Source organism: Microcaecilia unicolor, chromosome 3 (assembly GCF_901765095.1).
Source record: "Microcaecilia unicolor chromosome 3, aMicUni1.1, whole genome shotgun sequence".
Classification (NCBI taxonomy): domain Eukaryota; kingdom Metazoa; phylum Chordata; class Amphibia; order Gymnophiona; family Siphonopidae; genus Microcaecilia; species Microcaecilia unicolor.
Window position 1 is genome coordinate 216,679,722 of NC_044033.1, and position 256,297 is coordinate 216,936,018.

Consider the following 256,297-nt stretch of genomic DNA (forward strand, 5'->3'; position numbering starts at 1 on the left):
TCCGTTGCGCGAGCGATCGCACTGCGCATGTGCGCACACCTCTTCCCGCTCGCTGTGCGGACACGCCCCTCAGTTAAATCCAAAACATGGAGGAGACAACTCCAAAAGGGGAGGTGGGAGGGTTTGTGAGAATATGCAGCCTGCTGTCTTCGGAGAACACCTGTTACAGGTAAGTATCTACTCTTTCTCCAAAGACAAGCAGGCTGATATTCTCACAAGTGGGGTATCCCTAGCTTCCAGGCTTACACAACACAACAAACAGTGGTCAATTGAGTCTCGCAACGGCGAGGCCAGAATAAAAATTGACCTGAAAAGAAGAAACATCTAAATGAGTGTAGCCTGGAACAGAACAAAAATGGGCTTAGGAGGGTTGGAGTTGGATTCTAAACCCCAAAGAAGTTCTGCAGCCCCGACTGCCCAAACCGACTGACACGTCGGCTATCCTGCTGAAGGCAGTAGTGAGATGTGAATGTGTGGACTGATGACCACGCTGCAGCTTTGCAGATCTCTTCAATAGTGACTGATCTTAGATGAGCCACCGACTCAGCCATGGCTCTAATTTTGTGAGCCGTGACATGGCCCTCTAGAGTCAGTCCAGCTTGGACAAAAATGAAGGAGATGCAATCTGCTAGCCAAGAAGAAATGATGCGGTTTCCAACAGCAACTGGCATTAAAAGAAATAAACAACTGGGCGGACCGTCCGAGGGAGCTCGTCTGCTCCACGCAACAAGTGCGCAGCTTGCTTTCGCCAGGGATGTAAGATGAGGGAGAAAGAATGTTGGCAAGACAATTGACTGGATCAGCTGGTACTCTGATACCAGCGCCAGTAAGAACTTTGTCTGCATGCAGAGAACTACTCTGTTAAGATGAGAAGTAAGGTAAGGCGCTTGAGCTACTAGAGACTGAAGCTCGCCGACCTTACGAGTTGAAGGAACAGCCACTAAGGAAAACGACCTTCCAGGTCCAATACTTCAGATGGCAGGAATCCAGTGGCCCGAATTGAGCTTGCAGCAGCTGGATGAAAACGACATTGAGACCCCAAGATACTGGATAAGGAGTGATAGGGACTCTGACCGAAGCATAAGAGCCAACTGTCAAATTTATTGGGGGTGCTAAGCCCAACAGAAATAATCTCCCCTAGACACATACAAGGAATTCTCTCAATATTGGGGGAGAAATAAACCTCTCATGAAGTGGACAGCTAAAGGCTGACCTTTCACACGTTGATGATAAGCTCTTGTAGCACGAAGATGAATACTGACAGAGTTGGTCTTGAGACCAGACTCAGACAGGTGTAGAAAGAACTCAAGCAAGGTCTGTATAAGACAAGAGGCAGGATCTAGGGCCTTGCTGTCACACCAGACGGCAAACCTCTTCCATGAAAAAGAATAACACCTCTTTGTGAAATCTTTTCTGGAAGCAAGCAAGAGTCGGGAGACACTCTGGAAAACTCAACGAAACCCACACTCTCAACATCCAGACCGTGTGAGCCAGAGATTGGAGGTTGGGATGTAGAAGTGCCCCCTCATTCTGCGTAATGAGAGCTGGAAAACATTCCAACTCCAAAAGAAGAGGGAATCCTATCTGACGCAGCTAGAAAGGAGCAATCAGAATCATGGCTCCACAATCTTGCTTGAGAATCAGCAAAGTCTTTTCCACCAGATGTATGGGAGGATACGCATACAGAAAACCTGTCCCCCAAAGAAGGAGAAAGGCATCCGATGGTAGCCTGCCGTGAACCTGCAGCCTGGAACAGAACTGAGGGACTTTGCGATTGGACTAAGTAGCAAAAAGATCCACTGAGGGGGTATCTCACTTCCGGAAGATCTTTCGAACTATAGGCATGCTCAACAACCATGACTGTAGCATTATCCTGCTCAGCCTGTCGGCCAGACTGCTGTTTACGCCAATTAGATAAGTGGCTTGGAGAAAACATGCCGCGTTGCGGGCCCACCGCTACATCTGCATGGCATCCTGACTCAGAGGGCAAGATCCAGTACTCCTTTGTTATCGAGTGCATCACAACCCGATTGTTTGGTTGAATTAAAATAATTTGGTTGGATAGCCAGGAGGGATGCAACCTTCGTCAGCAGCTTTTGACTGAGTAAGGTGGACGAGACGCCTCAGAATCAAAATGGAGAGAATTAACCACCTCTGAGGGGAATTCCGAAGACTGGCGAACAGTTGGGTTACATCCTCTAGATACCCTAAACTTGATACCACTGGGAAGCTAGGATGCACTGAGCGGATGTCATGTGCAAAAGTGCCATGGGAGTTACGTGAACTGTGGAAGCCATGTGTCTAGAAGTCTCAATATGTACTGTGCTGTAATCTGTTGAGACGGGCAATCATCGTGTTAAGGGAACACATGCACTCCCAGTCCATGAAGATACGCTGCAACAACAGCCAGGCACTAGGAAAAAACATACTCTGGAAGCAAAGAGAGTATAAGTATCCTGTAAGTCCAGAGAGCATAACCAATCGTTTTCCTGAAGTATGGGAAGAAGGATGCCCAGGGAAAGCATCCTGTACCAAAATCTGTTTAGGCCCCTTATGTCTATGATGGGACGCAACCCACAAGGAAGGACCTGGAATAGAATCGCAACCCTTCTTGCCCTGGTGGAACGGGCTCGACTGCATTGGCGCTGAGAAAGGCAGAGAGTTCCTCTGCAAGTACTCACGTTTGATGGAAGCTAAAGGATTAAGCTTCCAATGAACAATGTGGAGGGTTTGATTCCAGATTGAGAATGTATCCTAACCGGACTATTTGAAAAAAACCACCGGTTGGAGGATAAAAGAAGTCACCTTTGGTGGAGAAAATTTAAACTTCCCCCCCGACAGGCAGATTGGCCGGTACGGCTAGTCAAAAACCCCTCTCTGGTTCCTGGGGAATAGCTGCAGGGGCCTGATTAGGTGCACGCCGCTGACTAGAACGAGCGTGCTGAGGCATAGCCTGAACCGGCTGTCGAGAAGTAGGAGTATAGGTACGACCCCTTAAGGCACAAGGAAAACTACTCTTCTCTCTAAAGAACTTCCGAGATGAGGAAGTGTATGCACAGCATATCTACAATCTTCTGCTGAGTCTCCTCCTCCAGGTGAGAGGCACACAGTCATGAGAGTCTGCGCATCATTGTACCTAGAGCAGAAATCTAGGTGTTACATTACAAGTGTCGAAAATGCCCTTGGACAGGAACCTGCGACACACCGTGTGCTACCTGACCACTTGGTGAAAAGGTTTAGACTACTCTGGTGGGAATGCTCGTAACCGAAGTAAGTTCTTAGAACTCCTATCTGTTCTGAGTGGCAGAAGACTCAGGTGAAGATGGTAGTCTAGGACCTCGAGCATCTGGGCATTGGGATTCACAATCTCCACTGTAATGTCAGATGAACCATCATTGAACTGAGCTAACTACTCAAACAGAGCAGCTCAGATCCAAACGCGTCCGATATGGAGGCGCGGTAAGTTCTACTACGGGGTCGAGAAGTTGCCCCAGTAGGGTGCGAACACCCATACCAGAGGCAGCATCGGTGAAGGAGACCAGGTGAAAAGCTAGATGCCGCAGGAGGCGGTAGCACCCATGGCATCCAATGGTACCCATGGTCCTGAAGCCAAGGACAAAATCTGGAAATGCAAGGGAATCGAAACCAGACTGCCAGACCATGGCACCGACGGTACCGATGATACACATGGTACCGATGGCCCCCGGTACCAATGGTACCCATGGTACTTGGTACCGATGATAGTCATGATATCTGGTATCGATGGTACCCATGATACCTGGTACCGATGGTACCCATAACATGTGGTACCGATGGTACCCATGATATCCGGCACCAACAGCACCGACGGTACCGATGGTACACATGGCACCGACGGTGCTCATGACACCTGGTACCAATGGCACCCATGGCACTGATGGTACCTGGTCATGATATCTGGTATCGATGGTACTCATGTGCCGACGGCATCCATGTTACCTGATACCCATGGTATCCGCGATACCGACGATACCTGATACTATGGTACCGATGGTACTCATGATACTCGGTACCGATGGGCGATGATACCTGGTACCGATAGTCGATGGTGCCCATGATACCTGGTGCCGATGGTGCCCATGATACCCGGTACCGACAGCACCCATGGCACCGATGACACTCGGTATTGACGGCACCCATGGTACCGATGATACCCGGTGCCGACGGGACCCATGGTACCGATGATACCCGGTACCGACGGGACCCATGGCACCGACCATGGTACCAATGTTCCTGGTACCGATACTCCTCGGTACCGACGCACCGATGATATTCGGTACCGACAGTACCCATGGCACCGATGATACTCGGTACCAACGGCACCCATGGTACCGAAGATACTCGGTACCCGACGGTACCGAAGATACTCGGTACCGACGGTACCCATGACACCCGGTACCGATGATACCCGGTACCGATGGCACTGTTGATACCTGGTACCGGTGTATCGACGTCCAGTGCCAGGATACCTCCATAACAGAGGGAGCAACGCTCTCGGCACCGACTGATATCTGAAGCCCGGATACCTCCATAACAGAGGGAGCAAAGCTCTGGGCACCGATGGTACCGACACCCGCTGATGCGCCCGAATGACCTGCCAAGCAGGAGGCGCCGAGGCAAGTGGAGACCTATTCGATGCATAACTATACCCAGGAAAAGTTAATCCTTGCCCCAGGTACAAAAAGTACCTGTATATATAAGCCACAATGAGCCTGCCATGAAAGAGTACAAATGAAAAAATAAAGAACACCCAAAAGGGTAAAATAAAAAAAGAGATTTTACTCCGAGGACCTGAAGAAAACACGAAGCACTAACGAACTCCGTGTCTCCTCAGACGCGGAAAAAGAAAAACTGAGGGGCGTGTCCGCACAGCGAGCGGGAAGAGGTGTGCGCACATGCGCAGTGCGATCGCTCGCGCGACGGAACGCCGTAGAAGAGATTTTTAGATTTTGCTTTAAAATCCTCCGGGGCCGACGTGGCGTCACCCACTTGTGAGAATATGCAGCCTGCTGTCTTCGGAGAACACCTGTTACAGGTAAGTAACTACTCTTTACTGCTGCTGCTGTTTGAGAATCGGGAAAGGGAGTCAGAGGTTTAAGAGATAAAGATAGCAATAAAACACGGAAAAGAAAATAACCTGATACCTTTTTTTATTGGACATAATACATTTCTTGATTAGCTTTTGAAGGTTACTACTACTACTACTTAACATTTCTAAAGCGCTAGGGTTACGCAGCGCTGTACAGTTTAACGAAGAAGGACAGTCCCTGCTCAAAGGAGCTTACAATCTAAAGGACGAAATGTCAAGTTGGGGCAGTCTAGATTACTTGAATAGAGATGTAGTGGTTAGGTGCCGAAGGCGACATTGAAGAGGTGGGCTTTGAGCAAGGATTTGAAGATGGGCAGGGAGGGGGCTTGGCGTATGGGCTCAGGGAGTTTATTCCAGGCATGGGGTGAGGCGAGGCAGAAAGGGCGGAGCCTGGAGTTGGCGGTGGTGGAGAAGGGTACTGAAAGGAGGTATTTGTCTTGAGAGCGGAGGTTACGGCGTAGGAACATAAGTAATGCCATACTGGGAAAAGACCAAGGGTCCATCGAGCCCAGCATCCTGTCCACGACAGCGGCCAATCCAGGCCAAGGGCACCTGACAAGCTTCCCAAACGTACAAACATTCTATACATGTTATTCCTGGAATTGTGGATTTTCCCCAAGTCCATTTAGTAGCGGTTTATGGACTTCTCCTTTAGGAAACCGTCCAACCCCTTTTTAAACTCTGCTAAGCTAACCGCCTTCACCACTTTCTCTGGCGACGAATTCCAGAGTTTAATTATACGTTGGGTGAAGAAAAATTTTCTCCGATTTGTTTTAAATTCACTACACTGTAGTTTCATCGCATGCCCCCTAGTCCTAGTATTTTTGGAAAGCGTGAACAGATGCTTCACATCCACCTGTTCCACTCCACTCATTATTTTATATACCTCTATCATGTCTCCCCTCAGCCGTCTCTTCTCCAAGCTGAATAGCCCTAGCCTCCTTAATCTTTCTTCATAGGGAAGTCGTCCCATCCCCGCTATCATTTTAGTCGCCCTTCTCTGCACCTTTTCCAATTCTACTATATCTTTCTTGAGATGCGGCGACCAGAATTGAACACAATACTCAAGGTGCGGTCTCACCATGGAGCGATACAACAGCATTATAACATCCTCACACCTGTTTTCCATACCTTTCCTAATAATACCCAACATTCTATTCGCTTTCCTAGCCGCAGCAGCACACTGAGCAGAAGGTTTCAGTGTATTATCGACGACGACACCCAGATCCCTTTCTTGGTCCGTAACTCCTAACGTGGAAACTTGCATGACGTAGCTATAATTCGGGTTCTTTTTTCCCACATGCATCACCTTGCACTTGCTCACATTAAACGTCATCTGCCATTTAGCCGCCCAGTCTCCCAGTCTCGTAAGGTCCTCTTGTAATTTTCACAATCCTGTCGCGATTTAACAACTTTGAATAACTTTGTGTCATCAGCAAATGTAATTACCTCGCTAGTTACTCCCATCTCTAAATCATTTATAAATATATTAAAAAGCAGCGGTCCTAGCACAGACCCCTGAGGAACCTCACTAACTACCCTTCTCCATTGTGAATACTGCCCATTTAACCCCACTCTCTGTTTCCTATCCCTCAACCAGTTTTTAATCCACAATAGGACATTTCCTCCTATCCCATGACCCTCCAATTTCCTCTGTAGCTTTTCATGAGGTACCTTGTCAAAAGCCTTTTGGAAATCCAGATACACAATATCAACCGGTTCCCCTTTGTCCACATGTTTGTTTACTCCTTCAAAGAATTGAAGTAAATTGGTCAGGCAAGATTTCCCCACACAAAAGCCGTGCTGACTCGGTCTCAGTAATCCATGTCCTCGGATGTGCTCTGTAATTTTGTTTTTATGTTTAAATCATTTTTATTGGTTGTAACAAACAAATAAACCTTTCTTTGCCGAAAAACAAAATTTATACACAAATTTGTCAACCAACAGGCCGAAATAGCTTATCATGTTACAGTATAGTATTTGCATTTTCTCCCTTTCCTTCTCCTCCTCTTAACCTTTAGCACTCCCTATCTCTTACCACATTCTAGTATTACAAATGTAACAAACCTCCCAACAATTGACAAACGTCAGGCTAAATTATTTCAAAATAAACTCTCTGTTGTTCGGCTTCGACTTATATGAGTTATTTAACTACATGAATCTGGAGGAGTACCCTACCCAACCCCCCTGCCCTATCCCTCCCTCCCTTGACCCTACCCCTCCCCCCCTCCCCCCCCCCCCCCCCCCCCCCTTTGCTCCGTTACAAAGTCAACTGTATTTGTAGTTTAGTGCACACAAGAAGTCAGCATCTAAGGAAGTGGCAGCTCTCATTGTACATAGCGTACCCGACTTTCAGTAATTATTGAGCCTTCTTTACCATAATCCATCGCCCCTCTGTTTAATAATAACAAGCCCATGCGACCTTGCATTGGTTTTAGAATTTCAGCAATAGGCTTTGCGCCTTAACCGGGAGGGTAATCCAAAGCATTTCCCACTGGGCCTTAAACTTGAGACCTGCGGGGCTTTCTAGATCAGGCACCCCACATCTGTCTATTCTCATTTGTCGCACCATTTGTGCCCGCCAGGCCTGTAAGGGGGGTATTTCTTTTGCCCTCCAAAATTGCAATATGGTGGTTATTCCGAAATATATAGCCATCTTGGCAAATGCCTTAAAGCCCTCTGGAGCCTCTGCAGTTAGCTTAAAGCAGTTAAATAAAATTAGGGGATCATAGATGAGAGTGCAATTCCACAATTGGTCTATTCCCGCTATGATTTGCCTCCAGAACTTTCCTGCTAATGGGCAGCCCCAAAACATATGCCCTAGAGAAGCCGCTCCCTGGTTACATTTGGGGCAGGTTCCTGTAGTATCAAACCCCGCTCTTAGCGCTCTGTAAGGAGATATGTGTGTTCTCAACAGCCATCTATATAACCTCTCTCTCTGGGGTATGGATAGTCGTTGCTTATACATAGCTTTCAAATATGATCTACATTCTACCTCTGTAAATGTGCAACCCAGGTCCTCTGACCAGTCCCGTGCAATCCGTCTAAAGTCCAATTCTGCTGCAGTATCCTTCAATTGCCTATGATGGAATCTCAATGGTACTGAGAGTTGCGCTCCCAGAGTAAACTCCTCGGAGAGAACCTCCACCACATCCTCCGTGAGGTCAGTCCACTCTAGGGAAGCAACATAGTGTCGCAGCTGACAATATGCAAATTGATATGTCGGGGGGATCCTAAATCGAGTCTGAAGCTCTAGGTATGAGAGAATTTTCCCCTGTTCCGTGACTATGTGTGCCAGGTATATTATCCCTTTTTGCGCCCACCTACTAAAAACACTAACCCCTTGTCCCGGGGGAAACGCTGGGTTATCGCATATGGACAGCCAGGGGGATGTACGGGCAGAGAAGTGATAACGTCTACACACCCATCTCCATGTTTCTCTGAGGGCCTTCAGTAGGGGATGCCTCCTGAATGCTCCAGTGGGCAATGGCGTCCCAGAATGAAGCAGATGACTAAAGTGTATGTTTGGGAACATCTGCGTCTCCACTGGCGTAATGGAAAACCCAGAGGTCCCTCGATACCAATCATTTATGTGTCTCATGGAACTTGTGATAGCCAAAAATTTAATGTTCATAAGTCCCATGCCACCCCCCTCCCTTGGGCCTATCATCAGATGATATGGAATTCTCGGTTTCTTCCCTTGCCAAAGGTACTTTTGTAGTAAACGTTGTAAAGACTTTTCATCTTTTCGTTTCAAAAACAACGGTAATTGCTGAAAGACGTATAGCCACTTGGGTGCTACCATCATATTAAACAGCGCTATTCTACCCCATATTGTAAGTGGTAATTCCCTCCACATAAACAACTTATTTTTAGTCATCTCCATCAGCGGACCTATGTTTTCTTTATATAGGGAGGCCCCATCTCTGGTTATATACACTCCTAAATATTTCATTTTTGTTGTCTCCCATCTCAGCAAAGCCTCTCCTTGCCAATTTAATTTAACGTCACTATCCATGGACATCGCGCATGACTTTGAGAGGTTAAGGCCAAACCCTGATAACTGCCCATACTCCTTAATCAGTGTTAAGGCAGCCTTAAAGGACTCTTGCGGGTTAGTTAATACCAGGAGGACGTCATCGGCATAAGCTAAAGCTCGAACTTCCTGTTCCCCTAATCTCACCCCCCTAATTCCCGGGTCTGAATTTAGATAACGTAGTAATGGTTCTAATGTAAGATCAAACAAAAGTGGGGAGAGTGGGCAACCTTGACGTGTTCCTCTACTTATTGGGAACCCCTCTGAAATCCCTCCATTTGCTGTGACATGGGCTTTCATACCGGAATATAGGGCCGCTATAATTTGCTTCATTTCTGCCGGAATTCCTATCCAGTCTAAAACACAAAATAAGAAGGTCCACTCGACCCTGTCAAAAGCCTTGGCGGCATCAAGGCTCACCAAAATCCCTGGGATCTCCTCATGCCGACACTTTGCCATTGCCAGTAAGACTCTTCGAATGTGTGTTACCGAGTGCCTTTTTGGGATGAATCCCACTTGTGTAGATTCAATCACACTTGGGAGATATGCATTGAGCCGTGTGGCCAAGATCTTTGCAAGCAGTTTGATATCGACATTAATCAACGAGATAGGCCTATAGGATTCGGGTTCCTCCCCGCATTTCCCCGGCTTCAACAGTAGTGATATGGAGGCAACGTTTTCATGCAATGGGAATCTTCCCTCTCGAATTACCGCCTGGTGATATTCAAATAATGGACCTAGCAACTGAGGCTGGAGTATTTTGTAAAATTCTCCTGAATACCCATCCACTCCAGGAGCCGAGAAAGACTTTAGCCCTTTTATTGCGTCTAACAGTTCTTTATTTTGGATAGGGGCCTCCAGGCCTGCCACTTCAGACTCTCCTAATTTTGGCATTTTTGCCCTACTGAGGAAGTCATTCATATGAACCTCCGTGGCAGGCCTATTGGCCCTGTAAAGGTCACTGAAATGTTCCTGTAATATTTGGAGGATCCTATCTGGGTTATTAGTAAGGTCACCTGTCTTTTCTTTCAAGGCTGATATTGTTCTATTTCCCTCCCGCTTCCGAACTAGCTGGGCCAGCATACCTCCTGCTCTGTTTCCAAAGCGGTGGAACTTATATTTTTGGAAAGTTCTATTCTGTAACATTTTTTCATGCAATAGGGAGTTTACCGCGGCCTGTAAAGACAAATAAGCTTCTCTAGCAGCCGTGGACTTTTGTTCTATATACTGACGCCTGGCTTTCCGCAGCCGCTTATTCAACTGTAACAGGCTAGCTGCATTCTTTTTCCGTTTACTTGCTACATATGCTATCAGATCCCCCCGCAGCACCGCCTTTCCTGCACACCAAAACAACTGTGGATTCGATTTGTGGTCTTTATTGAATAATTCATATTCTTCCCACTTTTTCGTTAAGAATTTTTGAAAAGATTTATCCTTTATCAGGTGTCCAGGGAACCTCCAGTGCCTGGACGGCTGAAAGCCTCCTGGGGCCTCCAGCTCCAACCAGACCGGGCTATGATCAGATATCAGAACCTCCTCTATTTTCGTGTCCCTTACACTATGAAACAAGGCTGCTGAAATGAATATGTAATCTAATCTTCCCCATGTCCCATGGGCCCTGGACCGATGTGTATACTCTTTTTGATCTGGATGCAAATTACGCCATGTGTCCACTACAGAGAGAGAGTTAGTGAACTCGTTTAACATCAGTGACCCCCTCCTACCTTCCACTCCCCTGCCACCCTCGCCTGAATAATCCATTCTAGGGTCTATGGAAATATTCATATCCCCTGCTACAATCAGGTGTTTGTCTTCATATGGTATCAGCCTCCTCAACAACCCTGGGAAAAAGGAGCCCTCAGGAGGGGTAGGAGCATAAACATTCAGTAGATATAACTCCCTCCCTTGTAACCAGAGCTTAACCAGGAGGAATCTTCCTTTGGGATCATGAAAGATCTTCTCTACCTTACAGGCCAGTCGGCGATGAATACATATTGCAACTCCCCCCCTTCGCCCATCTGCGGATGCATGTATCACCTGTCCTATCCATCCCTGTTTGAGTTTTTCATGTTCTGCTGCCGTCAACTTTGTTTCCTGTAAACAAGCTATGTCTGCATTGAGGTGTTTCAAATGTGCCAGAATCTTTTTCCTTTTGATGGGAGACGTAACGCCACCTACATTCCAAGTGACTATTTTACAGTGTGTGACTGTGTGGGTTTGCTATTTTCCAATATTTGTTCTCTGATAATTTAGCCCCTGGGTCCCAGCCCTTCCCCAGTGGCTTCATACATTTCCTTTTCCCCATTGGTACGCAGTTCCTATGTATGCTTCCCTTTTGCTTAACCCGTGTGTGCCACCCAATTCCTTTAGCTCTGGAGCACCCTCCCCCCTTAAAACATTGTGTCTTTCGAAGTCTCCATCCCCTTATCCCGTTGCCTGAGCCCCCCTCCCTTCCAACCCTAACCGTTGCTTCTCTGCTTCCAGGTGACATGTTACCGCTATGAGATTTCCCCTCCCCCCCCCCCCCCCATTCCTCCTCTCGGCCTAAGTGGTAGCTCCCCCCCCCTTTTTGTTTAGATCAATTCTAATATGGCCCTTGCATGTATAAACTTCCTCCACCATTAGTTTTATCAATCTGGCAGATATCATATTATCACTTTAACTATGTAACATCAGCAAATGCCTTATACAACCTTAGTAAATCACATCATCATGTTTCCTCCTATACTTGCAAAGGTTATGCGGTTCATCAACTGGATTTCTCTTTTCTCATAGTCAAGTTGGCGCCTCATCAGGCGCCTTTAATTCAGTGTCTATAAATTGCTGGGCCTCTTGCACTGATTGGAAGGAACGCCATTTGTTTTCGTGCTGGATCTTTAAAACAGCTGGATAAAGTAGCAAGAATCTTGTTTTCCGGTTGACTAGTGTCGTGCAGAGCGGATGAAATCTGCGCCTTTGTTCTTGCACTCCTGCAGAATAGTCTTGGAATATTCTTATCTGGTTTCCGTCATAGCTCAGAGTGTCTCTTTTTAAACGGAAGCCCCTCATAATTTCTTCTTTGTGCAAGTAATTGTGAACTTTGATTATCACCAACCTGGGTCTTTGCTGCCCCTGTTGCCACTGGCCCAGCCTGTGGGCCCTTTCGATGCACAGTTCTCCGTAGCTATCAGACAGAGCCAGCTCTTTTTTGAGCCACTGCTCCAGAACGTGCCCTAAGGTTTTCTCTGGAATTGCCTCTGGTAGACCCACAATGCGCAGGTTACATCTTCTTGCTCTGTTCTCCATATCTTCAATCTTGTCTTGTTGTGCCTTGAGTTGCTCCGTCATCCGGGCTACATCTTGGGTGTGCTGTGCTCTGGTATCTTCCAAAGCGGATATTCTGCTTTCCGTTTCTCCCAGCCTCTTCACTGTATCTGCCATGTTAGCTTCCATGTTACTCATTTGGCGTTCTAGCAAATCAAATCTGGGGTTAAGTGCAGCACTCACTGCCATGGTGATTTGGGCCAATTGTTTTTCAGAGAAGTCCCCGAGTTTTTCAAGTTTCCCCTCAGCCATTCGCGCTCCTGTGGGTGGGGGAGTGTTTTTCCCCTTGTCGAATTTGGTGCCACTTCGGGTTGTGCCGGCAGATTTAGGCTTTAGGTATTGCTCCATGCAGTCTATGATTCGTCCAGTACTGTGCTTTGTACACCTGCACTATGGAGCTGTCGTTCTTATCAGAAAATGTCTGTGGGACCGGATTTTCTATGCCCCGTGTGCACTGCTATTCCACCTTCAGGGATAGTTTGAATATTATGACCAGGGTAACACTCTCTTTAAGTTGATTCTTTATCCAACATATATTATAGAATCACTCTGAACACAGTTCTTCTCCTTTATATGCAGTTGTTTTGTCTAGAGATTGCGGGGCTGTTACAATGAGTTCTTTAATTTACCCAAGTCATTATTATGTCACTGCATCTCTATTGCGTAAGGCATTGGCTTATTTCCCCCTTCAACTAAGGAAATTGTAAGGGATCGGGCTAAAGCCCTCTTCAGATCGGGGAGGGAGCAGCAGAAAAGGAGTGTCTCTCAATCTCTCCTCTATTTATCGATCTTCCCTGCCTCTGGGCCCGTTTCCTTACCAGGCCGCCATCCGCCGCGTTGTTATGCTGCCGCTCATTCCTCTGCCCGCTCTAGGAGTCTTCCGGCCGCCATCTTGAATCGCGGCACATGCGGTGGAATTAATTCGGCCACGATACCGCGGGGCACTTCTGCCGGCACCCGCCTGCATCTCCGTGCTCTCGGGACCTTTATGTATCGTTGCTTGCCGCGGGTGAGCCCAGTAGGCGGGGGGAGAAGGAGATCTCTCGCGCGGTGTCGCGGAGCCCTCTAGTCGGCGGCCATCTTCCCGCTCGGCTCCGCCGGAAGTCCGTAATTTTGTTTTTAATAATAGCCTCTACCATTTTCCCCGGCACTGACGTCAGACTCACCGGTCTATAATTTCCCAGATCTCCCTGGAGCCTTTTTTAAAAATCGGTGTTACATTGGCCACCCTCCAATCTTCCAGTACCACACTCGATTTTAAGGATAAGTTGCATATCACTAGCAGTAGCTCCGCAAGCTCATTTTTCAGTTCTATCAGTACTCTAGGATGAATACCATCCGGTCCAGGAATGTAAGGGGAGATGAGGGTAGAGAGGTAAGGAGGGGCTGCAGATCGAGTGCATTTGTAGGTTAGTAGGAGAAGCTTGAACTGTATGCAGTACCTGATCGGAAGACAGTGAAGTGACTTGAGGAGAGGGGTGATATGAGCATATCGGTCCAGACGGAAGATAAGACGTGCAGCAGAGTTCTGAATGGATTGAAGGGGGGATAGATGGCTAAGTGGGAGGCCAGTGAGGAGTAGGTTGCAGTAGTCAAGGCGAGAGGTAATGAGAGAGTGGATGAGAGTTCAGGTGGTGTGTTCAGATAGGAAACGGCGAATTTTGCTGATGTTATAGAGAAAGAAGCGACAGGTCTTGGCTATCTGCTGGATATGCGCAGAGAAGGAGAGGGAGGAGTCGAAGATGACTCCGAGGTTGCGGGCAGATGAGACGGGGAGGATGAGGGTGTTATCAACTGAGATAGAGAGTGGAGGGAGAGGAGAAGTGGGTTTGGGTGGAAAGACAATAAGCTCGGTCTTGGCCACGTTCAATTTCAGGTGGCGGTTGGACATCTAGGCAGCAATGTCGGATAAGCAGGCCGATACTTTGGCCTGGGTTTCTGCAGTGATGTCTGGTGTGGAGAGATAGAGCTGGGTGTCGTCAGCATAAAGATGATATTGGAAACCATGAGATGAGATTAGCAAGCCCAGGGAAGAGGTGTAGATTGAAAAAAGAAGGGGTCCAAGGACAGATCCCTGAGGAACTCCAACAGAGAGCGGGATGGGGGTGGAGGTTGCCCTTCTTGGTCAGATCGGAAATAAGCAAATGTTGGTAGATGACAGTATATATAAGTGAAACATCAAAGCATTGATTCCAGTAACAGTCTAACAGGATGGGGGTGGACAGGTGAGAGACAGAAAGAGGGACAGGTGAGATATGCATGGAGATAGGAGGGTGACAAAGCAGTACAATTTTATGGTTTATAATGGGCTAGAAAACCCAGATCTTTGTTAAGTCCTGTCATGGGTGTCAAAATATTTAATCATTCTGACTGTATTGTTTTAAAGTTCCCTTTAAGGATTCTTACCATGAAATCACTGGTACAGTGTTCTGGTTTTGTAAAGTGCTGCCCCACAGGCATGACATTTTATTGGTACTAGCATTTTTCATATGGTGTCTATGTAAATTAAATCTCTTCTTTAGCATCTGACTTGTTTCTCCAACTTTGTCGCTGGAAGGACAAAACTATTTGCATGCCCATGCTCCTGCTCCCGGTATGTGCAGCCACCCTAAGAAATGACCACCCACACAAAACTAACCACTGACTCGACGTCTGCACCCCCTCGCCCCCCCAACCCACACAAAATCTAAACGCACACTTCCACACAACCAGAAAACCAGACAAATACAAATGGAGATAAAAACAGCAAGCAGGAGCTTCAAAAGACACACTCCCCCCAACCACAAGCAAACACAGCTATCCACAAAACACATTAATGACTTCACAGGCAGGTACCCAAGTGCTTCAAGGAACTTCCTCCCCACCCCCCACCCCCCCCCCAAAAAAAACACATCAAAACGCAGCCTTCCACAGAACAAGGAATGCTGACAAATACACATGCAGTTCAAATTTGCAAACACAGCTCACCAGAGCACAGGCATATTAACGACTTGGCAGGCAGGTTCCCAAGTGCTTACAGGAGCTACACCCCCCCCACACACACACACACACAAAAAGGAAAAACCAACCTTCCACACAAGCTGGTGGTTGACAAGCGAGGGTGGTGAAAATGCCTCCTACTCCTAGGCAGTAGAAGAAAGGAGAGGAGGAATAGACTGAACCACAGGTTTATCCCAAGTTGTTAGCGAATGCTAAGACTGAACTATTCTGAACTGTTGTTGGTTGTTGTGTGTTTGAGAAGTGAAGCCAGGTGCACAGAGACCAGCAGTTGTAGTACAGTGGACATACTGTTTTCCCGCTGGTACCGCTGTGGAATAAAGTACTCTGCAGAATAAATATAGTACTGTGAATAATTACTTTTTGCAAGTGAGCAGAAGCAGTTCCTCTTAGGTGGATTAGCCCCAATTGTGTGGGTGAAGGCGGACAGCACGGAGAGGTGTCGGATCGCGAGCAGACAGCACGGAGAGGTGTCGGATCGAGAGCAGACAGCACGGAGAGGTACAGGCTGACAATATTCATTGTGAAAATTACCGGCGCCATGAAGTTATCCAAGTATGGCTGATATTCAGAGCCATGCCTGGATAGCTAAGTGGGCACAGTTAGGGCTTCTTTGTATATGGTCCAACACGGGCACCAGCACTGAATATCTATGTTGCCTGCTATATAACTTCTGGTTCTACCCTGGTACAAACTGGAGATCAGAATCACAAGAGAGGCAGGGATCTGCACCTACTCAATCCAGACAAAGCACAGCAGACCAACAGATTGAAGAGAAAATGTTTTATTATTTAAGCGCCAAAAAAACAAAATATAAAAAGGAAAAACTCAACTGCCCAAACTCAATCCAAAGTGTAGATTGAGAAGCCAACTCACTATAATTAAACACCACATAGGAATGGTGGGGGGGAAAGACCTCAGATGACTGGGGTATCCGTAGAATGTTTTTATAGTCAAATCATAACAACATTCAAACCATGGTGCCCAGCATTAAGTTGTCGTATGGACAGTGCTCTAAAGGAAGCTGTGGCAGCAATTAAATCCCCTGAGGAAGCCGAGAGGTGAAACGGGTCCCTGTTGGGATTACTCGGGACCATCCGACTGCCGCAGACCGCCCTAAAGCTAAGTTTAGCTTTTAGCTTTATGAAGCTTTCTCTCGAGTTTGGGTAGTATTCAAGGGCCGACATAGCCATATTTCACCTTCAAAATGGCTGTGTCAGGGGCGAGATTATTGTGGATTCAGAAAGTTCTTTCCTTAATAGTTACTGAAGTTGTTGCTTTACCTGTAGTGCTAGCTATTAAGGGAAAGAACTTTCTGAATCTCCAATAGTCTTGCCCATGACGCAGCCTTTGGTCTGCTCTGCTTTATCTGTAGGAGAGTCCCCAATAGTGCTGCTGAATATCTGCCACAGGACCGGTCTTAAGCAGGAAGGAGAGTCTCTCCTGTCTGGTTAAACCGTTTAAATAAACGACCCCAACATGCTTAGCATGTCTAGGGCCACACCATTTTCACATAAGCAAATTAGCCTTTCTCTGTTTCTTGATAGCATGTGTGTCTCACTACCTAAGGACATGTCTCTGCTAACGTCTTTTTAAGTAAAACCTCAAAGCTGCTAGAAAGCAAATGCCACCAAATACTAAAGACACACGAGACCCCGTATTTATGCATCTGTCTGTAATTTTCTCCTCAGGTAGCCTTAGAAACACAAAGGATTCCATAAGACAACCCACACATGAACACTCGCCGAGAATCAAAATAGAAAAATATTTTATTTTTTTGTATACAAGGTTGTCAACTTTCAACCCACCACTTCACATAAACAGACCAGTGGACAAAAGGACCAGAAAACAGGAAGACTCCTCTTGTGTTAAACAGTTGTGCCCCATCTCACATCTCCTGTCACAATGGTGTGAGAGATCAGGAACTGAGGTCAGACCCATGAGGCCTTCTGCCACTTTCACAATCTCCTGAGGTGGGCAGTATCATTAGATATCACTCCAGACATGTTAGGGTTCCATCAACGATTATGAATCCTCTTTCTCCTGATACCTATGGAGACAAGCAAGCAATGTTTTTTTAATTTGAAAATACAGTTTTGAAGTAACATTTTCATTCCAAATTAAAAAAAAAAATATATAGCATCAGCTTGACTGCTCAAAATACCAGTTTTCCTGTTCATTTAATCTTGGTTTTATTCCTAGTTCTCCTTTCTTCCTATCTGATGTTTGTTAAATCTTTTTTTATATACTTTTTTGGAGACAGACAGAAAACAAACAGATTTGAATGTTATGGAATTAAATACTCAAGGGACGTTCCGAAAAGTTGTGCACGGAATTACAGAATACCGCCTTACTGCTCCTAAATTGGGCACAGGCATTTTACATCAGGTTTTCGCAGGCGCAAGTTCGGCACCCAAAAGGTAAGTGCAGGGGCGGACTGAGGGTAGTCTGGGCCCCCCACCCAGCCGATGTCCCCGCTGCCCCGGTCCTACCTGAGGAGTCCTGGTAATCTGGCGGACTCTGTGGGGAAGGGGAGGGGCATGTTCCTTCCTGCCCACTGAGCTGCTGCTATTCCCCCGCCTGCCGGCGCTGCCGTGTTTTCAAAATGGCAGCCGAGACGTCCCGTGGCAGTCTCAATAGTCTCGAGAGACTTCTGCAGGGAGTTTCAGCCGCCATTTTTTAAATACAGTGGTGCCGGGGGGGGGGGGGGGGGGAGTAGCGGACGTAGCATCTGTTTAAAAATAATTCAGACTGCAGCGGCCTAATGTTGTCCAGGAGGTTTTCATGCTTTGGATGAAAATGGCCTTTTTGTGACAGTAAACTCCCCCCCCCTCCTCCCTGGTGGAAGAAAACACCATAATACTTCCTTGCAAGACTGTTTTCAGTGGGAGGAAACATCTGATGAAGTGATGAAAGGCAAGTGATGTGACACACACAAAAATATGCAGAATTAACCTGTGGACGTCACCAGCATGAGACGTCTGGATCTGGTATACTGTGTTTTCACAAGACTTATGGAAATCAGATCCACAGCAGGTTTGAGAGACGTCATGGTGGCTTTCAGATAAGTCCACTACCTGCCTCAGGGGCTATTTTACTAAGCCACGTAAGCGTCTATGCGCACCAAAATGGAGTTACCGCACGGCTACTGCGTGGCTCTTGCAGTATCATTTTTGGCACGCGTCCGATAAATAATTTTTATTTTCTGCCGCGCGCCAAGTGGCATTTGGCGCGTATAGGTCATTACCGCCCGGTTACCGCTAGGTTAATGGCTGGCAGTAAGGTCTCAGACCCAAAATGGACGTGCGGCAATTTTCATTTTGCCACACGTCCATTTTCGGCATGTATGCAAATCTCTCTCATGTATATTCATCATAGATATCCTGAAACCAGAGTGGCTCGAGAACCCGTCTTAAGGGAAAGAAGCAACGAGGCCCAGCCTTTTATAGGTGAAAAGACGTCCGCTGGTAATCCATAAACGGTTGACAATTGGGGAGGGTCTAACAGGGGATCCGCCATCATGCACATTTCCACCTGAGTGTCCACTCCTTGCTGCAGTAAACTCTAGTAGGATGAGTCTTACGCTTTTACAGCCAAATCAATGTTTGCTTTTGGAGACTAGGACAAGCATGAATGTATACATGGTATATCAATACGAATTTGGTTGTGGATAATATTTTTCCAATAATGGGGCATATAAACTTCTAATTCGTTGCCAGAGAATGTGGTAAAGGCAGTTAGCTTAGCAGGGTTTAAAAAAAGGTTTAGCCAGCTTCCTAAAGGAAGTCTATAGACCATTATTAAAATGGACTTGGGAAAAATCCACTGCTTGCTTCTCGGATAAGCAGCATAAAATGTTTTGTACTTTGGATCTTGCCAGATATTTGTGTCCTGGATTGGCCACTATTGAAAACAGGATGCTGAGCTTGATGGACCTTTGGTCTGTCCCACTATGACAATACTTATGTTATTATCCCAACGCCTAATATCAACTTGTTAGTACTTAATATTAAAACTAACAATCCCGTTTGTACTTTGCACAGTGTGAACCGTCGGTGGCGACTCTTTTCACATAGGCTAACGACCTATGATTCGCCATCCAAGTCTCATCATAGGTTCATAACACATCTAAACTATACAATCAGAGTTGTCTATACCGCTGTTATTCCCAAAGGGGTCAAAGCGGTTTATTTTTAAAAGCAACTCCAATAATAAAGGAGAAAATGAGAAGTAGCATTAACAGCGTAACATTAAAAATTTTTTGAAACAAACAATAAAAACAAAGTTATTGTTCAAACAGTAAAGTCTAACAATTTCCTAAAAGAGAGATGAGAAAATACCTCAATTCCAAAAGAAGCTTATTCCATAATCTAGCCCTGACAAACGGAAAAGAGGCCTCTTAAGATAAAAATAAATTTTCAAAGAAGGAAACCCCAACTTCAAAGTTCTTGAGAAGCCCAGAATCCTCTCTGCAGGTGAAAAAGTCAATAGCTCAGTTAAACCCTCAGCATTTGAGCCAGAAATTGACTGTGGCTGCTTTACGCCTTTTTTTATTTTGGAAACTTTTCTTCTTAATTAGTTTGTTTTCTAATGCTTGATTTCCATATATCTAAATGTTCTATTTTATATCCAATAAAACTGAACACTGGACCAAATCTCAAGTGTTCAGTTTATTGGATAGAAAATAAACCATTAAGATATACAGAAATGCAAATATTAGAAAACAAACTAATTAAGAAATGTTTCCAAAAGGCATAAAACAGCCACAGATGTGTTATGAACCGATGACGAGACTTGGGTGGCGAATCATAGGTCGCTAGTCTATGTGAAAAGAGTTGCCACTGATGGTTCACACTGTGGTTGACTAATGGTTTGCAAAGTACAAATGGAATTGTTACTACTTAAGTACTAACAAGTTGATATTAAGCGATGGAATATATTTAACAGTACATGCATGGGTATACACATGCATTGGGAAAGCTTACAACCATACAGCTCCTAGATTTGGGAGATGCACGTAACACGGTATTGTATAAATTAGGCACATAAGTGCAAGTCCTGTGCACGCTCGGGGCACTTGAACACCAATCTGTAAAATATGCACTACTGCAGATATGCGGGCATTTACAGAATAGCATATGGCTGGATTTTTGGGGTGTGTGTGTGTGTATACGCACACATGTGCCGGTATTCTAGATATGCATGTACAGTGGAGACAACCAGACAAAGTGGAGGCACACAAAGCCCCTACGTGCAACAAGAGAGTGTCCAAGGAGTAGGGTAGATAGACTCTTCCAGAAAACCAAGGGAGACCTAGGTTCAGCAAGGTGATCTTCATTAAAACTAATAAAAGATTCGCCACAGCTGCTATGTCTCAGCATCAAAAACGCCTGCATCAGGAGTCTCGTATTGTTTGTTGGTTTTCTGGAAAAGCCTATCTACCCTACTCCTTGGACTCTCGCATGTACAGTGGAACTCCGTTATAACACGAACATGTATTGGCTCATTTTTTTTTTTATTTCTGACATTTCCTCTTCTGCCAATGTCTAGCTACTCTGGGCTACAGCCCAACCCCTTTCCCTACTTGAAACCCATTTCAGCCAATAGTCTGTTACGCTGGGGTGGAGCCCACCCCTTCCCTTCTTGAAAGCCAATTTCAGCTACGCCAGGGTTAGCTCCATCTGTGCATTCTTTATCCACGCAGCTTTTCTGATCCTGACGGACTTGCGATAAACGCAGCTTTTTTCAGCTCCAGGTGCTATTCTACAATCCACCCCGAGTGGACTCTTTATCCAAGTGACTTTTTGTCTGCTCCTGGCACCATTCTGCAATTACTTGTTTTCAATTTCAATTGACTCAGCTAGAACGCAACCCCGCATTTAACACGATGAGATTTAATGGATCCCAAACATCGAATTATAACGGGGTTTTACTGTACTCCTATGTAAAAATTCATGCCTTCTTTGTAGAATACATGCAACAGGGTAATATTCATAAGACTACTTTACAGGGATATAGAATTATCAAAGGACATTCAGTTCATTAGCACGCTTTAAAAACAGTACATGCATATTGCTTTAGCATGCGTTAACATAGGACTTTAACATGTGTAAAGTTTATTTGTGCGTATTAAATTTAAAAAATATTATGAACTGAAAACACATCCAAAAATTGGGAGTAAAAAGTCAAACGACTAGAGATTGCCAATACCACCCCCTCCAAGCTGCTTACTTGCACTTCATGCACATGTAGAACACGGTCTGTCCCTCGTCTGCAGAGCGCATCTGCCGAGTGTGGTATGTCATGCCCTCATGGCTGCATCGTGGGCACTTCCGCTCAATCTGCGAGTCACACAGCAAGCCCGGAAGAGAAGAAGGTGTCAGAAAAGTTAGAAGAGTCGGCATCGCCAAAACGGAGTACACAAACACCCCAGAACCCAATCAGGTTTTCAGGATATCCACAATGAATATGCATGAGCTAGATCTGTATAAAATGGAGACAGATGTACATGCACATCTATCTCATGCATATTCATTGTGGGTATCCCCAAAAACCCTTATACAGTTAGAAACATGACGGCAGATAAGTGCCAAATGGCTCATCCAGTCTGCCCATCCTCAGTAATCCCCAACTCCTCCTTTTCCTAAGAGATCCCACGTGCCAGTCCCACGCTTTCTTAAATTCCAGCACAGTCCTTATTCTCCACCGGAAGGCCATTCCACGCATCCACCACCCTTACTGTGAAAGACTATTTTCTTACATTCTTCCTAAGCCTATTTCCTCTTAACTTCATTCTATGCCCTCTCATTCCAGAGTTTTCCTTCATTTGAAAAAGGCTCACCTCCTGTACATTAACACCACTGAGGTATTTAAACGTCTCTATCATATCCCCTCTCATCTGCCTCTCTTCCAGCGTGTACATGTTGAGGTTCATAAGCCTGTCCTTTTATGTTTTATGACAGAGAATGCATACTAATTTATTAGACGCGCTCCGGACCGACTCCATCCTGTTTACACCCTTCTGTAGGTGCGGTTTGTACTTGGCTAAATGAGAATTGTCTGGTGTTGAATCTCTCAAAGACAACAGCCTGTTGTATTACTAGCAGTACATATTGCCCAAGGTTCCAGCTGTTCTTAGGGGGGCCATCAGATAAACTTAATACTTTTTAGATATTAGGGCATTTCTATTGATTCTCAATTGACTTTTGAAGAACAGATTTCATCAGTCTTACAAAAGTGATTTGTGGGCTCATTTTCGAAAGAGAAGGACGCCCATCTTTCAACACAAATCAGAAGATGGGCGTCCTTCTCCCAGGGTCATCCAAATCGGTATAATCAAAAAATGATTTTGGATGTCCCCAACTGCTTTCCGTCACAGGGACAGCCAAAGTTCAAGGGGGCGTATCGGAGGCGTAGCGAAGGCGAGACATGGGTGTGCTTAACACATGGACGTCCTCGACCCATAATGGAAAAAAAAGGGCATCCCTGACGAGCACTTGGACAACTTTACCTGGTCATGTTTTTCTTATGACCAAGGCACAAAAAAGTGCCCGAAATAACCAGATGAGCACCGGAGAGAATCGGGGATTACCACCCCTTACTCCCCCAGTGGTCACTAACCCCTTCCCACCCTCAAAAAAACATCTATAAAAATATTTTTTTGCCAGCCTCTGATGTCATACTCAGGTCCCTGATAGCAGTATGCAAGTACCTGGACCAGTTTTAGTGGGTGCAGTGCACTTCAGGAAGGTGGACCCAGGCCCATCCCCCTGCCTACCTGTTACGTTTGTGGAGGAAACAGCGAGCCCTCCAAAACCCACCAGAAACTCACTGTACCCACATCTAGATGCCCCCCTTCACCCATAAGGGATATGGTAGTGGTGTACAGTTGTGGGTAGTGGGTTTTAGGGGGGGTAGGGGGCTCAGCAGACAAGGTAAGGGAGCTATGTTCCTGGGAGCATTTTATGAAGTCCACTACAGTGCCCCCTAGGGTGCCCGGTTGGTGTCCTGGCATGTCAGGGGGACCAGTGCACTACAAATGCTGGCTCCTCCCACGACCAAAGGGCTTGCATTTGGTCGTTTCTCAGATGGGTGTCCTTGGTTTCCATTATTGCCGAAAATCAGAAACGACCAAGTCTAGGGATGACCAAAATTTCAAAATTTGGGTGTCCAACCGTATTATCAAAACGAAAGATGGACGTCCATCTTGTTTTGATAATAGGGGTTTCCCCACCCCTCCATCAGGACGTTTTGCGAAGACATCCGCAACAAAACTTGGGCGTCCCTTTCGATTATGCCCTTCTTGGTGTTCTACGACTGCTAAAGGCTAGTAGGAATTTCATGGATGAGGACACTTTTCACACCCTCCTACAACATTCATTCCAGATGTCAAAGTTAGATTATGGTAACTTGACATATGCTGAGATTGGGAGGCAGAGCCGGTGGTGGGAGGCGGGGCTAGTGCTGGGCAGACTTCTACGGTCTGTGTCCTGGAAATGGCAGATACAAGACAAGGTAAGGTATTCACAGAAAGTAGCACATATGAGTTTGTCTTGTTGGGCAGACTGGATGGACCGTACAGGTCTTTTTCTGCCATCATCTACTATGTTACTATGTCGGGGAAAGTAAAGCGGCTATAAACTCTCCAAAATGAAGCCATCCAGTTATTAGGTAAAGTTTATTTTAGGGACCACATCACTCCATTGTTTCTAATATTCCACTGGCTTCCTGTGAAATACAGAGTGGAATTAAAGATACTCATGTTAGCCTAGAGGTTTTCAAACCCAGTCCTTGGGGTACATAGCCAGTTGTGGTTTTCAGGATTATCCCCACTAAATTCAACAGGGATATCCTGAAAATCTCGACTGGCTGAATGTGCCCGGAGGACTGGGTTGAAAATCCTTGTGCTAGCCCATAGGGCACCATCTTATTTAATTTCTCTGGCAATATTCTATGTTCCCAGTAGGCTTAGATCATTAAATAATAGGATGGTTACACCTCATATCCACAGAAAAGGCAGCACCAAGGGCCTTCAAGGCAGGGGTGTAGCTACGGGGGGGGGCCACAGGGGCCTGGGCCCAGGCAAATTATGTCCGGACCCCTGGTTTGGCTGGCTGTGGTCCCCAACTCCCGCCAGCCGAAGCCGTCTCCGGTGCAGCCGCGTTCCTGCCCTGCTCTTCTTGCTCCTCCTGTCTTGTGATCTAAAGCATGCACAGGACAGGAGGAGTAATAAGAACAAGGCAGGAACGCGGCTGCGCCAGAGACGGCTTCAGCTGGCGGGGGTTGGGGACCCCCGCCAGCAAAGGTATTTGCAAGGCAAGGGGGGGTGCGAGGAGGCAAAGGGGTGGTGGCTGGGGGAGGCGAGGCATGGCGGTGTGGCAGCGAGGCGTGGCGGTGGGGGGGGGGGGTGGCAGTGAGGCGGCACTCAAAATGTGCCCCCAACCTTGGGCTCTGGCCCCCTCCCACCGTAAGGTCTGACTACGACCCTGCTTCAAACTCGGTCCTTTATTCACAGACCCGAGACGGGCTGTGTTTTGGCATGAAGCACCTGCATCAGGAGTCAAACAAGTAAGTTGCAGCTAAAAACTGAAATGCAACGTTCCAACTCAATCCTGGGACCAAAAATCACTAAATAACGTGGTGCTCTTTGAAGACCACTATGCGATTTAGCGATTTTAGTTTTTCTTTTTTTTTTTTTTTTTAACTGCAACTTGTTTGACCCTGGTGCAGGTGCTTGGCGCCGAAACACGGTCCGTGTCAGGTATATGAATAAAGGACCAAGGGGCCCTTTTACTAAGCCGCGTAATCACCTACGTGTGCCCAACGCATGCCAATTTTGTTACTGCCCAGCTACCGCGTGGCTCTTGCAGTAATTTCATTTTTGGCGCGCATCCGCTATGTGCATCCTAAAAATATTTTTTAAATTTTCTGGCGCGCATCAGCTACGCATGAGACTTTACCACTAGGTAAATGGCTGGCGGTAAGGTCTCAGACCCAAAATGTGTCTACACTACCACAGGCCATTTTTCAGCACACCTTAGTAAAAGGATCCCCAAGCGTTTATCCCTTGGTGCTTCTTTTTCTGTGCGTGTTCTCCGTGTATTTCGATCCTTCCACTCGCTGCTGCGTTCTGCACCTCATCACAAGCGTGCTTAGCAGTTACTAGAAAAAGCTGTGTTTTTGGGGGGCTAGCCCCAGGACTCTGGAACAAGTTACCTCAATACTCTATGGAAAGAGGAATCGTTGAAGAATTTTAAGTGGCAACCTTAAAACATACTCCTTTTTTTTTTTTTTTAATAGCATTTAATTTAGGTAAATGAGAGCTGATTCCCACTGGAAATGCCTGGTTGGAATGAGATGGTGTTTTAGTGTTAGTTTCTTTGGTTGAATATCAGACTTTACTATCCTAAACTGGAGTCCCTTTCTAAATTTTTGTTGTGTGATATTAAGTTCTTATTGTAAACTGCTTTGAGCTTTTGATTAGCTAAGCGGTATATTAAATGTTTTAATAAACAAACATGAAATAAAAAGTTGGAGACAGGCACAAATGATCCTTAGTGGTGGGAGTAAAACCTGGGAGGAGCAGAGAGGATCCTCAGGGATGGGGAAGAAAGGGTTAATGTTTGAGACAGGCACTGAGGATCCCCAGGAGTAAAGACAGTTGCCAAGTTACCCAATTCCAGGAGGGAGACTTTTTTTTTAGTCCAAACACAAGAGGCCAGATATCATACCAAAGAAAAAAAAAACACACAAAGGGGTAATCGCCAGGCTGCCTTTATTAAAGACACTCCTCCCCCCCCCCCCCCACCCCATACTGAGCGGTTTTTTAACCAGCCAGGAATTGCAAAACAGTAGAGGAGACAAAAAAAAAAACAAAAACCTCTCGCAGACGGTGTCCAGATTCTCTTTATTGATTCTTCCAAAAGAACCACAGGAAAGAAGACCTGACGCAGCTCGTGTTTCGGCTGTACTGGCCTGCATCAGGGGTCTAAAAACTTTTCATATGATTCACATCTCCAGAAAATCCTCAAAACAATCGATCAGTAAGTAGCTGCTGCACAAAATAAGAACGTTTCGCCGATAATCACTGGCAGGACGCCAAACGTTCTAATTTTGTGCAGCAGCTACTTACTGATCGATTGTTTTGAGGATTTTTTGGAGATGTGAATCATATCACAAGTTTTTAGAACCCTGATGCAGGCCAATATGGCCGAAACACGAACCGTGTCAGGTCTTCTTTCCTGTAGTTCTTTTGGAAGAATCAATAAAGAGAATCCGGACACCATCTGCGAGAGGTTTCTTCTTTTTTTGGTCTCCTCTACTGTTTTGCACCTGATTGCTTCATCCGTGGAGGTTTTTTCCCTCTGTTTGTGACTGAAAAATAGCACTTAATCAGCTATCCACGAATATTCAAGCAGGGGATTAGCCAGCTATGAATATTGGTTGTCGGCGCATAGTGGCGAACCAGCTATATCACACGATACAGCTGGTTAGCCGCTAATATTCAAACGCTGGCCGGCTAAGTTTTGCGGCCAAATCGGGTCACATAAATAGCAGGCCTATCTTTGGCAGCTATAAACTTCACCGGTCGGTGCTAAATATTAACATAAGTTTACAATTCAATGCCGGTCACTGGGAACAGCCCAGCATTAAATACCCGGGCTCAGCGCTGACCGCAGGAGTTGGGATCTGGGTGTCGTCGTCGATAATACACTGAAACCTTCTGCTCAGTGTGCTGCTGTAGCTAGGAAAGCAAATAGAATGTTGGGTATTATTAGGAAAGGTATGGAAAACAGGTGTGAGGATGTTATAATGCCGTTGTATCGCTCCATGGTGCGACCGCACCTTGAGTATTGTGTTCAATTCTGGTCGCCGCATCTCCAGAAAGATATAGTAGAATTGGAAAAGGTGCAGCGAAGGGCGACTAAAATGATAGCAGGGATGGGATGACTTCCCTATGAAGAAAGACTAAAGAGGCTAGGGCTTTTCAGCTTGGAGAAGAGACGGCTGAGGGGAGACGTGATAAAGGTATATAAAATAATGAGTGGAGTGGAACAGGTGGATGTGAAGCGTCCACGCTTTCCAAAAATACTAGGACTAGGGGGAATGCGATGAAACTACTGTGTAGTAAATTTAAAACAAATAGGAGAAAAGTTTTCTTCACCCAACGCGTAATTAACCTCTGGAATTCGTTGCCGGAGAACGTGGTGAAGGCGGTTAGCTTGGCAGAGTTTAAAAAGGGGTTTAGACGGTTTCCTAAAGGACAAGTTCATAAACCACTACTAAATGGACTTGGGAAAAATCCACAATTGCAGGAATAACATGTATAGAATGTTTGTACGTTTGGGAAGCTTGCCAGGTGCCTTTGGCCTGGATTGGCCGCTGTCGTGGACAGGATGCTGGGCTCGATGGACCCTTGGTCTTTTCCCAGTGTGGCATTACTTATGTACTTATGAGTTAGCCAGGCTGCCTCCCACAGTCTGATTATCGGCCCCATAGTTCTTAAAACGTGCACTAGGATCCAATCTGGCCATGTTTTGGTGCATGAACTATCAAGTGCACCTCACTCACAAAACGATCAATAGTTAGAAAAAAGCGGCTGTATAGATTTTTTTAACAACTCACACCAAAAAACGTTACAGACTAGCAGAATGTTCTAGTTTTTTTTTTTTATTTTTTTTAAGATCTATACACCACTTGTGAGCGAGATCCACATGATAAAACATAGTAGTAAACATAGTAAATGACGGCAGATAAAGACCTGTACAGTCCATCCAGTCTGCCCAACAAGATAAACTCATTTACATGGTATGTGATACTTTATATGTGTACTCGAGTTTGATTTGTCCTTGCCTTTCTTAGGGCACAGACCGTAGAAGTCTGCCCAGCACTGTTCTTGTAATAAGTTCTGGAGCTAATGTCAAAGCCCCTTAAAATTTACACTCCAGACCATCCCTATCTATTCAGTCACAATCAGGGCATAGATTGTAGAAGTCTGCCCAGCTCCCATTTTGTTTCCCAATTACCGGCGTCACCACCCAATCTCCGCTCACATTCCGCAGAACCATTCCTTCTAAACAGGATTCCTTTGTGTTTATCCCACGCATGTTTGAATTCCATTACCGTTTTCATCTCCCACAATTTCCCGCGGGAGGACATTCCACATATCCACTACCCTCTCCGTGAAAAAATACTTCCCGACATTAGTCCTGAGTCTGCCCCCCTTCAACCTCAATTCATGTCCTCTAGTTCTACCACTTTCCCGTCTCTGAAAAAGGTTCATTTGCGGATTAATAACTTTCAAATATGTTAACGTCTGTATCATGTCACCCCTGTTTCTCCTTTCCTGCATAAGTTGCACATGAAGCAGGGAGATTAATTTTTAGCCAGTCCATGCTTTGAATTTTGTGATGATGTCATCCCTGATTCTGAAATAAGTGATGCAGATCCCATAATGCACCAGGGGTTGTCAGAAAACCAAGACTGGCTCAAAATCACTTTGCTGGAGTGGGGTAACACAGCACCTCTACAAAGGATCGAGTGAAAACAGACCTGAAAGGAGATGCGGTATAAGAGGAAGGAATAATAGGCCTGAAGGTCTTTTTGTGCCATGTTTCAGTGAGTGCATGTCATAGAAAAAAAACTTTCAAGGGATCAAGGTGGGGAGGTTTGTAGTTCCTATTACTCACCAAGGGTCCCTGGATCTCCACCCTCTCTTCACCCTGGTGTAACATGGTAGAACCCTCCAGTTTGTTAAATACTGTCGAAGACTGGACCACTTTTCCCTCAAAGTCTAAAACAACAAAAGAAACCAGAATTGCACAACAGGTAGGAAACAGCAAATATCACAGTATCCTTTGCTCAACTCTGCTGTGTCATCTAAGCTCAAACCTTGTGGCCTTTTTTTTTTTTTTTTTACAATGAATGCACACCCATCTGTATTTTAAAACTGCCAAATTAGCCTGAAGGACATAAGATGTGCCACACTAGGTCAAAGAAAATGTTTATCAAGCCCAGAAGGTACTTTCTAAGAAGCTGCATAGCTACGAAAGGCTTTCAGTTCTGACTGCTCGTGGCCAGCTCTCACCCTTTACATCAATCTTGAACTTGCATCGTGGGCAGGTGACTGAGTCCTGCAGCCCTGGCAGAGGCAGGATGGAGCCGCACTCGGGACAGAAGTCGGGGTCTGAATGGAAGCAGGAGCTGCTGGAGTCCATGTTGTCTGTCCTGGGAGTCTGAAGGACGAAAGAACAGGTGGTTCGGGTGAGAGAAGCAGCAGGGACAATAACCAGAGACACAGAAGGGAAATAAGAGGAAGGGGAACAAGAAGAAGACGCAATAACCAGAAACACAGGAGAGAGGGAGAGGAGAAGCAGGGAAACTAGCTAAAGTTTCAAGAGAAAGGGGGAGGGGGAAGAAGGGGCAACAGCCAGAAATATCAGATCTGCTGTGGAAGGGAGGGGAACAAGCCAAGGCAGTGGTAATAACCATATACACAGATCCTGCAGGGCAGAGGGAAAACAGGGGCAATAACCAGAGCTGAAGAGAGTGGGGAAGAAGAACAAGGTAAAGCAAAGTAAGGAAAATAACCAGATATACAGCACCAGCTTGGAAGAGAGAGGTGAAGGGATGCAGGGGGCAATAACTAGATACACAGCCCCTGCTGGGGGAGAGGGGGGGCAATAACCAGGAACTACTGGGGTGAGGGGAATACGGTTAAATAACTTGAGATAACCTGCTAGGAAGAAAGGGAGAGGGGAAACAGGCGCACTAACCTTGCAATACAGGACATGCTAGGAAGAGAGAGTGGAGGGGAGCGAGAGGCATCAAACTGCCGGAGACACACGAACCGTTGAAGATAACCAGAGAGAGACAGAAACCAGTGAAAAGCAAGAAAAATAACCAGACATACGAGAACTATTGGGGGTATGAGATTCACAAGCAGGGGGAAACGAGAAGCAATAGCTAGATTCAGGAACCTCTCGTCGAACCCCTGTCCCTCCAAGCCCTGAACCATGGACCCCCTCCCCTTCCTCTCCTCCCCTCCAGGTGGAGCTGGAGAGAAGTTAGTGCAAGCGAGCACTCCAGGGATCCTACCTCTCCTCAGCTCACAGGAGCCGGGTGCATGCATCACCCCAACCCACCATGCCAGCAACATGCACACACTACCTGCTGCACTCCACATTTACTAGCGCCTTCTGTTTTCCACCCCAGACCCCACCCCCAAGCGCACGGGGAGGCATAGAGCCACTTCCTGGTTCAGCTGCTGGGGCCACAGCACCCCCCGCAGCACCGGAGGGTGCAGTGCAGGAGGGGAAAGCTTTCTGTTTTGCACCTCACGTCTCACCCCACCCCCCCAAGTAAGGCATAGTGCCACTTCCTGCTTCAGCTGCTCGGGCCACAGCACCCCCTGCAGTACCGGAGGGTGCAGTGCAGGAGGGGAAAGCTTTCTGCCCTTTTTAGGTTTTAGCATTTGAGTCAAGTGTTACGTCAGGAGAACGGCCCTATAATGGGGTTTGATGGTAGGGCACCGTTTCCTTTTGCCCCGGATTGTACAGGTTCCCGTCTCCCGATGATAACCAAAAAGGCTGAAAAGTGAATGTCTGCTCAAAGTTCACATCGTGCACTTGCAAATTGCAAAAAAGGCAGGGAGGGAAGGCTTCTGTGCTCAGTCTGATTGGTAACTCCGAGTCTGTGCTCTGTATTTGTCTGGAGTCACCTCCAGTGTTTTTAGCCCTTATGCTTTCAGCGTTTTGCTGGAGCCTTTCGGTATTTTCAGCCTGGCTCTGTTTCTTCGCTTTCCAGTACATGTTTTGCTCCTGTTGTATATTTTCAGTCCTTGTGCGGTTTTTTCTTTTCTTCTGGGGAGGGATAGAAGAAGGGAACCGAACTAGCACTTTTCTTTTGGTGGGAGGGGGGGGGGGCAGCTTAACATCAAGACAAGGGGGAACCTTTTGCACGATTTGCAGAGCTGGGAGGAAGGGTATTGGCAGGGCTGTCGGGGGTTGTTAAAGAAGCAAAAAAAAAAAAAAAAGGAGAACTTTTAAAGGTTTTCTAGGAGGATCCCGCTGTATCCTTTTGCCTCAGCTCCTCTGAATAATCAATTTGGACGGTGACCCCATGATGATTGCTAACAAAACTGTGACCCCCACCCCCCGTTGTAAAATAATAGTGCACCAGGTCGGTTTTCTGACCCCCCCCCCCCCCCAACCCACAGTTTGGGAAGCTCTGTGATAAAGGCAGCCTTACAAGTAGAACTGCCACCAAGATTCTGATGATCAAAAGGATCATCATGAGGCAGCCATGGGCAAAGAAAGTGTTAACTCTGAGAAATGATATTAAAAGTGGTGTTTGAATTCTAGCTTTTTACCTTGCAAGCAAGATAAAGGAATGCAGGCTGGAATTAATTACTAGAAGTCTAGCGTTTGCCGGGCTGGGTTAGAAAGGTCAGAGACAGGAATTTCTTTCACCCTGGTGAATGATGAAAGCTAGCTCAACATTTGTATACTGTTAGGCATACTGTAGTTTAAAGCTGAAATACTATTTCAGAAGTTCTTGATATGTAGATTTTGTTATAAGAAGATAGCTTAGATATATAGACCATTATAAGTATGTAGAATATGTCTTATAAGGATGCTTACTTTAGAATATGCTGTATTCTGTGTAAACTAATAATTCTATGTAGGATGTTTGTTCAACTCTGTGTTACTTTTAAAATGATCCTTTGTCTGCTGTTTAAGACTGTAGTGAAGAGGTCAAACATGTGTTTTGACTTAGCCATAGTTCTGGCTGGTTCAATGTATAAGCTGATAGGTGAAAAAGGTCAGGACTAGTCAGCTCTCTTCTCCTTGATTAATTATAGCTAAGTGTAGGACTGGCCTCCTGAAAGTAATAACAGACCATAGCCGTATGCCATTAAGTAAGATTGGCTTTTGACCCCTTTAATGAATGCCAGAGTTTAGTTAGCAGTTAGTACTAGGAATATGAGAAATCAATCATAATAACATGTAAGAGTTCTGGAGACCAAATGTCTGGTGTAAGGGGCCCCAGGTCACAGGTCAGTTTAGGATGTCTGAAACCTATGTAACTGATATTTTTAAGGTAATGATTGGTTGAGGCAAGGTAATCAATCTATTCCTTAACCAATTGGAGAGTAAGGGGGGGGCAAGGCTAGGAGGGGGATAGAACAGTATTTAAGTGGGAGAAGAAGCAGTTTACGTCAGAAGGAGCTCAGAAGGAAGAGAAGGACAGAAGGAACAGACAGAAGAAGGAGAAGACAGCATAAGAAGAGAGCTGAGACAAAGACACAGAGAGCTGAGAGAGAGAGAAGAGAGCTGAGAGAGAGAGAAGAGAGCTAGAACTGATGTCCTGCTTTGTTTGCTGGCAAATAAAGAAGATTACTCTCTCATTCTGGTGTGTGTTGTCTGACTCCTGAAGCATCACAAATTCATGTATTAATTCCTGCAACAATTCTTGGTGGCAGCGGTGGGATGAATCCTGCATTAATCTCAGCACCCAACTGACTGGAGAACATTCGCCGGGTATGTATTTTGTATTCTGTATTGTAATTCTAGCTAGAAAATTGTAAACCAGCCCCTCAAAGAAAATTGAGGAAGGAGAGCCTGATCAACTCTCAGCGAAGGCCCTAGTACCTTCTAGTCGCGGGGACTAGAAGCGAAAACGCTTGAGCTTATCTGTATTTGAGAAATCTGAAATTGTTGGGTGGGATTTTCTGTATGGAATGTGTGATGCGTGAATGATTATTGAGTGCGGACTTCTTATAGCTGCATTTCCAATTAACGCGAGTTCAATTGGTCAGCAACGGAAGGAAGCGATTGCTGTCTGTCTACCTAGTGTCTCGAGAGTGCAGACCCCTTACTGCACTTTCAAAAAAAATTCCCTCCCTTTTTGTGTGTTGTAACTGTAAGCATTATGGGTGGGACATCATCTAGACAAATTGCTACCCCCCTAGATTGTATGCTTAAGAACTTCAAAAAAGGCTTTTTAATTAATGATTATGGACAGACTTTAAGCTCAAGTACTTTAAGAACCTTGTGTGAAGTTGAGTGGCCATCTATGGGAGTGGGGTGGCCCCCTAGTGGCAGCTTAGATATTGAAGTAATCCGGAAGGTCTACAGCATAGTTGTAGGAGAACCAGAATATTCTGAACAACTCCCTTATATAGATTCCTGGGACAGCCTTGTGACTGACCCTCCCTCGTGGTTGAAAACTTATATGGGATCCCCAGTAAAATTCATGTTAGGCCGTGTTCAAAGAAAGATTAGAAAATCTAAACTAGAAGAGGGAAAGAGCCCTAGGAAGCCTACCACCCAATCGGTGGCTTCCGCCCCTACCCTGTCTGAGAAACCCATACTCTCTGATGACCCCTCAGACCTTGAGCCACCACCTTATGGCCCATTGTTGGGGTTCCGTGCCACCCCCAGAGATCCACGCCGCCCAGCCCAAGCCTCTCCAGCACAGGCTTCTCCGGATAGTTCTTCCCCTCCTGTGCCAAACCTGCCACACCCTAGGTTGGACTTTTCACCCAGTCTCTACCCTTCTGTGCCACATCCTCTCCTGTTAACCTCTGAAGACCCGTTTTGGGTTCCACTCCCTGACTCCTCAACTCCCGACAGCCCAGCCTCTCCTTCTAATACCCCTACCCACTCATTAGGGGCCCGGCATCCCTTTCAATGGACTGAATCACCTGTGACCACCTCTCAGTCTATGAGTACCCCTCCCCATCCCTCAGGGGTTCAACCTACCTCCACTGAATGGGTTAGACCCGCTGCAATCACCTTTGAGCATGATAGGAGGGTAGCTCCTAGCTCTACCTCAGGTTTCATTCCCACCTCCTCGAGAGTTCTGCCACTCCGACAGGTAACCATCACTCGACCGGATCCTAATAATGAGGGTCAGGTTATACAGGCACAGGCCTATCAGTATGTACCCTTCACAACCACCGATCTCCTGAATTGGAAGACGCATTACCCCTCTTATACTGAAAAGCCTCAGGCAGTGGTGGACCTAGTGACTAGCATTATGGCCACCCATAACCCAACCTGGACTGATTGTCAACAACTTCTCCTGACCCTCTTCACAACTGAGGAGAGGCGGAAGATTTTGCAAAATGCTGAGGCCATCACGCGAGAGCGTGTCCCCGGGGGGACACAGGATCCAGAGGGATGGGTTAGAGCTCGGTTTCCTCGCGCAGCTCCAGCTTGGGATCCAAATGATGGGCAGCACTATGAACTGTTGTCTGGCTATTGCCGGGACTTACTGGAAGGTATGAGGAAAGGCATAAAGAGGCCCATTAATCTGGCAAAGGTCTCTGAAATTCTCCAAGGGGCAACTGAATCCCCTGGGGCCTTTCTAGAGCGACTAATTGAAGCCTACAGAACATACACCCCATTTGACCCTGAAGCCCAAGAAAACCAGAGAATGGTGAATAGCGCATTGGTGGCCCAGAGTATGCCAGATATCCGGAAGAAGTTGCAGCGTCAGGAGGGATTCGCAGGGATGAATACCACCCAGCTAATTGAGATCGCAACCAAGGTTTTCATTAATAGAGATCAGGAGGTGCGCCGAGAGGCTGACCGGAAGATGCAGAAGAAGGCCGACCTTTTAGCGGCAGCCATTACTAATTCCACCCTTAATCGAGGTCGACCTCTAGCTAATGGGAAGCCAAAGTGGGACCCCGGACCACCAGCCAGGCCCCGAGATGCCTTCAATCAATCCCGGCCAAGGGGGGAGAATCCCAGACCAAGATTGGAGAGGGATCAGTGTGCCTACTGTAAGGAAAGAGGGCACTGGAAAGATGAATGCCCCCAGAGGCGCCAGGGACTGAGAAGGGGACCAGGAGATCGAGGAAGCCGAGGCCGAGTTCGAGAGGGAAGATATGAGCCTCCTGAATCTGACATCATCGGGATAGCCGAGATGGCAGAATGGGACGAATAGGACAGACCGGGTTCCTACAAACTGGGCTCCCAGGAACCTATGGTCAAGCTAACTATAGGGAGCCGCTCAATTCCATTCATGATTGATACAGGAGCTGAACATTCTGTTGTGACGGAGCAATTAGCGCCTGTGTCTGGAAAAACTGTCCGAGTGGTGGGTGCCACGGGGGTGCAGAACCGGAGGCCCTTCCTGACAACCCGTAGATGCCAATTAGGCTCACACATAGTCACTCATGAATTCCTGTATATGCCAGACTGTCCAATCCCTTTGTTAGGTCGAGACCTGCTGTCCAAGCTTAGGGCCCGAATTTCCTTTGACTCTGATGGCCAGACTTCAGTCTCCTTTCGGCCCCCGACATCCAGCCCTAAGGGTATATTGAGTTTCTGCTGCCCTCTTGAAGAAGAATGGCGGCTGCATCAGTCGCATGGCCAAGTTGACCTACCCCTGGCAGACAGCTTTCAGGTCAGTGGGGTATGGGCAGAAGATAATCCCCCAGGGTTGGCCCGAAATATTCCTCCTGTACATGTAGACTTACTTCCAAGTGCCCGGCCAATCCATCTTCGCCAATACCCAATTCCCAGAAAGGCTCTGGAAGGGATTCAAGCACATCTGAATCGTCTGTTATCCCATGGAATTATTCGTCCTTGCCAGTCTCCATGGAATACGCCATTGTTGCCAGTTCAGAAGCCAGGGACTGAGGACTACCGGCCAGTCCAAGACTTACGAGTGGTCAACAAATCCACTATCTCATTACACCCTGTAGTGCCTAATCCATATGTCCTGCTAGGATTGATACCTTCTGGAGCTACCCATTTCACGACACTAGACCTAAAAGATGCCTTCTTTTGTATTCGGGTGGCCCCAGCCAGTCAATTGCTTTTTGCCTTTCAATGGGAAAACCCAGTAACAGGAAGGAAGCTTCAGTATACATGGACCCGCCTGCCACAGGGGTTCAAGAACTCCCCCACCATTTTTGGGACAGCCCTAGGGCAAGACCTTAAGACTTTTAAATCTGAGCCTTCCAGGCGAGTTTTACTCCAGTATGTAGATGACCTCCTGATTGCAGCAGTGACCCAGGAAGAGTGTTTTGAGGCTACTAGAGAATTGCTGGAGCTACTCTTGGATGCAGGCTATAAGGTCTCACGCTCAAAGGCCCAACTTTGTCAGTCAGAAGTGAAGTATCTGGGCTTTTGCATTTCCCAGGGAAGTCGGAGACTGGATGCTAGTAGGAAGCAAGCGGTAGCTGCAATTCCCCAACCCAAGTCCAGAAGAGAAGTTAGGGAATTCCTGGGAGCAGCTGGATTCTGCAGAATTTGGATTCCAAATTTTGCATTGATGGCGAAACCCCTTTACCAAGCCACAAAGGGGGGTGAAAAGGAACCATTTGAATGGGGACCTACAGCTCAACAATCCTTCATTGCTATAAAGAAAGCCCTACTCCAAGCCCCTGCGTTAGGCCTTCCTGATGTGGAGAAACCTTTCTCATTGTATGTCCACGAGCGACAGGGGGTTGCTCTGGGTGTGCTGACCCAGATGATGGGATCCTGGCAGAGGCCTGTTGCATACCTGTCTAAACAGCTGGATGGAGTGGCTAAAGGATGGCCAGCCTGCATGAGGGCCATTGCAGCAACAGCCTTACTGGTCCAGGAAGCTGATAAGTTGACCTTGGGGCAAGAACTGGTTGTTAAAGTCCCCCACGCAGTTCTCACCCTCATGGAGTATAAGGGCAACCACTGGTTTACAAATAACCGTATGGTTAAGTACCAAGCTAGCTTGTGTGAGAATCCACGGATACACCTGGAAACAGTGGCTACATTTAATCCTGCCACTCTTTTGCCAGCATCTGAGGGACCACCGGATCATGACTGTATCCAAACTATGGATGAAGTGTACTCCAGTCGACCAGATCTTAAAGATGTGCCTTGGAGGGACCCAGATGTAATTTATTTTACAGATGGAAGCAGTTATGTGGAGAACTCCAAGCGATTGGCAGGCTATGCTGTGGTGACAGAAGACAAGGTGATAGAAGCAAGAGCCCTGCCCCAAGGAACTTCAGCCCAGAAAGCAGAACTTGTGGCCCTCATACGAGCTCTGGAGCTAGCAGCAGGACTGGTGACTAACATTTATACTGATTCTAAGTATGCCTTCACAACCCTACATGCTCATGGAGCTTTGTATAAGGAAAAGGGACTCATAAATGCTGCAGTATGGACCTGAAATACTTCAGCTGCTAGAGGCTGTGTGGGCCCCTAAGAAGGTAGCTGTCATTCATTGCAGGGGACACCAAAGGATAGATACTCCAGTGGCCCGAGGGAATCGCCATGCTGATCGGGTGGCCAAGGAAGCTGCTCGAGGACCCCCAGCAAGTACTGTGACTCCCCTGTTCCAAATCCGATTGCAAGAATGGACGCCTATGTATACCCAAATGGAAGAGAAATGGGCTCAAGAAGAAGGTGCAGTAAGGAGACCTGATGGCTGGTTACATCTCCCTGATACCAGAGTTCTGGTGCCACGCCACCTAGCTTGGCCTGTAGTGTCTCAAGCTCATGACCAATCACACTTAGGGAAAACAGCACTAGCCTGTCTACTCAATCGAGTAGTGGTGCTGGAAGGATTGGATAGTCTGGTTGCCACTGCCTCTGCCCGATGTACTCTCTGTGCCCAGAATAATGCCCGCCAGGGACCCCGTATTCCACCAGGAGTTCAGTCTAGAGGACTAACACCCTTTGAGTCCCTAGTTATAGACTTCACAGAAATGCCCAGGAGCGGTAGGCTCCGATATCTCTTAGTCATGGTCTGTACCTTTTCTGGGTGGGTGGAAGCATATCCTACAGTCACTGAGAAAGCCACAGAAGTAGCTCGAGCCCTCCTTAGGGATGTCATCCCCAGGTATGGACTGCCCCTTGCCATAGGTTCAGATAATGGTCCCGCCTTTGTTGAAGCTACACTTCAGGCCCTGTCCCGCGCTTTGCGCATTACCTGGAAATTGCATTGTGCCTATCGTCCCCAGAGTTCAGGGCAGGTTGAGCGAGCAAACAGAACCTTGAAAAATAGCCTAGCAAAGATTTGTCAGGAAACCCAATTGAAATGGCCACAGGCATTGCCACTAGCCCTCTTCCGCCTCCGATGCACCCCAACTAAAGGAACAGCCCTCTCTCCCTTTGAAATTGTGTATGGGAAGCCCCCAGCCATTTTACAGGGAATTAAGGGAGACATAGGGATTTTAGGGTCTGCCCAGGTGCAGGAGCAGGTAGCCCTCTTGGGAAAGATAATTTTTGAGCTTCAGTCTTATGTGAGAGAAATAAACCCTGTCCCCTTCCAGGCTCAGGTACATTCCTTCCTGCCAGGGGATAGAGTTTGGGTGAAAGATTGGAGGCTTCAGCCTTTGGGGCCCCGATGGAAAGGACCTTTTACTGTTTTGCTTTCTACTCCTACAGCTGTGAAGGTCGCAGGGATAACTCCATGGGTCCATTGGTCTCGAATTAAGTCTGCTGATCAGACTGAGCCCAGCACGGATCAGACGGAGCCTAGACAGTGGAGAGCAGAAAGAGATCCAGCGGAGCCATTGAAGTTGCGCTTGACCCGAACCAAAGAATCTACTAGCTGAAAAGAAGGGTCAACTGTATACTGCAGGAGCGGCTGAACTTTGGCTTCACACTGAGACTCTTTCTTGCCTGATTCTGGCTTTCCTGGAATTTGAAAGCTTGATCCTTGTCAGTTGAGGGTCTATCCCAACTGGTATAAGAACTCAAAGACTGAGAACACTATATTAGAGTAATCTGTGATTAGCACAGACTGTTGAAATATTATTGCTTAATTAGTTTGCTGTATTTGTTTTAGATTAGGAAGAAAGAAAATGTTAGTAGTTTGGATGCTTTTGTTGTTTTCTACTCCTTGCCTCCTTGTTCCTAATACCCCAACTCGCTCCAACCTTTGGTTACACTCAGTCCAGGAACTAATTAGCCAGGCAAAGATTACTTCCCCTTGTATTGTGTGTTCCCGATTTTCTCCTTATACCACAGATGTCCCAGCTGTACCTGTCCCTGTGCAACTCCCAGCTCTTATACCTCCCTACTTTTCGAGTTCAGGCCCTTGGAGCCAGGATTATACTTGGTGGTCCTTTTATAATGCTACTTCCCCCTCTGACTCTTCTCTAAGGCCAGTTTTTACGTCTCCCTATCCAGCCTCTGGAGTGTTTTGTTTAACAAGAAACATCTCAACTGTTCTTCCCATTCCCTGTAACTATACTAATGTTCTCCCAGAAAAAGGAGAATCTGTGTGGGTAGTTTCTCCAGGTACTCCTATGTGCCCTGCTACCATACCTGTAGATTATGACCCAGGTGATTATCTGGCTCCTAAGCGTACCACTGAGAAGACTATAGTGTCCAAGCTTATTTTCTACTTTCATAAGTCCCCGGGGTATGAAGAGTTACTAACAAATGAGCAGCCTGTCACAATTGGGGATTGGCGCCTATGGTGTGCAAAGTCTCCATTTCGTCTTCGTTCCCCCTGGGATAGGGGCTCGCATTATGGGCACCCTAAGTACCCTGTCCAGCCTGAGCCAACATTTATTGGGAACTTTCCTCACCCTCTCCTTGGTCATTACTGGCTCTGTGATAATGTCCTCCACATGATTCTTCCCTCCACATATGATTTTTGTGTATTGGTAACCTTGAATTATTTTCCTAAAGTTATTCCTCTTAAGCCACCATCCCCGCACCGCTCTAAGCGAGAGGCTTTGTCCTTACCCTCCTCCGTTGCCACAGAGGATGAGGCGATTGAATTAGCCCTCCAGTATATTAATTCTACTTATCCTCTGACTAAAAAGAGACTTGTAGCCCTTTCTGCCACGGCCTGGATTCCAATTGGAGGCCCGGTAGCGGGTATTACTGAACTAGGTATGGCTACTCGGAGACTTCAATCCCTACTCCATGTTCTAGTTCATGAGCTGAATGTGGTAGTCAATGCATTGCAGGATCAAATTAATGAATTAAGTATAGTTTCTCGGTATAATCGTATGGGTCTTGATTATCTCTTTGCAGCTCAGGGTGGTCTCTGTACAGTGCTAAATTCTTCAGAGTGCTGTACTATTGTCATAAATAGGACGCATGTAGTTAGGCATGCCATGGATAAAGTCCTACAGTTGGCTAGCCTTAATGTGGAGGATTACCGAGGAGGATTAGACCTTACCTCCTGGTGGTGGTCATTGACTTCCTGGATACGCCCCTTGTTCATTTCCCTAATAGTCTTAGTTTTAGCAGGGTTGTTGTTTTGTTTCCTGGCCTCATGTGCTTCGGCAGTATGCCGTCGGACCTTAACAAGTAGGGTAATGGTGATTCACAAGTCTATTCCTAATTAGGATCACTATAATCTCCAGAGTTTGAGTTGTGAGACTTATCTCTGCATAAGCTGATTTTAGTCTCAAAGGGGGGAATGAGGCAGCCATGGGCAAAGAAAGTGTTAACTCTGAGAAATGATATTAAAAGTGGTGTTTGAATTCTAGCTTTTTACCTTGCAAGCAAGATAAAGGAATGCAGGCTGGAATTAATTACTAGAAGTCTAGCGTTTGCCGGGCTGGGTTAGAAAGGTCAGAGACAGGAATTTCTTTCACCCTGGTGAATGATGAAAGCTAGCTCAACATTTGTATACTGTTAGGCATACTGTAGTTTAAAGCTGAAATACTATTTCAGAAGTTCTTGATATGTAGATTTTGTTATAAGAAGATAGCTTAGATATATAGACCATTATAAGTATGTAGAATATGTCTTATAAGGATGCTTACTTTAGAATATGCTGTATTCTGTGTAAACTAATAATTCTATGTAGGATGTTTGTTCAACTCTGTGTTACTTTTAAAATGATCCTTTGTCTGCTGTTTAAGACTGTAGTGAAGAGGTCAAACATGTGTTTTGACTTAGCCATAGTTCTGGCTGGTTCAATGTATAAGCTGATAGGTGAAAAAGGTCAGGACTAGTCAGCTCTCTTCTCCTTGATTAATTATAGCTAAGTGTAGGACTGGCCTCCTGAAAGTAATAACAGACCATAGCCGTATGCCATTAAGTAAGATTGGCTTTTGACCCCTTTAATGAATGCCAGAGTTTAGTTAGCAGTTAGTACTAGGAATATGAGAAATCAATCATAATAACATGTAAGAGTGCTGGAGACCAAATGTCTGGTGTAAGGGGCCCCAGGTCACAGGTCAGTTTAGGATGTCTGAAACCTATGTAACTGATATTTTTAAGGTAATGATTGGTTGAGGCAAGGTAATCAATCTATTCCTTAACCAATTGGAGAGTAAGGGGGGGGGGGCAAGGCTAGGAGGGGGATAGAACAGTATTTAAGTGGGAGAAGAAGCAGTTTACGTCAGAAGGAGCTCAGAAGGAAGAGAAGGACAGAAGGAACAGACAGAAGAAGGAGAAGACAGCATAAGAAGAGAGCTGAGACAAAGACACAGAGAGCTGAGAGAGAGAGAAGAGAGCTGAGAGAGAGAGAGAAGAGAGCTAGAACTGATGTCCTGCTTTGTTTGCTGGCAAATAAAGAAGATTACTCTCTCATTCTGGTGTGTGTTGTCTGACTCCTGAAGCATCACAAATTCATGTATTAATTCCTGCAACAATCAGAGGATATTAGCTAGAGGATATTAGCACCATACTAGCGCCTGCATTTACCAGCGCAGAATGATCAGAGGAATGTAGCTCAGCAAACAGCAGCACGCCAGGCCTTAGCACAGATAGCATGGAAATGTAGGCACGCTCATTTAAATTAAGTAATTTTGTATTCCTCCCCAATGATCAGAAAAGAGCACCAGAAACAAAGGTGCCTTACTGCTGTAAGGACCCCTTTTACAGGGCCAGCAGAACACGTAAGCAGAGTATGCATGGCGAGGGGGGGTGCCAGAGACTGCCATGCTTTTCCTTGCTTACCCTCCCCACCACTACCACAGCAATGCCACCATCCCCCTCCCGTGTACTACTACCTTGCCACCTGCCCTGGCTAAGTGGTCTCTGAGGCTGTGGGGGCAGGAAAGAATCCCACTCCTTCCTGTCCGTTGCCGCTACTCACATCTCCAGCGCTCTCCATTTTTCTGTGCAGCGGATAGCCCTGCCGTGTTTTAAAAATGGCTGCCGAGGCCCCCCTGCCCCTCCTCAGCGGCCCTATGCAAATCTGTCTCATGCATATTCATTGTGCATATCCTGAAAACCTGACTGGCACGGTATGCCTCAAGGACTAGGATGAGAACCACTGCTTTAGGATTATTTGTGATATTTTTAAATGTATATTATATGAAATGCATTGTTATGACTTTTTTGTTGTTGTAGTAATTCTATTAGGCAGTGGCGTTCCAAGGGGGCGGACACCCGGGGCAGCGCGGACCCCCCCCCCCCCCGGGTGCGCGCCTGCTCAGAGTTCCCTGACTTCTCGCGTTCACTGCAGCTCCCTCTGACCTGGAACAGGAAGTAACCTGTTCCAGGGCAGAGGGAGCTGCAGCAAACGCGCAAAGTCAGCGAACTCAGAGCAGGCGCGTGCCGTGGCACCCCCCAACGGCGTGCACCCGGGGCGGACCGCCCCCCCCCCTTGGTACGCCACTGCTATTAGGTTAATCTTTGTGTAGCCGATCCCTTGTTGCATTGGGGCTGATGGTGATTTGATATAATATGATGTGGTATTTGCATTCCACCAACTCCAAATAAAGGTTCAAAGTGGAAAACAAAAAATGAATCTGTAACAGATAATGAAGAAGAAAGTGGTACAATGAGTATTTTTTGAGCAGACATGTCATTAAACTTTTCCAAAAAGAATAATAAGTTATGGGGCCTGATATTCAAAGTGATTTAGCCAGTTGCTGAGGGTTTATTTATTTAGATCCCCTTTTACCAAGCTACAGCAAAAAGGGGGCTGGCGCTGGCGTGTTTTACATGCGCACCAAGGCCCTCTTTTACCGCAGCTGGTAAAAGGGAAGTCTCGCCTTCCTGCTGGAAATGGCCATGTGACAAGTAGAGCACTTGCCACACGGCCATTTCAGGGGGGAGCCCTTACTGTCACCCATTGAGGTGACAGTAAGGGCTCTTGCATTAACCCAGCGGGAACAGGGCAGCGTGCGGCACTGCCCAATTACCGCCAGGTACACTCCGGCGCTACAAAAATAAATTGTGGTACCACGTGCTAGGGGTAGGAAGTACTGTGGGGTGGCCCGGCGTTACTTTCTGCATAGCGAGCGGTAAGCCCGTGTTGGCTAAATCCCAGTGGCATGATGAATCTCTACATTTTGCACTTATCTGCTTTGTTATTTTCAAAAATGGACCAAAAAAACCAAAACATCTAAAGCAGAAAACCTTGTTCGAAACAGTATTTTTGGAAAAAAAAATAGATGTCTTTTTTTCTTTTTTGAAAATCACCTCCTTTCCTATTCGGATTTTGGACGTTTCAGACTTAGACATCGTATTGAAAATGCCCCTCCATGACTCCCCCCTTTATCAGCACAGATTACCAACAGGCTTTTCCATATCATCAAGCTGATCAATCCATAGACTGGTGGGTTGTGTCCATCTACCAGCAGGTGGAGATAAGAGAGCAAACTTTTGCCTCCCTATATGTGGTCATGTGCTGCCGGAAACTCCCAGTATGTTCTCTATCTCAGCAGGTGGTGGTCACACACAGCAGCAGCTCTGGCTAGGCCTCCAAGCCTAATCCTTAGGTTTTGTTGAGGCCTGGGGTTGAGGGCTCTTTTGAGCAAGTGCAAACCTGGTGGTGCCAGGTCCCTCCTTTTCTCCCCCCTCCCGCTGGCTCCGTTAAAAAAAAAAAAAAAATTTTAAACGTCCTTAAAGGCATTTATTTCGACGTTTATTTAAACGTTCATTGCAGCTACTCACTGGGACACCAGTTCGTTACAGCTCGGAGCGGCAAGCAGGTAATTTTACCTTTTTATAGCGGGCAGGGGGTTCCCCGATTCTTCTCCTCGTGGCATATGGCGTCGGAGGGCGAGGGCGCAAAGGGTCGCTCCCCGGATCGCTGGAGCGCTTCTAGAGGGGATGCGGGGGTTTTACAGCCTGATTCGCCCTTGATGGGTGACAGTTTAGTGACCGATGAATGTCCCGGTCCTTCCACCAGCGTGGCGGTTTTTCCCCGCCATAAACGCCCATCCCCCGCTCCTCGCCTCCGCCATCTTGGCCGGCCACGCGGCTCGGACGGCTTCTTCGTGGGCCGCCCTTGAGGTTGGAGACATTAATGCCATGAACGCCCTTAATTTGGGCGACGGCACAAAAGCGGCTAAAGTTAAGCGCCGTTCTTCCCGCGCGGCTCCTTCACGGAGTGTCGCGCCGGACGCCATTTTGGATGCGCAGCATGTCTCTCCCCCGCTCTTGCGAGCGCCGGTTGAGGGTGCGTCTAGGGCTGTTGCCCAGGCTGCGGAAGTGCACAGTCTGGGGGGTTTCTCCCCCGAGTTTGTTTTGCTGCTGCATCAGGCTTTCCTCATGCAAAACGCTGCCCCTGCTCCCTCGTCTGGTAAAGAGGTTGAGGTTCCCAGAGGTAACGCTCTCAGGTTGATTCCCAGGCCTTGGAGGACTTTGTCTCCTCCGATGTAGATGAGGGCAGCGTGTCTGAGGTCTCCCAACGGTCCTTTGCGGATTCCTTGGAGGAGATAGATCCCCGCTCGGATGGAGCGGATGACCCCTCTGCAGCGCGGCTTTTTAGCCCAGAGGATTTGCCCAACCTGTTGTTACAGGCCATGGACACTTTGAAGATTTCCTCTCCGGAGGACGTCTCTCCCTCAGCCCCTGTTGGCTCTGCCATTATGCTGGGGACGAAGCGCCCGCCTAGAACCTTCCACGTGCATGATGCCATGCACACCTTAATTTCGGCTCAATGGGATGTCCCGGAAGCGAGCCTCAAAGTGGCTAGGGCTATGTCCCGCCTCTATCCTTTGCCTGAAAGTGAACGTGAGGCCTATCTGTGGCCTACCGTGGATTCTTTAATCACTGCGGTGACTAAGAAAACGGCTTTGCCGGTGGAAGGTGGCACGGCCCTAAAGGACGCCCAAGACAGTAGATTGGAGGCGGCCTTAAGGTCGTCCTTTTAGGCGACTGCTTTAAGTTTGCAGGCCTCGGTTTGCGGTTCCTATGTGGCCAGGGCGTGCCTGACTATGGTGCAGCGGGCTTCCCCCTCGGATCATTCCTTGAGGGCTGATTGGCCGGCCCTGGAATCGGGCCTAGCCTATTTGGCAGACTTGCTGTATGATGTCTTGAGAGCCTCAGCTAAAGGCATGGCTCAGACAGTCTCTGCGCGGCGGTGGCTTTGGCTGAAACATTGGTCTGCTGACCACGCCTCTAAATCCCGCCTGGCTAGATTGCCTTTTAAAGGCAAGCTGCTCTTTGGGGTCGAGCTGGACAAAATCGTGACCGATCTCGGCACGTCTAAGGGCAAGAAATTACCAGAGGTCAGGGCTCGGGCTAGTACTCGTCCCGGTACCTTCAGAGGACGGTTGCAGGAAGCCCGTCGGTACTGCCCGGGCAAGCGGGCTCCTCTGCCCCTTCTTCCTTCAAGAGGAATTTCTCCCCCAAGCAGCATTCTTTTCGCAGAGACCGCCGTCCCGGAGGTGCTCCCTCCGGTCCTCCCCCAGGGTCTCGTACCCGATGACGGGGCCTTGGTCCACGCCCCAGTGCAGATTGGAGGACGGCTGTCCTCGTTTCTGGGCGAGTGGACCACAATAACTTCAGTCGCGTGGGTGCTGGAAGTCATCAGAGACGGCTACAAGCTAGAGTTCTGCCGACCCTTAAAAGCGGGTTCGTACTCTCTCCCTGCAAGTCTCCGGTCAAAGCTGTGGCAGTGCAGCAGACCTTGGACAATCTGATCCGCCTGGGCGCGGTCGTTCGGGTGCCAGAAAGTCAGCTTGGCAAGGGACGTTACTCCATTTACTTTGTGGTACCAAAGAAAGGAGGTTCTGTCCGGCCTATCCTCGACCTCAAGGGGTCAATCGGGCCTTGAAAGTGCGGCACTTTCGCATGGAGACTCTCCGCTCTGTTATAGCGGCAGTGAAGGCAGGAGAGTTCCTGGCATCCTTGGGCATCAAGGAAGCGTACCTGCATATTCCCATCTGGCCTCCTCTTCAACGCTTTCTGCGTTTTGCAGTCCTGGGACGACACTTCCAGTTCAGAGCCCTCCTATTCGGGTTGGCTACTGCTCCGCGGACCTTTTCCAAAGTAATGGTGGTCATCGCGGCCTTCCTACGAAAGGAAGGGGTACAAGTCCATCCTTATCTGAACGACTGGTTGATCCGAGCCCCCTCTTATGCAGAGTGCGGCAAGCTGTGAACCGGGTAGTTGCTCTTTTGAGCTCCCTGGGATGGATCATCAACTGGGAGAAGAGCCAGCTGCGCCCGACTCAGTCCCTGGAGTACCTGGGAGTTCGATTCGACACCCAAGTGGGCAGAGTGTTCCTGCCAGACAATCGAATTGTCAAACTTCAGGCTCAAGTGGACCAGTTCCTAGTAGCCTCTCCTCCTCGGGATTGGGACTATGTGCAGCTGTTGGGCTCTATGACGGCCATGATGGAAGTAGTGCCCTGGGCCAGGGCTCATATGAGACCACTTCAACAATCTTTGCTGCGGCGCTGGACTCCGATGTCGGAGGATTATGCTGTGCGCCTTCCCTTGGACCCAGCAGTGCGCAAGGCGCTGAGCTGGTGGATGCAGACAGACAAGTTGTCTGTGGGAATGCCTCTGGTGACCCCAGAGTGGATTGTCGTCACGACGGACGCCTCTTTATCGGGCTGGGGAGCCCACTACTTGGGAAGGACAGCGCAGGGGCTCTGGTCTCCTGCAGAGGCAAAGTGGTCTATCAACCTCCTGGAACTCAGAGCCATTCGGTTGGCGCTTTTGGAGTTCATCCCGGTACTGGTGTTGAAGCCTGTACGGGTCCTGTCAGACAATGCCACGGCTGTGGTCTATGTCAACCGCCAGGGAGGTACCAAGAGCGCCCCTCTAGCCAAGGAGGCTATGAATCTTTGCCAGTGGGCGGAAGCGAACCTGGAGCAGCTTTCAGCGGCCCACATTGCCGGAGTCATGAATGTCAAGGCGGTCTTTCTCAGTCGCCATACCTTGGAGCCCGGAGACTGGCAACTATCTGCTCAGGCGTTCTTGGACATCACGAAGCGCTGGGGCCAGCCGAGCCTAGTTCTGATGGCGTCATCGGCCAATTGCCAAGTGCCGCGCTTTTTCAGCAGAGGACGGGACCCTCGATCCCTGGGAGTAGATGCTCTTCTCCAACAGTGGCCGACACAAGAGCTCCTCTATGTGTTCCCGCCCTGGCCCATGTTGGGCAGGGTGCTAGACCGGGTGGCAAAGCATCCCGGCAGGGTAATCCGGGTGGGTCCGGATTGGCCCAGACGTCCCTGGTATGCGGACTTGATCAGGCTCTCAGTCGACGATCCTCTGCGGCTGTCAGTGGAGCAGGGCCTGTTACATCAGGGTCCCGTGGTGATGGAGGATCCCTCCCCCCTTGGTCTTACGGCCTGGCTATTGAGCGGCAGCGTCTGAGGAAGAAGGGCTTCTCAGACAAGGTCATCGCCACTATGCTAAGAGCGAGGAAGCGCTCTACTTCTACTGCTTACGCCAGGGTTTGGCGTATGTTTGCAGCGTGGTGTGAAGCAGGCTCACTTTCTCCCTTCACTGCTCCAATTTCTTCAGTGTTGGCGTTCCTGCAAGAAGGTCTGGAGAAAGGCCTGTCGCTCAGTTCCCTTAAAGTCCAGGTAGCGGCTCTGGCTTGCTTCAGGGGCCGCCTGAAGGGTGCTTCCCTGGCTTCGCAGCCAGATGTGGTGCGCTTTCTCAAGGGAGTTAATCACCTGCGCCCTCCTCTGCACTCAGTGGTGCCTGCGTGGAATCTCAACCTGGTGCTAAGAGCGTTGCAGAAGCCGCCTTTTGAACCCTTGTCAAGGGCATCTCTGAAAGACCTGACGTGGAAAGCAGTCTTTTTGGTGGCTATCACTTCAACCAGAAGAGTTTCCGAGCTCCAGGCGCTCTCATGTCGAGAGCCTTTTCTGCAGTTCACTGAGGCAGGAGTGACTATTCGCACAGTGCCTTCCTTTCTGCCCAAGATTGTTTCTCGCTTCCCTGTGAATCAGCAGCTCTGTCTCCCTTCCTTTCGTAGGGAGGACTACCCAGAGGAGTACTCTGCTCTTAAATATCTGGATGTGAGGCGAGTCATCATCAGATACTTGGAAGTGACCAATGATTTCCGGAAATCGGATCATCTGTTTGTCCTGTTTGCAGGTCCTCGTAAGGGTCTGCAGGCTGCTAAGCCTACAGTGGCAAGATGGGTCAAGGAAGCCATTGCAGCGGCTTATGTGGCCGCAAGGAAGGTGCCGCCTATCCAGCTGAAGGCTCACTCCACGAGAGCTCAGGCGGCCTCGATGGCAGAGGCCGGATCCGTCTCCTTGGAAGAGATATGCAAGGCGGCAACTTGGGCTTCGGCTCATACATTCTCCAAGCATTACCGTTTGACGGTGGCTGCACGGGCGGAGGCCCGGTTTGGAGCTTCAGTGTTGAGGTCAGGGATTTCAATGTCCCGCCCTGGGTGAGTACTGCTTCGGTACATCCCACCAGTCTATGGATTGATCAGCTTGATGATATGGAAGGTAAAATTATGTATAATCATACCTGATAATTTTCTTTCCATTAATCATAGCTGATCAATCCATAGCCCCTCCCAGATATCTGTACTGTTTTATTCTGGTTGCATTTCAGGTTCAAGTTTAGTCTTCAGTTACTTCAGAAAGACTTCGTGTTCAAGTTTTTTCACTTGGATTCTTCAAGAGTTGAGACGAGTTTGTGTTACAGTGAGCTGCTGCATTCCTCTCCCCTCCGTTTTACGGGGCTGGATTGAGATTTAAATTCTGCCGGCACCCCTCCCGCTTCGTGCGGCTGTAGGGCAGCTTTGTACCCCTCCTGCTTCGGCGGTGTTAGGGTCAGTCAGCTCCTCCCGCGGTTGCGGTTGCAGGATAAGCCAGATCCCCCCGCATCGGCGGGTGTGGTGTCCCTCCCCCGCTCCGCGGGGATGAGCTGGACGGATTCCCCTCCCCCACTTGTGTGGGGATGAGCTGGGTTAATTCCCCTCCCCCGTTTCGGCGGTGGTGAGCTGGGCAGAGTGTCCCTTCGTGGGTGTAATTCTCTAAGTGCTGAGTCCTGCGGATGGAGCTTTGATATCGACATACTGAGGAGTTTCCGGCAGCACATGACCACATATAGGGAGGCAAAAGTTTGCTCTCTATCTCCACCTGCTGGTAGATGGACACAACCCACCAGTCTATGGATTGATCAGCTATGATTAATGGAAAGAAAATTATCAGGTATGATTATACATAATTTTACCATTTTCGAAAGAGAAGGGCGCCCATCTTTCGACACAAATCGGGAGATGGGCGTCCTTCTCCCAGGGTCGCCCAAATCGGCATAATCGAAAGCTGATTTTGGGCGTCCCCAACAGCTTTCCGTCGCGGGGATGACCAAAGTTCCCAGGGGGCGTGTCGGAGGCGTAGCGAAGGCAGGACTTGGGCGTGCCTAACACATGGGTGTCCTTGACCCATAATGGAAAAAAGAAGGGTGTCCCTGATGAGCACTTGGCCGACTTTAGTTGGTCCCTTTTTTCTTACGACCAAGCCTCAAAAAGGTGCCCGAACTCACCAGATGACCACCGGAGGCATTAGGGGATGACCTCCCCTTACTCCCCCAATGGTCACTAACCCCCTCCCACCCTCAAAAAACAACTTTAAAAATATTTTGTGCCAGCCTCAAATGTCATACTCAGGTCCCTCGCAGCAGTATGCAGGTCCCTGGAGCAGTTTTAGTGGGTGCAGTGCACCAGGCAGGCGGACCCAGGCCCATCCCCCCCCCCCCCACCTGTTACACTTGTGGTGGTAAATGTGAGCCCTTCAAAACCCACCAGAAACCCACTGTACCCACATCTAGGTGCCCCCTTCACCTCTAAGAGCTATGGCAGTGGTGTACAGTTGTGGGTAGTGGGTTTTGAGGGGCTCAGCACACAAGATAAGGGAGCTATACACTTGGGAGCAATTTGTGAAGTCTACTGCAGTGCCCCCTAGGGTGCCTGGTTCATGTCCTGGCATGTCAGGGGGACCAGTGCACTACGAATGCTGTCTCCTCCTACGACCAAATGGCTTGGATTTGGTCATTTCCGGGATGGGCGTCCTCGGTTGCCATTATCGCCGAAAATCAGAAACGACCAAGTCTAAGGACAACCATCTCTAAGGTCGACCTAAATTTCAGGATTTGGGCGTCCCTGATCGTATTATCAAAACGAAAGATGGACACCCATCTTGTTTCGATAATACGGGTTCCCCGCCCCTTCACAGGGCAGTCCTGCGAGGACGTCCCCAGGAAAACTTAGGCGTCCCTTTCGATGTCCCTCCAAGTGAGATAAATTGTTTAGTTGTTGCCCTGTCATATTTGATTCTCTCTATTACAATCCCTTTCAAACTGATCTAGATCCTTCAAAACCAGATCTTTAAAAGTAGGAAGGTATCAATATCAATACACCAGTGGTTTCCAAACCTGGTCCTGGAGGCACCCCAGCCAGTCAGGTTTTCATGATCCCCACAATGAATCTTTATGAGAGAGATTTGCATGCAGTGGAGTCTGGGGTGCCTCCAGGACCAGGTTTGGGAACCATTGCAATATACTATTTATAAACCGCTAATTTCCCCAGTAGGGTTCACTGGCGTAGAAAAGTAAAATAAAACAATCAACTTATCCCTTAAAACAAAACACATTTAGAATGAGGTTTAACAATTGAAAGATCTTTAATGGATAGATTTTAAAAGAGGTAAACTGGGGGAATCCAGTAAAGTTGCTGTGTTTTGCTTCTGCCAATTTTACATTTCCTGGCGTTTTTTCACCAAAATCTTTCTCTTACCTATGCCGAAGAGAAAGGGGAAGATTGCTGCTACTGCCCGGTAGCCTCAGAACCCTGGAATGAGACAAGCTGATTACCGGCTTCATGTCGGTCTCCACACGAGGTGTTCCGGCTGGAGGGAGAGTTACCGATTCTCAGTGTGGCAAAGCCCATTCAAATCCTATGGACTTCCTCTCATTTGCCACACGGGCATCACTAGCACGGCTTTGTAAAAGAAGCCCTTAGCTCGGCTGGACTGATTCCTCCCCAACCACCACAAGACTTTGCATCTATGAGACCACCCCTGACGATGGAAGCAGCGTTGCAGGTTGCAGAGAGTGCTCGAGGGCATGCTGAAGCTGCCAAATCTGTCACGGTCAGAGTCAGTGTTGTGGGACCTTATTCAGAGATATTCGGCTGGGAAAATTTTACAAGGGAGCTGTTTGGAAGGGGAGAATCCATCTATCCTGCCCTTGGTAAAACTTATCATTGGCTTTTTAGAGGTTAACATGGAAATAATGGAGCTTGGCAATTCATGATTGGTCCATCTTAATGAGCATTATGTCATGGGAATTGATCCTATGATACAAAGGCCTAGTCAACTTAAGCATACACAACAAATTCCCTGATAGGCCCATCAAAGGGGAGTCTCTACAGACCTACTCTCTGACCACCTTCATGGACAGGCATAGTTGTCCAAGATCATCATGATACTACTGACCTTGCTTCACGGTTCTGTCCCATGATCTCACCTAGATAAAACAGTCCAGCCCCACATTGTAATGCTCTTTGGTTCACCAGCCTGGATCAATAATGCTGACAGCTTAATTCTCCTAAAAACACAATTCAGGCCTGGTCTGGACAGCTAGGAAGCAAAGCCTAATTCAACCTAACTTCCCTATAGCCTATAGGCCCAAAACTAACCATAACATTTCTCCCCTTATATATCCAATATGTGGAAATATTGAGGATATAAACAATATAATACAAGATAAGATTACTAACTGATAAGTATATAATATAAGATATTTAACACTTAAAAATACCATCATATCGTGTGTGATCTAAACATTTGACTTAAATGCTATCATTGAAATAGGGGGCATATGACAAAGTTAAGAGGAAATAGGCTTAGGAGTAATCTAAGGAAGTACTATTTCACAGAAAGGGTGATGGAGGCATGGAATGGCCTCCCGGTGGAGGTTGTGGAATCGAGGAGTGTTCCAGAATTTAAAAAGGCATGGTGTAAGCATGTGGGATTGCTTAGGAAAAGGAAGAGTTAGGGGTTACAGAGGATGGGCAGACTGGATGGGTCATAATCGCCTTTATCTGCCGTCATGATTCTATGTTTCTAAAACATGAACTACATATCATACTTATATACATGAACACAATACCATGGAAAGTGTAAATAAGAGGGAAATAAAAAAAAAAACATAGCTACATCTAAGCATATAACATAAGGAAATACAAGAACCATTCGTCTAACTATAATTATGTGGCGGAAATGGTAGAATATCCCTTCAATCAATGCTACCTTCACTATTTCCTTAGAAATGCTCAATAAGGATAAATGGGATTTGATCAAAGTCCAATGAATTCATAATAAAAATCTAAATCATGTGTCCCTTCTAAGCAAAGTTCATTAGTCCTTATTCACTTCTGAGTATATTTTTGGATGATGGATACTCATCAGGAAAATAAAGGGTCCTTTCACTAAGGTGCACTGAAAAATGGCTTGTGGTAGTGTAGGCACAGGTTTTGGGCGTGCGCCGATCCATTTATCAGAGCACCTGTAAAAAAGCCCGTTTTTAAAAAATGGATGTGCGGCAAAATCAAAATTGCTGCGCGTCCATTTTGGGTCTGTGACCTTTTGCCAGCCATTGGCCTAGCGATAAAGTCTCACGCGGTAACCGGGCGGCAATGACCTATGTGCGCCAAATGCCACTTGGTGCGCATCTGATACATGTGGCCAAAATACATTTTTCAGCTGCACACCAAAAATGAAATTACCGCAAGAGCCACGCTGTAGCCGGGTGGTAACTTCATTTTGGCGTGCATTGGGTGCACGTAGAACCTTACGCGGCTTAGTAAAGGGGTCCCTAAGACTCCTCCTTGTTCAGGAACTAGTTCAGGTCTGGAAACATCTAAGTTGTAGTAAATCACTTCAGGACTTCCTTCATATTCAAAAGGATCACCACTATCACCGATCCTCTTCAACCTAATGATAACCCCACTAGCCAAGTCCTTATCTGGCCAAGGTCTTAACCCTTTCATCTATGCAGACGATGTCACAATATACATTCCTTACAAACACGATCTGATAGAAATCACCAATAAAATTAAGCTTGGCTTGAACATCATGGACTCATGGGCAAATGCATTTCAACTAAAACTCAATACAGAAAAAACACACTGCCTCATTCTCTCATCCCAACACAACATGAACAACCCCATAAATATAAATACCCCAGACTACACCCTCCCCATCTCCGACAGCCTGAAACTCCTCGGCGTTACAATCGACCACAACCTAACACTAGAGAGCCAATTGAAATCCACAACTAAGAAAATGTTCTACTCAATGTGGAAACTCAAACACATGAGACCATTCTTCCCAAGGAAAACATTCCAGAACCTGATACAATCAATGGTACTAAGCCACCTAGATTACTGGAATGGAATTTATGCGGGATGCAAAGAATATCTCATAAAGAAACTTCAGACCGCTCAAAACATGGCAGCCAGGTTCATATTTGGAAAAACGCTATTCGAAAGTGCCAAGCCCCTCCTTGAAAAATTGCACTGGCCCCCAATCAAAACGTATTGCTTTCAAAATCTGCACCCTGGTTCATAAGATATATAACAGACCTCATCGACCTCCCAATCAGAAATACAACCGGATCAACATGAACATATCTAAACCTCCACTACCCAAGCTGCAAAGGGCTCAAATACAAATCAACTTATGCATCCAGCTTCTCCTACATAAGCACACAACTATGGAACGCACTACCAAAAGCCATGAAAACAACGTATAACCACCTAAACTTCCGGAAATCACTAAAAACTTACCTGTTCAAAAAGGCATACCCTACCAACCCTACTTAAATACCTGAACCCAGCAACACAACAAAACCAAAGAACGTAATGGACATAACGTAACTCTTCCTCTATATGATCCCCTAATATGTTTGTTTGTTCCACATGAACTCTATACTACCATAACATCACTGTGTATCTGTTTATACCGGAACTGGCGAACGCCTCTACGGTACTATTGTAAGCCACATTGAGCCTGCAAATAGGTTGGAAAATGTGGGATACAAATGTGACAAATAAATAAAACAGTCCATATATCGAATTTCTTTTCACACCATAAGGTCAGTTAGCTTCTATAGATATTCTTTAGAAACTCCAATGCATCTGAACCTTGCAGATGTTTTATAACTAAAGTTCCAGCTTCTCTTGAAGCAACAGTGTAAACAACAAAGATTAATGTTAAGACATATCCTAAACAATAGATGAGATGGACTCGAGTGCAAGTGTAAAGAGATAAACTGTATTTAAGTTCAGTTTACGTAATAATTAAATATAATCTGGTATCGGTACCAAATAGCAATACAATTCTTATGCTTTCTCTTATCAAAACTGAGTAAGAAATCATATTATGGGGCCCTTTTAGTAAGCTGCATAGATGCCTACACGTGCCCAACGTATGTCAATTTTGAGTTACCGCCCGGCTACCGCGTGGCCCTTGCGGTAATTTCATTTTTGACACTCGTCTGCTAGGCGCGCTGGAAAATATTATTTTCTGGCGTGTGGGCAGTAATCGAGCGGTAATTGTCATTATACATTGTAGCTGGGTCACCCTTACAGGACCCAGCCAGGCTCAACCCTGCTTAGCTGCCTTCTTCTTCACACAGCTGCTGCCTCACTCCACAGCAATCTGGCTGCTTTGAGCCTCAGCTCCAGGCCCTGAGAACTTCCAGGACTCCTTCCTCCCTCCGTTCCTTTCACAGAGGCACATTCAAAGCACAATATTTATAAGTAAGGGCTTTTATTTTCTTGCTTCAGGTCAACATAAACGCCCAGGCACACCTTAACTCCAGGTTGTTTAGGGCTTGCTACCCAAAGCACAAGTCAGGTTCAAAACAGTCCATATAACTTCACTTTACTTGACCTAAGATTACTTCTCTTAGGGAACAGTACATTATCAGAAAGAAAACACAGTAGCTTGGTAGGTTGCAGCCCAGACCTTTTCAGTAGGAAACAGTTTACACAGTCTTTCTTGCACCTCCTTACAGCACAGTTACACAGCTTGGTTCCCACCTGGTTCAGGCTGGGGTTTCAATTGTGCCCAGCCCTCTTTCTCTCCCAGGGCTGCACCTGTTCCCTCTTTAGTAGAGATCTTCCCCAGCGCCTCAGCCTCTCTCCTCCGGTCTTCCACCAGTCTCTCCAAGGCACAGCTAGCCACCCTCTTACAGCAGCTTTTCGGGTTTGAGCCAGAACTCCAATCTCCATCTGTTCCTCCTCCAGCCCTTCAGTAATCTCCATTTTATCCTCCTCTTCAACTTCCCCCGCCCCCAATCTCTCCAGCTGGCCCTCATCACCTTCCTCAGAGACCATTTCCCAATCTTCTATCTCCTCCCCTAACTCTTGCACAGCCGGATGGGGAAGAGAAGGATTCTGGGACTGGTAGTTCCTCCCCTTCTTCCTTAACCCGGCCAGCCTCTCTACCTCCGGTAGCCCAGCTTTCTGAATGTGGGTGTTGTGCACATGAAATCTGCCCCGTTGGGATTCCCCCTTTCTTCGTGCCTTCCCGGATCCCCTTTCACCTGCACTCTCACAACGTGCATAGTTCATTATCGCCCGGTTACTGCATGAGACCTTACCGATAGGTCGATGGCTGGCGGTAAGGTCTCAGACCCAAAATGGACGCGTGGCAACTTTCATTTTGCTGCACGTCCATTTTAGGCAAAAATTTTAAATAGGCATATTTTACAGGTGCGCTGAAAAATGATTCTTTGCACGCCCAAAACACGCGTCTACACTACCGCAGGCCATTTTTCAGCGTACCTTAGTAAAAGGACCCCATAGGATTTAACCCAAGTTACATAAAACTTGTAGCACTAGACTTAACTTTTCAAAATATCACCAGAAATGATCACGCACAAAACAAATATTCAATGTTTGCAAGCTTGGCAGAAACCCTCTTTTTTTTCCATTAATATAAGTACTTATATGATAGACAATATCAGACATGACATGATTATAGTCTTTGACACATGTAGGAGCTCCATCACTACATGCTTCCACAAATACACACAAACATAAATGATGTCACTCAAAAAAAAAAACTTCAATAGCCTTTTAGTTTAAAAAGTTAAATAAAAATAAATAAATAAATAAATAAAAGTAAAAACTTGCAGACTGCAATGTATCCAAACAGAAGTTAAAAAAAAAAAACCTAGATAAAAAAAGTTAAAAATAACTTAGATGCAATACACATCTGTAGTGAATAAATGCACGTTCTGTTTGTACTAGTACTTCTTTGAATTTCCTTCCTTAATTTATTTTCTTCACTTCTTTCGGGTGAGGTACGTTTCTTTCTTATTCCTGAAAAACAGTAATAAATTGCATCACACATAAATGCCTTCATATTTCCAAAGAGAGCCGTACTTTTTTGTTTGTTCTGCTGGTAGAAAAAGTAAGCATATCGATTTCTTTTTTTGTCGATAACAGCTCAACTGAAACAGTTAACTTTGTCTTTTTTAGTTATCAGCATAGAGATGGAAAAACAGTTTTAAATTTGCTTACTTTGTCCCTTGTTGTTACAACATTTTCTCGAAAGACATTAACTATTCTATTGCTAGCTTACAATCCTAACATACATTAGACATCATAACACACAAATTTGACCTGAACTCAACTATCATACTCACTGACACAAGATGGACACCTACATTATGGTCAGACCACCATAAAGCAAATGTCTCTACTGGCGAAAAACACGCATAAACACAATCAATAAACATGAGCGAACAACATACACCACGAGAGGAAAAATAGACCCCACAACATTCTGGCAACAGATCTACCAGAACGAATGGTCAACAAATGCTGATAACATCCAATTCCTCCAAGAATGGGACGAGTTATGTACAACAACACTAGATAAAATCGCCCCAATCCAAACCAGAATATCACACAGGAAAAAAACAAACCCATGGTTCACCGAAGAGCTGAAAAAGCTTAAAACACAAGTCAGGAAACTAGAACGCACTTGGAACAAAAAGAAAGACGAACAAACACTAAATGCCTGGAAGCAACTTCGGAGGAAATACAAATATACCATAAAACAGACCAAAAGATTACATTACAAAACAATAATAGGACCAAACTACAAAGACACACATAAACTCTTCTTCCTTGTGAACAAACTGTTAGACACCACACCAGTTACAAACAACAACAAAGACATACCAGATGTTGACAACCTTGCGAAATACTTCAAGGAAAAAATTATACAACTACGAACTAAAATACCCGCCAGCCCTATTGACTACGCCACACTTCTAGACTGTCTAGACCCAGAAGACGGAACATACCCAGCAGACAGAACTTGGACCGAATTCGAACTACTATCAGAAAACCTCATCTCTGGAACACTTAAAAGATTTGCCAAATCCCACTGCAAATTAGACACATGCCCAAACAACCTCATGAAATCAGCTCCTCAACAATTCATAATAGACCTAACGAACCACATTAACTTCATGCTACAAAACGGACTTTTCCCAAAAGAAAAAGGAAAAATTTTACTCACCCCAATACCCAAAGATACAAAGAAAAGCGCAAGCGAAATAACCAACTACAGACCAGTAGCATCAATACCACTAATAACCAAAATAACCGAAGGAATGGTAACTAAACAACTCACAAACTACTTAAACAAACACTCAATACTGCATGATGCCCAATCAGGATTCCGGTCGAACCACAGCACAGAAACAGTATTAATTACCCTTATGACTAAGTTTAAACAAATGATTGCAACCGGCAACAATATACTCCTCCTACAATTTGACATGTCAAGTGCCTTCGACATGGTTGACCACGAAATCCTATTACACATACTTGAAAATTTTGGCATCGGAGGAAATGTCCTAAACTGGTTCAAGGGATTCCTAACCCAGCGGTCATATCAAGTCACATCAAATTCAACCACGTCTGCTGCATGGACACCTGAATGTGGAGTACCACAAGGATCACCCCTCTCACCAACCATCTTCAACCTAATGATGATCCCCTTGGCAAAACTCCTATCAAATCATAACCTCAACCCATATATATACGCCAATGATGTAACAATATACATCCCTTTCAAAGAAGACATTAAAGAGATCCTCAATGAAATTAACCAAAGTCTACACATCATGAACACCTGGGCAGATGCATTTCGCTTGAAACTAAATGCAGAAAAAACTCAACGCCTGATACTCACTTCCCAGTACAACACGAATGAATTCACCACTATAAACACACCAAAACTAAACCTCCCAATCTCAGAAATGTTAAAAATCCTTGGAGTCACTATCGACCGCCACCTAACACTCGAAACTCATGCAAACAACACAACCAAAAAGATGTTCTACTGCATGTGGAAATTGAAAAGAATAAGACCATTCTTCCCAAGATCCGTCTTTCGCAGTCTAGTGCAATCCCTCGTACTCAGCCATCTGGATTACTGCAACTCACTATACGCAGGTTGCAAAGAGCAAATACTGAGGAAACTCCAAACAGCCCAGAACACAGCAGCCAGACTCATCTTCGGAAAACCAAAATATGAAAGTGCAAAACCCTTACGAGAGAAGCTACACTGGCTCCCACTTCAGGAACGCATTACTTTTAAAGCATGCACATTAGTCCACAAAATCATTCACGGTGAAGCCCCAGTCTACATGTCTGATCTAATAGATCTACCACCCAGAAATGCTAAAAGATCATCCCGAACTTTCCTCAACCTCCACTTCCCTAATTGCAAAGGCTTGAAATACAAGGCGCTGCACGCGTCAACCTTTTCTTACATGAGCACGCAATTCTGGAATTCACTGCCGCGCAACCTGAAAATGACCTACGAGCAAGCCACCTTCCGCAAACTATTGAAGACCCATCTTTTTAAGAATACTTACGGAAAGAACCAAAACACATAAAGCCCACACCCACGGTTCAATAATGCTTCAATACAGCCACTCTGAATTCTCATCCCCTGTAATCTCACCACACTCATACTTCTACTCACAGAAAATGTATACCATATGCTTTCTTGTTGTTATGTACTGCCCCTTTTAGTTTCCCGTTGTTTCCCCCAATGTTTCACTGCTCTTTTCCATTGTTATATTCCTTAATGATACTCTGAGTTTGTCTCGCATAACTCCTCACAATGTAATCCATAACTGAGTAGTAACAAATTGTATTTCTATCACTCACAACTTATTGTAAGCCACACTGAGCCCGCAAAAAGGAGGGAAAATGTGGGATACAAATGCAATTAAATAAATAAATAAATAAACTACAATAAATATATGTATCTACATTTATCTGTGTGCAGGCAAAGAACTGTTTTACTTAACACCAATCACAAAATCTATTTTCCTCTTCAACCTACTACCATGGAGACCTTTTGAATTCATTGCAATGTCATTGAAATCTGTCTTGCACAACACATCAACAAAGGCAGATTCTGTTTCATTCCATTCATTCTGTCTACGCTCAACTCTGGAAACAGGTACATTTGGTCTGCAGATCCCAATGTCATTTCTGCAATCAACAGTCTTCCTAGGGAAAAATCATTGTTCCTTTCCGCTTTTTCACCTGCTCTCTCTCAGCTTCCCCAAACCTCTCAAGAATTCTCCAGGGATTCTCTCCCTGGTCCCTTTCTTGTGTGTGAGCCAGGGGTGTAGCTATGTGGGGCCACGAGGGCATGGGCCCCCACAGATTAAGCACCGGCCCCCTCTACATTTGACCCCTCCCACCGTCGCTGCCTGCCCCCCCCCCCCCCCCCGCCCTGCTGCTGCATCAGGTACCTTGTTTGCTGGCGGGGGACCCAAACCCCTCCAGCCAAAGAGTTTTCTTCAGCGCCGGTTGATTCCGGCGCCTTCGTTGTGGGATCATCTGTTTCTGATGCCTTACGTCCTGCACCAGGCATGTAGCCCCGTGCAGGACGTAAGGCATCAGAAACAGATGATCCCACAACGAAGACGCCGGAGTCGACCGGTGCTGAAGAAGACTCTTCGGCTGGCGGGGATTAGGGACCCCCGCCAACAAACAAGGTACCTGATGCAGCAGCGGGCGGTGGGGGTTTGCGGTTGCGGCAGCGGCAAGGGGGGCCAAATTGGCAGAGGGGGTGTCAGCGTTGGGGGGAGGTGGCTAAACACTGCCCCCCTACCTCGGGCTCTGGCCCCCCCCAACTCCTGCCAAGGTCTGGCTACACCCCTGGTGTGAGCAGAGGCATTCTGGGGTCCTTGTACTAAGGTGTGCCGAAAAGTGGCCTGTGCTGGTTCATTTTTCAGCGCATCTGCAAAAAAAGGCCCTTTTTTTTGGCCGGAAATGGACGTGCGGCAAAATGAAAATTGGCACATGTACATTTTGGGCCTGAGACCTTACTGCCCACATTGACTTAGCGGTAAGGTCTTACACATTAACCGGGCGGTAATTGTCAGCGTGCGTACAATGCCAATTACCGCCAGGTTAGTGCCGCGCGCCAGAAAACTTCCAGTGCACCTATTGGACGTTCGTACAAAATGAAATTACCACCCGAGCCATGCGGTAGTTCCAAATTGGCACACGTTGGGCACGCGTAGACACCTATGCAGCCTAGTAAAAGGGCCCCTCTGTCCGTCCCTGCTTACCTTTGTGGGAGGACAAGAAGTAAAAGAGCCTGAACGTGGTACTGTACCTTTATCAGTAGGGGTCAGTGTTCCTACTCTACCCTTCGCCTCTGCCTATACAACCTGGCTTATGACAGTCACATGACATGCTATCCATCATTTGTTTCTTTTACCAACGGTCTTTTTAAAGACCAGTTTATTTCACAAGACGCATTGCCAAGGACAAACGTGATTGTCAAGTATACGTTTCAAGAATATATATATTCGTTATATAAATTCCCTCTTTATGATCCCTTGATGTGTCTGTTTATAGCTATTCCATTGTAAATAACGTCTATATGTGTTTCTTCACCGTAGGTGGCTATCGCCTCACAGCACTATATAAGCCAGATTGAGCCTGCAAATAGGTGGGAAAATGTGGGGTACAAATGTAACAAATAAATAAATAAATAAAGACTCCCGAGGCTGGCAAGTATGTGCCGAAACGTGGTACCGTGTCGAGTCAGCTTAAATAAACACTGATAATTTCACTTCGGCATCCTGAGTCTGTTTCAGTTTCCACTCCCTGTTTTTTTTTTAATTTTATGACAATCACAATCACACAATTCTGCATCTGAAAACTCAACAATTGTTAACAAAAACAGTCTCAGAATGAACATCATTATCACAGAAGTCACTGACAGTAGATGCTTCACCTCTGTCGGTATTCCTAGGCAATGTCAAACGTCCAATGGCTTGCCTAATTCTCACTTGCAGTGGCGTAGCTATGTGGGGCCATGAGTGCCTGGGCCCCGTAGATTAGGCCCTGGACCCCCGTGCCGACGACCCTCTTGACCCCCCCTCCCGCCGCCAACCCGCCGTCGCTATTGCCCTACCTTTGCTGGCGGGGGATCCCAACCCCCGCCAGCCGAGGTCCTCTTCTTCCGGCGCAAGGCTTCGTTCTGTTTCTGTGAGTCTGACGTCCTGCACAGAAACAGAATGAAGCCTTGCGCCGGAAGAAGAGGACCTCTACGTGCAGGACGTCAGACTCACAGAAACAGAACGAAGCCTTGAGCCGGAAGAAGAGGACCTCGGCTGGCAGGGGTTGGGGTCCCCCGCCAGCAAAGGTAGGAGACGGCGGGTTGGCGGCGGGAGGGGGGTCAAGAGGGTCGTTGGCAGGGGGGGTGGTCAAAGCTGGTGGTGGTGGTGGTGGCGGTGCCGGGGGGGGGGGTCTAAAATGTGCCCCCTCACCTCGGGCTCTGGACCCCCCTCCCACCAAAGTCTGGCTATGCCCCTGCTCTCTTGTAATTCAAAAATTCCTTCCAAGAGAATAGAGACCTTCTTTGCTTCATAGCTTAAGTCTGTTTTCTCTTCGTTAAGGTCAATAAAGGCCTTGGTCATTGCCTCTGTTTTTCCTTTCCAATTCCAGTTTTCTGGGTCCTCAGATAGAAATTCAAACAGAGTAACAAATGTTTCTGCTCTGACAACTATTGGAGGCTATAGTAATCAGGGTCTCTTTACATTGCTTCAAATCACTAAGAGGCCATTTTACTAAGCTGGGTAAGGGCCTACGCACGTCCAGCGCATGCCAAATTGTCACTACCGCCTGGCTAGTGCGTGAGCCGGGCGGTAATTCCGAATTTGGCATGCGCCAAATCCCGCAGTAGAAAATAATTTTCTACCGTGGGCCGCTTACCTGGCGGTAAATAGCAGTTGGCGCGTGCTGCATGCTTGCCATGTGGGTAGCACGTGAGACCTTACCGCTAGGCCAACGGGTGGCGGTAAGGTCTCAGGCCAAAAATGGACGCGCGCTGGTTTCAATTTTAGTGTACGTCCTTTTTCTGGCCCTTTTTCCTAGATACGGTAAAAAATGTCCCACTGCATGCCCAAAAGACACATTTGCACTACCGCAGGCCACTTTTTACCGTGGCTTAGAAAAAGGACCCCATAGTTGCTCACTCATAGAGCATAAGGCAATCTAAACAAACCAGCACGCTCATTTCAAACTTTCCTTCTTGCAATGGTGTACCGAGGGAGGGGCGGTGGGGATGGTCCGCCCCGGGTGCACCCTGCAGGAAGGGTGCTGGGAGAAATCGTGCGGCTGTCGGCTCCGCCAGTTCCCTGCTCCCTCTGCCCTGGAACAGGAAGACACAGCAGAGGGAGCAGGGAACCGGCGGAGTCGACAACCACGCAGCTGCTCCCTGCACCCCAGCAGGCAAGAAGAATGCACCCGGGGGGGGGGGGTTGGAGGTGATGCGCTGGAGGGAGGGCCGTGCTGCACCCAGGGGGGGGACGCCAGGTGGCAGCCGACCAAGGAATACCACTGTCTTCTTGCCAGAGAGGGATAAATATTGTTCATATTTCTCCTCGAGGGAAAAAAACCAGAAAGGGGTCTATGCATCTTCCACAAGAAAAAAGCAAAAACCACACAGCAAGGGTGGAAGTGGGACAGTCCCAAGTAACCAAGGCAAACCACTGGTGAAAAGTGTCCAAAAGTTTATTTGCCAGTAGTAAATCTGACCCAATAATTGGAACCACTTCCACCCCCTGCTGCGTGGTCCTATTTCCCCTCTACATATGTCAATGATTCACATCCATCTGTGAATGATTCTGCGTAAGAAATCTTACCTTATGATTCAAAAATATTCAGCAAAGCGCTCTGCTTCTGGGACTTTACTGCCTTTTGATTTGAAACACAACATTGAACTTTTTACCTCACACGTGTGTTCAACTCAAATCCATACATTTATGCAGACAATGTTACAATTTACATACCGTTTGAAAAGGATTTATCTGAAATCACAAACAAAATTGATCATAACTTCCAAATAATGAACTCATGGGCGGATGCATTTCAACTGAAGCTTAACGCAGATAAGACACAGTGCCTTATCCTTTCAACACAATATAACAAGAATAAGTATTCCACTATAAATACCCCAAACCATACTCTCCCTGTTTCAGACACCTTGAAACTACTGGGAGTCACAATTGATAGAAATGTCACACTAGAAAACCATGCGAAAAATGTAACAAAGAAAATGTTCCATGCAATGTGGAAACTCAAAAGAGTTAAATCTTTCTTCCCAATAGAGGTATTTCGCAACTTGGTGCAATCAATGGTGCTGAGCCATTTAGACTATTGCAATTCCATCTACGCCGGATGCAAAGCACAAATCATTGAAAAAAACTCCAGACTGCCCAAAACACTGCAGCTAGACTCATATTTGGAAAAGCTAAATACGAAAGCGCCAACCCCCTAAGAGAAAAATTACACTGGCTCCCGTTAAAAGATCGAATTGTATTCAAAACTTCTACCCTGGTTCATAAAATTATTCATGGAGAGGCCCCGTTTTACATGTCAGACCTCATAGACTTACCAGTAAGGAATACAAAAGGATCATCACGCACTTTCTTGAACCTCCATTACCCCAGTTGCAAAGGACTTAAATATAAATCAATTTATGCATCCAGCTTCTCCTATATCAGCACGCAACTGTGGAATGCATTACCAACTGTCATAAAAACTATGCATGTTTTGACAGATTTCCGTAAACTACTAAAGACTAAGTTGTTCAAAGAGACCTACCTAAAAGATACTTCATAAATGACCAGACATCAAAACTTATCAAAACAAGTTAATATTGAACTCTTTCTATTTGTTTACTTTATTAACGTTATTACTGTTGAATCTTCTACTTTTACCCTTGATCTTTAATGCCTGAATTGAACTGTATATTTGTACTTTAAATATAATAAGATTCTGTATTTCTCATTCCGGAATGGCGATCGCCATTACGGCATAACGTAAGCCACATTGAGCCTGCAAATAGGTGGGAAAATGTGGGATACAAGCGCTACAAATAAATAAATAACTTTGTATTTTCTGTTTTTCTGTCCTACATGAAGTCCAAGGGACAAATCAATACTTCTGTAAACATGGCACTAAAAGGTTATTTACAGAACAGATCCTCTGAAAATTAACCCTTTCCGTGGCCCGCGTTACTCCACCAATTGTTAGAAGATCTGTTTATACCTTATTGGGCATTACCTACCCTCCCAATGCTATGCTTTATATTTACGAGAGGTGCTTAATGAATACAACTTTGCTTGGGAATTAATGTATGGTTTTTATTTAGCTCAGATTAATAGGTATGCAGATTAATTAACAAATGAAGTGGTGTTCCTTGGTTGGCTGCAACCTGGGGCGGATCGCTGCTGTGCCCCCGCCCCCTCTGGGTGCAGCGTCCCCCCGGCGCATCACTCCCTGCAGCCCCCCCTCCCACAGCGTGCACCCGGGGTGGACCACCGCCCCGCCCCCGGTACACCACTGAACAAATGTAATTAAGGTCTGATTAAAGAAATATGTAGAAACTTACAGTCTCTGTGTTTCAATAAGATGTTATTTACCACATATTTACTCTAGCTTATCCCCTGTATGGTTAACAGACTTAGACTTTGTGAGTTGTTGTCAGGCCAGTACTATTCCAAAAAGAGTCTGTCTTTAAAACAGTGTCTAGCATTTCTGATGTTAGCTCATTCTGAATAGGAATGTCTCACCTTTTCCTAGGGTACTAGCGGCAGTGGCCATTTTTGCCTCAGCGGGTAAAAAGGCCGAAAAAAAAGACATGGCCATGTGGTAAGATTGCTCTTACCGCATGGCCATGAGGGGGGAGGGGAGGAGGGAGCATTTACCACCACCCACTGAGGTGGTGATAAGGGCTCCCCCGCTAACCCAGCAGCCCGCAGTGAGCTTACCGCTGCTTAGTAAAAAGGGTACCCCTAGTTCTTTTGGATTAGCATATTTATGTGCAGGGGTGGACTGACCATTCGGGCAACTGGGCAGTGCCTGAGGGCCCAGAGAATCTGACCTGAAGCTTTATGTGCTGCTGGTGATCTAGTGGCCTCAGTGGGGGGAACATGTTCTGTCCTGCCCGGCCCGGCCCGCTGGGCTGCTGCTATTCCCCCCCCCCCCCCCCCCACACACACACACTTGCCTGGCACCACTGTATTTTAAAAATGGAGGCTGTCGATACCCGTGAGACTACTGCGGGAAGTCTCAGTCGCCATTTTGAAAACATAGCGGCGCTGGCAGGCAGGGGAGTAGTGGCAGCACAGTGGGCAGGAAAGAACATGCCCCTCCACAAAGGCCACCAGACTGCCAGGACCCCTCAGATACAGTAGGATTGGGGCAGTGGGGTAATCGGCTGCAGCGACCGGGACGGCAGAGGGGTGTCGGGCAGCAGTCGGTCGGGGGGCACAGACCACCCTCAGTCCGCCCCTGCTTATGTGTTTTATGAACTTTCTCAGTTACAATTTTTCTTGGAGGGATATCATTGCCTATACCTTAAATCGATCTGATTCACCTCATCAGTTTGAATCAGTATATTGTAGTCAGGAGACGACTCACTGCTTTTTCCTTGATATTTCTTATTTAACCAGCTTCCTCTGGCGTTTCTGAATTGTGTCCCCCCCTCTAATTAGAAACCTAATTATTGTTTATGCTTTTGTAAAAGTTTGTTTTCCTTCAATTGACGTTTTCTCAAAATTAAAAAAAAATAATAAAGGAATTCGTAGCGGTCATAAGGAATTGAAAACAAATCTTAATCTTAAATTCAAAACCAATTCTTGATCGGTAGTGAGAGGGTACTTAGAAATATTAATTACTGCTGATCCTGAGCTACTTGCGATCTGGTTACAAGTCCTTCCGATCCTCTGCCTTGGGTTCTGTGTGAGCCTCATGTCGGTTCTTTGTTGGATCCGCATTTGGGTAATAAAAAATCTTCCAAAAACCAATCTACGAAGGTGTAGATCCATTCCTTCATCCCTACCATATCCCAAGTCTCCTGAAGAGTCTTCAAATGCCATATTCTTTTGTTGATCATTCAATCTATCTTTACATGTCCAAGGATAGATCTTTTTTTGTTGATTAGGTCATGCTCATCATGATTAAATTGCTTCATCTTTCAATGAGATTCAAGAGATGTGGAGATAGATTGTTGCAAATGAGCAAACTGGTTTTTATATTCTTCCAAATTATCTGCCATCATTTACTATGTTACTCTTTGGGGTTCTACATGTAATGTTGCTACTAATTGGGATTCCGGAATCTTGTAACTCTTTAGGATTCCAGAATCTTCAGAACTTTTAGTACAAGAACAGTGCTGGGCAGACTTCTACGGTCTATGCCCTGATCGTGACTGAATAGATATGGATGAGCTGGAGTGTAAATTTTAAGGGGCTTTGGTATTAGCTTCAGAACTTTTAGTACAAGAAGAGTGCTGGGCAGACTTCTACGATCTGTGCCCTGAGAATGGCAAGGACAAATCAAACTTGGGTATACAGTATCACATACCATGTAAAATGAGTTTATCTTGTTGGGCAGACTGGATGGACCGTACAGGTCTCTATCTGCCATCATTTACTATGTTACTCTTTGGGGTTCTACACGGAATGTTGCTACTAATTGGGATTCCAGAATCTTGTAACTCTTTAGGATTCCAGAATCTTCAGAACTTTTAGTACAGGAACAGTGCTAGGCAGACGTCTACGGTCTACGCCTTGATCGTGACTGGATAGGGATGGGCTGGAGTGTAAATTTTACGGGGCTTCGACATTAGCTTCAGAACTTAGTACAAGAAGAATGCTGGGCAGACTTCTATGGTTTGAGCCCTGAGAATGGCAAGGACAAATCAGACTTGGGTATAAAGTATCACATACCGTGTAAAATGAGTTTATCTTGTTGGGCAGATTGGCTGGACTGTTCAGGTCTTTATCTATGGTCATTTACTATGTCTCACCCACCACCCTGAGCTTTTTTTTTTTTTTTTTTTGCCACTCTAGGTACAGGCATAGAGTGGCTGTGCTTAATTCCTTGCCTGAGGGCAGTGTTTAGATTGCATTACTGCTGTCCATGCAGCTCCTCCCTTTCCATCTGAGCTTGTAACTTTGAGATCCACCCTAAAGTGACATTGGAGGGAAAGGTACACTTGTAGCCTACAGGGGCATTCAAGTTTCTAACCTTTACATATCCTCTAGTATCTGGCATTTTCAGTACTCTGAGTATCTGCATTTTTCTGGCATCTTTTCGGATGTTATCAACCCTTGTAGGAGTTAAAGGATATCTTCTGGAATCTCCAGTGCAAACCTGACGGACCCAGGCAACTCATTCTTTCCTCCTAGGGGAAGATTTTGTGGTGAGTGTGCTTTTACCACCTCATTAACAAGTGTTTAATTCTAGAACAAATATGTAGTGTTAAAGCTTTGGCCTGGGACTGTAAAGAGTTGATGTGAGGTAAGGTGGGTGGATTAGAACTCAGATGCAGATGATTAACGGAACCCTTTGACTGACAAATTGATCCCATCCAGAGTCTAAGGAAATTCGCAGGGTGGGGCTGATATTTATTTAGCTAGCAGAGATAGTCAGCTGTTATTTGGATAAATCTATCTAATTATGGGGTGGGGCTGCACAAATAACAGGTCTATCTAAATGGATAGGGCCACTGAATATCGGACTAAGGGGCCTGTTTACTAAGGTGCACCAGTGTTTTTAGCGCGTGCTAAAAATTAGCGTGAACTAACCGTGTAGGCACCCATAGAAATAGTATGGTCGTCTACATGGTTAGCTTGCTAGTGGTTAGTGTGCACTAAAAACGCGAATGAGCCTCTAGTGCGGCTTAGTAAACAGGGCCCTTGAACTAAAAACATAAACCACCCACTTATCTTTATGTGGTGGCTGTGGATATCAATATTGTGACAAAGTCCAAAACACAACAAAAAGCACCGAGAGCCTTCAGAGACGGGACACTTCTTTATTGGTGAAAATTAATGTTCTAATGAGGACCCTTGTTTCAGCGCATAGCGCCTGTGTCAGGGGTCTGTGCTAAACGTACATAACATTGTAAATCAGATAAATAATCATACTAAAAACAACATAAATAAATGGACCTGTCGATATATTGTAATAAAACATATGCTTATAAAAAAGCATTCTCAAAAAATCAACAAACGTCATGCGTTTGTTGGGTGTAATTTACAATACTTATTTATTAGGTATAATAGTTTTTATACGATTATTGATTTTTTGATAATTATTTTTTATAAACATGTTTTATTACAATATATCGACAGGTCCATTTATTTTGTTGTTTGTAGTATTATTATTTATCTGATTTACAATGTTATGTATGTCGGGTCCTCATTGGAACATATCCAGAAGACAACGACAATGACTCAGACTACATCTCCCACCAAAATTTTCCTATGCTTTTCCTGTGTCCCATCCCCATCCCCCACCCCTCCTCCAATGCTTATCTACCCCTTGCTCATACCTCTCCTACTCCCTTCACCCTTCCCCGTCTCTACCTATCTATCTCTTTTATTACTCTGTTATAATTAACTTATATTTTCTCTATCAATACTTTGTAATCCTTATTATTAAGCCGCATTGAACCTGCTTTAAGTGGGAAAGCGCGGGGTACAAATGTAATAATAAATAAATAAAACATTGATTTTCACCAATAAAGAACTGTGTCCCGTCTTTTAAGGCTCATGGTGCTTTTTGTTGGGTTTTGGGTATCAATATTGTCGCCATATAGCCACATATTTTTCATCGGTTCGATTTATTTTGTTAGAGTCTGATCTTAACCATATAAACATTTTGAATCTGAAATGCACACAGAGGGGCATAATCGAACGCGAACACCCATCTCCATGGGTGTCTATCTCCGAGGACGGGTCTGCGAAGGGGCTGGCCAGACCATATTTTCGAAAAGATGGGAGTCCATCTTTTGTTTCGATAATACGGTTTGTGCCGGGCAAATGCATCGCATTTGGGCGGATTTGAGCTGGGCGATGTCGGTTTTCAGTGATAATGGAAACCGAAGGCACCCAGCTCAAAAACTAACAAATCCAAGGCATTTGGTTGTGTGAGGGGCCAGGATTCGTAGTGCACTGGTCCCCGTCACATGCCAGGACACCAAACGGGTACCCTAGGGGGCACTTGTAACAATTAAAAAAAAATTAAAATACCTCCCAAGTCCATAGCTCCCTTACCTTGGGTGCTGAGCCCCCCAAAACCCACTCCCCACAACTCTACACCATTACCATAACACTTATGGCTGAAGGGGGGGGGGCACCTAGATGTGGGTACAGTGGGGTTTGGAGGGCTCTCATTTACTAGCACGTGTAACAGGTAGGGGGGTGAGCTTGGGTCCACCTGCCTGAAGTCCACTGCACCCACTAACAACTGCTCCAGGGACCTGCATACTGCTGTGATGGAGCTAAGTATAACATTTGAGGCTGGCAAAAAAAGTTTTTAAAGTTATTTTTTTTTGGGGGGGGAGGGGGTTAGTGACCACTGGAGGAGTCAGGGGAGGTCATCTCCGATTCCCTCCGGTGGTCATCTGAGCAGTTAGGGCACTTGTTCGTGAAAAAAAAGGGTCCAGAAAAAGTGACCCAAATTCTCACTTCTGGCGCCCTTCTTTTTTCCATTATTGGCCGACAAACACGCTCCAGTCCCGCCTTCACCACACCTCCGACACCCCCCGTCAACTTTGTTCGTTCCCACGACAGACTGCAGTTGGAGGCGCCCAAAATCGGCTTTCGATTATACCAATTTGGGCACCCATGAGAGAAAGGCGCCCATCTCTCGATTTGGGTCGAAATATGGGCGTCTTTCTCTTTTGAAAATAAGCCTGACAATGTACTTGTAACTGGAATAGGTTGTGACTCACTGGGGATTTACAGATTGTGCAATGAAATAGGAAGTTATGGGACTCATTTTCCAAAGAGAAAAGGGTCCAAAAAGTGGCATTTATTTATTTTGTTACATTTGTATCCCACATTTCCCCACCTAATTGTAGGCTCACAAGGTGCAGAAGATCAACCTCGAATTCACCACCAAACCATCTCCTCCTCTTCACCCTATAGCCCACTCCCTCAACCAACCTACCCATGCCGCCTTCTCCTCCTTTTCCTGAGATCACTGAAGAGGAAACCGCCCATCTTCTTTCCTCCTCGAAATGCACCACCTGTTCCTCAGATCCCATCCCCACCAACTTATATCTGTCATATCCTCAACCTCTCTCTCTCCACTGCAACTGTCCCTGACACCTTCAAGCATGCTGTAGTCACACCTCTGCTCAAAAAACCATCACTTGACCCTACCTGTCCCTCCAACTACCGTCCCATTTCCCTCCTACCCTTCCTTTCCAAGATACTTGAACGTGCCATTCACAGCCGTTGCCTCGATTTTCTCTCCTCTCATGCCATCCTCGATCCGCTTCAATCCAGCTTTCGCCCCCTACACTCAGCAGAAACGGCACTATCTAAAGTCTGCAATGACCTGTTCCTTGCCAAATCCAAAGGTCACTACTCCATCCTCATCCTCCTCGACCTATCTGCCGCTTTTGACACTGTCAATCACAATTTACTTCTTGCCACACTGTCCTCTTTTGGGTTCCAGGGCTCTGTCCTCTCCTGGTTCTCCTCTTATCTCTCCCACCGCACCTTCAGAGTACACTCTCATGGCTCTTCCTCCACCCTCATCCCGCTCTCTGTTGGAGTTCCTCAAGGATCTGTACTTGGACCCCTTCTTTTTTCAATCTACACCTCTTCCCTGGGCTCGCAGATCTCATCTCATGGTTTCCAGTACCATCTTTATGCCGATGACACCCAGCCTTACCTCTCCACACCTGACATCACTGCGGAAACCCAGGCCAAAGTATCAGCCTGCTTATCCGACATTACTGCCTGGATGTCCAACTGCCACCTGAAGCTGAACATGGCCAAGACCGAGCTTATTGTCTTCCCACCCAAACCCTCTTCTCCTCTCCCTCCACTCTCTATCTCAGTTGACAACACCCTCATCATCCCCGTCTCATCTGCCCGCAACCTTGGAGTCATCTTCGACTCCTCCCTCTCCTTCTCTGCGCATATCCAGCAGATAGCCAAGACCTGTTGCTTCTTCCTTTACAACATTAGCAAAATTCGCCCCTTCCTCTCTGAGCACACCACCTGAACTCTCATCCACTCTCTCATTACCTCTCGCCTCGACTACTGCAACCTACTCCTCACTGGCCTCCCACTTTGCCACCTATCCCCCCTTCAGTCCGTTCAGAACTCTGCTGCATGTCTTATTTTCCGCCTGGACCGATATACTCACATCTCCTCTCTCCTCAAATCACTTCACTGTCTTCCGATCAGGTACCACGTACAGTTCAAGCTTCTCCTCCTAACCTACAAATGCACTTGATCTGCAGCTCCTCTCTACCCTTATCTCCCCTTACGTTCCTACCTGTAACCTCCGCTCTCAAGACAAATCCCTCCTTTCAGTACCCTTCTCCACCACTGCCAACTCCAGGCTCCGCCCTTTCTGCCTCGCCTCACCCCATGCTTGGAATAATCTCCCTGAGCCCATATGCCAGGCCCCTTCCCTGCCCATCTTCAAATCCCTGCTAAAAGCCCATCTCTTCAATGTTGCCTTTGGCACCTAACCACTATTCAAGAAATCTAGACTACCCCAACTTGTCATTTTCCTTTAGATTGTAAGCTCCTTTGAGCAGGGACTGTCCCTTTTTGTTAAATTGTACAGCGCTGCGTAACCCTAGTAGCGCTATAGAAATGTCAAGAAGTAGGCTCAATGTGGCTTACATAGCTCTGGAGAGGTTGTTACAAACTCCAGTCTGAACAAATACAGAGTGAATGGTACAATTAAATAGATCTGATGTGGTTCGTCCCATGCCGGTTGCAAGGGTGGGATCCTGCTGTGAGGAATTGAGTTCTGGCATAAACTTGCATTTGGATATTTTTCTCACAAAAACACCCACATTGATATTTTCAAAGCCAATTTTTAGACGTTTTTCTATGAAGTCCATCAGAAGTGTGCTGAAATCACAAGGGGGAGGGGTGTTAAGGGGCGGAATCTGGGCGTTCCTAACACTTGGAAGTATTTTTGCCATTTAGGAACAAAACAAAAACGTCCAGCACCATAAGTTGGACATTTTGGTCTAGACCTATTAACGAAAAAGCCACAATATAGAGAAAATGTTTTGCTAAAATAGGGTTAATTTATTTTATTTATTGCATTTGTATCCCACATTTTCCCACCTATTTGCGGGATGGAAATACAATTTGTTCCAGTACGATTATGGGTTACATTGTGAAGAGTTATGGGAAGACAAAGTCAGAACATCATTAGGGAATAGAACAATGGAATGTAACAATGGGGAAATGATAGGGCGATAAACAATAGCAAGAGAACATCATTCTAATATAGGGTTAATCATTCTTACAATTTCTAGAGGTACAGTTCAGCTCTGACCTTGTAAGTAGAACTGAATGTTCTTAGATATGCTAACAGTCTAGAACTGTAATATGTTGAAAATGTACACACAGACACTGTTTGTGAAGCTGCACCTAGACCTTGTAAAAGAAAAAAAAAAACATATAAGAGCAGAGGGGAGCAATTTTAGGTCAGACAAACCTCCTGACTGATGTTGGATTTCTTTGTCTCGTCTTGCAAGAATAAATATTTTTGATACTTTGAGATTCGTGAGTATATTGGTTAAAATTCTTTTAACACACAAAAAAGTGCCCTAAATGCACCGCTGCAGGAGTAAATGAATGACACCCCCTTGTACCAATAAGTACATCTATTTGTTGAGTATAATCACTATGTTTGTACGTAAGTATTTGTCCTATTGTTTTGCCATGCCGCTAGGCATTTAAAGGACGTTCTTGCAAAGAGGGGTGAACTTGTAAAATCTCCCAGTATTCGTGAATTAAGGCAGTAAACTTTGAACTGCCTGTCAAGTATGGTAACACTGCCACTACTCTGTTTTCAGTGTCCTTATTAGAGTACTGTAAAAGCAAATCTCATTGAGCAAACTTAGCTCTAAGATAAGCTTTCCTATTAATCTTTGGAGGATATCCCCTAGCAAGAAACCTGTGATGTAATTCTTCTTATGATGTTCAAATTCAAAATCGCTGACCCCCCCCCCCCCCCACCCTGCAAAGATGTATTTGAAACAGTACATACCAGCCTCTATGACAGCTTCAGACGTTATGGCCAGTCCTATTAAAGCAGCAAGCAGGTCCCTGGAGTAGCCTAGAGGTTGAAGCAGTGCACTGAGAAAGGGACCCAGGCCCACTCTAACTGTTACACTTGTGGTGGAAAGTTTCAGCCCCCCTCCATAACCTACTGTATCCACATATAGGTGACACCTGCAGTCATAAGGGCTATTGTAGTGGTGTATAGTTGGGTATAGTAGGTTTTTTGTGGGTTTTGGAGGGCTCATCCAAGAAGACAGGAGGAGCCTCCACGGAAAGTCAAAGCAAAACAGCAAAAGTAGAGGCTGACAAATGCGCAAACCAATAGGGAGATAATATCAAAAACCAGTTTATTCAGAATATTCATATCAAGGAGGGCTCACCACACAATATAAAGGGGGTAATGGTGAGATGTATACCTGGGACCTTTTATGTGAAATCCACTGCAGCGCCCCCTGGGGTGCTCCACTGCTCTGCCGGGATGTCTGTGTGGCCAGTCTACTAGGAAAGCTGGCTCCTCCTACATCCCAATGGCTTGATTTTGTGCGTTTTTCACTTGGACGTTTTTATTTCAAAAACGGTACAAAAAGATAGATGCACTAAGCAAAACATCGTCTAGGATATGGCCATTAAAAAAACCCAGTCATTTTCACTACTCAATTTTTGGACGTTTCAGCAAAATATCCAAAGTTGGATTTAGACGTCCTATCAAAAATGCCCCTTCACGCCTACCTTCTGATCAACCAAATAGTTCTTTAATTATGGTGGACACTGGCCTATTGTGACCTTGTTTGCTACTGGAACTCAGACTTTTCTCTTTCTATTCCAGCTTGCTCTGGCCATATCGAGAATGTGGCTCAGGAGGAAACAGCTGAAGATCTTTCTCCTCATCTCAGCGTCTGGTTTGATCCTCTTTTTTGCCTTCAGGGATTCCACTAAATCCCACCCAGTTTTTGCCAAAACCCAACTTCTCATTCTGTCCACCTGGAGATCAGGGTCTACCTTTTTTGGCGAGCTCTTCAACTGTAGTCCCGAAGTCTTTTACCTGATGGAGCCTACCAGGCATGTGTGGGCTTCTCTGTCTAAGCAGCCGTTCAGGCTCCTTCAAATACCCATGAGGAACCTGCTCAGATCCATCTTTCAGTGTGACATGTCAGCTTTAGAACCCTACTTAAACAAAAATCCGTCCATTTCAGACTTGTTCATGTGGTATAAGAACCGAGCTCTCTGCTCCCTACCTGTCTGTTCTGCCTTTGGGCCCTTTGACATCAATGAAGAGAAACGCTGCAGGCTAGAATGCCAAAATTCTGATTTCAAATTGATAGAGGAGACCTGTAAGTCCTACAAACACATAGTGATCAAAGTTGTCCGTTTCCAGGATCTTAAAGCCCTGTACAGCCTTCTCCAAGACCCATCTTTAAACCTCAAGATCATCCACCTGGTGCGAGACCCCAGGGCTGTCCTCAACTCCCGCGAGCATGTTAATGGCCTTGAACTGGATGATATGATCGTAAGTGAATCCCAGAATGCTAATCTGGGTATGGTGATGAGCAGAGTATGCCGCAGCCAAGCTAATATTTATCAGACTGCAATGCAGAACCCACCGCCATTCCTGAAGGACCGTTATCTCCTGGTACGCTATGAAGATCTGGCACAGGACCTTCTACCTCAGATCTCCAAGTGGTATGCATTTGCTGGGATTAGGGTGTCCCCTGAGCTGGAGTCTTTCATCAACAACTTGACCAGAGTAAAAAAATTGGCTGGTGCGTGGAGAACCAAGCTTTCCTTTTCCAAGGTCCAGGAGGTGCAAAGGCTGTGCAAAACCACCATGGAATTGTTTGGCTACCGGTTTCTGGAGTCGGAGCAGCAGCAGAAGGATTTGGCTACAAATGTAGTATTACCAATGCCACACCAGTACGAGTCAGAGAGCAGCGACATACCACATCCGCAAAGGCATTAGCTGAAGTGAGCTATAGAGCAGAGACAAACAGACATACAAACACATACAGAGCTGTGCATGCCATGATAACATCAAGACTGGACTACTGTAATGCACTCTACACTGGTCTGAATACAGATTGATTCAGCATGCTACAGCAAGACTAATAGAAGGTTGCAAGCGACATGATATCACACTATTTTTGCCAAAACTTCACTGGCTACCAGTACAATATGGGGCTAATTTAAAACTCTATGTCTGATCTTCAAGGCCCTTAAAGGAAATGGCCGAGAGTACGTGAAGAACAGGATGATCCTCACTCCAAGGACACTAAGGTCCTCCCAAGGAGTATCCCTAACCACACCCTCTCTAAAAGACATTACACAATGTGATACCCACAAGCGAGCCTTCTCTGGAGTAGCCCCGACCCCACTCTGGAATGCACTGCCTGAAAGGCTCCGCTTAACACAAGACTATCTCTACTTCAGGAAGCAAGTGAAAGCTTGGCTCTTCAGCTAGGCCTTTAATGGAAGAAATAACTAACCTGTTAGTCTCAAATACACAAGGAGTGACACAGGCTGCACATACTGAAGGACATGTTTATCCAATCCTACCATAGCCAAGATAATATTTAACCATCTCTCTGACCTCATGTGCAACTTTCTTTAAATTAGCCACCTTACTTTCTAACTGTTCTTACTCTCTTACCTATCTATATGTTCCATTTTTGTTTATACCCTACACTGTCTATTAAAATGTTGTATTACGTATTGTGTTGACATTGTAAGTAGTATACTATGAGGCATATTTTCAAAGCACTTAGCCTCCCAAAGTTCCATAGAAACCTATGGAACTTAGCCTCCCAAAGTGCTTTGAAAATATGCCTCTATGCCATACTTTGTATTGTTATTTGAATATTTTTACTGCTGTAATTGTCTATTGCTTATGTTTGATTTATTCTTACTGTACACTGCCTTGAGTGAATTCCTTCAAAAAGGCAGTAAATAAATCCTAATAAATAAATGGGAGAGGGGGGCATTGTCCCCTCTAAGCTGAGCGAGTGTCCTCTAATTCCATTGCTACCAGTAGGGGGCAGGCCTAAATAATTTAAAGAACTGACTCCACACCAAGGGTACTATGAAGGGTGCTCTTTTATTTATAATAGCAGCAGCATGGAAATACAAGTGTTATGAAACAGCAGTGACTTTATCGTGAGAACCACACAAAGCAAAGGCACACCCCCCTAAGGCTGTTAATGCAGCCTGTCACGCTTCACAAAGGTACATGGCAAAACATATGACCTCGGATGATGCGGATGTCCAGGAGATAACAACGTTCACCAGTCAGGTCAACAGATGCAGATGACACTTCAGACAGAATCCAACAGCAACCACCCGATCTTAGTTTGCAGCCTCTCTTATAGTGAAAAGAGACCAACTGCAGCTGGGTGATGATGTGTATACCTGTTCTTGCTGTCAACCAGGGGCATAGCTAGGTGGGGCCATGGGCCCCCACAGATTTAGCCCTGGTCCCTCTACTTTCGACCCCCCCTGCTTTCGAACCCCCATCCCGCCGCCGCCAACCCTCCCCCTGCCGCCACCAGGTACCTTTGCTGGCGGGCGTTTGGGACCCCCGCCAGTCTTAGTCTTCTTCAGCACTGGTCTCCGGCGTGTTCGCTGATCTGTGCTGTGAATCTCGAGTAACGTCCTGCACGCACATCCTGCACGTTCCATGCAGGATGTGCATGCAGGACGTCAGTCAGGACTCACAGCACAGATCAGTGAATGCACCGGAGACCGGGCTGAAGAAGACTAAGGCTGGCTGGGGTTGGGGACCCCGCCAGCAAAGGTACCTGGCGGCGGCAGGGGAGGGGCGGCGGCTGGGGGAGGCATGCTAATATTTGCCCCCCCCCATCTTGGGCTCCGGAACCCCCTCCCGCCGAGGTCTGCCTACGCCCCTGCTGTCAACGCACAATACTGTCCCACTGGTACCACATCGAAGAGGACTTTAACCACAAGGTCAGTGCTGCAGGTCAACAAGACATGCCACCAAGTCCGGAACGATAGGTTTGGAACCTCCCAAGGCTGCTTCAGAGAACCAAAACGTAACATCCCATTCAGAACGGAGCTATTCTTGGCAGAGAATGACCTATTCATAGGACTCTGCTTCGCCAGCCATTATGTTGGCTCAGTTAGCAAGGGAATTTCCAGCAGTCCTTGGGGATTTAATACTGCAAGGCCTCGAGCAACAGGCTTTAGCAAGGAAAGATAAAATTGGCCAAAGTCTGCAATTCTAAAGTTCAGGTTTAGAAGTTGAACAGTATCATATACCATGTAGCGCAAAACATACTACTTACATGTAGGGCCGTTTTATCCCCATACTGCCAGCATCGGTTTAGAGTAGAGTGGGGAAAGGAGTTTTATGGGTGGTTCAGAGCAGTGGTGATCCTTGGTCGGCTGCCACCCAGGGCAGACCGCCGCTGCACACCCCCCCCCCCCCCCGGGTGCATTCTTACCTGCTGGGAGCAGCCACGTGGCTGTCGATTCCCTGCTCCCTCTGATCCGGAACAGGAATGTTCCGGGGCAGAGGGAGCAGGGAACCAGTGGAGCCGACAGCTGCGCGGCTGCTTTTTGCACCCCTCCAGCGTTGTGCACCCGGGGCGGACTGCCCCCCACCGCCCCACCCTCAGTACGCCACTGGTTCAGAGACAGGGGGAGCTGCTGGGCCACAGGTGGGGGACAGGGTGACACGGGAGTGAGGTGGCCACCACTGAAGTGTTTTAGGGTGGCCCTGAGTCAGGATTGGGTGGACCTGTGCCCCCCCCCCCCCCCAGGCCCACCCGTATCTACACTACTGAGTGGCACTATCTACTAGTAATGGAATGGTCTTCGGCAGAGTCATGGTGCAGCCAGAAGTTACCCCAGTGCCACCAATATTCAGTGGCAGTACCTATATGACCAGGGGCACACTGACCATACAAGCAACAGAGCAGTGCCCAAGGGCCCAGAGGATCTCTATCCCTCCCCCCCCCCCCCATACACACACTATAGCCCTCCTGAGCCCCAGTGGGCCCTCTCCAGTCCTACTGCTACTCTGCCCAACATCGCCGTGTTTTCAAAATGGCTGCCGAGACTTTCTGCAGGACCTGCGAGACTACTGTCGGAAGTCTTGGCAGCCATTTTGAAATAGCGATAGCGGGCAGGAAAGAGTAGGGTTCTTTACTGCACCCGCATAGGCCACTAGACCACCAGGGCACTTCAAGGTAGGACCGGGGAGGGACCACTGAGGCTTGGGGGTTTGTAGTGTGCGGGAGAGGGCTGCAGTATGTGAGAGGGGCGGCAGCAGCGATGATGAGGCAGCGGGCAACGCAGCAGGCGGGGGGGGGGGGGGGGCGCACAGATCACCGTCAGTCTGCCCCTGTATATATCCTGAAAACCCAACGGGCTGGGGTGCCTCCAGGACCAGGTTTCGGAACCACAGCTCTAACTGGTTAAGGCAGCACTTACCCTGGGATTCTATATATCGCGCCAAGATTTCCACGCAGAAATTGAAGCATATTCAATAACAATGTGCACGTTATGTTTGTTGCTATGTGATCCACCTAGTTGTAGGTGGAATAAAATTTTTTTAAATAAATAAATAAATCTAATTGATTAACAAGCGAATCAGTGCCGATAACTGGATGTTAACAACCAATTATCAGCACTAATTGGCATTAATTACAATTTATGGGCACTACTTTCTACAAGTATTCTGTAACATGGTGTGCGGAAATTCTAAGTCGCAAGTGCGTATGGTGATAGGCAGGCTGTGAGCATTTCGAAAATCTGTGCGCATTGTTATAGAATACGCCCGCTCCACACATAATTTAGGCATCGGGATGTACATCAGGTTTTACTTGGCGTAATTGGCCACAACTAAATTTAGCCACATGAACCGACTTACGCAAATTTCATTTTGACGCTGAGCTTTTAGGTATGATATATAGAATCTAGTCCAAACAGGAGGTGGTAAATGATCCCGGGTTAATTTTTTTTTTTTTGCAGGTTTCGCATGCTAATGGGAACATTAGTGCAGGACCTGCAAAAAAGTGAAAAAAAAAAAAAAAAACCATACAACTGCCCTGATGAATCTAGGCTTGTTATGTTGGAAATTTCAGCTGTGTTCAGTGGTGGCTCATAAAGCAAATGGAATGTTAAGAATTATTAGGAAAGGAATGGAAAACAAAAAGGAGAATATTATAATGCCTTTGTATCGCTCCTTGCTGCGACAGCATCTTGAATACTGTGTGCAAATGCTGATCACCGAATCTTAAAAAAGATATCGCAGAATTAGAAAAGATACAGAGAAAGGCGATGAAAATGATAAAGGGGATGGGACGACTTCCTTATGAGAAAAGGCTAAAGCGGCTAGGGCTCTTCAGCTTAGAGAAGAGACGGCTGAGGGGAGATATGATAAGTAGAGTGAAACGAGAAGGCGTGAATCGCTGGTTTACTGTTTCCAAAAATACTAGGACTAGGGGGCAGGGCGTAGCCACGGGGGGCCACGGCCCCTGCAAATTTCATCTGGGCCCCTGGTTGGACCCTTGGCCGAAGCCTTCTTCAGCGCCGGTCTCCGGCGCAGCCGCGGTCACTGCCCTGCTCTTCTTTCTTCTTGCTCCTCCTGTGCACACTGACGCTCATTCTCAGTTCCATGTAAAGGAGCGTCAGCATGCACAGGAGGAGCAAGAAGAAGAAAGAAGAGCACGCAGGGCAGTGAACGCGGCTGCGCCGGAGACCGGCGCTGAAGGCTTCAGCTGGAGGGGGTTGGGGACCCCCACCAGCAAAGGTATTTGTGAGGCGGGCGGGCAAGGCAGTGGGGGCGGGGTAGCACTCAAAATGTGCCTCCAACCTCGGGCTCTGGCCCCCTTCCACCGTAAGGTCTGGATACGCCCCTGCTACTAAGTAGTAAATTTAAAACAAACCGGAGAAAATATTTCTTCACTCAGTGTGTAATTAAACTCTGGAATTTGTTGCCAGAGATTGTGGGAAAAGCAGTTAGCATAGCAGGGTTTTAAAAAGGTTTGGAGAATTTCCTAAAAGAAAAGTCTATAAACCATTATTAAAATGGGCTTGGGAAAATCCACTGTTTTTTTCTAGGATAAGCAGCATAAAATCTATTTTACTGTTCTGAGATCTTGCTAGGTACTTGTGACCACTGTTGGAAAGAGGATACTGGGCTTGATGGACCTTCAGTCTGTCCCAGTATGGCAATGAGTATGTTCTTATAATCCCAGATTTTACTACACCTTTGTCAAAGGGCTCCTTTAACCGCCGGACACCAAGATCTGGCAAAGTAAAAATTTGCTCCCATTGAGCACCTAAGGGAAAACACTGAGGGCAAGATGCACTAAACTAAACGAGCCTTTAACGACCCTTTAACGAACAAGTTTTTAACCCTGGCATGTATTAAAGCCCAATTTCCGACGACGGTAGCAGCAAACGAAAACGGAATGCAGATGAGCAAATTGTGTAGAAACCCTATTGAAATGAGATGCATCAAAGTTTACCGCTTGCCCTAACGCTGGAAAACTCTGGGAAAGCTAACGAGAGGTCTGTACCTCTCGTTAGGGCTGCCCGGCTTAAAAAAGTAAAATGTAAAAAAAAAAACAAATCGCGGGGGTACAAAAACACTCGTCAGGAGCGTCCTTTATGGACGGCCTTGCCCCTCCCCTCCCGAGGTCGCTGCTGCTCCCTGCTCCCCCCTGCATTAAAAAATCTAAACTTTAGGCAGCCCCGGCCCCCCTCCCTTCCTCTCTGTCTCCTGAGCTCCACATCCCGCCATCCTCCACCTCCGCCGCCCCCCCTGAGGTTGTCGCTGCTGCTCCCCCCCCTCCACCGGGCTTCCCCTCCGTCTTACCGGGCCCTCACAGCGCCTCTCACCTCTGTGTGAAGGCGCTGCACAGCACGGGGAAGAACAGCTGATCGCATCGCATCTTCGGACGTCCCTCCGTTCCTCCTGGTCCCGCCCTCGTCTGACGGGGCGGGGGGGGGGGGGGGCAAGGCCGTCCATAAAGGACGCTCCTGACAATCGTTTTTCTCCCCCCGCGATTTTTTTTTTTTTACATTTTATGTCAGACGAGGGCGGGACCAGGAGGAACAGAGGGACGTCCGAAGATGCAATGCACAGCACGGGGAAGAACAGCTGATTGCTGTGAGGGCCCGTTAAGACGGAGGGGGGCCCGGTGGAGGGGGGAAGCGGCAGTGACGACCTCAGGGGGGGCGGCGGGGGCGGGACGGGAGGCGGAGCTGAGGAGAAAGAGAGGAAGAAAGGAAGGGAAGGGGCCCGGGGCTGCCTAAAGTTTCGATTTTTTAATGCAGGGGGGAGCAGGGAGCAGTTGCGACCTCGGGTGGGGCGGGGGGGGGGGGGGGGGGCAAGGCCATCCATAAAGGACGTGTTTGTTTTTTTTACGTCTGTGGCATGCGCAGAGCAGCCAGCATAACGCTTGGCTGCTCTGCACATGCTTTACGGGCAGATTACCAACGGTTTTAATGAAGGGTTAGTGAATGCAAGTGAGCTGCAATGAGCAGCTCATTTGCATTCCCTTTCCTTCGTGCATAGCCGTTCCGTACCGATTCGTTATGGAATTCGGTACGGAACGGAGGACTTTTGTACATCTTGCCCTTAAAGAGGCAGCAAGAATAGGTCAAGGGAATGAAGTGTTAAGCCTGTAATTCTATATATGGTGTGTGCAGTTTAATTGATTAATGAGCCAATTAGCATACAGAATTGGGCACTAATTGGTAGTCATTAAGATTTGCAGGCACATCTTTAGGCACTGGGGCCATGTTTCGCCCCGACGGCGTCTTCAAGAGACCAGACTGATACAAAAAATAAAATCAGACAAATTCCTTAAGATTTGCAATATGTTATTACTGTTGCAAATAAGTTTAGCCAGGGGTGGAGATATTATGATGTATTTAAAAAGAAAGGAACAACGTTTAATGTTCTCATGGGATACAGTGGTCCCCTCAGGGATTAAACAAGGAGCTAGAATGGTTAATCCCATAATCAACTTTGCTCCATGTGAATTAAATTAAATACATGACAGATGTGATCGACCTACCAACTAGAAACACATCTGAATCAACACGAACGTACCTAAATCTGCACTACCCAAGCTGCAAAGGACTCAAATACAAATCAACTTACGCATCCAGTTTCTCCTACATAAGCACACAACTGTGGAACGCATTACCAAAAGCCTTGAAAACTACGAACGACCACCTTAAGTTCCGGAAAACGCTAAAAACTAACCTGTTTAAAAAGGCATAACCTACCGATCCAACATAAATGCCTGATCTCTGCAACACAACAAAACGAAAGAACGTAATGGACATAACACAACTCTTCCGTTGTACGATTCCCTAGTGTGGCTGTGCCACGTGAACTTTATCTTACCACAATATCACTTTGTATTTGTTTACACCGGAGTCTGCAAACGCCTCTCCGGTACTATGTAAGCCACATTGAGCCTACAAATAGGTGGGAAAATGTGGGACATAAATGTAACAAATAAAATAAATAAATAAATCAGGCGGGACATTTAAATCAGTAAGGCGCATGCGCTGGTATTTTGCTTTCCTGGGTTTAAAGAAGGCGGAGGGTAAAGAAATCATGAATTTAAAAGAATACATTGACATATATTGTTATTTAAGGGGTCCTTTTACAAAGGTACGCTGACAAAATGGCTTGCGGTAATGGTGCGGGTTTTGGGTGTGCGCCGATCCATTTTTTAGCGCGCCTGTAAAAAAGGCCTTTTTTTTTTTTGCTGAAAATGGACATGCGGCAAAATCAAAATTGCTGCGCGTCCATTTTGGGTCCGAGACCTTACCGCCAGCCACTGACCTAGCGGTAAAGAATCTGGGCAATAATGACCTAAGCGTGTCAAACACCACTTGGCACGCATCCATTAAGTGTGCCCGAAAATAAAACACTTGTTTCAGACACGCATATTGGATGCACGCCAAAAATGAAATTACCGCAAGAGCCACGCGGTAGTCGGGCAGTACCTGCATTTTGGCGCACATTGGGCACGCGTAGACACTTACGCAGCTTAGTAAAAAGGGCCCCTGAGTTAAGAATTTGTATGATTTTATTTTTTGTATCAGTCTGTTCTCTTGAAGACGCCGTTGGGGCAAAACATGGTTCCATGTCGGGAACAGGAAAGAAACTTTGACTGAAGTACCATTTTTGTTACTATACACTCATGAGTGCTGGATTTTTGAAGAACACTCGGTTTGGAGAAGCATATCGCCATTATCAATACCTGTCTGACTGTCAGCATTAACAGATAAGTGAATTCAACATAATTGCTGTACAACTGGAAGACATTTTGGAGTTTGGCAGGCAGGGAGGGCAGTGCTATGATGACTGTAAAATGTCTGATTTGTTTCTGAGGGTTTACCTTCAGTATACGGCACAGCATCACTGATAGAAAGAGCACCAAAAATGTAAAAGATTTATATATTTGATTTTTATAATATTTTTAAAATATTAATACCAAGAAGTGCAGAGTGATGCACTTGGGGTGCAGACAATCCAAAAGGGATATACCGGATAGCAGGGGAGGGAAGCTCGGGTCAGGAAAGGGACCTTGGGGTGATGGTCTCCGAGAATCTCAAGGTGATGAAAAAATTCAACAAGGCGGTGGCCACAGCCCGAAGGATGCTTGGCTGCATAGAGAGGGATATAATCAGCCGAAGAAAGGAGGTGTTGATGTCCCTGTAGAAGTCGTTGGTGAGGCCCCACTTGGAGTACCGTGTTCAGTTTTGGAGGCCGTATCTTGCTAAGGATGTACAAAGATTGAAGAGGTTCAAAGAAAAGCAATGAAAACGGTATGGGATTTGTGTAGCGAGACGTACAAAGAGACTTACTGACCTGAACATGTATGCCCTGGAGTAAAGGAGAAACAGGGGTGATATGATACAGACGTTCAAATATTTGAAAGGTATTAATCCGCAAACAAACATTTTCCAGAGACGGGAAGGCGGTAGAACTAGAGGACATGAATTGAGGTTGAAAGGGGGCAGACTCAGGAATGTCAGGAAGTATTTTTTCACGGAAAGGGTGGTAGATACCTAGAATGCCCTCCTGCGGGAGGTGGTGGAGATGAAAACGGTAACAGAATTCAAAAATGCATGGGATAAACACAAAGGAATCCTGTTTAGAAGGAATGGATCCAAAGAAGCTTAGAGGAGATTAGGTAGCAACACCGGTAATTGGGAAACAATGCCAGTACTGGGCAGACTTCTACAGTCTGTGCCCTGATCGTGGCTGAATAGATTTGGGTGGGCTGGAATGGAGCTTTTCAGAGGCTTCGAAGTTTTAGAACAAGGACAGTGCTCGGCAGACTTCTACAATCTATGCCCTGAAAATGGCAATGACAAATCAAGATCAGGTATATATATGAATTATCACATACCATATGTAATGAGTTTATCTTGTTGGGTAGACAGGATGGACCGTACAGGTCTTTATCTGCCATAATCTACTATGTTATTATGAAGCTCTCCTTCCTAGTTAAGCCATCTTGAATGTTGAGCTCTAAGAGCTTGACTTGAAATACTGACCGCCCACTACATATCAGGCTCAAATAATTCCAAAATTATCAATAAAATATCATAGTGGTAGCTGCCTGAATGTCTGTTTCTCTCTTTCTTCTAGACAGAACATAGTTCTGTGTAGACCAGGTCATGCATGATGTTGGTGGTTGTCCATTGAGTTGCCTCGGTCTTATCAACGTCCTTTGGCAGGCATTCAACACAAGATCTCATGGGAGGGAAAGCAGACTAGGGTTCTGTGCATGATCTCATTGGTTTGGACAACTCTTCTGTTGGTCCAGTAAATGGTAATTCATCCTTTGAGGGGCACTGTTAGGTACATAAGTAACATGGAAAGACAGCGAAACAGCTGCAGACCCAGAGAAAGAAAAAACAGAGAGAGAAAGAGAGAAACGGCATTTACAGAAGTCAGGGAGAGAGAACGATCTTTATTCCAGGACCGATGTAAAAGTATGCCAGGACCTTCTCTTCGAAAGAAATGGTAAACGTGTAGAGATGTTCCATTGTCTCGGAATTGTAGAAGGACAGTCTCCCGCCTTCGTAGTCTAGGTAAACTCCCAAGTGCCGCAGCCTCTCCATCACGGGCAAAGGTGTCCCCGGAGTTGTGAGGGCCACATACTGATCTTTGGCACTCCGCAGGGCCCAGATCCCCTTCTCGGGGGATTCTCTGAACCCTCCTGCTCTCTGCAAAGACTCCTTGGCCAGTCCCAGAGACCAGAATATGCCGGATTCCTCGTGTACCTCCACTTCCCAGTAATGTCTCCCAGATGTGAAGCCCTCGGAGCTCAGGATGCAGGGCTCAGTGTCAAACTGTTGTGTGGTTATGGGATTATCTTGCCTGGGATCACCGGGTCTCACCGTTTTCCTGTCACTGCTCACAATGAGCCCAGGATATGAAGTCTCAGGATCCAAGGTTATGTTAACTGAAGAGAGAGAGAAAAATAGTGCATGAGACAACGGCAGACAGATAGACCAAAAGAGACAGAGATAAGGAGATGAACAGAGACAGGCAATGAGAGAGTCCAGCATCATCAGAGACCCACTGGTATCACTCTAATAAGGTAAAGCATAAATACAACATGGACAATTGAAGAACAAATCTTTATTTGAGCTCCTAGTAAAACATTCATGCAATGGTCTCTAATGGTTCTCAAACTTCACAGTAACACTATTTGCTTTTGTCTCACCTAGAATGTAAACCAAACTGAACCCTGAAAAGGGGATATTAGTGGTATACAAGAATTGATTTGAATTTGAAAACAGCACAGACAGCTGAAAGAACACATTTTCATCAGAGCCCTGTGCAGGCAACACTCTGATACAGGCAAAGCATGAATATAGCAAACAACTGATGAGCAAATCTTCATCAGAGTCCCATCTGGGCATCACTGTGATACAAGTTAAACATGAATACAGCACGGACAAATGAATAGTAAAACTTCTTTGGAACCTCATGCAAGCATGAAAGGGATTTTGGATATAGCTCATGCCTTTCTTAGAGGTTAAAGCAGTACTCATCATTCTTTCCGTGGACATCACCCCACTATCAGGGCCAGAGAAACCACATGTCACCTGGAGGTGCAGCCTGATATGAGTTCTGCAGACTAATTTGGGTTTTGAACCACAGTTTGGGAAGCCCTGGGTTAAGTTACGTGACTACCATCTGAGCTAAAGGAACTAAAGATAGCATAGGGAAAATGGGACTTGATATACTGCCTAAGGTTTTTTTTTTTTTTTTTGCAACTACATTCAAAGTGGTTTACATATAGTCAGGTACTTATTTTGTACCAGGGGCAATGGAGGGTTAAGTGGCTTGGCCAGAGGCACAGGGAGCTACAGTGGGAATTGAACTCAGGTCCCCAGGATCAAAGTACACTGCAGTAACCACTAGGCTACTCCTCCACGCAAAGTCTGCCTAACACTGTTCTTGTACTAAAGGTTCTGAAGATTCTGGAATCCTAAAGAATTACAAGATTCCGGAATCCCAATTAGTAGCAACATTCCATGTAGAACCCCAAAGAGTAACATAGTAAATGACGGCAGATAAAGACCTGTACAGTCCATCATGCCCAACAAGATAAACTCATTTTACATGGTATGTGATACTTTATATGTATACACGAGTTTGATTTGTCCTTTTTCAGGGCACAGACCATAGAAAGTGAAAAGGGTCTTGATATACCACCTTTCTAAGGTTTTTGCAACTACATTCAAAGCAGTTTACATATATTCAGGTACTTATTTTGTACCAGGGGCAATGGAGAGTTAAGTGACTTGCCCAGAATCACAGGGAGCTGCAATGGGAATCAAACTCAGTTCCCCAGGATCAAAGTCCACTGCACTAACCACTAGGTTACTCCTCCAGGAGATCTTTGTCACTGTTTTATGCAGGTGTGACCGGGGCCAGATGATTCATTAGACAAAGCAGATGTGAGATCTGGGGGGGGGGGGGCTCTTCCATGCTTGGTGCCATGGGTAAATTTGTGGGCCTCTTGCTTTGATCCTCACTCCCTCTCACCTAGCATGAACGTCTACTCCTCCTCTCCCCTGGCTTGGGGTAAGCACTGTATCTAGGGGAATGCAAGATTTAAATGGAAATACTTTTAAAATAAATAGGAGGAAATATTTTTTCATTCAAAAATAGTTAAGCTCTGGAACTTGTTGCTGAAGGATGTGGCAATAGCAGTTAAGAGTATCTGGGTTTAAAAAAGGTTTGGACAAGTTCCTGGAGGAAAAGTCCATAGTCTGCTATTGAAATAGACATGGTAAAGCCACTGCTTGCCCCGGGATTGGTAGCATGGAATCTTGCTCTCTTTGTGGTTCTGCATGGAATCTTGCTACTCTTTGGGGTTCTACATGGAATCTTGTTACTCTTTAGGATTCCAGAATCTTGCTACTCTTTCAGATTCTGCATGGAATCTTCTTACTCTTTAGGATTCTGGAATTTTGCTACTCGTTGGGGTTCTGCATGGAATCTTGCTAGTCTGAGATTCCTAATGGAATCTTGTTACTCTTTGGGGTTCTGCATAGAATCTTGCTATTCTTTGGGGTTCTACATGGAATGTTGCTTCTATTTGGGTGTCTGCCAGGTACTTGTGACCTGGATTGGCTACTGTTGGAAGCAGGATACTGGGCTAGATTGACCATTGGTCTGACCCAGCATGGCTATTGTTATGTTCTTAAATTTGACTCCGGATATCAAAATGATGTATGTAAAGCAGGAATAGAGCATAGACAGTTGACGAGTGGTACACTGAGGGGGGTCATTTCATAACAAGACACCTATGCAAAATTTCAATAAATGCGCTTATTTTATACCTATTTTACAAAGGCAATGCGCTACCAAATTCCCATGCACAAATTTACACCTGCTCCAATGAAAGTAAGAATGCTTACGGATATGTATTTTATAAATCTGTGCATGGAATGCAACTCTGTCCAAGCTACATCCCCAGAAAAGGCCGACGCACGGTGCACATATAGAGATCCTTGTACTAAGCCGTGGGAAAAAGTGGCCCTAGCGCGCCGTTACGTCAATCTTTCCCACACGCTAAGGTCACTTTTACCACAGCAGTAAAATGGTCGATATTCTGTTTCCTGTATTAATGGCCTTGTGTTAATGTTGCCGTTAGTGCGTAGCCGTTAAAAAAGCTTAAAGGGCTCACGTGCTAATCCTGCGCTAATCCGTTAGCGTGCGGTAATGTAGATGCACTGATTAATGCAGAAAAGCCCACTCTTTGCCCCCAGATATGCCCCTTCTGTGAAAAAAACCCAAATAATTTTTAGCAAGCAGTTTGCACATGCAGATATAGGGGTCCTTTTACTAAGTCGCGTTAAAAACTGGCCGGCCATAGTTTTAGAGTGTGGGTTCCCTGTGCGCAGAGCCGCCGAGAGGGGGGGGGGCAGGGGGGACAAAATTCCCCGGGCCTGCAAAGGGGGCCCGGCGCCGCAGTCCCCAGTCTCACCCGTCCACCCTTGGCTCCGTCGACCATCCGCCACCGGGCTGGGCCCCCTGCATTCAAATCACAGCACCTCACCCCCGTGTGAAAGCGCAGCAGCAACAGATCGCCTCCTTTTGGGCCTTCCCTCCCTGTGTCCCACCCTCACGGAAGTTACATCAGGCGAGGGCGGGACACAGGGAGGGAAGGCCCGAAAAGAGGTGATCTGTTGCTGCTGCGCTTTCACACGGAGGTGAGGTGCTGTGATTTGAATGCAGGGGGCCCAGCCTGGTGGCGGACAGAGGGGGGCTGTCGACGGGGCAGGGCGGGTGGAGACTGGGGACTGCAGCGCAGCGGTCTCAGGGGCAGGGCCCCAGGGGCAGCCTTGCCTCGGGCCTGGCCCAGTCTCTCAGTGGCCCTGCCTGTGCGCTCCAGCCATTTTTTAGCACAGTCCTAAAATGGCTGAATTTCAATTTTTCCCATTAATGACCATGCGCTCATTTCAATGTTAGTGAACAGCCATTACCTCCTGAGCTCTTAAACGGCCTAAGCAAGACCCTGCCTCGCCAACAAGTAACAGCGCAGCATAAGCATATTTCTTTGGGGCCCTTTTACAAAAGCGCGCTGAAAAATGACCTGCGGTAGTATAGATGCTTGTTTTCAGCACGCGCAGAACCATTTTTCAGCGCACCTGTAAAAAACGCTCTTTTTAAAATGGACATGCAGCAAAATGAAAATTGCCGCGCATCCATTTTGGGTCTGAGACCTTACCGCCAGCCATTGACCTAGTGGTAAAGTCTCACCGCAGTAACCGGGCGGTAGTGATCTACACGTGTCCAACGCCACTTGGTGCGCGCCAAATACGTGTGTCTGAAAATAAGTTTTCAGACACGCGCCAAAATGAAATTCCCGCAAGAGCCACGCGGTAGGTGGGCGGTAACTCCATTTTGGTACGTGCTGGGCACGCGTAGACGCTTATGCGGCTTAGTAAAAGGGCCCCTTTATTATTATCAGAGAGCAAAGAGGATGTCAAGGGATGAATCTTGTAACTCTAGAACAGGGGCGTAGCCAGACTTCGGCAGGAGGGGGGTCCAGAGCCGACCCCCCCCCCTGCCATTTTTGACCTTCCCGCCACCACCACCACCTTTGACCCCCCCCAGCGCCAACCCTTTCAACCCCCTCTTCCCGCCGCCACCAACCCTCCCCCGCCACCACCGTCTGGTACCTTTGCTGGTGGGGGTCCCCAACCCCCGCCAGCCGAAGTCTTCTTCTCTGGCACGGCTGCGCTGCTGATCTGCAAGGGTGGACTTCTGTTTCTGTGAGTCTGACGGTGGCAGGGGAGGGTTGGCGGCGGGGGGGCCAAGGCCAAATCTACGGGGGCCCATGCCCCCATTGCCCCATGTAGCTACACTCCTGCTCTAGAATCCATGGGGCTTACTGAATGAAATGAGACTGAGAGCCAAAGCTTGGCAAGTGGCGCCACCAAGTGGCTCTCTCCCTCTATAAAATTAACTTGTAGGGGATGGTGGACTCATTTATGTAAAATTGATCAGACCCAAATAAGAAGAACAACAACAACAAAAACAAGCGGGGAAAGAATGTGGTGCATGTCTCATGGAATTCCTTCCAATTCCTCTGAGAGTGTGTGTGTCTGTTTGTAACTGAAATGGAATTAGCCAGGGAAATAAATATGGCGAGAGATCGGGCTCATAACTACAGCAGTGCTTTGCCCAAGAAAGAATTGTAGCGAAATATCGGGAAAAAACGTCCACACATAAATCAGATGGAAAAAAAATGGGAATTATTTTTTTAATCAGGAAAGAGATTTTAGTTACCTCTATATTTGCTGACTTTTCTCCATTCTGAAAGGAACAAATAAAGTACAGGGTTTTAGATAGTGCTTTGATCTGTTAATAATCAAAAATATTTGTTTTTAATGTGAAAAAACCCCTCAAAGAGAAGACTCACCTACTTCCAAAGAAAGCAACCCTGAAACACAAAAGTCAAATGAAAAAGTGAATTCCTTAAAATGAGGGATACACTGCTTTACTGAAATATATTGAAAATTTTCATACCGTGGGGCCTAGTCATTAATCTTTAAGGTCTCTGCTAAGGCTGTGCTGCCCATGTTATAGTTAGTGAATCAAGCAGTAGGACCTTAATGTGAAAATTAAGACATTCTCTCCTGATGTAAATGAGGAAGCTAGGCAATATGGAACCCATGGGAAATAGCATGATAAACTCTTCGCATCTGCTGTTTTCCATGGGTTCAATAAAGGGTGGAAATATAACACCTATCTCAGACTACATGATAAATTTTTACCATATACAGTGGTGGAAATAAGTATTTGATCCCTTGCTGATTTTGTAAGTTTGCCCACTGACAAAGACATGAGCAGCCCATAATTGAAGGGTAGGTTATTGGTAACAGTGAGAGATAGCACATCACAAATTAAATCCGGAAAATCACATTGTGGAAAGTATATGAATTTATTTGCATTCTGCAGAGGGAAATAAGTATTTGATCCCCCACCAACCAGTAAGAGATCTGGCCCCTACAGACCAGGTAGATGCTCCAAATCAACTCGTTACCTGCATGACAGACAGCTGTCGGCAATGGTCACCTGTATGAAAGACACCTGTCCACAGACTCAGTGAATCAGTCAGACTCTAACCTCTACAAAATGGCCAAGAGCAAGGAGCTGTCTAAGGATGTCAGGGACAAGATCATACACCTGCACAAGGCTGGAATGGGCTACAAACCATCAGTAAGACGCTGGGCGAGAAGGAGACAACTGTTGGTGCCATAGTAAGAAAATGGAAGAAGTACAAAATGACTGTCAATCGACAAAGATCTGGGGCTCCACGCAAAATCTCACCTCGTGGGGTATCCTTGATCATGAGGAAGGTTAGAAATCAGCCTACAACTACAAGGGGGGGAACTTGTCAATGATCTCAAGGCAGCTGGGACCACTGTCACCACGAAAACCATTGGTAACACATTACGACATAACGGATTGCAATCCTGCAGTGCCCGCAAGGTCCCCTGCTCCGGAAGGCACATGTGACGGCCCGTCTGAAGTTTGCCAGTGAACACCTGGATGATGCCGAGAGTGATTGGGAGAAGGTGCTGTGGTCAGATGAGACAAAAATTGAGCTCTTTGGCATGAACTCAACTCGCCGTGTTTGGAGGAAGAGAAATGCTGCCTATGACCCAAAGAACACCGTCCCCACTGTCAAGCATGGAGGTGGAAATGTTATGTTTTGGGGGTGTTTCTCTGCTAAGGGCACAGGACTACTTCACCGCATCAATGGGAGAATGGATGGGGCCATGTACCGTACAATTCTGAGTGACAACCTCCTTCCCTCCGCCAGGGCCTTAAAAATGGGTCGTGGCTGGGTCTTCCAGCACGACAATGACCCAAAACATACAGCCAAGGCAACAAAGGAGTGGCTCAGGAAGAAGCACATTAGGGTAATGGTGTGGCCTAGCCAGTCACCAGACCTTAATCCCATTGAAAACTTATGGAGGGAGCTGAAGCTGCGAGTTGCCAAGCGACAGCCCAGAACTCTTAATGATTTAGAGATGATCTGCAAAGAGGAGTGGACCAAAATTCCTCCTGACATGTGTGCAAACCTCATCATCAACTACAGAAGACGTCTGACCGCTGTGCTTGCCAACAAGGGTTTTGCCACCAAGTATTAGGTCTTGTTTGCCAGAGGGATTAAATACTTATTTCCCTCTGCAGAATGCAAATAAATTCATATACTTTCCACAATGTGATTTTCCGGATTTAATTTGTGATGTGCTATCTCTCACTGTTACCAATAACCTACCCTTCAATTATGGGCTGCTCATGTCTTTGTCAGTGGGCAAACTTACAAAATCAGCAAGGGATCAAATACTTATTTCCACCACTGTATATAAACTCTTGGAAATTTTCTGTCCTAACCAGACCTTTCACCATAAGCCAACTAGTGGGTTTTGGAGGTGTCATCTCCCACAACTTCACCACACTCAGACTGGGTCCTTTCTTCCTTCTACTTCCCACCATAAAATAATAATCAGATTCATTCCTTTCTGGCTTTTGTCCTTGTTTCCCCAATAGATCCAATTCCTGTGCTGCCATGTCTGGGATAGGCAGGGATCAGAACTCTGCAGTGAAAAAATGAAACCTGGGGCCTCCTAATGTTTTACAAGGAAACAAGAGAAAGGTCCCCTATGGAAGGAATGCGAAAATACAAGGAAGAAGGGGGTGGATCAATAAAAATGAATTGTGGAATCTTGGAGCAAGAACTGATAAAACATTAAAAAGAAATGCATAGATCTATATAAAACAAATCCCCAAAAGATGGTGGAAATTCAGAAGATAGGCTCAGACTTGACTGTGTTTCGTCGCTAAGAGACAGATTCTTTACATGGTGCCTAAAAAATCTGCATGGTAAAGATTTCCACCTAAGCATATTCTATAAGCAGCGCTTAGATTTAGGTGCAGTATACAGAATAAGCTTAGGGGGAAAATCCAAGCGGCTAAAACAATGTTGGTCCATTTAAGACAATGAAAACATGGCCTAAATCCTTGACGCACAGATTTACATGCACTGGCCCATATTCTATAACTGCGCACATAAATTTTGGAACGCCCATGAAATGCTCATTTCCCCGCGTGTTAGAATTTAGGTGCAGTAGCCAGTTATCAAGGTAAATTCTAGTTATTGCCAATTAGTGCTCATTATTGATGCTGATTATCTTGTTAAGCCAATTAAGTTACACACGTAGATATAGAATATGCCTAAATTTCAGTGTGGATCTTTAGGTGTGCTATATAGAACCTGGGGAAAGCACCTAGTCAACATTGATCTTATTTACTTATTATTATTTAGATTTTGCTCACACCTTTTTCAGTATTAGCTCAAGGTGAGTTACATTCAGGTACTCTGGATATTTCTCTGTCCCAGGAGGGCTCACAATCTAAGTTTGTACCTGAGGCAATGGAGGGTTAAGTGACTTGCCCAAGATCACAAGGAGCAGCAGTGGGATTTGAACTGGCCTACTCTGGACTGCAAGACCACTGCTCTAACCACTAGGCCACTCCTCCACTGAATGATGCAAAGCACAAGTGACTGTAATTGGGGGTTAGGTCATCTTCGAAGGGAACTAATCGGTATCAATACTTTCTCTGCTTCAGGCTGCGTGAAAATACGGAACGGTGTCGAGTCTGAGTCTGTCTTCTGAATTTCCACCACCTTTTGGGGATTTGTTTTATGTAGACCTACGGTCTTTTTTTTAATCATAACAATAATCTGAATGATTTGAAACACAAGGCTCATACCCGCTCCTCACGCCGACCCTGAGCTATCCCTCTGACCTGGCTCCACCTATGCGGGAACAGACAGAGGGAAAGCTCAGGGTCGGACAACGGGTATGAGTCGCTGTCTGCTGCTGGCACAGAACTGAAAGGCTTAAAATGTGTGGTGGTGAGGGGTGAGTTGAGAGACGCCCCGTTGCCTGAGGGGGAGGGAAGGGATGCTGGTAGTGATCAGCTGGCAGGGCATGGGGAGCCTTGCCAGCAATATCAGAGATTCGGTACTGCTGGATGGGCCCAGGTGCCCCCCCATCACTACGCCACTGAGAGAATTACCCCCATAGGTACCTATCCTACTTATTTTCGAAGGAGAAGGCCGGCCATCTTCTGACATAAATCAGGAGATGGCTGGCCTTCTCCTAAAGCCGGCCAAATCGGTATAATCGAAAGCCGATTTTAGCCGGCTTCAACTGCTTTCCGTTGCAGGGCCGGTCAAAGTTAAAGGGGGCGTTTCGGCAGGGTACAGAAGGCGGGAAGGGGTCGTGGTTACAAGATGGCTGGCTTCGGTCGATAATGGAAAAAAGAAGGCCGGCTCTGACGAGCACTTGCCCAGCTTCACTTGGTCCATTTATTTTTAGGACCAAGCCTCAAAAAAGTGCCCCAACTGAGCAGATGACCACCAGAGGGAATCAGGGATCACCTCCCCTTACTCCTCCAGTGGTCACCAACCCCCTCCTACCCCCCAAAAAAGTTTTTAAACATTTGTGTGCCAGCCTCTATGCCAGCCTCAAATGTCATACCCAGCTCCATGACAGCACTATGCAGGTCCTTGGAGCAGTTTTAGTGGGTGCTGCAGTGGACTTCAGGCAGGCGGACCCAGGCCCCCCCCTACCTGTTACACTTGTGGTGGTAAATGTGAGCCCTCCAAAACCCACCCGAAACCCACTTTACCCACATCTAGGTGCCCCCCTTCACCCATAAGGGCTATGGTAGTGTTGTACAGTTGTGGGTAGTGGGTTGGGGGGGGGGGGCTCAGCACACAAGGTAAGGGAGCTATGCGCCTTGGAGCAATTTTTGAAGTCCACTGCAGTGCCCCCTAGGGTGCCCGGTTGGTGTCCTGGCATGTGAGGGGGACCACTGCACTATACATGCTGGCTCCTCCCACGACCAAATGCATTGGATTTGGCCGGGTTTGAGATGGCCGGCATTAGTTTCCATTATCGGTGGAAACCAATGGTGGCGATCTCTAACGCCGGTCATCTCTAACGCCGGCCCAAATGTTGAGATTTGGCCGGCCCCGACCGTATTATCGAAACAAGATGGCCGGCCATCTTGTTTCGATAATACGGTTGGGTATGCTGCTTTACGTGGTCGGCCTTAGAGATGGCCTCCCATATAGATGGCTGGCCCCGTTCGATTATGACCCTCTATGTTGCCTTTTCAAAGTTTCCACATTGGTGTCTTGAACAAAATTACTCAAGTATTGGGAAATACTGCCATAGTTACCTATCTTGATATCCATTCCTTTAATGAGATTCTCTGGAAAGAGAAGAAAAAAAAGGTTGCAAAATAATTCTGCAGACACGCACATTTGTAGTGTGTCAGTCACATGCCTTTCTTCCCCGCTGGACCTTTTTGGCTCACCCTGAGATATTTCCTGTTCAGAGTTCCACTATTATCTTGTCACTTCCTGGAATACACCCTTTCCCCTTCCTCTTTAAAAATATACAACACCACAATTATATCAATGGGACACACACACCCTAGAGATAGAATCACAGACACACAAATAAAACATAGGCACAGAACACACAAACACTGTGAACAAAACAAGACACACAAACCTGCATAAACAAACAAAACACACACACAAAAAAAATCACAGGCACAGAACACACAAACACTGTGAACAAAACAGACACACAAACCTGCATAAACAAACAAAACACACTCATAAACAATCCAGACACACCAACATGCACATATGCACACACACTGACATACAAATACACAAACAAAGCACAAAAGGGCCTCCAGAACTGGAGTAACGGTACAATCTTTAATAACGTGGACCCGTCATGGCACTAGGCCACCAGGACCTTGCTTCGCCGGTGGGGGGGGGGGGGGGGGGGGGGGGTCAGATCCTGTGTTTGACAGGTCTGGGCTTTTGCCAGCCTGAATCTGTCAAATAAGTGCAGGAGGATTTCGCTAGATGATCAACACTAATAACGTGCTTAAATTTGCATGTTATTAGCATTGATCATTGATCATGGGGCTCAAGGAACTTGGTCACTGGTAGAGTCAAGGTTACAGATCAATCTGCTAGAGCTTCGAGCGATTCGATTGGCTCTGTTAGCATTCGAGAAGTTTGAACGGTAACGGAGTTCAAACATGCGTGGGATATGCATAAAGGAATCCTGTGCATAAGGAATGGATCCTCAGAAGCTTAGCTGAAATTGGGTGGCGGAGCAGGTGGGGGGAAGAGGGGTTGGTGGTTGGGAGGCTAGGATAGGGGAGGGCAGACTTATACGGTCTGTACCAGAGCCGATGATGGGAGGCGGGACTGGTGGTTGGGAGGCGGGAAATACTGCTGGGCAGACTTATACGGTCTGTGCCCTGAAAAGGACAGGTACAAATTCAAGGTAAGGTATACACATATGAGTTTGTCTTGGGCAGACTGGATGGACCATGCAGGTCTTTTTCTGCCGTCATCTACTATGTTACTATACGAGTTAATCCCCCACGCTGTTCCTGTCCTATTTTTAGGGTACTGTTTCGGAACAGTACGGGGAATTGATCATCAAGCTGTCTGTGGGTTTTCCAGGGTTCTGGCTTCTGACCTTTTTCTTTGTGTCGCTTCCTGATGTACCAAAGAGCGAAACCAACTAGGAGTAGAAGGAGAACCAGGAATACGAAGAGCGAGACCATCCACGGAGAGACTCTGGGAAAGAAAAGATCTGAAAGGGTAAGAAACAGATCCATGATTATACAGGGAGATAAGTACATAAGTATTGACATACTGGGACAGGCTGAAGGTCCATCAAGCACTGCATCCTAACATAGTAACATAGTAGATGACAGCAGAAAAAGACCTGCATGGTCCATCCAGTCTGCCCAACAAGATAAACTCGTATGTGTATACCTTACCTTGATTTGTACCTGCCTTTTTCAGGGCACAGACCGTACAAGTCTGCCCAGCAGTATTTCCCGCCTCCCAACCACTAGTCCCGCCTCCCATCACTGGCTCTGGCACAGACCGTATAATCCTCAGACCATAGGGAGCAAAATGCAGCCGTAAGGCAGTGAGGAAGAAACAACTCTTGCCAGGCCAGGAACAACAAGGAAGCCGGCCACTAACACCAAACTGAGGAAAAAACAGCTAAGGGAGAGCATAGGAGCCAACTTTTCAAAATGATTGGGGGTGCTTAATTTTTTTTAATATTTTTTACAGGTGGTGCATTTGTCCCCCCCCCCCCCTCTCCTCAGAGTTCCAGGCCCCCCTCCCTCTCCTCAGAGTTCCAGCCCCCCCCTCCTCAGAGTTCCAGACCCCAATCCCTCCTTCCTCCGAGTTCCAGCCCCTCCCTCCCACTCCCACAACAGTCCTTCGCCTGCCCCTCGCCTTCCTGCATGCTGCCCACAACCCAAGTCATCCCACCGGGGTCCCGGCGGCAGCAGCAGTGAAAGGCGAGCACGAGCAGGCTCGGTGAGTCTGCGCTAAGTTCAGCCTGCCTTCCCCTCTCGCCGCTCCGAGCTCCGCCTCTGGTCCCGCTCTCATTTTCCTGTTCGCAAGGGCAGGACCAGAGCAGAGCCGACAGAAAAAAGAAAGGAAGGCAGGCCGAAGCGCCAACTCGCCGAGCCTGCCCGTCCTTCACCACTACTGCCACCGGGACCCTGGCAAGATAACCCAAGCCATTGGCGGGCATTCAGGAAGGCGAGGGACTGTTGTGGAAGTGGGAGAAGAGGTCGGGCTCCTGGGGAACTTCCAGTTCTGGCGGTGAAATATTGGGGGTGCTCGAGCACCCACAGCACCCATGAAGTTGGCGCCAATGAGGGAGAGTCAAACTCCAGACCTAGAACAGATCCACTTCCCTGCAGAAAAGTAGAGAAAAGCACAGAGCTAAGAGGCTATAATCCAGATGCACAGCAATAGATCTGCTCAGCAGGAAAGAACTGCATCCCTTACAGAAAAAGGAAGGAGTGCCAAATGTGCCAGGAGAGAGGCGCCTGAAACTAGAAAAGGCAAAATCCGCCTGTGCCAGGCTAAAACTCCCGCCTGAAAGCAAGGAAGAGCTGTGGCAAACTAGTCCTAAAAAGGCTCATTCCCATAAAGAGACACTGAACTGAGTCCAAGCAAAAGACTGGCAAGAATGGTGCTCCCGAGGGTACTCGGGAGAGGGATTTGAGCTAGCAGTTGCACACCAAGGGCAACTCGGACCCCCACCAGAAGGAAAGTACCCTGCAGACAAACCAGAGCAGATAGGAGGGATCCACGGGGCTGAGAGAACCAGAACCTCCCTACGGAAGGGAGGAAAAACTGCTGCCAAAACAAGAATCAAATAGCAGAGGCATCTCAAGCAAGATGCCAGAAGCAGCAGAAATCAGACGGTCTGGAAAAGAGCTGACCAACAGCCGCATAAGGCTGACAGGAATGAAAAAAAATAGCCCTGGACTAAAAAGACTGAGCCTGCAGCCAAACGCAGCCAGTGAGAAACTTCCCCCACTTTGGAAATGGCAGACTAAGACCTCCGAACTGCAAAGGTACAAGTTCCAGCAACAGGGCCACCCTCTGAACCAGCCGCCATCTAGGACCGTGAAGAGGAAAAAAAGGAGAAATTAGACCTTACCTGCTAATTTGCTTTCCTTCAGTCCCTCCGGACCGGACCAGGATTGGACTCTTGGGTTGTGCTCGCCTACCAGCAGGTGGAAACTGAGAAAAACATGCGACTCTGGAGAGCCAATAAGAGCCCTGGTCATGTGACCCTAGCCTCAGTATTTGACTAACCAAGCAGAAAAGAAAGAGAGAAACCTTCTGTGCCGTATGGAATCCTAGCAGCCACAAATTCCTCGAAAAAGCCGAGTACTAGAGCTCACCAGCATCTCTCACCAGAGAAGCGGTATGGCCCCTTTTGTATTAGAGCTCACCAACAACTCTCACCAGAGAAGTGGTATGGCTCACTTGTAATATAGCTCACCATCAACTCTCACCAGAGAAGTGGTATGGCTCACTTGTATTATAGCTCACCACCAACTCTCACCAGAGAAGTGGTATGGCTCACTTGTAATATAGCTCACCATCAACTCTCACCAGAGAAGTGGTATGCCTCACTTGTATTATAGCTTACCATCAACTCTCACCAGAGAAGTGGTATGGCTCACTTGTATTACAGCTCACCAGCAACTCTCACCAGAGAAGTGGTATGGCTCACTTGTATAATAGCTCACCAGCAACTCTCACTAGAGAAGCGGTAAGGTCCCCTTAAAGTTGTATAGATACATACATACATACGTACACATATATAGCAGCAACGGAACCCACCTGCAACTCCAACTAGAGATGTGGCATGGGTCACTGAAAATGCTAAATATACAAGCTTGTTATTGTTGTTTTTTTTTTTTTTAATTATCTATTTATTTATTTTACTATTCCGCTGAAAAAATGACAAAACATGGGAGGGGCCTGGTCCGGAGGGACTAAAGGAAAGCAAATTAGCAGGTAAGGTCTAATTTCTCCTTCCTTAGCGTCCCTCCGGACCGGACCAGGATTGGACTCTTGGGAAGTACCAAAGCAGTAATGTTACGGGAGGGACTGGCATTGAGAACGCGGAAGAGTACCTGAAAACAGACTAGGATGAATACGAAGCCAAAAGCTTGAAGATCCAAGAGCCGCCAACAAACCAAATAGGATGACTACAAAACAAAAAAAACCTACAAGTCCAAGCGACGATGACTATTGTCTCCTACCTACCGCACTAGCTGTGCAGCACGAAGGACAGGGAGACTCTAGAAAGAGAAAAACTGCTGAAAGAAAGATTGCAAAGCTAAAGGCAGAGCCGCCTCGAAACAAAAAATCTGCCAAGAATCCACCTCAGCTGAGAAAAATGGCAACAGGAATACTGAACTACCACTCCTACAGATATCCTAGCCGACCTAACAGCAGATTGGAAGAAAGAAAAAACTGACAGAGAGAAAGCACCTGATCACCTGAAACTAAAAAGGTGAAAACAAGAGTACAATTTTTTATTTATTTATTTATTTATTTATTTATTTATTTATAGTTTTAATACATATTTAACAAGGATAAACCTTGTAAGAGAAATACAGGCAAAAATTAATATAAAAGAATAATGTTCCATTCATATTGTCAAAGTATTTAACATTCTAAAGAGAAAATATCTATTGGTACATTTATACAAAATAATATTTTACAGCCTTTTTTAGACCTCAATAATGATGTGAGAGAGAAAAGAGTTAGAGAAGATCACAAAAAAAAGAAAAAATAATCTCACAGGTATAGGCTGTTATTAACCAGTGCTTCTTTACTTTCACTTCACTTTCTTCATCTCTATAAACACTTTTAGCTGTTCCGGTGAAAAGAATGTATATTTTGTTTGAGCCAGCTTGACCACACATTGCACGGATATGCAAGAAAAAAGGAAGCACCAATGTCAATTGTATTTTGTTTTAAAGAAAGAAATTGCTTCCTTTTTTGCTGAGTTGACTTAGTAACGTCAGGGTATGCCCAAACCTTAGCACCATAGAATTGGGACTTAAGGTTTTTAAAGTAGAGTCTTAAAATAGTATTATAATCTTGCTCAAAAACGAATGATACAATGACTGTAGCTCTGTTCACTATTATATCCGAGGATTGTTCTAAAATATCTGAGATATTTTGCAAATCAAGATTATCTTCAACCGGACCTTGAGCCTCTTTTCTAACAGGAATATAGTAAATCTTATTTAGCAGAGGTATAGCCTCTGAAGGAATATTCAAAACTTCCATCAAGTATTTCCGAAAAATGTTAATTAGAGTTTCTCCTGCTATAATTGGAAAATTAACCAGACGGAGGTTCAGGCGCCTGTTAAAGTTTTCAAGTTGTTCAATTTTATTCCTAATGTCCAAAGTCTTTTGTTACCACATTTTTAAAGGAGTTTAGGGTCTCAGCTTCTTTCTTTATAGCTTGGACTTGCGTCGATAGATCATTCTTAACAGAATCTACAGTACTTTGTAATTCTTCAAATTTAGTATTTAAATTGACCACATCACCTGACGTTTCTTGTAGCGTGGTAGAAATCTGGTCCAACATCACCTTCAGGGTCTGTAGAGTTACCTCCGAGGTCTGCACCGTGGTGATCAAACTATCCACAGAGCCCCGGACCGCCGTTTGCATGCCTGGGTCCTCCACTGTCGCCCCTATCGACACATCATCAGAGCCGATGGGGTTTCCCGCCAGGACCGCTCTCGACGCCGGGCTAGGAGGAATAAACGAGGTGGACGGTGGTGATAAGGAGACTTCCTCTCCCGGCGGGGATTCCGCTCCTCCGGCTTTCCCCGCTATGGGATCTGCTCCTCGCTGCAATCTGGTAGCGCCGGGAAAGAAACGCTCAAGAGACGTCTGAGCAGGTGAGGAAGTTGAGGTGGGTGGAGGTACCAATCTCACAATTCCTTTTCGTTTAGAATGGGGCATTTTCTATTTGAAAAACAGGAATTATTTGCTCATAGACATGAGAGCGTTTCAGCAGTCAACCTGCGCAGCAGCCATCTTGAATCTCTCGAGCAGTTGGTCTCCACAAGAGTACAATTAAATAAATTATCATAGCCGAAAATGCTATGCAGGAGAAGAAAGCATCTAAATCCCTGCCACCAAGCTGACTAAAGGTGCAAATAAAGTGCCAGCCGCTGCAGTTACAGAATATGGAGAAAACATATCTCAGAGCGCAATTGAAATGAGATAGAACAATCATCTGTAGCTGCTGCCTCTGTAAGCAGATCACCTGAAATTCTTGCCGCAAACACCAATTAGAGGAAACGTGAATAACTGAAATGCAATGTAGACACTTGTTAATACCCTCATTAATACCTTTTATCATATTGAATTCCATAAACCACTACACAGTTCTAGGAATAACATGTATAGAAAGATTGTCCGTTTAGGAATCTAGGCAGGTGCCCTTTGGACTCGATGGGACATTTGACCTTTTCCGAGTGTGGTAATACACATGTATCTATGTAGAAAAATTGTCCACTGTCTATATTCTTGAGATATACCTACAGAGAGGATGCTCAATCTCAACCAACAGACCAGAGTGCTGCACTCTAAAGACTACATAGGCAACTGAGGGATTCCATCCAAGAAAAATAACCAGATAGGAGAGAATATATGAGAGGTGAAAGAATATCAGAGAGATGTAAAGAAAGTCATAACCCAAGAGAAAATATCGAGGAAAAAGATAGAGAAGAAGAAGACCGTAAGATCCCTGCTGCCAGAGGACATGTACTCCTGCCGTTGTCTTTGCAGCAAGAGACTAAGCGAAGCATATGTGAGGTCAAAGCGAAAACAAAAAGTTGTAGAAGAGGGACATCCCATTAAGGTACTATCCGCTGACAAAGCCCAGAAGCTGCGAGTCTCTTCCCCTGAAAGTAGAGTGAAATCCAAGAGAAAAAATACACACAATGAGGGGCATAATGGAACAGAAACGCCTATCTCCATGGGCGTTAATCTCCGAGAACGGGTCCGTGAAGGGGCGGAGTGAACCGTATGTTCCAAAAAAAATTGACGCCCATGTTTTATTCGCCAAGGTGTGAGCTGGGCGTTTTTGCTGTTCAGCGATAATGGAAAATGAAATCGCCCAGCTCAAAAACGAATACATCCAAGGCATTTGTTCGTGGGAGGGGCCAGGATTCATAGTGCACTGGTCCCCCTCACATGCCAGGACACCAACCGGGCACCCTTTTACAAAAACAAAAAAAAGGTAAAGGAGCTCCCAGGTACATAGCACCCTTCCCTTGTGTGTTGAGCCCCCCAAATCCCCCTCAAAACCCACTGCCCACATGTCGACACCATTATTATAGCCCTAAGGGGTGAAGGGGGGCACCTACATGTGGGTACAGTGGGTTTGGGGGGGTTGGACGACTAAGCATTAAGCAGCACAATTGTAACAGGTAGGGGGGGGATGGGCCTGGGTCCACCTGCCTGACGTCCACTGCACCCCCTAACAACTGCTCCAGGGACCTGCATACTGCTGCTTGGGAGGAGGGTATGACATTTGAGGGTGAAAATAAAAAGTTGTGAAACATCATTTTTTGTGGTGGGAGGGGGTTAGTGACCACTGGGGGAGTCAGGGGAGGTCATCCCCGACTCCCTCTGGGGGTCATCTGGTCATTTAGGGCACTTTTTGGGGCCTTATTCGTGAAAAAACAGGGTCCAGGAAAAGTGCCCTAAATTCTAGCTACAAACGCATCCATTATCGGCGAAAGGCGCCCATCTCTGTTCGGGTGATAACCACGCCCCAGTTCCGCCTTCACCACGCCTCCGACACGCCCCCGTCCACTTTGTCCGCATCCGCGACGGAGTCCAGTTGAAAGCGTCCAAAGTTCGGCTTTCGATTATACCGCTTTATTTGTTTTTGTGAGAAAGACGCCCATCTCCCGATTTAGGTCGGAACTTGGGCGTTTTTCTCGTTCGATTATAAGCTGGAATGTGTTTTTGTTTTTTGTTTTTAATCCAACCACATGCCATGTGAAGAGTAGATTCTTCATTGTACTTTGATAAATGACCTAAGCTACTGTTAAGGCATTGTCCGTCAGACTCTCACCACCTCGCTATCCAGTAGGGAAAGAAAAAACACTCTCCCAGAGTTAGACAAATATTCCCATGTCCATGACATTGAAGAAGTGAAAAGTTGCCAAAGGAGACTACTGAGACTCGAAATATAATGAAGAAAAATTCCTTCTTGGGCGCTAGAAACAGAAAGTGGGATGCATGTAGAGAAGACAGAATACTCTGCTCCAGCTTGACTAAACAAAGAGAGAAAATGTTTCCAACAGTGGCTAATCCAGGTCACAAGTACCTGGCAAGATCCCAAAACAGTACCATTTTATACTGCTTATCCTAGAAATAAGCAGTGGCTTTTTCCCAAATCCATTTTAATAATAGCTTATGAACTTTTCTTTTAGGAAGTTATCCAAACGTTTAAACCCCGCTAAGCTAACTGCTTTTACTACATTCTCTGGCAACGAATTCCAGAGTTTAATTACATGTTGAGTGAAGAAATAATTTTTTCAGATTGGTTTTAAATTTATTACTTAGTAGCTTTGCTGTGTGCCCCCTAGTGCTAGTATTTTTGGAAAAACAAGCGATTTACATCTACCTATTCCACTCCACTCATTATTTTATAGACCTCTCTCATATCTTCCCTCAGCCGTCTTCCTCCAAGCTGAAGAGCCCTAGCCGCTTTAGCCTTTCCTCATAGGGAAGTCGTCCCTTCCCCATTATCAACCTCAAGGAAGAAATATTTCTCATTGACAGATCTTCCCAGTGTGAGTGCTCAGTGGATTCTCCTAAAAGCAAAGGGGTTGAAATTCAACATATTTGCCCAGGTATCTGGCAAATTTTACTTTCTGGGCAAACTTTCAGCTTGATATGTTGGCGTTTTAAGTGTTCCTGGGCTGTAGTTAAAAGAGTTTACCTGGAGACAGACTCCCCCCAATATTCAAAAGCGTTTAGGGGCCCTTTGATTAAGGAGCGTAGGCGCCTACGCGCATCCAATGCGTGTCAATTTGGAACAGCCGCCCGGCTACCGCGTGACCCCTGCGGTAATTCCATTTCTTAAGCACGTCCGAAAATATTTTTTCTTTTCTACCGCTTGGCGCTAACTGGGCGATAATCAGCAGTGTACGCGCACATGACAATTGCCGCACAGTTAATGCGCGAGACCTTACCGGCTAAGTCAATGGGTGGCGGTAAGGTCTCAGGCTCAAAATGGATGAGCGCCAGTTTTTATTTTGCCACACATACATTTTCGGCACCCCCCCCCCCCCCCCAAAAAAAAAGGCCTTTTTTGCAGGCGCACTGAAAATTGGAGAAAAGCCCTCAGAAACCAAAGGCGAGACGTCTTTGGTTTAAAACACTGTCACAGTTACTTTATGTGTACAGCGTTTGATTTCAATCACTGGGCATAAAAACTCCAATAACTTTAAAAAAACAAAACATTTTTTTGTGATGCTTTTAAATAGTGATTGAAGTGCTAACTTGCAAATGAAAATAGAAAAAACTTCTCTCTGATTGAAAATTCTCTTTTTTTCTTTTTTTTCCCCCCCACAAATCTTGCTTATGACTAATATTAATGAGGAAAGCACTTAGCTTATCATTTTATCCAGCACAGACTCAAGTGGAAAAAAAAAAGAGAATTTTCAATCAGAGAGAAGTTTTTTCTATTTTCATTTGCAAGTTAGCACTTCAATCACTATTTAACAGCATCACAAAAAAATGTTTTGTTTTCTTAGTTATTGGAGTTTTTATGCCCAGTGATCGAAATCAAACGCTGTACACATAAAGTAACTGTGACAGTGTTTTAAACCAAAGACGTCTCGCCTTTGGTTTCTGAGGGCTTTTCTCCAATTTTCAAAAAAAATATAAATAATATATAACATCAGCTATTTTGAATGTTATGAGCTAGAGTTAGTTTGTATTATTATTATTGCATTTGTACCCCACATTATCCCACCTTTTTGCAGGCTCAATGTGGCTTACAGAGTGTTGTTATGATGCAGTCATTACATGATCTTAGATAAAGTCGATAATAAGTTAAGGTAGGTAAATTTAGAAGTAGGAGCTAGGTAGGTATTGTGAGAGGTATTTTGGATGCACCTGGGTAGTTTGGGAATAGTTAGTTAGTGAGGATGTCCTTAATAGGCTTTGTTGAAGAGGTGTGTCTTCAGAGATTTGCGAAAGCTGGTTAGGTTGTCCATTTTTTTCAGGGCCACTGGTAGTGTGTTCCAGATCTGTGTACTTTTGTACTCAAAAGTGGTAGCGTATGACTGTTTGTATTTGATTCCTTTGCAGTCTAAGGCACTGAAAAATGGACCTGCGCGTGTCCAAAACATGCGCCTACACCAGCGCAGGCCATTTTTCGGCACGCCTTAGTAAAAGGACACCTTAACCAGCCAGGATCAGCACCTGGCTGGTAAAATGCCTCATAACCGGCTATCCGGTGATATTCAGCGGGAGGATAGCTGGCTATCTCTTCTCCACTACTGCCAACTCCAGACTTCGCGCCTTCTGTCTCGCTGCACCCTACGCCTGGAATAAACTTCCTGAGCCCCTACGTCTTGCCCCATCCTTGGCCACCTTTAAATCTAGACTGAAAGCCCACCTCTTTAACATTGCTTTTGACTCGTAACCACTCGCCTCCACCTACCCTCCTCTCCTCCTTCCTGTACACATTAATTGATTTGATTTGCTTACTTTTTTTTTTGTCTTTTAGATTGTAAGCTCTTTGAGCAGGGACTGTCTTTCTTCTATGTTTGTGCAGCGCTGCGTACGCCTTGTAGCGCTATAGAAATGCTAAATAGTAGTAGTAGTAGTAGTGAATATCTCTAGTTAGTGGCCAGCGGCTAACCGGTTATATCGAACGATATAACTGGCTATCCATCAATTTTCAGCCCCAGTTCAGCAGCTCTATTTGGCCGCATGAAAACATGATGTATCTTTGGCTGGTTTGAACATAACCAACTGAGTCTGAATATCGACTTAGCCGGTTACGTTCAAACCGGCCCAAAATAAACCAGTTATTCAATGCCGGTCACTGAAAACGGCCTGGCATTGAGTATCTGGGTTTAGTGCTGGGCCTATGGTCTGAATATCGGCCCCAGAATGCTGTTTGGCTAACTTATCTAGATAAGTCTGGTTGCAAAATAAATTGCCCATTGAGAGGTGGCGGCCAAACAACCAAATAGAATGTTAGGAATTATTAGGAAAGAAATAGAAAATAAGACCAAGCATATTATAATGCCTCTGTATCGCTCCATGGTGCGATCTCACCTTGAGTACTGTGTTCAGTTCTGGTCGCCGTATCTTAAAAAAGATATAGCAGAATTAGAAAAGGTTGAAAGAAGGGTAACCAAAACGATTAAGCGGATGAAACTACTGTCATATGAGGAAAGGTATAAGAGGTTAGGGCTCTTCAGCTTGGAGAACAGATGGCTGAGGAAGAATATGAGAGGTCTACAAAATCCTGAGTAGAGTAGAACAGGTAGACGTCAATCGATTGTTTACGAAGACAACAGGACACGCCATGAAATTATACAGTAATACTTTTAAAATAAATAGGAGAAAATATTTTTTCACTCAACAAATAGTTAAGCTCTGGAACTTGTTGCCGGAGGATGTGGTAACAGCAGTTACCATATCTGGGTTTAAAAAAAAAGTTTGGACAAGTTCCTGGAGGAAAAGTCCATAATCTGCTATTAACATAGACATGGGGGAAGCCACTGCTTATCCCTGGGATCAATAGCATAGAATTTTGCTGATCTTTGGGGTTTTGCCAGATACCTGTGACCTGGATTGGCCACTGTTGGAAGCAGGATACTAGGCTAGACAGACCATCAGTCTGGCCCAGTATGATCATATGATAAATTTAGAAACTCAATCCTAGTAAATTTTCCTGTAACAAAATTAGGAAAATAGCACCTTTGAAAATTGAGGGCATCATTTACTAAGGTGCGCTCACGTTTTTAGCACGTGCTAAAAACGTGAGCTCGCCAAATGTTAGAGACGCCCATAGGAATGCACTGGCGTCTCTAACGTTTAGCGAGCTCACAATTTTAGCGCACGCTAAATACGTGAGTGCGCCTTAGTAAAAGGCTCTCTGAATCCTCCGTGATTGAAAAATTTTTTCCCTTAGTTCATCCGTTACAGAATTTCTCGACCAGAACACTTTACAACAAAATGCACATTCCCCCCCCCCCCAATTTTCGCTGCCTGATTCTGTTTCATTTTCTTTCAATCCAAAAATGCTTAAGAGGACTCTACAGATCATATATCATCATTCCCCTGCTACAGATAGTGTCTCACCTGACACAGACACGGCCGCCTCTTTCTCATGTCCTGTGAGCGGGTTTCTAATGGAGCAGGACAGCTTCCCATGCTGGGACATCCTGAGAACCAGGGATGTCTCGATTCTGAACAGTCCATCCCCCTCAGCGTACACCATCTTAGAGAATGGGGCAGCCTGCTGCCCGTCGTCTTCCTTCCACCTCAGCTCTGGTTCTGGAAACCATCCCGTGGAATTGCACACCACGCGGACCCCGCCCTCCTCGTGGCCAGCGATGTGGATATGAGGGGCGGAGCCTAATCCTGGAACAGGACATTGACAATAATATTTAGCATCGTGAGCTCAAACACTTCAAATGCCCCCAGGAGATGGCTGTGTTATTTTTTTTTTTATTGACCAAACAAAACATATCTATCATTATGTTGATTTATCTAGTATAGAAACCAGGAAGAGGTTGTTTTAATGTAAACAAATGGGGAATTCCAAAAGAGAGAGAAAAAAAACACCTCTTAGTATAAATGAAATACGTAGCTGCAATCTGCAAGGTGGTGCCAGAAGCATAGATTTAATTCCAAACATTAACAGGACAAATTTCATCTCCAGGCACTGCCACAGAATGAATCACACAGATCAGTTTGTAGAAAAGTATTTCTAGCTTCTTTTTAAAAGGGGAACAAAAGGTCGGAAGTTTCAACATCAAAACACAAAGCTAGGAAGGATCCATGCAAGCTGAGTTCAGAGCGTGGCCACTACGGTGTTGCCAATAGTTTCTAAGTATTCAAATATGAAAATACAACTAAATACAGAGAGAGAGAGAGAACTGAATATAACCACAGCTAAGGACCCAGAGCGGGCCCAAGGTTATCTGACACTCTAGGAAAACCTTCAGCCATGCACCCTCCTTTTCCTGTGGTCCAGCATCTCCCCTTTCCTACCTCCCCCAGTCCAGCATCTTCCCTTCCTTAACTATCCCCTGGTAGTTCAGATCTCTCTTTTCCTACCTCCCCAAGATGTTCACCATCTCTCCCCTCTTCCCACCCCCCTGCCATCTTTGCTGCAAACATCACCCTACTTCCATTCTCCACTCTAAGCGCAGCACTGGGTCTTTGAGCACATGCATGTGCTGAAAGCTTGCTGCATGTCCCCCCCCCACCCCCCAACCCAAAAACTGCTTATTGGTGGGGATGGGCCTTAAGCACCCATGCACATGTGGTTGCTTAAAAGCCCACTGCTGCTCTGCAGGCTGTGCTGCTACTCCCTAAGATCTGTTGCCCTAGGCAGACACCTAGTTCACCTTGTGGAAGGGCAAGTCCTGTAAAGACTAAGACTCATCTTGTCTACTCATTTCCCCTCCCTGTTGCAATACTGTTTACTGTGTATTGATCTACAGCTTTATTCCGCCTCCACTAACACCATCGTCACCGCAGAAAATAGTTCTACATTCAACATGTAATTAAACTCTGGAATTTGTTGCCAGAGAATGTGGCAAAAACAGTTAGCTTAGCAGGGTTTTAAAAAAAGGTTTGGTCAAGCCTTACTAAAATGGACTTGGGAAAATCCACTTATTCCTGGGATAAGCTGCATAAAATCTGTTTTACTCTTTTGGGATCTTTTGGGACCTGGATGGGCCACTTTTGGAAACAGGGTACCGAGTCTGATAGATCTTCAGTCTGTCCCTGTACGGCAATGCTTATGTTCTTATGTACACCCTTCCGAGTCTGGTCCATGCACTCACCACCCTCTGTATGAGTAAATATTTTCCAGTGCCTCTCCTGAGTATACCTCTGGGAGCCTCCTTTCTTTCACTTTCAAAGAATTGATTCTTGGGTATCTAAATGTCTGTCTCAATAGCAGACTATGGACAAATTCCTGGAGTAAAAGTCCATAGTCTGTTATTGAGACAGACATGGGAAGCAACTGCTTGCCCTGGGATTTGTAGTATGGAATGTTGCTACTCTTTGAAATTCTGCATGGAATCTTGTCACTTTTTAGGATTCCAGAATCTTGCTATTATTTGAGGTTCTACATGGAATCTTGTGACTCTTTAGGATTCCAGAACCTTGCTGCTCTTTGGGGTTCTACATGGAATCTTGTCACTCTAAGATTCCAGAATCTTGTTATTCTTTGGGGTTCTACATGGAACGTTGCCATGATTTGGGTTTCTGGTTCAGCGGAATCTTAGCGGAGATTGGGTGGCGACACTGGTAATTGGGAAGCGAAATCGGTGCTGGGCAGATTTCTATGGTCTACGCCCTGATTGTGAGTGAATAGATAGGGATGGGCTTGAGTCTAAATTTTAAGGGGTTCACTTCAGAACTTAGTATAAGAACAGTGCTGGGCAGACTTCTGCAAGGACAAATCAAATTTGTGTATAAAGTATCACATACCAAGTAAAATGAGTTTATCTTGTTGGGCAGACTGGATGGACCGTACAGGTCTTTATCTGCCGTCATTTACTATGCTACTATGTTAAACTGTTGAAATTTGACTTTTCACAAGTCAGTTCCTGTTTCTTTTACATCTTGAGTAAAGTGATGTGGCAGATGTCTTAGTCGTCGGAACGGCCATTAGGCCACCTGAGGCGGGGGCCTGAGGTGGCACTCTGCAGGAGCGGCATCTCGGGGTGGGGGGTGGGGTTTGGCTTCGCCTGAAGTAACTTCCTGTTTCACTCAGGCAGCTGCAGTAAAGGGAAGAGGCGGGTGCTGGCAGGGCAGCATATGGGAATTGTTGCCGCTGCCGTGCTTGGAATGTCACCATGATGAGATAAAACGCCTGGGGGGGGGGGGGGGGGCACAGCATCTCAGCCCTGGCGGGGGGGGGGGAGAGGCATCTTGCCTTGGGCCAGCCAGTTATTCCACTTTTAAATGTAATAAACAGAAATAAATCAAAACATCAAAAAGAAAATAAGATGATACCTTTTTTATTGTCCAATAAAAAAGGTATCATCTTATTTTCTTTTCTGTTTTATTTTTATTTATTACCTGTGTATTTTACGAAAGTGCTGCAGAATTGTAGGCCTACATGAGTGTTATGTCCTGAAAATACACAGTGTTGGATTGTTCCATTATTGAGACATTTGCATTTTTCTCTTACAGAAAAGGCAGCATTATTTATGTTGACCCTAGTGGGTGGAATGAATTATATATGTTATAACTTACTCTATCACTCAGGAACCTCTATGCAATACCATAATGTACTCTACTTTACCATGTATGTATCTGCTTTAATGTAATACCATTTGTAACCTTCAACCCGGAATGGTGATCGCCAATACGGTATAATGTAAGCCACATTGAGCCTGGAAATCGGTGGGAAAATGTGGGATACAAATGCTACAAATAAATAAATAAATACCTTTGAGGCGTCGTTTGTTGCAGAAGCGCGATATTTTAAAGAAACAGTTAAAGGCATTTGTATTTACAAAGGCATATTTTCAGTTTTAATTTAGTATGTATGTATGTTATGAAGATGAAGAAATAATATATATGCTGATTACGTGTTTGTATGTGACTTTGTCTAAATTACTATGTTTGTTTATTTTGTAACCCACCTATTTGATAGGCGGGAAATAAATATTTTAAATAAATAAATAGTGCCTAGCCCATCATTCCACAAAGAGGAGCATAATCGAACGGGGACGACCATCTCTAAGGACGTCCCGGCGAAGGGGCGGGGAAACCCGTATTATCGAAACAAGATGGGTGTCCATCTTTCATTTTGATAATGCGGTCGTGGACGCCCAAATCTCAACATTTAGGTCGACCTTAGAGATGGTCGATCTTAGAGAAGGTCGTCCCCAGTTTTTGGCGATAATGGAAACCGAGGACGTCCATCTCAAAAATGACCAAATCCAACACATTTGATCGTAGGAGGAGCCAGCATTCATAGTGCACTGGTCCCCCTGACATGCCAGGACACCAACCGGGCACCCTAGGGGGCACTGCAGGGACTAACTGAACAGAAAAAGCCCTTCCCTTACCGATCCCTTAGTGATTCGGACAGGAATGGGCATGCATGAAGGAAATTGCATGCAAATGAGCTGCTCACTGTTAGCTCATTTGCACACGAGTTCCTTCCTAAGAAGGGGAAGCCAGTGCAGAGCAGCCAAGCATTATGCGTGGCTGCTCTGCGCTTGCAAAAGATGGCTTCATACATGCAGACAAGCTATGTGTATAATAGCCGTCCTCAACCTTAAATAAATTGCCATCTACAACCTTAGAAAAGTACAAGTCCAGGTGCTCATGAGGGACGTCTGTTTTTTTTTTGGACTATGGGTGAAGGACGTCCTTTGCTATGCCTCTGTCCCTGCAACAGCAGTTGAGCAGCCCCTGTGATGGCAGTTGAGGATGTCCAAAATGTGTATGTTTCTGTGAGAAGGATATCCATGTCTGCTATGCCTCTGACAGCCCCTTTATGTTTTTTTGATTTGGGATCACAGGTGGCAGCAGTGGGATTTGAACTGGCCACCTCTGGATTGCAAGACCAGTGCTCTAACCACTAGGCCATTCCTCTCCCTTGAAATTTGGCTGTCCCTGTGGGGGGGGGGGGGGGGGGCAGTTCAGGACATCCAAAATGTTTGAACGAAGGACGTCCACGCCTTCACTATCAGGCTTATTTTCGAAAGTGATTGCCGGGCATCTTCCGACATAAATCGGGAGATGGCCGTCGATCTCTCAAAAGCTGCGAAATCGGTATAATCGAAAGCTGCTTTTTTGACACCATCGCCGCTTTTCTGTCGCCGAGCCGGCGTAAGTTCAAGGGGGCGTGTCGGTGGCATAGCAAAGGCGGGACATGGGCGGGCATGGGCGTGGCTACCAGATGGCCGGCTTTCGCGGATAATGGAAAAAAAAAGCGGCGTTAATCAGTATTTCGCCGGGTTTACTTGGTCCTTTTATTTTCACGACCAAGCCTCAAAAAGGTGCCCCAACTGACCAGATGACCACCGGAGGGAATGGGGGATGACCTCCCCGTACTCCCCCAGTGGTCACCAACCCCCTCCCACACTAAAAAAATAAAAATAAAAACCTTTTTTGCCAGCCTGTATGCCAGCCTCAAATATCATACCCAGCTCCCTGACAGCAGTACGCAAGTCCCTGGAGCAGTTTTTAATGGGTGCAGTGCACTTCAGGCAGGCAGACCCAGGTCCATCCCCCCCCCTACCTGTTACACTTGTGGTGGTAAGTGTTGAGCCCTCCAACCCCCCCCCCAAAAAAAACCCACTGTACCCACATTTAGGTGCCCCCCTTCACCCATAAGGGCTATAGTAATGGTGTAGAGTTGTGGGGAGTGGGTTTGGGGGGGATTTGGGGGGCTCAGCACCCAAGGTAAGGGAGCTATGCACCTGGGAGCTATTTGTGTATTTTAAAAAATTTTTTAGAAGTGCCCCCTAGGGTGCCCGGTTGGTGTCCTGGCATGTCAGAGGGGCCAGTGCACTACAAATGCTGGCTCCTCCCATGACCAAATGCCTTGGATTTCGCCGGGTTTGAGATGACCGGCATTTTTTTCCATTATCGCTGAAAAACAAAAACGGCCATCTCAAACCCGGCGAACTCTGGCATTTGGCCGGGCCAAACCGTATTATCGAAAGAAAAGATGGCCGGCCATCTTTTTTGATAATACGGTTACGGCCAGCTGTTGCGTCACCGCCAAAATAGATCACCGGCAATCTATTTCGCCGGCGCCGTTCGATTATGCCCCTCTATGCCTCCGCTGACACACATATACCTCCCTTCCCAGGGACCTGCATACTGCTGTGACGGACCTGAGTTTGACATTTCAGGCTGGCAACAAAAGTTTTTAAAGTTGTTTCTTTGAGGGTGGGAGGGGGTTAGTGACCACTGGGGGAGTCAGGGCAGGTCATCCCCAATTCTCTCCGGTGGTCATCTGGTCAATTTGGGCATTTTCGCGGCTTGGTCGCAAGAAAAAATGGACCAAGTAAAGTTGGCCAAGTGCTCATCAGGGACGCCCTTCTTTTTTCCATTATTGGCTGAGGACGCCCATCTCTTAATCACGCCCCAGTCCCACCTTCGGTATGGTGCCGACACGCCCCCGTGAACTTTGGTCATCCCCGTGACGGAAAGCAGTTGAGGGCGCCCAAAATCGGCTTTCGATTATGCCAATTTGGGCGACCCTGAGAGAAGGACGCCCATCTCCGGATTTGTGTCGGAAGATGGGCACCCTTCTCTTTCGAAAATTCCCCTGTAAGTCTCCTCCCAAGCATGCCCAAATCTCCAAAAGGCTGGGCTCCACCATCCCAACTTGTAGGGTCTTTCCAGCCTTGTCATCTTCCTCTCCGATTCTTACAAGACCAATATTTGAACTGACACCCATGATTTCTTTCCAAAGGTTTGTAATAATTCATACAGCCCCCAAAATTAGTGAGGCTGGTTTCCCACATACCCATTCTCCCTAGGTTTATTTATGTTTGGCTGTTAACCACGTCCACCTTGGACAGGATGTCTCAGCCTTGTTGGAAGTCCAATGCAGCTGTAACAATGCATTTTACTCCCAAAGAAAGAGGGAGACAGAGAGAGTGAGAAAGAGATAGGCATGATATCTACAGAAGAGTTTATGGATTTGGCAGTTCAAGGACTACATATCTTCTTACATGGCTTTAAAAATATTATCATGGCGCCCAGCGTTCTCTGAGTGCATTCCCCCAGATTCCATATAATGTGACCAAAGTTGCAAGCAACTTAATTAGTTAGCAAGCTAATCAGTGCTGATAATTGCTATTTAACAAGCAACTTTTGACACTAAGTGGCATTAATTAGAATTTATGCGTGTGACTAAGTGTGTTCTATAACGTGATGCACCTAAATTTTAAGTCGCATAGTTGAAAAGGGGGCGTGGTCATGGGCGTGTTGTAGGCGTTTCTAAAATCTATGCACACTGTTATAGAATATGCCCAATCCACGCATACTTTAGGTATCGGTGTTTACACCAAGTTTTATTTGGTGTAATTGGCCACAACTAAATTTACAAGAGTACAGAAGAACACAACCTCGCAGAGATGAACACACTTAGGAAACAGCGAAGGTGACAAATTGAAATCATGATGCTGTGTGGTCTAGAAGACTTATTAAATCAGCAAAATCAACTCGACATGGCCGTGTTTCGGCCCAACGACCTGCCTCAGGAGTCTTCCAATGTAGTGTGGATAAGTCTGCCAGTAACACTTGCTGTAATGTAGTGTTTCAAGTAAATATCTATAAGAATCTTCTCTCGACTTGTGACAACTAGACTGCAGTGTCAAGTTGATTTTGCCGACAAATAAATTTTCTAGACCACACAGCATCATCGTTTCAATTTGTCACCTTCGCATTACTAAATTCAGTCATGCGGATGGACACTGGTTCTGTAAACCGTGCGGAACTGTAGGTGTATTCTCTACAATTTAGGCGTACTTTAGGCTTTTTTTTTTCCAGGCAGAAGTTTCAGACGCCATATATAGAATCTAGCTCGTTATGACTACTTGATCCCTAAAGCAGACAGAAAAAAGGAAAGAGAAAAAGAAGGCAAAGGAGAGGTTTAAAGACAAGAAAAAGCTCCCGCATTGTTAGGTTACCTGCCACCTTCAGCTCCAGTACGGCTTCCTCATATACGGTCTTGTTGTCAAAGAAGCAGCGATACTGCCCCTCGTCGGAGAGTCTGAGCCGGCGTATCCTCAGGGCCACACTGCCATGGCTGATGTTCCTCTTCATGAACTCTGTCCTGCCCTGGTAGTCTGGCAGCTGCCGGTCGTTCTCGTCCTTGCCATTCTGGTACAGGTGCACGACATTATGGAACTTGTAGCGGAACCAGCGCACCTCCATGTCTTCTGCGCTGACTGCAGGGGAGAGGTGGCAGGGCAGAATGGCATCCTCGCCAATGATTGCGATCAGAGGCTGGTCTGGACCTATGACGGAGAACTTCTCCACTGCAGAGGACAGAAAGGGGGAATCTAGGAACTGACATCCACAGAAAATAGCGAGGAGACCAGTGTCCACATGCTACTCTATCATAGTACAAGCTGCCACTCCTCCTCAAACCAGGGGCGTATCTAGAATCCGGCGGTAGGGGGGGCCACAGCCAGAGAGGGGGGGCACATTTTTGCCTCCCTCCCTCCCCCCCCCCCGCCGCCTCTCTCTCCACCCCCTCCCCGCCGTCAACCCTCCCCCGCTGCTTACTTTTGCTGGCGCCGAGGTCCGACCCGCAATCTCCGTTTTTCGTCTTCCTCCGTGGCCATGCTTCCAGGAAGTAACGCTGCAGTGCTGATTCGTTGAATCCAGTTCGACGTCTGACGTCAGACGCCGAACTGGATTCAACGAATCAGCACTGCAGCGTTACTTCCTGGAAGCATGGCCACGGAGGTAGACGAAAAACGGAGATTGCGGGTCGGACCTCGGCGCCAGCAAAAGTAAGCAGCGGGGGAGGGTTGACGGCGGGGAGGGGGGCCAGGGCGAAATCTGCGGGGGGCCCAGGCCCCTGTGGCCCCACGCAGATACGCCCCTGCCTCAAACAGATGAACATAAACACACACACAACCCATACACACACCCCTTCCAAAACAAACACACACTGTGCTTTAGCATAGAATAGATAAAACAGATTGCCACCCCTCCCAAAACAAAAACACAGACACATTGGGCCAGATAATGCATCTTAAATGTAGGCGAATCATATTAACACATGTAGCGATATTCTAGAAATCACATCTACAGTATGATGAGGATGTTATAATGCCTTTGTATCCCTCCATGGTGTGACCGCACTTCGAACGTTGTGTTAAGTTCTGGTCAACGCATCTCAAACAAGATATAGTGGAATTAGGAAAGGTGCAGAGAAGGGCGACGAAAATGATAAAGGGGATGGGACGACTTCCCTATGAGGAAAGGCTAAAGTGGCTAGGGCTCTTCAGCTTGGAGAGGAGATATGATAGCGGTCTATAAAATAATGAGTGGAGTGGAACGGGTAGACGTGAAGCGTCTGTTTACGCTTTCCAAAAATACTAGGACTAGGGGGCATGCGATGAAGCTACAATGTAGTAAATTTAAAACAAATCTGAGAAAATGTTTCTTCACTCAACGTGTAATTCAACTCTGGAATTCGTTGCCAGAGAACGTGGTAAAGGCGGTTAGCCTAGCAGAGTTTAAAAAAGGTTTGGACGGCTTCCTAAAGGAAAAGTCCACAGACAATTATTAAATCGGACTTGGGAAAATCCACTATTTCTGGGATAAGCTGCATAAAATGTTTTGTACTTTTTTGGGATCTTGCTAGGTATTTGTGACCTAGGTTGGCCACTGTTAGAAACAGGATGCTGGGCTTGATGGAACTTTGGTGGTCTGTCCCAGTATGGCAATACTTATGTATGTACTTATAGAATAGCGCATAGGCCGGGAGAGCACGTGACATTTAGGCGCAGCAATCTACACCACTGAAAACCTGGTGTAAATGCTCCTGCCTAAATTTACATGCATTCCCCTGAATCTTATAACAACGCGGGTGAATGTGATTGACACCCTTGTCACGCCTACACTCCTCCCATGGCCATGCCCCCTTTTCAGCCACGTGCATTGGAATTTATGTGAGCCTCTGTTTAGAATACACCTAAACAGAAGTACATAAGTAATGCCACACTGGGAAAAGACCAAGGGTCCATCGAGCCCAGCATCCTGTCCACGACAGCGGCCAATCCAGGCCAAGGGCACCTGGCAAGCTTCCCAAACGTACAAACATTCTATACATGTTATTCCCAAAATTGTGGATTTCTCCCAAGTCCATTTAGTAGTGGTTTATGGACTTGTCCTTTAGGAAACCGTCTAACCCCTTTTTAAACTCTGCCAAGCTAACCGCCTTCACCACGTTCTCCGGCAACGAATTCCAGAGTTTAATCATGCGTTGGGTGAAGAAAGATTTTCTCCAATTTGTTTTAAATTTACTACACTGTAGTTTCATCGCATGCCCCCTAGTCCTAGTATTTTTGGAAAGCGTGAACAGACGCTTCACATCCACCTGTTCCACTCCACTCATTATTTTATATGCCTATATCATGTCTCCCCCCCAGCCGTCTCTTCTCCAAACTGAAAAGCCCTAGCCTCCTTAGTCTTTCTTCATCCCCGCTATCATTTTAGTCGCCCTTCGCTGCACCTTTTCCAATTCCACTATATCTTTCTTGAGATGCGGCGACCAGAATTGGACACAATACTCAAGGTGCGGTTGCACCATGGAGCGATATAACAGCATTATAACATCCTCACACCTGTTTTCCATACCTTTCCTAATAATACCCATGGTAAATTCCAATTATGGCCAATTAGTGATGATAATTGGTTGTTATCGGCCAATTATCATGACTGAATGGCTCGTTACTCAATTGAGTGGCATGCGTACATTGGTTGCAGCCCCACAATTTAAAGCACGCTACTTGCTGCGCCTTATATAGAATTCGGGGTATTATGCCACCGCATAGTTGCCCCAATTTATGATGGAAATTAGATTCAGAAAATATTTCTTCACAGAAACAATGATTGGCACATAGAATGGCATTCCAGAGGAGGCGACAGAGTCAAAAACACTAATAAAATTTCAAGAAAGCCTGATGTAGGCTTAAGGGATCTGAAGAGTGAGGAGGTGACGGAAACCCAGAAATGGATTTGGGTCTGTAGGTTGGGGGAATGTACAGATGAGATGGGTTTTCCAGTTATCTGCATTCATAGGGTTACTATATGTCACGGTGGTGCCCATGTTCCATGCTCTCCTTCTTCTCGACACCTGGTGGCCAGACCTGGTGGCTGCAATGGACTGTCTGGTTACTGTCACCCGTTCCAGATTTCAGCCCAGTCCGGTCCAGATCTTCCGGGTGGCCAGGCTTGCTTGTTTTGTTTGAGCCTGCACAGCACCCATAGCTGCCTGGTGATTCCTGCAGCTGAGCCTAACTGCTACTGGGCTTATTAGCCATTTGGAAACTCTCTGCTTTGCCTTTGCTTCGTCTAAGGTCCCTGGTATGTTGGTGTGCTTTGTGCACTTCTGCCTAGTCCAGTTCTTGTTTGAAATCCTTGTTTGATTCTAGTTAGTCTGTGTGTAGTTTAACTTAGGTTTTATTGCTTATTTCCTTGTCTGGTTTTTGGTTGTCTGTGTTTTTTTCTCTGTGGCTGCTTGGCAGCTTTCAATTCTGATTCTCACCTGTCTGTGTTTCTTTCTTAGTGGCTACCTAGCAGCTTTTAGTCCTACTCTGTTGTATGTTGCCTGTTGGTATCCAGCTCCTGCCCTGTCCTGCAAAGTCCTGCCGGCCGCCTGCACCCAGGGGCTCAACTCCTGGGGAACGGCGGTCAAGTGCAGGTGAAGCCTAGCTGTTTCCTGCTCTGCCTGTTCCAGCTTGTTTGCCTCTGCTGCAACTCCAGTCCGGTGTTCCAGTCCTGTTCTGGCTTGTCTCTGGTTTGGGGTGGTTTTGCCTGCCGCTGCCGATTCAAAATGGCTGCCGAGAGTTGAAGCAGCCTCGCGAGACTACAACTCTCAGTGGCCATTTTGAATTGGTGCCGGGACCGTCAGTACTCAGCATTGCAAGGGGAACCGAATGCAGGGCAGCTATCCGGGCAGGAAAGAGGGGGCTCTTTCCTGCCCCGAAGTGGTCACTAGACCACCAGGGCAGTACAATAAGGGGAGGCTAGGATAGGACACCATTAGGCCCGCCCACCAGCCTGCACAGTTGTCCGGCCGTCCGGGTAAAACCGGACATATGGTAACTCTATGCATTCATATGTTAGATTTCTATTTGTATGGGCCAGGTTTTGTACAGTCCCTAAGATGGAAGGAGGCAAAGCTGGAAGGTGGACTGGAGAAAGACTGGCTCATAAACAGCCGGCCAGTTAATCCAGGAAACAGGTGACCATGTGGCTCTATTTTACATGGCACTTTTTCACCAGCAGGCGATGGGGTAACCAGAGAATCAGGGAGAAGTGCAGAATCTGAGAACAGCAAAGCAAATGGAAGTTGAATCCTTACCAGCCTCTGACGTCTGGTGCTGCAGGAACTGGCAGAGGAGGGCATAAGCTAGCAGAGACCAGAGTGGCACCAACATCCTGAAGGAGGAGAAAACCCAGTTACTGGTGTGTGTAATGGGATTTCTTCTAATTCTTGATCAGTGTACACCTCACCCAGACGAATTCCCCAACTGATTTCTTAGGACTGCCAGCCTGATAAGTACAAAAAAACAACTATAAACAAAAGAAGCTTCTCACGTTAATTAAATGTATTTTTACCGAATATGAAAAATAAGAAATTAGTAGTAGCAAATAAAAAGCAGGGTAATAAGGGATGGAGAAGTGGCCTAGTGGTTAGGGTGGTGGACTTTGGTCCTGAGGAACTGAGTTCGATTCCCACTTCAGGCACAGGCAGCTCCTTGTGAGCAGGGACTGTCTTTCTTCTATGTTTGTGCAGCGCTGCGTATGCCTTGTAGCGCTATAGAAATGCTAAATAGTAGTAGTAGCAGGGGCGTATCTGAACTGCGGCGGTAGGGGGGGCCAGGGCCAGAGAGGGGGGGCACATTATAGCCCCCCCCCCCCGCCGCCGCCGCCGCTGCCGCCATTGCCGATCCCCCTCCCCCCAGCCGCTGCCATTGCTAACCCTCCCCCTCCGTTGCTCGCCTACCTTCGCTGGCGGGGGACCCCAACCCCCGCCAGCCGAGGTCCGCGTCCTCCTGCCGCTGCCGGCTGCCTTTGGTCCTTTCATTCTTCCATTGAAGCTGGCGCCGACGAAAAAGTTTCTTTTGAATCTGACGTCGCTGCACGTTGCACGTTGTACGTGCAGGACGTCAGACTCAGAAACAATTTCTGAGTCTGACGTCCTGCACGTACAACGTGCAGCGACGTCAGACTCAAAAGAAACTTTCGTCGGCGCCAGCTTCAATGGAAGAATTAAAGGACCAAAGGCAGCCGGCAGCGGCAGGAGGACGCGGACCTCGGCTGGCGGGGGTTGGGGTCCCCCGCCAGCGAAGGTAGGCGAGCAACGGAGGGGGAGGGTTGGCAGCGGTAGGGGGGTCCAGGGCGAAATCTGCGGGGGCCCAGGCCCCTGAGGCCCCACGCAGATACGCCCCTGAGTAGTAGTAGCAAGTCACTTAACCCTCCATTGCCTCATGTAAGCCGCATTGAGCCTGCCATGAGTGGGAAAGCGCGGGGTACAAATGTAACAAAAATAAAATAGATACTATTGGAGATTCTACATGGAATGTTGCTACTATTGGAGATTCTACATGGAATGCTGCTATTCCACTAGCAACATTCCATGTAGAAGCCTGCGCAGCCACATTGGTGATCTGCAAGGGCCGACTTCTACATGGAATGTTGCTAGTGGAATAGCAACATTCCATGTAGAACCTCAAGTGGAGGAGTGATTAGGGTGGTGGACTTTGGTCCTGAGGAACTGAGTTCGATTCCCACTTCAGGCACAGGCAGCTCCTTGTGACACTGGGCAAGTCACTTAACCCTCCATTGCCCCATGTAAGCCGCATTAAGCCTGCCATGAGTGGGAAAGCGCAGGGTACAAATGTAACAAAAATAAAATAGATACTATTGGAGATTCTACATGGAATGCTGCTATTCCACTAGCAACATTCCATGTAGAAGGCTGCGCAGGCTTCTGTTTCTGTGAGTCTGACGTCCTGCACGTACGTGCAGGACGTCAGACTCACAGAAGCAGAAGCCTGCGCAGCCACATTGGTGATCTGCAAGGGCCGACTTCTACATGGAATGTTGCTAGTGGAATAGCAACATTCCATGTAGAACCTCAAGTGGAGGAGTGATTAGGGTGGTGGACTTTGGTCCTGAGGAACTGAGTTCGATTCCCACTTCAGGCACAGGCAGCTCCTTGTGACACTGGGCAAGTCACTTAACCCTCCACTGCCCCATGTAAGCCGCATTGAGCCTGCCATGAGTGGGAAAGCGCGGAGTACAAATGTAATAAAAATAAATAATTAAACATAAAACAAAGGGACTTGCCGTGGAAATTCACTCCTATTCCTTAGTATGCTGAGACAAAGTGAAGAAGACTGTCAGCGTTCCGTCCTGCCTTTCAGACCAGGCACTTAGACAGAGTTTCTCAGCCCAAAGAACTGGTTTTCCCAAGAATACATCATCTAAGATATGTCATTTGTTTGTCATAATTGCCACAAGGTACATAAACAATATTGCATTTCCTTAAAAGATACATTTCAGTCCTTTCGTTAATTAAACACATCCTCAGTAAAACATACATACATAGTAACACAGATGACGGCAAAAGAATCTTTATCTCACTTCAAAGGGTCAGGATCCAGTTTCCACCCTTGCATTCTCCTTCCCTTGGCTTTATGCTACAAGAATCTTGTCTCTCTCCCTCCATATCCATTGCTTTGCTCCCTTCAAATGCTAATTAGTTCTCAAAAGATGGAAACCTGCTGCAGCCAAGTAGTCTTCAAATGGGCTCTTTGAACACACCCATCAAAAACAGTGAATTGCATGATTCATTGTCTTTCAGTTACCTGACCAGAAGAGGGGAGGAAGGGGGGTGGTGCTTGCTGGCAACAAATGTCCTTGTTTGTTATTTTATAATCCACAGAAGAAAAACAATGTTTCCACACTTCACCATCTGTAGATTATGGGTAGGGGGTGGAGGAGTGGCCTAATGGTCAGAGCATCAGTTCTTGCAATCCAGAGGTGGCTGGTTCAAATCCCACTTCTGCTCCTTGTGATCTTGGGCAAGTCACTTAACTCTCCATTGCCTCAGGTACAAACTTAGATTGTGAGCCCTCCTGGGTCAGAGAAATATCCAGTATAACTAAGGTGTGAGCAAAATCAAAATAAATAAATTACCAGCTCTGGAACTACATGGTTTAGGCCTTCATAACTACACCCCCACCAACAGTGGCTTGGTCTCAATCTGAGGGACACCAACTGGATTTTGGGTCCCCAGGGAGTGAGAAATGGCTTTGTTTCTCTTTGTAGCTTTTGTAGGCTTTTGGCAGGTTTTAGGGGTGCAACAAGGAAGGAGGGAGGATAGGGTGGGGAGTAAAACCAGAACTGGTTCAGCTTATATCCCATAACCCACCACTGGACCCCAGAAGATCACATGATACCCACAAATGTGTATGTGACCGCAGTTGCACACCCCTGAAGCTGCCGATGGTGCAGACACAATACAGTACCTTGCTTTTTGGAGGAGACCGAGAGTGAAATGGTGTGATATGCATGGAGCTCTTCCCCACCCTGTTCTCCTGATGTCTCAGGATCCGGCTCCATAATGAAAGTCACAACCTGGCACAGATATCAGCTGATCTTCCCAGTGATGGGTATGATTTCAAATCAAGTACATTGAAATGGCAATTTAAAATCATTTTGTACGATTTTTGATTTGAAATGATTTTGATTTTAGATTTAAAATCACATTATCTTTTTTCAGTTACAAAATTAAAACTTATTTGCTGACAGATGTTGATTAGATCTTAGGATTCATGGATTTATTACTGTGATGGTCAATAACACCGATGAGATCTAAACTCAAGACAAAGTCTAAACTTGAGCCTAAGCTACCTAAGTACGTAAACCCTATTTATATATTAATTCTTGCTATATATGGACTTGCAATTTGCATGTTCGCACTTAACAATATTGACAGATTAGTCTATAATCCTGTCCCATGACAATTACATTTAATAATAGTACCTCGCTGTGCCGATTGATTTCAATTTGAAATCACAACTGGCTTACTAATTTTGATTTCAAATTGATTTTGTACTTAGTGATTTTGATTTTCACCCAACACTGACTCCTCCGCTGGCTGTTGAGAGTTGGGAGGTTGGTCTGAGATCCCCCTCTGTGCCTCTACTACTCCTGCGGTACCCTCTCCACTTGCCTCTTTTCTATCCCTACACCTACCTTAGTTACCCTCAGAAGGCCATCTGCACCCCCAGATACATTATGGTAATGTAAGGGGGATACAAAGGGCTCACTTTACTCCTCATTCCTTGTTATGCGCTTATTTAAAAAGTAGATTTCCAGCACCGCAAAGGGAAACATCAAAAAAAGACTTACGTGGTTGACGTGCTCGCTGACGGCGGTACGTATCGCTTGTTTACTCTTTCAAAAAATACTAGGACTAGGGGGCAAGCAATGAAGCTACAAAGTAGTAAATTTAAAACAACAGAAAAACCTTTTCTTCACTCAATGTGTAATTAAACTCTGGAATTCGTTGCCAGAGAATGTAATAAAAGCAGTTAGCTTAGCAGAGTTTAAAAAAGTTTTGGATGGCTTCCAAAAAGAAAAGTCCATAGACCCTTATTAAAACGGACTTGGGGAAAATCCACTGCTTATTTCTAGGTTACAACCAATCAATAGTAGAGTTCGAATAGTGCCAGATGGTCACAAGATTGCTTTGTTTTAGGGAAGTCTCATACAGTCACTAGGCAATTCTTTTATCATACATCTGGTATGCCTGATCGCTGTGACGATTATAATCATAGACATCCCCCAACCATCCACGACTACTGAAATAATTTTTAAATTATTTTTTGTTGCTTATTTTGTGGATAGCTAAATTTCTTTCAACTGACCAATATTGTGTCATTAATTCTAGTGGAGATGACTTCTGTATAACACTTATCTGTGCACTTAAACTTGTGCGATCCCAGGAGTAATCAATATCCCGACAGGTGCCTGTTTCGCTTCAGTGCTTTGTCAAGGGAAAATCCTGCTTAATCCTGAGTAGTAGGAGAGAGAGAGACTGATTTTCCTTTGACAAAGCACTGAAGCGAAACAGGCACCTGTCGGGATATTGATTACTCCTGGGATCGCACAGCTTCCTCTGCCATGTCCAAACACCAACTGAAAGGGTCAGCGATTGTTGCTTGTTCCTCTGTGCCTACATATGGGCCTCGCAAAAACTGCTTGCACGTGAAAGTTCTTGCAAGACTCACAATCATATGCAGAACAGGCGTCATTGTGCAATGGAAGCCGACCAAAACCAGTGCTTTGGTTCCAGTCAAAACTGAATCCATGGCTGAAATTCACCGCTCGGTTTTGGCAGGAAGCAAAGCCAAAACTGAAAACGACTTGCCCTCCCTGCCCGCCCCCTTCCTGGCAGAAAACATGCACCCCCCCCCCCCGCAGAAAATGGGTTACACTTTCCCCCCTCCCCGGCAGAATCCTGACCCCCCACCCCCCCAAGGCTGCCCGACTACCCTGGGTGCCAATCTCAAAATGGCTGCTGGGGCCTCCCATGGCTGTGTCGCAAGGCTGCCACAGGAAGTCTTGGCAGTCGGCGGAGGCAGTGGGTAGGAATGAGTGAGCTCCGTTCCTGTCCCTGAAGAGGCCACTAGACCACCATGGTTTATTAAGGTAGGCCTGGGGAGGGCCTACAGTTTGGTTGGGCACCCGGGAGGCCAGGTCTCTGCCGGTGGGAGGAGGGGGGCTGGACGGCAGTGCAACCTGTTTTCTGCAGGTTGGGGGTTGGAGATTGATCGCAGGTGTGTGTGTGTGGGGGGGGGGGGGGGGAGTTTCCGTTTCTGCCAAATGTGCAGTGGTCGGTAGAAACCCGAGCCCAGATTTTGGGTCAATTTCAGTACCGAATTAGAAAACGAAATTGAAATTAGGTCGGCCTCTATTCACGCGCACCTGTTTGTTACCTCCCGTCTGCCTTTGAAACTTACAGGGGCTTCCTTCTGCTTGCACAAGGAGACAAAACAAGCAGTTAAATCACATGAACCGGCATGACATCCGATCCACGAACAAAACATGTCTTACATTGGGAGTGCATTGAAAGCTCTCTGTATTGAACAAAACACTTCACTGAGCTCATTACCATACATCTGAATACAGCGTGTGGCCATGCCTTCTGCGTGTGCTGACTTGTGCGCACAAGCTCTTTCCATAATATAAGTGCACACATCGTAATAACTGCGCATTTAGGCTCACACACTATTTCAGGGGACCCAGAGAAAGGGGGTGGGAGGGGAGAGACAGAGAAAAGGAAAGACTTACCAGAGAACAATCAGGGTATAAGATTATGTATTGGTTAGCGTACATTTGGTCAGGGCTGCCGAGAGGGGGGGGGGGGGCAAAATTTCCCAGGCCCGGCCTCCAAGGGGGGCCTGGCACCGGGGTTCTCTCTCTCCTTCTCCTGAAGGGACCCGGGTGATTGCACTAACGTGATAACCCGGTCTCAGCACACAGACCCTGGCGCCGGGACCCCCTGGGAGGCTGAGGAGCAGATGCTCTGATGTAGGAGGGGGCGGGGGGGGGGGGCGGTGGTGGCCTGATTGACCGAGCAAGTAAGGGGCAGCAGCGGCATTAGCTGTGTCCCAAGTGGGGGGTGGGCGGCAGCTGCGTCCCAAGTGGGAGGTGGCTGCGACTGCGGCGGCCCTGCCCCGGCCCAGCTCTGTCTCTCTGCGACCCTGCATTTGATTTGTTAATGTGCCCTCAAAGTTTTAGTGTGCACTAAATCAATTAAACACGTGTTAACCCAGAATTAAGGTGTCTTAAGTTGATCAGCATGCATTAAAAGTTCTGAGGTGTGTTAAAATATTTTCATTAAAATGAATGCATGAAAAGAATAGGGGGGGGGGAAGCAAAATTATCCAAAAGGAGGAATGGGGGGGGGAGGGGAGAATTAACTTGTGTGTTTCCTTTCAGTAAGTGATAATTTTCTCTTTCCATATGTACCCCCCCCCCCCGTTATACTGAAGCCAAGTGTGGGAGGAACCCTGCATGGAAATGATCATGAGTCCATCTGACAGTGGAGGATGTCCTGATTCTGGAGTGGAGCTGATGAATTACTTTTCAAAGAAGGGCAGTGCTGTGAAACTTGTCCTTGGTAGCCTGTGTCAACAACGTCTAAACCCCCACCAAGTGACTGGTTAGAACTAAAGAGGGGTGCCTGCCGAGAAATCCTTGAGAGGAGAGCAGGATCGAAGTTGTTACTGTTAATCTCCTGAGCCGAATAGAGAAGCCTGGAGATTGGGGAGTTTCGCTGCAAACTGGGATTATGGGTAGGATGCTGTCTGCCCGCGGCTGGTAGTTCCTGTCTGGGTAAACCCCTGAAAGGCTTGGACAGTGAATACTGGGTCCTATTCTCTGATGATAAGAACATAAGAGTAGCCATATACTGGGTCAGACCAATGGTCCATCTAGCCCAGTATCCTGTTTTCCAAACAGTGGCCAAGCCAGGTCACAAGTACCTGGCAGAAACCCAAATCGTAGCAACATTCCATGTAGAACCCCAAAGAATAGCAAGGTTCTGGAATCGTAAAGAGTGACAAGATTCCTTGTAGAACCTCAAGGAATAGCAAGATTCTGGAATCCTAAAGAGTGACAAGATTCCATGTAGAATTCCAAAGAATAGCATGATTCCGGAATCCTAAAGAATGACAAGATTCCATGTAGAATCCCAAAGAACAGCAAGATTCTGGAATCGTAAAGAGTGACAAGATTCCATGCAGAATCTCAAAGAGTAGCAACATTCCATACTACAAATCCCAGGACAAACAGTTGCTTCCCATGTCTGCCTCAATAGCAGACTATGGACTTTTCCTCCAAGAATTTGTCCAAACCTTTTATAAACCCAGATATACTAACCGCTGTTACCACATCCTCGGGCAGAGCTCCAGAGCTTAATTATTCGTTGAGTGAAAAAATATTTCCTCAATATTTCCTCTTAAAGTATTTCCATGTACCTTTCTGGACGATACCTCCCGAGCGTGAACCTGCTTCTGGGTGAGAGCAAGTTACACACATTTTTTTAAAGTTACTTTGGCAACATGTGTACAAATCGTAAACTTCCTCAATCTTAAGCCAGAGAGACATCAGATATGTTGGGAGAGACACAGACAGAGATACACACTCATACAAAAGAGAGAGAAACAGAAACCAGAGGCATACAAACAGAAACAGCCAGAAACCAGAGAGACAGACAAGAGACATAAACAAAGCCACCCAGGCCAGTACCCAAACAAAGCCAGAGACAGAGAGACGCAGAAGAAGCAGAGGTGCTATCACAAACAGATCTGTCTGCACTGATAGGAAAACGAAACCAAAAACCGAGAAACAAAGCAGTACGAATTAAAAAACAACAACAAAACGTTTATAAAAATTCTTGTAGGGTGCATGGGTGTTGGGGAGTGGGAAAGAGGGGGCATTCCCTCCTCCTCATCTTTTTATTAAGATTTCATTTCAGAATTCTCCCTGTAAAAAAAAAAAGTCTCCTATTTTGACCGGCAGTCCTTTGCCAAGAAGGGAGTCTGAAAGGACTTTAGCCGTTTAACATTTTAACTTTTGCTGCCCTCCCCCCCCCCCCCCCATATATATATCTTCTAATATATAATATAAAACGCACCGTGAACGTTCTGTGAAGCCGGAAGCTTGAAGCCGGAAGTCTGAAGCCTTGAAGCCTTGAAGCCTGAAGCCTGAAGCCTTGAAGCCTTGAAGCCATCTGACGTCACTCCCAGGCTGAGGCTGAAGGGTTCGGGGATTCGTGGTGTGAAGCCTTCAAGCCAGCCAGCCGTCTCTGCCCCGCCCTCGCGACAAAACAAACAAATCCGGAAGCGAAACGTCAGGGAAGGAGGCGGCGCTCCCGACGTCTAGCCTTCCCTTCGCTGTGTTCCGCCTTCAAAACAAGGCGGAACACAGCGAAGGGAAGGCTAGACGTCGGGAGCGCCGCCTCCTTCCCTGACGCTTCGCTGCACGAACCGCCACGGAGGTAAAGTTAAAAAGAATTAAAAAAAAAAAAAAAGGAAGCATGGATGCGAAGGGGTGGGGGGGCATGGATGCGAGGCATGGATGCGAAGGGGGGGGGGGCATGGATGCGAAGGGGGGGGGAGGGAAGAAGAGGGCGGGCCAGGCTGGGACATGGGAGAGAGCGTAGCATGGATGCGAGGGGGGGGGGGGGTCATGGAAGGGCGAGAGGGGACTTGCTGGAAGAGGATGAATGGAGGCGGCAGGGGACAGAGGAGCATGGATTACAGAGCAGGCCTCAGGCAGAGAGGGGAAATGCTGGATAGGGAAAAATGGAGGGGCCAGGTGACAGATGAGCATGGATGGGCATGGATTGGAAGGGCAGGACTCAGGGAGAGGGGAATTGCTGGATAGGGATGAATGGAGGGGACAGATGGGCATGGATGGATATGGATTACAGAGCAGGCCTCAGGCAGAGAGGGGAAATGCTGGATAGGGAAAAATGGAGGGGCCAGGTGACAGATGAGCATGGATGGGCATGGATTGGAAGGGCAGGACTCAGGGAGAGGGGAATTGCTGGATAGGGATGAATGGAGGGGACAGATGGGCATGGATGGATATGGATTACAGAGCAGGCCTCAGGCAGAGAGGGGAAATGCTGGATAGGGAAAAATGGAGGGGCCAGGTGACAGATGAGCATGGATGGGCATGGATTGGAAGGGCAGGACTCAGGGAGAGGGGAATTGCTGGATAGGGATGAATGGAGGGGACAGATGGGGATGGATGGATATGGATTACAGAGCAGGCCTCAGGCAGAGCGGGGAAATGCTGGATAGGGAAAAATGGAGGGGCCAGGTGACAGATGAGCATGGATGGGCATGGATTGGAAGGGCAGGACTCAGGGAGAGGGGAATTGCTGGATAGGGATGAATGGAGGGGACAGATGGGCATGGATGGATATGGATTACAGAGCAGGCCTCAGGCAGAGAGGGGAAATGCTGGATAGGGAAAAATGGAGGGGCCAGGTGACAGAGGAGCATGGATGGGCATGGATTGGAAGGGCAGGACTCAGGGAGAGGGGAATTGCTGGATAGGGATGAATGGAGGGGACAGATGGGCATGGATGGATATGGATTGCAGAGCAGGCCTCAGGCAGAGAGGGGAAATGCTGGATAGGGAAAAATGGAGGGGCCAGTTGACAGAGGAGCATGGATGGGCATGGATTGGAAGGGCAGGACTCAGGGAGAGGGGAATTGCTGGATAGGGATGAATGGAGGGGACAGATGGGCAATGGATGGATATGGATTGCAGGACAGGCCTCAGGCAGAGAGGGGAAATGCTGGATAGGGAAAAATGGAGGGGCCAGGTGACAGAGGAGCATGGATGGGCATGGATTGGAAGGGCAGGACTCAGGGAGAGGGGAATTGCTGCATAGGGATGAATGGAGGGGACAGATGGCCATGGATGGATATGGATTGCAGGGCAGGCCTCAAGCAGAGAGGGGACATGCTGGATAGGGATGAATGGAGGGGGCAGGTGACAGACAAACATGGATGGCCATGGATTGGGAGGGCAGGGCTCACGGACAGAGGGGAATTGCTGGAAAAGGATGAATGGAGGGGGCAGGGGACAGATGGCCATGGATTGGGAGGGCACGGCTCACACTCTCTCTCTCATATACAATGTCTTTCTCACTCACACACTCTGTCTCACACTGTATCACATTCACTCTCTATGTGCCACACAGTCACTCACACACTCGCTTGGTCGCATGGATGCGAGGGGGGGGGGGGGGGTCATGGAAGGGCGAGAGGGGACTTGCTGGAAGAGGATGAATGGAGGCGGCAGGGGACAGAGGAGCATGGATTACAGAGCAGGCCTCAGGCAGAGAGGGGAAATGCTGGATAGGGAAAAATGGAGGGGCCAGGTGACAGATGAGCATGGATGGGCATGGATTGGAAGGGCAGGACTCAGGGAGAGGGGAATTGCTGGATAGGGATGAATGGAGGGGACAGATGGGCATGGATGGATATGGATTACAGAGCAGGCCTCAGGCAGAGAGGGGAAATGCTGGATAGGGAAAAATGGAGGGGCCAGGTGACAGATGAGCATGGATGGGCATGGATTGGAAGGGCAGGACTCAGGGAGAGGGGAATTGCTGGATAGGGATGAATGGAGGGGACAGATGGGCATGGATGGATATGGATTACAGAGCAGGCCTCAGGGAGAGAGGGGAAATGCTGGATAGGGAAAAATGGAGGGGCCAGGTGACAGATGAGCATGGATGGGCATGGATTGGAAGGGCAGGACTCAGGGAGAGGGGAATTGCTGGATAGGGATGAATGGAGGGGACAGATGGGCATGGATGGATATGGATTACAGAGCAGGCCTCAGGCAGAGAGGGGAAATGCTGGATAGGGAAAAATGGAGGGGCCAGGTGACAGATGAGCATGGATGGGCATGGATTGGAAGGGCAGGACTCAGGGAGAGGGGAATTGCTGGATAGGGATGAATGGAGGGGACAGATGGGCATGGATGGATATGGATTACAGAGCAGGCCTCAGGCAGAGAGGGGAAATGCTGGATAGGGAAAAATGGAGGGGCCAGGTGACAGAGGAGCATGGATGGGCATGGATTGGAAGGGCAGGACTCAGGGAGAGGGGAATTGCTGGATAGGGATGAATGGAGGGGACAGATGGGCATGGATGGATATGGATTGCAGAGCAGGCCTCAGGCAGAGAGGGGAAATGCTGGATAGGGAAAAATGGAGGGGCCAGTTGACAGAGGAGCATGGATGGGCATGGATTGGAAGGGCAGGACTCAGGGAGAGGGGAATTGCTGGATAGGGATGAATGGAGGGGACAGATGGGCAATGGATGGATATGGATTGCAGGACAGGCCTCAGGCAGAGAGGGGAAATGCTGGATAGGGAAAAATGGAGGGGCCAGGTGACAGAGGAGCATGGATGGGCATGGATTGGAAGGGCAGGACTCAGGGAGAGGGGAATTGCTGCATAGGGATGAATGGAGGGGACAGATGGCCATGGATGGATATGGATTGCAGGGCAGGCCTCAAGCAGAGAGGGGACATGCTGGATAGGGATGAATGGAGGGGGCAGGTGACAGACAAACATGGATGGCCATGGATTGGGAGGGCAGGGCTCACGGACAGAGGGGAATTGCTGGAAAAGGATGAATGGAGGGGGCAGGGGACAGATGGCCATGGATTGGAGGGCACGGCTCACACTCTCTCTCTCATATACAATGTCTTTCTCACTCTCACACACTCTGTCTCACACTGTATCACATTCACTCTCTATGTGCCACACAGTCACTCACACACTCGCTTGGTCTCATACACTCACTGAAACAGAGAATCTGTGTCTCACACACACTCTCTCTCTCGCCCACACACACACACTCTCACTCACACTGTGTCTCACATACACACTTGCACACACTCTCATTCTCACACACACACTCTCTCACAAACACACTCACACCCAGACTCACGCTCTCTCTCACACAATCACACTTTCACTCCGACTCTCAAACAGTCACTCTCACATACACTCTCCCAAACATACACACTCCGAGGAAAACCTTGCTAGCGCCCGTTTCATTTGTGTCAGAAACGGGCCTTTTTTACTAGTGTATATATAAAAGAAGGGGGAGGTGGAAATCAAATGTTTGGAGTTACTGCTCGTTTTGGTTTTCCTAAGGCTGAGGAGTAAGGGGGCAGACTTTCTTTTTGTCACTGATTTGAGAGGTATGAGCTTGGGAGATGAGGGTGGGAGGTGGGGTGGGGGTTCAGATATAAGTACCTACTGAGTCCAGGCACAGGCTAGAACTCATCTCCTCCAAAGCTACGATTCTTGTACCCTCTGCTTCAGATGCTGGCATCCTTCTTTCGATTTAGCAAGGCAGGAAGGAAAGGAACCGTGTGGGGGTTTCTGGTTTCTGTCTGTCCATTACACCTCCTATGTCACATGCTGTAGGTGGCAGAGCCAGGGATTGGCACTCAGTCATGTCATAGCCTCTCTCCTCCTCTACCCCGGAACTTCCCTGTTAAGCTCCCTGACTTTCAGGAAGCCAGAAGCAGCCTTCAGTCCACCCCACCCCACCCCAAAAATATAGTCCTGCCTGTTAACTCTTTCCTAGATGGCTGGTGAAAGTAACCAAAAAGGCTATGCTGTCCCTTTAGTCATTTTTGTACAAGTTCACTTTATTTAAGGGTGCAAAGATAACAGCATCGTTCAAGTCTCTTGCATCTTCTCTAAAAAGAAAGCAGTAGTTAGCATTACACAATTCTGGTACTGTTGGCTCCTGCTGAAGATTCTTACTTGCACATTTAAGGAAAGGGAAATGGGACTTCATATACCGCCTTTCTGTGGTATTTTGCAACTACATTCAAAGCGGTTTACATATATACAACAAGTACTTATTTTGTCCCTGGGGCAATGGAGGGTTAAGTGACTTGCCCACAGTCACAAGGAGCTGCAGTGGGAATCGAACTTTCCAGTTCCCCAGGATCAAAGTCCTGGCGTTTGATGATGGGAATTAACTGCATTAACTATTCCTTATGTTTCAGGCTTCTACCTTTCTCCTCCACTGCCAACTTCAGACTCCGGTACTTTTATCCAGGGCTGCCGAGAGCCTGAGCTGGGGCCGGGGAAGGGCCGCCAGCTCTTTCTCCTTCCTTATCAGCAACTCTCCATAGATAGAAAAAATACCCCCCCCCCCCCCGCCCAAACACTAATATACCCGCCCCGGGTGCACGCTGCTGGAGGGTGTAGAGAGCAGCCGCGCGCCTGTCGGCTCCACTGGCTCCCTGCTCCCTCTGCCCAGGAATAGGAAGTAACCTGTTCCGGGGCAGAGGGAGCAGGGAACCAGTGGAGCTGACAGGCGCGCGGCTGCTCTCTACACCCTCCAGCAGCGTGCACCCGGGGCGGACCGCCCCCACCGCCCCTATACAGACACTACATGCTAGCAGAATCCTTCACTTAAGTTGCACATGCAGATCACGGACAGACCCCTCACGTGATTCAAAATAGGGAAAAGAGGGAGAGTAGTGGAAGGATCTTCCAACAGAGAAAGCTATCATGCAGGCAGGGGCGTAGCCAGACCTCGACAGGAGGGGGGGGCAGAGCCCAAGAAGGGTGGGGCACATTTTGGCCCACCTCCCTGCTGCCACCCTCCCACCGCCACCTCTGCCCCCCCCCACTGTCGCTGCCCCCCCCACCGCCGCTGCTTGTGCCTGCCCATTGCCACCGCTACACCCCCCCCCTCGCCGCCGCTTCTGCCTGCCCACTGCCACTGCATGCAGCTAATTGCCAATAAAGCCTCTTGAACAATTACCTGCGTGTCCTATGTTGGAAGACCCTTCCACTACTCTCCCTCTTTTCCCTTCTAGACTATTCATAGTGGTCATCTGTTTCTCCACCTCAGTGATTTTTATCCACAGAAAAACTGAAACAGAGATCTCCCTCAAGAAAGCCAGAATTTGTAAGCAGTGCAAACACTGGTAAAAGAGAAACAGAAATGTATTTTCGCCTGCACTCTGCAAAATACAAAAATAGAAAAGATGTACATTTCACAAAGCAGGCACATCTCAGTCCTCAAAAAGTATTAAATAAAAATATTTTTTTCTTTTTTATCTTTGTTGTCTGAGCACTTTATTTTTCTTTTCTTTTTTTTTTTTAATTTTTATTTATAACCATTTAAATTTTTACAAACTATAAAACAACTTGCTGGAAATACAGAGAAAGTAATATATAGCAATTATTTCAGTCAGGTAATTCTATTCTCTTCCTTAGACCACTAAATAGGGAGAGTGAAACAAGACAAGGAGATCAATTAAACAGTAAACAGAATTAAAAAAAACATGGTATTAACCTGATTATCCCCAGTGTTACTCGTCTAATTCATTATTCCACATTGATCATCTGGTTGGCTTCTTCAAGGCCAATACTGTGTATAGCCAAATCATTTCATTGAAAACATACTTATTGTCCAATATTAGTTAGAAATAATACATCTGATTACATTCTTTCCCTTTTAAAAACCAGACGTTATTTTACAATACATATACTTAAGTCTCTAATTCAGATCCCACTGATTAAAGTAATCCCAGTTTTCACAGGCTTCACTCCTTTTAAAGTAATAATTGAGGACATATTTCTGAGGAAAACTTTTTGAGTCATACCCGGAACTCTGGGAAAAACAATAATCTCGATATTAATCATCTATAATAGTATTCATTTTATTATTCAAAGTTTCTGGTCTATTATCATTTTCAAAATCATAACCACTTCTTGCTCGTGTAGAATCATTTGTTATGTCAATTTTTCACTCTCAAAGGGTTCAGTTAAATTGTCCATGTAACTCTCTAATAAAATTATATCTGAAACAAAATTATTTACTGCCACCGTTAGGTCCCGAGGCACCTTCCAGATGGTATTCATGTAACCTCCATGGGAGCCAAAAACTCCAAGTTGATTTCTCTTAAGTGTTTAGGAGTGTTTCCGTTGATTCGGGTTCTGCTGTAAACGTCCTCCGTTTCAGCATATGCCTCTAACTCACTCCTCCACTCCTTTGGACATGGTGGTTGAATAATTCGGGAGCGATGTAGTTGTTTTTTCCAGGTCCAAGAGCGTCGACGCTCCTTCACCGGCGCTAATCAAAGGACTCGCCAACCCTTTCATCTGTGGGCAGTTTGTCGAGCAGCGGTCCCGCACTTGCTGCTCAGGGGACAAAACACTGGCCATCGGCGGCTGACCGCCGGTTGTCCCCTTCCTCTCAGTTAAGGTAACTGCAATTGCAGAGAGGAAATTTACGTAAAGAAGACGAAACTCCAGAGGGCAGCTGGGCCGTTGGGCATACGAACTTCAGGTTACCATCTTACCACTCTCCCAGTTTGGGACACTCTTTGTCTGGTTTCTCCTCAGAGGCCTGTCTGATATGGGTAACCCTTCAGCATAGCCCTCTGAGTCATTGAAACACAGAAGCCCCTCCACCACTACAAGGTGGTGTCCCTTCGGAGGGGCACTTTATTTTTCTAATTGGGCTGGTCCTGGTCTCTTTTCCACTTTCCACGTGTCAGTCTTCTCTAAATTCTTTTCCACGTTGGTGTTTCAATTTCTTCTCTCTCCTCTTGGCTTCTTCCTTTCCTTCTCTACGTCTGTCTGGCAGTGACCTTTCATTTCATGCCCCCCCCCCTTATTTGTGTTTTTCCCCTTTCCCCCCGCGGCGGAGGAGCTGGAAGGCGCGCCGGAAGGAGCGCGGGACGCGACAGTATCCCCCCCGGATGCCCCTCCTCCTGGGGCCAGGTTTAAGAGGATATCGATCATGGAAGGCCCTTACCAACTCCGGAGCATGTACATTGGTAGCCGGTTCCCAGGAATTGTCTTCGGGACCGAAATGCTTCCAAGATAGCAGGTAGTGCGGCTTTCCCCGCTGCCTCTTGGAGTCAATGATTTCTTCAACCTCATACTCGGGATCGGGGTCAGCCTCCGGAACGACAGATTCTTTATTCTGTGGATGCCATTTGGACCCCCGGAAACTCTTCAGCAGAGAAATATGGAAGGCATTATGAACCTGCAGAGTACTAGGTAGCCGCAGGCGGTATGTCACCGCTCCAATCTGAGACTGGATAGCAAACGGCCCGATGTACCGTGGCCCCAACCTCCGAGAGGGTACCCGGAGCCTTAGGTACTTAGTGCTTAGCCATACCTTTTGCCCCAGCTGCAACACCGGGGCGGGCCGCCGGTGTCGGTCAGCAAATGACTTGTACTTGGCGGCCACTCTTTGTAGTTGTTCACGGGCCATAGTCCAGACTCCTTGCAGGTCCGCCAGGGTTCGAGTGACCATGGGCATAGAGGAGTCAGAAGGAATGGGTGATGGAAGCCGCGGGTGTTGTCCATATACCATGAAAAACGGAGATTGCCCCGAGGCGGAATGTTCACTGTGGTTATAGGCAAACTCGGTCCACGGAAGAAGGGATGCCCAGTTGTCTTGCCGCTTGTTGACAAAGGCCCGCAAGAACCCTTTCAACATTTGGTTAATCCGTTCAACCATACCGTTGGTGTGTGGATGATAGGCCGAGGAGAAATGGGTAACAACCCCCAGAGTGGAACACAGGGCTCTCCAGAATCGTGAAGTGAACTGGGTTCCACGGTCACTGATGATCCTGACAGGTAGCCCATGGAGCCGGAAAATATGCTGGATGAACTGCTTGACTAACAATGCTGCCGACGGAAGCCCTGGCAGGGGAACGAAATGTGCCATACGGGAGAACCAGTCTACCACAACCCAAATCACTGTGTGTCCCTGGGAGCGGGGAAGGTCCGTAATGAAATCCATAGACAATTCCTCCCAGGGAGCTGCAGGAATGGGTAACGGCTGCAGGTCTCCCCAGGGGCACCCTACCACAGCCTTAGTCCGGGCACAGGTAGGGCAGGTCGTGACAAACTGAAGGATATCTTGCCTCATGTGAGGCCACTGGTACTGTCGAGAAATCAGACGAAGGGTCTTTCGGAACCCAAAATGTCCGGCCCATACGGAAGAATGTCCCCAACGCATTACTTTTCCCCGGTCCTGTGGAGGCACAAGCCTCTGCAACGGGGCGACCCCTCCAGGGGCCGCACTGAGGCAGACTGGATCCAACATAGGATGAAGCTCTTCAGTGTCCTCTGGAGCTTCAAAGGCTCGGGAGAGGGAGTCCGCAGGGGTGTTCTGGGCAGCTGACCGGAATACAAGTTGAAACCGGAACCTGGCGAAGAAGAATGACCAGCGGGCTTGCCGTGGATTCAGTCTTTGGGCCTCCTGCAGATACAAGAGATTCTTGTGGTCCGTAATCACCGTAAACCGGTGCTCTGCCCCCTCCAGCAAATGTCTCCACTCTTGCAGAGCTAACTTCAAGGCTAGCAGTTCTCTGTCTCCCACAGTATAGCTGCGTTCCGCTGGGGAGAACTTACGGGAGAAGAAGAAGCAAGGTTGATGCCGGCCCTTGGCGTTAACTTGAGAGAGGACTGCCCCGGCGCCCAAAGCAGATGCGTCCACCTCTACCACAAATGGCTTGTCAGGATCCGGAGCCTGAAGGATGGAAGCCGATTCAAAGGCTTTCTTCAATCGACTAAATGCTGCTTGCGCCTCAGCTGGCCAGTTTCGGACATCTGCATGCTTCTTGGTGAGCGCTGTCAAAGGAGCTGTCAGTTGCGAATAGTGAGGAATAAATTGATGGTAGTAATTCGCAAACCCCAGGAACCGTTGCAGCGCCTTCAGGCCCTGGGGTTGAGGCCACTCCCGGACAGCGCGAAGTTTATCTGGATCCATTTGCAGACCCCCTGGTAACAGAATATGTCCCAGAAAAGGCAGAGACCGCTGATGAAAAGAGCATTTGCTGAGCTTGGCAAACAAGCAGAATAGTCGTAAGCGCTGAAGAACAGTTTGAACGTGGGTCACATCTCCATGGGATCTTTGGAGAAGATCAGGATGTCATCCAAGTAAACAATTACCGTAGTATACAGCAGGTCCTCGAGAGCGAAGTTTATGAACCTTTGGAACACTGCGGGAGTGTTGCACAAGCCGAAAGGCATCACCCGATACTCGAAATGCCCCTCATGTGTATTAAATGCAGTTTTCCATTCGTCCCCCTGCCGGATACGGACCAAGTTGTAGGCCCCACGGAGATCCAACTTGGTGAAGATCTGGGCCCCCTGCAGCCAATCAAACAACTCTGGAATAAGGGGCAGAGGGTATCGGTCCTTCACGGTGATGGCATTTAGGCCCCGGTAGTCAATACAGGGCCTCAAGGAGCCATCTTTCTTGGTCACGAAAAAGAATCCTGCCCCGGCAGGGGACGTAGAGGGACGGATGAACCCTTTCCGGAGATTCTCCCGGATATAGGCTTGCATTACCTTAGATTCCTCCCGGGACAGTGTATAGAGACGGCCCCGCGGTGGCATCTTGTCAGCCATCAACTTAATAGCACAATCAAAGGACCGATGTGGCGGTAGCACATCCGCTTCCACGGGACTAAATACATCCGCGAACTCCTGGTACTCCTCAGGCAGAGTAGCTTGACAGGCTGACACAGTTCTAGGGGTAGCTACTACCGCGGGACAGCTGGATTCCCGGCCCTTCAAACAGGCCTCAACGCAGGCGCCACCCCAGGCCTGAATCTTCCCTAAAGTACAATCTATTACTGGGGTATGGCGCCATAACCAGGGCAGGCCCAGAACCACAGGATGAATGGTGCGGGGTAAGATCAGAAATTGAGCCTCCTCATGGTGATCCTCCCCCACCTGAAGCCCCAAAAATGGAGTCACCTCTGTGATAGGCTGGGGTAACGCAGTACCCTGGATGGATGTCACTTGCAGCGCAGGTCGGTAGGGCAGTGTGGGCCATTCCATCTGCTGCAAGAGTTCCTGGCAAATGAAATTCCCCCCGGCCCCGGAGTCCAAGAGGGCACGGGTGTGAACCATCGTCTCCTGCCACCGCAAAGTTACCGGAAGGGTTATCAAATCATCAGGTAGGGGAGTAGAGTGCCCCAAGACCCCTCCCCTCAGGGCGCCTTGGAAGTGGCGTTTCCCGGCCGTGCTGGGCAAGTGCGAATGAAATGACCCACCTCGCCGCAATACAGGCAAAGACCGCCCCGCAAACGTTGAGTCCTTTCCGACGGGGTCAATCGCTGGCGGCCGATAACCATAGGTTCTTCGGAGGTCTCCCTAAGATCTCGGGAGCCACGGCAGGGGGACGGTCCCTGACCAGACCGAGACACACCCCTGGGTCCCTTCCGCCGGTCCGCTCGAGCTCTAGTCCTCTCCTGGAAACGGGTATCAACCCGGACACAGAGCGAGATCAGGGCATCCAATTGCCCCGGGACCTCCCGGCCAGCCAGCTCATCCTTGATCCGATCCTGAAGTCCCTCCAGGAAGATTGCAGATAAGGACTCCTGATTCCAGCGCAACTCGGTTTCCAAAGTCCGAAATCGAATAGCATAGTCTGCCACGGTCCCTTCGCCCTGTTGAATCCGCAGCAGTTCGGAAGCGGCGGAAGACAGCCTTCCTGGGAGGTCAAACACCATGTGGAAGCGACGTTGGAACTCCGCATAGTTGTCCAAGAGCGGGTCCTGTTGTTCACATAACGGGGACGCCCAGGCCAGGGCCCGCCCCGTAAGCAAAATAACATAGGCCACTTTTATCTGGTCTGATGCAAAAGCCTCTGGTTGCATCTTGAAGTATAAGTTGCACTGGTTGAGGAAACCCCGGCAGCTTCCGGGAACGCAGTCAAATCGTGCAGGCTCAGGGAACCGAGGTCCCGGGAAGGACCCTCCCAGACGGGGAGCCGCTGCGGCACCCTGGACCGCAGCGGCCTGGTTCTGTACCTGGACCGAAGATAGCTGAGAGCATACTTTCTGGAGGGCCCCAGACAGGGCGTTCAACTGCTCCTGCTGCTGCTGGAGAACTTTAGCCAGGTCCCGCAGGTCAGGTTGCGTAGGCGAGCTCATGGCTTCAGGTTCCTGTCTTGTCCACAGGAGGGTGAGCCCTTAGGTCCCGTAAGGCCCAGAAGGACCTCAAAGGACAGCCGTGCAACCCCAAGTCTTCACCCGCGGCGACCGCCGTTCACCAAGGGTTGAGCCCCCAGCTGCAGGCGGTCAACGGGACTTCAGGAACCGCGGGGTTGACGGACTGACCTGGACTGGAACCGGGAGAGAAGTGGGCAGGTGGGAAAGAAATGTCCACAAACTGGCAGCAGATCAGGGCAGGCAGCTAACAGCGTAGTCGGAGTCAGGCAAGAGGTCAAGGCAGGCGGCTAGTAGAGAAGTCAAAGTCAGGCTAGAGGTCTAGGCAGGCAGCTAGGCAGGGAAAACCAGGGAACAGTCCAAAGTCCAGAAACAGCAACACCAGGAAAACGACGAAACACAGGAACTACGGAGATTGGCCTCGGGAACAGAACCTGAAGCAAAGTGCTAGCTCAGTTCCCTTCCTTAAATACAGTGCAACATCAGCCACCCCGCCCCCGTAGGTACAGCTGACCAATCCGGCCCTGGGCATCGGCAGAGCCCCTCTGATTGGTTCTGTCCGATTCCCCAGGCGGGACCACCAACTTGGCCTCCCAATCCGGCACCTCAGAGGCGGAGCTCCGGGCCCTCCCGCCCGGGAGGGAAGAAGACGCTGGCCATCGCGCCTCGGCGCCGCCTCCTTCGGCGGCGCAAACATAGCCCCCACAGCCGGCGACGAGAGACCGGTGGCCGCAGTCCCGGATGGAACGGCCATCACTGCGGCGGCCCCCGGCTCCCCGCCGAGGCCTCCGGACCGCTACCCCTCGCTACGGAGGCCGCTGGCTCCCGCCCCCTGCGGCGGAGCTGGAAGGAGCGCCGGAAGGAGCACGGGACGCGACAGATGGAAAGACTGCAGTGGGAGAACAGCGGAGAGGAGGAAGACTGACACCAGAACCTGCTGGAAGGGGTTGGAAGGAGAGAGAGAGAGATGCCGCCATGCAAGCCATTAGGGGGGCAATGCCCCTCTCACCCCCCCCCCCCCCCAAACTACACCCATGACATCAAGCTCCAGCTCTGGTGTCTTCAAATCTAGGCTAAAAGCCCACCTTTTTGATGCTGCTTTTAACTCCTACCCCTATTCACTTGTACAGTATCCATGTATGTTTTATCATTCTGTAGTCCTGCTCCCTTCTCCGGCTCTTGGGAAACATATGCCTCCGTGGGGGCGTGGCTTCCCAGCCCCTGGGATCCTGGGACTTGTAGTTGGAATCCCGGGTATGAAACCTACTCATCTTGCTCCTTTCCCGGATCCCTTCTTCCCTGACCCTCAGGGGTTCCTCACACATTCCCAGTGGCGTTCCGAGGGGCGCTGACACCCAGGGCGGATCGCCGATGCGCCCCCCCCCGGGTGCAGCGCCCCCCCTTGCAGCGCAACCCCCCCCCCCCCAGCGAAGGGACACCCCCACCTTGGCGAAAGAACCCTCCGGGTGCACGCCGCTGGGGGGGGGTGCCGCGCGCCAGTCAGTGTCGATCGTTTCCATGCTCCCTCTGCCCCGGAACAGGAACCTGTTCCGGGGCAGAGAGAGCATGGAAACGATCGACGCTGACCAGCGCGCGGCACTCCCCCCCCCAGCGGCGTGCACCCGGGACGGACCGCCCCCACCGCCCCCTCCTTGGTACGCCACTGCACATTCCCACCTTAGTAATTCTCTTATCCCTTATTTGTCCTGTTTGTCTGTCCTGATTAGATTGTAAGCTCTGTTGAGCAGGTAGAGATGAAAACTGTAACGGAATTCAAAATGTATGGGACAAACACAAAGGAATTCTGCTTGGAAGGATCGAATCCAAAGAAGCTTAGGGGAGATTTTGGTAGAAAAGCCAATGCTGGGCAGACTTCTACAGTCTGTGCCCTGATCGAGGTTGAATAGATTTGGATGAGCTGGAGTGGAGCTTTTCAGGGGCTATGACAATAACTTCAGAAATTTTAGAACAAGGACAGTGTCGGGCAGACTCCTACGGTCTATGCCCTAAAAAAGGCAAGGATAAATCAAGATCAGGTTATGTATCACTTCATAACATATGTAACGAGTTTATCTTGTTGGGCAGACTGGATGGACCATATTGGTCTTTATCTGTCGCCATCTACTATGTTATGTAAGTGTACAGCTCTGCGTACATCTAGTAGTGCTATTGAAATGATATGTAGTGTGCCTCACGTTGTACTCTTCGAGGAGCAGCATCTCCCCACTTCTTTCCTCCCACCCCCTTCCCCGAGTTTACCTTCTTTCTTCATTTTCCAAAAGCTAGCGGCGACACCGGCCTCTTCTGTACTGCGGCCACCTCTGAAGAACAGGAAGTTGAACAACCCCAAACCCGTTCCCATCCCACTTCCCCCACCCACCCTCGAGGATGCATCATAAACAGCCTCATTGATTTAAAAATGGGGTGATCATAACATATAAATATGATCATATATCATCTGTTTTCATTTCCCTCCATTGGTTACCGATTGCAATGAGAATACAGTTCAAAGGATTGACTTTAATTTTGAAGGACCTAAGCAATGAGGCCCCCCCTCTGTTTTGTCTGCTACTCTCAAGCAGTGCCATAGCTACGGGGGGCCAAGAGGGCCTGGGCCCCCCAAATTGGCTCTGGGGTCCCTGGTTTGGCCGGTGGGGGTTGAGAAGTGTTTGTCCCTTGCCGCATTGCCTACCCTGCTCTTCTCATGTCAAGCACGCTCAGTTTCACTAAAACAAGTGTGCAAGGTGGGGGGAGGCAGGGGTGGTGGCAGCGGGGGAGGGGTGTTGGGGGAGCTGGCCAAAAAGTCAAAAAGTGACCCCCCACTTCCCCCCTGTCAAGGTCTGGCTAGATTGTAAGCTCTTCTGAGCAGGGACCGTCCTTATTCGTTAATTTGTACAGTGCTGCGTAACCCTTGTAGCGCTCTAAAAATGTTAAGTAGTAGTAGTAGTAGTAGTAAATCAGCACCAAGTCTCCGGTCAATGGATAAACATTGCTGCTGAACACTGCCATTTCACTGCTCAAGAAGGGGCTCAGGGACTCCTTACCAGCCATTCCACAGCTCCCACATTTTTGGAGGGGGCCTGAGCCCAAAGTGAGGGGGCCATGGCTATGCTATTGACCTATTTTTGAAATTCATACAGAATCAAGACTGAATATCTGATTGAACAGGGGTGAAGGGAGAGTAGAGAAAAGGCAGGGGGGAAATGATCAAGAAAACAGCAATATTGAGCTGTTACCTGGATAATTTACACATGTAATTTAGATTGAATATCTGGATTAGGCTATATGCCGGCACTGTCATTTAACATAAGAACATAAGAATAGCAATAGTGGGTCAGACTAATGGTCCATCAAGCAGTGTTGTTGAAAGTACTAGGCCAAAGTACTTAAGTGAAAGTAAAAATAAATGTATATTTTAATACTTAAGTAAAAATAAAAAGTACAGTGAAGTACACATTTAAAAATGTACTGAAGTAAAAAAGTTATTGCCTAATATAATACTTTTTGAGTAAAAAGTAAAAGTATTCACAACTACAATGAATGCAATTATTATTAACATTTTTACTCAACAAGTTTATTACTGTACAATATTCTGTTTTCTACCATGGGGGGGGGGGGGTGTTCCTGGCGGTAACTGGCAGCGAGACACTGTTGGCGCGTGCTGCATGTTTACCGTGGGTGGCAGTAAGGGCTCAGGCCGTAAATAGGCACACACTAGTTTTAATATTAGCGCAGGCCTATTTCCTGGCCCATTAAAAAATAGTCTTTTTTCCCAGCCTCGGTAACAAATGGCCCAACGCTTGCCTAAAAGCTGCACGGCTTTTTAAAAGGACCCCTTAGGCGGTTAAGTGCTAACAATCAGCACTTAACTGCATAAGCACTGACTCCGCCCCTGGACCGCCCATGAAATAGCCGGCTTTGAGTTCGGCGGTCTCTGGTGATAATCTGCTCCACTAACCGGATAGCCCTGCACAAGTGATTTAACCGGTCAGATGCCTTTTCTGGCCAGTTAAATCACATTGAATATCGACCCCAAGATTACTACTACTACTACTATTTATCATTTCTATAGTGTTACTAGACGTACGCAGCGCTGTACACTTGAACATGAAGAGACAGTCCCTGCCTGACAGAGCTTACAATCTAATTAGGACAGACAAACAGGACAAACAAGAGATAAGGGAATATTAAAGTTAGGATGATAAAATAAGGGTTGTGAATAAGTGAATAAGGGTTAGGAGTTAAAAGCAGCATCAAAAAGGTGGGCTTTTAGCTTAGATTTGAAGACGGCCAGAGATGGAGCTTGACGTACCGGCTCAGGAAGTCTATTCCAGGCATAAGGTGCAGCAAAATAAAAGGAACGGAGTCTTGAGTTAGCGGTGGAGGAGAAGGGTGCAGATAAGAGAGATTTACCCAGTGAATGGAGTTCCAGGGGAGGAATTTAGGGAGAGATGAGAGTGGAGAGGTACTGAGGAGCTGCAGAGTGAATGCACTAATAGGTCAATAAGAGGAGTTTGAACTGTATGCGGAAACGGACAAGAAGCCAGTGAAGTGACTTGAGGAGAGGGCTAATATGAGCATAACGACACTGGCGGAATATTAGTCGTGCAGCAGAATTTTGAACAGATTGAAGAGGAGAGAGATGGCTAAGTGGGAGACCTGTGAGAAGCAAGTTGCAATAGTCTAAGCGAGAGGTGGTAAGAGTGTGGATGAGATTATTAAGCCATCATTGATTATTAAGGGGCCCGTTTACAGAGCGGCGGTAAGCTCAACGCGGGCTTACTGCTTGCTGTTCCGGGACTACTGCTGGCCCAACACGGCCGCTGGCGGTAGTTCTGGGTCGAGCGTGCACCTTTTCTGGAGGACCCCCCCCCCCCCCCAGAAATGGTTAGTGTGGTGCAGGGGTGTAGCTACGGGGGGGGGGGCATCCGGGCCACTGGTTTGGCTGGAGGGAGTCCCCAACCCCCGCCAGCCGAAGCCTTCTTCAGCACCAGTCTCTGGTGCAGCCGTGTTTGCTGCCCTGCTCTTCTTTCTTCTTTTTCCTCCTGTGCACGCTGACGCTCCTTTATGTGAAACTGAGAAGGAGCGTCAGCATGCACAGGAGGAGCAAGAAGAAAGAAGAGCAGGGCAGTGAACGCGGCTGCGCTGGCGGGGGTTGGGGACCCCTGCCAGCAAAGGTATTTGTTTGTGAGGGGAAGTGGCAAGGAGGTGAGGGGAAGCAGCAAGGAGGCGAGGCGGTGGGGGTGGTGGGGGCGAGGAGGAGAAGCGAAGTGAGGCAGTGGGGGTGGGCGGCAGGGCAGCATTCAAAATGTGCCCCCAACCTCGGGCTCTGGCCCCCTCCCACCGTAAGGTCTGGCTATGCCCCTGGCATGGTGGTAACCCGGCAGTAATCGAGTATCGCCGCTCGCTGCCCTGTTACCGTGGGAGTCCTTACCGTCACCTCAATGGGTGGCGGTAAGGGATTTCCACCGCATGGCCATGCGGTAAGAGTTTTCTTACCACATGGCCATTTTGTTTTGGGGGCTTTCTACCCCCTGCGGTAAAAAGGGCCCTGGAACACGGGAAAAACGGCCCCCGCCATTCCGCAGGGCCCTTTTTCCCGCAACTTGGTAAAAGGACCCCCAAAACAGCTGTTTTATTTTTGTGTGATGAAATACTCACCGACTGTGGTTTCCTGTACAGCACACACCTCTCCTGCTTTGCATTTAACCTGGCCCCTGACTGGATGACAGCCTTGAAAAGGTTCTAACTTGTCACAGGACCAGCAATGAAAATTGTCGACCATCTGAATTGAAGAAAACAAACCAACCCGTGAGGAACTTTGGCCAGTTCTCATCACAATTATTTAATTTTAACACCTGCACGGTAGCAGAAATCCTTCAGAGAGGGTCACGTTTACTGGGGGGAAACGTAGGGGTCCTTTTACTAAGGTGCGCTGAAAAATGGCCTCCGGTAGTGAAGGTGCGGGTTTTGGGGGCGCGCAGAATCATTTTTCAGTGCACCTGTAAAAAAGACTAAAAAATTTTTTTTGCCGAAAATAGACGTGCGGCAAAATGAAAATTGCCACGCGTCCATTTTGTGTCTGAGACCTTACTACCAGCCATTGACCTAGTGGTAAAGACTCATGCGGTAACTGGGCGGTATTGACCTACGTGCGCCAAATGCCACTTGGTGAGCGTCCATTGCGCACACACAAAAATATATTTTTCACACGCGTATCGGACGCACGCCAAAAGTGAAATTACCACAAGAGCCACACGGTAGTCGGGTGGTAACTCCATTTTGGCGTGCATTGGGCGCATGTAGATGATTACGCGGCTTAGTAAAAGGGCCCCTTAATTTTAACACTTGCACCGTAGCAGAAATGCATCAGAGAGGGTCACGTTTACACTGGGAAGTTACTGAGGAAAACTTTGTATAGGATATCTCGCTAGGAAAATGGATGTTTAGGTCGATGCATTCAAACTGCCCTAATGTTTTCTAAAAGGATCCCTGGGCAGGGACTTTTTATCAAACAGTTAGGGGTCCTTTTCCTAAGGTGTGCTGAAAAATGGCCTGCGGTAGTGTAGGTGCGGGTTTTGGGTGCACACAGAACTATTTTTCAGCGCACCTGTAAAAAAGGCCTTTTAAAAATTTTTGCCAAACTTGGACGTGCAGCAAAATGAAAATTGCCGCGTGTCCATTTTGGGTCTGAGACCTTACTGCCAGCCATTGACCTAGCGGTAAAAACTCACGAGGTAACCGGGCGGCAATGACCTGCGTGCGTAGCTGACGCACACCAGAAAATAAAAAATATTTTTCGGGACGCGCGTAGCAGATGCATGCCAAAAATGAAATTATGGCAAGGGCTACGCGATTGCCGGGCAGGAACTCAGAATTGGCGCACGTAGGCGCTTAGGCGGCTTAGTAAAATGGCCCCTTATAGCGCCACTAAATAGATGCATTTTCATGGGACACATCACAAGAAGCCACTTTACAGAAGAAAGTTCTAGTTTATCTTGCCAGTATAATTTCTCCGGATCGGCCTTCGAGAGCTGCCCGTTCAGCTTCTGAAAACTGACTTTCTTTACCCCTTGTTCATTACTCTTGTCTTCAGGCTACCTACCATTCTTTTTTCTTCACTGCTCCTTTTTTATGGGATTCTCCTCCAGCTGATCGTCTCTCAGAACGTTCCCTTTCTAAATTTAAGGTGGCATTATTTATTTTATTTATTTATTTATTTATTTGTTACATTCGTATCCCACATTTCCCCACCTATTTGTAGGCTCAATGTGGCTTACATAGTACCGGAGAGGCGTTACAGACTCCGGTGTAAACAAATACAAAGTGATGTTATGGTAAGATAAAGTTCATGTGGCACAGCCACATTAGGGAATCGTACAACGGAAGAGTTGTGTTATGTCCATTACGTACTTTAGTTTTGTTGCGTTGCAGAGATCAGGCATTTATGTTGGATTGGTAGGGTATGCCTTTTTAAACAGGTTAGTTTTTAGTTCTTTCCGGAAGTTTAAGTGGTCGTATGTAGTTTTCAAGGCTTTTGGTAATGCATTCCACAGTTGTGTGCTTATGTAGGAGAGACTGGATATGTAAGTCGATTTGTGGTTGAGTCCTTTGCAGCTTGGGTAGTGCAGATTTAGGTACATTAGTGTTGAGTCGGATGTGTTTCTAGTTTTATTTATTTATTTGTTACATTTGTATCCCACATTTTCCCACCTATTTGCAGGCTCAATGTGGCTTACATAGTTGGTAGGTTGATCAGGTCTGTCGTGTATCCCGGGGCTTCACCATAGATGATTTTGTGAACCAGGGTGCAGATTTTGAAAGCAATGCGTTCTTTGATTGGGAGCCAGTGTAGTTTTTCGCGGAGGGGTTTTGTGCTTTCAAATCACGTTTTTCCAAAGATAAGTCTAGCTGCCATGTTTTGAGCAGTCTGAAGTTTCTTTAATGTTTGTTCTTTGCATCCCACATAAATTCCATTGCAGTAGTCTAAATGGTTTAGTACCATTGATTGTATCAGGTTGCGAAATGTTTCCCTCAGAAAGAATTGTTTCACGCATTTGAGTTTCCACATTGAGTGGAACATTTTCTTTGTTGTGGATGTCACTTGGCTCTCTTGTGTTAGGTTGCGGTCCAATGTAATGCCAAGGATTTTCAGGCTGTCTGAGATAGGGAGGGTGTAATCTGGGGTGTTGATAATTGTGGGGTTGTCCACGTTGTGTTGGGATGAGAGGATAAGACAGTGTGTTTTTTCTTTGTTGAGTTTTAGTTGAAATGCATTTGCCCATTAAAAACCTAATTATTTGTTCTAGTTTTTTTGGACTTCGTATGGCCAGGGGACCAGGCTCTCTTTTTTTAAAAATATTTGTTTCTAGTCTTTTACCTTGAACTGCTGTTTGATTTATGGCGTTCCGTTCCTTGTCTGTTTTTACACTGTACACCGTTTCAATTTGGCAAGGAAAGATGGTCTGGCAAGAGATTAAACAACCAAACTAAACTAAACTTTAAAAAAAATGAATGTCCTTACTAGGAGCTTCTGTGTTGTACAGCATAAACCAAATTAGATATAATAGTCTCAGCAGTGCAGCTTTCAGTATCAGAAGTAAGTATCGAAAAACTTAGGGGTCCTTTTAGAAAGGCGAGCTGAGAAAAATGGCTTGCGGTAGTGTGAGCATGGGTTTTGGGCGTCCGCCGATCTATTTTTCAGCGCACCTGTAAAAAAGGCCTTTTAAAAATTTTAGACAAAAATGGACGTGCGGCAAAATCAAAATTGCCGCACGCCCATTTTGGGTCTGAGACCTTATTGCTAGCCATTTACCTAGTGGTAAAGACTGGGCGGTAATGACCTATGCATGTCAAATACCACGGTGCATGTCCGAAAATAAAAATTATTTTTCGGACACGGGCCAAAAATGAAATTACTGCAAGAGCCATGCAGTAGCTCCATTTTGGCGCATGTTGGGCATGCGTAGACACTTGGCTTAGTAAAAGTGCCCCTGATAGCACCCAACTCATCACTGACCAATAGATCAACGTTCATAAATCTCCTCTAATAATATTCTTCCATAAGCCCCGTTTCCTTCATCTGGTGGTTCCCAGTCAAGACAGATTCTTCCCTTGAATCCAGCACTTTATGGGCAGTTACCATCGGCGGACTTCCATCTGGGTTGCACCAGGAGGCCCTGTCGCTGCTTGGGAACCAGGGGTTTCCCGGCCCCTTCTCGGCGTGCTGGCGGCATGGGAGGAGCTGACCATTGTTCGGGGCTTAATGATGTTTCTGTCTCCAGACGGAGGGGTGGCTCACCTCTCCCCGCACTCTCCGGCAACGGAGTTCTAGCTCCCAACACCATTCCCGGATTAAGAAAGCAATCCAAAAAGCCCACTAACAGCGAAACAGAAGCCGTGGGACCTGCTCTCAGTTTGCCCCTTCTCTTGGGCATTGTAAAAAAGAAGAAAATACTGTCTGAGGAAATCTAAGGTAAGTGGGCTAGGAGCGTCTTCTCACCTCTCCCTCCCAGTCGCCATCTTGCCTCCCCTAATGATATTCTTAAATTTCCTCCAATAATTGTCTATGGACAAAAGTATGTTTTAATCACTTCTGAAATATGAATAGTACTCATCTGAAAGACGAAGATGAAATTGTCATGTCGGGGACGTCCAGGAGCTTTGCATGTGAACACAGAGCTACTAACAGACGTAGGAAGCAATTTTGCTACTTAGGGGTCGTCTTTCAAAGATTTTTTTCTGTGTGTAGAGCATGTTTTCACACAAAAAAGTGCTTTTATAAAAACATCCTGGCTAAATACCCTTGTAGAAGCATGCATGTCAAGATTGCACATACTTAAATATGCCCCATGCCATGGTCCTTGCAGGGTTGGAGAGCAGCGGAATTGGGGCAGAGTTGCTAGGAATGCACATATCGTATAAAATACACATTGACAATTTCTTTCGAACAGGTGCCAACTTCTGCAGTAGAATTTGCATGCTACTGTGGCTGCTTCTGCGTGTCTGTTAAAGACACACAAGCACCCATGTTTGGGTGCATAAAGAGAGGCATGACCAGCAGGAAAAAGGAGGTGATAGTACCGTTGTATAAGTCTCTGGTGAGGCCTCATTTGGAGTACTGCGTGCAGTTCTGGAGACCGCACCTACAGAAAGCTATAAACAGGATGGAGTCGGTCCAGAGGGCGGCTATGAAATTAGTAAGCGGTCTTGAATGCAAAAAATATAGGGACAGACTTATGAACCTCAACATGTATACGCTGGAAGAGAGGAGGGAAAGAGGAGACATGATAGAAACGTTTAAATATCTCAAGGGCAATTATGTACAGGAAGAGAGCCTTTTTCAAATGAAGGAGAGCTCTGGAAGGAGGGGGCATATGACAAAATTAAGAGGGAATAGGCTTAGGAGTAACCTAAGGAAGTGTTATTTCACAGAAAGGGTGGTGGAGGCATGGAATGGCCTCCCGGTGGAGGTGGTGGAGTCGAGGACTGTTCCAGAATTTTAAAAGGCATGGGATAAGCATGTGGGATCGCTTAGGAACAGGAAGAATTAGGGGTTACAGAGGATGGTTAGACTGGATGGGTCATATGGCCTTTATCTGCCGTCATGTTTCTATCCTTATGCAATCCCACAACAAAAGAGTGCTCATGGATACCTAGGAAAACTCAAACAAATAGACATCATATTTACCTTTATTAATATGTTTCCTATCATTTGAATGGAGTTCTTTTCTGTTAATTAATTACTTCCAAACACTTGATATAAACGTGTTCATCGTCTCTTCATCCAAGCTAGGAAAGACCTCACCAACGTCCAGGGCAAACGTTTTATCAGATCTTCCTTCTATATACTGTTTATCATAGAGGCCATGAAAAGGTGCAAACCATACATATTTTTAGTTTTTATTTTAATAGTAGTAAAAAAGCCCCGTTTCTGATGCAAATGAAACGGGGGCTAGCAATGTTTTCTTCTGTGTGCATGTGGGAGTGTGTGTGTCCCTGCCCTCTGGCCTCTCTCCCCTCCCCCCTCTGAGTCCTTCACTGTTACAGAGCCAGCGATTTGATTTCGTGCTCTGCTGTTTTCCTTCACTGACTGTGTTACAGAGAGGGCGGGGCAGACACTCATAGGGAAACCGGATATCTCGCCCCCTTCACACTTCCGGCTGGAGGCTTCATAGAACGTTGGTGTTGCCTTTTATATAGAGAGATAGCTATTTTGCTTTTCTTGAGCTGGGAGCAGACTTAAGAGTTTTGCAAGAGAGCTATAAATGTGCTTTTTCTGAAAAATACCTTTCTAAGGCTGTGGTTTGACATTTGGCCTATGCTAACTTGTGATAAGTTGCTGGTCAGCAACTAAGACAGAGACTCCTATGACTAAGGACATCTGCTGTATCCAGATAAACAATCAAAAGGAGAAGTAAGTGGGTGTAAGCAAAATTATAGCCTTAGCAAAAGGGGGGTAGTAACAGAGTAATTTTACCCATTATCTAATGAAAACTTATATGACAGGCCCCAACTGTCAATTTAAGAGAATAAATGATAGGATTTGATGGAACATGTTGGAACATGATTCATAACAGGAAATAGAATATTCTGGAAAGATGCATATTCATTAGGTAGGAAGGGTAACTATAATTAAGATAATGAAGAACAGAAGAAAAAGTATTTAAGAGGAAACAAAATTGAGGATGGCGAGCCTCAGTGTGTCCACTAGCAGGTGGACATATTGACAGCTCCCAGGGAAAACTCTGTTTTAATTTGCTACATATTATACTGTATTGGGAGTTTATTTGTTACTATTTCAATAATTACTGATTGAGTTCTTTGACAATTTGAATAAACATTTATTATGTCTAATACTTATTTAGTAGCCAGAGTTTTTCTTGCCTGGAATTCTGCCTGGGGGAGTAAAGATTTATTCGAGGGTCCACACCCCCCCCCCCCCCCCAAGGAGACCTCCAGAAGGTTACTTCTGTCTCAGAGGCAAGACAGAAAGTAGACAATACACACACTGAAAGGTATCAGCAGCCATTCAAGCTCACTATCCTGCTTATAATCCAACGAGAAAAACGCCCAAGTTCCGACCTAAATCGGGAGATGGACGTTTGTTTTACAAAAACGAATAAAGCGGTATAATCGAAAGCCGATTTTGGACGTTTTCAACTGCACTCCGTTGCGGATGCGGACAAAGTTGATGGGGGCGTGTCAGAGGTGTGGCGAAGGCGGAACTGGGGCGTGGTTATCTGCCGAACAGAGATGGGCGCATTTCACCGATAATGGGAAAAAAGTATGCGTTTTTAGCTAGAATTTAGGACACTTTTCCTGGACCCTGTTTTTTCACGAATAAGGCCCCAAAAAGTGCCCTAAATGACCAGATGACCACTGGAGGGAATCGGGGATGACCTCCCCTGACTCCCCCAGTGGTCACTAACCCCCTCCCACCACAAAAAATAAAGTTTCACAACTTTTTATTTTCACCCTCAAATGTCATACCCAGCTCCCTGACAGCAGTATGCAGGTCACTGGAGCAGTTGTTAGGGGGTGCAGTGGACTTCAGGCAGGTGGACCCAGGCCCATCCCCCCTACCTGTTACAATTGTGCTGCTTAATGCTTATTAGTCGTCCAACCCCCCCAAACCTACTGTACCCACATGTAGGTGCCCCCCTTCACCCCTTAGGGCTACAGTAATGGTGTAGACTTGTGGGCAGTGGGTTTTGAGGGGGATTTGGGGGGCTCAACACACAAGGGAAGGGTGCTATGCACCTGGGAGCTCTTTTACCTTTTTTTTTGTTTTTGTAAAAGTGCCCCCTAGGGTGCCCGGTTGGTGTCCTGGCATGTGAAGTGGACCAGTGCACTACGAATCCTGGCCCCTCCCACGAACAAATGCCTTGGATTTATTCGTTTTTGAGCTGGGCGCTTTCATTTTCCATTATCGCTGAAAAACAAAAACGCCCAGCTCACACATTGTTGAATAAAACATGGACGTCTATTTTTTTCGAAAATACGGTTCGGTCCGCCCCTTCACGGACCCGTTCTCGGAGATAAACGCCCATGGAGATAGACATTTTTGTTCAATTATGCCCCTCTATCTCTCTCTATATGATCAATGTCAATTGTGTGCTAGGTTGTTCTCCTAAAAAGAACTTTATTTCCGTTCACGGGCTCCAGCTTTTCTCATAAAACATGCCGTTCATGTAATGACAGAACAAGGAACACAACTTTCTGCTCAGATGGCCAGTCTAATGTTCTTCCTATGGAAAAAAAAAAGGATATGCTTCATGGGACAGAAAGGGTATGATACATACCTGTAGCAGTTGTTCTCCGAGGACAGCAGGCTGATTGTTCTCACGACTGGGTTGACGTCCGCGGCAGCCCCCACCAACCGGAAGAAGCTTCGCGGGACGGTCGGCACGCAGGGCACGCCCACCGCGCATGCGCGGCCGTCTTCCCGCCCGTGCGCGACCGCTCCCGCCAGTTGAATGACTAGCAAAAAGATGAAAACGCAACTCCAAAGGGGAGGAGGGAGGGTAGGTGAGAACAATCAGCCTGCTGTCCTCGGAGAACAACTGCTACAGGTATGTATCATACCCTTTCTCCGAGGACAAGCAGGCTGCTTGTTCTCACGACTGGGGTATCCCTAGCTCTCAGGCTCACTCAAAACAAGAACCCAGGTCAATTGAACCTCGCAACGGCGAGGGAACAATAGAAATTGACCTACGAAGAACAACTAACTGAGAGTGCAGCCTGACCAGAATAAATTCGGGTCCTGGAGGGTGGAGTTGGATTTACACCCCAAACAGATTCTGCAGCACCGACTGCCCGAACCGACTGTCGCGTCGGGTATCCTGCTGGAGGCAGTAATGAGATGTGAATGTGTGGACAGATGACCACGTCGCAGCCTTGCAGATCTCTTCAATAGTGGCTGACTTCAAGTGGGCCACCGACGCTGCCATGGCTCTGACACTATGAGCCGTGACATGACCCTCAAGAGTCAGCCCAGCCTGGGCGTAAGTGAAGGAAATGCAGTCTGCTAGCCAATTGGAGATGGTGCGTTTCCCGACAGCGACCCCTAGCCTGTTAGGGTCGAAAGAAATAAACAATTGGGCGGACTGTCTGTTGGGCTGTGTCCGCTCCAAGTAGAAGGCCAATGCTCTCTTGCAGTCCAATGTGTGCAACTGACGTTCAGCAGGGCGGGTATGCGGCCTGGGGAAGAATGTTGGCAAGACAATTGACTGGTTAAGATGGAACTCCGACACCACCTTCGGCAGGAACTTTGGGTGGGTGCGGAGCACTACTCTGTTGTGATGAAATTTGGTATATGGAGCATGAGCTACCAGGGCTTGAAGCTCACTGACCCTACGAGCTGAAGTAACTGCCACCAAGAAAATGACCTTCCAGGTCAAGAACTTCAGATGGCAGGTATTCAGTGGCTCAAAAGGAGGTTTCATCAGCTGGGTGAGGACGACGTTGAGATCCCATGACACAGTAGGAGGCTTGATAGGGGGCTTTGACAAAAGCAAACCTCTCATGAATCGAACGACTAAAGGCTCTCCAGAGATGGCTTTACCTTCCACACGATAATGGTAAGCACTAATCGCACTAAGGTGATTCCTTACTGAGTTGGTCTTGAGGCCAGACTCTGATAAGTGCAGAAGGTATTCAAGCAGGTTCTGTGCAGGGCAAGAACGAGGTTCTAGGGCCTTGCTCTCACACCAAACGACAAACCTCCTCCACTTGAAAAAGTAACTCTTTTTAGTGGAATCCTTCCTAGAGGCAAGCAAGACCCGGGAGACACCCTCAGACAGACCCAACGCAGCGAAGTCTACGCCCTCAACATCCAGGCCGTGAGAGCCAGGGATTGAAGGTTGGGGTGCAGCAACGCTCCGTCGTTCTGCGAAATGAGAGTCGGAAAACACTCCACGGTTCTTCGGAGGACAACTCCAGAAGAAGAGGGAACCAGATCTGACGGGGCCAAAAGGGCGCTATCAGAATCATGGTGCCGCGGTCTTGCTTGAGCTTCAGTAAGGTCTTCCCCACCAAAGGTATGGGAGGATAAGCATACAGGAGGCCGGTCCCCCAATGAAGGAGAAAGGCATCTGACGCTAGCCTGCCGTGTGTCTGAAGCCTGGAACAGAACAGAGGCAGCTTGTGGTTGGTCTGAGAGGCGAAAAGGTCCACCGAGGGGGTGCCCCACTCTCGGAAGATCTTGCGTACCACTCTGGAATGGAGCGACCACTCGTGCGGTTGCATGACTCTGCTCAGTCTGTCGGCCAGACTGTTGTTTACGCCTGCCAGGTACGTGGCTTGGAGAAGCATGCCGAACCGACACGCCCAACGCCACATACCGACGGCTTCCTGACACAGGGGGCGAGATCCGGTGCCCCCCTGCTTGTTGACGTAATACATTGCAACCTGATTGTCTGTCCGAATTTGGATAATTTGGCAGGACAGCCGATCTCTGAAAGCCTTCAGTGCGTTCCAGATCGCTCGGAGCTCCAGGAGGTTGATCTGCAGATCCTTTTCCTGGAGGGACCACAGACCCTGGGTGTGAAGCCCATCGACATGGGCTCCCCACCCCAGGCGGGATGCATCCGTCGTCAGCACTTTCGTGGGCTGCGGAATTTGGAATGGACGTCCCAGGGTCAAATTGGTCCGTATGGTCCACCAGAGCAGTGAAGTGCGGCAACTGGTGGAGAGGCGGATGACATCCTCTAGATTCCCGGTGGCTTGGAACCACTGGGAAGCTAGGGTCCATTGAGCAGATCTCATGTGAAGACGAGCCATGGGAGTCACATGAACTGTGGAGGCCATATGACCCAGAAGTCTCAACATCTGCCGAGCTGTGATCTGCTGAGACGCTCTGGTCTGCGAAGCCAGGGCCAAGAGATTGGTGGCCCTCGCTTCGGGAAGGTAGGCCTGAACCGTCTGGGAATTCAGCAGCGCTCCTATGAATTCCAGAGACTGAGTTGGCTGGAGATGGGACTTTGGGTAATTTATCACAAACCCCAGCAGCTCCAGAAGTTGAATAGTGCACCGCATGGACCGGAGGGCTCCTGCCTCCGAGGTGTTCTTGACCAGCCAATCGTCGAGATATGGGAACACGTGCACTCCCAGCTTGCGTAGGTAGGCCGCTACCACCACGAGGCACTTTGTAAACACTCGTGGGGCAGAGGCGAGCCCAAAGGGCAGCACACAATACTGAAAGTGCCGTGCGCCCAGGCGGAATCTGAGATACTGTCTGTGAGCTGGCAGTATCGGGATGTGAGTGTATGCGTCCTTTAAATCCAGGGAACATAGCCAATCGTTTTTCTGAATCATTGGCAGAAGGGTGCCCAAGGAAAGCATCCTGAACTTTTCTTTGACCAGGAATTTGTTCAGGCCTCTCAGGTCTAGGATGGGACGCATCCCCCCTGTTTTCTTTTCCACAAGGAAGTACCTGGAATAGAATCCCTGCCCTTCCTGCCCGGGTGGTACGGGCTCGACCGCATTGGCGCTGAGAAGGGCGGAGAGTTCCTCTGCAAGTACCTGCTTGTGATGGGAGCTGAAAGACTGAGCTCCCGGAGGACAATTTGGAGGCAGGGAGGTCAAATTCAGGGCGTATCCGCACCGCACTATTTGGAGAACCCACTGGTCGGAGGTTATGAGAGGCCACCTTTGGTGAAAGAATTTTAACCTCCCTCCGACCGGCAGGTCGTCCGGTACGGACACTTGTAGGGCGGCTATGTTCCCGTGGATCCAGTCAAAAGCCCGTCCCCGGCTTTTGCTGTGGAGGCGCACGGGGCTGCTTAGGCGCACGCTGTTGACGAGAACGAGCGCGCTGGGGCTGTCCCTGTGCCTGACGAGGCCTTCGGGCCGGCTGGTTGTACCTACGCTTCGCAAAAGAATAGGGTGCAGCCTGCCGAGCCCGGGAAAAAACGCCCGCCCGCGGGGGCGGGTGCTGAAGGCGCCCGGTGGGAGAGCTTGTCGAGAGCGGTTTCCCGCTGATGCAGTTGGTCAACCATCTGCTCGACCTTCTCGCCAAAAATATTATCCCCCCGGCAAGGGACGTCAGCCAGTCTCTGCTGGGTGCGGTTGTCCAGGTCAGAGGCACGCAGCCATGAGAGCCTGCGCATCACTATACCTTGGGCCGCAGCACGAGATGCCACGTCACAGGTGTCAAAAATCCCCCTGGACAGGAACTTTCTGCACGCCTTCAGCTGCCTGACCACCTCCTGATATGGCCTGGACTGCTCCGGCGGGAGCTTATCGACCAGGTCCGCCAGCTGTTGCACATTGGTCCGCATGTGGATGCTCATATAGAGCAGGTAAGATTGGATGCGGGTCACGAGCATGGAGGATTGGTAGGCCTTCCTCCCAAATGAGTCCAGAGTGCGAGACTCCCGCCCCGGGGGCGCCGAGGCGGTATCCCTCGAACTCCGTGCCCTCTTGAGAGCAGAATCCACGACCGCTGAGTCATGGGGCAACTGGGGCCGCATGAGCTCTGGGTCAGAGTGGATCCTGTACTGGGACTCTGCTTTCTTGGGAATGGTGGGGTTAGTTAGTGGTCGCACCCAGTTCCGAAGCAGCGTCTCCTTCAGGACATTGTGCAGCGGTACCGTGGAGGACTCTCTAGGTGGTGATGGATAGTCGAGGACCTCGAGCATCTCGGCCCTCGGCTCTTCCACAGAGACCACGGGAAAGGGAATGCTTATAGACATATCCCGCACAAAGGAGGCAAAGGAGAGACTCTCAGGAGGTGAGAGCTTCCTCTCCGGTGACGGCGTGGGGTCCGAGGGAAGGCCCGTAGACTCCTCTGAGGAGAAATATCTCGGGTCCTCCTCTTCCCCCCACGAGTCCTCATCCTCGGTATCGGACATTAGCTCATGTAGCTGAGTCCGGTACCGGGCCCGGCTCGACGTCGAGGCACCGAGGTCTCGGTGTCGTCGAGCGGTGGACTCCTGCGCCGGCGGGGACGGAGCTCCCTCCATCGACGTCGACGGGGACTCCACCTGCGTGGTGGTCGAGACCGGCACCGCAAGCGGCGGCGGTGTCGACAGCCCCGGCGCCGGGCTAGAGCTCGCCGGCGCCACAGTCATCGGCGCCGGGGGCGCAAGCACCCCCGACGCCGGCACAGCCTGGCGCATCAGCCCTTCCAGGATCCCCGGAAGGATGGCTCTGAGGCACTCGTCCAGGCCCGCTGCTGGGAAAGGCGGTGGGGCCGGTAAGGGTGTCGGTGCCAGAAGCTGCTGGGGGCCAGGAGACGGCACCGAGGTGCCGGAACCCCGACGCGTCGGTACCTCCACCACCGACGGAGATCTCTCCTCTCTGCGATGACGCTTCGGCGTCGACTCCTCTTCAGGGTGCACCGAGGGCTCCCGGTGACGGCGCTTCTTATCTTTTTTCCGGTGCACGTCACCGGCGCCGGAGGGCATGGAGGAGGAGGAGGTCGATCCCCCTCGGTCTCGAGGTACCGGGTCCGACAGGGTTCGGTCCCGTGGCTCACGAGCTGAGGGAGTGGCCGGGGCCGACTGCCCACGCGGCCTCTCAACCCCACTCTCACCGGCGGACCGGCGGGCCGACGGGACCTGTTCTCCTGGGGTCGCTGCCATCGGTGCCGATGTCTCGGGCATCGATACCGGTACCGAAGACCCGGCCTTCGATACCGATGCCGTCGAGGTCGACGTCGAGGGGCCGGCGCAAGTTCCAAAAAGACGGTCCCGCAGAACTTGCCTCGCAACCTGAGTCCGTTTCCGGAGACCGAGACACAGTGCGCACGACTTGAGATTGTGCTCCGGCCCGAGGCACTGGAGGCACCAAGCGTGGGTGTCGGTCTGCGAGATCGGCCGGCCGCAGCGACCACACTTTTTAAATTCACTCGGGACCTTCGAGGACATCGACGGAAAAATCGCGTCGGCAAAGTCAAAGTCGGCAATGGTGGCTAAAATCACACCACGAAAAAATTAGCCGACCGAGCGGCCACTAGGCCGCAACGAGGCGTCCCCGCTGGAAGCGAGGGAAAAGGGGAGCGCGTGCTCCACACGCGCGAAAATCTTTTTTTTTTTTTTTTTTAACAATACAAATGAAAGAAAAGAAAGAGGAACCGAACGGGGATCCAAAGCAACGATCCGCGTAAACGCGGTCGAAAAATCCGGCGGCTGAACGGAGAGAGAGGCAATTGCACAACTCTCTCCAGTCGCGGAAAAAAAGTAACTGGCGGGAGCGGTCGCGCACGGGCGGGAAGACGGCCGCGCATGCGCGGTGGGCGTGCCCTGCGTGCCGACCGTCCCGCGAAGCTTCTTCCGGTTGGTGGGGGCTGCCGCGGACGTCAACCCAGTCGTGAGAACAAGCAGCCTGCTTGTCCTCGGAGAACAGTATTTGCTTTTCCTGAGAGAGATTTGAGGCTAACCATGCACCGATAATGAGTTGGATGTCTGTTCCTATTATTTATTTGGGTTTTGCTCACACCTTTTTCAGTAGTAGCTCAAGGTGAGTTACGTTCAGATGCACTGTGTATTTCCCTGTCCCTGGAGGGGTCACAATCTTAGGGGTCCTTTTACCAAGCTGCGGGAAAAAGGGCCCTGCACTGGCAGGGGGGCTGCTTTTCCCACATGCCAGGGCCCTTTTTACTGCAGTGGGTAAAAAGACCCCAGCACACATGGCCATGCGGTAAGACAACTCTTACCGCATGGCCATGCGACAGGAACTACTGACCGCTACCCACTGAGGTGGCGAGGACTCCTGCGCTAAATGGTCAGTGCATGGAGATGCCCGATTGCCGCCAAGCTAGCCATTTTCATAGGTTTTCTTTTTCCCCTGGAAATGGCAAGCGTTTGGGGCGGGACCACCACCGGCAGCCGCGTTGGGCCGGCTTTAGTCCCGAAAGAGCGAGCAGTAAGCCTGCGCTGGGCTTACCACAGCTCTCTAAAAGGGCCCCTAAGTTTGTACCTGGGACAATAGAGGGTTAAGTGACAAGGATTTGAACCAGCTACCTCTGGAAGTCAATGACGATATAGAATGAGCTTGGAACTCTAAAGTGGCTAGTGGTTAGAGCACTAAGCTCATTCTATATCGTCATTGGATTTTGACTAAGACATTCTATTTCTTTCTTTCTTTCTTTCTTTCATAATTCACCAAAGATAACTTTGTCAAGCAATATGCCATAATTTACAAGGAAACAAAATATTTAGGGATTCTTCCCTCTTCTACAAACATTTTTACAGGCATTAGTCCACTAGAAAGGGAGACTGATCAATACACCATAACCTCATAGGAGGTATAAAGAAAAAGAAATTGAAAAAAAAAAAAGAAGGAAAACCAGGGTAATATTAACGGCATCATAACTCCCTTTTAAAATCCCAAAGTCGTTACAAGTCAGATTATAGGAGTTCTTGTATCCAAAAAAGAACGAAATTGTGAAGGTTGAAAGAAATGAAAACTAACATTATCAATCTGTAAAACACGTTTATGTGGAAACCTTAACTGAATTTTAGCACCCAAATTCAAAGCTTCCTGTTGCATAGACGGAAATTTCTTCCTTCTTTCCTGTGTCCATCTGGAGTCGTCAGGAAATATCTGAATCTTTTCTCCCATAAAAGTAACTGGAGCAGATTGTCTCAAATAAAGTCTTAGCAAAGCTTCCTTATCTTGAAGAAATACAAAAGAGACCAGTAAGGTGGCTCGAAAATCCACCTCATCTTGTGATCTCTCTAAAAGAGCTGAAACATTTAAGCTATCAGAAGATGAATCCGCCACTATTTGACCTTTTAAACTGGCTTCACAAATAGATGAAATTGGTAGGAAATAAAGTTTTTGTATTGGAGGAAGCCCAGTTTCAGGATATTGGAGAACTTCTTTTAAAAACGTATGAAATAAGTCCCTTGTGAGCTTAGTTTAACAGATGGAAAGTTTAATAGGACATTCTATTTCTAATAGAGAACGGAAAATCCACCAGATCCTAATCCTCACTTCATCTGTTGCTGTTGTGCCCTCCTCCCCCCCCCCCCCCCCAATGACTACAGCCCTATTCATCCAGTCCCTAGACTAGCCCTCTTCCTCTCAGGGCTGCCGAGAGACTGAGCCGGGCCCCGTCACCGCTGCCCCCCGAGGCCCCCGCCCCGCCCCCCCCCAATCGCCACTCAGGCCGCCCGGCACCGCAGTCCCCGGTCTCACCTGTCTGCCCTCGGCTCTATCGACCGTCCGCCACCGGGCCCCCTGCATTCAAATCGGCAGCGCCACGCCTCACCTCCCTGTGAAAGCGCAAGATCGCCTCCCTTCGGGCCTTCCCTCCCTGTGTCCCGCCCTCGCGGAAACAGGAAGTTATATCAGACGAGGGCGGGACACAGGGAGGGAAGGCCCGAAGGGAGGCGATCTTGCGCTTTCACAGGGAGGTGAGACCGCGGTGCTGCCGATTTGAATGCAGGGCCCGATGGCGGACGGTCGACGGAGCCAAGGGCGGGCGGGTGAGACCGGGGCCTGCGGCACCGGGCCCCCCTTAGAGGCCTGGGCCCGGGGAATTTTGTCCCCCCCCCCTCGGTGGCCCTGCTTCCTCTACAGTTTCCCTCTCTAACACTCAAGTAACCGCATCGAATCGAACCATCCAATATTTTCACTCTTTCATCCTCTAAACTGTTTCTATTGGCACTATGTGCCCACATACGATTGAAAAATCTTTTATATATCTATCTCAGAACTAATCTTTTGTACATCTTTTCTATATCTCTCCTCTTGGGGTACTGTGGAGAGGAACGAGGGATCCATGAAAACTCACTAGAAATCTTAAATCTCGGGCAAGGGGCAGCAAACTGATCCGCACAGGGCCCTGTAATTGCTATGGCTGATTCTGGTCTGCATTATTAGAAACCTTACAATTAGCATCTCCTGCTACTTTATAGGTGACCTTTGCTTTAATTGGTGATAGGAATCAACAAAATAAGTTTTTCGATTTGAGATTGTAGGATTTCCCCAGGGGTCTGTGCTGGGACCACTGCTTTTTAACATATTTATAAATGACCTAGAGATGGGAGTAACTATTTATTTATTTAGATTTTGCTCACACCTTTTTCGGTAGTAGCTCAAGGTGAGTTACATTCACTAGTGAGGTAATTAAATTTGCTGATGACACAAAGTTATTCAAAGTCGTTAAATCGCAGGAGGATTGTGAAAAATTACAAGAGGACCTTACGAGACTGGGTGTCTAAATGGCAGATGACATTTAATGTGAGCAAGTGCAAAGTGATGCATGTGGGAAAGAGGAACCTGAATTATAGCTACGTCATGCAAGGTTCCACGTTAGGAGTCACGGACCAAGAAAGGGATCTAGGTGTCATCGTTGATGATATGTTGAAACCGTGCTGCTGTGGCTAAGAAAGCAAATAGAATGTTAGGTATTATTAGGAAAGGAATGGAAAACAAAAATGCGGATGTTATAATGCCTTTGTATCGCTCCATGGTGCGACCGCAACTCGAATATTGTGTTCAATTCTGGTCGCCACAGCTCAAAAAACATATAGTGGAATTAGAAACGGTGCAGAGAAGGGCAACGAAAATGATAAAGGGGATGGGACGACTTCCCTATGAGGAAAGGCTAAAGCGGCTAGGGCTCTTCAGCTTGGAGAAAAGGCGGCTGAGGGGAGATATGATAGAGATCTATAAAATAATGAGTGGAGTTGAACAGGTAGATGTGAAGCGTTTGTTTATGCTTTCCAAAAATACTAGGACTAGGGAGCATGCGATGAAGCTACAATGTAGTAAATTTAAAACGAATTGGAGAAACATTTTCTTCACTCAACGTGTAATTAAATTCTGGAATTCGTTGCCAGAGAATGTAAAGGCGGTTAGTTTAGCGGAGTTTAAAAAAGGTTTGGACGGCTTCCTAAAGGAAAAGTCCATAGACTGTTATTAAATGGACTTGGGGAAAATCCACTAATTCTGGGATAAGCAGTATAAAATGTTTTGTACTTTTTTGGAATCTTGCCAGGTATTTGTGACCTGGATTGGCCACTGTTGGAAACAGGATGCTGGGCTTAATGGACCTTTGGTCTGTCCCAGTATGGCAATACTTATGTACTTATAAGTATTATGGTAAATCATTTATACTGCATTGGTTTTGTTTATTTTTTGATTATGTATGCTACTTTTGGAATCAGCCTTGGAAAAGGTGGACTTTATATAAGTAAATTTATTTGTTAGGATTTATTTACTGCCTTTTTAAAGGAATTCACTCAGGGGCCCTTTTACTAAGTTGCATAAGCATCTACGCACTTCCAATGCATTGCAAAACGGAGTTATCACCTGGCTACCGCGTGGCTCTTGCGGTAATTTAATTTTTGGTGCGCGTCCAAAAAAAAATCATTTTTGGCAAAAATTTGTAAAAAGGCATTTTTTTACAGGTGCACTGAAAAATGGATCTGTGTGCGCCCAAAACCCACGCCTACACTAATGCAGGCCATTTTTCAGTGCACCTTTGTAAAAGGACCCCTCAGGGCAGTGTCAATAAACCATAAACCACGTTTCAAGGAAAACCCAGAGAAAGAGGAAGCAGTTATTACTGCACCCAGGGGAGGTTATAGCTGGGGGGCTTTTTTCTCTCTTAAATGCCCCTGCAAATATGTGATTTCTTTGTAGTTTGTACCGTACAGGAAAATAAGCATTTCTGCTTCTATTTGTCCAGTGTTGCACCGTTTACAGAATCTGACTGCTTGGACATTCCAGTTCAGTTTCGGTTTCCATCTTTCTGTTTCTCATCTGTGGTCAATCAGTTTCCCCTCTCTCCAATTTTATTTACAGCCTCTTTTACAAAACCGTGCTAGCGATTCCTGCGCAGCAAATGCGACTCAGCCCATTGAAAGGGCTGTGGCGCATTTGCCGTGCCGGGAATCACTAGTGCAGTTTAGAAAAAAAAAGTCACTTAGGGGTCCTTTTACTAAGGTGCGTTGAAAAATGACCCGTGGTAGCGTAGACGTGTGTTTTGGGCGCGCGCAGATTTATTTTTTAGTTCGCCTATTAAAAAATGCTTTTTTTGCCAAAAACGGACATGCGGTAAAATGAAAATTGCCGCGCGTCCGTGTTGGGTCTGAGACCTTACCGTGCGCCATTGACCTAGCGGTAAGGTCTCACTTGGTAACCAGGCAGTAATGATCTACGTGCGTCAAACGCCACTTGACGCGCATAGCTGCCACGCGCCAGAAAAGAAAAAATATTTTCAGGCGCGCATAGCGGACACGCGCCAAAATTGAAATTACCGCAAGGGCCACGTGGTAACCGGGCGGTAACTCCAATCTGGCATGCTTTGAGCACGCATAGGCACCTACGTGGATTAGTAAGGGTCCCCTAATGTCTTATTGCGGTCCATTGGTTTTCAAATGGATAAATTAGGTTTTAGAACTTTAATATACGTGGATGATATTAATGTAATTCTTCCAGTTACCCAAGGATGGGATGAGACACAAAAGCAATTAAAAGCAATATTGACACTATTGAGAAGTGGATTCTCAACCATAAACTTAAATTAAATAGGGAAAAGACCAGATTCGGCTCTGATAAAATTCGGCACGCCACAGTATTCTATAAAGGCTGCTTTGGAATGAGCACTTTTTATAGAATAGCGTTGAGCGTCCAATTCAGCTTTGGGCCTGAGGATTTACGCCAGCTGAAACCTGGTTTAAATCCTGGCCCACAAATCGGGTGCAGATCCCTGCTATTCTGTAACACATCGTGCATCTCTTGTGAACGCCCCTGACCTGCCCAAGCTCTTCCCATGGCCACACCCTCTTTTGAATTGCGCATGATCAAATATACGCACCCATCGATACTGTAAACAGGACCGCTGCGCCAGTAGGGGGAGGAAGGAAGTCTCCTTCCCAGGATTAATCCGAGCTCCACAAATTGCCACCAACAGATACTTTCAAATATTCTTTTCTTTTTATTTTTGGTTTCCAAGTTACAGACAAAAGCTTCAGTCCAGCCCTGGGTTAGGGCGGCCCCAGGCAGGGCTGTGCTGCCCCTCACCCGGCAATCCAAATTCTCTGCCCTTTCTTGAAGGGCTGCAATAGTCCCCTTTGAAAATACCCCTTTTCAAAGTCCCTCCTGTCCAACCAGGGTTTCCAGCTCCAACACAGTCCTTACACCACAATCAGGAGCAGCTGGGGGAACCAGGCTTGTAACTCTTCCAGACCTCTGCCCCCCCCCCCCCCCCCCCCCCCACACACACACAGCAAACAGTTCTAATCAAAAACAGGCTTCCTTACAGCAGGTTTATAAATCAAAACATCTTTTAAACACATAGATTTCCACCTTCAGGTGCTACCTTCCTCAGGGCTCTCCAGCTCCCATTCCATCCTGCTTTCTGCCTCTTGCTCAGCCTCCTCCACCCAATCCATCCAATCCTCCTCCTGCTTCTCACCCCACCCTTCCCTCTTACAGGTGGGAGGCATGATGTACTGATTACGGAGCCAGGGGAATTGGGCTTCTTCATTCTCCCTCCCTCTTGTGGTCAGAGTTGGTATATAGCCCGCTTGCCTATCCCTGGGGCTCCCCTTGCTGGGACGGACAATGCATTCTGGGAGACGTAGTTCAGGGTTTTGTTGTTTCATTTTGTACCTCTGGGCTGTAGCCTTGTCACAATACAGAATGGTGCATAGCCAGATCGGCTCCCAAATCATAATTCATGCCAAAAGCGCTTGATAGTGTCACAATTGCAACAGGGATCCTGGCATCGGACGCAGTGCGTTGGGTGCACATGACCGTGGTGCCATTGACCTGGGGGGATGCGAGGAGCTTGGTGTGTAAGCGTGAACGACAGATGGCAGTGAGCTCCTCTGGGCGCTCCTTCCGGGCTGTGACACGCACAACTCCTCCTCTTGTGAGGGCGGACCCCCTCTTCCTTGACATCAGGCGCCTTCACCACTTAAGGGAGAGGTGGTCTATGTCTCTTTGCCTCAGCTACAACTGTGCTGCAGATTACAGGTGCATTACTTCTCTACTTGTTTCCCCGCCTGCCTGAACCTTTAAGCCTGAACTTGGTGCTGTCTTCAGCTTGTTGTCTAACCTTGGCCTTATGGTCTGCATTAGAACCTTCTCCCTGTTTGATGGAATTCTTAACCTGTAGTTGTCTTTTGGTCTCGTCAGCCCCCTGTTTGGACCTGCAACCTCCTTGCCCAGATCCTCCTCAAGCCTTGTTGGTCGCCAGAGCCCAGGAGCTCAACCGCTGGGGAACGGCGGTCTTCACAGGTGAAGCACTGGGCTCACCGACTGCTGGTCCTGGAACTGAACTTGAACCTTTTGGGTTGGTACAACTGGTCCTGTACCAGCACAAGGGTTCACCATTTGTAGCAGTCAATGTGCTTAATGTGACCGTTTTGACAGATAGCTCCAATAATTAAGTCACTGGAGCCCATTAACTAATTATCCAGGACACCTGATTTTGGGTGGCCTTCATAGTTATTTATTTATTTAGATTTTGCTCACACCTTTTTCAGTAGTAGCTCAAGGCAGTGGCGTAGCCACAGGTGGGCCTGGGCCCACCCACTTAGGGTTCAGGCTCACCCAACAGTAGCACGCGTTTAGCAGTAGCTGGTGGGGATCCCAAGCTCTGCCAGCTGACTTCCCCCTGATGGTAATGAAAATGCTGCTCTCCACAATACTGGCACCTGCGCATGCTCAGTTTTCAGCGCATGCCTGCTGATTAGTCATAAAAGCTACATTTTATTTGGGACAATGAAAAACCACATTCCACAGATCTCACTCCCTCTCCCCTCCTTTAATATCAGCCTGAGCTCATGCCACGCCTCAGCAGTACAAAGCAGAAATGTGACCTTTTAGAAAGAAATACTAAATGCATTGTAAGAGCATGTTTGCAGAGTTATTACTGGGATAGAAATAGCAGCAAGAATATTCATAAAATTACACCAGCTTCAGGCGCTGGGAACAGTTTTCAGTCTTTTACTGTCTTTACAACTATAGCTGTATATTCTCTTAGCTCCTGTTTAATGAACTGCCGTAACTCTTTCATTTCACAGTTGCTAAGTATAGGGCTCAGGGCGTTGCAGTAAGGTTTGCCACAGCACAAAACCTTCTCGCCGTCACAGGTATCTCTGTAAACGCAACCAAGAAAATCAGCATAGCGAAACCTCCCTGCAAAGGAAAAAAGCATAGGGAATGGGACTTGGTATACTGCCTTTCTGTGTTGTTTTTTGCAACTACATTCAAAGTGGTTTACATAGCATATACAGGTGCTTATCTGTACCTGGGGCAATGGAGGGTTAAGTGACTTGTACAGGGTCACAAGGCGCTGCAGTGGGGATTGAACCCAGTTCCCCAAGATCAAAGTCTGCTGCACCAACCACTAGGCTACTCCTCAGCTCCTTAGTATGCTAGTCATAAAAAATATCAACTGATAAGGAGCATTTGCTCCACCTAGTCTGACCAGGTTCTCCTAGCTGTGGTAAACTCAGTTCCACACTTGATTTGTTTGGAATTCCACCCACAGTCCTGCCAGTGGGTGGTGCTGTTTACTATCACGTTTTCAATAGTGAGAGACAGGCAAGCTCTGCAGGGCTCCAGGGAACCTGCCTGTCTCTAGCGATTAAAAACACAATATTGAAGCATCGCCCCCTACTGGCAGCAATGCAGTTGGAGGACTCCTGCTCAGCTTAGAGGGAACAGTGACAGGCAGCAGACAGTTTAAATCAGATGAAAAATCTTTATTACGCTTTCTCACTTCATAGCAAAAGCCTGTCTTCTCTCTCAGGCCCCAATGCTCAGAAGCTAACATTGGCTCTAGAGGCAATTAGCGCTGTACTAGCTCAATCATTAACATGTGCAGAATGTTCAGAGGGCATTAGCGTAGGAAAAAATGTATGCGCCAAAGATGGCCGTCAATTGTATTTAAAAGTAGTCAAATGGATGTTAATGAGGTCATTTGGTATTCCCTCCCGATGCTCAGAGAACAGCGCACAAACAAATGCTGGAGACTTACTGTCAGCTTGGAGGTGGTGTTGAGGGCAGAGGCCTAGCCAGACTTGGTAATTTGGATGGGCCCAGAGGTAAATTGGATGGGCCTTTCCATTTGCCCCCCCCCCCCCTCCACACCACACCACAAATATCTCCCCGGAGATATTTTTTAAGAACACAGATTTTTTCTTTCACCTACCCCACATCTCCTCCGTCTCCTATGCGGAGTCCCAGCATCTGCGCTCCCGTTTCTGAACCCCATTTCTTCCCCATTTTGGTACAGGTGTCTTCGGCACCTGCAGCGATTCATTCTTGCTGCTTGCACCGGCCCTACAGACTTCCATCTGCTGTTTCCCACTCTCGCTGATGTCATTGCCTGTTTCTGTCTGGTGGAATGAATCGCTGCAGGTGCCGAGGACTCCTGTACCGACACCGGGGAGGGAAGGGGTTCAGAGACAGGACCGCAGATGCCGGGATGCAGCGGAGGACAGGGAGGAAGAGAGCAGTGTGGCGCTGCCGCTGGGTGGGCCTGTGCCCACCTAGGCCCACCCGTAGCTACGCCACTGGTTGAGGGGTTTGAAGAAAGGATTTATTCTGGTCCTTTTGGAAGTGGAAGGAAGCCCGTGCAAGCCTCTAAGCACTGGTAGCGAGAAACAAATGCGTGCGAGTCCGAGCAAAACTGAAAAGTGAAAGAACACATTGGCGCCTGTTTTCTGCACTTAAAATATAAGCCTTTCAAGTGAAACATTTTTTTTTAAAAAGCTTATATTTAAGGGAAACAGGACTTGATATACCGCCTTTCTGTGGTTTTTGCAACTACATTCAAAGCGGTTTACAACTTTGTAGAGGAAATGTTTTGCTAATATAGGGTTAATCATTCTTACAGTTTCTAAATAAATGTAAAAGAGTAGTTCGTTCAGCTCTGACCTTGTGCAATTGCAAGTAGAACTGAATGTTCTTAGATATGCTTTGGCCAGCTACCTTATTAACAGTCTAGAACTGTAACATGTTAATGACAGACACACAGGCACTGTGAAACTGCACGTAGGCATTGTAAGAGAAAGGTTTATAAGAGCAGAGGGGGTGGGGGGGAGGGTTAGAGTGAGACAACCTCGGGACTGATGTTGGATTTTTGTCTCTTTCTTGCAAGAAATAAACCTGTTTGTGTTTAAGCTGGTTTGGTGTCTTGAGATTCGTGAGTATGTTAATTAAAAATTCTTTTAACAATAGTATATTCAGGTACTTATTTTGTACCAGGGGCAATGGAGTGTTAAGTGACTTGCCCAGAGTCACAAGGAGCAGGGTTGCCAGGTGGAAAATTTTTTCCAGCCCACTGGAGCCCAAAAAACAGCCCAAAAACCGCCCAAACACAAACCCCGCCCCTGACACCCCCACCCCCGCGTCATCACCCCCGCCCCCGCCGTCATAACCCCGCCCCCGCCGTCACCGGCCCCGCCTCCCACGTCACCGGCCCCGCCTCCCCGTCATCGGCCCCGCCTCCCATCATCGGCCCCGCCTCCCACGTCATCGGCCCCGCCTCCCACGTCACTAACCCCGCCCAAAACGTCATTAACCCCACCCAAAAACGTCACTAACCCCGCCCCCCCGCGGCCGAAAAAACCGCCCGAAGCACAAAAACCAGCCCAAAAAACCGCAACCCGCCGCGGGCAAAAATTTCCCGCGGCGGGTCGCGGAAAACCGCCCAATTGGGCGGTAAAACCGCCCACCTGGCAACACTGACAAGGAGCTGCAGTGGGAATCAAACTCAGCTCCCCAGGATCAAAGTCCACTACACTAACCACTAGGCTAGTCCTCCAGAAGAGCAGGGTGGATGTTTGCTTCACTTCTGGGTTTGCCTGGGTATGCACACAAGAGCTGCGTGTACTGTCTCATAGTGCACATATAAAGGAAAATTCGATATATGGTGCCTAAAAGAATTGGCACTGAAAAAAGTTACTCTCAAACAACCAATCTAAGCAGTATCGTAGCCAAAGTCCTCTTCTCCAGCACGGCCGTGTTGCTGATCTGCAAGGGAAGGCTTCTGTTTCTGTGAGTCTGACGTCCTGCCCTTGCAGATCAGCAATGCGGCTGCGCTGGAGAAGAGGACTTCGGCTGGTGGGGGTTAGGGACCCCCACCAGCAAAGGTACCTGATGGCAGTGGAAGGGGGGGGGGTCAAGGGAGTTGGCGGTGGGGGGGCCAGGGCCAAATCTACGTGGGCCCATGCCTCCGTGGCCCCACCTAGCTACGCCCCTGGTCTAAATATTCCCACCCTATCAAAAGTCATGTGAATAAGGTTTACGCAACTCTTTAAAGGGGTCCTTTTACAAAGGTGCGCTGAGAAATGGCTTGCAGTAGTGTAGGTGCGGGTTTTGGGCGTGTGCCGATCCATTTTTCAGCACCCCTGTAAAAAAGGCCTTTTTTAAAATTGTTGCCGAAAATGGACGTGCAGCAAAATGAAAATTTCCGCCCGGCCATTTTGGGTCTGAGGCCTTACCGCCAGCCATTGACCTAGCGGTAAAGTCTCACGCGGTAACCAGGCGGTGATGACCTACGCGCGTCAAGTGCCACTTGGCACGCGGTCAGAAATAAAAATTATTTTTCAGACTCGCGTATTGGTTACGCGCCAAAAATGAAATTACCGCAAGAGCCACGTGGTAGCCGGGCTCCGTTTTGGCGCGCGTTGGGCACGCATAGATGCTTACGCGGCTTAGTAAAAGGGCCCCTAAGCTGGGTAAGAATTTACCTTAGTGTGCCCTTACGCAAGTCTTTCTCGCATGCTATGCATAGGCGCCCGGTATCGAAGGCTTGGGGAGGCTAAGCCTCCCCAGCCGCAGCGAGCTGGCTCCTCCCCCTCCCTCCGGATCCGGTCCTGGTCCCTCACGTTACCGACCTGACTCTTCGTCTTCGGAGCTGTCAGCGCTAACTCTCCTCCGCTGCGCTAGCGCTGCCAGCATTTGCACTTTAAAAATGGCCGCCGAGACTTCCAGAGGTGGCCTCGCGAGACCAGAGGTGGCCATTTTGAAGTGCGAAAGCCGGCAGCGCCAGCGCAGCGGGGAGAGTTAGCGCTGACAGCTCAGAAGAATCAGGTCGGTGACGTGAGTGGACCGGATCCAGAGGGCGGAGGGAGGAATTCGCCGAACAACTCGGGAGGGGGTGGCAGGGGAGAGAAGGGAGTCGCTGGGCATTTGTGGAAGGAGGGGAGAGAAGGGTCGCTGGGTATAATGGGTGTATGCAGGGTAGCGGAGAGGAGGATCATTACTGGACATGGGTGTATGGAGGGCAGGGGAGAGGAGGGTTGCTGTGTATGGGTGCTTGCAGGGCAAGGGGAGAGAAGGGTCACTGGACATGGGTGGATGGAGGGCAGGGGAGAGGAGGGGAGAGAGAAAAATGCTGGACATGGATGGAGGGCAGGGAAGAGTGAGGAAGGAGATGAGATGAGGGAAAAGAAAGAGAGGAGAAAAACTACACATGGATGAAGAAAATAGGCAGAAGCTGAGGACCAGAAATAATGAAGAAAGGAGGAAAGGAAAGAAATAAATGGAAAAGAAGCCCTGGAAACGGAGTTAAGAGGACAGATAGCAGCAGAATCGGATACTGGGCCAGCATGATCAGAAAAACAGTCACCAGACAACAAAGGTAGAAAAAAAATAATTTTATTTTCATTATAGTGTTTGGAATATGTCCACTTTGAGAATCAGGTGCTCAACATTAAAAGTTTATATTTATTTACTTATTTATGGCATTTTATCCCACATTAAACATGAATTAGGGTGTTTTGTGGCTCTACATGAGAATTGTGATATGATCCCTTGTTTCATATTGTTGACGGTCTGTGATGTTGTCTGTATGGGTGGTATATTGGTGTATTAGGTTCTGCCCAGTGTAATATTTATGGTACAGTAAGGTTCTGAGTGTGTTTTTGCACAAAATTGTGCATAGTGTTTTGCAGTTGAGCGATTGTGGTTAGTATATGCTTTGAGCAACCACTTTATTCTTTGACATATGATACATATCTAATATCTATATTTAATAAAAAGTATTGTGACTTTTATTTTTATTTATTTATTTTTTCTGTGTGTTATCAGACAATTATGGATTTAAGCTCCACCCCTAACCCCGCTCCCTTTAGCCTCCCCAAACAGTTGGGCCACCGACCGCCTATGATGCTATGGTATACTTTGCCATGCCCGTAAACCCCCCTTATTTTCTATTTCTTTCATTTACGACTGTGTACTAATGTTGGGTAGACAGGAGAATGTAGAGGCTGGACAAAGGACAATCCACCACTGCAAATGTTACTTAAACATGTTTTATTCACAGCACCAGTTTCGGGACCTGACATGGTCCGTGTTTTGGCGGAACAGACTACCTGCCTCAGGAATCACAATCAAACTCTCTGAAAGCAAAGTAAGGTATAAAAAATGCTGGAGCACATGTGGTTGTAAAGCACAAGGAAGCAAGTAAAATCAATCAGCTGTTTCCTGGCTGCTCTGTTTTATCAGTGCTGAGAAAAGACGGCTGAGGGGAAATATGATAGAGGTCTATAAAATAACGAGTGGAATGGAACAGGTAGACGTGAATCGCTTGTTTACTCTTTCCAAAAATACTAGGACTAGGCGGCATTCAGTGAAGCTACAAAGTAGTAAATTTAAAACAAACTGGAGAAAATATTTCTTCACTCAGCGTGTAATTAAAGTCTGGAATTCGTTGCTAGAGAATTTAGTAAAAGCAGTTAGCTTAGCGGGGTTTTAAAAGGTTCGGATGACTTCCTAAAAGAAAAGTCCATAAGCCATTATTAAGATGGACGTGGAAAATCCACTGCTTATTTTTAGGATACTGGGACATTAAAGGCTCCTGGGCGCTCTACAATATACAAGCAGATAAGTGTTGGAATTCCCAAATAACGGGTTACAACAAATGTTTTAATGAGAATTAGAAATCTTCCACTTACTTCACGTGTGGCACCTAATCACTCAGTTATTGATAGTAAAATTAATTTAAAAAATGGTATGGATGGTAGGGGGTCATCAATGATTAAACATTGTCACTGCAATTAAGCACAAGAGATATGCCTGCATGTGCAGCCTAATGTGACTATATGAGACTTCCCCAATATAAATATTAAGAATTATTTGGGTGCACCATTCTCTACTTTAAATATTTGAGTTGTATTTTTAGGATAAGCAGCATAAAATCTATTTTACTGTTTTGGGATCTTGCCAGGTACTCGTGACCTGGCTTGGCCACTGTTAGAAACAAGATGCTGGGCTTGATGGACCTTCGGTCTGTCCCAGTATGGCACTTACTGCCACCTGTATAGGAAGTGATAAGGGTTCCCAATTTGTGTTGCAAGATGTAGGCGGAGAGACTTACTGACCTGAACATATATACCCTGGAGGAAAAGAGAAAGAGGGATGATATGATACAGACGTTCAAATATTTGAAAAGTATTAACCCGGAAACGAATCTTTTCCAGAGACAGGAAGGCTGTAGTACTAGAGGACATGAATTGAGGTTGAAGGGGGGCAGACTCAGGAATAATGTCAGGAAGTATTTTTTCACGGAGAGGGTGGTAGATACTTGGATTGCTTTCCCACAGGGGGTGGTGGAGATGAAAACAGTAAGAGAATTAAAAAACGCATAGGATAAATACAAAGGAAATGACAGCACACTAGGGGTGGGAAGTACGACCGGGCTGCTGTGGTAGCCCAGCGGCACTTCCCATTTAGCGAGCGGTAAGCCAGCATTGGGCTTACCGCCGCTTAATAAAAGGAGCCCTATATGTGTAAATGGGAGCCTTACCTATGTCCCACACATGATCTGCTCAACTGTGCCCCCCTTGCAAATTCATGCTATGTAAGTTAAGTGGGTGTTTGCAGAATAACGTCTCGGTGCGCCAGGGGCGTAGCCAGACTTCGGCGGGAGGAGGGACCAGAGCCCAAAGTGGGGGGGGGCCCATTTTAGCCCGCCTCCCCCTGCCGCCATCCCCTCCCCCTCTGCTTCCGACCTCCCCACCGCCATTGCCGCTTCCGACTCCCCGTGCTGCCGCCGCTGCTTCCGCCCCCCCCACCGCCGCAAGGTACCTTTGCTGGTGGGGGTCCCCAACCCCCGCCAGCTGAAGTGTTTACTGTGCGCCAGTCTCGCGCTTGTCTCCTCTCTCCTGTTTCCAGTCACGCCATGACTGGAAACAGGAGAGAGGAGACAAGTGCGAGACCAGCACGGGACAGATAAACACTTCAGCTTATGGGGGTTGGGGTCGGGGGGCCCCAGCCAGCCAAACCATGGGCCCCAGAGCCAATTTGGGGGGCCCAGGCCCCCATGGCCCCCTCATAGCTACGCTACTGCTGTGTGCGTAAATGTTAGCGCCAATTTTATAGAACTGACACCCTAGTGCCACTGAATATAGGAATCATTTGAATTGTCTAGAGTAGATCTTTCAAATTATTCCTAAGCTCCCCGATATTTTAAACCATTTAACCAGCCAGGAATGGCACCTGGCTGGTTAAATGGTACTTAGCCGGCTATCGGGCGAGATTCAGCAGGAGATTGCTGGTTATATCGCGTAATATAACCAGCTATATGCTGATTTTCAGCGTGTCGCCGGCCAAGTTTGGTGGCCAGATATGGCCATGTCAATACCTGGAATATCTTTGGACAGTTCAAACTTAACTGGCCAGAGCTGAATATCGGCTTGGCTGGTTAAGTTGGAACCAGCCAAAAATAAACAGTCACTGGAAATCGCCCGGCATTGACTATCTGGGCACAGCACTGACCGCAGAAGGCAGTCCGGCTACCTCCTGCAGTTTGAATATTTGCCCCAAGATGTTTTACTAAAAATTGACCAAATGGTTTTCTGAGAATGGACCACTTTTGTCCTCCTATAAACATGACAATTCAGAAGTAACTACTTTTGTATGGGCTAAGGGTCAACATTCGTGGGGGTGCTTTTTTTCACTGTTCTTAGGACATAGCATATTGGAGTTTGTGGATTAACTGCCATATTGTTTCTTAGGACATAGCATACATAACATAAGTATTGCCATACTGGGACAGACCGAAAGTTCATCAAGTCCAGCATCCTGTTTCCAAAAGTGGCCAATCCAAGTTGCAAGTACCTGGCGAGATCCCATAAAAGTACAATACATTTTATGCTGCTTGTCCTAGAAATAATCAGTGGATTTTTCCCCACTGTCTGTTTTTTAATAATGTCTTATGGCCTTTCCTTTTAGGAAGCTAGCCAAACCGTTTTTAAACCCCACTAAGCTAACTGCTTTTGCCACAAAAAATTCCAGAGTTTAATTGCTCGTTGAGTGAAGAAATATTTTCTCAAATTTGTTTTAAATTTACTACTTAATAGCTTTGCTGCGTGTCCCCTAGTGCTAGTATTTTTGGAAAGAGTAAACAAGCGATTTACGTCTACCCGTTCCACTCCACTCATTATTTTATAGACCTCTATCATAGCTCCCCTCAGCCGTTTTTTCTCCAAGCTGAAGAGCCCTAGCCGCTTCAGCCTTTCCTCATAGGGAAGTCGTCCCACCCCCTTTATCGTTTTTGTCACCCTTCTCTGTACCTTTTCTAATTCCACTATATCTTTTTTAAGGTGTGGTGACCAGAATTGCACACAGTATTCGAGGTGCCGTTGCACCATGGAGCGATACAAAGGCATTAGAACATCCTCATTTTTGTTTTCCATACACTGTACAGTGTGTTTTCGATACATGCATGCTATTTTCCAACAATACTGGCCATTCCTCTTCCTATGCGCCCCGGCATCTTTCTGGGTTTTGCAGTTACCTGCTTATATCACTACTCATGTTTTCTACTCCATTTCTCTACCTCATGTGCAACTTTCTTTAAATCAATCACCTTACTTTCTAACTCTTCCTACTTTCTTACCCTTCTATATGTTACATCTTTGCTTTACCCTTCGCTATCAATTATAATGTTCTATTACATATTGTGTTGACATTGTAAATAGTATACCATGCCATACTTTGTATTGTTTTTGAATATTGTCACTGCCGTAATTGTCTATTGCTCATGTTTGATCTACTCTTACTGTACACCGCCTTGAGTGAATTCCTTCAAAAAGGCGGTAAATAAATCCTAATAAATAAATAAATAAGTAAATACTGTACCTGAGTCAAAAGTAGGTGAAAATCGATCGGTCAGTTGTACCCATGTGCAATTTTCACAAGGGAAGGTGTATGCAGATCTTCTACCCGTGCTGGCTGTTTTGAAATGTTAACCCTAAGTAATATCTTTGGATAGTTTTTTATATATGTATTTATTCATGCATGCATTTATTTTTATTTATTAGGGATTTATTAACCACCATTATGAAGACATTCATCCAAGGCAGTATGCAAGAGGAATAGCTTGATATAAACGGCTTAAGAATAGTAAATCTAGTTGCACTCAAATTGCTCACCAGAGTTTGACTCTAATTTTCTTGACTGGCTAGCAACATTTTGTGATCCTTCTTCCTTATAGTCCAACATATCCAAAGTTCTTGAAAACTCGTTTCCCGTGCTACAATCTTAAATTAGTGTCCTACCTACTGGACAGCAGATGACAGTCAGAAACCCCAGAAGTATGAACTTATGCATTTTCTCTTTCATCAAAGCAAGGACGGATCTCTCTAGTGGCCAGAGATGAATAGCCAGGGCAGAAGCCTTATCTACCTGTCTCAGGATACATGTGATCTTTCTTCTATATGCACACTGAATGGTATCAGCAGCCAATCAGGCTTGCTGTGTCTATGTATATGGTCCGTGTCTGCCATATGCTGATTAGCTAATAAGCTGTAAGGCTATTCTCAGAGAAAAAAAACATTACTTCTGTCCCAGGACACCAGCTTTTCTCATAAAACATGCTGGTCATAATTTGGAGACCAAGGAACACAGCCTTCTACTCAGAAGACCAATCTTCTGATCTTCCTATGGAAGGAGGATATGCTTCATAAGACAGAACAGCATTTGCTTTTCCTGGGGGGGGGGAGGGGAGATATGTTCTTCATGCTTCTGAGACTAAGGCCTACTCATCCCAACTTATAAACAAATTCATCACGAACATACTCACACCTCAATCTTTTCGGTACAAGGCCTACAGCTCTGGATCCTTTAGCCAACCTCCTTGCATCATCAGTCCTCCTCCTTACCAATATGAAGTCTGAACTTAAGACGGTTCTCTTTCAAGATGCCTTTTGTTAGTTCTTGCCCCACTACCAAACGCCCAACTCTTATTCATGAATAACTGAGTGCCCCTACTCCCTCCCCTACTTTTTCTGAGATAAATGGATTTTCTCACTTTTTCCCTCCGATTGTATTGTCAACGTACATACACTATCATCCTTTCTATATAAAATGGTATTGTAAGCCGCCTGGATGGTATTCCCGACAGGCGGATTAGTAAATTGAATTAAACCTGAAGATTCTCTTTTGAAAGTAGGTCTCTGCATGACTTAGTGCAAGTTGCTTAAGGGCCTATTTATTAAACCTTATCTTACCACAACAAAACCTTGTATTTGTTTACTCCGGAGTCTGCAACAACTCTCCGGCACTGGTATGTAAGCCACATTGAGCCTGCAAATAGGTGGGAAAATGTGGGGTACAAATGTAACAAATAGGATTTGTTACACTGCTTTTCTGTGGTTACAATCAAAGTGGTTTACATGCTACATACAAATGCTTATTTTGTACCTGGGGGCAATGGAGGGTTAATTAATTTGTGCAGAGTCACAAGGGGCTGCAGTGGGAATCAAACCCACTTCCCCTGCTTCTCAGGCCACTGCACGAACCATTAGGTCACTTTTTCACTGCACTGTGGCTAGCAGTACAACTGTGGTGAATGTTCCCATGTAGTTATCAAGTTCATTCTACGTTATCTTAGGATTTTGACCAAGCCTTTCCATTTGTATACTATTTTTATTTTTTAATTTGTTGCATTTGTATCCCACATTTTCCCACCTATTTGCGCAGGCTCAGTGTGGCTTACATAGTACCGTAAAGGCATTTGCCAAGTCCGGAAGAGAAACAAATACAAGGTGATATTGTGATCGAATAAGGTATATGTGTGTCAGGTACAATGGGGGTTGAAGGGAAGAAAGGTTACATGGTGTCCATTTTGATCTTTGGTTTTGCTGTATTGCAGAGTGTAGGTATCTATGTTGGGTCAGTGGGGTATGCCTTAGGGGTATCCCTAAGGTTTTAAGAGCGCACCAACCTGCCTAAGATAAGTGCAGTGTGCATTATTGAGAAGTACATTTAAAAAGTTGTGTAAGTCTTTTTTTGTTTATATAATTGGGATGGTGGAGGTTGAGTCAATGATTAAGACATTAACACGTGCAATGGATTCACATGTTGAGTGAAAAAAAACACCATTGTGCATTATATATGAGACTCTCCCTCACTTTAATCTAACAGCCTTTAAGACTATTATATTTGCATTTACACATTCTGTGAATATTTTTTGATATTCTAGAAATAAGCAGTCCATTTTCATAAGTCCATCTTAATAATGGTTTATGGACTTTTCCTTTAAGGAATTATCCAAACCTTTTTTAAACCCTGCTAAGCTAACTGCTTTTACCACATTCTCTGGCAACTGAATTCCAGAGATTAATTACACATTGCGTAAAGAAATATTTTCTACGGTTTGTTTTAAATGTACTACTAAGTAACTTCATTGCATGCCCCCTAGTCCTAGTACTTTTAGAAAGAGTAAAGAAGCAATTCACATCTATCCATTCCACTCCACTCAGTATTTTATAGACCTCTATCATATCTCCCCTCTTCTTCAAGCTGAAAAGCCCTAGAGGGGCATAATTGAATGGGGCACCCAAGTTTTCCTGAGGGCGTCCTCGCAGGACATCCCCGCGAAGGGTGGGGAAACCCGTATTATTAAAACAAGATGGGCGGCCATCTTTCGTTTCGATAATATAGTCGGGGACGCCCAAATCCCAACATTTAGGTCGACCTTAGAGATGGTTGACATGAATGTTGAGATGGTCGACCTTAGAGATGGTCATCCCCGGTTTTCGGCAATAATAGAAACCGAGGACGCCCATCTCAAAAATGATGAAATCCAACTCATTTGGTCATGGGAGGAGCCAGCATTCGTAGTGCACTGGTCCCCCAGAACACACTGCAGTGGACTAACTGATGCACTAACTGAACGGAAAAAGCCCTTCCCTTACCGATCCCTTAGCGATTTGGAAAGGAATGGACATGCATGAAGGAAATTGCATGCAAATGAGCTGCTCCCTGTTAGCTCACTTGCACACGATTTCCTGACCTGCGTGTCTCAACTCCTACTTCTATGACTTGTCTAGAATGGAGCTGCACATCTAAATAAATAATGCACACTGAAAAACAAGAACCCTCGCAGGTACCTCGCAGTCGCAAAGACACGCCAAATACAGTGAAGGTGACAAAAGAGTAGAAGCTAGACGATGTCCAAGAAATGCAAAATGTTTATTAAAACATCCAATGACTCGACACGAGTCATGTTTCGACCACAATAGCCTGCATCAAGAGTCTTCCCTCGGATATTTTTTGAACTCGCTAGCTTTCCAAAATAGCAACGGGTTGTAATACACCAGTGAGGTTTTCTTCCCCTCAGCAGATACTGTCTCAGTGTTTTTGTGTAGGTCCCAGGTTCATCTGCACCTTAAGTACTGGCCACCCCATGCAATTTTTTTGCTGAATTTCGGTGCATGTCTTGATGTTTCCGGGGATGGTGGAGTTGTTCTTACTGGTGTTGAGTGTGGCATTCTGCCTCCTGGAGACAACCCATAGAGCAATAGACCATCTGAACTTCATTCTCTAGTGTCATAGGATACATTAATAGAACGTCTTGGTCAAAATCTTATGATGACTTGAATGAACTTTGGTAACTCTATGTGGGAACAAACATCCAATCTGATTTTCAGTGTATGAGCACATTATGAGCCACAAATTCCTCTCAGAAAAAGCAGATGTTGTTCTGTCTTATGATGCATATCCTTATATCATAGGAAGATCAGAAGACTGGCCATCTGGGCAGAAGGCTGTGTTTCTTCTTCTGTCAATATATCCTCTCCAATTCATGTCATGGCTTATGAGAAAGGCTGGAGTCTGTGGACAGAAATAATGTTCTTTCTTGGAAAACAACCTTGTTGATTTTAGCTAATCAGCACATGGGATGTAGATCATGTACAGAGACACAGCGAGTTTGATTGGCCGCTGATGCCTTTCAGTGTGTATATAAGAGGAAGATCAAGTGTATTCTGAGAGAAAGAGAGATAAGTTTTTTTTCTTGGCTATTCATCTTTGGTTATTTCAGAGGTCCTTCCTTACTTTGAAGAAGAGAAGATGAGCAAGTTTATGTTTCTGGGGTTTCTCACTTTCATCTGTTGTCCAGTAGGTAAGACACTAATATCTATCCTTTCAAGATAAGGTGGATCTATATATGCTCCAGGCTACTAGGAAGAACCCCTTCAACTGATGATGCATTTTAACCGCAAAGATCATATCACAAAGTGCAATCTTCATGACTTTTACTACCCATGATGATATGAATCAAATATACGGTAGGAAGTATTAATCTCTGACAGAGTTAATGAGATGTTATGCCTAGACACAGCATTAAATCTGTCTCATAAAACCACCGCAGAGGTGTCCATTAGGACCAGTGTTACTGAGAACCAAGTATTAACATTGGCTACTTCATGGGAAAACCATCAGGCACTGGTCAAATACAGATACGAGTTAAATCTCTAACCATGGCAAACAATTTTTTCAGTTGATTCAATGCAGTCCTTATTCTTCTAAAGTACCTACCAAAGACATAATTTCAGAGAGGAAAGCTAAATCTTCATCCTTAATTACAGATTTCAAAAACTTCCTCCATTTCCACTTGAAAAGGTGCAATTTACGTTTGGCCTGTCTCACCTCCATTGAAAATGAAGGGGCTGGAACAACTCTATAGGTATAACACTACCAAATCAGAGCAACTTTGTTATCAAGTGTAGATCAACGAATCTTATCTGAAAGATTCAGTATTCATATTGGGAAATTAATACATGACATGGAGAAGTCAGGAATAGGCGTACAAAATCCTCACAGATGAATCCAAGAGTCTCATTCCTCTGATCTACAGAAGTTTGGACTGTGCTTCATTTTATATGGTTTTATGAATAAATCGAGGTCACATATTTACATTCCTTGTACTCTTTGGTCTTTTCATTTGATGTCACTGCTACTGATAATGACCAGTCAGATTGAAATTGTCAACATTAATTTAATTATATATAGGGTAGCTCAGTAGACTTCTAGATGTTCAATTCTCAGTTCATAGTTGGGTTGATATTCAGCAGGAGATCCCAAGATAGTGCGGCTGATAAACATCCATAACACTATCTGGTTAATGATAGGGCTGTCCATGCGCAGAGCTAGGTTATCTGGTTAGTGGCAATTTTTCAGCCCTCTAACCAGGTAAGTGCCCTGATACAGTTAGTCCACTAGAATCCAATGTTCCTTTATTGAATATCAAGCACAACGAGCTTCAACACAAACCTTCTACTTTTAAAGTGATAGGCAATGAACCTTAGCCACGCCACGCCACACTGCTTTCATACTTTTAGTAGAGTCTTATGCGCTCGCATTGTCATCGGCTCAAACACCTTCCCTATCCTTAAATTAGGTTTACGCTTGTAAATAGTGTAAACCTTTAGCAATATACTGATCTTCAGATGAAAATTTCAAAACTTGTCGGCAATAGGGACACAGTGCTCCGACACGGCACGTGTTTCGCAACAAGCTTTTTCAAGGAGGTCCCCTAACGATCAAAATGTCATAGCCTGCCGACTCCATGCCTTAGACAAGATGGCCAAGATGATACAGTTAGGACATTAAAAAGAATGTCTTAAACTTTATTTGGGTTGCTAACCATATACTGGACTTCAGCAGGCAGCTAAATAACTTTGAACGGACAGGCAAGACCTGGATCTTCATTTTCGGCCTCAAGGAAGAACTGCAGCTGGTAGTTCTTATGGACAATATTGATCAAGAAGCAACAGTTTGAACAGAACAAAGAGGGGAGGGCCGGGACCAGAGCACCCACTTAACTGTTTAGCAGCGATTTTCAGTCCACCAATCAGCTAAGTGCAAAAAGGTTGTCCAACTGTATCTGCTAATGTTAATCAAGCACCTGTCTGAATATCGACTGATGCCTGGTTAACTTTCAGATGAGAGTTGATATCTGGGTAGTCAATGCCAAGGAGATTTTATGACAGGAGTTGGCATGAGCCTATCTGGCCCATTTTGTGGGCTGAAGCCAGTGGGTGGAGCTTGTGATCCCAAACATTCGAAGATGCTATTGAAAACAATAGCAAACTTGTGAGGTTTATGACTGCCTATATGTGTGTCTGACAGCTTTTTTATGCATTTGAAAGCTTCTGATATGTAACCTGAGGGTTTTTTTTTAAAACATTGGGGGGTCCTGGGGGGTGAGCCACGGTCCCACCGCAGATGTGGGTGGCTGGAGCAGCAGAATTGTTTTTAGAGCCATGGGAGTGCTCGGCCCCAAGGCTCAGACAGAGCCAGGGACTTTCTTAAATCTACCTCCTACAAAAATCGAGCCTTCCGCGGCTCCAAATACAAGTCTGCCGCTGCTGAACTCCCCCCTCTCCCCCCCCCCATAAAGGTTTAAAAAAAAAAACCCTTGAGGTGCATATGGGAAGCTTTCAAATAAATAAAAAAGCTGTCAAATTAAAAAAAAAAAACCACACATAGGCAGTCATAAACCTCACCTGTTTGCTTTTGTTTTCAATAGTGTCTGCGAATGTTTGGAGTCACACAATATGGCGGCTGCGTGGGGGAGATGGCTTTGACTTTTTGACGTCATACCGTCTCCTGTCATAAAACCTCTGTGGTCAGGGCAGGGAGATGCGCATGGCCCAGGTCAGTTCAGCCCACGACTGTGAGCGGCTCCAGCGCCGAATACCGCTGTGGGCTCACGGTGCACTCTACATTGATTTCAGTTGCACAAGGAGTAATTCTATGAAGAAGGAACTAACGCTTACATTTCAATTATGCATGTAAATATTTATAATATTAGCATATACGTGTGTATTGAGCTGTATATGCAAAAATTCCTCCTAAGCACTCTTCTGTAAATGCATGCTTGTCTTGCTTAGGATGCATTTGATGCACACCTGCCAAGTGATTCCCATACTCCTGCTAGTGAGCCGGGATCTCCCACAGAGCAGCTTCCCCTTCCAGCGGGGAACGTCATCATCCCACAGCTCTTATCGTGAGGCTGGTCCCATGGTAGCAGATGATGTTTTATTAAGGCGTCACCTGCTGTCGCTGGAAGAGGAGGTGATTGCTGGTGCAGCAGGCTATCCAGCTTATTTTCGAAAGAGAAAAACGCCTATAGTGCGACCTAAATCGGGAGATAGACGTTTATCTCGCAAAGGCGCCCAAATCGGTATAATCGAAAGCCGATTTTGGGCGTTTCCAACTGCACTCCATCGCGGAAACGAATAAAGTTGACGGGGGCGTGTCGGAGGCGTGGTGGAGGCAGAACTGGGGCATGGTTATCAGCCGAGGAGAGATAGGCGTCTTTAGCTGATAATCGAAAAAAAAGGCATTTTTACCGCGATTTTGGGTCACTTTTTTTGGACCTTTTTTTCACGAATAAGTCCCAACAAAGTGCCCCAACTGCCCAGATGACCACTGGAGAGAATCGGGGATGACCTCCCTGGACTCCCCCAGTGGTCACTAACCCCCTCCCACCAAAAAAAAACCCACTTTAAAAACTTTTTTTCCAGCCTCTATGCCAGCCTCAAATGCCGTACCCACCTCCATGACAGCAGAATGTGTTCTATCCTCTCACAGCCTTTCCCTGGGTCAGATGTGGCTCTCGGGTGCACTACAGGGTCACATCAGCATTGCATTGTGGTAGGTGTAGGGTATTGGGCTCCGTGATTTCATTAGCTTGTGTTACAGTCTCACGATGTTGGTAGGCTCTTCTCCCATGGTGCTTTTCCCCCTGCCTACTGGGTCAGAGTGTGCCCTGTTGTGTTTCCTGTTGTAGTCCAAGCGGTAGTGGCCATTTTTGTAAGCCAGTTTTAGTTCCCTTTCCTGTGTTAGCCACGTTAGACAACTTAGTTCTTCCCTTGAATGTGGCTGAAAGAGGGCATTGTACAGCATTCTGCCAGCTCAGACCTACTGCTCATCTCAGTACCAGGGAGACTCGTTGCCAGTGGGGCACAACCTCTGATCTGCAGTTAACTGTGAGTAAACGCGGTTATTCCAATAAAGGGCGTTTTTGGAGAGATTAGTCTTCAGGTGTCAACTGGTGTGCCAATGTTATACAGCAGGAACAAGTCCTAGAGGCCTGCGTGTATGCAGGTCCCTGGAGCACTTTTAGTGGGTACCGCAGTGCACTTCAGCCAGGTGGACCCAGGCCCATCCCCCCTACCTGTAACACTTGTGCTGGTAAATGGGAGGCCTCCAAAACCCACTGTACCCACATGTAGGTGCCCCCTTCACCCCTAAGAGCTATGGTAGTGTTGTATATTTGTGGGTAGTGGGTTTTGGGGGAGGGGGGTTGGGGGCTCAGCACCCGTGGTAAGGGAGCTATGCATGTGGGAGCGTTGTCTGAAGTCCACTGCACTGACCTCTAGGGTGCCCAGTTGGTGTCCTGGCATGTCAGGGGGGCCAGTGTACTACGAATCGTGGCCCCTCCCATGACCAAATGGCTCGGATTAGGACATTTTTGAGCTGGGCATTTTTAGTTTCCATTATCACTAAAAAAAACAAACGCCCAGCTCAAAAACATCCATTTTTTCGAAAATACGGTTCGGCCCGCCGCTTCACAGACCCGTTCTCGGAGATAAACGCCCATGGAGATAGGCGTTTCCGTTCGATTATGCCCCTCCATGTCAGCGAGGTGTGTCAAGGGTGGAGCTGTGGGTGGACCTATAGGTGAGCTGGGGGCGGGCCCTAAATTTCCCGCTGAAAAAGTTGGACCCCTTGGCAGCTCTGCTCATGTACCTTATTTCTGCTATTGAACTACCATCTAATTGATGTTGATGACAGCAGATAAAGACCTGTACGGTCCATCCAGTCTGCTGAGGAGGAAGGAGGTGTTTTAGAGAGCTCTGCTGACTTCCAGTGGAAAGGGAGTGAGACCTAGCTCCCTCCCCAAAGATGAGGAGGGTCCCTGGGGAGAAGGCCTCAGGAAAGTCCCAGGCTATGGGGCCTCCTGGGGCCCGGGACCAGAAGGCCGAAAGGAGTGGCTCTCTCCCTGGTTTGACTACCGGGAGAAGGGAAAGGAGTCCAGTGGACCGAAGGGAGAAGCAGCCCAGTGGAGGCCACCAGAGCATTTCCCCCTCCATGGCCCAGCTTGCGGAAGGTAAGCGAGAAGACAGTGGAGGGGGGAGGAAGATAGTACAGGCCCCAGAAGGGCGCTTCCAAGGAAGGGAGAAGGAAGAGGCGATGGAAGTTTGCCAGAAGCCTTTGCTGGAGGCAGCTGAGAGTGAGAGTGAGGAGAGTGGATCGTCAGATGAGGAGTTCCTTGAAGTGAGCTATGACCCTGATGATCCAGCAAGTAGTGTGGTAAATATTGTAAGACGAATTAAGCTGGTGGAAAAAGAAGTAGTGGAGCTAGGAAAACGTCTGAAAATGGCAAGAACTATGTGTAAATTTGCCCCAGCGGAGCACAGACAAATGTATGTTAAAGAGGAAGCCCGGATATCAAAGTTGTTGGGGAAAAAAGAACACTTGTTGCACTGTTTAAAAAAGGGCTCTGTGAATCCTTTGAGGGAGCTCTATGTTAACCGAGAAAGGATGGCTTCAATACCACAGTCTGGGGGTTCAGGAACACTACAGTTGCAGCAAGCTTCAGTGTCTTCAGCAGCATTAGACTCAAAAGAGTTGTCTGGGTTCAGAGGTGACCCCACTTTAAAATACATGAGACAGTTGGCAACACAGTCCAGAGCACTTACCCAGCAGCCAGAGGATAAGGAGGCAGCGGCAGGACATGGCTCTGAGGTGGGGGCTGGAGTAGAGATCCTACCTGTGGAGGGGAGGACAGAACTCAGTAACTTTTCAAAACTCCAGATAATGGAGGCAGCAGAGGGAGACGCAGGTAGCAGCCTGTTTTCTACAGAGGTGGTGGTCGAAGTCTCAGAGGGCTTACCTGCAGTTGTGCAAACAGCAGAGACAGTTGCCGTGAAGGAGGCCCTGTTGGAAAAGGGTCAGCAGAGGCAGACTCCGGTATTTTTGGCCGGGTCTGCAATGACTGAAGTGGAAACCGAAGCAGCATGGCATCTGGAGAAGCCCCGCCCACGAAGTCCGGGAGCAGGGGAGGTCTTCCCTGAGCATGGAGTAGCTGGCGGTTTACAGGAGAGGGGTCGGAGAGAGAGGAATAGGAGCGGGCAGCAGCTGGGAGCTCATTTGACCAGCTGTCCATTACAAGAGGTGAAATCGGGGGGTGCTAACAGCCAGCCTGTGGCGGAATCAGGAACAGACAAGCCATGCCCCCGGGAAGCGCCAGCCATTGGGAGAACGCAGGAGGGACTGCACCAGAAGCAAGGGGGAAGTAACCCGATTATTGAGAGACTTTCGTTGACTACAGAAGTGGACATGGCAAGTCTAACAGATGTGCAGCGGGTGGTGGAGCAGACCTGCCAGCAGGACGGCTGGGAGCGAGGAGCCAAGGGGAGCGGCGGAGTTCCGGAGGCTTCGCCCCTGGTGCCAGAGGTTGGAGGGAGTTCGGGGGCAGAGCGAGCAGGGAGTCTGGTATCGCCAGCTGCAGACCTGACTGGGCAGGTGCCAGAGTATCGCCAGGAGACAGAGGAAAGGAGGCGATTAGCCCAGAGGCTGGAGCCTGCAGTGGCAGGGACGAGCAGGGACGTTCCAGGAAGTGGAGATGGGCAGGACAATCAGTTGGAGGCAGCCCAAGCCGCAGAACTGACTATGGACGTTGCTGGATGTTTGTCTGAGAGGGAAGGGGACGGGGGACAACGGGAGGGGGAGGGGGCGGTGGATATTGAGGAAGGGAGAGGGATGAGGGGAGGGGCAGAGGGACAGAAGGGGGGGGAGGCAGAGGGAAGGGCTGGAACAAGTGTGGAGGGGGGGCGGTGGGGGCTGGGGTCCAAGTCCTTTGCGGCAGTAGTCCAGGGAGGGGGAAGGAGGGAGGGGGGGAGATCGGGTGGTTTTGAGGGCCCAGGGAGGGGTTGGGGGGGAGCGGGGACAGGGGGTGGACAGCTGCCTAAGCGGCGAAATGTGGTACAGCTCAAATGGATAGGGGAGGGGGCAATGCCCTCCAGGGATCGGGTCTTGAGGCTGGTGATGGGGATGGGGTTTATACCCGAGGACTTTTACGCGTGTATACACCCCATCAACATCCCAGAATATGACTTGAGCTTCATGACCCAGAGGGGGATGGAAATATTCTGGGAAAGGTACGAGGGGGTGAGGGGAAAGGGGGAGTGGCGGGACCTCAGGGCCATTCCAGTCAGCAAGCCGGACCTGGTGCAGATCACCCTGCTCGTGAGAAATGAGTCTATCTCTGGGGCAGATTTAGCCTACTGGCTACAGAGGTACGCGGAGCTGAGATCCCCACTTACAAAGTTACCGGATCCAAGCAGGGTTTGGGCAGGAGGTTGGGGAGCCCTGGTCAAATTGAGACAGGAGAGCCATGTGGTCCAGCACATTCCTTCGGCTGCCTTTATCGGTCGTGACAGGATACTGTGCTTTTACAAGGGGCAGCCGCGGCAGTGCTTCAGATGTGGTTCGTTTAGGCACTTCAGCATGTCATGCCCAGTGGTAAAGTGTGGAAGATGCGGGGATCAGCATGCCACAGAGGACTGCACCGCGATCAGGTGCAACCTCTGCGGCGGGTTAGGCCATGCATATCGGAACTGCCCTAGGGCGGCCCATAACGAGTGGGATATGTGGGGGAAGGGACGGGGAGGGGGGGTAATGGAGGAGGGGATAGGGCAGGGGGTGATAGGCAGGGAGGGGCAAGGGGGGGAGAAGGAGGGGATGCAGGAGGGGGGGCGGCAGGGGGCTGGGTCAGGAGTGGAGCAGGGGGGAGAGGGGGAGTGGGTACAAGTGCCACAGAGGAAAGGGAAGTTTCGGAGGGGGGGGAAACTAGGGGTGGGCAGGGAGGGGTCGCTGCAGGGGAAGAGGGGGGGGAACAGATTTCAGGTGTTGGAGGAGGAGGAGGAGGATAGGGAGGTTGGGAGGGAGGAGGAAGAACAGGGGGAAGGAGAAGAGGTGGAGTTAATGGAGGAAGAGGGGGCGGCAGGGGGGATTGGAGAGGGCAAACGGAAATATGAGGAAGCACTGGAGGAGGGTACTGGTGGTAGGAAGAAGGGCGGGAAGGCTCTGGGGGGAGGGGGAGGGGTGAGGGAGGAGGAAGAGGGAAGGGAGGGAGGGAGGGGAAAGGGGAGTAAGAGGAAAGCTGAGGGGGCCGGGCAGGTGGTGAAGGCCCAAGTGCAGGCTTGGGGGGACAGAGTGGAGCTAGAGGAGGATCTGGAGGACTTGGAGGACTTGGGGGAGGTGGAGGACTCGGAGGAGGAGGTAGGGGGCGGGGGTGAAGAGGGGAGAGGGAGGGATCAGGGGGTGGGTCCGGATAGAGCAAAGAAGAAAGGAAGGAAGAAAGGGGGAGGGGGGGGGTAAGGTGCAGACAGGACGGCTGCGGGGGGGGGGGAGGGGGATCTGGCAGGGGATGATGTAGACCGCATAGCAGAGGACCTGCTTCAGGGTAAGAAGGGGGTATCCCAGGAGATAAGGAAAGAAGTTGGGAGTGAGCAGACCCGTGACTCGCAATGAGGATGGCAGGCTTAGTGTTGACATTTGCCACGCTGAATGTGGCCAGCATCGCCTCTCCGAAGAAGCAGGGTTTAGCGTATGACTGGTTCGCGAGGGTCCAAGCAGATTGCTTCCTGCTCCAGGAGACTCGGCTGCGGTCCATTGAGGTGATCAGGCGGGCAAGGCGGGCCTGGAAGTGGGGTCCCTCGGTGTGGGGGTTGGCGGGGGAGAGGTATGGTGGGGTGGGGATCTTATTTAAGTCCCACCGGGTGAATATTCAGCGAGTGGTGGAGCTGGGGGTGGGGAGATGTCTTGTTGTGGATGCGATTTGGGAGGATAGAGCACTGAGGGTGGTGAATGTGTACGGGCCCCAAAGCAAGAAGGAAAGGGTGCTCCTCTTTGGGAAGATCAAGCCCTACCTATACACTTCACGCCAAGTAGTCTGGGGGGGAGATTTTAACACCATATTGCGGAAAAAGGATAGTGGGGGACGATCGGTACAGGTGGGCTATGACGGGGTGAGGCTGGCAGGGATCATGCGGGAGGCAGAGCTGGTAGACGCGCATGTGGCCTTCTGTGAGGAACAGGAGGGGTTCACGTTCTTTCGAGGGCAGTGTAAAAGTAGAATCGATAGATTCCTGGTAAAGAAGGGGGTTTGTCTGGGGGGTCCACGAACCGTGGACGTGGACTTTTCAGACCACCACATGGTCCTCCTTCAGGTGGGGGGGGCGGCAGCGCAGAGGCCAGGGAGGGGGTTATGGCGACTAAACTTAAAGTGGTTAGGTAGCGAGCAGGTGCGGGAGGAGTACCGCCGGTTTTTGGAAGATCAGGTGTCAGTGCAGGGGGCATTTCAGTCATTGGGGGAGTGGTGGGATACAGTGAAAAGACGAACGCGGGGATTCTTTCTCAGACAGGCGAGAAGGGAGGGGAGGGAAAGGACAAAGTTGGGCATGGCAATAAAGAAAAAGAGGGACACATTGATTTCACAAGGGGGGAGGGAGGAAGAAATACATGATCTCCAAGCACTCCTGGAGCAGGTACAGTACAACCGCTACACCTCCTTGGTGTATGAGCGGGACTTCGGGAAAATGTGTAGCCCGGACCCCTTCGCATGCTGCCGGGAGCGGAGGGCGCGCAGGGTGATGGAGGGGGTGCGGGATGCACGGGGGGTCCTGCAGGACACCAAGGAGGGGATTCTGGGGGCAGTGAGGGACCACTTTGCGGCGTTCCTTTCAGCCCAGCAGATTGATATGGAGCAGATGGAGTGTTATGTGGAAGGAACCCCGGGGATAGGTCACGGGGGACCCCAGCTTCAGGCCCTCTTGAACCCATGGACAGAACAGGAGGTGGAGGAAGCAATCGGGGCGCTCCACAGGAAGACCTCGCCGGGGCCGGATGGGCTAACAACTGAGTTCTACCAGGCCTTTAAGGAGCAGCTGGTGCCGATCCTGGTGAGGGTATGGGGGGCAGCCCAGTTGGAGGGTTCCTTGCCTAGTTCCTTGACAGAGGCGGCGCTTATCCTATTAAGTAAGGGGAAGGACCCGGCGATGCTGGCCAACTGGCGGCCTATAGCACTGCTTAATAAGGATCGAAAAATCTTCGCACGAATGCTATTCCAGAGAATGAGGCAGGTGTCTGGGGATTTGCTAGCAGCCTCGCAAGCATGTGGGGTTAAAGGGAGAGGGGTCTTGGAAGCTGCAGCGTGGGTGCGGGAGGGGGTAGAACGCAGTAGAGTGGGAGGGCATGGTAGGCTGTTGGTAACACTCGACCAGGAAAAAGCGTTTGATAGAGTGCAGTGGGGTGTCCTATGGAGCATTCTGGAGCGCTATGGGTTTCCGAAGGGTTGGATAGAGCAATTACAGCTACTCTATCGGCATGCGGGGTGTTTTCCCCTGGTTAACGGGTGGAGAGGGCAGGGGTTTGAGGTAGGGGCAGGGGTCCGACAGGGGTGCCCACTCAGCCCGCTGTTGTATGCATACGCCATCGACCCTTTTATAAGACGGCTGGAGAAGGGGGGGCGGAGGGGCTGGAAGGGGTGGAGGTGGGGGACAATAACCAGTTAAGGGTCGTGGCGTATGCAGATGACGTTACAGTGTGGGTAGCGGACCAGAGGGAGGGAGGTAGATTGCAGAACCTGATCCAGGAATAGTCGCAGGTCAATTTTCAAAAGTCCAATAGCCTGTGGGTTGGGGATCAGGGGCTGCAATTTGAGTTGGGAGGTAGGTTTCCTACAGCTGTGGAACGTATACGGGTCTTGGGAATATACTTCGAGAAGGGGGATTATAGGCTCTACAACTGGGATAGGTGTCTCCAAGAAGTGAAGGGGAGGGTGGATAGATGGAAGGGGTGGAAAATGACCATGGGGGAGCGGGTACAGCTCATCAAGGCACACTTAGTTCCTTTGTTTCTGTTCATCAGTTACATCTGCCTGCTGCCGGAGAGCCGGTACGCGGCCTTGTATGGGGTGTTCTTCCGGCTGCTCTGGGGCAACAGGACGAATCCGGTAAAACGGAATGTTACCTATCTGCCTAGGAGGGAGGGGGGGGGTGGGCATGATAAACCCAGTCCTGTTTTTCAGCGCTTTGTTCCTGCAGTTCAATCTGGGGAGGGCGGTAGGGCGGGAGCCACCGGGGTGGGCTAGGAGTGTCCTGCAGTGGTGGCCGAGATATTGGGACCTATGGCGGGAGGGGGGGAGGGTAGTGGCACTGCGAAGGGGGGCTCCGGGGGGGGTGAGTTATTGCAAGACCCTAGTGAAATTGGTGAGGGTGTGGGGGCTGACGGTGGGGGAGGTGAAGGCAGGACAACGGGGGGTCTGGATGGACAGAGTACGGGCGCAGGTGTTCTCAGCTCCTCTGGCGCTGAGGGACGCGCCGGCCCCACGGATGCAGCAGGGGTTACGGTTGATTGCTTCGAACCGCATCCCGGTGAAGTATAAAGACCTGGCGTGGCTGTCCTTTCACGGTAGACTGTACGTCCGAGGAAATTTGAAATATCGCAATGTGCGGGATAGAGGGTGCCCACGGGAGGAATGTGCTGGAACTGAAGAGACGATGGAGCATTTCCTGGTGAGGTGCCCATTTACAGTCCAGGTCTCTGACCGGGTTTCCTCGTTGCTGCAGATCCCCAGTTTCCGCAACTACAGCTATGCGGACTGGGTGTATGGCCCAGAGGGTGGAGAGGGACGCGGGGATCCGGTAACACGCTTTCTGATTTCGGTGATATTGCGGTACTGCCTCTGGATGGCGCGCTGCAGGGTGTCCCTGTACCAGGAGGTCCGGCCGGCGGAGGTAGTCAGCTGGGATGTGGTAAGGGCGGTGCAGGAAGCGGCGAAGTGGGAAAGGGTGGAAAAAGGGGTGGGGGTGGCTTCGAGGTGGTGGAGACACGTGAGGCTTAAGCCGCCATGAGGGGACATGCTTCCCAGGGGATTGTGTGCCAGTTGTCTGAAGGGGTTGTGGGGGGTCGGGGGGGGGGGGTTGATCCATTGTATTATTGAGGAGGGGGTGTACATAGATAGGCAGACCATGTCTAGCTAGGAGCCTGGGGTTTGATTTGCATGTCCGGTTTTTTTTCTTTGGTCTTTTTAATAAACAGTTTCCACTGTACTATTGAGGAGGGGGAGGGGGTGTACATAGATAGGAGGACCGTGTATAGCTAGGGGCTGTTTTTGATTTGTATGTTATTTGTTTTTAGTTTTTTCCAATAAAAAGAGTTTTCCAGTCTGCCCAACAAGATAAAACTCATATGTGCTACTTTATATGTATACCTGACCTTGATTTATTCTTGCCATTTTCGGGGCATAGAGCTGATGTAGTGTGACTTAGGAGTCTTTTTACTACTACTTGCCTTGCACCACAATGCACAACTGCATGACACACTCAGGCACCTTGCTGTAGTTCATAAACATCCCCCCCTCCCTCTGATATCCAGCGCTATTTAACCGACCAGAGTGGTTGCTGACCAGGTAAATAGCATTTAATTGGCTATTCAGCGGCGGATAATCAGATATCCCCCTGCTGAATATCCCCGGTTAGCGGCTACCAGATTACTGGTTATATCGCCCAATATAAAGGGCTCTCTGCCTATTTTTAAAGCCGATTTAGCGGCCATATTTGGCCACATGAAAACAGATATCTTTGGCTGGTTTAAAGATAACCAGCTAAGTCTGAACTTAGCCGGTGATCTTTAAACCGTCCAAAAATAAACCAGATATTCAGTGCCGGTCACCGGAAACGGCCCAGCATTGAATATCCAGGTTCAGTGCCAACCGTGGGAGTTCGCTGGTCTAACTCTTGCGGTCTGAATATCAGCCCCATTGTAATTTTTAGCTCTGGGGGCGTTTGGGGGCGGAGAATAGGCATGCCCAGTGCTAATCGAGTAGCGGATCTACATTGCCACACGCCAACCGATTAGCGCGTGGTTAGTCCGTGAGCCCTTTTCACCTACTAAATAGGTATCGGTAAGGGCTCATGAGCTAATGGTAAATTTGGAAATTTGCGCCTGGCCATTAATAGAAAAAAACCTGAAAGGCAGCCATTTTACAGCCTCACTAAAAGTGACCTAGCTCGCATTAATCGTAGTGCCTGTCCCCTTTTAGTGCAGATTAGCAAAAGGGCCCCTTAGTTTGTCAGTCACTGGGCTGTAAATCAATTTAGCACGTGATAAAATATCCCTGACAAAACGAACGCGTAAAACTAACCAAATATTTACGTCAAAATTGTGAAAATAAATTGTGAACTAGATGAAAACTAACCACCTTTTTCTAGCCTATGGACATCTCTAAAAAGTGCAGGCATACATGTGGACTTGTGAAAATTGTCCCACCATGCACTGAGCGCTCACTTTTTTCCTGATTGTGATTCCTGGCAATTTACTTTTTAAATCATTGACTTAATTTTTGTTTTATGATTTTTGTAGTGTGGGGTCTGAAATGCAATATTTGTTTGAAGCAGAAAAATCAGCAAAAGTGTGATTACAATCCGATTTCAATCGATTGCAACGAGGGGGAGAGTTGTGCCGCTACTACATATTTTGATGGTAAGTTCTCACTTTTCTTTCACTGCGAGGTCTCTGTCACTCTCTAAGGGGCCCTTTTATGAAAGGGCAGTAGGGCTACTGCGTGTGTAGTGCGGGGAGAAAACTGAACAACTGCTGGGCACACCCAGGCACGCTGTGGTAATTCTATTTTTGGCGAATGCCATTTCCCACACCGGAAAGTAGAGAGGTGTGGTAGCCGTGTTAGTCCACTCTTAAAGGTTATCAATAGAAATCAAACAAAATAAAACATGGAAAAGAAAATAAGATGATACCTTTTTTTATTGGACATAACTTAATACATTTCTTGATTAGCTTTCGAAGGTTGCCCTTCTTCGTCAGATCGGAAATAAGCAAATGTGGTAGCAGATATTATACTATGAGAGAAACATCAAAGCATACTTGACAGTCTGACGGAGTGGGAGGGTGGGGGTATGCATGGGGACATCAAAAGCATTTCATTGATATTCTAACAGGATGGGGTTTGGTAGGTGGGAGGAGGGTAATAAACAGAGAAATAAACAGAGAAATACAGCTTTATGTTTTATAATGAGTTAGAAAACCCAGATCCTTATTAAGTCCTGTTTGTTGGGTGTCAAAATATTCAATCATTCTTATTTCAAAGGTCTTACGTTCCTGTATATTGTTTTAAAATTACCTTTCAGTATTCTTACTGTGAAATCACTGGTGCCCTGATTGAATATTTTGACACCCAACAAACAGGACTTAATAAGGATCTGGGTTTTCTAACCCATTATAAACCATAAAGTTGTATTTCTCTGTTTATTACCCTCCTCTCACCTACCAACACCCATTCTGTTAGAATATCAATGAAATGCCTTTGATGTCCCCATGCATACCCCCACCCCTCCCACTCTGACAGGACTGTCAAAGTAATGCTTTCATGTTTCTCTTATATATACTATCTGCTACCACATTTGCTTATTTCCAATCTGACGAAGAAGGGCCAACCTTCGAAAGCTAATCAAGAAATGTAATTAAGTTATGTCCAATAAAAAAGGTATCATCTTATTTTCTTTTCCATGTTTTATTTTGTTTGATTTCTATTGATAACCACACCGGAAAATAATTTTTATTTTCTAGCATGGGGGGCAGGGAATAGGCGTTCCTGGTGGCAATCGAGCGGTAAGGGCTTAGGCAGTAATGGCCACACACCAACTGTTCAAGTAGCGAACGACCATTACTGACATAAAATTTAAAATAGGCCTTTTTTCACCGCGGTAAAAAGTGGCCTTGGCGCACAGGATTCCCACACGCTCACACTACTGCAGAACAATTTTTACTGTGGCTTGGTAAAAGGCCCTCTAAGAGTAATTCCAGGGCACTTAGGGGATCAAAACAGTGGCGCAGCCAAGGGTAGGCTCAGGTGGGCCGAGGCCCACACTCTTAGGGCTCAGGCCCACCCCGTAGCAGCATACCTATGATGTGGCTGGCAGGGATTCCCAAGCCCCACCAGCCAAAAACTCCCAACAACTGTTCCTCCTGCATACCTTGTAAATAGCAGATCTTCACCTGCAGTGAGCAGCGATTGATACATACTGCTCGCACCTGCCTCACAGCCTTCCCTCTGATGTATTCCCACCTATGCGGAAAGAGAAAGTTGCTCAGAGGGAAGGCTGTGGGGCTGGTGCGAGCAGTATGTATCAGTCGCTGCTCACTGCAGGCGAAGATCTGCTATTTACAAGGTATGCAGGGGAGGGGAGGATGTTTGAGAGACCATATGGCATGCAGGCAAGAGAGGGAGAGACCAAATCACTTGTGGGACAAGGCAGAGTTCTTCTGCCCCCACATCTTGGGCCCAGGTCCACCCAAAATTGAGTGTCTGGCTATGCCCTGGATCAAATATCCTCAACATTTTCAGCATCCAGTTAGGGCCCCTTTACTAAGGGGGCAGTAGCGGATTTAGTGTGCACTAAGGCCCTCATGATCCAAAGCCCCGCGCTGTTCCAAACAGCGCTCTAAAAATAGTGTTGGAACAGCGCAGAGCTTTTCTGCATCGATGATCAGAGATAATGCATGCAAATTTAAGCAGCGCAATTATCTCTGATCAAGGGGTAGAAGTGCGAGAGAATTGCTCTGATCAAGGGGTAGAAGTGCAGGAGAATTGTACCTGAGCATGCGCTCAGCACAATTCTCCCGCACTTGTTTGACAGGTCTGGGCTGTCAAAAGCCCAAACCTGTCAAACACAGGGGCTGGAGGTCCATGGGACCACCAAGCCCTGACTACCCTTGCCCCGAGCAAGGCAAAATGGGGGCTGGAGGTCCGGCGGACCTCCGGTCCCCCCGACGATCTCACCCCCCCAAGTTCAGGGAGGACTGGAGATCCGGTGGGTCTCCAGCCCCCCCAAACCCCCACCGCCGCCACCGGTCAAGCGATTCCCTTACATGATTTGTAGCCCCCGCCCAGCGTATCCCAGGATGCAATGGGCGGGGCTGGGCGCCGCCATTTTGTGGTGTCGTCCACTGGAAGAGAAGGGAGGCAGGCTGCGTCCCTCCTCCAGCTAAAGGTAGGGGGGGGTGGGAGGGGGGTTGTCACTACTTCGACTCACGCTGGACCACCAGGGATTCGTATGACAACGCTGGTGGGGGGGGGGGAGTTGGGGTGGCTTCGCTCGCTGGGTGGGAGGGTGGGAGAGGGTAGGGGGGGCCGGAAGGGGGGTTTGTCACTACTCCTACTCACGCTGGACCACCAGGGATTGGTACAACGCGGGCGGGGGGGGGGGGGGGTTGGGAAAGGAACTCCAGCCCCCCCCCTTGTCGCTCGCTGGGTGGGGAGGGTGGGAGAGGGTTTGGCCGGCGGCGGTGGCGGCCACTTGACATTTTCTGGGGGTTTGGGGGGGGCTGGAGACCCACCGGATCTCCAGCCCTCCCTGAACATCGGGGGGTGGGATCGTCGGGGGTCCGGAGGTCCACCGGACCTCCAGCCCCCTGTTCGTGTTTGTTTTGGGGGGGAACGGCTGCCAGCATGCAACTGCATGCTGGAAAGGGCTCACTATTCCTCCCCAATGATCGGCGCAAACCCTAACGCCAGCTCAGAGCTGGCGTAGAGTTTGCCGCCGCCAGCGACCCAATCTTTGGTGCGCTGGACGCTGATCATTGGGGATGAATACGTTAAGCGCTGATTAGCATGCATTTGCAAGCTACTTGCGCTAAGAGCCCTGTTTAGCATGCATTTGCATGCTACTTGCACTAAGAGCCCTCAAGCGCGTTGTTTCACGCGCTCGAGGGCTCTGATCATGGGTCGGCAGCAAACTCCGGCGCTAGTATGGCGTTAACAGCCTCTAGCGCCGTAGTTTGTTTTTGATCATGAGGGCCTCATTGCTAAGACACCTATAGGAATATAATCAGGGCTTTTTTTGAGGGGCTACTGAGTACAGGCACCCATTCCATTGTCTGCTAAAATTGACCCATGGTCCCCAAGTTTTAATAAAAGAGCTCAGGCTCTACACACCAATTTTGCCTTGCCATAGATTCTGTGACTGGTTGCAAGGGGCCTGGCTATTGTGGGGTGGGTCCCTCAGTGAACACCCCACCCCTGAAGGGTGGCCTGGAATTTCAGTACCAGCACCTTTTTTGCTAGAAAAAAAACGCACTGAATATAATGGACATGTTAGCATTTAGCACATGCTAAATGTGCTGGTGTGCCTAAGTAAAAGGACGCCTTAGTGAATATCAGGAAATCATTGGCGATGCTGAAATATTTAATGTCATAAAGAGGATATATTAGCATTAGTATGGTTATACGGAAATTCTCAAAAACGTAGAGCCCGATATTCAGAAAATGCTAAATTTATATCCCTAAGTTTGCCTTCTAAGGTGTCCTTTTACTACGTGCTAATCTTGAACTACTTCTGGGCTACCGCAAAATTATGCGAGTACCTCTAGTTTGAACATTACTCCAGAAGAGCTATCAGGGGAATTTTTATATATAATGCCTAAAATTAGCTGCTAATTTTGCGCCAAGGTTTTGGTGTAGAAAAGTGTTCTAATGGATGCAAGGCGCCGAAATGAGGCAGAAGCGGCCAGGGGCGTAGCTATGTGGGGCCTGGGCCCCCATAGAGTTGGCCCTGGACCCCCCTGCCGACGACCGTCTCGACCCCCCTCCCGCCGCCAACCCTCCCTTGCTGCCGTCGCTTGCTACCTTTGCTGGCGGGGTCCCCAACCCCCACAAGCCCAGGTCCTCTTCTTCCAGCGCAAGGCTTCATTCTGTTTCTGTGAGTCTGACATCCTGCACGACATCAGACTCACAGAAACAGAACGAAGCCTTGCGCTGGAAGAAGAGGACCTCGGCTGGCGGGGGTTAGGGTCCCCTGCCAGCAAAGGTAGGTGGCGGCGGGGGAGGGTTGGCGGCGGGAGGGGGGCCGAGAGGGTTTTCGGCAGGGGAGGTCAAAGTTGGTGGTGGCGGTGGGTCAAAAATCGCGGGGGGGGGGGGGGGGGTCGGCCGCGCCGGGGGGGGCTAAAATGTGCCCCCTCACCTCGGGATCTGGATCCCCCTCCCGCTGAAGTCTGGCTATGCCCCTGGAAGCGGCAGATCCATGCGAAAACCCCATTTATGTGTCCATTTATAGAATACTGCCTAAGTATTTCCATGCGTATCTGCAAAGGGGGGGCCTGGCAATAGGAGGACATGGGCAGGTCAGGGACGTTCCCTTAAGATGTGCACAGCAGGGGTAGACTGACAATTCGGGCAATCGGGCAGTGCCTGAGGGCACAGAGGCTCTAGGGGGCCCAGAGGCTCTGCCCAGATGCCTGCCGCACGCTACAGCCCTCCTCAGTCCGACCTTAAAAAGTGCCGCTAGTGATCTAGTGGCCTCTGTGGAGGGGGGATGGGGAACATGTTCTTTCCTGCCCGTTGTGCTGGCACTATTCCCCTTGCATGGCACCGCTGTATTTTAAAAATGGCGGCTGAAACTTGCTGCGGAAGTCTCGCAAGACTGTCAAGACCCGTAAGACTACCGTAGGTGGGGAAATAGCGGGCAGGAAGGAACATTCTATCCCCACCCCCGCAGAGACCACCAGGGCTCTTCAGGTAGGACTGGGGCAGCAGGGGCGTCATCTGTGGTGGTACGGGGGTGTCAGTCAGTGACTGGGTGAGGGGCCCAGACCACACTTAGTCCACCCCTGCCACACAGTGTTATGGAGTTTGCGCCCAACTTGCCAGCCAGGATTTACAGTGCTTTCAGCTGGTGCAAATCTTTGTGTTCAAAGTTGAGTGTGGACCCCAGTTCTAGTCTATAAAGGAACCCCATCCCAGACTGCTGTTTATAAGATACTGTTCAGCGTCTTTACTGAATCCAGCCTTACATGCACATCTACGCCTGCTATGTGGGACCGAGTTAAAATACATGCATAGTTTTGAAAATCCTGGAATGCCTTGCCGAGACAATTGAAAGAGACAACGGATCACCCAACTTTAAAAAAATTACTAAAAACTTATTTGTTTAGTAGAGCCTATCCCACTGTCCCCAATACTCTTTAATCCCCTAATTCCGTTTTGTCCGATTTCCCCACTTTTTGCCTTATGTCTGCTTCCTCTTGTTGCTCCCAATTTCCCATCCGTATTCACTTATTTGGCTGCTTAAGTTACTGTATTTGTTACTTTTTTTTATTTAGCTATTATATCCTGCTGTATTATGTAATTTTCTTGTAACTTTGTTAGCCACATTGAGCCCGCACATGCTGGGAAAATGTGGGATACAAGTGAACCAAATAAATAAATAAAATTCAGTCGTATGTCCAAGTTTAAACTCTGCTCCAAGACTGCTTCCAGGAATGCCATGTTAACCTGCCCGTAAAGTTTCATGTACACACACATAGCATATATTCCTGTGTATCTTTGTAAAATTACCCAACCGGAACAAAGGTGAACAATCTACACTTGCTCTGCGGCAGGTGGAACGGGACTGCATACGTTTGCCCGTCCACACATATATTTTGTAATGTACTCATCTATTTTCTGAATCTACTCCAGCTCTGCCTTCAGGAAATGCCTACACTGCACCGTGTAAAAATACATGCTATGCATCGGTAACGTGCTTTTAAACAGCCTTTTCAGTGCCTCTCTCTGCATAGGAGTGGCCTAGTGGTTAGGGTGGTGGACTCTGGTCCTGAGGAAGTGAGTTCAATTCCCACTTCAGGCACAGGCAGCTCCTTGTGACTCTGGGCAAGTCACTTAACCCTCCATTGCCCCAGGTACAAATAAGTACCTGTATACAATATGTAAGCCGCATTGAGCCTGCCATGAGTGGGAAAGTGCGGGGTACAAATGTAAAAAAAAAAATGAAACACTGTTTTAGGAAATTACTCCTCTAATTTTCTTGGAAATCCACATACTCGGATGTGATGATTGACTGTGGATGGACAATATCATTTAACCAACCAGGAGTGGCACCTGGCTGGTTAAATGGTATTTAGCCAGCTATCCAGCAATATTCAGTGGGAAATTGCTGGCTGTCTCTCGCTGAATATTGCTGGTTAGCAGCTAGCCAGTTATATCGCACGATATGACCAGCTATCTGCCGATTTTTAGCTTGGGTTTGGCAGCCAGTTTTGACTGTGTGTATACCAGCCAAAGATAAATGGATATTCAGTGCCGGTCACTGGAAACAGCCCAGCATTGAATATCCGACATTGCCGCCGACTGAGGGAGTTAGCTGACCTAACTCTCGTGGTCTGAATATCGGCCTCTACACTTGGGATCTGAGTAGAATATGAGCTCATAGTCTTTGAAAAAGGCTCCTGGCCTGCTGATGCTCCTGGGACAAGTTTGTTCCAATACTTGCAATGTTGGGAAAGGTCACTCTTTCACCACTGCTGATCAACTGGTTGATGTCTGTTGACTGTTTTTCCTATCTGTCATCTATTATTCCCAGGGCCTGCGGGAACGTGGTAAGCAGGGTATGCACGGCAGGAGGGCGCCTGTTCCAGTATCTCTTTTCTCTCTTCTCCCTCCCCCATTCCAGGGGTGTAGCTAGACAACAGATTTTGGGTGGGAATAGGCAAGAAGTGGGTGGGCACCAAGTGTTCTCTCTCACCCACTCTCCCCCCCACCACAAATATCTCAGCTGGTGGGAAAACGCTTCTTTCCACCTTGGCGGTCTGCAGCAGGCATGCATTAAAACTGAGCATGCGCAGGTGCCGGTATCATGGAGAGTAGTGTTTTCATTACCATCAGGGGGAAATTTTCAACTGGTGGAGCTTGGGATCTCCACCAGCTACCGCTAAATGTGTTCTACTGTTGGGTGGGCCCTGGCCCACCCAGGCCCACCTGTGGCTACGCCACTGCCCCGTTCTGCCACCCACCCATGAGTTACAAAGTGCTAAAGGACAGTTACCTATTACCTGTTGGCAGATGTTCTGTTGCGTCTCCCTCATCTGCCAGGTCTAACTTAAAATTTTTTTTTTTTCTAAACAGAGGTTTTCTGGTGTGGGAACGATTCACACATGCTGCCTTCAGCCTCCTCGGCACTCTCCCTCTGCCACAGCAGTCTGCCCAAGTGGAAACAGGAAGTTGTGTCAGACGTGGGGCAGACCGTGGCGGCAGAGGGAGAGTGCCAAGGAGGCCGAAGACAGCTTGTTTGAATCACTCCTACGCCGGAAAACCTAACATTTTTAAGTTAGACCGGGCAGGTGAGGGAGACACAAGAGAGGTTAATGTCCTTTAGAATTTTGTAACCCTGGGGGTGGTTGGGAGAATGGGGGAGGGAGAAGAAAGAAAGGAGATACTGGAACCAAAGGGGGGGGGGGAGCGCCGACTGATAGTTTGCAGGGGGGCGCCAGAGTCCCTGGCGTTGGGCTTGATTGTTCCTTTCTCTTGGTCAGCCTCCCCTTCCCCCACACCTTTTAACAGTGGTTCATTATCTCTGTCTTTGCCTTTATCTTTCAGGCTGTGATTTTAAATATAGTTTTCTAGATTGCACCGTCTCCAGTAAATGCAACCAAATTCATAAGATTGAGAACTTAGTTAGCAGCAACTTCAGATCGTTCACCACCTGCTGTGAGGAAGATTTGTGCAACAAGGAGGAAGATACCGATTCACACTATCCACCAGATTGTAATCGCAGAGCACTGAATGACTGAAACTCTCTCACTTGAGTCTATTCTGTTGTCTCTTGTTAAAATGAAATAAAAAGATGAGAGAGTAACAGTAGTCCAAATGCAAGTCTTTATTTTGAGTTGTACAACTTGAGAGACTTCTTGGGTAAAGTCTCCCATGTGGTCTCTGAATACACACCGGCCTATACTCAGCTGACCTATAGCCAAATCAGCTATGTTTAGCGGTTAAAACAGGCTGCATAAACAGAAGGACTATCTTTAACCACTAAGCACTTAATGGTTAGCACTGAATGTCGGCTAAACCGGTTTAGTTGTCGCAGTCAAAAATGAAACCAGATATTCAATGCCAGTCGCTAGAAATGGCCTGGCATTGAATATCTGGGTTTAATGTCCACCGCCGACTGAATATCGGGGGGCTACTTTCTTACTCAAACATCTTCCCCCTGATATTCAGCTGGCGACGATCAGCATTTTTAAAAAACGCAGCCCCCCAATATTCAGTGGCGGGCCATGTCCAGGCACCTGCACTGAATATTGGGGGAGACATGTAGGTGGGCTGGGTGGCAGAGCTTATGCGGGCCCAGCCGATATTCAGTCGGGGCACACATAACATTCCGTGAGCTGCTGCGAGAGCTCACGGTAGTCATTTTGGGCAGGCTCCTCGAGGGGCTGTGCTCACCAGGGATCAAGGTAGGCCCCGGGAGGGGGGCCTAGCTGAACTATTGAGGGTTTGCGGGTTGAGGGCAAAGGGTGTTGGGGGGAAGGGGAAGTGCCTTGAGTCCTCGGGCTGTGGGAGGACGAGATGGGAATGCGTCAGGGGCTCGGGGGGGGGGGGGGGGGGCTCCAATTTTTAAAAAACTGCTTATGCGAGTCCTAGCCCAATATTCAGCTGAGTCCCGCATAAGCTTAAGCGGGTGAATTTAAGACAGCTCAACAATCTGTCCTAAATTCACCCGCTGAAGTTTATGTGGGCCTTGGCTGAATACTACTGGCACTCACATAAGCCCTGGCTCCTCCCCAACACTGCCTCTAGGTCTGCCCCTGACAAGCCCACTTTTTATGGGAAGGTCAGAGGCAATATTCAGCTGCACTGCCAGGTTTAGTGTTGCTGAAATTTGGTGGTTGAGTGAGGACAGGAGATTTAAACCAGCCAGAGCCTTTCTAGCTTACTTAAATTGTTATTTTTTTTCCAAGATATTTTATTGATTTTCATAAGATATAATAACAATATAACAGATTATATAGAAAATTATGCAGAGGAAGAAGCATCATAGTATTGTCTAGCTCTGTAACGTGTATATATAGTCTTTGAGAGGAGTCCATATTGAATTCTTCTTGGTGAAAGTTCCCATAAGTTACGCAGAGGTTGACTCATACTTATGGTATAACAAGACTGATTGCCACCAGAAATGTTCATTTAGATAGGTCGAATTTTTCCAGTTTGCTAGAATCATGTGCTGACCAATAATAATTAGTATGTCAAATAGTGTGCTATGTTTGTCTGGTAAACATATGTCTGATGAACATGACTTAAATAGTATTAAAGATACATTGAGCTGTAATTTGAGTTTAAATATAGCACATGTGATTTCCCAAATGGCTTGCCAAAAAGGTTTAACTTTCTCCCAATCATAAATCATGTGAACTAGTGTACCAATATGAGTCTTACAATTCCAGCATAAACTTGATTCTAATAATTTTGCATTGTGCATTTTCCGTGGGGTCCAAACAGCTCTATGATATAAGAAAAACATTGATTGTATTACATTTGCTGAAGAGAGTGGTCTGATTAGATTTCTTACTATACCATAAAGCATTTATCACACGACAAGGCTGTCACTGGTTTTCCTCTGAAAGAGAATATACTCCCTTATGGCTTCAATTAGAACAATCTATGTTCTTACCAATACCTTTGCATTTGATTACATGTATGCCCACTACCCCCAATAAAGTACATAATTTTATAATCAACAATACCAAAATCTGTCTACAAAACCTAGATAAACATTTAGATATACCCATTACTTCCTCAACACTAATAACCATATGGAATAACCCCAAATTCCTAATTAATAAGAATATCTTTTTTTTTTTTTTTTGGAACATCTGGGCGAACTGTGGTATCTGGACTCTTAAAAATGTATGTCACCAAGACCAGAACAGCTTATTATCCTTCCAGGATCTTCAAACACAATTTAATATACCTACCACACAATACTTCTATTGGTTGCAACTATCTCATTGTGTTAAAAAAAAACAGGTATATTGACAGCTGTTTCTTAAGAACCATCTATATTTCAGTATGCTGAACAACTAATAAATAATGGTCACATGACCTCAACTATATATAAGAAACTTCTAGCATTTCATTATAAGGATAATCATACACTACAAGAGATAGTACATCCTATATAATAAAAAGCACTTCCAACATTCTGAAGCTGACTCTGTGGCACTGTGGCAGTGCAGGGTTCGTAAGTCTGTAGTTCAGCGTTTCATTGGCTCTCACTGTCCCCGCCCTCACGTCGAGGAAACGGAATGCTGCATAGTTGCCAAGCAAACAAAGACGTCACAGGAACGAAGAACCAATCAGACAGAACGGAACTTGGAGGAGGGAAGTGGAGTGGATTGAATCTCTAACAAACAATCATATACAGGGAGGTACGAACATCAGTGGAGGCAAGTGCACAGAACGGAAGGGAAGACAAACATTTAATCACACGTCACTCACACACATCACTCACACCAGTGTTGCCAGGTGGGCGGTTTTACCGCCCAATTGGGCGGTTTTCCGCGACCCGCCGCGGGAAATTTTTGCCCACGGCGGGTTGCGGTTTTTTGGGCTGCTTTTTGGGCTTCAGGGCAGTTTTTTGGGCGGCTTTTTCGGCCGCGGGGGGCGGGGTTAGTGACGTTTTGGGCGGGGTTAGTGACGGGGGAGGCGGGGCCGGTGACGGGGAGGCGGGGTTGATGACGGCGGGGGCGGGGGTGATGACGCGGGGGTGGGGGTGTCAGGGGCGGGGTTTGAGTTTGGGCGGGTTTTGGGCGGTTTTTATGCTGGATTGGGTGGGAAAAAAATTTTCCACCTGGCAACACTGACTCACACACACACACATCACACACACACACTCAATCAATCACTCTGTGTATCTCTCTCTTACACTGTCTGTAAAACACACTGTCACTCTCAGTCTCTCACATGGGCAACTGTATGTTGCATTCTCACGAGTAAGGAGCTCTTCTGATGTGATTGTTAAACTGATTGAAGGGCCTGAACAAGGAAAACTTTTACCACATTGTAACACAGTTTACACAAAAAAATATTGTATATAAAGAAATCTTACACATGTAAACAACAATTATATTCAGAATACAACCGTGGAAACATTAATGGCAGGAACTCATTACATTGCTAGCGCCCGTTTCATTGTGTTAAGAAATGGGCCTTTTTTACTAGTAAGTACATAAGCACTGCCATGCTGGGAAAAGACCAAAGGTCCATCAAGCCCAGCATTCCATCTCCGACAGCGGCCAATCCAGGCCCCAAGAACCTGGCAAAATCCCAAAATTTAATAACGATCAATGGACTTTTCCTTCAGGAATCTGTCCAGACCCCCTTTAAACTCAGCAAAGCCAGCTGCCGTCATTACCTTCTCCAGCAATGAGTTCCAGAGTCTAACCACGCGCTGAGTAAAGAAAAACTTTCTCCAATTTGTTTTAAACCTACCAGATTCTAATTTCATCTTGTGTCCCCTAGTTCTATTATTGTTAGAAAGCGTAAACAAACGCTTCAAATCTGTCCGCTCTACCCCACTCAAAATTTTGTAGACCTCTATCATATCACCCCTCAGCCGCCTTTTCTCCAGGCTAAAGAGTCCTAGCCTTCTTAACCTCTCCTCATAAGGTAGTCGTCCCATCCCTTTTATCATTTTCATCGCCCTTCTCTGCACCTTCTCCAATTCCTTTATATCTTTTTTGAGATGAGGCGACAAGAACTGAACACAATACTCCAGGTGCGGTCGCACCATGGAGCGATATAACGGCATTATAATATCCTCATGCTTGTTTTCCATCCCTTTTCTAATAATACTCAACATTCTGTTCGCCTTCTTGGCTGCCGCAGCACATTGAGCGGAAGATTTCAACGTCCTATCCACGATTACTCCCAGATCCCTTTCTTGGTCTGTAACTCCTAAAGCGGAACCTTGCATGACATAGCCGTAATTTGGGTTCCTCCTTCCCACTTGCATCACTTTGCACTTGTCAACGTTGAACTTCATCTGCCATTTGGATGCCCAATCCCCCAGTCTCAAGAGGTCCTCTTGTAATCTTTCACACTCCTCCCGTGACGAGTCGGTTCAAATCCCACTGCTGCTCCTTGTGATCTTGGGCAAGTTACTTAACCCTCCATTGCCTCAGGTACATTGTGAGCCCTCCTGGGACAGAGAAATATCCAGTGTACCTGAAAGTAACTCACCTTGAGCTACTACTACTGAAAAAGGTGTGAGCAAAATCTAAATAAATAAATTAATGTAATGTAAAAAGGTGATCCTGCAGTAGGAGACAAGGCCGTAATATTAAAGACTATTTGAAAATAATTGGTCTTTGATACTTACCCTGTAGCAGGTGATTTGTCTGGGTGGAATGTGTTACACCTTCAAGTTCAGGGTTCCACTCATAATCCAGGACTTCAGCTCCTGAACTCAGGAAGTGGTTGGGTTTCACTAATGAGGTACTATCAGCCCAGAACGGCAGGTTGCATCTTCATCATTGCAGTTGTGCAAGGACTCACTGTAGGTGGACAACAGGAAGAAGAAGGAGTGAGTCCCTTAAAGTGAGTAAAAATAAGAAACAGATATAAGGTTCAAGGCAGGATGGATATAACATCTCTCTAATATTCAACATTCATTAAAACACACATTTCTTGTTTCTTTCAACTTCACAGGCAATAAATACAAGGCAAGACTTAATAAACACTAATGAAAGGAAAGCCCTACTCCTTGATATTCAGCCAGCAGTAGTCAGTAGTTTTTAAATACTGACCGTCACCAGCTAAATTAAACACAGATGTTCAATGCCGGGTCATATCCAGGCACTGACATTGAATATCCAGCTAGCTGCTGGCAGTTATGTAGGTCCCTGCTGATATTCATCTGGGACCCACCCACATGAGGCATATGTGGGTCCCAGCTGGTCAGGGCATACATGTGGGTCTGTCATTCCCCCTGACTCCCCCCCCCCCCCCCCCCAAGGGAAGCCTCCACAACATGACTTAATCCTGGATCCTGCCCTCTAGAGCCGACCCCCTCCAGAAACACCCCTATCAATAGAAGCTCCTCTTCCATGACCCAATAGGCCCCTCTGAGTCTACCCTAACATCCCTGGTGGCATAGTGGGTAAGCTGAGCTGGAAAGAACCCCACTCTCACTCTTGCCCCTGTGACTTCAGCAGAAAAATGGCTGCCACAACCTCTAGCCTTTCATGTACCTAGTTTCCTGATAGCCAGGGGAGAAGGGTTCACCCCTCCTGGCTGTTTGGGATGAGCTGTGAATGGAAGGCCTTGACAAATGTTAGGTACAGATTCTGCAATATGGTTTATTCAAGCTTGATATACCACCAAGCTGTACTAAGATCATAGCAGTTTACAAACATACAGTAAAACAAAATGTTTAAAAAAAGAACTCAATCAAAATGATATTTAAAGCAGATTAGCTAAAACACATCTGGAAGGTCTTTTTATTGTTATGTGGATGTTATACTTCTGCAGGCGTTGCCAAACAAAAAAAGCAGAAAGGGCCTCCAAGAGTGGGTTTGCAGGCAACCTTTACTGAAGGGCTCGATATGGGCCGTGTTTTGGCAGAACATCTGCATCAGGGTTCCTAATGGAACAAAACAAAAACATCCAGGACTAAAACTAAGACGTTTTGAGCTACACCTGTTTTAATAACAACTAAGCCACAAAAAGTGCCCTAAATGACCAGATAACCACTGGAGGAATGTCTCCCTCCTTACTCCCCCAGTGGTCACTGACCCTCTTCCACCCCCCCCCCCCCAAAATGTGAAAGAAACAGTACATAGCAGCCTCTATGACAGCTTCAGATGTTATGGCCAGTTCTATTAGAGCAGCAAGCAGGTCCCTAGAGTAGCCTAGTGGTCTTTGCAGTGCACTGTAGAGAAAGTGACCCAGGCTCAAATCTCACTCTACCTGTTACACTTGTGGTGGAAAGTGTCATCCCCCCAAACCCACAAAAAACCTACTATATCCACATATTGGTAACACTTGCAGACATAAGGGCTATTGTAGAGGTGTATAGTTGGGTACAGTAGGTTTTTGGTGGGTATTGGAGGGCTCCCCATACACCATCCACCTACCCTCCTCTCTTCCTTCCCGTTCACATTAATTGTTTTGATTTGCCTACTTTATTTATTTTTTGTCTATTAGATTGTAAGCTCTTTGAGCAGGGACTGTCTTTCTGCTATGTTTGTGCAGCGCTGCGTATGCCTTGTAGCGCTATAGAAATGCTAAATAGTAGTAGTAGTAGTAATATAAGTGGATAACAGTGAGATGTGTACTGGGAACTTTTAGGTGAAGTCCACTGCAGTGCCCCCTAGGGTGACCCACTGCTCTGCTGGGATGTCTGTGTGGCCAGTCTACTAAGAATACTGGCTCCACCTACATCCCAATGGCTTGATTTTGTGCATTTTTCACTTGGATGTTTTTTTTTTTTTTTCCAAAAATGGTCCGAAAAGATAGATGCACTGAGTACAGCAACATATAGCAAATGGCCATTTTTGAAACAAAAAGATAAACATTTTCCTGTTTCAAAAATCACTACATTCACCACTTGAATTTTGAAAAATTTGAGCAAAACATCCAAAGCTGGATTTAAAGGCAGGGCTGCCAAGAAGGGGGGCGGGGGGGGGGGGGGCAAAATTGCCCGGGCCTCCAAGGGGGACCTGGCGCTGGGGTCAGGCCACCGGCGCTGCAGTCCCCAGTCTCAACTGCCTGCCTCCTCGGCTCCAGGCCCCCTGCAGTCGAAGCGGCAGTCACAGATCACCTCACTTCAGGCCTTCCCTCCCTGTGTCCCGCCCTTGCAGTAACCGGAAGTTACATCAGACGAGGGCGGGACACAAGGAGGGAAGGCCAGAAGAGAGGCGATCTGCGACTGCCGCTTTGAATGCAGGGGGCCCGAAGCCATGGAAGCAGGCAGGTGAGACCGCGGACTGCAGCGGTGGGGGATAGCAGCGGCAGGAGGAGCGATGGGGGGCGGCAGCGGCGGGGAGGGGGCGGAGGCGGGGCGGCCTTGCCCCAGGCCTGGCCTTGTCTCTCGGCGGCCCTGTTTAAATGTCATATCAAAAACGTCCCTCCACATTTTCCTATGCTTCCCTTACATTTTCCCATAAAATACCTGTAACAGAATGCTGAATTCACAAGGTCATCCTGCACCAATAAACGTGAGCAGAAGACACTGTTCCTTCAGGCGCAAGCATGCATTGTGCTCTGTTTGCAGACAACAGGCAACCTTTAATTTAAAGCTGTATTAATGAAAGCAAGCCAAAGGGATATTTCTCATGAATCGATGAATTTTGATAGGTTACTACTGGCCAATAGCAGAGGAAATTCAAACGTGATTTGCTGCTTGTATTGTGCAGGGATTATAAACCAGTGTCACCCAGTGTTCCACCAGCAGGTTCTCTCATTGACTCTACAGGGGCTTCTGCTCACCTGAGAAATTTCACTTTGCTTTGAAGGACAGAAAGTGATGATAAAGATAGGTAAGTTCATTAAAAAAAACAGGGATTGCAAATGACTGAGTGCAAATGCTCTGCTTATACAGGGATTCAAGCTTGGGCTTGCAAGTAGCGGCAAAGTGAGGAAGAGGAAATATCTCTGATCAGTTCAGGTATTAAAAAATGTTATTGCGGACATAAGCAAATTTATGGAATGCTCATGAATCACAAGTATATGGAGGAAGTTCCAGCTGCAGGAATTCACAAAATGAAACACATCATAAGGCAAAATTATGAACTGTGGTTCCACAGAGTGCCAACACCATCACCATTTTAATTAGAGTATGTACAATGAATTGAACCCTCACTTTCACGATGGATGTGATGAGGGTCACTACAAAATATACAGTGCATTACATAAGAGTAGCCATACTGGGTCAGACCAATGGACCATCTAGCCCAGTATCTTGTTTCCAACAGTGGCCACGCCAGGTCACAAGTACCTGGCAGAAACCCAAATCATGGCAACATTCCAGAACCCCAAAGAGTAGCAAGATTCCCCCGCTTCCCCACTAGGCGCACGAACGCGTTCCGGGGAGCGTCTTTTCGCACCCTTGCCATCCGCGGCCATAGCCACGTGGAGACCGTTCGGGGAACCCTCTGCCCGCTAGTAAAAGGTAAAAATTACCTGCTTCTTGCTCCGAGCAGCGACGACTTGTTCCAGTGAGCAGCTGCAAATGGACGTCCTTTTTGAACGTTTAAAAATTTTTTTTTTTTTTTTAAATGGAGCCAGCGGGAGGGGGGGAGAAAAGGAGGGACCTGGCACCACCAGGTTTGCACTTGCTCACGAAGAGCCCTCAACCCCAGGCACTCAACAAAACCTAAACAATTAGGTTTGGAGACCTAGCCAGAGCTGCTGCTGTGTGACCACACACCTGCTGAGATAGAGAACATACTGGGGAGTTTCCACCAGCAGCACATGACCACATATAGGGAGGCAAAAGATTGCTCTCTATCTCCATCTGCTGGTAGATGGACCAGTCTATGGATTGATCGGCTTGATGATAGGGAAGTATACTTTGGAAGTAAGGCGTGAGAGGGGGTATGTGATACAGACATTTAAATACCTACGTGGCATAAATGGAAGTATTTTATGCTGCTTTTTATTTTTTTGCACAGCAATACAACACATATCTTTCTAGATTGCTACCCTGATTGCACCGTCTGAAAAAAAATCTTAATCTTTGGCCTTGTAGGGTGGTAAATCTAGCTCCATCTCTGCTGTTTGTTTTCAGCACTGCGATGGTAAACTGGTTAATCGCTTTCTGCTCTGGATTTGAATGAAGTGCTTGTCAGGAAATGATGTTTCACTTCCTTGTTTGGCCTCTGTAGCTGGGGAAGAGGAAAGTGAAAGCACGACATAGCCAGCTATAAAATCATTATAAACTTCAGCTTGGGGATTTTGTAACTGGAAAATCAATTATTTCTCTGTTAATCTTCACACAGCTGAGAGATGGGAGGAACACGAGCTGGAGAAAGTTGGGTCTTCTTACAATCACACAAATGAATCTGCATAGCAGGACATGGCAGGTATGTTGTTTGATACTAAACCCAGTTTGTTAATAAAGACACATTCATCCACCATTCCATAAGTGCAGATGTTTGGATTGTTTTTGGCAATATATTTTTGGGAATTTTGTTTTCTCAGCTATATTGTAGTTACTGAGCAGTACTTTAAATTAAAATAAAGCTCATACAGGGCCGGTCCAACCCAGTAAGCGGGGTAAGCACCGCAGGAGGGCGCCTGCCTTCAAGGGCGCCAGCTCCCGTGGCCCGCCCAGCTGTTCGACTGCCTTCCCGTTTCCAGTTCCTGCCATAACGCTGCATGCAGCGACGCACGCGCTTTACACCTCTGCGGCGCTGCTCGTCTCCTTCCAGCCTGGCCAGCAGCTCCTCTGCTTCTCGATGTCACGAGACGCCGCCTCCTCCCTCTGCGGCACCCTGCGTGCGCGCCAGTGCGCCTTGCGGGCGCGGCAAGTAAGTACCCTAACTGCCTAAGCATCTCATGTCTCGTGTCCTCCTCCATCCCAGGCGCTGAGGCTTCCAGCTGACTGCCTGACTCACTGCCTAAGCTTCCGCCCCTGCCCTGGCCTTTCCTGCACTGGCTAGTGCACTCCTCATCCACCCCTGCCGTCCATGAGCCACGCCACCGGCAGAGCAGAAGAGAAGAAGAATCTTCTCAACCAAGCTCTTTAAGCCAGGTAATGGCCACGCTGGGGGGGGAGGGGGCACCAACTGATAGTCTGCAGGGGGGCACCAGAGACCCTAGGACAGGCCCTGGGCTCATACATTCACGGAATTATGTTTAATAAATAATTTGAGGATTTTTTCGAACCAGGTTTTCTTCAAGAACTGGAGTTTTTTTTTTTACACTGTTTCTTTTATTTCTCTATTAGGAAACCAATGATATGAACTTGACTCCTATTATGATAGTGGGTGAAAAAAAAAGTCTCTGTGAGAAATCCCCAATCTGGAGATTTGAGGTTTCATGTATTAAAATATCGAATACAGGAATGGTGGCTGAATGTGTCTTTATTCACAAACTTATTTTTGGTATAGTATAGTATATAGCAATAGACAGTTTGTTATCCCTACTGATTGGCTGTTTACACAAAAGTATGTTGTTTTATTATATATAGAAGGATAACAGGGCAGGGATATATTCAGAATATAAAGTTCTAGGATCTCTCTTTTCCCTTCCCTACTACTACTACTACTATTTAGCATTTCTATAGCGCTACAAGGCATACGCAGCGCTGCACAAACATAGAAGAAAGACAGTCCCTGCTCAAAGAGCTTACAATCTAATAGACAAAAAATAAATAAAGTAAGCAAATCAAATCAATTAATGTGAACGGGAAGGAAGAGAGGAGGGTAGGTGGAGGCGAGTGGTTACAAGTGGTTACGAGTCAAACGCAATGTTAAAGAGGTGGGCTTTCAGTCTAGATTTAAAGGTGGCCAAGGATGGGGCAAGACGTAGGGGCTCAGGAAGTTTATTCCAGGTGTAGGGTGCAGCGAGACAGAAGGCGCGAAGTCTGGAGTTGGCAGTAGTGGAGAAGGGAACAGATGAGAAGGATTTATCCATGGAGCGGAGTGCACGGGAAGGGGTGTAGGGAAGGACGAGTGTGGAGAGATACTGGGGAGCAGCAGAGTGAATACATTTATAGGTTAGTAGAAGAAGTTTGAACAGGATGCGAAAACAGATAGGGAGCCAGTGAAGGGTCTTGAGGAGAGGGGTAGTATGAGTAAAGCGACCCTGGCGGAAGATGAGACGGGCAGCAGAGTTTTGAACCGACTGGAGAGGGGAGAGGTGACTAAGTGGGAGGCCAGCGAGAAGCTGATTGCAGTAGTCTAAACGAGAGGTGACAAGGGTGTAGATGAAGGTTTTGGTAGAGTGCTCGGAAAGAAAGGGGCGGATTTTACGGATGTTGTAAAGAAAGAAACGACAGGTCTTGGCAATCTGCTGGATATGAGCAGAGAAGGAGAGAGAAGAGTCAAAGATGACCCCAAGGTTTCGAGCTGAGGAGACAGGGAGAATGAGAGAGCCATCAACAGAAATAGAAAACGGGGGGAGCGGGGAGGTGGGTTTGGGGGGGAAAATGAGAAGCTCGGTTTTGGTCATATTTAATTTCAGGTGGCGTTGAGACATCCAGGCAGCAATGTCAGACAAGCACGCTGAAACTTTGGTTTGGATGCAAGGTGAGATATCAGGGGTAGAAAGGTAGATTTGGGAGTCATCAGCATAGAGATGGTAGGAAAAGCCATGGGATGAGATTAATGAACCAAGGGAAGAAGTGTAGATAGAAAAGAGGAGGGGACCAAGAACAGAACCCTGAGGTACGCCGACAGGCAGAGGGATAGAAGTAGAAGAGGATCCACCAGAGTGAACACTAAAGGTGCAGAGGGAGAGGTAGGAAGAGAACCAGGAAAGGACAGAGCCCTGGAATCCAAGTGAGGACAGGGTATCGAGAAGTATGCTGTGATCGACAGTGTCATAAGCAGCGGAAAGATCAAGAAGAATGAGGATGGAATATTGACCTCTGGATTTAGCCAGTAATAGGTCATTGGAGACTTTAGTAAGCGCAGTTTCGGTTGAGTGGAGAGGGCGAAAACCAGATTGTAATGGGTCAAGAATAGCATGTGAGGAGAGAAAATCAAGGCAGCGGCGGTGAACAGCCCGCTCAAGTAATTTGGAGAGAAAAGGAAGGAGGGAGATGGGTCGGTAATTAGAGGGACAAGTAGGGTCAAGTGAAGGCTTCTTAAGGAGAGGTGTGACCACAGCATGTTTAAAGGCAGCAGGGACAGTCGCAGTGGAAAGTGAGAGGTTGAGAATGTGACAGATAAAAGGAATAAGAGTAGGAGAGATGGCATTAAGAAGGTGGGTGGGAATGGGATCAGAGGAACAGGTGGTACATTTTGAGGAAGAAAGGAGAAGTGTAGTTTCCTCAATAGTAACTTCAGGAAAGGAGGAAAGGGAATGAGGGGAAGGAGAGAGAGGGGAATGGACTAGTGGAGGGAGAGCTGGTGAGGTAGAGAAAGCAAGGTTTATCTTTTGAACCTTGTTGTGAAAGAATTCAGCAAGGGTCTGAGGAGATAATGAAGGGGGAGTTGGGGGAGGGGGCACCTTGAGGAGAGAGTTCAATGTGGTGGAGAGATGTCGAGGATTAGAGCCAAGAGAGTTGGTCAGTTGGATATAATAATCCTGTTTGGCACGTAAAAGAGCAGATTGGAAGGAGGTCAGCATGAACTTAAAGTGTAAGAAATCAGCAAGGGCCCGAGATTTCCGCCAGAGGCGTTCGGCGGAGCGGGTACAGGAACATAGGTAGCGGATATTAAAAGTCAGCCAAGGTTGGGGTTTTGTACGCCTTACAGGGCGGGTCATCAAAGGTGCAAGAGTGTCTAAGGCAGAGGATAGAGTATTGTTGTAAGAAGAAACAGCCTCGTTGACAGACGTGGATGGTGCCACAGTAGAGAGGAGGTTTGAAACATGGGAGGATAGAGATGAAGGGTCAATATCGTGAAGATTCCTAGATAAATTAGATAGGATAGGACGAGACTGGGAGGGAGGAGATTTAAGTGTGAAAGTTATAAGATGGTGATCAGAGGAGGGATGATCAGAGGCAAGGAAACTAGAAGGTGAACAGTTGGAGGAGAAGATGAGATCAAGACAGTGACCATTTTGATGAGTGGGGGAGGTGGAGCATAGTTGGAGATTAAAGGACGACGTTAAAGCGAGTAACTTGGAAATATAAGAGTTGGAAGGATCATTAGCAGGAATATTAAAGTCACCAAGGATGAGAGAGGGGGAGGAAGGATCATGGAAGAAGGCAAGCCAGGCGTCAAAGTCACTGAGAAAGGATGAAAGGGACTTATCAGGGGGACGATAAATGACCGCTATTCGAAGAGGCAGAGGAGAGAAAAGGCGGATAGAGTGGACTTCAAAGGAGGAAAAACAGTGAGATTGAGGTGGAAGAAGGGGTTGAAATCTGGAGGAGGGAGAGAGAAGTAGTCCAACATCGCCCCCACGGCCAGCAGGGCGAGGAGTATGTGAAAATAGATAACCGCCATGGCACAGGGCTGCGACTGAAGCAGAGTCATCAGGGCAGAGCCAGGTTTCTGTTATGGCGAGCAGATGGAGGTGACGCGAGATAAAGAGGTCCTGGATATAGGGGAGTTTGTTACAGATAGAGCGGGCATTCCATAGGGCGCAAGAGAAGGGCAGAGAAGAGGAGGGGAGTAGAGGAATAGAGATGAGGTTAGAGAGGTCACGGTGAGATCTGTAGAGTTTGGATAATAGTTGGTGAGGAGGGCCAGGATTGGGATTGATGTCACCAGCTGAGAGTAAGAGAAGGAGTAAAAGAGAGCGGAGGAGAGTAGGAGAGGTGTGGCCACGAAGGCGTCAAAGGCGAGAGGTATTTAGGTGGAATGGGGAAGGCAAAATGGAGGGAAGAAAGAGACGGAGATTAAAAGCCAAGAGGGAGGAAGAGGGTAGGAGAGAAGGTGAGGTGATGAAGTCAATGGATGGGAAGTGAGTTCCTGTAGCGGAGAGAGGTAGGGGGTGAGGGAAAAGATTAGGAAGGGACAGAGCTAGGAAGAGAATGTGGATAGGGGCCATAAACGATTAAGGTACTTTAGCAACTGGAAAAAGATTAGATACAAAGAGAAAAATGCCCTGCGCGCCTGGTGGGAGCGCTGGGCACCTAGAGCGGAGGCCCTGAGTGGATCGGGGTGGACCTGGGTGTCACCCCGGAGAAGGCTGTAAGGATATGCAGATGAGCTGCAAGTCCTCCACAGCACCTGAAAGGCAGCCGGTGGTAGAGGTGGGCACCTCTCAGCTGAGGAAAGGCTTACCAGGGGTTAGGCCGAAGCCAGCATTCCTCCCCCTGAGGGTCGCCTGATCCAACTTCCTCTATCAATACACCCCAGTCCTGCCCTGCAGCTACTATGCTGCCAGTCAGGGTTGCTAGCAGGGTTGCCTGGTTGAAAAAATTTTCCCCACCCAAGCGAGCCCAAAACTTGCCCAAAACCCCGCCCCCGACGTACCCCTGACGTCATCAACCCCGCCCCCGACGTAGCCGACGACGTCACTAACCCCGCCCCTGACATCGTTAACCCAGTCTCTGCGGGGCTTCTATTGGACCAAATTGGACCAATAGAAGCCCCAGAAAACCGCCCAATCACCGCAACGTGGCTTTTTAAAAGCCACCCAATTTCCCGCAGCCCGCAAAAATTGCCCGCAACGGGTCGCGGAAAGCCGCCCAATTGGGCGGGAAACCCGCAGACCTGGCAACCTTGGTTGCTAGATTTAAAACTTTTTCCCCGCCCAAAACCATCTCCAAACCAGCCCAAAACCGCACACCCTGCCTCCGACGCCATCAACCCCCGCCTGTGCCGTCATTAACCCCGCCTCCGACGTCATTAGCCCTACCCCCCGCGGGGCAAAAAACCGCACTCAGCCAACAAAAGAAAGCCGCCCGGCCAAAATGAAAGCCGCCCAAAAAACCACAACCCGCACATGGCATGAAAAAGCCGCAGTGGGTCGCGGAAAGCCGCCCAATTGGGGGGGGAAAACCGCCCATCTGGCAACACTGCTGCCAGTGGGGGGCGGTGCTTCAGTATTGGGTTTTCAGTGGCTAGAGACAAGCATGTTCCCTGGTGTCCTGGAGAGCTTGCCTGTTTCTCACTATTGAAAATGTGATAGTGAAACAGCACCACCTGCTGGCAGGACTGTAGGTGGAGGACTCCCACATAGCTTAGAGTGAACAGTGCCTGCAGCACTCCTGATTAGTAGATTACCGGAATACTGTAATACTCACTACTATCTCAGTATCAAGAATCCCAGCTCTACCATACCAATGAAGCTTATTCCAGCGGCGGACTGACAGGCCCCCAGGTAGTAAAGGTCATTGGGCCCCCCCCCCGGCCTCCACCACCACCGCGCTGCTGCTGCCGCAGCCCCCTCCTACATACCACAGCCCCCCTATTGCCACAGCTGTCACCCCCTCCCACACACTACAGTCCCCCAAGCTTCAGTGAGCCCTTCCCACTCCTACCTTGAAGGGCCCTGGTAGTCGAGTGGTTTCTTAGGGGGCAGGAAAGAACCCCACTTTTTCCTGCCCACTACTGCTATTGTGCCTGGTGCCATTGTGTTTTCAAAATGGGTGTCGAGACTTCCAGCGGTAGTCTTGCCAGACTACCACAGGGATTCTTGGCAGCCATTTTTAAAACACGGTAGCACGATGCCAGGCAGAATAGCGGCAGCAGGCAGGAAAGAGTGTTGCTCTTTCCTGCCCCCCCACAGAGGCCACTAGATCACCAGGGCCCTTCAAGGTGGGACCAAGGAGGGCCCACTGAGGCTTGGGGGGGCTGCAGTGTGTGGCGGGGGGGAGGGGAGAGAGGCTCTGGGCCTTCGAGCATTGCCCAAATGGTCAGCATGCCCTTGTCCAGAGGGCCCAATATTCAAAACAGTTTAGCTGGGTTAAATCATTTGGTCAGGGCTAGCCACAGTATTCAGCTGAATATTGCAGTTAGCGCCGAACACAAAGCCGGGGCTATCTTGGGGGCGTTCCAGGGCAGAGTCAGCACTTGGCCACTAAAGTGCTGATATTCATAACATAAAATAACATAACAACCTGATTTATATTCCACTAACACCTTTCAGTTCCAAGCAGTGGTGTAGCCACAGGGGGGCCTGGGCCCCCGTTGGGTTTGGGGCCCCCGAAGTCTGATGGTTTGGCTGGTGGGAGTCCCCATGCACCACCAGCAGACGCTTTCTTGCAGCAATATTCACTGCTGCGCTGCCAGCCCTGCTTCCCCCTCCCCTGTGTGCGTGCTGGGTTTTAACAAAATTGAGCATGTGCAAGCTTTGCGAATGCTCAATTTCACTAAAACCCAACATGTATGCTGGAGCAGGAAATCAGGCCAGGCAGCGCAGCTAGGTGAATATCGCTGCAGGAAGTCTTCTGCTGGTGGGGCTTGGGGACCCCCCTTCAGTACAGGTGTGTGGGATTGCGGCAGGGGCAAAAAGCACCGGGGAGGCAGGGCAAAATGGCCCCACTCCCACATTTTAGACTCACTCCCCCCCCCCCCCCCCCCCCCCCCCCCCCAGGCGAGGTCTGTCTACGCCCCTGGTTCCAAGCGAATTACACAACAAGAGAACCAGATAACAACCTTCTGGAAAGTTAATCTGTTCAAATTAGATATTATTTCCTAGACTGAACTTCTGAAATAACAAAGACCTTTGAAATCAGAATGATTGAATATTTTGACACCCACCAGACAGGACTTAACAAAGATCTGGGTTTTCTAGCCCATTATAAACCATAAAGTTGTATTGCTGTTTGTCACCCTCCCCTCACCTATCCACCCCCACCCTGTTAGACTGTCACTGAAATGCTTTGATGTTTCACTTATATATACTGTCATCTACCAACACTTGCTTATTTCCGATCTGACGAAGAAGGGCAACCTTCGAAAGCTAATCAAGAAATGTATTAAGTTATGTCCAATAAAAAAGGTATCATCTTATTTTCTTTTCCATGTTTTATTTTGTTTTATTTCTATTGATTACCTTTTTTTTCCCAAAATATAAGATACGAGTTGCAGAATGAACACATTTTAGGAAGTTCCTTCCAAAGTCTAGCAGCCTTGAAACGCCAGGGTTAATTTCAACGTTCTTTTCTTACCTCTAAGCGAAGGAAAAGAAAACAGATAAACATAATTTGATCTTCTAACTCTTGAACAAATAGCAAGCTGGAAATGTGAATAAAGATATAGAGGGGCTGATCCGTGCGGAATCTTAAATAAGAACCAGGACAGCTTGAAAAGAAGCCTCGCCTCGATGGGCAACCCGTGAAGTCTGACATAAAAAGAAGAAAGACAAACCAAAAATTCAGCCCTTAAGCGGCCAGGTTTGGCGTATAAATGGGACCGCATAAATGTTGTCTGTCCTATTTTTATACAGGAATCCATGTGTTAGTCGACTTAAAAATAACCGGATATTCAAAAGCCGAAGCCCGCTCACGTCCGATAGCCGAGTATCGACCCCAGAGAGCTCAGGGGCCCTTTTACAAAGGCGCGTAAGGGCCTACGCACGTCCAGCACGCGTCAAATCGACATTACCGCTCAGCTACCACGTGCCCTGGGTGGTAATTTTGAATATGGTGTGTGCCAAATTCACGCGGTAGAAATTTGTTTTTAATTTTCTACCGCGTGGCGCTTACCCGGTGGTAAACAGCAGTGGGCACGTGCTGCATGCCTACCGCCTGGGTAGTGTACGAGACCTTACCACCACCCATTGACTTAGCGGTAAGGTCTCGGGCCGAAAATGGACGTGCGCTGGTTTTTATTTCGCCACACGTCCATTTTTCGGTCCCTTAAAAAAAGGTCCTTTTTCCAGGACTCGGTAAAAACTGTCCCGACATGTGCTCACGCTGCCGCAGGCCACTTTTTGCCACGGCTTAGTAAAAGGGCCCTTCAGTCTTCTAGTTCTCTGTATTGTAGCATCCAGTTTGTGCCACTAGGGGGGTAGGTGGGGGAGAAGGTAAAGTTATCAACATATTTACCTTTAAGATGTTTTGTTTTGTTTTTTTTGCTGTTAACCTGAGTTATTAATAACTAGGTCTCATTGTATAAAATGGGACCTGTACTCAAACATTACAAAGATTGATAAAATAACCCATTTCAGCAGTAGCCCACGTGGCTAACTTTCCGCCTAAATTCATTACACATTTTTGCATACCCTTTGCTAAGTACCTGATCACTGGGTAAGTGTCTGTGTCTCTCTCTTTGCCTGACAGGATCATGATCCCGCTCTCCCTACTGGCTTTTATCATCCCCTTCATCTTTTTGCGTCTAGGAGAGACAGATTCCGGTAAGACCTGCTCAGCAGTTTCACAACACATAAGCAAAGAAACTGGGCTGCTGTATTTAGAAATAACATGATGGCAGTGTATTTGTTTTCTCTTAATCAGATGTTGCGAAATTCCAGAATCATTTTCACTGGGTAGAACCCTCTCAGCTTCCTGTGCTCCGCCCTTGCCCTTTCAGCAGTTAAGAAATTCCCCCTGTTGCCTGTGAGCTCTCCCAAAATGAGAATCCAATGTAGACAACAGGAAAAGTGATATTCAAAAGAGTTTAACCGGGCAGGGTTAAACCCTGGTACCTGATATTTAGCGGCATTTAACCACTGAAAATCGCTGCTAACCGGCCATCTCCTAACCGGTTAGGTTGGGGTGGGCCGGGGGGGGGGGGGGTGGAGCATGGGCGGAGTGCCTACTTAGCTGCTCTGGGCCTGATATTCAGACCGCGGGAGATAGCTGGGCTGACTCCTGAGGTGGTCACTGAGCTCAGGTATTCAATGCCGGGATGTTTCCAGTGACTGGCATTGAATATCCGAGTGTTTTTTGGCTGGTTACAAGTTAACTGGCCAAGCTGATATTCAATGCTGGCCAGTTAAGTTGAAACTAGCCAAAAATAGGCCTGCTATTTCAATGGCCGAATTTGGCCGAATCAGCGATGACACCTAGATCTCTTTCCTGGGCGATGACCCCTAATGTAGACTCTTGCATTATGTAGCTATAGTTTGGGTTCCTCTTTCCCACAGGCATCACTTTGCACTTGCTCACATTAACCTCTGGATTCTATATATTGTGCCAGTCAGTTTGGATCCATTCTCATCCTATTCCCAGTCACTTCTTTTCCATGCCCACCTCATCCCTGCATCTTCGTCCCCAGTCCCTATCATATTGCTACTGTCCCTTCACCATCCTCACATTTGTCATTCTCATCCCTGTACCCAACCCACATTTGAGTGATCTTGTAAATTCAAGAAAATATATTATTAACACTTTATGTGATGCAAGTAATTAAAAAAATTTAAGCAAACAAGTAGGTAAGTACCAGTAAGCAAGCTGTTTTCTTAAATATTAATCCATAATCTTCTTGCTATTCCACTGAGTTGACACTAGAAGAGTGCTTGGGAACATAATCTGGTTCCCATCCCCAGTCAATTCTTTTCCATCCTCACCCCGTCCCTGGCATAAATGGATTTTTCGTCAGCAGTACCTTGGATCCCCGAGGTCCCCATCCCTGTGCACACCCCTATTCCTCAATCTCTCCCGTGACCCCCGTGGTCCCCATCCCTGTGCACACCTCTATTCCTCACTATCTCCCATGATCCCCATGGATCCCATCCCTGTAAATACCTCTATTCCTCACTCTTTTCCGTGATCCCCATGGTCCCCATCCCTGTGCACACCTCTATTCCTCACTATCTCCTCTGAACCCCGTGGTTCCCATCCCCGTGCACACCTCTATTTCTCACTATCTCCCGTGATCCCCATCCTTGTGCGCACCTCTATTCCTATCTCCTCTGAACCCCGTGGTCCCCATCCCTGTGCACACCTCTATTCCTCACTATCTCCTGTGATCCCCATCCTTGTGGACACCTCTATTCCTCACTCTCTTCCATGATCCCCATCCTTGTGCACACCTCTATTCCTCACTCTCTTCCATGATCCCCATCCCTGTGCACACCTCTATTCCTCACTATCTCCCATGGATGTCAGTTACCTAGATCCCTCCTTTCTCTCCTCTCCACTAGAGAAATTCTCCGTCATAGGCCCAGACCTGCCTCTGATCGCAATCATCGGCGAGGATGCCGTTCTGCCCTGCCACCTCTCCCCTGCAGTCAGCGCAGAAGACATGGAGGTGCGCTGGTTCCGCTACAAGTTCCATAATGTCGTGCACCTGTACCAGAATGGCAAGGACGAGAACGACCGGCAGCTGCCAGACTACCAGGGCAGGACAGAGTTCATGAAGAAGGACATCAGCCATGGCAGTGTGGCCCTGAGGATACGCCGGCTCAGACTCTCCGACGAGGGGCAGTATCACTGCTTCTTTGACAACAAGACCGTATATGAGGAAGCCGTACTGGAGCTGAAGGTGGCAGGTAACCTGACAGTGCAGGAATTTTATCCCTCTGTGCCTCTTTTGTTTCTCTTTATTCTGTTCATGGTTTCTTTTATTTGTTAGCCTTTACATTTCTCTCTCCGGTTGTTCTGTCTTCTGTCATCCCTTTCCTTTTGAATTTCCTGTCATTATTATTATGGCGTTTCTTTTCTCTCTCTTTACCATCATTCTCTGCTTTCCTTATAATCTTCTTTTATTCTGTTTTTTTTAATCTCTTCTCTCCCGCTTTTTTTTCCTCTATTGTAGATCTCTTAATGGTGTTAGTTTTTCTTTCTGTTTTGTCCTTCATGGTTTCCTACTTTCTCTTCTTTCTTTATCTCTTTCAACTCTGCCCATTTGCTACAGCTGTGAAGAATTAGTGGAACTGGACTATCTCAAATTAATTCCCCAACTGGGCTCTCAATCGCCTCTGCTTAGGGCTCTTATTTTCAGCTATTGCCTTGCATGGCCTCCTGCAGCTTTACCACGGTCAGGAACGGTCCCATGAAGAGGAAAACACTTAAATGGTTCTCTTTCATGGTGTCAGTTATGTTGCAAAAGTAAATCATGCATGCATTTGCTCTGTGGTTTCTAGATTATATAGTTAAGCTACAGGTTAAATGACTTATTATCTAGTGTACTGCAGAGACAAAATGGAACATAAAGCTCAGATTGTGTTTTTCTTTTAAATATACTATCAGAGCATTTTTAATTTAACAGTGGCAGCTAATTCATAAAACCAACTGCAAAGTAAACACATCTGGATTTATTAAGCCTGTACATCAAGTGTCTAAAACTCTAGCCCTTGAAGACCATAAACCATTTGGGTTTTCAGGATATTCAAAATGAATAATGTATAAGATAGATTTGCATGTCCCTTGCCTCTGTTGTATTGCAAGGCAAGTAACACCAATTAGCAGTTAATCATTACATTAAGTTATGCGTATATCCCGGGGTTCTATATACGATGTCTTAATTTCCATGCAGAAATCAAAGTGTATTTTATAACAATGCACGTAATTTAATTGGTTAACTAGCTAATCAGTGCTTTTAATTGGATATTAACCATTATCAGCACTATTTGGCATTAATTAAGATTTACACACACAACTTACTAAGCGTATTCTGTAACATGGTGCACCTAAATTCTAAGTCACATAGTTGAAAAGGGGGTGTGGCCATGGGCAGAGCGTGGGCATTTCTAAAATCTATGTGCGTGCTGTGACTACATAAGTACATAATGCCGCACTGGGAAAAGACCAAGGGTCCATCGAGCCCAGCATCCTGTCCATGACAGCGGCCAATCCAGGCCAAGGGCACCTGGCAAGCTTCTCAAAAGTACAAACATTCTATACATGTTATTCCTGGAATTGTGGATTTTTCCCAAGTCCATTTAGTAGTGGTTTATGGACTTGTCCTTTAGGAAACCGTCTAACCCCTTTTTAAACTGTGCCAAGCTAACCGCCTTCACCATGTTCTCCGGCAACGAATTCCAGAGTTTAATTATGCATTGGGTGAAGAAAACTTTTCTCCGATTTGTTTTAAATGTACTACAAAACAAATTGGAGAAAATTTTACTCACGTGGAGAGGCACTCGGCATTATACTATATACCGTGTGGAAATTTACACCTATTCTATAAAATTTAGGCACACTTTACAGAATATTCCTAGGTGTATTTTTTTTTTTTTTTGCATGGAACTTTCAGGCACCATATATAGAACCTAGCCTGTAACGGACATTATTCTGTAACTTGCGTACACATCTCTTAGTGTTAACCCTCGGATTCCATATATGATGCCCAGAATTGTGCACCCAAATTTGTGCACGCAATTTGAGTAATGAGCCAATTAGCGCTGGTAACTGGCAGCTAATTCATAACGATTTAGATTTGCGCATGCATCTTCTATGTACTATTCTATAAAGATGAGCATGCAAATCTTTTAGTACGCAACTGAAAAGGAGGCGTGGCCAGAGGAGCACTGTTTCCTCAAAGCTGAACGGGAGTCCTCCAACTGCTTTGCATCCAGTAGGTGGCAGTGCTTAAATACTATGTTTTATATTGCTAGGGACAGGCAGGTTCCCTAAGTTCTGCAGAGCTTACCTGTCCCTCACTATTGAAAAAGTGATAGTGAAACAGCACCCCCCACACACACTGGCAGGACTGCGGCCTAAATTTACACATGAGGATTTACACCAGGTTTGTGTCAGTGTAAATCCTCACACCCAAAAGTTGGGTGCAGATCCCAATACTAAGCACAGTTCTATAAATGGCACCCCACTCGAAGCGCCGGCTATGGAATAGTGCTTAGCATGCATTTTTTTTTCGGCGCCCAAATTTGGACGTTATTTATAGAACCTAGTAAAATCGTGCACGCAGGTTAATTGAATTAAAGAGAGCGTCCATATTAGTATGTACCATCTTACTACTGCATGTACTTATATTTGCATATACAGTATAGTCTCGATTAGCCGACATAAATGGGACCGACCGGTTGTCGGTTAAGTGAAAAGTTGGATAATACGGAAAACACTGCATAAACCTCTCAAACATGCATGAACAAAGGCATACAGGTCCCAATTTTCAAAAACTGTTCTAAAACAAAGATTTTTAATAGAAATAAATATGATAGGGGGTCTGCTGGATGGTCGGATTAGTGAAGGTTGGATAATCGAGACTGTACTGTATACCACTGCACAATATTATAAAAGACTTACATGTGGAAAAACCTTCATATAATCACCCCTCTCTCCCCCGAGGTTTATCCCACAGGTGCAAGGCTGGAGAACACACCCTTTCGAAATCATCACCACTGAAAGCAATTATTTCCCTCCGAGATTATATCATCTTGAATTGTTTCCCACTGTACCTATTTCAGAGTTGGGCAGCACCCCCTATATGCACATGGAAGGCCACCAGGATGGTGGCATCAGGATATTGTGCAAGTCCTCAGGCTGGTACCCGGAGCCAGCGGTGACCTGGGAAGAGGAGAGCGGGCAGAGTCTGCCTTTAATCTCAGAGCACATGAAGGTGGCCGAGGATGGGCTTTACAGTGTGCAGAGTGTGACCGTGATCACCAACATGGCAGAGCCGAAGATTTCTTGTAGGCTTAGGAATGTCCTCCTGGGACGGGACGTGGTGGCCACGATCATTATATCAGGTTCGTAGTCTGTTGGTCAGAACGTCATGACAAAGGGGTTTTTCCCCCCAAGTGTGACCTATCCATTCCTGGTCCTGTCCAGTGGCGTAGCCAAGGGTAACAGCATACCTATGAAGTGCCTTGCAGGGATCCCCAAGCCCCACCAGCCGAAAACTCCCAACAAGTGTCCCTCCTGCATACCTTGTAAGTAGCAGATCTTCGCCTGCAGTGAGCAGTGACATACATACTGCTTGACCCGGCCCCACAGCCTTCCCTCTGTTGTATTTCTGCCTAGGCGGAAACAGGAAATTGCATCAGAGGGAAGGGTGGGGGCCAACATGAGCAGTGTGTATTAGTTGCTGCTCGCTGCTGGTGAAAATCTGCTATTTAAAAGGTATACGGGAGAGGGGGGATGTTTGACAGACCATATGGCATGCAGGCGAGAGAAGGAGAGACCAAATCACCTGTGGGACGGGGAGAGGTTCTTCTGCCCACCCATCTTGGGCCCAGGCCCACCCAAAATTGGGTGTCTGGCTACGCCCCTGGTCCTGTCTCCAACTGTTTATTTGTTTTCAGGACTTGCTATACTGCAAGTGATGCTTGAGGTGACTATGCAGTTTACAATTTCTATTACAGGTGGTGCACTGTTCCTACTGGAATCACAATCTAATATTATATTGTACCTGGGGCAACAGAGGGCTAAGGGATCCTTTTACTAAGGTGGGCTGAAAAATGGCCTGCGCTGGTGTAGACGCACGTATTGGATGCGCGCAGGTCCATTTTTCAACGCACCTGCAAAAAAGGCCTTTATTCTTTTTTTGTCCGAAAATGGGTGTGCAGCAAAATAAAAATTGTCACACGTCCATTTTGGGCCCGAGACCTTTACGCCACCCATTGACTTAGCAGTAAGGTCTTACGCGTAAACCGGGTGGTAATGGTCTATGCATGTACAATGACCGCCCAGTTTCTGCCGCTCGCCGGAAAATAAAAATTATTTTCCGGCGCACGTAGCGGACGCGTGTAAAAATCGAAATTACCGCCCGGGCAATGTGGTAGCTGGGTGGTAACTCCGAATTGACACGCATCGGGCGCACGTAAGCGCCTACGGGGCTTAGTAAAAGGGCCCCTAATTGACTTGCCAGTGTCACATGGAGCTGCAGAGGGAATTGAACCTGGTTATCTCAACCCACTGCTGATTGTCAGGTAGCAGCAGGAATCAAACCTGGGCTTCCATGGACTTGTTGCTCTGATTTCCCTAAAGAGAACAGCAGAAGATAGCTGGCTGTCCCCTGCTGAATATTTGCAGATAGCCAGTTAAGTGCTATTTAACCGGCCAGAAGCCGTTCCTGGCCGGTTAAATAGCGCTGAAAATCGGCTGGATAATGTATTTGAAAGTAGAAAGGGAAGACAGAAGGGAAGGAAGAAGATTAAGACACTTAATGGCACCTGCTTTGTATCTCTCCACAGAGGCATTCTTCCCCAGGGTCTCTCCGTGGGTGGTCGCCCTGGCCATAACCTTGGCTGTGTTTCTTGGCTTCATCGCTCTGGCAGTTTGGTACCTGGTGAAACAGCAGAAAAAAAGAGGTAAAATCAGGAGCAGAACATAGGGGATGGTAGACCACTGAAAGCAATTATTTGTGCTTTCTAATTGAAAATGGGTCTCTGGATTCCACTAGAGACCAGAAATCAGGAGTGGACTCTCTTTCCGAAAAGCATCTCCTTCACAATTTTCACCTGGGAGTCCCTCTCAGGCTCCGATGCTCAAAACTCCGTCACTGTTCCGAATAATGCTGTAAAAATACTGCCGGAACAGCGCAGGAGAACAACGCCCTAATACTCAACGCTAATGAGATGCAAATATAGATGTTCTCATAGCACTGAACATTAGGGAGCTTGGCAGGAGGATTAGGCTTTGGCGCAGAAGGATTGTGATTGGTGCATGCGCAGAAGAGTTCCACGGTAACCTTAGCTCCTGTGCACATGTGCCTGGTAAAACCCATATGCGAAGCACACATTGGTGTGTGTTTTCTGCGGCCTAAATATAAGCATTTTTATTTTTAGCTTGGACACTTATATTTAGATGCAGGAAACAGATGCCAACGTGTGCTTTTGCTTGGGTCTGCTGTTTCTCAGGGCCAGAGCTTAAGGGCTTGCTCAGGCTTCCTTCTGCTTCCAAAAGCAATCAAAACCAGCAGATTTTGCAGAAAGAATCATGAGAAATCCTCTCTGCCAACACTCTTAATACCTGCTACTACTACTACTACTACTACTATTTAGCATTTCTATACCGCTACAAGGCGTACGCAGCGCTGCACAAACATAGAAGAAAGACAGTCCCTGCTCAAAGAGCTTACAATCTAATAGACAAAAAATAAAGTAAGCAAATCAAATCAATTAATGTGTACAGGAAGGAGGAGAGGAGGGTAGGTGGAGGCGAGTGGTTACAAGTGGTTACGAGTCAAAAGCAATGTTAAAGAGGTGGGCTTTCAGTCTAGATTTAAAGGTGGCCAAAGATGGGGCAAGACGTAGGGGCTCAGGAAGTTTATTCCAGGTGTATATTCATGGAAAAAAAATGGCGGCCATTTTTTCATGAGTTAAGACAGAGAATGAGATGCAAACCTCTTCCCTGAAGAAGAACGACGAAACCGGGCCATGTTGGCAGGGGTCTGGCTCTGTTGAAAATCGCTGCCAAAACTAAGTATTATGCAATACTATGCGGGATTAAATTGCATCTCAAACTGCAACTTAAAGGTTATGAAGATATGTTATTTTAATGATTGATATATATAAAAAGTTTTTGAAAAAGATAAAATCGGGTTGATCTATGAAGATTTATACAGCGCCACAATATATGGGACGCTGTTCCCAGATGGGATTTGCTGTTATTTATTCTGATGATGATCCCCATAAGCATACATAAAAATATATATATATATATATATATATATATATATATATAAAATAAGAAAAAAATGAAAAAAGATGTTGAAGTTGTCAGCCTGGACTGTGTGAGATATGTAATTTGTGAGTGTTTGGGATTATACAGATGATTTGTTCATATATATCCCCACACCTGCACTGAATGGTCTCTTTTAAATTGATTGCGTTTATTTTTGAGCATTGGGGTCTCATTGACTTTGGACCTCACTTCCTCTCCTGCTGCTCCCAGGGATTGTTTTTTCAGCCCAGCCCATCTGTCTCTTAACCCCCCCCCCCCCCTTCAACCAAGCCTGCAAGTAAAAACATAAGTGTGCCTTCAGCACGAACTTCCTCTATTAATAACAGGAAGCCCAGCGATCCCTTCAGGAAGATTCTATATATGGTGCCTAAAACATTGGCACTGACTAAGCATATTCTATAATCTGCACCTAGATTTAGGCACCGATTATAGAATATGGACAATACTCAACTCTTCCGATGTAAGTTTCCCCAATGTGGCCATGCCACATGAACTTTATCTTCTCATCGGAGTCTGAAAACGCCTCTCCGGTACTATGTAAGCCACATTGAGCCTACAAATAGGTGGGAAAATGTGGGATACAAACGTAACAAATAAATAAATAAAATATCTGTGTGCATCCATTTACACCAACTAAAACCTGGTGTAAATCTCAATGTATAGATTTAGGTGCACTGGGCCATTTTCTATAACTGGGTGCCTAAATTTTGGAACGCCCATTTCCCCGCCTATAACCGCGTCCCTTTTTGCCTCCGTACATTAGAAGATTGGTGCACATCGTTACAGAATATGCTTAGTGAGTTGTGCACCTAAATTCTAATCAGTGCCAATTAGTACTCATTATTATTTTTTAATTTATCAGTGCTCATTAGCTTGTTAAGCTAGTTAAGTTTCGTGCAGTGTTATAGAATCCGCACCAATTTTGGTGCATGCCGATAGGGCAATCTGCACCTGACCCTGAGGCCTTGAGTGCTGATTTCAGCGCACATCCTCAGTATTTATTTATTTGTTACATTTGTATCCCACCTTTTCCCACCCATTTGCAGGCTCAATGTGGCTTACATTGTTCCGTCATGGCGACCTCCAATTCCGGAGTGAGAGATACAAGTGGTATTACAATAAGATCATGATTGACATGACAGATTAAGCAGTAAGTATAGAGAGTTCATATTCAGAATAAGAGATAAAGTGTTATTGTGTATAACTGCGTGCAAATTTTAGGAATGCCTTCCCCAAAATTTTGCACCATCTGCTGATATGGCTGGTGGAGGTCCCCACTGGCAGCTTGGTAGTTGAAGGCACTGGGCCGCTGCCACCCCTCCCCCCCCCCATATGCAGAAACTGAGCATACGTGAGAAGGACCGAAGCGACAGCAGAGCATGGAAAGAGCTACTAACTGCCAAACTGCTGGTGCAAGGCCTCTTCAGCTGGCGGAGCTTGGCGATCCCCACCAGCTCAGGTATTTGGAGGTTGCGAGGGCAGGGGGACACAGAGAAACAAGGGGTGTGGGGCAAAAAAACTGGTGTGCAATGTACATCTCAGTAACTGATCAATTACTGGATATAATGTAACATGCTTTTCATTTCTCTTTTAGGGAAGCTTTCCCGAAGTAGAGGTGAGTCTGCTCTGTCTTTATAACACATCATTTATACTGGAACAGTGAGAGACAATGATCTGCAAGCGCTCAAGAAACAGAGATATGGGGTAGACCACACAAAAAAACAGTAAAAAGTGCTTTAGATTTTGATGACATTACATTATATTACAATTAGCACTTATAGGTCTCATATACCCAAAATTAGTTCAGCGCGGCTTACAATCAAAGAGCAACATGCAACACATTAAAATCGTAAAAACAGAGACCATTCAACATAATACAAACTTGTGGAATAACCAGGTGTTTAGCAACGTTCAAAAGATCTTATAATTAGACTCATGCTGGTCGATATTTAAAACTATTTAACCAGCCAGGAATGGCTTCTGGCCGGTTAAATGGCACTTAACTGGCTGTCCAGCAATATTCAGTGCATCACTGGCTAAGTTTGGCGGCCAAATTAGGCCGCTGAAATATCAGGCCTATAAGAACATAAGCATTGCCATACTGGAACAGACCGAAGGTCCATCAAGCCCAGCATCCTATTTCCAACAGTGGCCAATCCAGGTTACAAGTACCTGACAAGATCCCAAAACAGTTCAATACATTTTTGCTGCTTATCCTAGAAATAAGCAATGGATTTTCCCCAAGTCCATCTTAATAATGGCTTATGGACTTCTTTTAGGAAACTATCCAAACCTTTTTTAAACCCTGCTAAGCTAACTGCTTTTACCACATTCTCTGGCAACAAATTCCAGAGTTTAATTGCATGTTGAGTGAAGAAATGTTTGTCCAATGTGTTTTAAATTTACTGTAAATTTTTGTAGCTTCATTGCGTGCCTCCTAGTCCTAATAATTTAGGAATGAGTAAACAAGCAATTCATGTCTACCCATTACACTCTGCTCGTTATTTTATAGACTTCTGTCATATCTTCCCTCAGCTGTCTTTTCTTCAACTTAACCGGCCAGCGCTGAATATTGACTTGACCGGTTAAGTTGAAACCGGCTAAAAAACGTCTGGATATTCAATGCTGGTCACCAGAAACAACCTGCCATTGAATATCTGGGCTCAGTGCCAACCATAGGAGGCATCCCGGCTACTCCTGCAGTCTGAATATCGACCTCATGACATTCATTCTTTGGCAGCAAATTCTACCACTTTGCTGCCTGATATGGAAACATCAAAGAACATTCTGATTTAAAAATTACACTTTGAAGTGAAGGAGGCTAAAGCGTCAAACAATGTCTAGAGCTACTTAACATACTTCTTACTAAATACAGAGATTAATTCTACCAGATATTGTGGAGCTAGACCATATAAAATGTAAAAAAGAAAACAACATGTGTTGGGGTGGAGGAGTGGCCTAGTGGTTAGAGCACCGGTCTTGCAATCCAGAGGTGGCCGCTTCAGATCCCACTGCTGCTCCTTGTGATCTTTGGCAAGTCACTTAACCCTCCATTGCCTCAGGTACAAACTTAGATTATGAGCCCTCCTAGGACAGGAAAATAACCAGTGTACCTGAATGTAACTCACCTTGAGCTACTACTGAAAAAGGTGTGAGCAAAATTAAAAAAAAATAAAAAGTAAGTGAAAAATTGAACGGGCTTTTACTGGAAGCCAATGAAGTTTGCAAGTCAATGGCATAGCACTATCAAATCTAGAGGTTTTACATATCAATCACACTGCCGTATTTTGCAATGTTCTCAATCAATGATGAATAGCTGACAGCCAGCACATATGATGTTACTATAATCTAAATGTGCCATTAATAATGTTTGTACAATCAGTTGAAGTACAGGAACCAAAAGGTAACTGAAAAAAAAAAAAACCCACGGGGTAAACAAAGCAAACCAAAAAGTGGGAGAAGGAAGCAGGCTGAGCAGACAATGGGATAAACACACAAGTTTATTATTGTAGTACGTGAGACTCGACACAGCACCGTGTTTCGGCACTGAAGTGCCTGCCTCAGGAGTCTTGTGTTAAGGTTTCTTGTGGAACGAACGACCTTTGCAGTTCAGCAGACAAATGTAGAGTAGTCTTTAAAAAGACCATGTACAATCAGTTGAAATATTCTCGATTCAAAACAAGCCCTAATGCAGCACAACAAAACCACAGCTCGTAATGGACACCACATAACCCTTCCTCTCCTCTATCCCCACTACGCCGAAACTCATGAACCTTATTCGACCACAACACCACCTTGTATTTGTTTCTCTACCGGACTTGGCGAACGCCTTTACGGTACTATGTAAGCCACATTGAGCCTGCAAATAGGTGGGAAAATGTGGAATACAAATGTAACAAATAAATAATTTCCACAGCAGTTTAAACAGCTTTGTTGTTGATAGCTGCACATAAGAGGCAAAAGTTAAGTGATTATCCAGAGTTATGCCCCAAATTTTCATTGTGCTTCCAACTTATATGTGACCCCATCAATTATAAAGTTAATAGTCAAACACTTCTGGCATGGATGGTTAGTAAATAAAAATTTTGTCTTATCAGTATTCAACTTTAATTTGAAATAACTTAGCCCATGATTCTAAATATTGCAACCCCTGTCTAATTTTGGGTGCAACGACTTGGATCTCACCTTTAAATGGAATTTAGATGGTTATATCATTCGTTAATTTGTGTTTCTTATTTTTGTATTTCCTCAACACAGCCTTTGTCCTGGCGAAATGTTGCCATGTTGGGCATTTTCTTTGGCATTTTGCAACAATAAATCACCTACCACTTATTTGTATTATTACACAAAGGGCTTACAATCTAAGGGGGCAAGTCTAGACAGTGTATGCCAAGATAGGCCACGAATTCACAGAATGGATGGGTCAGCATAAGTTGTCCTTAAATTTGGCTGAGACCAAAATTACGTATGTTGGAAGATCATTAAATCCTGTATTACCTACAGTTGTAAAATATCAAGGGGAGAATTTTATATTGAAATTTTGTCTTCAAAATCTTGGGGTCATGCTAGACTCGAAATTCACGATGCAGAAACAAGCTGATCAGGTGATTTCTACATCCTTTTTTTAGCTTCACCTTTTGAGTAAGCTGAGAGGGACAATGCCTGCTTTGGATGATCGTGCAGAGCCTGGTATTAACGAGAATTGATTATTGCAACTCGTTCCGTTTGTGAATGCCAGCTGCAAGATTCCTGGCTCTACAGGTCATCCAGAATGGAGCAGCACGTTTGATTGTGGGAGTCCAAAGATCTGCTTGTATTACTCTAGTTTGAAAGAGTTTCATTGGTTGTCAGTGAAATATAGTTATTTTTAAAGGTTTTATCCTTGATTCATCAGTGGATTTATGGTACTGTAGCTGTATACTTTTTAAATTTTTTTTGAATATGTACCAACCAAGTCGAGTTTGTCGCCCTATTAAGTACATTGTTTGAGTGTACCAAGATGGCAGCTGCATTAAGGAGAATGAAAACCTCCTTGGGTGGACTGGCTTCAACTTTGTGATGATATTCCATCTCCTGTTAATCAAACCTCCTTGAGTTGGGTTGATAAAGTTGCAATACATTCAAAAGATAAAAGGAGCAGCAGCATAAATGGTCTGGTGTAGAAGGAACAATATCTTAAAGTGCACTTTACTATCCACCGGCAGCCAGTGCTGCTGTTTTAAAAGAGGGGAGGTATGAGTGATACCCTTAGAGAGCAGGATGTGATAATGGATGATACAGATTGGCAAGGTCTTTGGAGGCATGAATGGGATGGCACCCGCTCGGAAGCCAGCACAGGTGAAGATGAAGGAAAAAGGGGATAGGCTCAAGAGTAATTTAAGGAAATAATTCTTTACAGAAAAGGTGGTGGATATGGAATGGCCTCCCAGTGGAGGTGGTGGAGACAAGAACAGTTTCTGAATTCAAGAAAGCATGGCACAAACACAGAGAATCTCCAAGAGAGAAGAAGATATTGTAGAGCTTAGTAGTTGGTACAGATGGGCAGACTAGATAAATCATATGCCGGCTGACATACAGCCTGCACCAGCTACCTTTTTTGTAAACCACTAACTGTCGCTGGCTAGATTAGCCTTGGATATTCAATGCCTGGCCACATCCTGGCACTGACACTGAATATCAGGGGCTAACTTTTGGTGGGATGGCTGCCGGAGCCTATGCGTTTCTTGGCCAATAATCATCCGGGGCCTGTATAAGGCAGTTATGGGGTCCCGGCTAAATACTGACTGGGACCTGCATAACTATTTAAAAAAATTCTCCTCTCCTTTGAGCCCCTTCCTATCTCTCAGAGGCAGCCCCTCTCCTTCCAACACCCTCCCCAAATGCCTCCCAACCCCAAAGGTGATTGATAGGCCCCCTGAGTCTACCTCCTCTCATTGGTGGTCCAGTGAGGGACGATGGAGGCAGAAGCGAAGGCCATTCACTCCTGCCTTTCAAAATGGCTGCCGCGACCTCTCATGGCAGCTCACAGTAGTTGTGTAGTATTCCTGTCACCATTGCCCCCCACTGGACTACCAATGAGAAAAAGGTAAGCCCGGAGAGGTCTATCAAGCCCTTGGGGGCTGGGGGGGGGGGCATTTGGAGGATTGGTATTAGTATAGGATGGAGGGAAGGGAAGAAGGCGGGGTGCTTTGGAGGAGCCAAAGAATTAAAAAACAAAGTTATGTGGGTGCCAGCCTGATATTCAGTGCCAGCACCCACATAGTTAAGTGGCCTAATTTAGGACAGCTTTCAGCTGTTCTAAATTCAGCTATTTGGCTGAGTTTGTAATTGGTGTCTTTACTCGGGTTTCTGCTTTTTCTATAGCTAACCTACTAGTTTCCAGCAATTTAAGAAATTATTAAAAACACAGCTGTTTGTTCAAGCATACTACTGATACAGTGTAGTTTTGGAATTATGACAGCAACACTTTATGTTTTGGATTATGTTAGTAGTATTTTATGTTATATTTCTGCTATTTGATAATGTTTTGTTTTACATTGGTATGTGTTTTTTTTTAAATGGAAATCGCCTAGTTTATAGGCAGGTTAGAAGTGTTTAAAGTAAATAAATTGCCAATGGCAGCATTTTCTGGGTCTTCCCTAATGCCGCCCCCTATACCACCCCTGACCTGCCCATTTTTGTAACGCGTGGTCAGAGACGATATTCAGTGACACTGCCCGGTTTAGTACTACTGAATATTGGGGGGGGGGGGGGGGGGGTAGGTGGCCACAGGTGATTTAAGCGGGAACAGGCCTTTTCCTACCTGCTTAAATTGCTTTGAATAGTGGCCAGCTGGTCTTTGCTCAGTTTTCTATGATTGTATGCCAGAATTGAAATCTTAAAGTAAGTTTTGATCGATCTGATGTTCACATCTCCCAGTTTTTTAATCTCTTTCTTATTCTTCATTTTAGAGAGACTCTTTAATGAAGTAGGTGAGTATATCCCTTTCCTCAAGTGACTTTGTCCCTTCTTGTGAGTTAGTTGACTCGATGCTAATCATTGTCCCTCTGTGCTTGACTTCCAGTGTGGAGAAGAGGTGTTATGGATCCAGGTAAGCGCTTTTAAAACTTTTGGAATTTATACATTTTCATTGTTGATTTTATATCATTTTTTGCATTCGGACACAGTGAGGTAAATTCTAGAAAAGGCACCTAAAGTGTACCTGAATGTAACTCGCCTTGAGCTGCTACTGAAAAAGGTGTGAACAAAATCTCCCCCCCCCAAAAAAAAATAAAAATAAATAAAGCTAGACATCCCGACAAAACATGCTAAGCACAAATTCTATAAAAGCAATTATCTATGTAACTGCCATTTATAGAATACTAGCATAAGTGTCAACCAACCTGTTTAAAAAGGCATACCCTACCGATCCAACTTAAATGCCTAATCTCTGCAACACAACCAAACTAAAGCACGTAATGGACATAACACAACTCTTCCGTTCTCAGATTCCCTAAAGTGGCTGTGCCACATGAACTTGATCTTACCACAACATCACCCTGTCTTTTATTTTATTTGTTACATTTGTACCCCACACTTTCCCACCTGTTTGCAGGCTCAATGTGGCTTACACAGCACCGTAAAGGCATACGCCAAGTCCAGTTGAGAACAAATAGTTGAATAAGGTAGGTACGTTTCAGGCACCATGAAGGTTGAAGGGAGGGAAGATTGTAAATTGTCCAGTACGGTCATTGGTTGTGTTGCTAGGTGTGGGGATTTTACATTGGATCGGCGGGGTAAGTCTTTTTGAAGAGGTTGGTTTTTAATGATTTCACACCGGAGCCTGCAAAGGCCTCTTCAGTACTATGTAAGCCACATTGAGCCTACAAATAGGTGGGAAAATGTGGGGTACAAGTGTAACAAATTAAAAAAAAAATTTACATGTGTGACTTTAGGCGTGAACACTGATGCCAGCTCAATGACTGGTATAAGTGCATACGCTTAACTGATGCCATTTACACACATAACCCAGTGATAGTATTCCATAACCTCCACACACCTAACTGCTATCAGTTACACATGTAACCGATGCCCTGATGATCAGAAGCCCCACGCTGTTCCAAACAGTGCTCTAAAATTAGCGCTGGAAGAACACGGGGCAATAACACCCGTGCTTGATGACAGATCCGGGCTGTCAAAAGTCCAGACCTGTCAGGAGATGGAAGTCCATTGGACCCCCAGAACCCCTGCCATCGCTTCAGTGATGGCCTAATGCCCCTCAAACCCCTCCCCCCCCAGACAGCAACACGGGGGCTAGAGGTCCGGCAGACCTCCAGTCCCCCTGACCCCCTTGACACAAGGGGATGGGGGTGCTGGAGATCTAGTGGATCTCCAGGCCCCCTAACATCTCTCATGCCCCCCCCAAAATCCCTGGTGACCCAAGTGGTCTGCTAAAGCAACCCCCCACCTGCCCTGGTGCTCTAGCAGCAACCCCCCCCCCCCCCCACCAGTACCTCTGTGTTGGAGGAGGGAGTGGCACTCCCTCCTCTTCCAGCGCCACCTTCAAGATTGCGGTGCCCTGCCTTGCTCAGTGCATCCTCTCCCATGTCGCTGTCTGGGGGGTCTTGGGGGGCACTAGGCCACCACCGAAGTGATGGCAGGGGTTCTGGGGGTTCAGTGGACCTCCAGAACATGATGGCAGCCCAAGCTGCCTGACTCTGACAGGGGTAGGGGGCGGGAACAGAGCCTTAACCCTAATTCCAGCTCTAAGCCGGTGTAGGGTTAAGGCGCTATGCCGCCCCTATGATCAAAGCGCTGTTCTGTGATAATAGGTGCAGAATACTGCAGAGGCCATTGAAATTATTCATGCATGCTAAGTGTAAATTTGGATGTAGAACTTAAATTTGGCAGAGTAGGTATTGCTAACTCTTAACAGGTAGTGTTACTAACCTGCCCTAGTTAGTATGATAAGGCACTGGGCCCCCAGTGCTTCAGGATAATTTGGATTCTGGCAATTAGTGTTATACACAGGACCTGGCCAAAAAGAAAACAGTTAAAGACAATCTGCAGGCTTTTTTTTTCCAGCACCAATAGTCTTTGTTTTCAGAACCTATTGCACTCAGGGGGAATTTCTTTTATAAGATAGTTTAAGGCAGACCCCTTGAATGCCTTGCTCTCTGTGAATTAAACCAGACCATTAGATCAGGACCCTCCTGATTTCTCTATAACAAAAAAACAAAGGTTATATTAGAGCTGTGGGATATGCAAATTTGGGTCTAGCCACCTTCTAGCCTTATGCAAACAATCTCTCATCACTACCTCTAACCAGCTCTGTGGGGAGTTATTTCTCTATTTCAAACTGCTTCTTTATCAGCTTACAAAACTCTGATACTGAGCCCCTTCTAATTTATTAAAAAGGGACTCAATCAGCCACCACACCCTGGACAGGACAACCCTCAATTTGACCTTACAGTCCTGTCCTCCACCCCAAGCTGTTAGTCTCAGATTAGTTCAAAGCAAAACATCAAACCCCAAAAGCAACAAAAAAGTCACAAAACTATTTTAATCCCATCTTCAAGTTAAGTACCATATCCAAATGTCCATCTGCAGACTTTCCCCCATAGACTTCCATATTGAAGATTCTTAGGCCATTCCTTGACTGTGGAGACATTCCTCCCTCTCCTTCTTCCTTGCATTCTGTCTGAGGAGTTCTTTTATGGGGCTCTGGCCTCAAAACCCCTTCTTTCCTTTTAATTGCCCCACCTATTGGAGTTTATCCCTTTCCCCCGCCCTTCTGGGACCCTCCTTCCAGCTCTTTCTAAACAGCCCTCTCTTTCTGAGCTGTGGAAGCTTCTGGCCCTTGCAAGACTTCCTGGGGCTTCGTAGCTTGCCTCCCCCTTTCCCCTCTTAAAGGGCAGCAGTGACCCTATTCCATCTAAACAGGTCCTGTGCTTTCCGGATCTTAAGGGAGAAATACCATTTCTCTCTCTATCTTAGCTTTAACTAAGAAAACTGGGGAGCCAAAGCTCCCTCTTGTGGCAACTCTGTGACACACTAATGAATGCATATTAATTAGGGGTGGACAACAATGAAAAATTGTAACCGCAACAAATGCGCAATTAAACATTTTAATCGCATGGTTGGTTGAGCTTTATCACGACATGCATCTAGCCTTTATCCAGATTTACTCATGTCCCCCCCTCCCCAGCCTTCATCCAGATTCTCTCTTTCTCCTCCCGCTTTTACCTCTACAGCAGGGCTCCTTTTCACCTTCCTCGGCTCTCCTTGTCTCCCCCTGCACAGCTGGGCTCTGCAGATACTTGAGCCACATGCGGCAGGACGTTGGGGAAGTCTCACGGTTTCAAGTCTCGTGAGACTTCCCCAACTTCCTGCACCGCAGCAGCTGAAAAATATCTGCACAGCTTGGCCGTGCATGGAGAGGCAAGGAGTGCCGAGGAAGGAGAAAAGGAACCCTGCCGTAGAAGTCAGAGCGGGTTGTGGGTCAGCGTATCAGCATTAAAAAATATCGGGTCGTGTTAAAATGCATGACCTGCATTAAAATATTAACGCAATTAATTGCCCATCCCTAATATTAATACAGTTAATACGCCTTATTTTGACACATGAGTGACTCGAGAAGCAGATTTATACCTTCTCATAGCTCTCGTTATGATTGTCTTCAAACCCAGATCTATCATAATAGAGAGAGCAGAGTTCTCTTACACTATCAACTACAGAATTAGGGCCCAGTATTCAGACCGCGGGAGTTAGCTGGGCCTGCCTCCCGTGGTCGGCACTGAACCTGCATACTCAACGCCTGGCCATTTCTGGTGACCTGCATTCAACGTCTGGGTTATTTTTGGCTGGTTTAAACATAACCTGCTATTTTGGCGGCCTAATTTGGCTGCCAAACTTAGCCGATGATATGCTGAATATTAATGGATAGCCGTCTGTATCGTGCAATATAACTGGCTAAGCGCTAACCGGCAATATTCGGTGGAAGTTAACTGGCAGTCTCCTGCTGAATATTGCCAGCCAGATAGTCGGTTAAGTGAATTTAACTGGCCAGGAGTCGACCCTGGCCAATTAAATGGTTTTAAATATCGGGCTGTTAGGATCCTGGATTAAGAGGCACTCTCGCCTTTGATCTCCTTAGATGCAAAAGTGACATGATCTGAACCCCCCCAAATAGGCAAAGAGTATAACATAGTACCAGGGGTGTAGCCAGACTTCGGCAGGAGGGGGGTCCAGAGCCCGAGGTGAGGAGGCACGTTTTAGCCCCCCCACTGGCGCCATCGACCCCCCCCCCCCGCCATTTTTAAACCCTCCCCCCATCATTTTTGACCTCCCCGCCGCCGCCACCACCACCACCTTTGACCCCCCCCCCCCACTGCCAACCCCTTCGACCCCCTCTTCCTGCCACCGCCAACCCTCCTCTGCCACCGGGTACCTTTGCTGGCGGGGGTCCCCAACCCCCGCCAGCCGAAGTCTTCTCTGGCGCGGCCACATTGCTGATCTGCAAGGGCAGGCTTCTGTTTCTGTGAGTCTGACGTTCTGCACGGTGGGGGGGAGGGGGTCGAATGGGTTGGCGGCGGGGGGCCAGGGCCAAATCTATGGGGGCCCATGCCCCCGTGGCCCCACGTAGCTACGCCTCTGCATAGTACATGAGTGTATGTAACAGTTTTCCTAGCAGGATAATACAGGCCCTGTCACCCTCCTTTTTGATTCTTCAAAGGCCAGGGCTCCATCCCAGGCCCTCCCCATGTCCTGTTAAGCAAAACTGTTCAAGGTTGTTAAAACACGTGCCGACTGTGAAAAATTGCAGGAAGACCTTAGGAAACTGGAAGACTTGGCATCCAAATGGCAGATGAAATTTCATGTGGAAAAATGCAAGGTGATGCACATTGGAAAGAATAATCCGAATCATAGTTACTTGATGCTAGGGTCCACCTTGGGGGGTCAGCGCTCAACAAAAAGATCTAGGTGTCGTTGTAGATAATACACTGAGGTCTTCTGCTCGGTGTATAGCGGCGGCCAAAAAAGCAAACAATGCTAGGAATTATTAGGAAAGGGATGGTGAATAAGACCGAAAATACTATAATGCATTTTTATCGTTCCATGGTGTGACCACACCTTGAGTATTCGTGTTGTGTTCTCAGTGGTGTAGAATGAGTAGAATTAAATCGATCTTTTTACTCGTTCCAAAAGTACAAAGACTAGGGAACACTTGAGGAAGTTACATGGAAATACTTTTAAAACAAATAGAAAGAAAAAATTTTTCAATCAACGAATAGTTAAGCTCTGGAACTCTTTGCCAAAGGATGTGGTAACAGTGGTTAGCGTATGTATCTAGGTTTAAAAAAGGTTTGGACAAATTCCTGGAGGAAAAGTCCATAGTCTGCTATTGAGACAGACATGGGAAGCAACTGCTTGCCCTGGGATTTGTAGTACGGTGTGTTGCCACTATTTGGGTTTCTGCCAGGTATTTGTGACCTGGCTTGACCACTGTTTGGAAAACAGGATTCTGGGCTAGATGGACCATTAGTCTGACCCAGTATGGCTACTCTTATGTTCTTATGCTATGTTCTTAAATTATCCATATAGGACTAGATTCTATATATCATGTCTAAAAAAATCGCACCAAAAAAAAATACGCCTAAATTTAGGCATACCGGTACTTTATAGAATATTCCTAAATTTCTGTGCGGTTTATAGAATACGCCGAGCACCCATCCACATGACCAAATTTAGTCGCTGACAGTTATGCGAAGTAAAACTTGGTATAAATGCTGATGCCTAAATTAGGCGCGGACTGGGTGTATTCTATAACAACGTGCATAGATTTTAGAAACGCCCATGACCCGCCTATTCCACACCCATGGCCACGCCCCCTTTTCAACTATGTGACTTAGAATTTAGCTGCATCGTGTTATAGAATACGCTTGGTCGGCTGTGCTTGTCAATTCTAATTAATGCCAGTTAGTATCAGTAATCAGTATTAGTAATTGTTAATTGTTGATTGGCTTAACTAATTAAGTTGCGTGCGCAAATACAGTGTACGACCAGATTTGCCCGTGCAACTTAATTCACAATACATAGAATCTGGGGGGTGGGGTGAATTCTACATATGGCACTGAAAAAAAGTGCTATTCTATACGCTGCGCTTAAAGTTAGGTGCAGTTTATATAATAGGGCTTACGCCCAGGAATTGCGCCTAACTGCACCAACTGAAACGTGGTACAAATGTACACGCCTAAATTAGACATGTATCTCCCCTCATTCTGTAATAGCATGCGTTAATGCAAGGAATGCCCCTGTTCTGCCTATGACCCTCCTATTCCCATGCCCCCTTTTTCAACTTGCATGTAAAAATTAGGTGCAGATTCTGCGCTTAAATTTACACACGAATATTCCAGTTAAATCTAATTAGTGCCAGTAATTGCAGGTAACGTGCAGGAAAAGCCCACATTAAAGCTGTCTCTCTTTCTCTATCCTTTCCTGTCACTCCAGTGCCTATAACCCTGAACCCAAGAACAGCAAATCCTGAGCTCATCGTGTCTAAAGACCAGAAGAACGTGAGTCGCTCAGGTGCCAGACAGGACTTCCCCGAAGATGATGAGAGATTTGACACTGAGTACTGTGTTCTTGGGCAACAGACATTTTCCAGTGGAAGATATTACTGGGAGGCGGAAGTCAGGGATGGGCCCGAATGGGCCGTGGGGGTCGCCAGAGAGTCCGTAAGGAGGAAGGGAGCATACATGTTCTCACCTGAGGAAGGAATCTGGTGTGTGTCTCTCTTCGTGGACCGATACCAGGCTCTCACCAACCCTGAGACTTTGCTTGACTTGAGGAAGATACCCACGAAGATTGGAGTCTTTCTGGACTTTGAACGTGGACAGCTCTCTTTTTACGATGCAGAGGACATGTCCCATATCTATTCCTTCTCAGAGGTTTTCAGGGGGCATATCCTTCCCTTCTTCTGGATTGGGAGAACTGGGACAGAAATTCAACTATGTCACTGATTGCATCTGTACTCATTGGACGACAAAATCAGAGTCTCCGACAAGGATGCATGCATTGACCATTCCCCTTATTGCTGGATTCCCTCTCTTTTGAGGATGCGAGATGAGGTGGGGGTGGAGAAGGCTTTTCTGTTCTAACATTTGCACATGTAAAAAGTTGTCTTACACATATACACCCTTGGCATGCACTGTTTTGAAGGGTGTGTGTTCTGGGCACGGTTTGGGCAGATCTGAAAAGTATACATGTATGTCTTGTACCATTGGGATGTGTTGAGGTGGGTCAGATTCGAGGGAGATATTGTTAAGTGGATACAGGTGTTCTCTGCAGGCTCTATGGCAGGGGTTCTCCAACCAGTCTTTGGGATACACCCAGACAATCAGGTTTTCAGGATACCCACAATGAATATGCATGAGATAAATTTGCAAGCAATTCTCCATTGCATGATAATCTATGTCATGCATATTCATCATTGACACTGAAAGAATTAAGCACTCAAAGTTAACAGCTAAGCTCTGGAATTTGTTGCTGGAGGATGTGGTAACGGCGGTTAGCATATCTGGGTTTAAAAAAGGTTTGGACAAGTTCCTGGAGGAAAGTCCATAGTCTGTTATTGAGATAGACATAGGGAAGCCACTGATTGCCCTGGGATTGGTAGCATGGAATGGTGCTATTCTTTGGGGTTCTACATGGATTCTTGTTACTCTTTGGGATTCCACATGGAATGTTGCTACTCTGAGATTCTGCATGGAATCTTGTTACTCTTTAGGATTCCAGAATCTTGCTATCTTTGGGGTTCCACATGGAATGTTGCTACTCTGAGATTCTGCATGGAATCTTGTTATAGGATTCCAGAATCTTGCTATCTTTGGGGTTCTGTAAGGAATGTTGCTACTCTTTCTTTGGGGTTCTACTTGAAATCTTGTTACTCTTCAGGATCCCAGAATGTAGCTATTCTTTGGGGTTCTACATGGAATGTTGCTACTATTTGGGTTTTTGCCAGGTATTTTGTAACCTGGACTGGTCGCTATTGGAAACAGGATACTGGGCTAGATGGACCTTTGGTCTGACCCAGTATGGTATAGAAATACATGAATATCTCCAGAAATATTCCCATTGGTATTTATACCGGTCCCTAGGCATTTATAAATATTAGCTACTATATTTGAACCTGGGGTTTGGAAGAGTGATTGAGGGAACAAATTGTGATTCCCTCTCTGGCATTTAAAACCACCTCCCTCATTGGCTCCCCCCTTGGATGTACAATTTTGTAAAATCCGCCACGTACATATGTAAATGCCAATACTTAGAATGTGTCAGGGGCAATCTGGCATCTAAACATACACCACTCGATATTCAAATCGCTTGTCCAGGGCTAACCGTGAATGTTCTGTCGCATTTAACCTGATAGTGCCGCTGAATGAATGCAATTAGCACCCGACTAATTAGCAGTCCAGGGGAGGAGTCACTTTTGCAGTTACTTGCCGATATTCAGCACTTAGTGGTCCTTTTACAAAGGCGCACTAGTGTTTCTAGCGGGCGCTAAAAATGAGTGCGTGCTAAACGCTAGAGGTGCCCATATATTCCTATGGATGTCTCTAGCGCTTAGTGAGTGAAACGCTACAGCGCCTTTGTAAAAGACTCCCTCAATCACAAAAGAGTACTGCATTGATAGGGTCACATAAAAACCTGTCCTATCTTGATGCAGTTGTGCTGAATATTGTACTTAACCGCATAAGTATTAGCTGGCTACTTATGCCTGGATATGGCGTGTGGCATTGAATATCCAGAAATAAAGCCGGCGGTGGCCACCAGCTAAATATTGGCCTGAGAGAACCCTGAGGGACGTTGTTACTCTTTTTTTCAATGAGTTTCCTTGTAAAGCAGCTGTTCCCGCTGTACGTACCCCCATTATTAAAATGGACTTGGGGAAAATCCACTGCTTATAATCAGCATAAAATGTATTGTACTGTTTTGGGATCTTGGCAGGTACTTGTGAACTGGACTGGCCACTGTTGGAAACAGGATGCTGGGCTTGATGGACCTTTGGTTTGTCCTAGTGTGGCAACACTTACGTACCCCTGGGGGAGAGTCTGGCGGGCACTTGGGAAGCCAGGTGACTGCTACCTCTTCTTCCCACTTCTAATCTTTTCTCTTTCTCATGTTTTAGTAAGCTTTTGTGCACTGCTTCTGCTATAAGTAATGCCATACTGGGAAAAGACCAAGGGTCCATCGAGCCCAGCATCCTGTCCACGACAGCGGCCAATCCAGGCCAAGGGCACCTGGCAAGCTTCCCAAACGTACAAACATTCTATACATGTTATTCCTGGAATTTTGGAGTTTTCCAAGTCCGTTTAGTAGCGGTTTATGGACTTGTCCTTTAGGAAACCGTCCAACCCCTTTTTAAACTCTGCTAAGGTAACCGCCTTCACCACTTTCTCCGGCAACGAATTCCAGAGTTTAATTACACGTTGGGTGAAGAAAACTTTTCTCCGATTTGTTTTAAATTTACTACACTGTAGTTTCATCGCATGCCCCCTAGTCCTAGTATTTTTGGAAAGCGTGAACAGACGCTTCACATCCACCTGTTCCACTCCACTCATTATTTTATATACCTCTATCATGTCTCCCCTCAGCCGTCTCTTCTCCAAGCTGTATAGCCCTAGCCTCCTTAGTCTTTCTTCATAGGGAAGTCGTCCCATCCCCGCTATCATTTTAGTCGCCCTTCGCTGCACCTTTTCCAATTCTACTATATCTTTCTTGAGATGCGGCGACCAGAATTGAACACAATACTCAAGGTGCGGTCGCACCATGGAGCGATACAACGGCATTATAACATCCTCACACCTGTTTTCCATACCTTTCCTGATAATACCCAACATTCTATTCGCTTTCTTAGCCGCAGCAGCACACTGAGCAGAAGGTTTCAGTGTGTTATCGACGACGACACCCAGATCCCTTTCTTGGTCCGTAACTCCTAACGTGGAACTTTGCATGACGTAGCTATAATTCGGGTTCTTTTTTCCCACATGCATCACCTTGCACTTGCTCACATTAAACATCATCTGCCATTTAGCCGCGATTTAACGACTTTGAATAACTTTGTGTCATCAGCAAATTTAATTACCTCGCTAGTTACTCCCATCTCTAAATCATTTATAAATATATTAAAAAGCAGCGGTCCTAGCACGGACCCCTGAGGAACCCCACTAACTACCCTTCTCCATTGTGAATACTGCCCATTTAACCCCACTCTCTGTTTCCTATCCTTCAACCAGTTTTTAATCCACAATAGGACATTTCCTCCTATCCCATGACCCTCCAATTTCCTCTGTAGCCTTTCATGAGGTACCTTGTCAAACGCCTTTTGAAAATCCAGATACACAATATCAACCGACTCCCCTTTGTCCACATGTTTGTTCACTCCTTCAAAGAATTGAAGTAAATTGGTCAGGCAAGATTTCCCCACACAAAAGCCATACTGACTTGGTCTCAGTAATCCATGTCCTCGGATGTGCTCTGTAATTTTGTTTTTGATAATAGCCTCTACCATTTTCCCCGGCACCGATGTCAGACTCACCGGTCTATAATTTCCTGGATCTCCCCTGGAGCTTTTTTAAAAAATGGGCGTTACATTGGCCACCCTCCAATCTTCCGGTACCACGCTCGATTTTAAGGATAAGTTGCATATCACTAGCAGTATGTCCTTTGAAGTAAAGAAAAAATAAAGAGAAGTTGTTGAATTGACAAGCGGTTGTGTGAGATATATTGATTAAGCTTCACCCCATCGCAGAGGTGGTGTGAAGAAGGTAAACCTCATAAGTGAGTGTACGCCAGAGCTGCGCTCAGGCGGTACAGGCCAAATTCGTTCATCATTTATTTTCCACTTGTCATCAAACCAAAACGGTTTATAATGTGCAAAGGCAATTAAAACAAACAAAACAGGAATGCCATAGTTTAATAGTAAGTAGAAACATGACTGCAGATAAAGGCCAAATGGCCCATCCAGTCTGACCATCCTCTGTAACCCCGAGTGGAGTGAAGTGGAATGGAGGAGTAGCCTAGTGGTTAGTGCAGTGGACTTTGATCCTGGGGAACTGAGTTCAATTCCCACTGCAGCTCCTTGTGACTCTGGGCAAGTCACTTAACCCTCCATTGCCCCTGGTACAAAATAAGTACCTGAATATATGTAAACCGCTTTGAATGTAATTGCAAAAACCTCAGAAGGGCAGTATATCAATTCCCTAACTCCTCCTTTTCCTAAGGGATCCCACGTGTCTGTCCCACGCTTTCTTAAATTCTGACACAGTCTTCGTCTCCGCGACCTCCACTGGGAGGCCATTTCATGCTTCCACCACCCTTTCCGTGAAATAATACTTTCTTAGATTACTCCTAAGCCTAGTCCCTCTTAACTTCATTGTATGCCCCCTTGTTCCAGAGTTTTCCTTCAGTTGAAAAAGGCTCACTTCCTGTACATAAATGCCCTTGGGATATTTAAACCTCTCTATCATGTCTCCCCTCTCCTAGCGTTTACATGTTGAGGTTTATAAGCCTGTCCCCATATCACTGGCGTAGCTACATGAGGCCACGGGGGCCTGGACCCCCTCATATTTCCTCTGGGTCCCTGGTTTTGCTGGCGGGGTTGCCCAACCCCCGCCAGCTGAAGCCTTGTCCAGCGCCGGTCTCCTGCACCGCTGCGTTGCCTGCCCTGCTCTTTCTTCCCCCTCACGTCCTGCACACTCCTTTTTGTGAAATTGAGCAGGTTCACTAAAAGGAGCATACAGGACATGAGGGGGAAGAGAGAGCAGGGCAGGCTACACAGCGGCGCCGGAGACCGGCACTGGAGAAGATTTCATCTGGCGGGGGTTGGGGTCCCCTGCCAGCCAAGGTACTTGCTGCAGCAGTGGGTGGGGAGGGAGCAGCAGGGAGGTGGGGGGAGGAGTGGCAGGGGGCGGGGGGAGTGGCAGGACCAAAATTGCTCCCCACCTCAGGCTCTGGCCCCCTCCCACCGCAAGGTCTGCTACACCTCTGCCCTATATGTTTTATGTTCAAGACTGCTTACCAAATTTGTAGCTGCCCTCTGGACCAACTTCATCCTGTTTATATCTTTCCGTAGGTGCGGTCTCCAGAACTGTACACAGTACTCAAAATGGGGCCTCACTAGAGACTTATACAAGGCACTATCACCTCTTTTTTCCTGCTGGTCATCCCTCTCTTTATGCACCCAAGTATCCTTCTGGCTTTGACCGTCGCTTTTTCTACCTCTTTGGAAGCTTTAAGGTCATCAGACACAATCACCCCCAAGCCCCTCTCTTCCTTTGTCCGCAGAAGCACTTCACCCTCTATATTGTACCGTTCCCTTGGATTCTTGTGACCCAAGTGCATGGAAGGGAGTGCGAGAGACCAGCATAGTCCAGATATGTGGGGACAGTGGCATAAAGTAGTTGGATAGATAGATAAATAACACGTGAACTAAACAAATAAATAAGAAATGCCTCCCTCCAACCCTCTCCTATGAGCACTTGTGGTTGGAAGACAGAGAAACACTGCTGTGATCTGTTTGGTTCAGATCTGTTTCCTTTTCCTGTCCCCAGCTCAAGACAGCGAGTAACTAGGTGCAGGAAGGGAAAGCTACAGAAAGCAGATACGCAACTTTCTGCTTTGCTCGGCCGCATTTCTGTTTCTGCCTCAGCTGCTCTGTTTCTTACATTGCTCGACACTAGTCAAGGTCACTAAGGTTAGAAAGTCTGGAAGACATGAGAAGATACTCTGGAGGTAGGGCAGACAGTGCAAAAGATCCGAGAGGCTTAGGCTGTACATGTGTGCAACTCATTTCGGAGAGTGATCACATCCTTGGCGGCTTAGTCATATTTCTCCAATTTCCAGTATCGAGTCAAGTTCAAGATTTTACTACTACTACTACTAATCATTTCTACAGCGCTACTAGATGTACGCAGCACTGAACACGTGGAGGGGCATTTTTGAAAGGGAAGTCTAAGTTGCGATTTGGACGTCCTTGCAAAACGGTGAAATCCAGGGGCGGGGAAACCTGTATTTTCGAAACAAGATGGATGCTCATCCTTTGTTTCAAAAATACCGTCAGAGACGTTCAAATCCTGAAATTTGGACGTCCCAAGGCATGGACGTTTCTAACTTTCGGCAATTTTCGAAATCAAACATAAGCAATAGACAATTACAGCAGTAAAAATATTCAAATAACAATACAAAGTATGGCATGGAGGGGCATTTTCGATATGACGTCTAAGTCCGACTTTGGATGTTTTGCGAAAAACGTCTAAAATCTGAAAAGGAAAGAAGGTCATTTTTGAAAAAGAAAAACGGCTATCTTTTTTTTCAAAAATACTGTGGACGTTTTGTTTTTTGGACATTTTATGATTTGGACGGGTTTTGGGTCCATTTTCGAAAACAAAACATCCAAGTGCCAAATGCACAAAATCAAGCCATCGGGATGTAGGAGGAGCCAGCAGTTTTAGTAGACTGGTCCCCCTGACATCCCAAGTCAGCAATAGGGCACCCTAGAGGGCACTGCAGTGGACTTCATAAAAAGCTCTCAGGTACACATCTCACCATTGCTTCCTTACCTTGTGTGCTGAGCCCCCCAAAACTCACTACCCCCAACTGTACACCACTACCATAGCCCTTATGGGTGAAGGGGGCACCAATATGTGGGTACAGTGGATCTCTGGTAAGTTTCAGAGGGCTTACAGTTTTGTCCACAAGTGTAACGGGTAGGGCAAGGTAGGAGCCTGGGTCCACCTGTCTGCAGGGCACTGCACCCACTACTAGACTACTCCAGGGACCTGCATGCTATTGTAATGGACCTGAGTATAACATCTGAGGTTAGCGTAGAGGCTGGCAAGTAATGTTTTTCATCATTTTTTTAGGGGATGGGAGGGGGTTAGCGACTACTGGGGGAATAAGGGGAGGTCATCCCTGATTCCCTCCAGTGGTCATCTGGTTATTTAGGGCACCTTTTTGTGCCTTATTTGTTATAAAAACAGGTCTAGCTCAAAACGTCTTAGTTTTAGTCCTGGACGTTTTTGTTTTGTTCCGTTATGGCTGAAAAATGTCTAAGTCTTAGGAACGCCCAAGTCCCGGCCTGAACACGCTCCTGGCACGCCCCCTTGAGATTTGGACACACTTTTGATGGGCTTCATAGAAAAACGTCTAAAAATAGGTTTCGAAAATACTGATTTGGAAGTTTTTGTGAGAAAAACTTCCAAATGCTGCTTTATGTCACTTTTGAGATGTTTTTCTGTTTCGAAAATGAGCCCGATAGTATACTACTTAAACCAAAAGGTAACTGAACGAAAAGGTCCCACGGGACAAGCAATAATACACAAAGGAGTGGGAAAAAAAAGGAAGGCTAGACAAACCTCAGGAACAATACGATCACAATTTATTACTTAAAATACGTATAAAAATAATGTAATATATATAAAAAAATACCCAATAATATAAATATGCTAAAAATCCAATAAAGCACATTAAAATCAAAGCTCATGACTTAAGCTCGACACGGCACCATGTTTCGGCAAGTAACGCCCCTGCTTCAGGAGTCTTACAATAAATGTATCAGAAAAAGGCTGTTGGGTGAGAAAAGCAAGGAGGTCTTTAAAAAGACCATGCATGTATAAAGCTAATGCACTCAAAGGTAAAATAAGTGTCAAAAAAACAAAGGCTATTGTACCGAAAGAACAAAGTGACAGCATGCCTAGCTGATGCTATGCTCAGAAAAGAGCATAGCATCAGCTAGACATATTTATATTATTGTGTATTATGTTATATATATTACATTATTTTTATATGTATTTTAAGTAATAAATTGTGATTGTATTGTTCCTGAGGGTTGTCTAGCCTTCCTTTGTTCCCACTCCTTTGTGTATTATAGTATACTACTTACAGTGTCAACACAGTACATAATAGAACATTTTAATAGACATTTAATAGACTCTGGAATTCGTTGCCAGAGAATGTGGTAAAGGTGTTTTGCTTAGCGGGGTTTAAAAAAGGTCTGGATGGCTTCCTAAAGGAAAAGTCCATAGATCATTATTAAAATGGAATTGGGGAAAGTCCACTATTTCTGGGATAAGCAGTATAAAATGTTTTGTACTTTTTGGGGGATGATGCCGGGTACTTGTGACCTGGATTGGCCACTGTTGGAAACGGGATGCTGGGCTTGATGGACCTTTGGTCTGTCCCAGTATGGCAATACTTATGTACTTATGTAAGTGTAGGGTATAAGCAAAGATGAAACATATAGATAGGGTATTTTAAAAAAATTACTTCATGGACACTTACCGCTACCCATTTTGTAGGAAGTAAGGGCTAACGCAGTATTCCTGTGCTAACCACTGAGCGTGCTAATGTGGATGCCTTGAAGTTGGAGGCAGACTTAGACGTTGTTGCAATCACGGCGACGTGGCTCAATGGTTCCCATGAATGAGATGCAAACATACCAGGCTATAATCTATTTAGGAAGGATAGAGAGTGTCGAAAATGTGGAGGAGTAGCTCTGTATGTAAAGAATGATATCATGGCGACTGAAATGACAGGGACCTGGGGAAAAGAAGAAGCGATATGGATCACCTTAAAAGAAAGGATAGAATCTCTGTCCATGTGGGTGTTGTCTACAGACCCCCCGACACAATTAGAGGAACTAGATAAAGATCTGATCGCAGATATTCAAAAATTAGGGAAGAAAAAAGAGGTTCTCTTGATGGGAGATTTCAGTCTGCCGGATGTAGATTGGAAGGTTCTGTCTGCAAAATCAGAAAGAAGTAGAGAGATTGTGGATGCCTTCCGAAGTGCTCTGCTCAGACAAATGGTGACGGAACCCACGAGGGAGGGAGCGACGCTGGATCTTGTGCTCACAAATGGGGATAGTGTGTCAAATGTCCGAGTGGGTGCACACCTGAAAAGCAGTGACCATCAAACGGTTTGGTTTGATATGACGGCTGAAGTGGAGGGCGGTCACTCTAAACTCAAAGTCCTGGATTTCAAGCGTGCTGACTTTAGTAAAATGGGGGAATACCTGAGGAAGGAACTGATGGGCTGAGAGGACGTACAAGAAGTGGAAGGACAGTGGTCCAGGCTGAAGGAAGTAATAAATAGGGCCACAGACCTTTATGTAAGGAGAGTAAATAAAAGCAAGAGAAAAAGGAAACCGATATGGTTCTCCAAGAAAGTGGCTGAGAAAATAAAGGCTAAAGAGTTAGTGTTCCAGAAATATAGAAAATCTCAAGAAGAGGAACACGGGGAGGAATACCGGGTGAAACTGAAAGAAGCCAAGAGAGAGATACGTCTGGCGAAGGCGCAAGCGGAAGAACAAATGGCTAGAAATGTAAGGAGGGGAGACAAAAATTTCTTCAGGTATATTAGTGAAAGGAGAATGCCTAAAAAGGGAATTGTGAGTCTAAAAGATACAGCGAAACGCTATGTAGATAATGATGAAGAAAAAGCCAATTTGCTAAATAGATACTTTTGTTCTGTTTTCACTGAAGAAAATCCTGGAGAAGGACCGAGAAGGACTGGCAAAAGTACACCTGAGAATGGAGTGGATAGAGCACCGTTCACGGAAGAGAGTGTGTATCAACAACTTGGAAAGCTAAAGGTGGACAAAGCCATGGGACCGGACGGGATCCACCCCAGAATATTGAGGGAGCTCAGAGAGGTTCTGGCGGGTCCTCTTAAAGATTTGTTTAATAAATCCTTGGAGACGGGAGAGGTTCCGAGGGATTGGAGAACAGCGGATGTGGTCCCTCTTCACAAAAGTGGTGATAGGGAAGAAGCTGGAAACTACAGGCCGGTAAGCCTCACTTCGGTTATTGGAAAAGTAATGGAAGCCATGCTGAAGGAAAGGATAGTGAATTTCCTGGAAGCCAATAAGTTGCAAGATCCGAGACAACATGGTTTTACCAGAGGGAAATCGTCCAAAATGAATCTCATTGAATTCTTTGATTGGGTAACTGGAGAATTAAATCATCGACGTGCTATAGACATAATCTACTTAGATTTTAGCAAAGCTTTTGACACAGTTCCCCACAGGAGGCTCTTAAATAAACTGGATGGGTTGAAGATAGGTCCCGAAGTGGTGAACTGGATTAGGAACTGGTTGACGGACAGACGACAGAGGGTGGTGGTGAATGGAGTTCGCTCGGAGGAAGGAAAGGTGAGTAGTGGAGTGCCTCAGGGATTGGTGCTGGGGTCGATTCTGTTCAATATATTTGTGAGTGACATTGCCGTAGGGTTAGAAGGTAAAGTTTGCCTATTTGCGGATGATACTAAGATTTGTAACAGAGTGGACACCTGGGAGGGAGTGGAAAGCATGAAAAAGGATCTGAGGAAGCTAGAAGAATGGTCTAAGGTTTGGCAATTAAAATTCAATGCGAAGAAATGCAAAGTGATGCACTTAGGGAGTAGAAACCAAAGAGAGACTTATGTGTTAGGCGGTGAGAGTCTGTTAGGTACTGAGGGGGAGAGGGATCTTGGGGTGATAGTATCCGAGGATCTGAAGGCGACGAAACAGTGTGACAAGGTGGTGGCTGTAGCGAGAAGGTTGCTAGGCTGTATAGAGAGAGGTGTGATCAGCAGAAGAAAGGAAGTGTTGATGCCCCTGTACAAGTAGTTGGTCAGGCCCCACCTGGAGTATTGTGTTCAGTTTTGGAGGCCGTACCTTGCGAAGGATGTTAAAAAAATGGAAGCGGTGCAAAGAAAAGCTACGAGAATGGTACGGGATTTGCGTTCCAAGATGTATGAGGAGAGACTTGCTGACCTGAACATGTATACCCTGGAGGAAAGGAGGAACAGGGGTGATATGATACAGACGTTCAAATATTTGAAAGGTATTAATCCGCAAACAAATCTTTTCCGGAGATGGGAAGGTGGTAGAACGAGAGGACATGAAATGAGGTTGAAGGGGGGCAGCCTCAGGAAAGATGTCAGGAAGTATTTTTTCACGGAGAGGGTGGTGGATGCTTGGAATGCCCTCTCGCGGAAGGTGGTAGAGATGAAAACGGTAATGGAATTCAAACATGCGTGGGATATGCATAAAGGAATCCTGTGCAGAAGGAATGGATCCTCAGAAGCCTAGCCGAAATTGGGTGGCGGAGCAGGTGGGGGGAAGAGGGGTTGGTGGTTGGGAGGCGAGGATAGTGGAGAGCAGACTTATACGGTCTGTGCCAAAGCCGGTGATGGGAGGTGGGACTGGTGGTTGGGAGGCGGGAAGTTCTGCGCAGACTTGTACGGTCTGTGCCCTGAATAAGGCAGGTACAAATCAAGGTAAGGTTTACACATATGTTGTCTTGTTGGGCAGACTGGATGGACTGTGCAGGTCTTTTTCTGCCGTCATCTACTATGTTACTATGTTTTATCATGTACCCATGTTTTATCATTCCCACCTTAGTAATTCCCTTATCCCTTATTTGTCTGTCTTGATTAGATTGTAAGTTCTGCCTCTTGCATGTTCAGTATACAGCGCTGTGTACATCTAGTAGTGCTGTAGAAATGATAAGTAGTAGTAGTAGTAGTCTTTGGGATTCCGGAATCCTGCTACTCTTTGGGATTCCGGAATCCTGCTACTCTTTGGGATTCTGGAATCTTGACACTCTTTGGGATTCCAGAATCTTGCTACTCTTTGTCCCTATCCCTTATTTGTCCTGTTTGTCTGTCCTGATTTGATTGTAAGCCCTGTCGAGCAGAGACTGTCTCTTCATGTTCAAATGTACAGTGCTGCATATGTCTAGTAGCGCTATAGAAATAAGTAGTAGCAGTAGTACTGTTTACTACTACTACTACTTAACATTTCTAGAGCGCTACTAGGGTTACGCAGCGCTGTACAGATTAACAAAAAGGACAGTCCCTGCTCCAAGGAGCTTACAATCTAATTGTAGGAGTGGAGCGCTGGATACTACTGGACCAACAGAACAACCTCAAGCTCTGTGCATACTGATGGACTTTACTTGTGCATACTACCTCTGCTTCCGCCTTTTTGGGCATATTTCATGAATGTACTGGACATTTAAGTTCTCTTGTACTGTGCCTTAACTACAACTTGTCAGTTTGCGCTGGCTTGCTGCCTATTAGAATAAGACAGAATGCAGGTGCATTAGATATACAGCTTGTAACAGTAGTAGCAAGGCTTGCACATAAAGACCAGCTTGCATGTAGGCGTCACATGAATAGATGGCCTTGGAGGGTGTTGACACCCCCACCCTGCATCTCTGAGCCTAACGAACCTTATCTCCTGTGCTAGAAAGGAGCATTGTGTGTGTGTAGAAGAAGATGCTAAGTTTCGTTTCCCTTGCCAGTATCATTTCAGTATTATGACGTGTGTATGTACTGTGAACTACAAATGTGCACTGTAAGAACTACAAATGTTTACTGCGCATGTCCACTGTGATGTATAAGGGGCCTAATGCGCAGGCCCAGCAGGGAAGTATAAATGTGAGTGTCAGATGATTTGTGATACACAGTATCCTGAGAAAACTCAGTGCTGTTCATTGCTAGCAATAAAGTTGCATTGCTTTGGAACCAATTTGCCTTTTGTCTTCTGATTCACTTAGCCTGTTTCATTGGCGAGCCAGCCAGGAGTGATTACAAAAGGGAAAATCGGATTATATTCTTTCCCCTCCCCCATTGCAGTCGGGTCGGGTCATCGATCCCCTCCTGAGAAGGTGGTGAGTGGCCACAGCTGATTTCAGCGTCCATCTCCCGGAGGAGGGCCGATCAATTCCGGCTGACTGGAAAGGGGGCTGCGTGGTTCTGGCAAGGCACCTTTCCGACTCCGGAGAGAAGCGCAACGACGGCGCGGCCTGCAACGA

The 256,297-nt window shown here is 47.1% G+C and overlaps 4 protein-coding genes and 1 long non-coding RNA gene across 14 annotated transcripts; 2 read left to right on the forward strand and 3 right to left on the reverse strand.

The window, feature by feature from the left end:
• Positions 1 to 17,215: 17,215 nt before the first annotated feature.
• ZNRD1 (zinc ribbon domain containing 1) lies at positions 17,216 to 30,747 on the reverse strand. 2 transcript variants are annotated; one of them, XM_030195370.1, is made up of 5 exons: positions 30,633 to 30,747; positions 29,551 to 29,698; positions 29,153 to 29,256; positions 21,696 to 21,805; positions 17,216 to 17,514 (listed from the first exon to the last, which is right to left on the reverse strand). In XM_030195370.1, exons 2-5 carry the CDS (start codon positions 29,678 to 29,680, stop codon positions 17,490 to 17,492), a joined length of 369 nt encoding a protein of 122 aa, XP_030051230.1. In that variant the 5' UTR covers positions 29,681 to 29,698; positions 30,633 to 30,747; the 3' UTR covers positions 17,216 to 17,489. The 2 variants fall into 2 exon arrangements, with proteins under 2 accessions (XP_030051230.1, XP_030051229.1); XM_030195369.1 differs by having other exon boundaries at positions 30,561 to 30,649.
• A 37,409-nt stretch (positions 30,748 to 68,156) lies between these two features.
• Positions 68,157 to 203,196, forward strand: LOC115466310 (carbohydrate sulfotransferase 6-like). Of its 4 annotated transcripts, XR_003941526.1 has the most exons (4): positions 170,314 to 170,398; positions 182,076 to 182,173; positions 194,929 to 195,048; positions 202,952 to 203,196. XR_003941526.1 is itself a non-coding variant. In XM_030197482.1 (2 exons), the coding sequence occupies exon 2, from the start codon at positions 75,092 to 75,094 to the stop codon at positions 76,199 to 76,201; it is 1,110 nt and encodes a 369-aa protein (XP_030053342.1). In that variant the 5' UTR covers positions 68,157 to 68,387; positions 75,071 to 75,091; the 3' UTR covers positions 76,202 to 76,411. The 4 variants fall into 4 exon arrangements, 1 of the variants encoding a protein (XP_030053342.1); XR_003941527.1 differs by lacking the exons at positions 170,314 to 170,398; positions 182,076 to 182,173 and adding an exon at positions 68,157 to 68,387; XR_003941525.1 differs by lacking the exon at positions 182,076 to 182,173.
• On the reverse strand, positions 85,661 to 147,016 carry LOC115466308 (butyrophilin subfamily 2 member A1-like). Of its 6 annotated transcripts, none has more exons than XM_030197474.1 (9): positions 146,938 to 147,016; positions 121,061 to 121,137; positions 116,646 to 116,996; positions 109,099 to 109,380; positions 97,867 to 97,983; positions 96,533 to 96,565; positions 91,689 to 91,709; positions 91,556 to 91,582; positions 85,661 to 86,705 (listed from the first exon to the last, which is right to left on the reverse strand). In XM_030197474.1, exons 1-9 carry the CDS (start codon positions 146,979 to 146,981, stop codon positions 86,191 to 86,193), a joined length of 1,467 nt encoding a protein of 488 aa, XP_030053334.1. In that variant the 5' UTR covers positions 146,982 to 147,016; the 3' UTR covers positions 85,661 to 86,190. The 6 variants fall into 6 exon arrangements, with proteins under 6 accessions (XP_030053334.1, XP_030053337.1, XP_030053336.1 ...); XM_030197477.1 differs by lacking the exon at positions 146,938 to 147,016 and adding an exon at positions 133,581 to 133,799; XM_030197476.1 differs by lacking the exon at positions 146,938 to 147,016 and adding an exon at positions 133,577 to 133,799.
• On the reverse strand, positions 180,401 to 191,208 carry LOC115466311. Its single transcript, XR_003941528.1, has 3 exons — positions 191,198 to 191,208; positions 184,945 to 184,948; positions 180,401 to 180,494 (listed from the first exon to the last, which is right to left on the reverse strand). It is a non-coding gene; the product is annotated as an uncharacterized LOC115466311 (long non-coding RNA).
• A 9,061-nt stretch (positions 203,197 to 212,257) lies between the features above and the next one.
• On the forward strand, positions 212,258 to 243,469 carry LOC115466309 (butyrophilin subfamily 1 member A1-like). The gene is made up of 9 exons (XM_030197481.1): positions 212,258 to 212,439; positions 221,208 to 221,281; positions 223,013 to 223,360; positions 226,238 to 226,519; positions 227,966 to 228,082; positions 231,052 to 231,072; positions 236,408 to 236,428; positions 236,521 to 236,547; positions 242,946 to 243,469. The coding sequence occupies exons 2-9, from the start codon at positions 221,212 to 221,214 to the stop codon at positions 243,455 to 243,457; spliced, it is 1,398 nt and encodes a 465-aa protein (XP_030053341.1). The 5' UTR covers positions 212,258 to 212,439; positions 221,208 to 221,211; the 3' UTR covers positions 243,458 to 243,469.
• The last annotated feature ends 12,828 nt before the right edge of the window (positions 243,470 to 256,297 follow it).

Excerpts from the sequence above, each read along its gene's own strand:
- LOC115466309 (XM_030197481.1), top strand. The coding sequence starts at position 221,212 with ATGATCCCGCTCTCCCTACTGGCTTTTATCATCCCCTTCATCTTTTTG. Across the intron at positions 221,282-223,012 it reads TCTAGGAGAGACAGATTCCG|AGAAATTCTCCGTCATAGGC; the intron begins GTAAGACCTGCT and ends CCTCTCCACTAG. Across the intron at positions 226,520-227,965 it reads GGCCACGATCATTATATCAG|AGGCATTCTTCCCCAGGGTC; the intron begins GTTCGTAGTCTG and ends ATCTCTCCACAG.
- ZNRD1 (XM_030195370.1), bottom strand. The coding sequence starts at position 29,680 with ATGGACTCCAGCAGCTCCTGCTTCCATTCAGACCCCGACTTCTGTCCC. Across the intron at positions 29,257-29,550 it reads GTTCAAGATTGATGTAAAGG|ACTTTGAGGGAAAAGTGGTC; the intron begins GTGAGAGCTGGC and ends TTGTTGTTTTAG. Across the intron at positions 17,515-21,695 it reads TACATGTGCATGAAGTGCAA|GTATCAGGAGAAAGAGGATT; the intron begins GTAAGCAGCTTG and ends TTGTCTCCATAG.
- LOC115466310 (XM_030197482.1), top strand. The coding sequence starts at position 75,092 with ATGTGGCTCAGGAGGAAACAGCTGAAGATCTTTCTCCTCATCTCAGCG.
- LOC115466308 (XM_030197474.1), bottom strand. The coding sequence starts at position 146,981 with ATGCAAAGCAGGAGAGGTGTGTGCTGTACAGGAAACCACAGTCG. Across the intron at positions 121,138-146,937 it reads TGTACAGGAAACCACAGTCG|GATGTTGGTGCCACTCTGGT; the intron begins GTGAGTATTTCA and ends CTCCTCCTTCAG. Across the intron at positions 91,710-96,532 it reads AGGAATGGATATCAAGATAG|GGTTGCTTTCTTTGGAAGTA; the intron begins GTAACTATGGCA and ends TTTGTGTTTCAG.